Source organism: Schistocerca serialis, chromosome 9 (genome assembly GCF_023864345.2).
Source record: "Schistocerca serialis cubense isolate TAMUIC-IGC-003099 chromosome 9, iqSchSeri2.2, whole genome shotgun sequence".
Taxonomy (NCBI): domain Eukaryota; kingdom Metazoa; phylum Arthropoda; class Insecta; order Orthoptera; family Acrididae; genus Schistocerca; species Schistocerca serialis.
In genome coordinates, this window is record NC_064646.1 from 15,965,758 (window position 1) to 16,254,115 (window position 288,358).

Below are 288,358 nucleotides of genomic sequence, written 5' to 3' on the forward strand. Positions count from 1 at the left end.
AGGACAACACAACACCCAGTCCCCAAGCGAAGAAAATCTCCAACCCTGCCGGGAATCGAACCCGGGCCCGTTTGTATGGGAGGCTAGCACGTTACCATCCAGCTAAGCAGGCGGACAGTGGAGACGTTCTATAGGTTTCTCAAAAAGGGTTCGCAATCTGGTTTTGCTTTACAGTTGAAATGAAATGTTCGCTCTCCTTCTTGCGTACCCATCTTGACGGGAGAGAGCTCCGATGTCTTAAGGAAGTATAGTATATTTATTGGAACAGAATGGAAACAAACGGAAAATGTGCGGCGGCTTCAAGTAACTGCTATGGTACTGGGAATACAGCGAGGTTGGTCCATTACGGTATGCTGCTTACACCTTTCACATCATGCTTGACCTAATGAAACCGTAAAGAATCCATCTAATACAGTGAGTTTTCATATCGTAAGGATATATTTCCCCGTCATTCAGCTGAAAGTGAAAGGTAAGACGTATTTGAAAACTCACGAATCAAAGTGCTTGAGATAGATGAACTTTGGAAGCACCCTTAAGTTCAAAGGAAACAGAGCATTATTTCAAGACACTAACAGAAAACGTCGCTGGAAGACGGTATGCTACCTACTACCAAACGATGGTCCATGAAGTGGTCGAAGCATATCGAGATCTAGGTTCCAAAATACCCGTAGAAGCAGTATAAGATGAACTATCATTTGGGTTAGTTTTCAAAGACGAACGTGGTGAAATATTTCCTAAAGGCTTTTCTATCTCCTATATCGAGGAATGGTTTTTGAAGTTTATTTCGAGACAAGGAAGAAACAAAATACTGTAAACAAAAACGTGTGAGGTCTTACTTTGTGCAAACCCTTTGTCAATGTTTATTTAGAATAAATTCTTCAATGCGGATGCTATACGAGTACTGTATCGTATGCTTGATGCACAACATTGCAAAAAATTTGTCTTGAACTATGCCTGATACAGGTAAAAGAAACCAAACCTGTAATTACTCTGAAACTATCCCTGATTTTTAAAAAGATCTAATTAGAGATCAGTGCTCAAAAAGCAGCGATAGTCTCGCTGTAACCCTCCTATAAAAGATGTTTATTTATCTTTTTTGAATCTATGTAATTACAAACATTCGAGTCGAGTTACAACACTGCATTTAGTACTTTCAGTTGTACTAAAACTGACAATAACCGCAATGTGTGGACATTCTAGTACAGAAACACAAGTGAAAATTAGGAAAAAATAAAATTTTGAAGATTCGCAGACGATATATTCTTTTGCAAAAAATAAAGAGATGTGAACTATTTAGTGGACAAGCATGCTAACTTGCAGGGAATATGGCTGATGACGAACGAAGTGAATGGCATTAGTATTTAAGAGAAGTATGAGGCGAAATTAGGAAAAGATGCAGAAAAAGGTCAGGAATTCTATATTCTAGAGTGCAAGATTAAAGACGTATGCGGATCCAAGGACAAACATTGAAGACGGCATGTTACAAACAAATAATCATTATTTAACTAACTGCATCTCTTGAAACTAAAAATTGGCGTAGTTCGATGACGAAATCTTCGAAATCACTTCTGTACAGCACAACATTGTAACGAAGTGCTGATAACACGAAAAACAAAGGTAAACAAATCTTGAAGCATCTGAAGTACTGTATTAAACCGCAGAAGGATTCTAAAAATTAAGTGGATTTACAAAGTAGGAAACTGAGAGGTTCTGGAAAGAATAGGAAATACAGTTATTTCCTTAGTTCCATCTGTTTTATGTCAGATATGCTTCCAAAGATGCTAATATTTACTTGTTTCTAAAATTAACCTTCAAATTTTTCAGTTTTTATTTGATTCTTCTCATGGTTGCACACTGAAAATCACTGCGTTGTGCGTCAGAAAGACCCTTTCGAAAGTTGTAAAATGTTTTAGCATATAGAATTCAATCGTGAAATAATACTACATATATTTGGTAAGGAGATAAGAATTTGAATTTTCCATCTGCGAAGTACGCAGCGTCTGTAGGTTTTTGTTCAAACGAGGTTGCAACTGTGTCCTAAATGTTTAAATTTTTATGGCTTGTCCAATCAAGTAAACAGCTTTCTCCGTTAAAGGAGAGACTGGCATCAGAAGTAGAACAGGGAACAATATAATATACAGGATGAACTAGAACCCAACCGACAAGCTTCCACATGTCGTTCGGGGATATTTTCTGATTGTTTTAATATAAGGGCCTGTGATATCCTGTGCCTCGTTACAGAATAAAGAGGTTTGTTACCCCAGTTACATTCATTTATTGGAAAATAACTTCACAACATTGAAAAGTGTTTATTACGACAACACAAACAGAATGACTAGCGCATCAGAAGTACTTCGTCTCCCAGGCGCGCCAAAGCGACCGGAAGGTATCCGAAGCATTTCGGTTGCAATATCATTACTTTTATGTTTCTCACAACTAGTGAACTTTTAATAAACAAAAACGGTAGACTCGTAAGGTAACCACGATAGGTTATCGTACTGAAAACTGGGTTAAATACAATGAAAAGTATATAAATAACTAATAAGAGAAGTTAGGCGTTTTGGTGCCTAACACCCGAATGTGCCGACCAATCAGAAGCAAGTTCAGTACAACTGGCGGGCTCTCTCACAGGAATGGTACATACTGTACCATCTGTCTCCTTGTGCCTCACTCCACTTTTGTACTATACGTTACTTCACACGTATCAAGCTGTATGAAAGCGAGCTTCTAGCACGATAAAATACTGGCGGCCGCAGCCAGCAATATCACGATGTCCTGCTGCCACTAAACTGGCAGGTGACGTAAGACATTTTTACACTCGAAGATGGAGAGATGGAGCATAAGCCTTTGATATTATCGTCTTCTTTCTGTTTTTATTTACTGTTTCATCGCCTAACTATAATAACTACTGTTTTGATCAGCTGTAATCCAAGCTTAGCATAATTCTTTCTCTCTTTCTAATACCTTTATTTTTTTTTCGGGCGTTGGATGTGAACGGATATAACGAGTGCACATCGCCGCAAAGAATGTGTCTCAGTATACGTGACAAATTCAGTGGTTTATTTTTGGACTATCAATAACGTAAGAGCAGTTTATATAAATCGTAAATTGCACATTCTAGTCCAAGCGGTGCACTCCCGTCGTTTTTTCAAAGCTTTTCATGAGAAGCATACTTCTGGAATTTACCATTAAGAAATACATTTGATAACTCCGTTCAGTAAAATGGTTCTACAAACTACTGTCGCCATAAGATAGAATAGTATCGGAATTTGGAATAGCCTAATTCCTACCGAAATCTAGCAAGTAACTCTCTAAACGCGTCACTTCCCGTATTTTCACGCGCTGTTCACCTGGATGGCGACGGACGGCTGCCACTGTGCCAGTCAGCTTAATAAATTCCACTTAGCTTAGTGCTACCTCAGAACACTTCTACGCACTATCGCGTCTACGTAAGTATCCTCAGCACAGGGTACCGCGCGGCTTAGAACGAAACCTGCACGACACCGTATTGCCGTCAGCAACATGACAGTGCTTCCAAATGCTTCAAATGGCTCTGAGCACTATGGGACTTAACATCTGAAGTCATCAGTCCCATAGAACTTAGAACTACTTAAACCTGACTAACCTAAGGACATCACACACATCCACGCCCGAGGCAGGATTCGAACCTGCTACCGTAGCAGCCAACCTCGGGGAAGATCAGTTTGGATTCCGTAGAAACACTGGAACACGTGAGGCAATACTGACCTTACGACTTATCTTAGAAGAAAGATTAAGGAAAGGCAAACCTACGTTTCTAGCATTTGTAGACTTAGAGAAAGCTTTTGACAATGTTGACTGGAATACTCTCTTTCAAATTCTGAAGGTGGCAGGGGTAAAATACAGGCAGCGAAAGGCTGTTTACAATTTGTGCAGAAACCAGATGGCAGTTATAAGAGTCGAGGGACATGAAAGGGAAGCAGTGGTTGGGAAGGTGTAACGAGAATTATACGTATAAAAATTTTTTTCTTTATGAATTTAGATAAATTAATAATAGCAATGTGTTGAATTTCTTTTTCGATTCTTTTCGTGTCATGTTAAAGAAACTGTGAGTAACTTTTGAAACGAATATTATTTATGTTAGATTTCAAATAATGTGGTAATCAAAGGAAAGTGTATTTAATGTTAAAACTATTGTAAGATGTGAAAATTGTAATTTATACACTTGGTCCATACGTAGGTAATGCATTAGGATATGTGTAGTAGAAAACCTGTGGTGAATACCCTACCTGTAGGGGAGCGGGAAAAGGTGGAGGCAGGCGAGGCGGGAAAACGCACACTGGCGCGGTTCGGCACAACGGGCTCAGTAAGACAGTCGGAGGCGAGCAACAGTCGGAAGTACACGTACTGTACCGAGGAGACTACCCAGGAAAAGTGGATTCCATTGAGCCTCGGATGGACCGATTCCGACGACTACTTGGCATGGCTATATTCTGAGGAACAAAATTGGAAAGATTACGACGCTAAGAAGATGGAAAGTGCCGATGTTGTGTGAGCCTTAGCCGTGCTTGTATGTGTGCTGTGCTGCCCGCTATCTCGCAGCCCGCCAACCGCCGCACCGACTTGCACAGGTCAAACATTTATTTCATCTTTAGAAGTGTATCTGTGTGGACCAGTGTCGAAAATGTTTCTGACTGTTCAATAATAACGTGACTTTTACCAGAATTGCATTAGCCATGACTTATCCTGATCACTGACCTAGACAGGATCCTTACCTCGTATTGTGCAAACCGAGTATCCTAAACTGAAAGTTTACTGTTTGTGTTAATGAAAATTATCAGCAGATTAATCTATGCCATAGAGGGATCTAAAGTTATGTGCGTTGTTGCAAATGTTGGTAAAGAACAAAAGAGTTTTTTTTTAATTGAGTTAGCGATGTTATTTAATTAATTTGAGACAGAAATAATGACAGTTAAATTATTCAGAAGTAAGACAAAAGAGTAGTTATCCAGAGATTGATAAATTTTGAGTGTTAATTTGCCTTCAGTACTTAACAGTTTCAGTATAACGACCATAACAGTTTCAGGCCCCCCCCCCCCCCCCCCCTCCTTCTCTTGTCCATTCTTTCAAACCTTGATGTGTACTGATCAGATTTGACCAGTAAAGCTAAATTCTATATTAATCCTAAATGTATTATTGTTTTTCCATTATTCATAGTGATATTGTGTGTGTGTACTTTTAAGATTGTCGACGCTAGGGCAATCTATGCCCGATTTCAGTCGGCTCAACATACAAAATGCAGTTAGTAGTAATCATTACTGTGTGGTGTTGTGTAAAAATAACTCGTCCAAATTAGTACAAAAAGAGAAAACTTTAATTCAGTGGATTTTTCGGGTTCCAAACTTTGCCATATAACGCATCATTACTACGTGTTACTATGCTTGTACATGCACCCACTTGTACAAGGAAAAACTCACTAATTGCCTAACTAGGCTGGCGACCGAATTGTTAATTATAGGTAGCATTTACTGTGTGTACTTCTTGTCCATGCGAAAGAATAATTATACTGTACATTTACTTGATGCATCACTGTGGTTATTGACTGAATATATGTCCGATCTTGCTTCTATTAGGTACACGCGGTCAACTAATGTACTAAAATCCTTGTTTATAAGGTGAAGCCCGTGAACTTATTACAGTACAGGCTTTATAGAGCTAACCTACGTCCGAGTAGGGCGGTAGTGTTACAAGTGGCTTCCCCGTGACAGGACATCCATCTGTTGTCGGTTACAAATTAATGTAAATACCGAACAGTGGATGTTCAGTGGCACGAATAGCAATAAAGTTCAGTAAAAGAAACTGCAGTGTGAGCCAAGTATAATAGTGTGGTGTAGTTGGCATTTAGTATGGACAGAAACGTAGACGGGGTAGATGCGCCAAGTGAAATGGAAAATGCGGCTGGCAGTAGCCGGAGTTTACGCGGCCAGTTAACAGATGGCGTTAGCGAAAGACAGTTGGCGTACATACAATACCACGAACATGTCAATGAACAGATTGAAAGGTTGAGATCGCCTCGGAAACAGCAAGAGACAAAACAGGAAGCAGAGGGTGACTTTGTAGATGATAGTGGGTATGTGAATGAATCCACTGACATGTTTGATTCTCCACAGATAAAGAAAGAACCGAAAGAATCTTTTGAAGTAGGATCGGAACACACCGATTACGTAGAACAAAACAGTGTGAAAATTTTAAGCATAAACGATTTATTTGAACAATTAACCAAACAAATTTCAGGACAGAGTGAGCAGATCAAAACACAGAATGATCAGCTTCAAAAACAAGTCGGTAGTCAGGTTAATCAGCTCAAAACACACGTTGACAAGCAACTCAAAACACAAAATGAGCAACTTCAAAAACAAGTCGGCAATCAGGTTAATCAGCTCAAAACACACGTTGACGAGCAAATCAAAACACAAAATGAGCAACTTCAAAAACAAGTCGGCAATCAGGTTAATCAGCTTAAAACGCACGTTGACGAGCAACTCAAAACACAAAATGAGCAACTTCAAAAACAAGTCGGCAATCAGGTTAATCAGCTTAAAACGCACGTTGACGAGCAACTCAAAACACAGGTGGATCAAATTAAAGCGCAGGTCAAAGGACAGGGAATTAAAATTAGTAAACAGATAGAACAGGTAGAACAAAAAGTGGGTAATTTAAGTTCTGTGGTAAATACACTGAAACGTGAAATTGATACCATTAACAAAAATATGGATACTATGCAGGAGGAAATTGGAAACATTAATAGTAGATTCGAGGTTGAAATTCTCAACATCCAAGAGAAAGTAGAGCCTCTGGTTGAAACTAAGGTAGACGAAAAAGTTTTCGGTCTTAAAACTGAGATCGTGAACGAATGTCAACACGGGATATCACAATTGAAAAAGGTAGTTTTGGACACAGAAAGTGATTTAAGTAAAAAAGTAGCCGGATGTGTTCACAATTGTGAACAAAATACTACGAAAATTCAAGGCAGAATTTTCGATCTGGAGAGCAAAATTAAAGATAGGCCTGGTGTTGTCTGTAATGGCACACCAATTACGAAGCTGTTAGAAGGCGAGGAACGCTTCGATCCAGCCAAGAAACATAACGGGTGGCATCCGTTAGATTTTATTAAAAATTGCGAGAGAGTATTTCCTGAGCACTTGTCTGATCAGGAAAAGATAAACGTTGTAATTAGCGCCTTAGCGGGTGATGCTAAGCGCTGGGGAATAAATTTAAATATCGAACGAATGACGTTCGAAGAATTTAGGCAAAGATTTACGGAAGAATATTGGTCTGAACAAAAGCAGGACCATTTATGGCGGGAGTTCATCATGGCCAAACAGCATGATAACAGGGGCAGAAATTCTTTGAAAGATTTCTGTGAGTATTGGTACCGAAAATTGACACACTTAAGAGGTAGAAGATCAGATTCAGAAATTATCTGGGAGCTATATAAAAAGCTTCCAGAGGATTCCAAGAGGTACGTAGGAAGCAATCATCGTAGCTTCCAAGCATTTCTAGAAAGGGTCGAAGATGAAGACCATTGGCGCGAAAGTCGTGTCAATTATCAAAATTTTGGTAATCGTAATAACCGACACAATGACGAACGAAACGACGGCGATGGATTTCGCGTCAATGTAATACAGAGCGGAAGAGACAGAGGAAGAGGCAGAGGAAATAATCCAGGTCGCGGTAGAGGGTATACCGCGCAAAATAATAAAGACGCGGGAAACTAATTTCCGCGAACGTTGTGGGCCAAACGGAAGCGGACAATACATACCGGCCCCGATTCAAGAAAAGATACCGGACCGACCGTAATGTAATGAGACAGGCTAGGGACGAGCATGGAACGCCGCGACGTGTTGTGGCGAAACAAGCGTCAGGTGCGAGCCAGAATGAATCATCGCTGCCGCACAGAGCGCTATATGTTAACAGGCGAGTGGAGCATCAGAGGGCAACGGCCCAGCCTAGCCGAACATCTGTTCGGAAAGAAGCCGCTAGCAATACGGCAGCAGTAGGTACGAACGTAGGAGTCAGAGCTAATGAAAATTTTACGAGTGATAATTCCGTGGCAAAGGAAACAATAAATGAGACTGTGAGTACACAGAGAGGTGCGGTTAGCAGTGTTTGCAATGAGATAAAAGGCGAGGATGAACTAGCAGGAGTAACTGATTGGCGTGTGCAGATCGATGATCTGTACAAGGGCCTAAAACAATGTGAGTGGGAGGATTTTAAAAGGGAGTATGAGGCGAAGAAATTAGTTAGTGGAAAGAGAGATAGTAGGGACGTCCATAAAGTGACGTGGCCCAAATTTGAAGAGGGGAGAATAAATAGCGCCGCGCAAAGTACGCGTGCTGCCGATAGGAGGAAGGTTAATGATAGGAAGGATTTGGAGAATGAAATCCTCAGCATTGACGAAGAAATAACTTCTGATAACAGTCCGCCAATAGTACAAGCTGCTACCGAGAGGCACCGTGGAGAAGGGGTAGATGATTACCTGAAAGTAATTAAAGTCCACGAGGATTACACCGAATATGAAGTCACAGTGGATGTGAATAAAGCAGAGGATGAGGCCGTTTTCCAAAAGAGGAGATTGAATTGAAATCCAAGCCTGACGACAATACAGAGGAAGAACTTAGTGCCTGTCTCAGAAAAGCTTTTATGTTAGAACCTGAAAGCGATCCGGAATGGTCGGATTCCGACGATAGTTCAGATGATGAAAGATACGCAAATACAGACGAAAATGAATGTACTAACTCTCCCTATTGTGCAAAAGTAGCGTACTTAAGTGAATCTGAGGTTGAGGAAGAGTGTAGTGATGACTCTAGTGAAGATGAATTTTCAGGTGTAAAGGAAAATGAATATACTTTTACTGAAAGAGGGTATGAGAAAATCAGTGAAAATAAAGGGGATGCAGTTAATTGCGATATTGTACCTAACGATGACGACGTATCAAAACAAAATCCAGATGTTGAGACTGAACAAAGAAAGAAAGAGCCACCGGACGACTCAGTGTTTATTTTGCAAAGAGTTCAAGTAAGTAAAGACTTTGAACTCCAGAAACCGAAAAAGCCGCCAGATATAAATGGTTCACAGGTCAGGAACGTATCTTGTGGAAAAGACAGGAGGGGGCAGGGTGCTGTATTTGTATATATTATTATTATTATGCATGACTTTATTATTACTGTAACTCAGTGTTATCTGAAAGTGAATTATTGTTTTGTTGAATTAGAGCCTGGGGCAGGTTTATATCGGATTTTGAGAATGTCATGAACAAATTACATCATGAAACTACAGGATTTCCACCGGAAGAAATTTTGTTAGGCAGAAGTAGTAAAAGTTTAATTGAAGAAAAACTAGAGTTTCCACCTTGTACAAGTTTGGGATTGGATCAAAAGAAAGAATTGGTGATAAAAAGGGCAAAGCAAAAAGCTGAATCTAGATCTAAAAGACACAATAAAAATTTAAAAGTTTCAAAATTTAAAATTGGAGATTATGTTCTTTTAAAAACCCACGAAAAGTCTAGTGAACTAAACCATGAAATTTCAAAATTTAAATATATTTATAATGGACCATATATAATACAGAATATTCCACACGACAATGCTTACTACCTGATCTACCCAAAATCCAAAAGACCTTTAGGCGTAAGAAATATTGTGGACCTGAAACTGTATGTACCTAGGAACGAGTAAATGTGCTGTATCTTATGCTGAACCCAAGTTATTCTAAATGTATCTAATCTTGGTAAATGTCTGTATACCCTTGAAAGTGTGCTAATGTAGTTATGTGAGTTTCAGATTACCAATTGTACTGTAACTGTAAAAATGTATGGAGAAAAGGACTGAAAAGAAAGGATAAATGCTATCAGCCAGATAAAAGATGGGACTATCAAAATGAAAATGGGCAGTGTAAGAACCATAACATGAAGGACTAACAAATACCAATGAGGGCAGATAAATAATCGATGGAAAATTGTAAATATGATCCAGGAGATGTCACAATATGAAGTGAAAAGGACTGCCCAAATCCGCATAATAGGCAGCAAATATGTGTAATTAATTTTTTGAATATATGTGTGTGTGTTTTGTTTAGTAAGTAAGAAAATGGACTGCTATTCAAAGCAAGCAGCGACAAATTGTCTTATATTGTATACAAAATATGAAATTGTTTTTGTAGTTATATGTTTGTATTTCAGAATTTTAAATTATTTCTTTGAGAAATTTAGAAAAAATAAGTAAATTGCTATTTTAGTGAGGTTGTGATGGGAAGTTGGACTGTGCAAAAGGCACTTGAGTAAATGACAAGTCAGTATTCTTGAAGTGTTAAAAAAGTGTAAACCTATATACAGTGAGCAAAAGGAAATATGTAGTGTAAATCTTTTTGGGCAATTAAGTAAAGATTCAGAACCACTGTATAATTGTAAGCTTTAGTGTTCCCATAAAATTTGGACTTAAGAAAATTTTCTGGAAACAGGGGCATGTGTAACGAGAATTATACGTATAAAAATTTTTTTCTTTATGAATTTAGATGAATTAATAATAGCAATGTGTTGAATTTCTTTTTCGATTCTTTTCGTGTCATGTTAAAGAAACTGTGAGTAACTTTTGAAACGAATATTATTTATGTTAGATTTCAAATAATGTGGTAATCAAAGGAAAGTGTATTTAATGTTAAAACTATTGTAAGATGTGAAAATTGTAATTTATACACTTGGTCCATACGTAGGTAATGCATTAGGATATGTGCAGTAGAAAACCTGTGGTGAATACCCTACCTGTAGGGGAGCGGGAAAGGGTGGAGGCAGGCGAGGCGGGAAAACGCACACTGGGCGCGGTTCGGCACAACGGGCTCAGTAAGACAGTCGGAGGCGAGCAACAGTCGGAAGTACACGTACTGTACCGAGGAGGCTACCCAGGAAAAGTGGATTCCATTGAGCCTCGGATGGACCGATTCCGACGACTACTTGGCATGGCTATATTCTGAGGCACAAAATTGGAAAGATTACGACGCTAAGAAGATGGAAAGTGCCGATGTTGTGCGAGCCTTAGCCGTGCTTGTATGTGTGCTGTGCTGCCCGCTATCTCGCAGCCCGCCAACCGCCGCACCGACTTGCACAGGTCAAACATTTATTTCATCTTTAGAAGTGTATCTGTGTGGACCAGTGTCGAAAATGTTTCTGACTGTTCAATAATAACGTGACTTTTACCAGAATTGCATTAGCCATGACTTATCCTGATCACTGACCTAGACAGGATCCTTACCTCGTATTGTGCAATCCGAGTATCCTAAACTGAAAGTTTAATGTTTGTGTTAATGAAAATTATCAGCAGATTAATCTATGCCATAGAGGGATCTAAAGTTATGTGCGTTGTTGCAAATGTTGGTAAAGAACAAAAGAGTTTTTTTTAATTGAGTTAGCGATGTTATTTAATTAATTTGAGACAGAAATAATGACAGTTAAATTATTCAGAAGTAAGACAAAAGTGTAGTTATTCAGAGATTGATAAATTTTGAGTGTTAATTTGCCTTCAGTACTTAACAGTTTCAGTATAACGACCATAACAGTTTCAGCCCCCCCCCCCCCCCTTCTCTTGTCCATTCTTTCAAACCTTGATGTGTACTGATCAGATTTGACCAGTAAAGCTAAATTCTATATTAATCCTAAATGTATTATTGTTTTTCCATTATTCATAGTGATATTGTGTGTGTGTACTTTTAAGATTGTCGACGCTAGGGCAATCTATGCCCGATTTCAGTCGGCTCAACATACAAAATGCAGTTAGTAGTAATCATTACTGTGTGGTGTTGTGTAAAAATAACTCGTCCAAATTAGTACAAAAAGAGAAAACTTTAATTCAGTGGATTTTTCGGGTTCCAAACTTTGCCATATAACGCATCATTACTACGTGTTACTATGCTTGTACATGCACCCACTTGTACAAGGAAAAACTCACTAATTGCCTAACTAGGCTGGGGACCGAATTGTTAATTATAGGTAGCATTTACTGTGTGTACTTCTTGTCCATGCGAAAGAATAATTATACTGTACATTTACTTGATGCATCACTGTGGTTATTGACTGAATATAAGTCCGATCTTGCTTCTATTAGGTACACGCGGTCAGCTAATGTACTAAAATCCTTGTTTATAAGGTGAAGCCCGTGAACTTATTACAGTACAGGCTTTATAGAGCTAACCTACGTCCGAGTAGGGCGGTAGTGTTACAAAGGGAGTAAGACAGGGTTGTAGCCTCTCCCCGATGTTGTTCAATCTGTATATTGAGCAAGCAGTAAAGGAAACAAAAGAAAAATTAGGAGTAGGTATTAAAATTCATGGAGAAGAAATAAAAACTTTGAGGTTCGCCGATGACATTGTAATTCTGTCAGAGACAGCAAAGGAGTTGGAAGAGCAGTTGAATGGAATGGACAGTGTCTTGAAAGGAGGATATAAGATGAACATCAACAAAAGCAAAACAAGGATAATGGAATGTAGTCTAATTAAGTCGGGTGATGCTGAGGGAATTAGATTAGGAAATGAGGCACTTAAAGTAGTAAAGGAGTTTTGCTATTTGGGGAGCAAAATAACTGATGATGGTCGAAGCAGAGAGGATATAAAATGTAGGCTGGCAATGGCAAGGAAAGCGTTTCTGAAGAAGAGAAATTTGTTAACATCCAGTATTGATGTAAGTGTCAGGAAGTCATTTCTGAAAGTATTCGTATGGAGTGTAGCCATGTATGGAAGTGAAACATGGACGATAAATAGTTTGGACAAGAAGAGAATAGAAGCTTTCGAAATGTGGTGCTACAGAAGAATGCTGAAGATTAGATGGGTAGATCACATAACTAATGAGGAAGTATTGAATAGGATTGGGGAGAAGAGAAGTTTGTGGCACAACTTGACCAGAAGAAGGGATCGGTTGGTAGGACATGTTCTGAGGCATCAAGGGATCACCAGTTTAGTATTGGAGGGCAGCGTGGAGGGTAAAAATCGTAGAGGGAGACCAAGAGATGAATACACTAAGCAGATTCAGAAGGATGTAGGTTGCAGTAGGTACTGGGAGATGAAAAAGCTTGCACAGGATAGAGTAGCATGGAGAGCTGCATCAAACCAGTCTCAGGACTGAAGACCACAACAACAACAACAACCGTAGCAGCAGCGCGGTTCCGGACCGAAAAGCCTAGAACCGCTCGGTCACAGCGATCGGCCGACAGTGCTTTGCTTCCAAATCGTTTGTGTTTGCGCGTAGAGTTTGACTATCTGTGGTACGCCTCGCACACCGCTCAAGTGCCACCCGAATCGCATTGTTTGACAGTGATGTGTTCACTGAGCAGCATCGTCAGTGCTACAATCACACGCCGGGTACGGCTGAGCAGAGAGAGGGAGGAAGAAGAGATGAATATCTCTTTCTTTTCGTTTATTTTTTTATTATCTCAACCTAGTTTCGGCGACAAATATCACCATCATCAGTGGATTTTTGAAATATCTAAAACATGCAGAAACTGGTGTGGTTGTACAAACAAAGTAAAACATTATTACACTTTTACAAATCGTCTTTTGAAATATAGTGTTATATTGATACTTTCATACTGCCTTATTTATTGTATGCTACAGCATGTTTTTTGATTAAAAAAAACCACTGATGATGGTGATATTTGTCGCCGAAACTAGTCTGGGATAATAAAGAAATAAACGAAAAGCAAGGTGTTTTGCATCAAGGCGGCTCAATTTGTGATATTACTGTTTTCTATGCAAACACGGGCCAAATGGAAGAGTTCCAAGATAATATTATTATCTCTTTCTTTTCTGTCTTATGAGTTGGGTACAGATATTCCAATTGATTTCTCAATTTCGATGTAGCTTGAAACTGGATGACAATGAAACACTAACTCTGTTTCTTGTCTGCTGTGTGGTGGAGGGTACTTTGTGGACCACTGCCATTTCCCCCTTTTCCTGTTGAGTCGCAAATGATTTGAGGAATATCTGATTGCTGGTAAGTTTCCGTGTGAGCTTGAATCTCTCCAATTTCACTAGTCAACAGCCATTTTGCATCTGGGACGTGATACATGAACTAGTAGGTATTTTGGTGTACAGAATCGCAATGTACCGTTCAAAATATTCTAGCAAGTACCATTTTTGAGTCTTTAAAGGTTTTTTATTTTTCGTATTCAGTACTTCGCTTTTTGCAGTTCTTATGTTTTGAGGTTTAATTGTTTGTTTTTGATTTGCAGAGGAGAGCTAGAAGGCCTAAAAATCGTCGGTAAATGGTTGAAGTGGTAATCCAGTGGCAGTGGTATGAAAGAGATCCTCAGTGAGTGTTTCCTGTGAAAGATAGTGCAAACATTTTGTGTTTAAAACTTACACTAAGAACCAATCCGACAACTTTTGTTATGTGTGTGGGAAATTCGCTCCAAAAGCCCTTAGAAAATCAATCACTCATTTGGTTAAGAAAGCATGTAAATTGTATTTTGACTGTTCTTATGGTGACTTGTAAGCAGTACTACTGCATAATGGCAATGTATTTTCATTGGTACCTTTGGCTTAGGCAGTTGACATGAAAGAAACTTATGAAGCTATGGCTTTGCTGCTGGAGGCAATCAAATATAAGGATCATGAATGGCAGCTTTGCTGTGATTCTAAAGTTGTTGCACTCCTTACAGGTTTACAGGCTGGATTCGCGAAATACTACTGCTTTTTGTGCCTTTTGTTCAGCCGTGACACCAAGAACCACTACATAGTCAAAGAATCGCCTATAAGGAAGTCATACGTTGCTGGAAACGTAAATGTCAACAATACCCGACTGGTTGACTCCAATAGAATCATTTTGCCTCCCCTTCATATCAAGTTGGACCTTATCAAGAAGTTTCTAAAAGCTCTGGATAAAGTTTCCCAAATTAAATGAGGCAAAGCTGAAAGAGGGTATATTTGTTGGACCACAAATAAGAAAATTTCTGAAAGATCCAACCTTTGATTCCAAACTCACAGATATCCAATTAGCTGCTTGGTCTTCTTTTAAAGTAAATGTGAAGGGCTTTTTGGGTAACAGAAAAGACCTTGATTTCTTTACGGAAAATTTGGGAGCGATGAGCACGCTTTCACCAAGACATTCTTAACATGGAACACCGTTGCCAAGGCCATTGGAACCCTTCGATGATGGATGACTACTGCTGGGGTCTTGTCAGGGAGAGTGATGAAACAGCAAACAACAGAAGAGCTCTGTCGTCGCATTTTTCAAAAAACCAAAGTCGATTACAGGTGAAAATATCTTCTGAACAAATTTGGACCTTTAATTGGCATCATGCCCATACATACATTCAAAATAGTATTGATTTCAAACGTTCTGAACGTGTATTTTTGTTTGAATTAATTGTGTCAATTTTTGCTATTACCATTTTTTATTCAGATGTGTATCTAAGAAATGTGACGTCATAGAGAAAAACTGATTTTACCAGTGTTTTTAGTACCCCAAAATTAGGTAAATCCACCCACTTGCAAACCAGATGCAGAAAAAAAGTTTAAATTTTCTTCAGTCTATACAGTCTTGAAAATCCGTTATTCTGAATTCTTAATAGCTACGAAAATACTTGCAAGATTTAAAACCTAAAGACGTGGTGACCACACAGTCGGTATTGAGGTGAACAATTCATGCATCAATCGTGTATTGCATGCGCCGTACGTTTTTAGTTTTAAATCTCTCACGTATTCTCACAAGTATTAAAAATTCACAATAATAAATTTTCACGACTGTCTGCAATGGGTTAGGAATCTGTATAGTGCTAGGAGAAATTATTTTTTTTATTTTTTAGTCTCATTACATGAAAATTATATCATATAAAATATTAATTTTTATTTATATAATAATTCTGTGATAAAGCTAAACAAAAGGCGCTATCGAGGACTTTCTTACTACACTGACAATTTTTGGTAGATAACACACGTTATTAGACAGAAACTGCATTTAAATGTCGGTTGACGGCACGACATACTTGGAAAATTTCACGAGGCTTAGGAAATAAGTTACATTGTACTTTGGCAACGAAGAGGTATATCAAGAATTACTGCACGCTGGCACCAAGCTCGCTGAATAAAGAGTTCGCTATGTCTGAAAGAAGATCTAACAGCAGAGGTGTAAGCAATGATTATGCACCGACTTTATATTGCTGTCAATAGTAATGTACTGTACGTAAGCATTACGTACGTCATTGTCTTACTAAATATAAAGGGCAATTAAGGAATCTCCGTTGGCAAGCCGTACAGTCCGGAATCGATATCCCAGGCAGGCAAAATCGCCGGGAACATTGAGGCAATCATTAGTCCGCAACTGTCTGCTGCGCATGCTCGTCCGACAGGAATGGTCGACTCTTCCAGGCCTTTTTTAAGGGACCGAAGGGGTGATTATAGTGATTATCGCACGGCGAGAGATCAGGACTATAGGGCGGATGCTGGAGTGTCTCCCAGTTGAGATGGCTTAACTTCTGCGTTACAACATCTGCGATATGGGGACGTGCGCTGTCTTGAACCATTCAATGGTTTCCGACAGACATGCTGCCCCATACATTTTCTTCATTCTCCTATGGATGTTGTAAAGACATTGCTTTCCCCGAAAGTCCATAATTTTTTTTCTTTTGTGCATTACCTTGTCATAGTACGTATGTGTTATTTATTTCAACTATTCTTTATTTGTTAATACCTCACATTGTTTCTTCATTCATTTTGCTACTGTTTTATGTTTTATATTGTACGAATATGAATATTCGGGTTTTATATGCTTTGTAAATCTTTGGTTAGGCTAAGAGAAGTACTGTGTCAGAGAGAGAGCGAACGACTATCGATAGAGAGCGTGCGAGTTGTTGTGGTATCGTGGTCTGTTCGCGGGTGGAGAAACGTGGCAAAGTTCGGCGTGAAAGACGGTGATACGCAGAGGAACAATTAATTGCAGTGCGTCCGCTGTGTTAATAGGAGATCGTGCCTTGTTAAGTGAACAGGAAAACCTGAAAAGTATATCTTGTGTTTGCGGTGACAATTTTACGTACTGTGTGAACTCGTGACAATTAGCCGTGAACTAGACACCATTGTCGTGTGGAGACACTAACTGTTAGAATTGCGTGAAAGCAGAACAAACCAAAATGTGAAATAAAAGAACAGTGCTGTGATTTCATCAACAAACATTTATTATATCATCCAAACTGTCTTAAAGACGACGACGTAAATTGAACTGATGTTTAACGGACTGTTATAGTGATAAACACATGTGACTGTTTTCCTGTGGCAACACCGTGAAAGAACTGTGCGAAGTATTGACATTAACTGGCTGTATATCGTAAATACTAAAGACATTGCATAATTCCGACCTACCCGCATCGCGTGATTAATAAACTTTTAATAATAAAACGTCGCGCGTGTAACGACAACGCACACATTGGAACTATTATTATCGCGCCCGTGCTACCAGCTGATTCGACTACAACGGAGACGTGGACCACCGTCGTAACTGAAATATTAATGAAACAGGAGTATCCATCATTATCTTCACGCCACGAACCAGGATTAACTTCACACATCGTCCGCGCGGACCACCGCTGACGTCATCGCACTGCCTGCAGCAACAGGTAAGTCATTAAAAGAAAATTATTACGCTCTCTCTCATTTCTAAATTAAAGACGATTGCAATTAAATTATCTATTTTAAAAAAACCGTCACAATATCAAGGTTCAATTTTGTTTAGTTCCAATAAATATTCTTTCGTCTTGTTGACAGTGTTGAAAACCCGCCAAATCAAAGTTCAATTAATAATTTTTTCAAAATTCTTTTCAGATATTTTGCTGCTCATCATAATTTTATTTTAATGTTTGTGTGTAACTTCTTTTGGAGGGAGTACATATTTAATTTTTTGTGCAGTAAAATTAACTACCATAAAATTACGTATATTACCAGCTGATGCTGTCCGCCATTACTGCTTGAAAACTCACCAATAGTAATTTTGCACCTATTTTGTCATTGGCTGTCAGCTTCAAAACAAAATTACGTATTTCCTGGGCATCTAGCAGATGCGCGATGTCTATGTAGACCCCTACAATAGTTTTTTTTTTTTTTTACTTTTGCAGGTTTACTGGAATTATATTGACTTTAATTGCTCATGTGGCCCCCGTTAAAGTGATTTATCGCATATATATCATAATTGTACTGAATTACGTAACTTATTTTTTATAATGTAAACATTGGCATACCATATTTAGATTAAAATTGACGTCTTATTGGCCCCTCATAAGATTCTGCACGTTCTGACAAAGACTGTGCCAATAATTTTTTTTCGCCCATGACTAAAAGGGGTAGTCACATTCCTTGTATAGGTCATGTTTTATTATTGAAAAGGGGTTATTTTCAGAAGTAGAGAAACAGTTTCTTTACAATGTCTACCGGCGTTTTTCCTTCGGCAGCCAAGAGAAGAATAACACCTCTTTGGTTCCGTTTGGTCGCATTTGGTAATAAAGTCGCCGTAGTTCAGGTTTCTGCATTTACCGCACGCTCGTCGAAAAGAGACGAATGCTACACTGACCCCTTCTCAACATGTCGGTGCTTATACACTCGCATCGGAGTCGGGCCACGTTGCATATACATTGCAGCAGCGCCCTCAAACTGAAATTTCTTAGTCACTCCTTATATTATCTAAAGACAGTAAAACAACATAGTTGCCTCCTTTCTGTTATCAGATACTACAGTATTATGCGTCTTGTAAGGTTAAAAAAATGATCCAAACGTTGCACAGAGTGATAACTGTTTCGCCATACCTACTGCTTACTGCTTGCATCACTTCTGAGTGTCAACGTTATACTGGCATCGTATCGCTCACACCGTGAGATTCACCTGTGGCGTCACCCGCAACAGCCGCACGCGCCGAATGCGTTGGCGCCTCGACAATGCTGGCAGCGTTTCCCGGTGGTCGGGCAGTGCCGTGCGGCGCCACTGCACGCACTCGCATTGTAGACGCAGCACGTAATACGACAGCGGGACTCCTGCTGCTTTTGCGGCGAGTTTTAGCTCCAGTGAACGCGTACGCTGACCACTTGTTACCAAGCGGGGTACAAACATAGCTGCCATATTCCTTTTGTCATAACGCTATTATTAAAATATTTATGGGTTGCCAAAACGAGTCAGTAGTCTTTTTTTTCTCTTGCATACAGACACACATAATTAAGATACTGTATAATTATTAATGGTTCAAGAATCATAAAAGAAGGATCTATACATGGAAGAAGCCTGGAGATACTGACAGGTTTCAGATAGATTATATAATGGCCACACAGAGATTTAGGAACCAGGGTTTAAATGGTAAGACATTTCCAGGGACAGATGTGGACTCGGACCACAAACTATTGGTTATGAACTGTAGATTAAAGCTAACGAAACTGCAAAAAGGTGGGAATTTAAGGAGATGGGACCTGGATAAACTGATAGAACCAGAGGTTGCAAAGCGTTTCAGGAACGATTAACAGTAATTGGGGAAGAAATACAGTAGAAGAAGACTGGGGAGCTTTGAGAGGTGAAATAGTGAAGGCAGTAGACGATCAAGTTGGTAAAAAGACGAGGGCTAGTGTAAATCTTGGGTAACAGAAGAAATATTGAATTTAATTGATGAAAGGAGAAAATATAAAAATGCAGTAAATGAAGAAGCAAAAAGGAATACAAATGTCTCAAAAATGAGATCGACAAGAAGTGCAAAATGCCTAAGCAGGCATGGCTAGACGACAAATGTAAGGATGTAGAGGCATATTTCACTAGGGGTAGGATAGCTACTGCCTACAGTAAAATTAAACAGACCTTTGGAGAAAAGAGAACCACTTGCATGAATATCAAGAGCTCAGATGGAAACCCAGTTGTAAGCAAACAAAGGAAAGCAGAAAGGTGGAAGGAGTATATAGAGGGTCTATACAAGGGCGATGTTCTTGAGGACAATATTATGGTAATGGAAGAGGATGTAGATGAAGATCAAATGGGAGATATAATACTGCGTGAAGAGTTTGACAGAACACTGAAAGACCTGAGTCGAAACAAGGCCCCGGGAGTAGACAACATTCCATTAGAACTATTGATAGCCATGGGAGAGCCAGCCCTGACAAAACTCTACCATCTGGTGAGCAAGATGTATGAGACAGGCGAAATGCCCTCAGACTTCAAGACGAATATAATAATTCCAATCCCAAAGAAAGCAGGTGTTGACAGATGTGAAAATTGCCGAACTCTCAGTTTAATAAGCCACGGTTGCAAAATGCTAACACGAATTCTCTACAGACGAATGGAAAAACTTGTAGAAGCCGACCTTGGGGAAGATCAGTTTGGCTTCCGTAGAAATGTTGGAACACGTGAGGCAATACTGACCCTACGACTTATCTTAGAAAATAGATTAAGGAAAGGCAAACCTACGTTTCTAGCATTTGTAGACTTAGAGAGAAAGCTTTTGACAATGTTGACTGGAATACTCTGTTTCAAATTCTGAATGTGGCAGTGGTAAAGTACAGGGAGCGAAATGCTATTTACAGTTTCTACAGAAACCAGATGGCAGTTATAAGACTCGAAGGGCATGAAAGGGAAGCAGTGGTTGGGAAGGGAGTGAGACAGGATTGTAGCCTATCCCCGATGTTATTCAATCTGCATATTGAGCAAGCACTAAAGAAAACTAAAGAAAATATCGGAGTAGGGATTAAAATCCATTGAGAAGAAATAAAAACTTTGAGGTTCGTCGATGACATCGTAATTCTGCCAGAGACAGCAAAGAACCTGGAAGAACAGTTGAAGAGAATGGACAGTGTCTTGAAAGGAGGATATAAGTGAACATCAACAAAAGCAAAACGAGGATAATGGAATGTAGTCGAATTAACTCGGGTGATGCTGAGGGAATTAGATTAGGAAATGAGACACTTAAAGTAGTAGAGTATTGACATTTGGGAGCAAAATAACTGACGATGGTCGTAGTAGAGAGGATATAAAATGTAGACTGGCAATAGCAAGGAAAGCGTTTCTGAAAAAGAGAAATTTGTTAACATCGAGTATAGATTTAAGTGTCAAGAAGTCGTTTCTGAAAGTATTTGTGTGGAGTGTAGCCATGTATGGAAGTGAAACGTGTACGATAAATGGTTTAGACAAATAGAGAATAGATGCTTTCGAAATGTGTGCTACAGAAGAATGCTAGAGGTTAGATGGGTAGATCACGTAACTAATAAGGAGGTATTGAACAGAATTGGGGAGAAGACAAATTTGTGGCACAACCTGACTAGAAGAAGGGATCGGTTGGTAGGACATATTCTGAGGCATCAAGGTATCGCAAATTTAGTATTGGAAGGCAGCGTGTAGGCTAAAAATCGTAGAGGGAAACCAAGAGATGATTGCACTAAACAGATTCAGAAGGATGTAGGTTGCAATAGGTACTGGGAGATGAAGAAGCTTGCACAGGATAGAGTAGCATGGAGAGCTGCATCAAACCAGTCTCTGAACTGAAGACCACAACAACAACATAATTATTAATACCAGAAATCAGGGCGTGGTGTGTGCTTCCTACACTGTCATTAAAAAATCAAGGAACACGCACATAATGCCAGAACTCAGTACTTACGACAACAGATTTAAGGCTACATAGAATGTTGTGAAAGGAGAGACAGTACAACCAGCCACAGAACAAGACATTATCACTAATGAACTGAATGAAAGGGCTATAAATGATGAGTCACAGTTGACTGGAATCTTCTGCGACCACTCTCAGGCGTTTGACTGTATGAATCGCATTATTCTACTAGCTAATTGACATTTTATGGGACTGATGCTATGGCCACCCAGGATAATGTCATATCTAACCAAAAGAGTGCAGAAAGCTGTACATACTAATTCAAGCAATGTAGACCACAGACATAATTCTGACTGGGGAGAAATCACCTATGGGGTTCCCCAAGGTTCAATATTAGGTCCACTAGTGTTCCTCATATATGTAAACGATATTCCACGTAATATACAACCAGCAGAATTAGTTCTTTTTGCATATGACACCACTACTGTAATCAATCCAAGCATATGTACACAAACAGAAAAAATGGTAAACACAGTTCTTAAAAGTATCGTTGACTGGTTTTCTGTGAATGGTCTCACCATCAATTTTAAAACGACTCAACATAATCAGTTCTCCACATCTAGAGGTACTACACCAATTATAAGTGTAACACGTGGCGAGGAAATAATAAATAGGATGGAAACTTCAAAATTATTAGGGCTCAATATTGACAAGAATTTCAATTGAAAGAAAACACATTTTGGAGCTCCTGAAGCAACTTAGTCTAGCCACTCTGATCTTAGAATCACTGCAAATCTTGGGGAGAGACAAATCAGTAAGTTGACATATCCTGCTTATTTTCATTCAATAATATCGTACGGAACAATGTTCTCGGTAACTCATCTTTAAGAAAGAAAGTCTTTACTGGACACAAACGTGCTGAGAGAATAACATGTGGTGCTCAACCATGATCATCTTATAGACACCGGTTTAAGGAGTTGGGCATTCTGACTGCTGATTCACAGTGTATTTATTCCCTCATGAAGTTTGTTGTAAATAATCCACTACTGTTCAAAAGGAACAACGAGGTACATAATTACAATACCAGAAGGAAAAATGACATTCATTACTCTGTGTTAAGGTTATTTTTAGCGTAAAAAGGAGTTCACAATGCCTCAACAAATATGTTTGATCACTTATCCTGTGACATAAAATGCCTGACAGATGCAAAGTAAGGCGCGAGGGATTAGCCGAGCGGTCTCAGGGCGCTGCAGTCATGGACTGTGTGGCTCGTTCCGGCTGAGGTTCGAGTCCTCCCTCGGACATGGATGTGTGTGTTTGTCCATTGGATAATTTAGGTTCAGTAGTGTGTAAGCTTAGGGACTGATGACTTTAGCAGTTAAGTCCCATAAGATTTCACACACATTTGAACATTTTTTTTTTTGAACAGCAAAGTAAAATTTAGTAACAAACTGAGAAAGTTTCTCCTTGAAAACTCGTTCCGTTCCGTAGAAGAATTTCTGTTACTGGAATTTGTAAAAGTTCTTGGTTTGGTATTACTGACACACATCCGTTTGTCTTTTTTCTTTCTTGTAAAAAAAGAAATACAGTACTTAGAAATGTTCATAATGTAACCGTATGTACAAATTAACTTGTGATGTGAATGTAAAACGATACATCGTGCGAAATGATCCCTGGAACATGTAACTAACTAACCGACTAACTAACTATCCATAGACTATCCATAGAATTACGACACTGTATAATTATTAATACCAGAAATCAGGGCGTGACGTGTGCTTACACCGTTGCTGCTTATCTAACACTTATCTTCCTCATTTTTGTAACTTTTAGGTTATGGTTCTCAATCGTTTTCCTCTTCTTCTGAACTGTTGACTTCAAATTAAATTGTCCGCCGTAGAGGTGAAACGTAATTTTAGCGTTTTCTCTGTAGATATCTAAGTACCAGTGGATAGTGGTGAGATCTCCCTTCTGCTCTTGTTAGAAACCGAAATGTCGAAGAAGTGTTATGAAAAACCAAAGAACCGGGTTCGTCACAAAAGTTGACTAAAAAATAAATTGACGAAGCATTAAATAAAATACTGGATCATGATAATGATTCCGAACGATGGGTGAGTGAAGGGGAAAAGGATATTCGGGGGTCTGTAGGTATACGCACCGAGCGCAGAATAAGGATCCAGAACTTAAATTTAGAAAAACTAAATATAACAGCTAAGAATATGAAAAGATACCGCGTTATGTTCGATTTATAAGGGAGTTTTACTTCGAAAACAGGATGAGAAAAGGGATGTTCGGAGATTGCGTTTTACAATAAATAAGCTGAGAATCTTAAGGAATGTATACATGAAAGCTATGGATATTACGGGGGAAAGCCGTGTATGGAACTGTTAGATGAATATGTACATATTAATATGTTATCTAGGAGGGTACTAAAAACAACTAGTGGGATGTGACAGGTGTCCGAGGGTGAGCCATTTCACCGTGACTCAACCAGGCGAAATGCGAAGTTTTATTCCCAGTAAAGTGGAAGAACTATTGTCTGTGGACAGTTTCGAATCTCTGCCAACCGAACGCTATGACATGAATTATATATTTGTAAGCGTAGTTTAGGTATGCATGCCGACGTCGCAAGGTGAAGATGAAGACATATTCTCTATCTCTTCATATATGAGGATAATGAAAGTGTAACACAGAACGTAAAGGGAGATGAAAATCTAATAGTCATGGGAGGCTGGAATACAGTTGTAAGAGAAGGAGTAGAAGGAAAGTTTACAGGAGAATATGGACCTGGGACACGGAATGAGAGAGGAGAAAGACTAACTGAGTTTTGTAATAAATTTCAGCTAGTAATAGTGAATACTCTGTTCATGAATCACAAGAGAGGGAGGTATAGTTGGAAAAGGCCTGGTGATACGGGAATATTTCAGTTAGATTACATCATGGTCAGGCAGAGATTCCGAAATCAGATACTGGATTGTAAGGCGTACCCAGGAGCAGATATACACTCAGACCACAATGTAGTAGTGATGAAGAGTACGCTTAAATTTAAGAGATTAGTCAGGAAGAATCAACTCACAAAGAAGTGGGATACTGAAGTACTTAGGAAAGACGAGACACGCTTGAAGTTCTCTAAGGCTATAGATATAACAATAAGGATTAGCTCAGTAGGCAGTACAGTTGAATAGGAATGAACATCTCTAAAAAGGACAATCACAGAAGTTGGGAAGAAGTGCGAGAATTACCGCACAGTCAGCTTAACAGCTCATGCATCCAAGTTGCTGACAGGAATAGTATACAGAAGAATGGAAAAGAAAATCGAGGATGTGTAAGATGAGATCAGTTTGGCTTTAGGAAAGGTAAGGGCATGATGGAGGTAATTCTGACGTTGCAGTTGATAATGGAAGCAAAGCTAAAGAAATATCAAGACACGTTCTTGGGATTTATTGACCTGGAAAAAGCGTTCGACAATGTAAATTGGCGCAAGATGTTCGAAATACCAAGAAAAATAGAAGTAAGCTATAGGGAGAGACGGATAATGTACAATATGTACAAGAGCCAAGAGGGAATAATAAGCGTGGACGACCAAGAAAGAAGAGCTCGGATTAAGAAGGGTATAAGACAGGCATGTGGTCTTTCATCCCTACTGTTCCATCTGTACATCGAAGAAGCAATGAATGAAATAAAGGAAAGGTTCAAGACTGGAATTAAAGTTTGAGGTGAAAGGATAACAATAACAACATTCGATGAAGACTGAGTGAAAGCGAAGAAGAATTACATGATCTGCCGAATGGAATGAACAGTCTAATGAGTCCAGAATAGCGATTGAAAATAAATTAAAGAAAGAGAAAAGCAGCAGAAATGAGAGCAGCGAGAAACTTAACATGGGGATTGATGGTCACGAAGTAGATGAAGTTAACGAATTCTGCTTCCTAGGCAGCAAAGTAACCAATGACGGACGGAGCGAGGAGGACATCAAAAGCAGACTAGCACTGGCAAAAATGGCATTCCTGGCCAAGAGAAATCTGTTAATATCAAACATGGGCCTTAATTTGGGGAAGAAATTTCTGAGAATGTACGTTTGGAGCGCATCATTTTATGGCAGTGAAACACGAACAGTGGGAAAACGGAAACAGAAGAGGACCTAAGCATTTGAGATGTGGTGCTACTGACGAACGTTGAAAATTAGGTGGACTGATAAGGTAAGGAATGAGGATTCTGTGCAGAGTCGTAGAGGAAAAAAATATTTGGAAAACACTGACAAGTCAGTCAGGCAGCAGTTAGAGTTGACGGTAAATTGAGTTCATGGTTCACAGTAGTTGCAGGGGTAAGACAAGGCTGCAACCTGTCTCCACCGTTGTTCATATTATTTATGGATTGTATGTTGAAAACAATAGACTGGCTGGGTGAGATTAAGGTATGTGAACACAAAATAAGCAGTCTTGCATATGCGGATGACTTAGTTGTGATGGCAGATTCGATTGAAAGTTTGCAAAGTAATATTTCAGAGCTAGATCAGAAATTTAAGGATTATGGTATGAAGATTAGCATCTCCAAAACGAAAGTAATGTCAGTGGGAAAGAAATATAAACGGATTGAATGCCAAATAGGAGGAACAAAGTTAGAGCAGGTGGACGGTTTCAAGTACTTAGGATGCATATTCTCACAGGATGGCAACATCGTGAAAGAACTGGAAGCGAGGTGTAGCAAAGCTAATGCAGTGAGCGCTTAGCTACGATCTACTCTCTTCTGCAAGAAGGAAGTCAGTACCAAGACTAAATTACCTGTGCACCGTTCAATCTTTCGACCAACTTTGTTGTATGGGAGCGAAAGCAGGATGGATTCAGGTTACCTTATCAACAAGGTTGAGGTTACGGATATGAAAGTAGCTAGAATGATAGCAGGTACTAGTAGATGGGAACAATGGCAGGAGGGTGTCCACAATGAGGAAATCAAAGAAAAACTGGGAATAGACTCTATAGATGTAGCAGTCAGGGCGAACAGGCTTAGATGGTGGGGTCATGTTACACGCATGGGAGAAGCAAGGTTACCCAAGAGACTCATGGGTTCAGCAGTAGAGGGTAGGAGGAGTCGGAGCAGACCAAGGAGAAGGTATCTGGATTCGGTTAAGAATGATTTTGAAGTAATCGGTGTAACATCAGAAGCACCAATGTTAGCACTGAATAGGGGATCATGGAGGAATTTTATAAGGGGGGCTATTCTCCAGACTGAACGCTGAAAGGAATAATCAGTCTTAAATGATGATGATGATGATGATGATGATGATGATGATGATGACAAGGATAACAGACACTTCTGTGGTTCTAGAGGGAGCTGTAGAGGGTGAAAACCGTTGAGGCAGATAGGGATTGGAATACATCTAGAAAATAATTGGGAACGTAGGTTGCAGGGGCTACTCTGAGATAAAGAGGTTGGCACACGACAGGAATTTGTGGCGTGCTGCATCAAACCAGTCAGAAGACTGATGAATCCAAAAAATGTCGTAGATGTATCAGGTTACCACACTGTAGCCGGTCCGTAAGGCTAATAGCAAAATTCTGATTGCCGGACTGCAGACTTCTAACTTCTCGAAGGTAGTAAAAACAGAGAGATTATTGCCTGACAACGGATAGCAGTTAACTTCAAACATGTGGAATGAATTTATGACTAGATAAGTGACCAGGCATAGCGAAATATCTTTCTATAACTCGGTAACTAACCCCTGCGAGCTCTGTATGCGTGAGACTTGACGTTTGTGTCGAACCCATCCAAGTACTAAACATTCTAGATGGACGGAATATGTGCAATCGTTTGAAAATGTACTGAAAAGTATAAAAAGCAATACCACAGGTTACTCACCATATGAACTGATGATGGGTAGGAGCCGCGCGAAGTGGCCGCGCGGTCTAAGGCGCCGTGTCACGGATTGCGCGGTCTCTCCCGTCAGAGGTTCGAGTCCTCCATCGGGCATGGGTGTGTGCGTTGTTCTTAGCATAAGTTAGTTCAAGTCGTGTCTAGGGACCGATGACCTCAGCAGTTTGGTCCCTTAGGAATTCACACACGTTTGTGCATTTGAAGGATTGGAAGCCTAAGTTTTACATGGTGTGTTCAATGATTTTGTACAGTGTCTGGCTTCCAAAATTTATCTGGTTGTTAAATAGTTGTCTCTTATGTGTTGCTGCAGTTTCCGTGAAAAGTGAGGTGATGTCTGTTTTTACCAATTTTTATGACGCTCAAATGAGTTTTACTGTGCTTGGCCTATGATACTCCTACTTAAGGTGATCTGCGTATGTTGAATGGTTTCTACTATATATTTACATGTGACGGTGTACCCTTTATACCTTGTGTCGAACGTTCTACCTGTCACCCAGATGTACATTTTATCAAAAAAGTGGTTCAAATGGCTCTGAGCACTTTGGGACTTAACATCTGTGGTCATCAGTCCCCTAGAACTTAGAACTACTTAAACCTAACTAACCTAAGGACATCACACACACCCATGCCCCAGGCAGGATTCGAACCTGCGACCGTAGCGGTCACGCGGTTAGAGACTGAAGCGCCTAGAACCGCACGGCTACACCGGCCGGCTACATTTCCTCATATTTCCTGCGAATGACGTGGTAGGTACTACACTGTTGATATGTGTCTGGTTTTGCTTTCAGTTTTGGGATATGTTTCTGTATCGAATCAATCATTTTACACCCAGTGCTTCTATCACGTACTTTCTTTTGGTTGTGGTGCATGTTTTATTTTTGCCATCAATCGTATTCTGTGTTCAGTGTGTCTGCATGTATGTGATGGTGTGGTTTCGTTCGTTTGTTTAATCTGCTGAGTCTTTATTTTAGATATGCCGACTGTTTCAGGTATTAGTGGTGGAAACTTACTTCGTAAAATGTCCTAGGTGAGATAAATAAGTCTGCATGCACGTCAGACTCTCCAATAAAACTGTCAATTGTATAGTAATATAACAGCTGATTCCATGTCTCTCTTTAATTGTTATGAGCTTTGCGAACTGATCAAGTAGAAACACAGGACTAATGGAGTATACATAATATAACACCATTTCACGCTTCATATTGCTGTCATAGAATGTAGAACTGTGAATGACCACCACAGTGTTTTATTATGTCCGATCGTACTGGAGGTTGTATCCCGTTGCCTCCAACTGCAGGGACTCACAGTTTAATGTGACCTCTGAACTGCGGTGAAATCTGCCATTTATCAGGTACGGCGCGGGAAGGGTTAAGCGGCAGGAAAATTCTTGCACGTGAGTGGGATTGAAACCTCGTCTTATACGCTTATCCAACTAAACACACGCTTCACACGATTTACATGCTATAAATTAAGTTGAATGCATTTCATACTAGTCTTTAAGTTATTATAAGACCATTGCTAGGGTTTGTTGTCCACAAATACAACAGCCGTATCTCCTCGTAAATCTCACTTCGTTGTCGAATAGCTTTGCGTACTCCTTTAAAATCTGTCATTAAGAACTCCAGAAAATGAAGAGTCTATCTGCTTGCATTGAAAATTATGCTATGTGCAGAAATAATCGATAAGTTGTATCATAAATTAAAATTTTATCACAAAGTAGCGCGTGTACAACGCGCCCGGAGAGCTGTGCATATCAAAGCGCGGCTTCCGGAACGAGGAAGTTTTACCGGCCCCGGATCGAATCAGCCCTGTGGATTAACGACGACAGTCGGTGTGCCAGCCAGCATGGATGTGGCTTTTAGGCAGTTTTCCGCATCGCATTTAGGTGAATACGTGACAGGTTCCCAAGTCGTGCCTCAGTTGATTCACAAACGTTTAGAAAACTTTCGCCCACTTCCTCATGCAGGCAATTGAGGCACGCATATTACGTCCCGATGGGTGATGAGGTGGCGACGGGAACGGCATCCGGTCACCCCTTAAATTAACCCTGACAAATCCGTTCATAACGATTCCAATCATGCGTCGATGCAGAACAGAGGCACAAGAAATAGAAGAAGAAGTAAACAGCTGCTGCGGCATTATTATGGATCTCAGATTACTAAATTTCTCTTTGAATGAGACGTAGATAGTAACGAATTTCATTAGCAAAAATTTGTGTCACACAGTAACAACTTGTGTAAAGAAAACTTTGCCTCAGATTATTGACGAAATTATTATGGTACAGTACTCCAGGTCATTAAAAATTAGTATCAACTAATGAAACTCATTATGGGTATTTCTAGATGGCCAATGTTTTCCTGTATGCCATCTCGAGCCTCAAATTATTACTGCCGATATGATCTTGGACTTCTCTGACAATGATGACGCTGAGTTAAAAGTGAAAGAGTGGAAACCTTCATATCGCCTCAGAGCATCTAAGAGAATTCAGTCTAATTCATCTCAAAAACGTTATTTTCCATGGTTACCTGATCGGGCAATGGTTTCTTATAATTACAGATCGGCTAATTTAAGCATGCCAACATCTTCCCTGCTTGTAGGTACTCGTAAATCGCGAAGATAATCTACATAAGACTGCTTTAATACCAATGCGGGTATGGCAATGATGCTCGTAATGATACAAGTGTTTGATAAAAATACGGAAACACCAAAAACACGTCACATTGCCATATGTAATAGGGTCCATGAAACCCGTTGGCACTCAAAACAGCTTCCAGATGTCACATTTGGAGAACAAATTTTGTACCAGATAAGCCGAAATGGTCACATAATCCTTGGCAGTAATGTGAACTTGCAGAATAGCCATGGGATGCTTGGAATACCACGATACGGCTGCCCATATCATCACCGAACCTCCGCCATGTTTCACTCTTGGGACGTACGCTCGACCAGGAATTGTAAACAGAGCGAAACGAGGCCAACAGATCAAACGACTTTTTTCCATTGCTCCGTAACCTAGGTTCTGTGGCTTCGGCGCCACGTTTTTCTGTTGCGGGCATTTGAGTCACTGACAAGTGGTTTTGGAATTCCAGCTTGCCTTCCCATTCCCACCACATAGAGCTCCCCGCGTGTTGTTTTTGGTGCTGATAGGGTTTGCGAGCGCGAAATTTAGTTCTGTACTGAGTTTTCCAACAGTTGTGCTCTAATTTTTCGGCACATTCGTGATTTAGCGGATGATGTTTCTCCGCTTCCCCTTTATACAGTGTAAATCTTCGATTAGGTACCTCTTGAAACATCGAATACTTCGGCTACCTTGATTACGGAAGCGCCCACAAAACGAGCATAAACAATCTGCGAATGCTCGAATTCACTTGGCTCCGACATAACGCTCTCACGACTACTCACGGCACTACTGGGACCACAACTGACTTTTGCAACCTACTGAGGACACCGCACAGGTGCCGTTCGTCGTGAACAGCAACAGAACAAGCAGCAGGCTTGGTTAGCATCTGTATTTACGTTCAGGCAAGCATTCCAGAGGTATTTCCATATTCTTGTACAACTCCTCTACTTGGCGAATTATTACTTGCTGTTGTAGTAACAGAAATGTAAATATGTAAATCTGTTCCATTATAACTGTACCTTAGATCATGAAGTTTTCGTTGTTATATTACAACAATACTTCTATCTTTAGTTATTACATCAAACACTGTTGTGGTATTCTTGGGTAGTTTTTTGAGTATACGATAATATCTGGAGAGTGTAGTACAACTGCACCTATTTGGGTACGTTAGTCTTCCTTTACAAACTGTTTTGGCTGATTGTTGTCTGTATCTGGGTGGTGTCAAGTCTTATGTTTATTACTACCCACTTGCGCATTGTGAAACATCTCAGCTGCATCCAAAATTCAGTTGTTCCATAAGTGTATAGCTTTACTGAAATTTTTCATGTACTTAACAGTAATCCTCATATATGAAGCATTTCCTTCGGTCCTCATAGTACAGTATCATTGTTCTTTTGTCCGCCCCCGGTAGTTGAATGGTCAGCGCGACAGGATGTCAATCCTAAGGGCCCGGGTGCGATTTCCGGCTGGGTCGAAGATTTTCTCCGCTCAGGGACTGGGTGTTGTATTGTCCTAACCATCATCATTTCATCCACATCGACGCGTAAGTTGCCGAAGTGGCGTCAAATCGAAAGAGTTGCACCCGGCGAACGGTCTAACCGACGGGAGGCCCTAGTCACACGACATTTATTTTATTGTTCTTTTCTAAATTTTTATTAAAAATTAGCTGGTCGTATTACTTTGTATATAGGCTGCATCACTGCTACACACTAAAAGTCCTTCATCGTTGTGTCTTGGTAAGAGCCCAGAGAGTGTTAAAATGGTTCATGAGCCTACACAGTTCTGCCTGCTAACGGACACAGAAAACCTCCTCAATGTGAGCGCATGTTTCTCCTAACATGGGATACTTCCATGTGCCTCCTTGCTTGAGGCCCTTTGCCGCTTGCTGATGGACGAGTCACACGTGACTTTGTCTGGGGGTGCAAGCGATGACATTCAGTTATGAGTCATTGTTGCTAAAGGAGGACTGCCTGCACCGCTCCATGCTGACCGATGTGCACATCGAGGGACGCTGCTTACAAATCTGGAATTGGCATCTGCTACAGCTCTCGCTACTGAAAGTCCATTGTTAATGTTTATTTTGTAGTCATTATCATCATTAGATTAACAATATTCTTTTGTCAGACAACAACGTAATAAATCCATAACCACAAATATTAGTTCCAAAGTGAGCCAACAACTAAATTGAGCATTTATGAGTGTCAGACACAATGGTTACTTCGAGGATGTCTTCCTTGGCAGCAAAGATGATGAGTATCGCATTTGTTTTTTCCTAAATTTCTTTTTTCATCTTCTTCACAGGACTCCGTCTTTTCAGATATGAAATATACTTTATTTTCAGTATTAGAAACAAACTCATACTCTTATTTCCGTTTCACTTGCTATTTATCCTGTAGCTAGAGTATATCCATATCTTGCCTTTTGGCTGATTACAAAAGTTTGATGTACGGGCAAATTTAGGATGACCAGGTGCCAGATGAAGAATAACAACAAATTAAAGTAAAGTATTAAGCACTGTATAGTATATTTCAAATACTGAACTCGATAGTAAAAGTAATATGTGAATGAAAGAGTGTGGCATCCCTGATGAAAATTCCAAAGGTTGAATGAGAGCTTAAAATATAGAAACTGTTATTTATGCAATTACTACCTAGTATTTCGTGTGTTGCACATCATTTAACGGCACTTACGCGAAAAACGATTTTTGGCCCGCCAGAGAGCAAAAGAAATGAATGACTGCGGAATAATTAGAAGTAAATACCTAAATACCATTTTAACGACCCCCAAATATCTATCGAAATTTGTTTCCGCGGAGGGAGCAGATCGCAGCTGACTGCAGGAGAACCTAGCAAGACAAAAATACGATAATACTGTCTAGAATTTTCAGGTACCATACTTTCTGTCTGTGACTGTAGATCCACAGAACACGCACCTCAGTTCATTATGATTTCGAACGTAATGTTACGGGCTAATGGGTGTATCTCAGCACAAGATAACTTTACAGCACAGTTTACTGTGGTCAGCATGAATTAGTAGATTGTTGTTTTACAAACAGCTGAATTGAGGACACATTTCGCATCAGATAAATGCAGTGATTAAGAAGAACGTTAGTAACAACACTGTCTAAATGTCTAAAACGATGTGCAAGGTGGGAGATGATTTGTGCTGGCGGCCATTAATGTCTCCTGTACTTCTATAATTTTTACGCGAGAAATTTAGCACAAGGTACATTCATAGATAAACAAAATGTATCCCTTTATCGAAGCTAAAATATTTCTATATTTGCAAGTTCTCCGGGAAAAAATGTTTACATTACGCAGCAAAGCAAACTTGTTGCTTTCGCACCACATAAGTGGGGTAAGATATTGTTGTGAGAAGTTAGTATACAAAGTTTTATTGGTCAGTAGGAATAGGCAGGCAATACGTTTTTATGGTAGAGGAGATAGCGAATTTGATATAAAGAGCAGATAGAAAGAAACAACTGTTTTAGCATTTAGCAACAATTTTATTTAAGATTTCACACGCCACTATAGTAACGTCTGAATTACAATTTTCACTCTCACTCAAGCTGCAATATTCACAATAAAAAAGTATAAATAAAAGGTGCTTTCTGACAGCAAAATTTCTAATGAAATCGCAACAGCTGATGCAGTCTCCACACAAAGTAAGTCACACAGTTCGTCTTCCTGTGTAGTAAATGTCAAATAGTCGCTACGTGATGACAGTCATCTGTCGAAACGGAAGTCACTCCCTGTTAAAAATACTAAGATGTCATTAAAAGTCACAAACGTCACAAGCTGTCCTGTCCTGACCGAGAGCTGAGGTCCTGTCATAAGTTGAGACTGCAGGTCAGCTGCAGTGGCTGCGGACTGCACCCAAATAGGAAGCACGTTTAGTCGAGGGCCATCTCAGAGCACTGGACTATCATGAAAGCTCGACATGGGATCGTGTATGGAAGGAATATGGGGCTGGAAAGTTGCTGCTGTCTAATGAACATAAAAACAATTATTGAAATGAAATTTACAAAACTTGTAGAACACCATTTCAGTTGAAAAGAAGCAAAACTACTGAGAGTTGAACGACAATTCGTGTATTTCTATAAACAAGACACGTCAGAAGTAAGGAACTCAGATTTCATGTACTCGCGGTTAAGGAGAATAACAGTAAGTGTTTGTTTCAATTCTCACGCCTGAAGAATACTGTGTGTCCTTTGTTTGACTGACGTGGATACAGAAACTCCAAGGCAGTCATTTGTACTGTTAGGTGGAGTGGAAGGGTCTCCGGTCTACTACTAACTTTTTTGTCAGATATTTTTGTGCGAACGAATTGTATTCTGACACAAGTACAGTGGAGACTTCGATGCTTCGTCAGGAAAGGAACCTTAGTAACGCAGGGCATCGATATATCAATGATAACAAAGGCATGTGTGTGGATCTGTGGGGAGGGTGGTAGGGAGGGGGCGGCATTTTAACACAAATAGCAACTTTCTGTTAAGGAATTTCGTAGGATTCAGTGGTTAAATGGACTAGGAAGCCTTCAGAAGTGTTATGTTGATTCCCTTTCGTATGCTCTACGCGTTGTATGCGATGAAGGCGGGTCTACGGTTCTGCTGTTGCTGCTGCTGCTGCTTCCTGTGGTTCTCGACTACCTTCTGGGCCTCCAGGTACTGCTTGTAGGCCTGCGACGCCGGGACTATCCCGATGGGAGGGGTGCCGCCCGCGGGGCCGGCGATTGCGGTGGCGGCGGGGGCGGCGACGGCGAGTCCGCCGGGACCGACGAGCGCCGTGCCCATGGGGGCGGCGGCGGCCACGCCCCCGGGTCCGGCGAGCGCGAGCGCCTGCGGCTTGACCTGCGCGACGCTGGGGCCCGGCGGGTCGGCGCCCACCACCTGCTCGGCGTCCTCGCTCTCCGTCGGCTTCTCCTCGCTGCTGCCCGACTCGTCGGAAGCCGGGGAGTCGCCGCTGGCGGCGGCGATGTCGCGCAGACGCTGCGACAGCAGTGCTCCTTGCTGGCTGTACCTGGCGTATACAAAAAATTTAGCCGTGGCATGTTTCCTGATAACTACAATATTTAAAAACATAAAACAGCTTGCGCAAATGGCCATCACAAAAATACAGGACACAGTAGCTCACCTGTTTACATTATCTGGACGTATTCTGAAAGCTAAATATAATTCTGTGCTGGAAACACAAGAAAAGAGTACGAATTGATATTACCATGTTTACGTTGTTTGTTTAGTGAGATATGTGTATACATGAACAGGGAAGGAAATGTTACCTTTGACATTATGTAATTAATCTCTATGGTTTTTGGCAGATATTACTCTGTTCTGTTTTTCCTAGTGACAACGATCAGTATACGTTCGTTCTTATTGTGTCTGTGGTAATACAAAAAAAAAGTCAATTTAACTGGATCTAGACTACCATTTCGTACTGAAATCTGAATCTTAAGGGGGGTAGGACATCAAACGGGCCGACTTGGAGCAGGAGAGGCACCACAGGATATTTTAATTTCTACTGTCTATACTTTTACAAATAAATTCATAAAACTTTGTCAGCATGACCAGGAAGGATTCAGGATTCATACTCATAGTAGTGGAAGCTCAAAAACGTAGCAAAATACCTTTTTTTACATGTGGAATTTCGTCATTTTTTTCACTTACTACAGGCTGCATTTGTTTCTGTAGGTACACTTTTCTTCCTAAGTAAGAGAGATTCTTCGGTGAATTTTGCACAGCATACAAGCAGTACTTACAGATATATGAAACTCTAGAATTTTCCAAATCTATTAAAAACTATGGTAAAAATTGAAATAATTAACTGTAAAATTTGAGTTTTTTCTAAACAAGAAGTTTAAAACGTAACAGTTCATTCATTTTTTCATAAATTAAATAAACTCTAGAGTTTCATACACATGTAACTATAGCAACAAATACAGCCAGTAGTAAGTGAAAAAATGATGAAATTTCACATGTAAAAAAATGCATTTTGTTACGTTTTTGAGCTTCCACTACTATGAATATGAATCCTGAATCCTTCCTGATCATGCTTTCAAAGTTTTATGAATTTATTTGTAAAAGTATAGAGAGTGGAAATTAAAATGTCCCGTGGTGCCTCTCTTGCTGCAAGTCGGCCCGTTTGACGTCCTACCCCCCTTAACATAATTTAATTTACTGAGGATTGGAAAGCAACTTGAATACCAGTTCGTTTTGTGGTCTGGTACTATGAAGACGCCTTGTTCTATGGTGTAATATAGTAAACATGTTTTCGATTTATCCTTAACAAAATGTACCTGAATTTAACTACATACGAAGTCTGATATCTGAGAAGTAAACCCAATTTATCCTTGACATGCTGACGTAAGTTTCAGATTGTTTGCATCGTGCTACGTATCGTGCTAAGAGCTGGTCAATCATTTATTGTCTTGCTCGGAAACAAATAAGCGAATTTTAAATTTGGCCATTCAGTACCATCGTTAGATTGGTGGCAACAAGTATAATATACCTTTAGCAAAACTTGTAAAACTTGTTTTTGCTATGTCTTGACGCTGCACGCCTGTGTGATCCGCCTATGTCTGAGATGCAATTAAAGCAAAAGTAAAAGAACAATATTTTCGTAGAAAAAGGCGAGATTATAACGGTCAGTCTCACCTCGAAAAAAAAAATGGTTTTAGAGATTGGACAGCATCATTATATAACACTAAAACGTCTGACCCACTCGCGTTTTTACTGTCTTTGCAGCGGTCCCACTAAAGAGGACCAACGACGCTTCGATTGTTGTTGCTTTGGTCCTTTTCAGGGAGACTGACTGCTGGCTTCTGTTGATGATCTTCCACTATATGCTGTATGTAAGTGTTACGTCGATGGTTAAGTTGTTTTAGTGTTCTGTGATGGCGCTGTCTAATAATCGAAATGGTTTTACTTGAAATAGTCATTCTGTTGTTGCAGTCTTTGTAGGTTTGCTGTAGCTCTACTACACACTACTTTATCCTGTGCACGTCTCTTAGTTGCTGTATGACTATTGCAGGTGAAGTCGTCTTTAACTGGAGCACTGTAGACAACCCTGAGTCTTCCTCTGCAACTCTGTCCCCTCCTTACCTCACACGTGCACTTACTGCTGGTGGACAAAAATATGGAAACTCCAAAAACGCTACACATTACCGTGTCCAACATGGTGTAGGAAAATCGTTTGCGTACAAAACAGCTTTCAGTCATCTCTGAATGGATAAATACATGACCTGTTTGTTTTCGGGGGAGGCATGTTCAGGCAGCGATGACAGAGGTGGATTGCCATCAAGCACCGTTCTCTCCACAGTAGACCAAAAAGACTCAACAATTGTGACCTGGTGACTGTGGTGTCAGGGAGGACGCGACAGTTCATAGTGGTGCGCACAAAACCAGTCCTGGACGATGCGAGCTATGTGAACAGAAGCCCTACCATCTTAGAACACAGCACCACCATTGATGAACCAAAACTATGCCAAAGGATTAGCCTGATGAGCCAAAATGTTCACATAATCCTTGGCAGTAATCCAGATTTCTCATGGGCCTCAAGGAATACCAAAATATGATTGCCCAAATCATCACCGAACTTCCTAAATGTTTCAGTCCTGGGACATAAACTTAGCTATAAGTTTGAAACAGTGTGAAACAGGGCTCATCCGACCAAATGGTTTTCTCCCATTGCTCCACAGTCCAGGTTTTACGTCTTTGGCACAACGTTTTCCGATTACGGATATTTGCATCACTGACAAGTGGTTCGGAAATTGCAGCTCGCCCTGCAGTTCCCAGCTAACGAACTCACTTCATGTTATTTTGGTGCTGTCAGGGTCCGCGAGTGCCACATTCAGATTTGCAGTCAGGTTTGCACTTGTCATCCTCCTGCTTTTCGTCAAATCCGCTTCAATGATCGTTACGATCACGCAACACACATTTTCGTCCGCGTTGTGACTTAGCACTTGGTGTTTTTCCGCTTCCCCTGTATGCGATATATAGCTTTGATATGGTACTTCTTGAAACACCAAACACTTCAGCTATCTGGTTCCAGAAGCACCCAGAATACGATCACCAACAATTTTCCGACGTTCGACTTCAGTGAGCTCCGATATAACGCATCCACAATTAATCAGAGCAGTGTTCTGACCGGACTGACTCCTGCAACGTATTGAGGACATTGAACAGGTACCGTTCATTGTCAAAAACAACAGCGCAACCAGCAGGCTTTTGTAGCGTATGTATTTATGTTGAGGCAAGCATTCCTCCAGATGCTCCTATATTTTTGTCCAACCCCTCAGTTGCCTTCATTACCAAATCAACTATTACTTGATATCTCAGGGTGCGGCCGTCAATATATATATCTTCGTTTAGTCAAGTTGTGCCATAAAACTCTTTTCTTTCTCCACCAGCCTAATATTCAGTATTCTTCTTCAATACCACATCCTACTCTCTTCTAGTTTCTTCTTGTCTATACTGTTTACCTGTCACGTCTCACTTCAAAGCAGTTGTAATATTATTAGTAACTTCACAATGGTTAAATGAAGGATTGAGGTGTGACTTCGTCAGTACAGAACAGAATCGTTATGTCTTTCATGTATGGTATACTTTTTGACTGTATTCATATTGAAAAATTTATGCTGTTAGCAGCTCTTAATAAAAACAGATTAGTAGAATAACTTCATGAAGAATTAATGCAGAGGGAATTACTCCTTGAAGTTTATAATTAATGATGTACTGGACGATACACAGTTACATGTCCACCGGAATATAAATGTGATTACACAGTTAAGTGTTAATGGTCCCCTTTATCAAAATCCGCCAGAAAAGTTATATTTTTGTACCTACACATCTACTAAAAGAAAAAGCACCTAAATTGAAACAATCACTCTTGAAATTCGAATCAGACGTAATTGCATTTCATTATTTTACTATCACTCTCCAATCATATTTGCTCCTGAAATTAGAAAAAGCAACCACGAGAAATTAAGAACTTAGTCATGTATACTGATTAATAGTTTCGTAATTATTAATATGTAATGTTTACTGATACACTATTTCATTTGTGGCGACTTAAAAAAGGTCATTATGTACTCTACTTTTCCTTCAGGTTATTTTTCACACTAACATCAATAAAGATAAGTTTCAAAATGAATGAACCATATTCTCGAAAAGACATCAAAAAGTAATTTACCTACTGAATTATCTTTACTTGTATATAAAAGGCAAAAGCTGTAACAAAGAGAACTATCTGGATACGTTTGATGCAACTGTGTTCGAATACAGCAGTTTAGCCTGAACAGCTCTGTCCAGGCTACCCGCCGTACAAAACTGTCAGATTGGTAGTCACCGCAGAAGGCGCTGTCTCTGAAATAATGTTCGTAGGCTCAGAAGTACTACTGGGTTATACCAAAAACTTTATCACAGGAATACTATCATTTCCATATTACACAATTAATATGATTTATTCTAAAAATAATTTGATTCGATAATACAATATTTGGAAGCTTTAGTAAAATAGTGTATATTATTTATAATTGTTAATACAATCTTTTTCTTCTGCTGCACATCCACTAATGGATGTTTGCGATCGCATTAGCCCAGTCTTCTCTATCTCTTCGAGTATGGGTCAAATCTCCAGCATTTATTATGCCTGTATACTGTCTGACGTTGCGGAGCCATGACATTCTTCTCCTGCCAATTCATCTCTTGCCTTCAATTTTCCTCTCGATTATCGATTGAAGAAAGTGAACTTCTTATTTTGTATCACATGATCTAAGTACGCTGTTTTCTTACAATACTGAGTATTAACGACAGACACGGTCACAGAACGCAATGCCTATTTTTTAATTACTGTGAACATTCATATGAACATTTAAACGTTACGGTGTTGGAGAAATAGTTAATTTATGAGCTCCTTCTGGATTCCATCCAGTTGCCACAACCATAACAGTAACAGCTACAACATTTCACAAGGTACAATTAGACAAGATAAATTTATTAGTTATAATTACAAATGTAGCAAAATATATTTAATTTCTAAATTATTGGTTACGTCAATTATTGAGGTGGCGATTCAGGGGAAGTCTATGTTTAGCGTGTTACAGAACAGTGAAATTTAACATTAGAAAGCCGGTCTCAAAAAGGTCCATTTCTAGTACACTGGTAATAAAACCAACCAACTCAAATTAACCAGTTTGTGCCTTAGATAAGACAATGTACTCTAGAGAAGTGATATAAATAAACAGATGTTGTTTGCATTGTGTTGGAAGATCAGTTACTGTGGAATCTTCGAATTTATTATCACTGTGTTTCTCAAAACGTAAATTTGGTTAATTATTAGGGAAGAGTGAAAATTTCACCTTCTAGCACAGAAAAGGGGTCGGTATCAATAAGATTATGTTTTTGTCATGTTGAAATATGTTCCACAATAACGTATTTGTCGACATGGTTTGAGGTGTAATAACCTTTATACTGTATTGTAAGGCAGATTTGTATTGTTTAATAGATAAACAGGAACACCCTTTCGATTGTTTAATAGAAAAACAGGAACACCCTTCCGTCATAAAACTAGTGGAAGTTAGTAAGGAGTGTGTTCGTTGATGTAAAACAGTTAAGAAATGGCGGCTTAATTGAGATATGGACCTTGTTGTATTGTAGATAATTTAATGTCACTTAAACTAGTGATGAAAAGTTTGGGAGAGGGAGAGAGAGAGAGAGAGAGAGAGAGAGAGAGAGAGAGAAGCAGTTGCGGACGATCGACAACCAAACATATGGAATAGCTTTCGCTGCAGACATATCAGAAGAAACTTACTTCTCACGTAGACAACTGACTATAAGCGAACTAAATACAAAATGGGTGCGGCGTGTGATAAACGTCAAACAAATGCATGTGTGTGAAGCAGAAATTTACTCCAATGTTTGGATAGAAAGAAAAATTTAATTTGTGAATATGTTTATTTTATGACTGAGACGGTAATCTACTACGGACACGGAAAATGAAACAGCAGTCGATGTTGTGGGTGGAGATCGGTAGTTCCTCACCAAAAGGCACAAATTATGTTTAATATTTCGCTAAGATTTTATAGATGTAAACGGGCTAAACAATTGGCGAACACTGAAAAACCTTCTTCGCCCATGTAAAGAAATGAAATGAGACTGTGAAACCGGAAAAACCATGAGAATCCATTATCCCTGAAAGGTGGTTTGATGATGAAAGAAATAAGTGACTGAAGTATGAATGGAGTGAAAATTGACTCATCAACTGATGTGGCACTCCTTGATGCCTTCCTGTTACCATATCTAAATAAATTTATGAACAGAAAACGTTTTCAGTACAATATAGAGATTCGTTCACGGTAGCCTGTAAACCTTCCAAAACTGCTCCTCAGCAGTTCAGATACATGAATATGAAGATCGGATTTGTGAAGTACTTGTGTTTCTTAAGGAACATCTATCTGACACTTCGGAGTTGGTGGTACCACCATGAAAACAAAACAAAATTATCTGTGATGCGTCCACATATCATTGTTGACAACTCATGATTAATTATGGAAGATTTATCGTTACAGGAAGATGGTGACACAAGATGTACTGCCGAGAATCCAGACTGAATGTATAGGGAAAAGCTTCGTAAGTGGCGCTATCCATATTGGATAAAAGGTATCAGCTTGGTTAGAAACTTAAAGTAACGGAATAATTCAGCGCTCTGATAGCTGGGAAAAATTTTCGGCAGAGAATTGAGGAACTGGAGGAAATGGTATTGTATCTCGTGGGAGAAAATTTATCAATATTCATCCGACAGTCACCTCATTAAATGCACACACAGAATAATACAGTGTGTAGGGAGTGGTGGGGTTGCAGTTACACTCTAACGTCCACAAGGGATTGCGCCAGCGGGAAAGAGAGTGTGACAAAATATTATTGTCAGGTGTAACGCCTGAACCGTAACTGTCGTTTGTCTCTCAGAACTGTTGCTCTCCCTCGACATTTTTAATACGTAGCATAAGTTATTTATGTCAGTTGGAAAGTTGAATATTCGTTTACGGTCATGCATTCGTGTCTCAAACTATTCTGTTTAATGTGCTCTTCTATCTGCGTATTGTCGGCCCTGTATAGTACTGCTTTATCTCCGAATAATAGCTGGGCTACACTTATGTGGTTCGTAAGAGAAATGTATGAAGCCGTCTGGATATGGTTCATTCAATGAAATCGTGAATTCTTCTAATTAGTTTCGTATTTAATCTTAAACTTGTGGTGTATTTCTCAAAAGGTAAAGGCAACAGAGAGATAGTATTGACGTCGAGCTTGATAATAGAAGCAAGACTTGGGAAATCAAAAAACTATTTCATTGTACTTGTGGAGCTAGACGTAACGTTTTATAATTTAAAGGGGATCAAGATGTTTAAAATCATCGTGAAAATTGCGACACGATGTAGGAAAATGGGTAGGAGGTAATAGAAAATATATTCTATGAAGAGTTTACTACAAATCTGTCACAGTTGCCGCAGCTGTATTTTGGCTACTATTTCCGAGCCGACTAGTTCATTCTCAGGCTTGGCGTATTGAGGTTGCAGTGAAAGTGCCTGATCTTAATAACAACCATCTAAAGTCGAGTGACTAGGTTCTCCCGTCGCGTAAACCGTTCGTAGGGTGCAAGTCTTTTGATTTGAAACCACTTCAGCGACTTGCTCGTCGATGGGGATGAAATGATGATGAGTAGGACAACACAACACCCAGGCCCTGAGCGGAGAAAATCTCCGACCCAGCCGGGAATCGAACCCGGGCCCTTAGGATTGACATTCCGTCGCGCTGACCACTCAACTACCGGGGGTGGACTTTTTTGATACTGAATTTTGATCGTTTGAAAGAAGTGATTTGTAAAACATAGTGACAGGCACGTCCCGTGCTGCAATTGGAGAATTAGTTTCGGTTTTAAAGGATTCTAAAGGGTTCAGCGTAAAAATAAGTAACTATCTGAAATTTTATAAACACTTGAATTTTCGACTGAGCTTTCGCTAGTCTAATGACCGATGTCTCTCACATATTTTTCATTAACTGTAATACAACACGATGAGTTTCATAAGTTTTGTCCTTAACGGGTCCGCAGCTGGTGGTCGTGCGGTAGCCTTCTCGCTTCCCGCGCCCGGGTTCCCGGGTTCGATTCCCGTCGGGGTCAGGGATTTTCTCTGCCTCGTGATGAATGGGTGTTGTGTGATGTCCTTAGGTTAGTTAGGTTCAGGTAGTTCTAAGTTCTAGGGGACTCATGACCATAGATGTTAAGTCCCATAGTGCTAAGAGCCCATCCTTAAACGGACTAGCCACCGAAATATACCATTTCATAATTGCCATAGACGAGATGAATAGAAACTCAAATTGGATAAGGACGGAAGTGCAACATCACTATATGAGGATTTAAAATCATCTTTGCTGGGAGCTGCAGAGGAGGCTCTTGGAAGAGGAGGAGGAGCGAGAGGCGTCCAGTGGTTGGCTCAGGCCTTAAGAGAGAGCAATGAAGGAAAGAAGACTGCTTACCAGAAATGGTTAAGCTCGAAAAAGGCAGGAAGATAGAAGTAACTACAACACATTTAAGAGAGAAGCGAAAAGGGTGGTTGTCCGGGTTAAAAGCGAATAGTGGGAGAAGGGATGTGCCGACCTAGAACATTTAGTTCGATAAAACAAGGCATTAGAAGTTTGGCGGTTTATACGCAAGTGAGAGCTCCTGTTAAAATTGGAAGAGTAGCTAGAATGATTGCCATTTAGCAGTCGAAGATGTGTTTTAAGGATATTCTTACAGAAAACAGAGAAGAGTTTCGAGAAGAGCGGAATGAAGTGGAGATTTATCTTGTGGAAGAAGTGGCTGACACTGAAATTTATCAGGCCTTTCAAAAATCAAAAAATTGGAAGGCAGCCGGTGCTGGAGGCACAGTAAAGAAATTATTTAAACATGGAGGACCTAAACTGGTAGCAGTAGTAGTAATTATTCTTAACAAAGTCGTTCAAGGAGATGAAGTACCCCAAGGATGGAAGACATCACACGTTACCGCCATACATAAGAAAGGGAGCAGGAAAGACACGACGAATTACAAGGGAATGAATGTAATGGCTTCGGTGAGTAGGTTGTTTGGCAGTATAGCAAAAAAAAAAAAAACAATTTGGATTGGAAAAGCTGCAAATGTCGTTGTATCTCAGGAACAGATGGGTTTTACTAGTTGCAAAAGCTGTGTTGACATCTCTTAGGTATGATAGATTTTTCAGAAGATGATCGCAAAGATCAAGATCTGTATCTGGTGTTTGTTGATTTGGATAACGACCATAAATCTGTGCCTCGGAAGCTACTATGGACACCACCAGAAATAGAGTTGGCGAAAATGATATACCACGAATACGACGCAACTTTGACGGTTGGTAAGAAATCCCAGAGCCTTAAAGAGAGAAATGGATGTTCTAGCCTTATTTAAATTGGATGTTATGGCCTTATTTAAATTGTATTTAGAAGTCGTCATTGGTTAGTGGAATAGACACTGCAGAGTATGGCGTCAACGTTTACATTCATACTGTTTGCCGACGTTTAAGTATTTATGGGGGAATGATCCTTTTGGATCGACTGAGAAATGAATGTGTAAGACTGAAGATGGGTGCTGTTGAAACAGTCACAGATGCGACTGACGTTCGAGCACTAAGATGGTAGGGACATGTCAGGTGGAAATACAGCGATGGCCACAATGTTTGCTCAACTGGTCTCCGCCAGGGAGAAGGAACCGAAGGAGGCTCAGGGTATCATGGAGGGGTAACTATGGGAACTGTAGCCGAAGCCTTGGAAAGGAGAACTCTTTCGGAGGAAGACTGTCAGGATACAAGTTTGTGGCATCTGAGAACAGGCAGCTGTTGATAAGCGGAAAAAGTAAGTACTTATAGTTTTCAATAAATAGCAGCTTCACAATAGTTAATAAAATTTGCTAACTAAATTAATAGACATAATTATACGTTATCCATTTCGGAGCTATTAGTCCAGCATTGCAAAGTCCCGAAAGATATTTCCATTCTTTCGATTCACATTCTTCTGGATTGTTGTCTTATCAGAAAATTAGGTACAACGTAATCACGGCCAACTGTAAATATACCGAAGGTTACTCCCCAAAGTTTATTCTCTGAGATACAAACGTCATAGCACAGCGATATGCACATATACAGATAGCAATAGTACCACGTACGAAAGGTATAAAAGGACAGTGCATTGCTGGAGCTGTCATTTTTATTCAGGCGAGCCACATGAAATGTTTCCAAAGTCATTATAGTCGCGCAACGTCGATTAAAAGATCCATGGGACATTCCACGCCGGCCGCGGTGGACTAGCGGTTGTAGAAGGTTCAGTCTGGAACCACGCGGTTGCTACGGTCGCAGGTTCGAAGTCTGCCTCGGGCATGGCTGTGTGTGATGTCCTTAGGTTAGTTAGGTTTAAGCAGTTCTAAGTCTAGGGGACTGATGACCTCAAATGTTAAGTCCCATAGTGCTCAGAGCCAGTTGAATATTTATCTTTTTTTTTTGAACATTCCACTTCGGAAATCTTTAGGGAATTCAGTATTCCGAGATCCACACTGTCGAGGGAGTTTCGAGGAAACCAAATTTCAGGGATTAACTCTCAGAAGTGGCCTTCACTTAACGAACGAGAACGGTGTTTAGATAGAGTTGTCAGTGGTGACAGACGAGTAACGCTGTGAAAGCAGTGTTGCACTTACAAGGAACGTACACTACTGGCCATTAAAATTGCTACAGCAAGAAGAAATGCAGATGACAAACGGGTATCCATTGGACAAATATAATACAATAGAACTGACATGTGATTACATTTTCACGCTATTTGGGTGCATAGATCCTGAGAAATCAGTACCGAGAACAACCACCTCTGGCCGTAATAACGGCCTTGATACGCCTGGGCATTGAGTCAGAGCTTGGATGGCGTGTACAGGTACAGCTGCCCATGCAGCTTCAACACGATATGACAGTTCATCAAGAGCAGTGACTGGCGTATTGTGACGAGGCAGTTGCTCGGCCACCATTGACCAGACTTTTTCAATTGGTGAGAGATCTCGAGAATGTGCTGGCCAGGGAAGCAGTCGAACATTTTCTGTATCCAGAAAGGCCCGTACAGGACCTGCAACATGCGGTCGTGCATTATCCTGCTGAAATGTAGGGTTTTGCAGGGATCGAATGGATGGTAGAGCCACGTTGCCCACCCAGGTTCGTCGTTGAGTACACCATCGCAGGAGCTCCTGTCTGTGATACAGCGTCAAGGGTAACCGCAGCCATGGTCTCCGAGCTGATAGTCCATGCTGCAGCAAACGTCGTCGAACTGTACGTGTAGATGGTTGTTGTCTTGCAAACGTCCCCATCTGTTAACTCAGGGATCGAGACGTGGCTGCGCGATATGTTACAGCCATGCGGATAAGATGCCTGTCATCTCGACTGCTAGTGATACGAGGCCGTTGGGATCCAGCACGGCGTTCTGTATTACCCTCCTGAACCCACAGATTCCATATTCTGCTAACAGTCATTGGATCTCCACCAACGGCAGCAGCAATGTCGCGATACGATAAACCGCAATCGTGATAGTCTACAATCCGACCTTTATGAAAGTCGGAAACGTGATGGTACGGATTTCTCCTCCTTACACGAGGCATCACAACAACGTTTCACCAGGCAACGCCGGTCAGCTGCTGTTTGTGTATGAGAAATCGGTTGGAAACTTTCCTCATGTCAGGACGTTGCAGGTGCGCCACCGGCGCCAACCTTGTGTGAATGCTCTGAAAAGCTAATCATTTGCATATCACAACATCTTCTTCCTGTCGGTTAAATTTCGCGTCTGTAGCACGTCATCTTCGTAGTGTAGCAATTTTAATGGCCAGTAGTGTATGTGATTGCAAAAAAAAAAAAAAAAAAATAAAACAACTAACTCCCTGAAGTAGTTGTTACACATTAACGTACCAACGAGCACAGTATATGTACCTATACCCCTAACACCTTGCATAATGGTGGTTTTAATGGCCAGTAGTGTATTTCTATGGATGACAATGCGCCCTGTCACCAAGTCAGAAGAAGTCTGAAGACAGTTCGAGTGACTGACTTGGTCACCCATCGAACATTTGTGAGACATAATCGAGAGGTCAGTTCGTGCACAAAATCCTGCACCGCATCTCTTTCGTAGTTACGGACGACTGTAGAGGCAGCACGGCTCAGCAATTCCACTTGCTGAGTCGATGCCACGCCGAGTTGCTGCAGTACGCCGGGCAAAATGAGGTCCGGCGCAATATTTTGGAGGTATCCCCCGACTTATGTCACCTGAGTGTAGCTGGTGACTTTACTCGAAGTGGTCTCAACAGTAGAGGGGCCGCGTACCTCTGGAATCCACTGTCCGAGGAATCGGCGGCTGCGGGGGCGGCGGCTTCGGGGACGGCGGGGGCGGCGTCGGCGGGCTGCCGCTGCTGGAGCTTCTCGGGGGCGGGCTTGCCGCCCAGGTGGCGGGGCGGCAGCAGAGCGGCCGGCGTGAGGGCGGCGCCGCCCGCCAGCAGGCCGCGCGTGCCGATGTTCTGCAGGCCGAGCTGGCGCAGCACGTCGTAGTTGCCGAAGAACTGCGGCTGCCCCACCAGCACGAACTTCTGGCCCGGCCGCGGCGCCAGCGGCGACAGCGGCAGAGGCAGCGGGCTCAGGCCGGGCTGCTGCGGCTGCTCCGCGGGGGGCAGGCCCTCGTCCAGGTCCTCCAGGCGCGCCGGCGCTGCAGCTGGAGCCTGAACTGGAGCTGGAGCTGCCGACCCTGCAGCCGACTCTCCGCCAGCCGCCGCTGCGGGGGACGACGCCGGGTTCTCCACCTTCTGCGGCTGCAACAGCACAGACCCTACTGTAAGACTTGAGCGATCACCGGTTCTTTGGCGGCGTGAGACACGGTACCTAGGAACCGTTGTTGTTGTTGTGGTCTTCAGTCCCGAGACTGGTTTGATGCAGCTCTCCATGCTACTCTATCCTGTGCAAGCTTCGTCATCTCCCAGTACCTACTGCAACCTACATCCTTCTGAATCTGCTTAGTTTATTCATCTCTTGGTCTCCCTCTACGATTTTTACCCTCCACGCTGCCTTCCAATGCTAAATTGGTGATCCCTTGATGCCTCAGAATATGTCCTACCAACCGATCCCTTCTTCTAGTCAAATTGTGCCACAAACTTCTCTTCTCCCCAATCCTATTCAATACCTCCTCATTAGTTATGTGATCTACCCATGTAATCTTCAGCATTCTTCTGTAGCACCACATTTCGAAAGCTTCTATTCTCTTGTTGTCCAAACTGGTTATCGTCCATGTTTCACTTCCATACATGGCTACACTCCATACAAATACTTTCAGAAACGACTTCCTGACACTCGATGTTAACAAATTTCTGTTCTTCAGAAACTCTTTCCATGTCATTGCCAGTCTACGTTTTATATCCTCTCTACTTCGACCATCATCAGTTATTTTGCTCCCCAAATAGCAAAACTCCTTTAGTACTTTAAATGTGTCATTTCCTAATCTAATACCCTCAGCATCTCCCCACTTAATTCGACTACATTCCATTATCCTCGTTTTGCTTTTGTTGATGTTCATCTTATATCCTCCTTTCAAGACGCTATCCATTCCGTTCAACTGCTCTTCCAAGTCCTTTTCTGTCTCTGACAGAATTAAAATGTCATCGGCGAACCTTTTTATTTCTTCTCCATGGATTTTAATACCTACTCCTAGGAATCATCATTGACGAAAGGTGGAACTTCGGGAAACACATTGACACCGTAACCCAGAAAGCCCTTCAAACACTAAACAATCTCGTCTCCTTCGGACACAAAAGATTTCATCCTTACCCTAATGTCACAAAATTATACCACAACAGTATCTTAACATCAATAGTGGGTTACGGCTCGGGAGTCTGGGCACACAGGCTTACTAGGGTTGTGCCCGCCATGACAGTGAGAAGGGTCCAGAGAAGCATGATACTCAGATCTGTGGGGGCCTACACAACAAAAAAATGGCTCTGAGCACTATGGGACTTAACTTCTGTCGTCATCAGTCCCCTAGAACTTAGAACTACTTACACCTAACTAACCTAAGGACATCCTCCACACGGCTCCAAACCAGAGGACCGCGATCGACTCTGGGCACTATGCTGCAGATATTAAGCTCAGCTTGCACTCCGCGTGCGATGCTGGTTGTCTTCACCAAATCAGCCAGCCGCCGGAGGGAACCAAGGATGGCCTCAGAACCCAAGCGGCAGGCGTCATTCGTTCCGACATGTGCTACTATCTGCAGCCGGTCACACCCAGTGCGTTCAATAGTTGCCGGAAGGGCCTCCTCCACATTACGGACGAGACCCCCCCCGGCAAGCACACCGAGTGCACACTGGCATTCTTCCCCGACCTACCCGCTATTTTCCTGAGGGGCTCCATAACCCGCCTAACGTTGGAGCTCCCTATAACTAATAGGCCCGCCCTCTGTGACTGTCGGGAACTTGCCGGAGAATCGGCCACTGGCCCAACAGGCGAGGCATCCTGTGGTGGCTCGGAAACGATGTCATCACCACTAGGAAGCACCCCGTACCTGTTGGAAAGGGGTAAGGCAGCTGCCACGCGGCCAGATCCCACCTTCGCCTTTCGGCCAGGCACGCGCGAGCCCACCACTGTCCGCCATTCACCCTGGAGTGATGGCTGACCGGTAAGATGCTCACTGCCGGAAGACGCAGCGACATCAGGGGTTCCATGTGATTCCAAGGCCACCGAAGTAGGCATAGGTCTCACCACAGTTGCCCCAACGCCACTAGGAGCCGACGCCTGCGCCTCGAGCTCGATGAGCCTAACAGACAAAGCCTCCACTTGCCCCCGAAGAGTGGCCAATTCTCCTTGCGTCCGCTCACAACAACCACAGTCCCTACACATGACTATGTTTGCCCTACTCTATACGGTGACAAATTCCCAAGATAATCTTCTGATGAGCTACTCTGATAATCAAGAAACACTCACTGAAATACGAGACGCGAAAACTACGCTAGGTTTTCCCAGAAAAACTATTTAAAAGCTAAGCGCAGCAAATAAGTACAAAAACGCTTTATACAAACAGTACTCGCTGCTGCTGGTGCTCTCGCTCTGGCTGTCACAAGACAACTGCTGATTCAAGTGACTAGTGGCTAACGGCCGCGAAACAAACAAAAGACGGTTTTAGGGCGCTTTCTGTTCTAAACGATCAAGAAAACACTAAGAAATCTAACACGAAAACTACGTAAAGTTTTATCAAGAACTGTTAGTTACTATGCAGAGCAGATAAACACAAATAGAATCCCTTCCTTAGTGGAAGGTCGTAAACAAAATGCAAAATAAACGCTTTATACAAACAGTACACGCTGCTGCTGGTGCTCTCGCTCTGGCTGTCACAAGACAACTGCTGATTCAAGTGACTAGTGACTAACGGCCTCGAAACAAACAAAAGACGGTTTTAGGGCGCTTTCTGTTCTAAACGATCAAGAAAACACTAAGAAATCTAACACGAAAACTACGTAAAGTTTTATCAAGAACTGTTAGTTACTATGCAGAGCAGATAAACACAAATAGAATCCCTTCCTTAGTGGAAGGTCGTAAACAAAATGCAAAATAAACGCTTTATACAAACAGTACTCGCTGCTGCTGGTGCTCTCGCTCTGGCTGTCACAAGACATCAATGTATAAAATCATGGAGAGAATACTGTATGAGCGAAACCACCCTAAAATGCTACACCTTCGACAGCATCTTATATAACTGTGATAGTGAAACTGATAGTAAGGTGGTTGTATCCTGTTAAGCTAAGTACTGAAAGAATGAGAAATGATTATAGACAGAATGAAACCAACGGTTTGTACCAAGGGTACAAATATGTGCTTATGAAAAGGCAATATGATCGCCAGTCCAGAGGGGGCAAAAGTAATTTCAAGGAAATCTATTGTAATGGTTTCCTGGTTTAAAAGAACTGCTGGATCATGTCACACTTCAATAATAAGAAAGGTTGTAATCGATATGAACACACTCACAGGCTCTTACAATAACGACTGCCTGACACTATTAATGCGGTCGCGCGGTTCGAATCCTGCCTTGGGCATAGATGTGTGTGGTGTCCTTAGGTTAGTTAGGGTTAAGTAGTTCTAAGTTCTAGGGGACTGGTGACCTCAAAAGTTAAGTCCCATAGTGCTCAGAGCCATTTGAACCATTTTTACATGTTTTGCACGTCGGAGCTCAAAATTTGCTATCAATTGGATCTGGTATTTCAGTTCAAGCATTTAAATACACATAATCCTCAAGAATAAACACATATACTTTCAATTAATTTTCACTGTTAATTTACTAATACAATTACTGTAGCATGGGGTGACCTCGAATCTGTTCTATCTTGTAACTTTTTCAATAGCCAACACACTCAATAGTGAACATTAGCAGCATATATACATCAACATAAATAAACATTTTTCATTGATTACGAACCTTAATCTATTATGGCCAGTAACCTTAATAGTAATCTCGGTATCTAGTCAGAAGTTTAAATCGTGTGAAATAACTTCTGTATAACTTTTCTTTTAATAGACCTTTAAGTACCTATGTGACTACTATTAAGTGAAATTACAGTCTTTAATTAACACATGGAGCACTTTGAAGTAAGGCCTACTTCCAAATTACTAAAATGATTCCTGTTGATGTAACACTTTATTTTTCATAGGTTTTATATAACACCTTCAGTTTGATGCAGTTCTCGGACTGATCATGGAATCCATGTAGGATCTTAACAAGGCTGGTAAATCAGTACAAAGCAACGAATGTAACACAGCACTACACTGTGACGATTATACTGCAGAAACCTTACTAAACTCTGCTTCATGGACAAAACTAAAACGTAACTATGCGTGAAAGTGTACTACTCACGCTTCAAATGTTAGCCACACAATCGTGCCTCCAGAATCACATCGCACCGTAACTTCTTCTGACTTCGCGCGTTAAGATTTCTGTTATGGAGGTGCTTCCCTCAGTCATTTCCTACTACTAACAGTACTGTGGTTCCTATGCATGAACCAGGTACATTAATTAATAATTATCAGTATAGAGTGAGCAGCAATGAAATGTACAAATTGTTGGGGCGGATTCCTGACTTGAAATGGAGGTACTCTCAAAGTTTATCCTGAAATGCATCGTTGCCTCGGTAGATGGCGTTGACGAATGACAGTACCTCTAACCACGTGCTGTGTGTTCCTTGTGTGTTGCAGGTTGTGTGACTGAAGCAGCAGAATGGTCGGGTATTCACGTCGGGAACAAGGCGAGATGATGTCTGGTTATACCAAAACGAGTACCCTAAGGGACACCACCAAATCGCGCAACATTTCAAGGCATTATTGGGCGTTTGTGTGATCATGGGGCCTTTCAGGGAGACGAACGTGCATGGAGTTGGCGGACTGTGGGTTCAGCAGATTTGGAGGACTGGATTCTACAGGGTATTGAGACGAACTCTAGCACAAGCTCCAGGCACGTGGCCCACCAACATATTTTAAGCCGAAGTACGATTATGTGTATCCTGCATGACAACCACTACCATCTATATTACCTGCAATCCGAAGAATTCTACTCGAACGTCTTTTGTGACGTGGATGCAATGGAGCCCTATACTGTGTTCTGGGACGATGTGTTGTAGTTGCACGCACGCCGTCGATTTTCGGGCACATTTTCATAGGAATATTTTTCCTCCATTTCCAGTCAAGAAGCCGTCCTAGCATTTACACTAAATGACATAATTTTAAAATAACATTTACACAAAATTAAAACATCACAGAAATTTTAAATAATCTTGAAATATTTTCATATTCATTTGTAAGTCAATGAATTTAACGGTTACAGGTATTACACAATCAGTATTCTGGGTAGTTATAATTAAAATGGACCTACTCACAGAGGTCCAGTGTGGGCTGTAATTAAAAACTTGGTATATACAGAGAGTCCCATTTATCTGGACCACCCTAAATAACTGTTTGTCCAGATGCAAGTTACAAAATGTTTCAAGCAAATGTTCTTTAGCCGTTAGGGGGACATCAGTCAGCATGATTGCCTTCGTTGCAGCTTTGTTTTTTAGAAAGATATGAACAGCAGTATGACTTATTTAAATGGCAACCTGTATTTTTTATTCGGTAATTCATTTCTCCTCCTAAAGATCTAGCCGGCCGTTGTGGCCGAGCGGTTGTAGGTGCTTCAGTCAGGAACCTCGCTGCTGCTACGGTCGCAGGTTCGAATCCTGCCTCGGGCATGGATGTGTGTGATGTCCTTAGGTTAGTTAGGTTTAAGAAGCTCTAAGTTCTAGGGGACTGATGACCTCCGACGTTAAGTCCCATAGAACCCCTAGAACCGCTCGGCCACACGGCCGGCTCCTCTTGTGGATGAAGTGCCGCTAAGATCCAGACTGCTTATGTGGTATCAACACGATGGATGTCCAGCACATAATGCCTTGCGTGCACATCGTGTTCTGAACCGAAGGTATCCTGCCAGATACACTCCTGGAAATTGAAATAAGAACACCGTGAATTCATTGTCCCAGGAAGGGGAAACTTTATTGACACATTCCTGGGGTCAGATACATCACATGATCACACTGACAGAACCACAGGCACATAGACACAGGCAACAGAGCATGCACAATGTCGGCACTAGTACAGTGTATATCCACCTTTCGCAGCAATGCAGGCTGCTATTCTCCCATGGAGACGATCGTAGAGATGCTGGATGTAGTCCTGTGGAACGGCTTGCCATGCCATTTCCACCTGGCGCCTCAGTTGGACCAGCGTTCGTGCTGGACGTGCAGACCGCGTGAGACGACGCTTCATCCAGTCCCAAACATGCTCAATGGGGGACAGATCCGGAGATCTTGCTGGCCAGGGTAGTTGACTTACACCTTCTAGAGCACGTTGGGTGGCACGGGATACATGCGGACGTGCATTGTCCTGTTGGAACAGCAAGTTCCCTTGCCGGTCTAGGAATGGTAGAACGATGGGTTCGATGACGGTTTGGATGTACCGTGCAATATTCAGTGTCCTCTTGACGATCACCAGTGCTGTACGGCCAGTGTAGGAGATCACTCCCCACACCATGATGCCGGGTGTTGGCCCTGTGTGCCTCGGTCGTATGCAGTCCTGATTGTGGCGCTCACCTGCACCGCGCCAAACACGCATACGACCATCATTGGCACCAAGGCAGAAGCGGCTCTCATCGCTGAAGACGACACGTCTCCATTCGTCCCTCCATTCACGCCTGTCGCGACACCACTGGAGGCGGGCTGCACGATGGGGCGTGAGCGGAAGACGGCCTAACGGTGTGCGGGACCGTAGCCCAGCTTCATGGAGACGGTTGCGAATGGTCCTCGCCGATACCCCAGGAGCAACAGTGTCCCTAATTTGCTGGGAAGTGGCGGTGCGGTCCCCTACGGCACTGCGTAGGATCCTACGGTCTTGGCGTGCATCCGTGCGTCGCTCCGGTCCGGTCCCAGGTCGACGGGCACGTGCACCTTCCGCCGACCACTGGCGACAACATCGATGTACTGTGGAGACCTCACGCCCCACGTGTTGAGCAATTCGGCGGTACGTCCACCCGGCCTCCCGCATGCCCACTATACGCCCTCGCTCAAAGTCCGTCAACTGCACATACGGTTCACGTCCACGCTGTCGCGGCATGCTACCAGTGTTAAAGACTGCGATGGAGCTCCGTATGCCACGGCAAACTGGCTGACACTGACGCCGGCGGTGCACAAATGCTGCGCAGCTAGCGCCATTCGACGGCCAACACCGCGGTTCCTGGTGTGTCCGCTGTGCCGTGCGTGTGATCATTGCTTGTACAGCCCTCTCGCAGTGTCCGGAGCAAGTATGGTGGGTCTGACACACCGGTGTCAATGTGTTCTTTTTTCCATTTCCAGGAGTGTATATTGGTCGAGGAGGAACAGTTACTTGGACTGCTAGGTCTCCTGATTTAAATCCTCTGGACTTTTTTCTTTGGGGACGCATTAAAGACGTTGTCCATAGCGAATAGCAGGAAGCAGTAAATAATTCTTTCATTCAATGAGGGCAGCAGTGTATCGGTGTCCAGGGTCATCATTTTGAGCACCTTTGAATGTTATACTCGCGGGCAATCATACAGGAGAGTCAAAGTCAATTTTGTGTTATGCCTTTACTTGGTTTTCATTTGTTTTCTGACAATTCCAGCAAGTGGACGAGTTTGTGATCCTGGGCTCAAAGTCAATGTTGTGTTATGTAATTAATAACGTTGTGTTTCAGTGAATGGTACACTGTGATACATTTTTGAATAGGTCTTTAGGAGTGGATATGAATTACCGAATAAACAATACTGAGTGCCATTTAAAAAGTCATACCGCTGTTGATATTTTTCTAAAAAACAAAGTTACAACGAATGCAGTCATGCTGGTTGATATCCCCCTGACGGCTAATGAACATTTGCTTGAAACATTTTGTAACTTGCATCTGGACAAACACTTATTTATTGTGGTCAAGATAAATGGTTCACCCTGTGTAGCAATGCGTTAACGCGGAACCGATTTATGCTGAAAAAAAATTAGTTCGAATTTTGGCCACCAGGTTCAAATCTGGAGCTGTGAATGGAAGAAAAATGGCTCTGAGCACTATGGGACTTAACATCTGAGGTCATCAGTCCCCTAGAACTTAGAACTACTTAAACCGAACTAACCTAAGGACATCATACACATCCATGCCCGAGGCAGGATTCGAACCTGCGACCGTAGTGTGAATGGAAGAAAGGCATATAGAAATGTTTCCATATGAAGGGTGCTGGGAAAAAAGGATGAGGATCCACTTTTTATGAAAAATGAGCTTGCAGTGAATTTGTATAGATGTCCTACCATCCTGTACCTTCTTCTTGTTAGTGTTTCCCGTATATTCCTTTCCTCACCGTTTCTACGGAGAACCTCCTCATTCCTTACCTTATCAATCCACCTTGTACTTTTACGGCTACCAATGTAAAACTTTCCGTACTCTTGACCATGGGATGGTCTATTCTGGTTACACTGCACGAGCAGTAGCACATGCTGGATTGTCAGTTACACCAACAGCAACCTCGTCAATAGCTTCAACCGGCTTAGGACGCCTTCCTCTTCCAGGTGCCACGCCAGGCTTAACAGTGTTTTCGAATTTCGTTATAATCTTTTTTAAACCATTTAATGACATCAGGCTTCGCCTCAGACCTCTCAGTCGGCGATATTTTCTCAATGCAGCGCTGTAGCGGCTGCCACTCACGTAAAACAGTTTCACTAACAGCACCTGGTATGTATTCTCGATAGCCATACGGTTCGTTGACGTTATGGCTTGTCAAATGACGGCGTGGATGTCATATCTTTATACAAACAGCGTACAGCGCCAAATTTGAACCTGGTGGCCAAAACTGGAACTAATTTTCTTGGTGCCTAACTCGGTTTTGTATTAAAGCATTAGAATATGAAGGGCTTATTTCAATACTGATACAAGTCTATTTTTGTTCATTCTGAGATACAGAGTCCTAAAGTTAAAAGTATTTATACTTGAATATTTCTGGTACCTCAACTGCAGATTTTTCAGCGCTCATTTAGCTTTAGGACTCTGTATCTCAGAATGAACAAAAATGGACTTGAAACTTCCTGGCAGAGACTCGAACTCGTTTCCCGCACACAGTTTTAATCTGACAGAAAGTTTCATATCAGCGCACACTCCGCTGCAGAGTGAAAATCTCATTCTGGAAACATCCCCAAGGCTGTGGCTAAGCCATGTCTCCACAATATCCTTTCTTTCAGGAGTGCTAGTTCTGCATGGTTCGCAGAAGAGCTTCTGTAAAGTTTGGAAAGTAGGAGACGAGATACTGGCAGAAGTAAAGCTGTGAGGATGGGGCGTGAGTCGTGCTTGGGTAGCTCATTTGGCAGAGAACTTACTCGTGAAAGGCAAAGGTCCCGAGTTCGGGTATTGGTCCGGCACACAGTTTTAATCTGCCAGGAAGTTTCATATCAGCGCACACTCCGCTGCAGAGTGAAAATCTCATTCCGGAAAAATGGACTTGTACCACTATTGAAATAAGCCCTAAATAAGTCCTAAAGTTAAATGAGCGCTGAAAAATCTGCAGTTGAGATACCAGAAATATTCAAGTATAAATACTTATTTTGAAATAAGCCCTTCATATGTACCGAGTTTCGCTGCTATGCGATGATTAAAACTCACACTGGACCTCCTTGAGTAACTGTTCATTAATTATAACCACCCAGTGTAAACAGGTCGGCTTTTCGAGCTAGTTTGAGTCTGTAACAGCTTTCAGAGTCATTGAAGCCTCTGATGATGTCTCCAGCATTGGAAGACGAAACGTTTGCAACGGAATAATTCGTACCTTGTGGACCACTGCCTTAAGCTAATAAGTATCAGCAATAACGCAAATATGGACGGTGAAAACATGCGTTCTATAATCGTAGGTTTGTTCATGAGGCTGTGTTCAGAGACAGCAGATTAGTGGAAATCTGCGATATTAAATGTGCCAGCGTTCTGAAATCTTTACTTATTGTCTGCCCAGTGTAGGTGGGATGTGCTAGCAATATTTGGTCAACATCTTGATGGATACAATCATTCTGAAGGTTGCATTTCTAACAATTTGAAAATATTACATACTGTGCCAAAAGGACCACTGCTAAATACTTTAGAAGAAATTGAAATCTTTTCACTTCACAAAAGTAATCCATTATCTGTTTTAAACGAACAACTTCAGTTCAAAGACAAACATTTCTTTGAACTTTTCGATGATCTGCTTTAGAACGTTTACTCTTCTGTCCTTTGTTTTTTTAAAATTATTGAGACTTTTAGAAAATATTTTATCTTTACATTGTAATTTTATTTCACCAAACATTATTTTATGACTGACTATCTGTTTTAGAAATTTTGCTTATATGCTTTTAGACTGCATATTACTAATTCACATCCTTTTATTTTTGACACTATGGCTCATAATATTAAAATTTTAAATTCCTTCCATTTTCATTATTTTTATTTGTTTATAAGACTGGCATATAACTTAAGGAATAGCAATTCCTTTTATAAAATGTCACATGTAATTTACATACCAACTTCATAGACAATATTTTATATATATGGACAACTACTTCATATCGTATTTGTGCAGTATGTAGTATACATGTCAGCTAAAGATTATTGCAGCCTACTCATTGAAAATCGTTTCAATAAAGACATGTTGCTGCTCAATAATACATCGTCTGACGTGATAGTCTTCGCTATTCCACTTCCGCAACAACTTCGTTGGAAAGAAGCCTGCTGCCACATCTTTGCATTGGCGTTTTTCCTCACCATGGCAACCACTAGTTCGCCTATCGACTTTACAACTTCAGTGGAAAGAAGCCTGCTGCCTCATCTTTGGAACGGCATCCAACTTCACCATGGCAACCAGTGGTTCCAAATGGTTCACTAACAGGCCTTGAGAGGGCAACCCATGTACTGCCAAACCGAAGTTCATTTATCCTACATATTTAAATATTTTTAACGCTTGTTAATTGACAACAGCTGTTTCATAAGCTAAGTTTAGTGTGTATTTATTTTTAATTCTTGACAATGTTCTTTTAACTAAGAAATTTTAAATTGTAATTCGACTTATAACTCATTGGTTAGTAACGACATCATGCCGTCAGAAGTGGGTAGAGCCTCCATTATATATAATAAGACGTGCACTGGTTTCTCCAGTAGTGATTCTCTAACAGAAAGAGTTTCCTACTCAATGGTAATTCATCGTTTTATTGCTTTATAACTTTATGTATTTTCTGTAATGTATTGTTGTTGTGGTCTTCAGTCCTGAGACTGGTTTGATGCAGCTCTCCATGCTACTCTATCCTGTGCAAGCTTTTTCATCTCCCAGTACCTACTGCAACCTACATCCTTCTGAATCTGCTTAGTGTATTCATCTCTTGGTCTCCCTCTACGATTTTTACCCTCCACGCTGCCCTCCAATACTAAATTGGTGATCCCTTGATGCCTCACAACATGTCCTACCAACCGATCCCTTCTTCTGGTCAAGTTGTGCCACAAACTTCTCTTCTCCCCAATCCTATTCAATACTTCCTCATTAGTTATGTGATCTACCCATCTAATCTTCAGCATTCTTCTGTAGCACCACATTTCGAAAGCTTCTATTCTCTTCTTGTCCAAACTATTTATCGTCCATGTTTCACTTCCATACATGGCTACACTCCATACGAATACTTTCAGAAATGACTTCCTGACACTTAAATCTATACTGGATGTTAACAAATTTCTCTTCTTCAGAAACGCTTTCCTTGCCATTGCCAGCCTACATTTTATATCCTCTCTACTTCGACCATCATCAGTTATTTTGCTCCCCAAATAGCAAAACTCCTTTACTACTTTAAGTGCCTCGTTTCCTAATCTAATTCCCTCAGCATCACCCGACTTAATTAGACTACATTCCATTATCCTTGTTTTGCTTTTGTTGATGTTCATCTTATATCCTCCTTTCAAGACACTGTCCATTCCATTCAACTGCTCTTCCAAGTCCTTAGCTGTCTCCGACAGAATTACAATGTCATCGGCGAACCTCAAAGTTTTTATTTCTTCTCCATGGATTTTAATACCTACTCCAAATTTTTCTTTTGTTTCCTTTACTGCTTGCTCAATATACAGATTGAACAACATCGGGGAGAGGCTACAACCCTGTCTTACTCCCTTCCCAACCACTGCTTCCCTTTCATGTCCCTCGACTCTTATAACTGCCATCTGGTTTCTGTACAAATTGTAAATAGCCTTTCGCTCCCTGTATTTTACCCCTGCCACCTTTAGAATTTGAAAGAGAGTATTCCAGTCAACATTGTCAAAAGCTTTCTCTAAGTCTACAAATGCTAGAAACGTAGGTTTGCCTTTCCTTAATCTTTCTTCTAAGATAAGTCGTAAGGTCAGTATTGCCTCACGTGTTCCAGTGTTTCTACGGAATCCAAACTGATCTTCCCCGAGGTTGGCTTCTACTAGTTTTTCCATTCGTCTGTAAAGAATTCGTGTTAGTATTTTGCAGCTGTGACTTATTAAGCTGATAGTTCGGTAATTTTCACACCTGTCAACACCTGCTTTCTTTGGGATTGGAATTATTATATTCTTCTTGAAATCTGAAATCTTCTTGAAATCTGTAATGTATATAGCCCTCTAATTAAAGCTTTGTATACAACTTGTAGGTCTGAAGATGACCACAGTAGTGGTCGAAACCAGTCACCTTGATAAATAAATTGTGATCAAGACTGTTTTTAATAGTAAATATTTGTAAGACATCGATCACTGCCACTCCCATAATGTATTCAAAAGCACCTTCAGTAGTTTGGGCCGGGCGCCGCGGGGCATCTCGCTCCGCTTGGCTTCAGTCCGGTGTTTATTCGCGAACTCCACGTCCAGGAAGGAGTCTGCGGGCGCAGTGGGCAAACATTGACAAAGAGCGGCGGCGTCGGCAAGCAGGCGGTCACTGCCCCCAGCGTCCCTATCAGAGCGGGCTGCCCGCCACGTCGTGCTGCGCTGTTTCTTTTTCGCCGCCACCAGTTCTGCCACCTCGTCACGCAGGCCGTTCTGCGGCCCGCTCGCCGACTGGTCCGGAATGCGAAGCGGCTCCGCCGTGCCGGCCGTTGACCCGTTCCGCTTAATGGTGCTCGATTTGGGATGGAAATAGCAGATCGAGGCAAGTTTACGAGTATTCCAGCAGCTTGCGGCGAAGAACGCGGACTGCGTGTAACTGCTGACTTCGCATTCAAATTACTGTAACGGCATTCATGTTCACAGGTGTAGCGGAATAGACTCTATATTCTAGCGCGCCTGCCACCTTGTGGATTACAGTGTGTACGTCTCTCCACACATACTGTTATCCATTTCGGAGAGCTGTGTACCACTCTGGGATTATAGCTTCACACGTACACCTTACAGTCACTGTAGAGTATCTTGCACTGTTCTCATTTACGGACAAGTAGAACGACTGTAGTTAACATTTTGAGTACCAGCCACTTACACTGAGATGAATAAGTCATGGGATAGCGCTATGCACATATACATATGGTGGTAGTCGTCGTCGGCTGATACTCGTATCCGAGTTTCCATTTCTCGCCTGAGATTTCCTCTGTCACGGTTCAGGCGTGGAAGTGTCGTTGATGGCTTAGCAATCCAATCCTAGCATGGAACAGGCGGCCACAGGCACTACAGCTGATGGAAGGTGGAGGACGTGGCTGAGCCTGGAGGAGTTTACGTCTCCGGCGTTTGTCATTTTCCATTCTTCGACGTTCCAGCTCAAAGTTATGAAGACCATTTGAGGTAACCGAGCGCCAGCGACTTCGATCTTCTGCTATTGTGGACCAGTTACTCGGATCGATGATTTTCTTGTACTGATCCTTATAATGTTTGAGAGGGGCACCTCGTGGCCTTTTACCTGTGCTCACTTCGCTGTACAGCATTTGGCGTGGAAGTCTGTCATTTTTCATCCGCTGGACATGTCCGACCCATCTCAGTTGATGCCCAATTTTGGTTTCTCAAGAACAGAAGTCATCCCATTTCAGGTTCATGATATATCTTAGCTTCTGCTGGTTGAAGCGTTCTAGCTTCTTCAGATCAAAGCAATATAACGTCCAGGTTTCGCAACCATATAGCAGGGTGGAAATGACTACAGCTTTGTACACCATCAGTTTGGTGTACAGTGTTAGGTCTTTATTCAGGAAGACACGCTTTGTAAGACGTCCAAATGCTACATGGGCAGCACGTAATCTATTCTCCACATCTTTTCCAGATGAGCAGTTAGATGACAGTATGCTTCCTAGGTAAAGGAAATGGTCCACTTGTTCCAAGGGTGTATCATAAATGGATATGCTGACATCAGGAACGGAGGAGCCAGGAGATGGCTGCGCCATCACCTTTGTCTTTGGAATATTGATGGAGACACCAAATCGTTGCATGCCCTGCTGAAGGAATCAACTGACAGATCCAACTGTGCAGGTGAATGAGCTGGAGAAGCATTGTCATCAGCATACTGCAGCTCTGTCACACGAGTGGTTGGGTTGGGTTGTTTGGGGAAGGAGACCAGACAGCGAGGTCATCGGTCTCATCGGATTAGGGAAGGACAGAGAAGGAAGTCAGCCGTGCCCTTTCAAAGGAACCATCCCGGCATTTGCCTGGAGCGATTTAGGGAAATCACGGAAAACCTAAATCAGGATGGCTGGACGCGGGACTGAACCGTCGTCCTCCCGAATGCGAGTCCAGTGTGCTAGCCACTGCACCACCTCGCTCGGTCACACGAGTGGTACTGGTGAACCTTTTTGAATGGAGTCTGGACTGGTTGAATATACCTCCATCGAACCTGTACTTTAGTTCTATTCCTGCATTGTTTACGGATGTCTCGTAAAGCATAGCTGCCAGATACAATGCAAATAATGTTGGTACAAGAACGCATCCTTCTTTAAGCCCACTTGTTATTGGGAATTCACCAGTTGTTTCATTCTGGTAGAGGACCTGTCCAGTCATATCATCGTGGAGAGCTTCAGTCAAGTTAATAAATTGTTCAGGGCAGCCGAAGCGTTTTAAGACCGTCCACATGGCTTCTCTGGGAACTGTATCAAAGGCCTATTCTACATCGTAGAAAATAAGTAGTAAAGGCTTTTGCTGTTCTCTGCACTTCTCCTGTAGTTGTCGTGCACAGAAAATCATGTCAATTGTCCCTCTTGAAGGGAGGTATTTTCGGAGCTGCCATTTGTACACAGGTGATTCATGTGGAAAAGTTTCTGACGTGATTACGGCTGCATGACGAGAATCAACAATCTTTGAATGCAGAATGGTTATTGGAGCGAGATGCATGGGACGTTTCATTTCGGAAATCGTTAGGGAATCCAATATTCCCAGATCAAAGGGGGCTCTGAGCACTATGCGACTCAACTGCTGAGGTCATCAGTCGCCTAGAACTTAGAACTAATTAAACCAAACTAACCTAAGGACAGCACACAACACCCAGCCATCACGAGGCAGAGAAAATCCCTGACCCCGCCGGGAATCGAACCCGGGAACCCGGGCTATTCCCAGATCCATAGTGTCAAGTGTGCGGCGAGAATACCGTATTTCGAACACTGACTCTACCACGGACAACGCAGTAGCCGTTGATGTTCACCTAACGACCGAGAGAAGCGGCTTTTGAGTAGAAGACAAGCAATACTGCTTGAAATAACCGCAGAAATTTATGTGGGTCGTACGTAGGACTTATCCGTCGGATAATGCGGTGAAATCTGGCGTAACTGGGCTACGGCAGCAGACGACCGACGCGAGTGCCTTTGCTAACAGCACGACATCGCCTGCAGCGCCTCTCCTGCACTCGTGACCATATCGCTCGGCCCCTAGGTGACTAGAAAACCATGGCCTGATCAGATGAGTCCAGATTTCTGTTGGTAAGAGCTGATGGTAGTGCTCGGGTGTGCCACAGATCCCTCAAAGCCATGGAACCAAGTTGCCAACAAGGCACTGTGCAAGCTGGTGGTGGCTTCATAATGGTATGGGATGTGTTTATATTGAATAGACTTTGTCCTCTGGTCCAACTAAACCGATCCCTGACTGTAACTGGTTATATTCGGCTACTTCGAGACCGTTTCCAGCCAGTCAGCAATTGAATTTTTGTGGATGACAATACGCTTGTCACTAGGCTACAATTGTTTTCCATTGGTTTTAAAAATATTCTCGACACTTCGACCAAATGGTTAGGCCACCGAGGTTGCCTGACATGAACTCCACCGAATATTTATGGGACATAACTGAGAGGTCAATTCGAGCACAAAATTCTGCACCAGCAGCACTGCTATATAGGCAGGATGTCTCAATGTCTCTTCAGGGCTACTTGTAACGACTTGCGGAGTGAATTCTGCACTACACTGGGCAAAAGGACATCCGAAACCATGTTAGGGGGTGTCCCATGACTTGTTTCGGCAACGGCCTTACCGCAGTGGATACACCGGTTCCCGTCAGATAGCTGAAGTTAAGCGCTGTTGGGCGTGGCCGGCACTTGGATGGGTGACCATCCGGACCACCATGCGCTGTTGCCATTTTTCGGTGTGCACTCAGCCTCGTGATGCCAACTGAGGAGCTACTCGACCGAATAGTAGCGGCTCCGGTCACAGAAAACCATCATAACGACCGGGAGAGCGGTGTGCTGACCACACGCCCCTCCTATCTGCATCCTCAGCTGAGAACGACACGGCGGTCGGATGGTCCCGGTGGGCCACAGGTGACCTGATGACGAAGTGCTTTTATGACTTGTTTCACCTCAGTGTACGTAAATCTACTCACTCCTGTGCTAGGCTGTTATCTCTATTTGATTTATTCAATGCACGGCATTTTCACTGTACTCGTAGTTCAAATTCTGGTACAAACTGAAGAAAAAATGTGAAACTAATTTTCTTACTAAGAAATAAAGCTTATTAATTACCTGTTGACCCATTTGAGTACCAGTGGCTTCTGCCTGAAATCAATTTTTTTTTTTTTGAAGTACCAGTGTCTTTCCCATGAAATAACCGAAGCTATTTGCAAGACATGGACATCTAGTGATGCACTGAGTTACTTCTATGAATGTAGTGCATTGTAGCAATCATTTCAGAGCAGCAGTCGACGCGGATATTGTGCTATGTGATTGGAGGAGATTACGAAATGTGTTTTTTTTTTTTTTTGTAGTGGTCATATTGGGGAGCTCATTGATAGTGAAAGTAAGTACATCTGAAGTAATGGCAACTTAAGTTTTCTGCTGCTTTAATGAACGGTTTTGAAATGAAACCACTGGAGCAGTTTGTACTTTCTGATATAAATTTATTAAATTTTAGGCCTATTTATGTTTGTTATTTAGCATTGTAATTTTGTAGGCAATATGACTTCATGGGAATTTCGAGATGAGGGATTGTTTCCTGGAAAAATACGAAACTACTTTGAAACAGCCGGCCAGGGTGGCCGAGCGGTTCTAGGCGCTACTGTCTGGAACCGCGCGGCCACTACGGTCGCTGGTTCGAATCCTGCCTCGGGCATGGATGTGTGTGATGTCCTTAGGTTAGATAGATTTAAGTAATTCTCAGTTTTAGGGGACTGATGACATCAGCAGTTAAGTCCCATAGTGCTCAGAGTCATTTGAACCATTTGAACTTTGAAATATTTCTCATGAAACGATAAAGTATTGAAAATTGTACGCCCCAATGGTTCTATTTAAAATAATTTATTGTTTACTTTTTGACAATTTTATATTACATTCGTTACTTACTATGATGATAAAGGTCAATTTTGTGAAAACTTCAATTTAAAAAAAAAAAAAAAAAAAACATTAGTGGTTCTCAAAGGATTAAGCAAATTTTAATTATGTTGTTATTTTACTAAACCTCTCAGTGTCACAGAGCTTGAGAAAGGTTGCCTTCTTCAGGAGAAAAAAGTTTATTTTAGGATATCCTTTACAATTTACAAGGAAAAAATTTGTGTGTAAGTCTCTATACACAGTGAAAGGAAGAATATTTCAGAAAAACGTTTCAGTATTACAGATAGAACTCATTTGCATACACTGAATCGATGAACATTGTACTCTAGCGATCTGCAGTTGATGATCACACGAAAAATGGCTGCAAAAAATTTGCGACTGGCGTCCAAGGTGACTGTTTCCTTCCCTCAATAAGATAAATTGTAAGATCTTCATCCGCATCATCAGCATCAAAATGGCCGCTACGATGATCCTTAGATTTTTCGAGAGTGCGAAGAAATCTGTGCGTGACTGAGTGGAATATTGCAAGACATGTTGCTTCGAGTACACAGTCGTGTCTCTCACTCAACTGATTGGGTTCGTTGTTTCGACTGTCACACTGTATTGTCGTGAACGAAACTGAGAGGAACGTGGTCTAGGCGTACTAATACGCCTTCTCTTATCTGCGGGACAGCTAATACTACTCTCGAGAGCTAACAGTTGAATGAACAGCGCTGCCTGCAATGTTACGGGCGTGGCAGCCTTCACTGAGATATTGCGCCCGTAATATTAGGGCGCGGCGTTCTGTCCAACATTGAAAACAGTTCACTATTATGGACATGGAACCAAAATTGTGAAGATTTTTGAGTTTTCTTCCCCAAAGGTTGTCTTTGTGGAGTGAAATCAATAATGTATAAATCTTCACAAAGTGTATAAATGGAAGGAAGGTCTCAATTTGAATCAATTACACTGGTGACGAGCAAACACCGGAAACAGTAACAACCACAAAGTATTAAGCAGTTCGCCTAAAGACGAAATATTGCCTAAAACTAGTTGCAAAAAAGACAGATATCAAGTTGAGAATCACAGGAAGAATCCTACGGAACTTCGAGTCTTCTTCTACCTTTCACAGATTAGGCCAATTTACCTGTTGTGATTAGTTCCACCTTATGTTCTACTTTCCTTTGGGTTTGTAAGGGAAGGTCACCCTCGGATTGCTTCTTTTCCATTTGTTACAGATTCTCCTTGCAGTTATGTTTACGTTCTTCTGTTTTGTCATTCACTGCGAAAATATTCAGTTTCTGGTCTAGTGTTTTGATCAGGAATCTTGTCCGATTTACTGCTACCTTTGCTGCTCGTAAAAATTTCATTTCAGTCAAGTGACCGTGGCTACAATGTTTCCTCTTTATAACCCTGGTTTATCTGACACATCGCAGACTAGGTACTCCCATTACGGTGTAGAAATGTAATTAATTGACGAAATAGTTGCAAATAACCTATTTCAGGCAACTGTTGGATGCTCAGCTTGGAAAACTTACCTGGTAGCATTAACAGAGATTATAGGAAAGATCCTAAGACGAACGAAATGTTTCGTTACGGGTTGGTTTAATATGGATACTACGCATCAAACTCTGTTGGCAGACACTAGATAGGCGTCGGGCATGACAGAGATTAAAACTGAGATAGCGTATGTTCGAAGAGTCAGCTCGCAAATCGGCGATGTTGCGGAAGATACAGAAATTAGACGTCGTACGAAAGCTTGCCAAAGTCGTGCTTCTTGCGAAGTGCGTAACAGGGAAATGGTGAAGATATAGTGGCATCAGAAGTAATATCCTCTGCACACCGTAAGGAAGCTTCAGAAGTACAATCTGTAGAAAAAGGTAGAGTCAAACTTTGAGGAAATATTTTTCACACTTAGAAGAATAAAACGTGTTATATGGACATGGGTCTGGAAACGCTTTATTTCAACTTTAGGGCTCATTTTCTACTTCTCTTCACAATCACGTTTATCATGGGAATCACACAGAAGTAGAACGTACCAACATTACATGTTTAAAATACCCTGTTGGTTATAATGAATGTGTAGTACGTTGCAGTTCTTAGGTTCACAGCCATCGTTTGTTGTTCCAATGCAGCAAAGATAATGTTGACGTGTGACTCACTTCAGTGCTTGTGTTGACATGTGACTAACGTAACTGCTCTACGAGCATCAAGCACGTAGCATCAACTGTTTAATCACAGAATATGCAAGCACTTAGCGCGAACTGTTTAGTGTTCGTCACCGACATGGTTTGCGGTACAGTGCAATGGAAGTGTTCTCAAATGCGGGATTGGCAAATGACTATTTTCTGCGCGGATTAGCAGATGGTAATGGCAGCAGCCCTCAACGTTTATAACGGAAGTTATTTCCAGAACGATGATGGTCCAGCAGTAGAACGTTTGTAAAACTGATCGCGGTCTTAGGAAGCATGAGACGTTTAAGCCTACTTGTTGCGACTGGAGGAGGCCTAGAGAGATGAAGACACCTCAGCTAGAGAAGGTACATCTTCATTCAGTTGTCAACAATCATAGTGTCAGCGTAAGAGAATTAGGTGTAACAAGTAATGTCGACCACAGGACTTTCTGGAGTGTGCTACCTGAAAACAGTGTTGTATCTGCGCCATGTGCAGCGTGTGCGGGCACTGTCAGTAGCAGGTGTTTCTGCTTGTGTTCACTGCTGCAAATAATACAGCTGGAACATAATGCCACGAAGGACGTGTGCGGCCATAATGAAAAACATACGTGCAGTTGTGCAGTCTGAAAATTGCTGAATATATCGCTGAGGAAACAGTAATTGACTGTATGTAAGCTGCCTTAAGTATTTCAGCATTACGCATTTCGGACAATGCCATCATCAGGTATCCTGGAACATCACCATGCACGTAGATACAGAACTTACATATTGTAGCAGTAACTTTCGTAAGCCCGCCCGGTTACCCGTGCGGTTTAACGCACTGCTTTCCAGACGGGAAGGCGTGCCGGTCCCCAGCACGGATCCGCCATGCGGATGTGTCTCGAGGATGGTTTTTAGGCGGTTTTCCATCTGCCTCGGCGAATGCGGGCTGCTTCCCCTTATTCCGCCTCAGCTACACTATGTCGGCGATTGCGCTTCGCCAACACCGTTTCCACGGACGCGTACACCATGATTACTCTACCACGCAAACATTTGGGGTTAGACTCGTCTGGTGTGAGACGTTCCCGGGGGTCTACTGGGGACCGAACCGCACAATAACCCTGGGTTCGGTGTGGGGAGCCGGTGGGTTGAGTGGGGTTGTGGTTTTGTGAACCACTGAGGGCTACGGCGGGGACGAAGCCTCTCCGTCGTTTCTAGGTCCGCAGTTCAATACAGTACAAGTATCACAATGAGACTGCTTATGATCGTTAATACTACAATGTGTAAGTTTTGTATCTATGTATAACATGATGTTCCAGGATATCTGATGATGGCAATGTCCGAAACGCCTAATTTTGGAATAATGAATTCAGGGAAAAGGAAGCAAGCAAGGAAGGGATTTCAGAACCAGGATGGCGTGATGGACGATACAATATGCAGCAGCTATATGAAGGAAGCAATGGATCGCAGAAAATGGAGAGGCAAAGGACCTGCTAATATAGCAGAAAACTGGTGATGATGAATTCAGCTTACTTACTGCCGATAATTTTTCCTCAACAACCTATTCAGCACTTTACAGACAGTACATACTTCTGCTAGAGATTCATTCAACAATTCGTCAACCCGTATTTTAGTGTAAAAATATTTTGGCAGCTTCAGTAAATTGCTGTGTCGTACAGTGCATGTTCTCGTCTTACCTTGGAGCCCTCGACGGGCGACGGTGAAGGCGCGGGGTTGATGATGGGGATGTGCGGGAACCAGGAGAGGATGGTGTCGACGAAGCCGCCGCCCACGCCGCCCTCGGCGCCGCCCCCGGAGCCGCCGTCCGGGTTGCTGCCGTCGGCGCCGTCGCGTAGCAACACGGCGCTCAGGCCGTTACCCGGCGCGCCGCCCACGTACACCACCGGCACCGCCGACGACACGCTGCAACGACACACACACGCTCTCACCTGTCTACTCCTCACACTGCGAATATGTGAGAAAAGCAAGCCACGTCCTAGAGTTCCTGTGAGTTAGTATGGGCAGAGGTCGTTAGCAACCGGAATAAAATAATAATTGGATCCTTTAACCGACTTCCCAATTCAGATGATACAGTTGCTGAAAGGTTCAAAGAAAACTTGAGTTTAATTCCGGAGGTACGCATAAAACATCATTCTAAATTGTGCTAAACGCATTCTCTGAAAACTATTTCGAGCAGTTAGTTCATGAGCCCACGCGAATAGTAAACGGCTGTGAAAACGCACTTGATATCTTAGCAACAAATAATCCTGAGTCAATAACGAGCTTCCAAACGGATTAAGGGATTAGTGAACACAGAGCGGTCGTTGTTGTTGTTGTTGTGGTCTTCAGTCCTGAGACTGGTTTGATGCAGCTCTCCATGCTAATCTATCTTGTGCAAGCTTCTTCATCTCCCAGTACCTACTGCAGCCTACATCCTTCTGAATCTGCTTAGTGTACTCATCTCTTGGTCTCCTTCCATGATTTTTACCCTCCACGCTGCCCTCCAATAGTAAATTGGTGATCCCTCGATGTCTCAGAACATGTCCTACCAACCGATCCCTTCTTCTAGTTAAGTTGTGCCACAAGCTCCTCTTCTGCGCAATCCTATTCAATACCTCCTCATTAGTTATGTGAACTACCCATCTAATCTTCAGCATTCTTCAGTAGCACCACATTTCAAAAGCTTCTATTCTCTTCTTGTCTAAACTATTTATCGTACACGTTTCACTTCCATACATGGCTACACTAAATAGAAATACTTTCAGAACCGACTTCCTGACACTTAAATCTATACTCGATGTTAACAAATTTTTCTTCTTCATAAACGCTTTCCTTGCCATTGCCAGTCTACATTTTCTATCCTCTCTACTTCGACCATTATCAGTTATTTTTCTCCCCAAATAGCAAAACTCCTTTACTACTTTAAGTGTCTCATTTCCCAATCTAATTCCCTCAGCATGACCCGACTTAATTCGACTACATTCCATTATCCTCGTTTTGCTTTTGTTGATGTTCATCTTATACCCTCCTTTCAAGACACTGTCCATTCCGTTCAACTGCTCTTCCAAGTCCTTTGCTGTCTCTGACAGAATTACAATGTTATCGGCGAAGCTCAAATTTTTATTTCTTCTCCATGGATTTTAATACCTACTCCGAACTTTTCTTTTGTTTCCTTTACTGCTTGCTCAATATACAGATTGAATAACATTGGGGATAGGCTACAACCCTGTCTCACTCCCTTCCCAACCACTACTTCTCTTTCATACCCCTCGACTCTTATAACTGCCATCTGCTTTTTCTACAAATTGTAAATAGCCTTTCGCTCCCTGTATTTTACCCCTGCCACCTTCTGAATTTGAAAGAGAGTATTCCAATCAATATTGTCAAAAGTTTTCTATAAGTCTACAAATGCTAGAAACGTAGGTTTGCCTTTCCTTAATCTTTCTTCTAAGATAAGTCGTAAGGTCAGTATTGCCTCACGTGTTCCAGTGTTTCTACGGAATCCAAACTGATCTTCCCCGAGGTTGGCTTCTACTAGTTTTTCCATTCGTCTGTAAAGAATTCGTGTTAGTATTTTGCAGCTGTGACTTATTAAGCTGATAGTTCGGTAATTTTCACATCTGTCAACACCTGCTTTCTTTGGGATTGGAATTATTATATTCTTCTTGAAGTCTGAGGGTATTTCACCTGTTTCATACATCTTGCTCACCAGATGGTAGAGTTTTGTCAGGACTGGCTCTCCCACGGCCGTCAGTAGTTCCAATGGAATATTGTCTACTCCGGGGGCCTTGTTTCGACTCAGGTCTTTCAGTGCTCTGTCAAACTCTTCACGCAGTATCGTATCTCCCATTTCATCTTCATCTACATCCTCTTCCATTTCCATAATATTGTCCTCAAGTACATCGCCCTTGTATAGACCCTCTATATACGCCTTCCACCTTTCTGCTTTCCCTTCTTTGCTTAGAACTGGGTTTCCATCTGAGCTCTTGATATTCATACAAGTCGTTCTCTTATCTCCAAAGGTCTCTTTAATTTTCCTGTAGGCGGTATCTATCTTACCCCTAGTGAGATAGGCCTCTACATCCTTACATTTGTCCTCTAGCCATCCCTGCTTAGCCATTTTGCACTTCCTCTCGATCTCATTTTTGAGACGTTTGTATTCCTTTTTGCCTGCATTTACTGCATTTATATATTTTCTCCTTTCATCAATTAAATTCAATATCTCTTCTGTTACCCAAGGGTTTCTATTAGCCCTCGTCTTTTTTCCTACTTGATCCGCCGGCCGTGGTGGCCAAGCGGTTAAAGGCGCTACAGTCTGGAACCACGCGGCCGCTACAGTCGCAGGTTCGAATCATGCCTCGGGCATGGATGTGTGTGATGTCCTTAGGTTAGTTAGGTTTAAGTAGTTCTAAGTTCTAGGGGACTGATGACCTTAGAAGTTAAGTCCCATAGTGCTCAGAGCCTGCCTTTACTATTTCATCCCTCAAAGCTACCCATTCTTCTTCTACTATATTTCTTTCCCCCATTCCTGTCAATTGATCCCTTATGCTCTCCCTGAAATCCTGTACAACCTCTGGTTCTTTCAGTTTATCCAGGTCCCATCTCCTTAAATTCCCACATTTTTGCAGTTTCTTCAGTTTTAATCTACAGTTCATAACGAATAGATTGTGGTCAGAGTCCACATCTGCCCCTGGAAATGTATTACAATTTAAGACCTGGTTCCTAAATCTCTGTCTTACCATTATATAATCTATCTGATATCTTCTAGTATCTCCAGGGTTCTTCCATGTATACAACCTTCTTTCATGATTCTTGAACCAAGTGTTAAGAGCGGTCGTAGCGAGACTGAATATTGTAACCCCCAAATCCTCTAAAAATAAACGAAAAATATACCTATTCAAAAAAGCAGATAATATTTCACTTGACGCCTTTCTGAGAGACAATCTCCCTCCATCCAAGTTAATGATATAAGTATAGACCAGGTGTGGCTTGAATTCAGAGAAATAGTATCGACAGCAATTGAGAGATTTATACCAAATAAATTAACAAACGACGGAGCTGATACTCCTTGGCACACAAATACGGGTCGGAACACTGTTGTAGAAACAACGAAACAAACATGCCAAATTTAAAAATGCGCATAATCCCCAAGATTGGCGATCTTTTACAGAAGCTCGAAATTTAGCGCCGCGTATATAAAATTAAAATAGAAAAGACATTTGGAGCAAAAAACAAGTAGCCGTATGTATATGAAAACCACAGACGGCACGCCAAAACTAAGTAAGGGAGGGAAGGCTGGAAGGTGGAAGAAATGCGTAGAAATGGGAAGAGGATTGACAAACGACTTGAACATAATGTTAAATTTCTGTGAACTATCTGAACACACAAGGCAATGCTGATCCTACGACAGACTGCAGAAACGCGGACCTGTGTTTATAGCAGTTGTAGATTTAGAGATGAGGAGCAGAATGAATTTACGAAAATCGTCCGAAAGAATCGATGTGGAAGGAAGTGAGATACTAAAATACTGAAGAATGACAAGACGCTTTTTAAGTTCGTTAAGGATGTTGATCCTTCGATAAGGAAGATGAGAGTAAGCAACTCAGTTGAAAAGGAGTGGAAATCTCTAAAAAAAAGGTCCATCACAGATGGTGGACATACAAACACAGGGGAAAGGAAAGAAAATCCGAAGAAACCTTATAGACAAATGAAGGAAGTACAAAAATATTCAGGGAAATTCAGGAACGCAGCAATGCAAGTCACTTAAGGATGAAATAAATAGCAAATACAGGGCAACCAAGGCAAAATGGCTGCAGAAATGATGTGAAGAAATCGAAACCGAAATGATCGCCGGGAGGACCGGTTCAGTACATAAGAAAGTCAAATTAAAGGCTAGGGCGGTAACATTAAGGGTGCTACCGGAATTTCACTCTTAAACGCAGAAGACAAAACAGAAAGGGAACACTGAAGACCTCTATGAGCGGGAAGGCTTGTCTCATGTTATAAGACGAAATTGGAGTCGATGGGATGACATAGGGGATCTAGTATTAGAGTCAGAATTTAAAAGAGCGAGGGAAGACTTGAGATCAAATAAGACAGAATGTATAGATAACATTCCATCGGAATTTATAAAATCGGGAAATGGTAACGAATCGTCTACTCATGTTGGTGTGTTGAGTCCATGAAACTGGGGAGGTACCAACAGACTTCCGGAAAAATATCATCGACAAAATTCCTAATATAGCAAGGGCAGACAAGTGAGGAAACTATCACAGAATCAGCTTCACAGCACATGCATCCGAACTGCTGACGGAAAAGGAAATTGAGGATCAGTTATATTACGATCAGTCTGGTGTTACCAAAGGTAAAGTCACCAGAGAGATGATTCTGAAATTGCGCTTGATCAGGAATCAAGGCTGAATAAAAATGAAGACACACTCACAGCATTCGTCGACCTAGAAAAAGCGTTCGACAATACAAAACGGTACAAGACGTTCGAAATTCTTAGAGAAATAGAAGTAAGTTGTAGGGGAAGACGAGTGACATGTAATATACATAAGAACCAAGAGGGAACAGAGGAAGACAGAAAGCGAAGTGCTCGGATTAAAAAGGGTGTAAGACAGTTTCAAAAATGGTTCCAATGTCAATACTGTGTAAACGACACCAAGTTCAAATCCAAAAAAATTCGTTTGAGATGTTGTTGTTGTTGTTGTGGTCTTCAGTCCTGAGACTGGTTTGATGCAGCTCTCCATGCTACTCTATCCTGTGCAAGCCTCTTCATCTCCCAGTACCTACTGCAACCTACATCCTTCTGAATCTGCTTAGTGTATTCATCTCTTGGTCTCCCTCTACGATTTTTACCCTCCACGCTGCCCTCCAATACTAAATTGGTGATCCCTTGATGCCTCAGAACATGTCCTACCAACCGATCCCTTCTTCTGGTCAAGTTGCGCCACAAACTTCTCTTCTCCCCAATCCTATTCAATACTTCCTCATTAGTTATGTGATCTACCCATCTAATCTTCAGCATTCTTCTGTAGCACCACATTTCGAAAGCTTCTATTCTCTTCTTGTCCAAGCTATTTATAGTCCATGTTTCACTTCCATACATGGCTACACTCCATACAAATACTTTCAGAAATGACTTCCTGACACTTAAATCAATACTGGATGTTAACAAATTTCTCTTCTTCAGAATCGCTTTCCTTGCCATTGCCAGCCTACATTTTATATCCTCTCTACTTCGACCATCATCAGTTATTTTGCTCCACAAATAGCAAAACTCCTTTACTACTTTAAGTGCCTCATTTCCTAATCTAATTCCCTCAGCATCACCCAACTTAATTAGATTACATTCCATTATCCTTGTTTTGCTTTTGTTGATGTTCATCTTATATCCTCCTTTCAAGACACTGTCCATTCCATTCAACTGCTCTTCCAAGTCCTTTGCTGTCTCTGACAGAATTACAATGTCATCGGCGAACCTCAAAGTTTTTATTTCTTCTCCATGAATTTTAATACCTACTCCGAATTTTTCTTTTGTTTCCTTTACTGCTTGCTCAATATACAGATTGAACAACATCGGGGAGAGGCTACAACCCTGTCTTACTCCCTTCCCAACCACTGCTTCCCTTTCATGTCCCTCGACTCTTATAACTGCAATCTGGTTTCTGTACAAATTGTAAATAGCCTTTCGCTCCCTGTATTTTACCCCTGCCACCTTCAGAATTTGAAAGAGAGTATTCCATCGTTTGAGATAAAAAATGTAATATTTATAGAAATTATGGTTCAAATGGCTCTGAGCACTATGGGACTTAACTTCTAAGGTCATCAGTCCCCTAGAACTTAGAACTACTTAAACCTAACAAATCTAAGGACATCACACACACATTCATGCTCGAGGCAGGATTCGAACCTGTGACCGTAGCGGTCTCGCGGTTCCAGACTGAAGCGTCTAGAACCGCACGGCCACACCGGCCGGCTGTAAGACAGGTATGCCGTATTTCGCCCCTACTGTTCAATCCATACATCTAAGAAGCAATGACGGAAATAAAAGAAAATATTCGAGAGATTATGACCCCATATCATTCCAAGCATGTGTGTCAATTTTTATCTCTCTGTCTACATTATTCCGTTGTTTATTAAGTTTTCAAATTTATATCGACTTTTTGATCACCCGGTATATTGTGACATTTATCTATTCTTACTGTGTAACTCATGTATTGTTAATTTCAGACGGTTGCCATTAAGATCAAGCTCTTTCGGTGCAGCCTCACTAGGTCAGTCTTGAGAAAGAACCAGTTTCCAACTACTCGTCAAAATATGCTTACTGTAACTGTGACAGTTTTGTAATAAACTCTTCTAAACTAAGAGGCTGCCGGTTCTACATCAACAAAATGTTGAAACTGCATAGAACTCATGGCACTTCAACATCACATAATCTCAATTATTAAGTGCACATATTATAAATAAAGTTTTTAATGCGTTACCTTTTTTTTAAATGCCTGACTGTCCCTCTTTTCTAACTCAATTACTGACACATCAGGTTGACTATCTGACATTTGCATTGGTAATCTGACACCGTCCGCCCCCGGTAGCTGTGTGGTCAGCGCGACAGAATGTCAGTCATAAGGGCCCGGGTTCGATTCCCGGCCGGGTCGGAGATTTTATCCGCTCAGGGACTGGGTGTTGTGTTGTCCTAATCATGACCATTTCATCCCCATCGACGCGCAAGTCGTCGAAGCGGCGTCAAATCGAAAGACTTGCTCCCGGCGAACGGTCTACCCTACGGGAGGCCCTAGCCACACGACATTTACATTTATCTGACACCTGCCCATTTGACCACACACCCTGAGGCATGGTGTGGTAATTTGAGAAATCTTGATTACAGAGATGTTGCAACGCAATACCGTGTGATACGACTTCTCCAAGAAAGTTGCTAATTTTATACAGTGAAAGGTGGAAAGTCATGGGATGGCACTGGATATGATGTCTATCATCAACTGCTGAAATCTATGAAGTGCGTCTGTTTCCGTATAGTACCGGTAAGGCTTGTTCACGCCCCGGCGACACTTGTGGTCGTCCAGTGCGGCGGTCTGCTAGTGTGTAAACATTACTTCTGCGCTACTGGAGATTAGTTGTCATATTTATCTTAGAAGGCCGTGTTCTTTTGTAAACTTTGATATGCTATGACCCATGCGTCTCGTGCCGATTGTCGTCTGACGTTCAAAGTCGGTTAACTTGCGCCGTGTTGCCTCGTGCACTGGACATCCGAATGTAACAGACTGCACAAGTATCGTATCAAATGAGACTACTCTTCCAGTGAATTTTGGCAACTCACTTTATTTTAATGCATCTGTAAAACATCACGTCAGCTGCTGTTAAGAAATGCTTTAGTACCCGTTGGTAATTACGTTCATTGGACATACTGAGATGGTCTGTATTATGTGATAGAGACGTAAATTAATAAGCATAAAAAAGTCAAAGTATTCGCGTACATAGGGAATGGATTGAGGGCAGCAGATGTACGAATACAGCGTCGGCATTGTAGACAAGGTCCTAGTGGAAGTCGGTTTTGCGTTTTCTTCCTCTTACCTGTTATGACGTGTCAGGTTTATACCTGTATTGCATGGATGACTTGGATGAGTGGTTGTACAGTGTAGTATTGGGTGCGCGTGTGTGTTCTGGACGAAGGGAAGCGGGATAGTGAAACCTGCTGCCGGCACACGACCTGCTACTCCCGAACAGCACCAAGGCGGGGCGTCAAGCTGAACCGTCCCTATCCGGAGCACGGATCACACCATCAGCAGTGTCAAATGCCCTCATTCAATGAGAAACTGCGGACAGATCTGAAATTCAATCCAGGACACTGGGGGCCCACTCTTCGTGAGACGCTGCAGACTGGTTTGAAATGTAATCCGGGACATTGGTGCAAAGGCTGGTGATTAAGAACTTTACACCACTGCGTCTCCTCCTCTTTCCGGCCAAATACTGGCAGTGAAAATTTTCCACCGTCAGGATTCGAACCATCTTACCTCCGAATCGAGCACCAGTGACTTCAGTCGCGTATGCTGGTCAGTAAACATAAGATAAATACATTTATGAAGCCTTCAGTACACGTGCGAAAGGGTTCAGTAATATCTGGTTTTACGCTAGCCCTCATTATAGATTACTAACAAATACAAATCCCACTGCTGTACAATGAGGAAGTGCGAAGCCGAAGGGATGCAGCTACGCATCGTGCCGACCCAGAACCAGTGACGAGTAGCATTCCGTGTTCGAATACGTAGAAGAAAACCGAGATGGACTCGTATTTTATATACAATGGAATAGTACACTGAAGTGACAAATCACACCCAGATGGCGGTAGTACCGCGTACATAAGGTATAAAGGGGCAACGCGTTAGCGAAGCTGTCATTTGTGCTCAGATGATTCATCTGAAAAGACTTCCCACGTGATTCTGGCCGTACGACGGGAATTAACAGTTTCTGAACGCGGAATGGTAGTTGGAGCTACACGTATGGGACATTACATTTCGGAAATTGTTAGGGAATTCAACATTTAGAGATCTGGAGTGTCAGGAGTGTGCCTAGAGTGCGAAATGTGAGGCATTACCTCTCACAACCTACAACGCAGTGGCCGATGGGTATTAGTCGATTGTTTGGGCGTGCAGACTCCTGCTTACAATGCCATCAAGTACAGAATATATTAGGAATATGGCCAACAAGTGAAAAACACAATATCAGTTGTAGTGTAAAGCCATTTGTAGCACACTTTTGATATAAAATTGATATGAAAATTAATTGAAATGACCACTTCATCACCCCCACATACCCCAGCCCCCGACCATGCCCAACCGCAACCCCAGATGATGCCTCGTGTTTTCTCAGCCTGCACGTGTGCCCCAGCCCCCTCCTCCCCTTCCCCCCTCCCCTACGACCACACCCACCAACCTTCCCTATTAGTGAGAATTTAGAATTTTGGTGGGAAATTGAAATTGGCGGTATCCTTTCTGGGACTCGAACCCTCCTTCTCCTGGGTGGAAAGCTCAAGTGTACCCCCTACTACCCCCTACCCCCGTCCCCAAACACAACCAAACCACCGGAGGTTCTTGGAACTGATGGGAAAATTAAAACTCGATGTGCCCTTTCTGGAACTCGAACAATGGTGCTCCTGGATGGAAAGCCCAAGTGCAAGCCCTAACACATGGAAACTGTCCAGATGCGGGAGAGGAGCGTTGGTTTAGCGTACTTTATTTCTTTTGGTCAGAAAACTGACACAAAGTTCGAAGCTAATTACGTAATTAACCACAAAGATTGGGCCTAATTACACACCTATATGCATAGCACTTACACAAGGATGGCATAAAAGCGCAATATAGCCGCAAAAACTGACGAAACCATACAACTGATGTTACCTTGCTCGGAAAAAAATTTCGCAGTACCACTCGAAACTGACACAAATATCGACCGAGAGCAGCGGCGTTTGCGTAGATTTTCAGTGCTAACAGACAAGCAATACTGCGTGCAATAGCCGCAGAAATCAATGTGAGACGGATGGTGAACGTGCCCGTCACGACCGTGCAGCGAAACGTGGCGTAAATGGCCTGTGGCAGGAGACGACCGGCGCGAGTGTCTTTGCTAAGAGCACGAGATCGCCAGCAGCGCCTCTCCTGGACTCATGACCATATCAGTTGGACCCCAGCCAACTGGAAAACCGTGGTCTAATGAGTCTCGATTTCAGCTGGTAAGAGCTGGCTGTAAGGTTCGAGTGTGAAGCCGTGGACGCAAGTTATCAACAAGATAATGTGCAAGCTGGTCGTGGCTCCATAATGGTGTGGGCTGTGCCTGTATGGACTAGACTGCGTCCTCCGGTCCAATTGAACCGATCTGCACGGGCCTTCAAACGTCTTCAGTCCATGACACGTAGAGTTTCTGCACCATTTCGAGAAAATGTAGGTTCGACGTGACATTAGGAGCATCCCATGACTTTTGTCATCTCAGAGTATGATTCTGAGTTAAGTAATGTTTGGGAACGTCCGGAAAAAAAGGCGTACCTTTGTCAGGGTTTACGAGGCAGTAACCTACAGCTGCTAAGTAATTTGTATTTTCATCATTGAAGCAGCGAAAATTTAATGAAAACATACTTTGGGAAAATGGAATGAGAGAGAGGAAGTGGGGGAGGAGGGGTGTTGAGGAAAGAGAAAAAGAGATTGAGACTTGTAATACTGCAATGTGACGGTATAAAAGAACTCGTTTCTCTGGCAGTTCTACAACGACCTTTCTCTGAAACTGCTTCTAAATCATACTTTCTATAGCCGGTCGCGGTGGCCGAGCGGTTCTAGGCGCTTCAGTCCGAAACCGCGCTGCTGCTACGGTCACAGGTTCGAATCCTGCCTCGGTCGTGGATGTGTGTGATGTCCTTAGGTTAGTTAGGTTTAAGTAGTTCTAAGTTCTAAGGGACTGATGACCTCAGATGCTAAGTCCCACAGTTCTCACAAGGGAACCTCCCCATCGCACCCCCCTCAGATTTAGTTATAAGTTGGCACAGTGGATAGGCCTTGAAAAACTGAACACAGATCAATCGAGAAAACAGGAAGAAGTTGTGTGGAACTATGAAAAAATTAGCAAAATATACCAATTGATGAGTAGTCCATGTGCAAGATATACAACATCTAGGAGAGTTCGAGTTCAGGAGCGCCGTGGTCCCGTGGTTAGCGTCAGCAACTGCGGAGCGGGAGGTCCTTGGTTCAAATCTTCCCTGCAGTGAAAAGTTTTTCTTTATTTTTGCAAAGTTATGATCTGTCCGTTCGTTCATTGACGTCTCTGTTCAGTGTAATAAGTTTAGTGTCTGCGTTTTGCGACCGGACCGCAAAACCATGCGATTAGTAGCCGAAAGGACGTGTCTGTCCAATGGAAACCGAAAACATTTCATTGCAAGGTCATAGGTCAACCGATTCCTCCACAGGAAAACACGTCTGATAGATTCTATACGACACTGGTGACGGCATGTGCGTCACATGACAGCAATATGTTGTCGACCCACCTAACTTATACACTTGGTGAACGGGTAAAAAGATTCTTCTACCCTGCCCAATTTAGGTTTTCTTGGGGATGTGATAATCACTCCCAAAAAAGTGTGAAAACATAAGAGTTTGTCACATAAACTGCAACAAATGAATGCAACAGTTTCACAGTCGCACAGTTTTGTCTGTGCTCTGTCAAAACACGTTTTTAACCTTTTCAAATTTCTCCGTGTGTAGACCGTCAAATCCTGCATATGTCCAAGCAAATCCGAACATGTCCTGGAATTTTGGAGAGCGAAGTTGATTTTATGTGAGTGCCTGAACTTTGATAATTGTCTGAAAATAGAAAATTAAGATTTTCTACTGAGGGAAGACTTGAACCAAGGACCTATCGTTCCACAGCTGCACACGCTAACCACGGGACCACGGAGCTCGTGAGTTTATACCTCCCTGGATGTTGCCTATCTTACACATAGACTACTCAGTTTGTATATTTTGCTTATTTTTTCATAGTTCCACACAACTTCTTCCTGTTTTCTCGATTGATCTGTGTTCAGTTTTTCAAGATCTATCCACTGTACCAACTTATAACTAATTCTGAGGGGGGGGGGGGGGGGGGGGCGATGGGGAGGTTCCCTTGTCAGAGCCATTTGAACCATACTTTCTATAAATATTACATTTTTTATCTCAAAGGAATTTTTTTGGATTTAAACTTGGTGTCGTTTACACAGTATTGACATCGAATTTGGACGTGACGATATTAATAGAATAGTGAATATATTAAGGGCGCCGTACGAACGCTGTCAGTCAAGTCAGGTCACGCACGCGAGAGCGGTCCCACCGGACGTTCCCGCTATGGCGGCCGACGCAGGCCGCATTTGTAAGTCGACTACACGTAACAGCTCACAGCCATTCCAAGATCGAACGACACAGAACAAAGACATTCTGGAATTCTGAATTAAAGCGAGAGCTCCACCACTTTTTCTGAATGATATAAAATGACGGCTGCTATAAATCCGCGAAAAAGTGATCCCTTCTGTAGTCCATAGTTGTAAAGCAAACGCTTCACCACATAATTGTCTTGCCACTTGTCAGCGTCTGTTGATGCGAATAACTTTGTGTTACAGTGTTTCGACATCAGACCATCGTTTGTAGCTTAGCTAATTTCGCATTTTTCTTTCCCCACGCGCTTCTGAACTTAGAAATCACGTCGCGTCGACAGCACACGTAATGTTTCTTACATTTCGTTCACGATTTTTATTAATATGTTTTAAACATTTTCTTGTCTTTACGTTATTTTTTTATTCCCATTTATGTTGGTACACAAACATTTCCATCATTTTCCTTGAACCCTAAATTACAGAAATTAATTACATCTTATCTAACAGTAATCCTTTCAAAGACTGCAACTTTCTCCCCGCTCTTTCAGGTCCTTAACAACTCAGGAAAGAAAGTGAGAAGCTAAGAAGATTCATAGAGTTAAGAATGAATATCTCAAAGTCTCAATACCGTGTGATACGAGACTTTTTTTGTATGGTATGATCCACACCGATCTCGCAATGGTGTCTCGAAGTGCGAATTGAGTCTAGATGGTGGCTGACAGCGCCTGCGACAGAAAATCCCCAGCTAGCGACCCATTATCTGGCTTTACGTGGTTTCCATAATTCGAGGTCGAACATTGTGACCATTTCTTTAAGAACCAGTGGACGCTAAACATTAGCCGACTGCAAAAAAGAGGATCCGCTGGTAGAAAAATGAGAAGTTCTTTACTGGCGACTCATATCGAAGGGAAAATAAAATCAGTAATACCCTTTTGCCACGATATCCACCTCTAGGCACGCACTACAACATGACACCTGAAAATTTGGGGCATACTCGTACATGCTACTCCAAACCGGGCCGTAATATTATGGTTTAAAGTTTCGTCGACGGCGAGGTCTTAATACGTGGATCACAGTTTGGACTGGGAGAAGGAAACTGGCTATGACCCTTTCAAAGGGTACAATGAAAAACAATGATTTTTCGTGGTGGATACAAACCACCGACCTCCTTGGTGCGAGTTCATTGTCTTACCGTTGTGCCACCCCGCTCGGTCCACCTTCGTAAATACCCGAAAACTGTGCTCATTGTGATCGGACACACGTCAAATGTGATCGGACACACGTCTCCAGTGGCGAGCTATAAGCGACTAATTGGAACCAAAATATCTGCCTATACGACATTGCATCATTTGACTGCGACAATAACAGTCACCAGAGAAATCGCATCGACCGTAAAGGCCCCACGTGATACGATTACCTGCTTAATGAGGAGAGAGAGACATGTAGACTTGCATTTTTTTTTTCGCAGTGGTGCAGTCATCCAACTTGAAGTGTCAAGGAACGTTCAGCGTTTTGGCCAGCCTCTGTTGGAAAGAGAGGTTTTTGGATATACCAACAGATTCCGCAATTTGTGATGAACAAATCGTTGTAAGTATTAGATATCTCGCAACTGGGTCCAGCGCTGAATCGTTGATAGAGCTGCAGTAATGAAGCCCGACTATTCACTGATGTAAGACTACCCGATGACGACCCATGTCATACACACACTGTTGACCAGGGCAGCTGAAGTTGGTCTCGACGATTACATTTAAAGCGTTCATAGTAAGCCTTTATGCGGTTGCCCTTGAATAGTATTGCTATTAGACGTGCCGGGATTTTGAATCTATTCCAACAACAGATCTGGTGACACAGTGATAACACGGCGTTCCCATTAGTAGCCGAGCGTGTAAGAACAACGTACTCATAACGCCAGTTCTAGTGCGTAGAGGGGTCTGCAACAGAATGATGACTTCCATCTGTTGTACCCTTCAACGTTACCATGCAGCAGTAACCCACAGCGGAATGCTAGAGACAATCTGGAACAGTGGCATATAATCTGTATGGTGATATTCTTTCCAACCATGAAGTGAGATGATCGACCCATGCAGTACAGCTACATATATCGCATACACCATGAGTCACTGAAATGAGAGCACTATAACTGCCTTTCGCCTGAAATCTATGCATTTGGTTGTGGTTACAGACTGATCTGTGGCGTAGCCTCAGGCTTAGGTTAGGTTGAAAGGTGACAGTCTGGTTGGGAGTTTGTGAAGCCAACGAATGTGAATGACAAATAAAAGTTGAGATAACACATGGACCTGTAGCGTAGGCTAATGTTTACGTTAATGCCATATGTAATGGGTCGATTTCATCCAAGCGCCAGTTGTACCGAACTCATTGTGGTTGCTCGTTATACCAGCCAGCAAGAAGAGTCAATATTTTCATGGGTGGACAGAATGACATCGCATGTCACCTAGATTAGGCAGACTCTCCCCTTCTCCGATGCACTTGGACATAACTTCAGAGGTTCTCAGGGGTGACGCAACCACTAGGGTTTTTTAGTAACAATGTTTAAGTAACACTTTTAAGCCAGCTGTCCAGATGAGCGTCGGAAATGTTTTTCTTTTAGCTTTGTTCTCCACTATAATTTTCGCCCTATTACCCTGAAAGTTACATACACCACTGGACATTAAATTTGACACACCACGAGGATGACGTGCTACAGAGGCGAAATTTAACTGACAGAAAAAGTTGCTGTGATATGCAAATGATTAGCTTTTCAGAGCATTCATACAAGGGCGACACCTACAACGTGCTGACATAAGGAAAGTTTCAAGCCGATTTCTCGTACACGAACAGCAGTTGACCGGCGCAGTTTACCGGCGTTGCCTGGTGAAACGTTGTTGTGATGCCTCGTGTAAAGAGGAGAAATGCGTACCATCACGTTTCTGACTTTGATAAAGGTCGGATTGAAGCCTAAGGCGATTGCGGTTTATCGTATCGCGACATTGCTGCTCGCTTTGGTCGAGATCCAATGACTGTTAGCAGAATATGGAATCGGTGGGTTCAGGAGGGTAATACGGAACTCCGTGCTGGATCCCAACGGCCTCGTATCACTAGCAGTCGAGATGACAGGCATCTTATCCGCATGGCTGTAAGGGATCGTGCAGCCACGTCTCGATCCCGGAGTCAACAGATGGGGACGTTTGCAAGACAGCAAACATCTGCATGAACAGTTCGACTATCAGCTCGGAGACCATGGCTGCAGTTACCCTTGACGCTGCATCACAGACAGGAGCGCCTGCGACGGTGTACTCAACAACGAACGTGGGTGCACGAATGGCAAAACGTCATTTTTTTCGGATGAATCCAGGTTCTGTTTAAAGCATCGTGATGGTCGCATCCGTGTTTGGCGACATCGCGGTGAACGCACATTGAAAGCGTGTATTCGTCATCGCCATACTGGCGTATCACCCGGCGTGATGGTATGGGTTGTCATTGGTTACACGTCTCGGTCACCTCTTGTTCGCATTGACGGTACTTTGAACAGTGGACGTTACATTTTAGATGTGTTACGACCCGTGGCTCTACCCTTCATTCGATCCCTTCGAAACCCTACATTTCAGCAGGATAATGCACGACCGCATGTTGCATGCCCTGTACGGGCCTTTCTGGATACAGAAAATGTTCGACTGCTGCCCTGCCCGGCACATTCTCCACATCTCTCACCAATTGAAAACGTCTGATCAATGGTGGCCGAGCAACTGGCTCGTCACAATACGCCAGTCACTACTCTTGATGAACTGTGGTATCGTGTCGAAGCTGCATGGGCAGTTGTACCTGCACACGCCATCCAAGCTCTGTTTGACTCAATGCCCAGGTGTATCAAGGCCGTTATTACGGCCACAGGTGGTTGTTCTGGGTATTGATTTCTCAGGATCTATGCACCCAAATTGCATGAAAATGTGATCACATGTCAGTTCTAGTATAATATATGTGTCCAATGAATACTCGTTTATCGTCTGCATTTCTTCTTGGTGTAGCAACTTTAATGGCGAGTAGTGTATATCCCATCAGCAACCTATCCCTTCTTCCACTCGGTTTTTTCTTATATTCCTTCCTCGCCGGTTCTGATGACAACCGCTTCATTTATTATCTTGTCAGTTCACTTACTGCCTTCCACTGTAAGCGAGGTCGCTAACTCACGACTGCGCTGTGGCGCTCGACTCTGCAGCAAGCAGGTTCAAATCCTGATGATGAATGAAGTTTTCACTGCCTGACTTGTCCGGAAAGGGGAGGTCGTGGTGTAAAGCTACTGATCAAGAATGTTTCTGCCAATATCGGGGGTTAGATTCCAAACTCTCTGCAGTGTCTCATGAAGTTAGTGCGTGTGACACTGTTGGTAATTTGTTCATCGGGTGGGGACCTCAAGCTCGGCGGTCGCTTTGCTGCTCTTCAAGAGGAGCAGGCACCGGATTTCACCCTCCGCCCTCTCTCGTCGTAATCATACAATACTAGAGTACACTCACTTGCACTCTAGAAATAAACATACAACACACCTCTCAATTATCCGCAAGACAAAGGGGCCAACAGCGCGCAGAGGAAGTACAGCGTTTCCGATAGGTAGACCAAACCACAGCGAGGGATGTCCCAGGCAACAATGGCATATGACATTTAGTTGTTTACCAAATATTTGATCAGACGAACATTTTGAACCAAGCAAAATATTAGAAGAGTAATAATTCGCTTCAGTCTCTAGTAATTTGTTATTTATTACTCGACCAGTTTCGAAGCCTAAAGCTTCATCCTCAGATGTCACGTCAACTGTCGAGGAGGACATCCAGGTTGCTAGTCCTACGCTCCCATGCTATTGTTTAGCGTGGGTGTGACTCCTCAGGACTAACTGGCCGTTTGTGTTTCCATAATTATTTGGTTGCACCTGTAGATGATACTTTAGATCTCGAAAACTGGCGTGTAATAAATACGAAATTACTTGCAACTGAAGCGCATTTTGATCTATTAATATTTTCATTTTTAGCCCTGTTAATTGACCGCATACTTGTGTGACACCACGTCTCAAACACTTCGATTCTCTTCCCTTCTTGTTTTCTCACAGTCCACGCTTGTGTGCCATACAATGCTCCAGACGTACATTCTCAGAATTTTTTTCCTCTAATTAAGCCTATGTTTGATACTACTGTATTTATTTTAGGGAAGAATGCTCATTGTAAATATGCTAATCTCCTTTCTGTAACATTCTTGCTTCGTCTTATCGTGCGTTATTTTCCTTCCAAGACAATAAAATTCCTTGACTTCGTCTTTTACAGGGATTTATTAGGAGCATAAATATTGTTGTTGTTGCTGCTACTACTTTGTGTGTGTCTATGTGTGTATGTGTGTGTGTGTGTGTGTGTGTGTGTGTGTGTGTGTGTGTGTGGGTATGTATGTGTATGTGACTAAAATTGTTGTGAGACAGTGAGGAGGAAACCTAAAAAATGAGACTCGTTCAATCACTCCCATCTCACTTAAAAGCTGGAGAGAGATTTCTCCTTTATCGTACGCGTCATCGATGCTTGCATTCCTCCTTTTGTTACCTAGCACTCTGTCGACGGTGCTGTCATTAGCGGCAGAAGTGGCCGCGCGGTTCTGGCGCTGCAGTCTGGAACCGCGAGACCGCTACGGTCGCAGGTTCGAATCCTGCCTCGGGCATGGATGTGTGTGATGTCCTTAGGTTAGTTAGGTTTAACTAGTTCTAAGTTCTAGGGGACTAATGACCTCAGCAGTTGAGTCCCATAGTGCTCAGAGCCATTTGAACCAATTTGCTGTCATTAGAGACGCAGCACAAGTTAATGGCAATTAATGACAAGGAATGAAATACAAGTAGGCCTATAATTATTTAGCCAACTAATGCCGCAATCAACATGAGGCAACTTAGGTTAAAAAAAAAATTGGCTACCAAGATAGGATCGTAATCGGGTTTCTTCCAAATGAGAGTCTACTGTAGAAATCAGTGCTTAGTTGTTTAGGGAAATTCTATTTAGGGTGAGGTATCGGAGGCTGGAGTTATCAGTGATCTTCGTGAGAGTGTCAGTCAGAAACAGAATAAAGCTTTCGAAAGTGCGGACACATAGCTTGCATCACACATAAGTGTGGGAAGATGAAAGACTGGTACAACAGGAAAAAGATAACTTATTGTTGGCGATAATGTCAGCAGTATTGAAAGCCTACCACTAGAGAGGCAGATAACTTCTTGTTGAAGGTATTGGGTAACAATTTCGAAACCCTTGCATAAGAGGAGACACTACGACAACTGGACAAAATAATTTGGGCATGTGTGTACCAGCAGTACTCAAAGAAGAACATGTCGTGTCCCTCCACCCTCTAGTTTACACACGGCCTATTATTAGCAGTGATTTCGGTTATTTTCAATGTTAAAACTTGATTATTTATGACCGCTCAGTTTCTGAAACTTGTATGATTGCTAGTGCTTGTCTTAGCTTCTGCAATGAAAGCGGCCATAGTGTGATCGTCGGGGCAAGTACCGAGTAGAGTGTAACGGAGTTAACACTAAACAGCGGAAAAGATCATAATCCAAGCTCCTTGAAACTGGCAGAAGATCTGTGAAGTGGGTATGTCCAGAAAACTCGAGACAACTGCATATCGTGCCACTGTCTCCACACTAGTCTGAAGCGTGGTTAAGCTTCAGTGATGGGCTTGACCACTTTTGCTGAATCGATGGATTTGCCGGAAAGAAGGAACTATGAAACAAGCTGAGCTACCCGGTTAACGACAACCTAGGCACTAAGACGAAATGTTCCCATGATCACTTCTGGAACTATCCGAGACTAGTTTAATGGATTCGATGATGAACTTAGTGTACTGTCTTCAGTTCCCTGATCTCTATATGACTGGAACTTTGTGGAGTAGTTCAAGGACACAATGAGAATTTGCGGGTTTTTTGGTGGAAGGGTGAGTATGTAAACCTTCTGTTGTCACGACATCTGTTTCTGTCTGTTCGAGATGGAATGGAAACAGTAAATAAAAAAAAGGAAGGGAGACAACCTACTAACAAAGATTTAGTTTCTTTTCACATGTGTTCATATTATTTTCCCCATTTACTGCGTATAGATTATCCCATCGTCCACTAACAGAATTTCAGAAATAGTCAGAGATGTTTTGTAAGTGTTTTTGTATAAGGGACCAGTGGTGTGCAGTGGCGCGTTACAAAGTAATACTGAAATTGTTGAGCATTATTACTGTCAAAGGCAAGTACTGTGAACGGATGGAACAAGTTTGTTTCGAAACAAGAAATGCAATGCAACCCATCGACATTTGCGCTGTTGTACTCATATCTTCAGTGTGGTAGAAACAGAAGGAAAAGTAACAGTAAGAAGTCAAACGAAATACAGTCAATCAGTAACCAGCCACTGGAGACCACAAGTCCCTCATAATAAAATATTCAGAAAATTTTCCTGAAAACTCTCGCTATAAATACGTTCTGAGTGGAAAAAAACGAGACAACACGTTGGAACTGTCCGAACAGGACAGAAATCCGTAGTGTGATGTACATACAGAGACAAACAAATTCAGAAATACTGGATGATTTATTCAAGAGAAAGAGCTTTACAAATTGACCTAGTCAGTAAGGCGTTGAGCGACCTCTGGCCCACATGCAAGCAGTTATTCGGCTTGGCATTCAGTGGCGGAATTGTTGAATGTCCTCCTGAGGGATATTGTGCCAAATTCTTTCCATTTGCTCGACAGGTCGTCAAAATCCCGAGTTGGCTTTACGACTCTGTCCGTGACACTACAAACGTTCTGAATTAGTGACCTCACTGGCCAAGGTAGGGTTTGGCAAGCGCGTAGAAAACCTGTAGAACCTCTCGCTCTGTGTGGGCGGACAGCCGGCCGGGGTGGCCGAGCGGTTCTAGGCGCTTCAGTCTGGAACCCGAGCTGCTGCTACGGTCGCAGGTTCGAATCCTGCCTCGGGCATGGATGTGTGTGATGTCCTTAGGTTAGTTAGGTTTAAGTAGTTCTACGGGACTGATGACCTCAGAAGTTAAGTCCCATAGTGCTTATAGCCATTTTAACCATTTGTGGGCGGACATTACCTTGCTGAAATGTAACCCCAGGATGGCTTGCCATGAAGGACAACACAACGGGGCGTAGAATGTCATCGACGTATCACTGTGCTGTAAGGGCATCGCGGATGACAATCAAGTGCTATGAAAGGAAAAGACACCTCAGACCATCGCTTCTGTTGTCAGGCTATACGGCAGGCGGCAGTCAGGTCGGTATGCCACCGCTCTCTGAGGCCTCTGCAGACACCTCTTTGCTGGTCACCAGGGCTCAGTTCGAGGCGGGAGTCATCAGCGAACACAATTCTACTCCAGTCAATGGGATTCCAGGACAAAGACGTGTGTGGAGACGACTCACACAGCAGTGGGATACCAATCTGAATGTTGCCTGCCACATGGCTGGAGAACTAGGTGTGATGGCCTGAGTTATTTCATTTCACAGAAGGACCGCTTTCGTTGTCATCCGTGGCACTCATACAGCACAGAGGTAAATCAACGATGCTCTTCGCCCGCTTTGTTGCCCTTCATGGAAACCCTACATGGGTTTACATTTCGGCAAGGTAGTGACCTCCTGCACACGGTGTGGCTTTCTACTGATTGTATTCGTGCTTGACAAACCCTTCCACGGCTCTTGACCAGAACGTTCGCCCGGTCTCTCCCCAACTACAGGGTTATGGGCAAGGCCCTCTAACCATTTCGGTATGTTGGGGACATAACGTGGAAACTGGATAGAATTTTGCACGATACCCTTCAAGAGGACATCCGACGAGTCTGCCAATATGTGTCAAGACAAATATTGGCTAGAAATGGATCTATGCATTATTGAATTGGGCAATATGAGGAGTGAGGAGCTGTATTTCTTGAATAAGTCATCGAGGGCTTTTTTTTTTTTTTAACTGTACAGGGTGTTAGTAATATGAGTGGAGATATTTCTATTGATGACTGAGGACAGTGTATGGACCACAGTAAATCAGTATTTACTTCATTTGCAGACTAATAATTATAGCTATTACGAATGGTATGTCTTTATCTTGATTAATATCTCCAAGCATGCATGGTACAAAGAAGCCATTAATGTTTATTTTCCTCTGGGCCAGCAGGTCAGGTATTGAATTATGGACATGTGGGCTATATTGACAGGCATAGTCCAATTCACGGTGCACTTACGACTGTGGAAAGAACAACAGGCAGTAAATTACACTACTGGCCGTAAAAATTGCTACACCAAGAACATATGCAGGTGATAAACGGGTATTCATTGGACAAATATATTATACTAGAACTGACATGTGATTACATTTTCACGCAATTTGTGTGCATAGATTCTGAGAAATCAGTACCCAGAACAACCACCTCTGGCCGTAAAAACGGCAGCCGTGGTCTCCGAGCTGATAGTCCATAGTGCTCTAAACGTGCATATGGTTGTTGTCTTGCAAACGTCCCTATCTGTTGACTCAGGGATCGAGACGTGTCTGTACGAGCCATTACAGCCATGCTGATAAGATGCCTGTCATCTCGACTGCTAGAGATACGAGGCCGTTGGGATGCAGCACGGCGTTCCGTATTACCCTCCTGAACCCACCGATTCCATATTCTGCTAACAATCATTGGATCTCGACCAACGCTAGCAGCAAGGTCGCGATACGATAAATCGCGATAGGCTACAATCCGACCTTTATCAAAGTCGGAAACGAGATCGTACGCATTTCACCTCCTTACACGAGGCATCACAACAACGTTTCAACAGGCAACGCCGGTCAACTGCTGTTTGTGTATGAGAAATCGGTTGGAAACTCTCCTGATGTCAGCACGCTGTAGGTGTCGCCACCGGCGCCAACCTTGTGTGAATGCTCTGAAAAGCTAATCATTTGCATATCAGAGCATCTTCTTTCTGTCGGTTAAATTTCGCGTCCGTAGCACGTCATCTTCCCGGTGTAGCAATTTTAATGGCCAGTAATGTGTGTGATTGCAAAAAAATAAAACAGCCAACACCCTGAAGTGGTTACACATTGATGTACCAACGAGCACAGTATATGTGGCTATACCCCTAACACCTTGCATGATGATGGTATTGCTATTAGTTAGCAATACTAACGAAGAGGGGGACTAAAACCTGTTGCTGATGGTGGTGTCGAGTAGCAGTGTAGAAACACTAGGTCGAGAGGAGGTGAAGTGTGAGAGGTACAGGTGTGATGGGAAGCAACGACTAGCCAGTGGCACAGTAGCGGGCAGAGCGGACGCCGCGGCGTTACCTGGCGAGGTTGGCGGTGCTGCCCTGCGGGACGAGCACGACGCTGGCGGAGCCGGGCAGCAGCTGCTGCGCCTGCGCCGCGGTCCCGTAGTAGGCGACGCCCGCGCCAGCGCGCTGGACGCCCGCCAGCAGGCACAGCCACGCGATGGTCGCCGCCAAGGTCAGCCGCTGCAACACCGAGGGACGGCGGACAATGACACAACGGCCGGCGGGCGGCGGGCGGCGTGACGCGAATAGCTGGCGTTGGCGCTAGGGCGGGGGCAGAGCGCGCCCACGCAGACGTCCCCGACTCCTCGGACACCTGCTGCTGTCACTGCCAGCACGGGCGCGCAACCAGCTGGCGGCAGGCAGCCGGGGGCAACAGCTGTTACTGATAACTGCACTGCTACACATTAGAGATGGCCAAACTCGTTCATCCTTGGAAACTAGCTCACTGTTGATCGTTCTTTTTTGGGAACCGTTCGTTTTTACTCGTTCACCGCCCATTTGTGCTTGGTATATGGTTCTTATGAAAAACTGAAAAGTAGTAGTGTAGGTGACTGAAGGATGGAGGGCACCAAGAGGGGGCACTTGCCTCCCCACCTGGAGTATAGAGTTTTTATTCATTAAAAAATTCTTACACACTTTTAGAAGTAATTTCTGTGATTGTGCAGGACCTCTCGTTTAGCCAACTGTAGCCTTGGGTGGCTGATCGCAGGGAAATAATATACACTCCTGGAAATGGAAAAAAGAACACATTGACACCGGTGTGTCAGACCCACCATACTTGCTCCGGACACTGCGAGAGGGCTGTACAAGCAATGATCACACGCACGGCACAGCGGACACACCAGGAACCGCGGTGTTGGCCGTCGAATGGCGCTAGCTGCGCAGCATTTGTGCACCGCCGCCGTCAGTGTCAGCCAGTTTGCCGTGGCATACGGAGCTCCATCGCAGTCTTTAACACTGGTAGCAAGCCGCGACAGCGTGGACGTGAACCGTATGTGCAGTTGACGGACTTTGAGCGAGGGCGTATAGTGGGCATGCGGGAGGCCGGGTGGACGTACCGCCGAATTGCTCAACACGTGGGGCGTGAGGTCTCCACAGTACATCGATGTTGTCGCCAGTGGTCGGCGGAAGGTGCACGTGCCCGTCGACCTGGGACCGGACCGCAGCGACGCACCGATGCACGCCAAGACCGTAGGATCCTACGCAGTGCCGTAGGGGACCGCACCGCCACTTCCCAGCAAATTAGGGACACTGTTGCTCCTGGGGTATCGGCGAGGACCATTCGCAACCGTCTCCATGAAGCTGGGCTACGGTCCCACACACCGTTAGGCCGTCTTCCGCTCACGCCCCAACATCGTGCAGCCCGCCTCCAGTGGTGTCGCGACAGGCGTGAATGGAGGGACGAATGGAGACGTGTCGTCTTCAGCGATGAGAGTCGCTTCTGCCTTGGTGCGAATGATGGTCGTATGCGTGTTTGGCGCCGTGCAGGTGAGCGCCACAATCAGGACTGCATACGACCGAGGCACACAGGGCCAACATCCGGCATCATGGTGTGGGGAGCGATCTCCTACACTGGCCGTACACCACTGATGATCGTCGAGGGGACACTGAATAGTGCACGGTACATCCAAACCGTCATCGAACCCATCGTTCTACCATTCCTAGACCGGCAAGGGAACTTGCTGTTCCAACAGGACAATGCACGTCCGCATGTATCCCGTGCCACCCAACGTGCTCTAGAAGGTGTAAGTCAACTACCCTGGCCAGCAAGATCTCCGGATCTGTCCCCCATTGAGCATGTTTGGGACTGGATGAAGCGTCGTCTCACGCGGTCTGCACGTCCAGCACGAACGCTGGTCCAACTGAGGCGCCAGGTGGAAATGGCATGGCAAGCCGTTCCACAGGACTACATCCAGCATCTCTACGATCGTCTCCATGGGAGAATAGCAGCCTGCATTGCTGCGAAAGGAGGATATACACTGTACTAGTGCCGACATTGTGCATGCTGTGTTGCCTGTGTCTATGTGCCTGTGGTTCTGTCAGTGTGATCATGTGATGTATCTGACCCCAGGAATGTGTCAATAAAGTTTCCCCTTCCTGGGACAATGAATTCACGGTGTTCTTATTTCAATTTCCAGGAGTGTAGGGTCGGCACGGGAAACTGCCCCCGATTACAGACTGCTCGCCAATTACGGACGATGTGTTGCCCGTTACGAGCTGATACAACAAACAGACAAACATGTCATAATTAGGCAGTGAAGAAATATCAAGCTAATGCAAGCAACCACTGCGAAACAATCGATGACAATGTGTAGAGAGCTGGAGAAGAGAACATGAAAATCTCACGCGACGCGCATGGGCTGTAGCACATGTAGTCTTGTAAACCTGTTGGTGGCTGTTTCCCAACTTAATAGACCACAAGTGTCTTGTATAAAATTCTTCGTTTCGACTTCCACTACATAGCTATGCTACATTGTAAACAATAATCGTTTACACCCTGTATATACTTCACGTTGTCTCTGAGTTCGTAGGCGAAGTAGACTTCATGGAAACATAAAATAAAAAGTGGTTTTCTGATCATACTTGCGTCATATGCTTAGTAAAAATTATGTTTTTATGTTGCATTATTAAAGTTAATGCAGCAATAATAATTAAGTTCGCAGTAATAAAGTTTTTGGTTTGAAAGCTCCTTCTGAACAAATGTTTTTGAGATAATGAGTAAATACAATTTTATGGCAATCTATGTCTTTTCAACTGGAGAGGCACCGCTTTTCCTACTGAGCCAAAATGCCAAAATGACCCACAATCCAACTTTCTTTTTTTTTTCCAAAGAAACCAGACTAGCAGGTAATGCAAATTGGAAACAACTAAACTTAAAAATAATTAGAGTCTTCCTAAATGTAATGTATTTTATATGAAAGATATAAGAAATTCGTTTTATATGAATTTTCTTACACTAAAAATTAAGCAAATTATTGAAAGTTAGTTGCTAAATCGAGTCGATGAAACCAAAAAATATATGAATAACAAAAAAAAATTGCCTTGTTATAACTATATCTTCTGCTGTACATCGATATAATGAAGTGAGTTGATATGCCCTTTTGTTACCTAAAATGACGTACCTATTACATACAACGAATTTTTATGTAATTTACATAACTATAAAATACTTTTTGATTACCGGTCGTGGACGTTGAATAGCCAGACCAAAGTGCAGAACAGTTTGGAACACATGTAAAATAGGGGAGCGCAGTGAACGAAACAAACAACTGGATTCTGAACTAACTAGGAGCAGTCGGCAGTGGAACTGAGACAGGTGGTCATGCGAAGAACGACGAGTGCGGCCGAGGGAGACCGAGACTGAGACGGGCACGCGACCGAGGCTGGAACGAGAACTGACGAAGTCACCACCGCGACCGAAGTGAACCAGTGAACTATGAACCGATCGTTCCTCGTTCCCGGGAACTATAAGTAGACCGCTCCGACCGAAGTGAACTATGAACCGATCGTTCCTTGGAATTCGTTCCTCGGTCATTTCGTTCATCGTGTTGAACCGTTCTCCCCTTTGTACCCGTTCGTTTGCGAACTACCCATCTCTACTACACATACACTGAGGTGACGAAAGTCATACCTCAGTCTGTGCAGCCTGGTCACAAAGAGCTGTTGCAGGACGGATTGATTCACGGATCCAGTTACATGGCTCATTCCGTGCATAGTGATTTTACGACTATGACGAGTGGGGTCTGAAGATGGCATCAATATAATGCCGTAACTGGTAGCACATAGAAGTTCATAAAATAAAATAAATTTCTACAATACATACGGCTGTTGGTAAATTATTAGATTAGATTAGATTAGTACTTGTTCCATAGATCATGAATACAACACTTCGTAATGATGTGGAACGTGTCAGGTTAATAAAAGGTGTCTATACAAGATATTACATTAGACAAAATATTACATGATACTCAATATTTTTAACTTTTTTGTTGTTGTGGGGGTTGGGAAATTACCCACTTACTATATCCAAAAATTCATCTAATGAGTAGAAGAAGTTGCCATTCAGAAATTCTTTTACTTTCCTTTTAAATGCTATATGGCTATCTGTCAGACTTTTGATGCTATTAGGTAAGTGACCAAAGACTTTCGTGGCAACACAGTTTACCCCCTTCTGAGCCAAAGTTAGATTTAACCTTGAGTAGTGAAGATCGTCCTTTCTCCTAGTGTTGTAGCCATGTACACTGCTATTGCTTTTGAATTCGTTCTGGTTGTTAATAACAAATTTCATAAGTGAATATATATATATATATATATTGTGAGGCTACAGTGAAGATTTCTAGCTCTTTAAATAAGTGTCTGCAGGATGCTCTTGGATGAGCTCCAGCAATTATTCTGATTATACGCTTCTGTGCAATGACCACTCTTTTACTCAATGATGAGTTACGCCAGAATATGATGCCATACGAAAGCAGAGAATGAAAATAGGCGTGGTAAGCTAATTTACTCAGATGTGTATCGCCAAAATTTGCAATGACCCTAATAGCATAAGTAGCTGAACTCAAACGTTTAAGTGTGTTTTTTCCAGTTCAACCCCTCATCAATGCATACACCTAGAAGTTTTGAATATTCTACCTTAGCTACCGATTTCTGATCGAAGTCTATATTTATTAAAGCTGTCATTCCATTTACTGTGTGGAGCTGTATATACTGCGTTTTGTCAAAGTTTAATGAGAGCCCATTTGCAGAGAACCACTTAATGATTTTCTGAAAAACATCGTTTACAATTTTACCAATTAATTCTTGTCTGTCGGGTGTATCATCGGCAAGCATCGGCAAGCATCGAGAAGCTCTTCATATCGCGTCGGACCACCTTTCGCCCAACGTAGCTCAGCGAGTTGAAGTGGCATGAAATCAACAACTCGTTGGAAGTCCACTGCAGAAATATTGAGCCTAGTTGCCTGTACAACGAAAATGTTGCCGGTGCAGGAGTTTGTGCACGAACTGAACTTTCAATTATGACCCACAAACGTTCGATGTCGGGCGATCTGTGTGTCCAAATCATTCACTCGAAATGTCCAGAGCGTTCTTCAAACCAATCGCGCACAACACTGTTGGCCGGTGACATGGCGCAATGTCATCCATAAAAATTCTATCGTTGTTGGCTCGGAATGGTCTGCAAGCAGCCGAACATAACTATTTCCAGTTAATGATCGGTTCAGATGGACCAGAGGACCGAGTGTATTCCGTGTAAACGCAGCCAGCACCATATGGAGCCACCGCCAGCTTGCACATTGCCTTTTGAGATCCTGAGTCCATGGCTTCGTAGGATCTGCGCCATCCTTGAACTCTACCGTGAGCTCTTACCAATTGAAATCGGCACTCAGCTTAACAAGTCATGGTTTTCCAGTCGTCTAGGGTCCAACCGATATGGTCTCGAGCACAGGAGAGCCGCTACAGGCGCTGTTAGCAAAGGTAATAGCGTCGATAGGCCGCTCCCATAGCTCATTAACACCAAATTTAGCCTCAGTGTCGTAACAGATACGTCCGTGGTACGTCCCTCATTGATTTCGGCTGTTATTTCAGTCACGTCAGTTAACACTGACATCTAGGCAAAGGCCCCGAGTTCGAGTCTCGGTCCGGCACAAAGTTTTAATCTGCCAGGAAGTTTCATATCAGCGCACACTCCGCTGCAGAGTGAAAATCTCATCCTGGAACACTGACATCTGTATGCAAACGCCACTGCTCTCTATCATTAAGTGAAGGCCAGCGGCCACTGCGTCGTCCATGCTGAGAGGTAATGCCTGAAACCTGGTATTCTCGAAACACTCCTGACACTGTGGATCTACGAATAATTCCCGAAGGATTTACAAATGGAATGTTCCATGTGTCTAGCTCCAACTACCATTCCGCGTTCAAAGTCTGTTAATCCACTTCGTGCGGCAATAATCAAGTCGCCATTTATACTTTGCTTATGCGAGGAGTTATATGAATTTTCCTATCCCATGCCTTTTGGCACATCAGTGTACTTTACCTGGCAGAAGATATCGATACGAAGACTCGTATCTGTACTATCTGATCCGGACACCAATTAGTGGATATTAATATCGGTGGGTCCACCCTGCGTCTTTATGGCTGGCTCTGAGCACTATGCGACTTAACTTCTGAGGTCACCAGTCGCCTAGAACTTAGAACTCCTTAAACCTAGCTAACCTAAGGACATCACACACATCCATGCCCGAGGCAGGATTCGAACCTGCGACCGTAGCGGTCGCTCGGGTCCAGACTGTAGCGCCTAGAACCGCACGGCCACTCCGGCCGGCGCCTTTATGGCTGCTTGAACCCTGAGGGCAAAACTTTCAATGAAGTCTTTAAATGTCTCTGGAGGAATGGCAACACATTCTTCTGAAGAGCCGAAACTGGAGGACGTAGTGATGTTGGACGCCGGGGTCTGGACCGAGGTGATCCACAGCTTGAGTTCGGGTCTCCGAGCAGGCTAGTCCGTTTCGGGAATGTCACTGTCAACAAACCATTGCCTCAAAGATGATGCGTTATGACAGGGTGCTATTGCCATGCTGAGACAATAATAGTCTCCGAATCGTTCCTCCAACGTACGCAGTTCACACCGCTGGTGTTCATATGATTCTCAATTTAGCTTCTTCTTTAAGTGCAGTTCCGTTGCACCACCTCATCTACACTGTTCGCTCCACATCTGACGCCAGGTGGCGTTCTGCCGCCGTTCACCAGTCCTAAAGCTTTCTGTCGGATTGGCAGAGGCTACAGTGTGAGTCGTCACTCCAAATACTCCACAGTGCAGTGGCACCCCTCTTTACACCACCTCAAGCGTCTCTCAGAATCAACTACACAAGTGTCTGGCTTATGAGGAAAGCTCAATCATCGCACACCATTCGTTTTGACTGCCTATGCAGTGGACTCCCGGTAGCACTTTGGAATTAACAAGTGATTCATTCCGCAGATTTCACGCAATTCTTTTTACAATCGTCCTCCGCGATGCTCCACGATTTCTGTCCGTCTGCACATGAGTTATGTCTAGTCTTGGTTTAGCCGTTGTAGCTCCTTTCCGTTCCCACTCCACAGTCCCTTCAACAACAGTCGAGTTGGGAAGCTTTAGAAAGGTTGAAATGTCCCTCATAGGTATGTTAGTCATGTGACGTGTGATAAATAGGCCACGTTAGAAGTTGTGAGCTGTCCTGATCGACCCCTTCTGCTGTTACTATTTGTCTACTGACAAGATACTACTCCAAGACTTCTTGTACATGGTAGTCCATTGATAGTGACCGGGCCAAATATCTCACGATAAAGCATCAAACGAAAAAACTACAAAGAACGAAACTCGTCTAGCTTGAAGGCGGAAACCAGATGGCGCTATGGGTGGCCCGCTGCCATAGGTCAAACGGATCTCAGCTACGTTTTCTTTAAATAGGAACCCCCATTGTTTTTACATATTCGTGTAGTACGTAAAGAAACATGAATTTTTTTAGTTGGACCACGTTTTTCGCTTTTTGATAGATTGCGCTGTAATACTCACAAACGTGTAAGTACGTGGTACCACGTAACATTCCGCCAGTGGGGACGGTATTTGCTTCGTGATACATTACCCGTGTTAAAGCGGACCGTTTACCAATTGCGGAAAAGGTCGATATCGTGTTGATGTATGGCTATTGTGATCAAAATGGCCAACGGGTGTGTGCTATGTATGCTGCTCGGTATCCTGGACGACATCATCCAAGTGTCCGGACCGTTCCAAGGATAGTTACGTTATTTAAGGAAACAGGAAGTGTTCAGCCACATGTGAAACGTCAACCACGACCTGCAACAAATGATGATGCCCAAGTAGGTGTTTTAGCTGCCGTCGCGGCTAATCCGCACATCAGTAGCAGACAAATTGCGCGAGAATCCGGAATCTCAAAACGTCGGTGTTAAGAATGCTACATCAACATCGATTGCATCCGTACCATACTTCTATGCACCAGGAATTGCATGGCGACGACTTTGAACGTCGTGTACAGTTCTGCCACTGGGCACAAGAGAAATTACGGCACGATGACAGATTTTTTGCACGCGTTCTATTTAGCGACGAAGCGTCATTCACCAACAGCGGTAGCATAATAATATGCACTATGGGGCAACTCAAAATCCACGACGGCTGCGACAAGTGGAACATCAGCGACCTTGGCGGGTTAATGTATGGTGCGGCATTATGGGAGGAAGGATAATTGACCCCCATTTTATCGATTGCAATCTAAATGATGCAATGTATGCTGATTTCCTACGTAATGTTCTACCGATGTTACTACAAGATGTTTCACTGCATGACAGAATGACGATGTACTTCCAACATGATGGATGTCCGGCACATAGCTCGCGTGCGTTTGAAGCGGTATTGAATAGCATATTTCATGACAGATGGATTGGTCTTCGAAGCACCATACCATGGCCCGCACGTTCACCGGATCTGACGTCCCCGGATTTCTTTCTGTGGGGAAAGTTGAAGTATATTTGCTATCGTGATCCACCGACAACGCCTGACAACATGCGTCAGCGCATTGTCAATGCATGTGCGAACATTACGGACGACTAACTAATCGCTCTTGAGAGGAATGTCGTTACACGTTATGCCAAATGCATTGAGGTTGACGGACATCATTTTGAGCATTTATTGCATTAATGTGGTATTTACAGGTAATCACGCTGTAACAGCATGCGTTCTCCGAAATGATAAGTTCACAAAGGTACATGTATCACATTGGAACAACAGAAATAAAATGTTCAAACGTACCTACGTTCTGTATTTTAATTTAAAAAACCTACCTGTTAGCAACTGTTGGTCTAAAATTGTGAGTCATATGTTTGTGACTATTACAGCGCCATGTATCACAAAGCGAAAAAAGTGGTCCAAGTAAAACATTCATATTTCTTTACGTACTACACGAATACGTAATTTAAAAATGGGGGTTCTATTTAAAAAAAACGCAGTTAATAGCCGTTTGACCTACGGCAGCGCCATCTAGCGGGACAACCATAGCGCCAGCTGATTTCCCACTTTAAGCTAGATAAGTTTCGTTCTTCGCCGTTTTTCCGTTTGACACTTACTTCGTGAGATATTTAGCCCGGTAACGATAAATGAACCACCCTGTATACTAGCGGATTCTCTTCTCGTGAGATATAGCGCTTAATTCCTCATAACACAGGTGTGTTCGGATACTTTTCATCGGATGTGCGCATCTGTATCTATATCTATGTCTACGTGACTATCTTTAATGATTTCTTGGCAGTTACAATGTCGAATAGCACATGGTAAAAATGAGCATCTAATTTTTCCCCGTGCGAGTTCCACTCTCAAATAGCACATGGAAAAAATCGAAACACAAGTTTTTTTCCGTGAGACCTGTCATTTCTCGTGTTTGTTACCGTGATAATTTCTCTCTATGTAGATGACAGTCAACAAAATATTTTCGCATTTAGAGGAGAAAGTTAGTGAAAGAAATTTCGTAACAGAATTTCGTCGTATAGAAAAACAATGTTGTTTTAATAACCGCCACCCCAACCAACGTATCATATCCGTGACATTCTCGCCCATATTTAGCGACAGTACAGACAGAGCTGCCCTTCTTTGAACTTGTTATGATCTCGGTCAATCCTATCCGTTGAGAATCCTACGCTGTGCAGAAATACTGTAGCTTGGGAGGACAAGCATAGTGTACACAGTCCTTTTAGTGGATTTTTAAATCTTCTAAGTGTTCTGCCAGTAAAAAACAGTCTCTTGTTCACCTTCCTCATAACATTTTGTATGCGTTCGTTCCAGTTTAAGTTGTTCGTTATTTTAATTCCTAGGTATTTAGTTGAATCGAGAGCCTTTGAGTGTTTGTGATTTATCATGTAGAAGAAATATAGCGGATTTTTTTAACACTCATGTGGAGAGCAACATACTTTTTATCGTTTGTGGCTAATTGTCACTGTTCACGCCATACAGATGTTTTATCTGAATAATTTTGGAATTTATTTTGATCTTCTGATGACTTTGCTAGACGATAAAAGACAGCATCATCTACAAACAATCATATAGGGCTGCTCGGATTATTCTAAATCGTTTATGCAGATAAAGAACAGCAGAGGCCTATTAATACGTCGTTGGGAAACCCCTGATATCACTTCTGTTCTACTCGAAAATTCAGTTAATATGAACTGTGACCTTTCTAATAGGAAATCATGAATCCAGTCACAGGCCGAGGCGATTCTCCTATAATTATGCAAATTGATTAGAATTCACTTGCGGGGAATAGTGTTGAAAGCTTGTTGGTCTAAAAGTATGGAATCAACTAAGATCCCCTGCCAATAGCTCTCATTACTTTGTGTGACTTAAGAGCCAGTTGTATCTCACAAGAGCGTGGCATAAAATACACAGAGAGTAGCCAAACTACTCAGTGGGATCACTACAGGCAATAAGTGGGGCCATCTGGTTCACGAGGTGGTACAGTCAGACAGCGAAGTGTTTTCAGCCCTCCTTTAAGCAACTGAAGGGCCTCAGCAATTGGCCCCCTTGCTGTTTCTTCTTGCATGCAGACGATACTCCTTTCTTTGCCCTTCAGCCAAAACTTTGTGATTCCTCAGCTCAGTTACTTCTCAAAATCAGTTCTGTCAGAAGCAATGCAAAAATCATAGTCATTTCTGTCTTCTCTATTTCCACTTCACCATCCATAATCGTGCCATTCAGCTCAAAAACACACGTGGTGATTCTTGACGGGAAGCGAACTGCACTTATCATGAATTCAAGATGCTCACAACAGACAAAGGTAATTAAGCTAATAACAGGCCACACTTCCAACCGACAAAGCCTTATCTGATCCATCTTCACCTTTGCTAACATATCTAGCATCTTAAAGTTTTAAAGCTGGCTGCGTGGTCAGCGACCGTTTACAAAGTAAAATTAAAGCAATAACAGCCCTGGATCACAAAAATTAAGTGTTTTGACCTGGTTTCGGCACTGCTATAAGTGCCTTACTCAGAAGTAAAACATTCAAACTGGCCTATGACCTAAGTACAAAAATTTTGGAAATTTTTTTTATGTAGGTGTAAGTACTGAGTAAAAGTACAAGAAAGAAACAGTACTTACGTGTCACGTTTAAAATAAATATCAAGCGATAAAGCTTGTCTTCCATGAATCATTTTTTTAAAATTTTTGTGACTAAAGCTTTATCGCTTGATATTTATTTTATACCTGACATGTAAGTATTGTTTCTTTCTTGTACTGTCAGTCAGTTCTTACACCTATATATATAAAAAGAATTCCAATAACTTTTGCACTTATCTTACAGGTCAGTTCGAATGTCTTACTTCTGATCAAGGCACTCATAGTAGTGCCGAAACGATGTCAAAATACTTAATTTTTGTGAGTGAGGGCTGTTAGTGCTTTAATTTATATCTAGGATCACCATAGCCCTAGAGTTCTATCACTCCTTACAAGTCCTTGAACACCAAGCACTCCGTCTCACACTCCATATTCGTACTCCTCCTCGTGCTATCATTACTTACCACCTCGTGAAATAGCTTAAATTGTCCCTCCCATCCCAAAGCCCCCTTCTCCGGCCAGTTCCTGGAACATGTCCAAAAAATCCTATACACTTCATAACGCTGAAGAACAAAACCCCATGGTCCACCTAGTTTTCTTCAACCTTGGACAGTTGTTGTGCCTACACCAACATACACAGATCCCACCAGCTTCAACCCTACATCTTCTACCCCAAGGGAACTGCAGCAACGTCCCTCTCCCTAATCCAGAACGCCATACTGATACTTTCCTTCACACATGGACACACATTACTCCCGCTTCACTCGCTGTACATCCTATCCTAAAGACTCTTCAACAAGCTCCCTCTTCCAGAACCCCATGCTGATACTTCTCCACACCAATATAAACACCCTACACATCCTATCACAAGGAAACTTCAACAAGCCTCCTCTTCCTAATTCAGAACGCTGTGGTGACATTTGTTAACCCTACCAGCTACGGACGTTGACTCGATATCTTTCCCTAATAACCTTTCTAAGTACCACAACCACTCTCTCGCGCTTCCATTTCAGACCATACTTCCCAGCTATAATGTCATTCACCCGCCACCACCACCTCCTGTCTCTCCACTAAAGAGTATAGCTATCCGTCCATACTGCTCCTCAACCACCCTTCTCCTGTCCTATCATTTTTACATCTGCATCCACATATATACAACAGAAGTCATTGAGCGCTTCTCAGAGTTCGCTCAACGTCTGCTGCTACGCCAACTTGATAAAGATTCCAAACACTGGAAGACGACTTTATAATTGGCTACGAAGTCTTTCGCGACGTATTTCTTGAGTAAAAATCTCTCGGTGTACATGCCGCGTCAATTCAGGATAAAACTCCAAGCTTTCGACCAGTAGGCTCGTTCTTCTTTCATGGAGGACTTTGAAGAACGAGCCCTGAGCAGTGCTCACCTCTGCCCATCATGCTTCTACAGATACGTCGACGATACTTTTTTAATCTGGCCACACGGCAGCGACACGCTGCGGCAGTTCGTCGAACATCTGAATGGTGTACATCCAAACATAAAAATTTACATTGGAGGTAGAGAAGGAAGGGAAGTTACCTTTTTTAGATGTGTTGGTGGAGCGAAAGCCGGATGGACGACTGGGCCATTCTGTGTACAGGAAGCCAACCCATACGGACTTATATCTGCATAGCCATAGCTTCCATCATCCGTCTCAGAAGAGAGCTATGCTGAATACTTTAGTACACAGAGCCAGGACTATTTCCGACAAGGACCACCTCGGTCCCAAGATTAACCATTTGACGACTGTTTTCAAGAGGAATGGTTATTCTGCCGGCGAAATTAAATCAGTATTGACCAAGAAAGTAAGACACGATGCCGGCCACATACAAGACGAGGACCAACACACAGCGCGGCTTCCTTTTTGCGGTGCTACAACGAGCAAGATAGCCAGGGTCCTGAAGAGGCAAGGAATAAAACCAGTTTTCCGACCACCTAGGAAAATTAAGGAAATATTGAGATCAGTCAAAGATAGTCTCGGCTTAAGAGTGCCGGGAATTTATACTATTCCTTGCGAATGCGGCAAGAATTACGTGGACCAGTCTGTAAGAACCGTTGCCGACCGCTGCATCGAGTACCAGCGCCACCTGAAATACAGGTATTTGGAAAAATCAGCGGTGGCTGAACATAGCCTGCTTAACAAGCATCAGATTTTATTTGAAGGAACCAGAGTAATAGCCCAGGCATCGAATTACTGGGACTCTGTGATCCGGGAAGCAGTCGAAATTAGATTTAGCGATAATAACTTTAATAGAGACAACGGCTATGCACTTAGCAACACTTGGAAGAGTGCACTGGATAAAGAAAAATCGCAGAGAAAAAACTTCTCGCACTTTACCTCCTGATTCAAGGGATGGCGCTGCAAGCAACGCGGGATAGTAACTACATCTATGGAAGTAGAGGGCACCACTTCACTACGCGCCATATCGCTCCTGCTATGACGTATTCCAGCCAATCAGAAGCCGTCCTTTGCATATAAAACTGGGAACCTCGCTAGTTCACGACCCCCCCCCCCCTTCCATCCTCTTTCTTCCACACCTCCCCTCTCTTTGCCCCCTTCTCTCCCCCGAGTCCCTTTACATTTCCCTCCTCTGCCTCCTCTCATTCCGTCTCGCGTCTGCCCTTCTCCCCCATTATTAGTCCTCTCCCTCCTTGGTTCCTCCCCCTTTTCGTTTTTTCCTCTCCTCCCTACTTGTTTTTCCCCCTCCTTCAGGTCCCCCTCCCCCCCATCTGCCTTGTGCCGCCTTTTTCGTGCTGTGTTTTACAGTGTGTTTTTCTAGTGCGTGCTCCGTGTTGTGTCTTTTGGGAGGTGTAGCGAACAGCCATCATACTGTCGCTGGGTGTGCTTTTTATCACTTGCGAACAGAAACCAGACTGTCGCCATGTTTTTTAATTGTCTGTCTACTATGTTACTTGTCTGATTCCTGTGTATTTTATCAACATTGCCGTCCCCATTTGCTTTCTGTTTTAACTTTCCGCATTTTTACGCCATTTTCCACTTTAAATCACCATTTTATCGCCTGTTTTTTCTTGTTTCTTTCTTCTTCCTTTTTTTTTTTTAAAAAGTCTGTAGGCTGTAGAGCAGCGTAGTAAGCTGCTGCCAGCCCGCCCCCTTCGGGGGGAATTGAAAATCAATAAAGAAAAAAAAATTGTTCACGACAGTCAGTTTTAGCCCTGACGACGACCACGGAGGTAGTGGTCGAAAGCTTGGAGTTTTATCCTGAATTGACGCGGCATGTACACCGAGAGATTTTTACTCGACTTTATAATTGGTCACTCTATCATATCGTGTGCGATTTACCTTACAGACATTGCATTTTCCTTAGAATTCTTCCAGTAAATCCGTCTTTCTCCTGAAAACGTATTAAAATCTGTCTTCCATTCCTTTTCTCCAATACTGAACTTACGAGATTATCACGTATAGAGTCCCCCCCCCCCCCCCCCAAAGTACATAAAAGGTTTGACATGCTCAAGGCTTTCGCCACTAACCTTGTAATCATATTACATCGTTTTTTTCTTTTTTACGTGTGGTAATTTACATTTATCCACATTTAAGGAGAACTGTCGTTCATTACGCCAAAAAGTAATTTGGTTCAAGGCTTCAAGCGATTTCTGGCGATCGCCCAATGGCGACATTTACCTGGACCTAACACTCTAATAATGCTGCTGGTCCTATTTGATAGGTCACTTGGGTGTATACCTAACTGGGCACTGGCCTACATGGAATTGCCAGAAGCAACATCGTCATGTATGTCGTTGTTCCAGCCACACTGTAACCATCCATAGTTTATATACATACAGTGTGTCTCATCTAACTTTGCCACCTCATTGACTCTCGAAATGAAACAAAATGTGAAAAGTGCAATTGACCAGGGAAACACCTATGACAGGCGCTCACACAATGGACAGGAATGCACAATCCCAACAAGTACACAAACATTACTTTGAACACAAAGTTAGCTTCTTTTAAGTGGCACATGTACATTTTTTTTCTACCGAAATGAAAATTAGAGGTTATTAGGATTATCGGTGAGTGACTTAGTTTCACTGGTCTAAACCTTATACTTTAAGGAATACTTAGATTTCAAATAATGGAAAAGGTGTCATAGTTTCTGCCACCATGGTGTAATGCCGTATTGTGGGTTACCTGCACCGCCCTGAAGCCTGCTGTAGGCAGTCCTTGCTCTTCGTATTACTGCGGAAACTGTGGCGCTGTTGTCATCCTTTAAAGTGTATGTACTACAAAAGATATGAGGTTTAGAACATTGAGAACACTGTCTGTCGTCACTATTTGTACCTCTAGTTTACATTGCTGTAGAAAAAAAGTACATGTGTCATTTGGAAAAAACGTAACTTCGTGTTGGAAGTGTCGTTTGCTTACATTAACTGATTGTGCATTCCTGCCCAGTGTGTGAGCTTCTGACACATATATATCTCTAATCAACCTTATTTTTCACATTTTGTTTCATTTCGGAAATTTGTTTTATGTGTATCAATTGAAACAATACCACCAAAAGCAAGAAGGTGTTAACGACAGAGAAGGGTGGCTCGTTATTGACAGCTTCACAGAAACAGTGAACTGACGACCAGTTTTTTTTCTCTGTTTCACCAAAAGATGGAGGAGGATTGGGAGGAGGGGGAGGGGCAGGCTGGCAGTAGCCATATTGCTGTTTTTCTGTATGGTTCTGCTAAAATATGACGGTTTCAAACGAATTAAGTACTGAGATTAAAACACAGGCAAATATGGTAAGCTATACTGGATGAATCACCTAAAACTTGCTCCGCAAATATTGCAGAAATGGGAACTGCTATTGATGTGAAGTTTTCACAGTTGGTAGCCAGGGGGTCGTATTCTTAGCCCATCAACAGATAGTAAAAATAATTTAAAAGAGAATTTTTTGTGCAAACATATACTTTTTAGGTGAACCAATGCCTATTGACATTACTAGACTAAAAGTAAGAAAAATTAGAACGTCAGTGGTGTTTGTTGCATGATTCTAGTGCGAGTCGTTTACGAGCTACCGTATTTTGTAAATTTCCCACGCTGACACTTGTACGATACCTGTGGTAGCACACACGAAAAGACAACACAGCTTTATCAGGAGTTACGTGGATTCTTTCCTAGAATGTGACAGTTGCCCAATAGAAGATGAGTTAAAAATGACCACCGCAGCGGCAATACACGCTTCCAGCGTGGTAAGGAACGACTGCTGCATACGTGCTTCCAATTCAGCAGAGGTCTCCTAGCAGGCTGCAGTAATAAATCGTTGCATATCATCGGGTTTAGTTGGTATGTTCTTATAGACAACGTCTTTCAATTTTCCCCACAGAAAAATATCCACAGGCCGGTGTGGCCGAGCGATTCTAGGCACTTCAGTCTGGAGCCGCGCGACCTCTACGGTCTCAGGTTCGAATCCTGCCTCGGGCATGGCTGTATGTGGTGTCCTTAGGTTAGTTAGGTTTAAGTAGTTCTAAGTTCTAGGGGGCTGATGATCTCAGATGTTAAGTCCCATGGTGCTCAGAGCCATTTGAACCATCAGGTCCGAGGAATGGGCCGTCGAGGGTTCAGGTCCTCTGCGACCTGTGAAACAATTTGGAAAAATTTGTGAAGACGTGCTGTAGTACTTCTTGCACTACGCGCTGGACAGCCATCATGTTGGTACCACAGATTCCTCCTAGTACGCAGAGGAACGTCTTGCAGCATCTGTGGAAGATGTTCTGCGATACCTGTGCGCGTTCAGCATTCCATCTATGAAAAACGGGCCTTTGAGCTGATAGCTCAGTATCTCACACCACACGTTTACACTCCATGGACTCTGACGTTCCACCTGATGAAGTCAACGGGGACTGTCAGCAGACAAAAAGTGCATGTTTCGGCAGTTTACCTGACCATCGTTAGTAAATCAGGCTTCATCACTAAACAAGGTACATGATCGTCTGGAGTATCCTGTCATAATGCCCACTGACAGAAGTTAACACGATTCTGATAACCGTTTACATGCAGCTCTTGGTGGAAAGAGATGTGATAGGGACCCAACCAATGGCGAAGGAAAATGCGTAGGAAGCTTGTCCGACTTATGTCACTTCCTCGTGTGGTTGCACGGGAGCTAACGAGCAGATCATATGCAACACCAGTAAAAACATTAATTTCACCCTCTTCTGTCATCTATTGTATCTTTCTGTTACGTTGTCTAGGTGTCACACTACCACTTTCACGTAACTACACTCCTGGAAATTGAAATAAGAACACCGTGAATTCATTGTCCCAGGAAGGGGAAACTTTATTGACACATTCCTGGGGTCAGATACATCACATGATCACACTGACAGAACCACAGGCACATAGACACAGGCAACAGAGCATGCACAATGTCGGCACTAGTACAGTGTATATCCTCCTTTCGCAGCAATGCAGGCTGCTATTCTCCCATGGAGACGATCGTAGAGATGCTGGATGTAGTCCTGTGGAACGGCTTGCCATGCCATTTCCACCTGGCGCCTCAGTTGGACCAGCGTTCGTGCTGGACGTGCAGACCGCGTGAGACGACGCTTCATCCAGTCCCAAACATGCTCAATGGGGGACAGATCCGGAGATCTTGCTGGCCAGGGTAGTTGACTTACACCTGCTAGAGCACGTTGGGTGGCACGGGATACATGCGGACGTGCATTGTCCTGTTGGAACAGCAAGTTCCCTTGCCGGTCTAGGAATGGTAGAACGATGGGTTCGATGACGGTTTGGATGTACCGTGCACTATTCAGTGTCCCCTCGACGATCACCAGTGGTGTACGGCCAGTGTAGGAGATCGCTCCCCACACCATGATGCCGGGTGTTGGCCCTGTGTGCCTCGGTCGTATGCAGTCCTGATTGTGGCGCTCACCTGCACGGCGCCAAACACGCATACGACCATCATTGGCACCAAGGCAGAAGGGACTCTCATCGCTGAAGACGACACGTCTCCATTCGTCCCTCCATTCACGCCTGTCGCGACACCACTGGAGGCGGGCTGCACGATGTTGGGGCGTGAGCGGAAGACGGCCTAACGGTGTGCGGGACCGTAGCCCAGCTTCATGGAGACGGTTGCGAATGGTCCTCGCCGATACCCCAGGAGCAACAGTGTCCCTAATTTGCTGGGAAGTGGCGGTGCGGTCCCCTACGGCACTGCGTAGGATCCTACGGTCTTGGCGTGCATCCGTGCGTCGCTGCGGTTCGGTCCCAGGTCGACGGGCACGTGCACCTTCCGCCGACCACTGGCGACAACATCGATGTACTGTGGAGACCTCACGCCCCACGTATTGAGCAATTCGGCGGTACGTCCATCCGGCCTCCCGCATGCCCACTATACGCCCTCGCTCAAAGTCAGTCAACTGCACATACGGTTCACGTCCACGCTATCGCGGCATGCTACCAGTGTTAAAGACTGCGATGGAGCTCCGTATGCCACGGCAAACTGGCTGACACTGACGGCGGCGGTGCACAAATGCTGCGCAGCTAGCGCCATTCGACGGCCAACACCGCGGTTCCTGGTGTGTCCGCTGTGCCGTGCGTGTGATCATTGCTTGTACAGCCCTCTCGCAGTGTCCGGAGCAAGTATGGTGGGTCTGACACACCGGTGTCAATGTGTTCTTTTTTCCATTTCCAGGAGTGTATTTGAAGAGCTTTCTTTATAAATAGTTGCAGAGATTACTGACGTCCATTGGGATATTACCGCACACACCGTACAAGAGCGAACTGCATTCTTCGTACACACTCAATACGCCACGAGCATGTCGATTTTTTCTGTGTTGGTAAATCCCATCGTTCACTTAAGGCCTACTGCTCTGGCTGTTACACTAACTACTAGCTCATGGACTGTGCGGCTGGTCCCGGCGGAGGTTCGAGTCCTCCCTCGGGCATGGGGGTGTGTGTTTGTCCTTAGGATAATTTAGGTTAAGTAGTGTGTAAGTTTAGGGACTGATGACCTTATTACTTAAGTCCCATTAGATTTCACTCACATTTCAACATTTTGAACTACTATCAAGTCGATATACACTCAAGGAGCACACAACCGCACTGTTAGTAAACATAACAACATCGTACCTAACAACTACTGGGTTCACTGGCACAAACAAGTGTCGGTGTGGAAGCTTTTCAAAATACCATATCTCGTAAACGACTCGTGCTAAACTCCAGCAACAAACACCACAGACAGTCCAGTTTACCCTAATTTTAGTGTGTCAGTTTCAACAGGCACTGTTTCACTTAAAAAAGTGTGTGTTCCCATGAAAAATACATTGTCTAAATGTTGTTATGATTGTTGATTGGCTCACAATACGAACCCATGCGAAACAACGCATTCTGTGATAACCGCACATCAATAGCGCTTTTCATTTCCGCAATATTTGCGGTGCAAGTTGTAGGTGATTCATCCCCCATTTTGTGGTTATAAAATAATAATAATAATAATAGTAATAATAAAACAGGTCTTCAATTCGCTGTTTCTATTAAGCTGACAATACCGAGACGTTCTTCTCAGTCGTTAAGATCTTTCCTGTTTTTACCGGTTTTTTTTTTTCGATATGTATATGGTGTTCCACCTTATTCGACCACCTCACATATTTCTGAAACGAAACGAAATGTGAGAAATGCGATTGGCCTTAGATGCACCATTCTCAGGGGCTCACGCAATGGACAGGAATACAGTCCATAAATGTAAACATACGTCGCTTTCAACGCACAGTTACTTTTTTTAAAGTGGGATATGTATGCTTTTCCTACAGAAATGAAAACTAGAGGCGCGATTATTAATGGCCTTCTTGTTTTTATTGTTCTAAACCTCATACCTCCTCAGATGCGTACTCTTTAAAGGTGCCACAGTTTTTTTACTATGAAGCTGTACTTCCGTAATGCGGTTTGCTTGCACTGTCCTGGAGCCTGCTGTGAGCAACGCTTACTACGTGCAACAGGGCAGAAACTATGGCGCCCTTGCCATCCTTTAAAGTGTACGCATTTAAAAAAAAAAATATGACGCTTAGAACAGTGAAAACAAGTCTGCCGTCACTAATTATATCTCCAGTTTTCATTTCTGTGGAAAAAACATACTAGCGCCATTAAAAAAATATTTTATGTTAAAAGCGATGTTTGCTTACATTTATGGACTGTGCACTCTTGTCCATTGAGTCCCTGATGTAGGTGCATTCCTGACCGACTGCAGTTTTCACATTCGCGATCTTTACAATGACGGTATCAACTTGAAGTTCATGTCAGTTGCGAGCGAGACTTTAGGCGTGACTGATGTATATGTGTATGCTGGTCCGAGTCGCTGTCTTGTGAGAAATTCAGTTTTAAAATTGAAGCTGAGACCTAACCTGGTCGGATTACAAGTAGCGACAAGCTTTTGTACATCAAAATCAAATCCGTACATGGAAAGAACCCAACGGAATTTTACAACGCCTTGAGAGTAGTGTGTGGGAATAATGCAGTGGATCATAACACAGTAAGAAGGCTATCTTCCGGTTTCCGTGAAGGTCAGGTAAGCACTGATGACAACCCAAAAAGTGAAAGGCCTTCAATTGCAACAGACTACAGCTCTCCGGTTATTGTTAATTTTTGAGAGAGGATCGACGAAAAACATGCGAGGAAAGCGCATATGAGGTCACAATGTCTGCCACTTCAATTATAGAATCATAACTGAAAATGTTGATAAGAAAAGTTGCTGCCAGTTACGTTCCCCACGGACTGAGTGAAGAGCAGAAAGCAGTTCACAAAAGAATCTCAGAAGCATTGCTTCAACGTTATCGAACACAAGGAGAACAATGTCTGTAAAGAATTGTTGCACTTGAAGAAACTTGGATGTGGTATTTTGAGTAATGACTGAAATCTCATTAGTCGTCACAGTGGAAAAGTTCCATCCCTCCGCACGCGAAAAAGTTGCGCCACTAACAATCAAAGGTGAAACTGATGATCTTTGCATATGACATGAACAGAATCATGACTACACACGGAGTGCCTCAGGCGACGTTTGTAACAGGCACGTACTACGAGCTGTTTCTACAAAATGTTCTGCGCCCGAAGATTCTTCAAAAAAGGTCTTACATGCTTGCAGTTGGTGTCGTCATTTTGCACCATAATGCAAGACCACGTATGGTCCTACCAGTGAGAGGAACTCTATACAAGTATGAATAGGAAGTAAATCGCCACCCACCATACAGTCTTGATGTAAGCACACTGGACTGAATTAGTTCTCAAATTGAAGGAACAGCTCCATGGAAAACGATCCGATACAAATGATGAAGCTTCCATTGAGGTGACCAGAGTAATCAGACAGCTCAACAATGAATGTGCACTATTTGAAACACACAAGTTGCCAAAACACTGGAAGCTGTCATCAGCAAGTACGGAGATTATATTGAAGGCCTGTGAAAGCATTTTGTGGAATAAATTATTTTATTCAATTCTCTCTTATGGTGGGCAGAACTTTTGAAATGAAACTCATTTGGAAATCTCGATCATGGTATTAGCAGGCGTTGCGGGTTGCATAAAATCCTTATGTAGGGGCAGCTGAATCACTCTTTGTAAGCCACAGGATGCAAAACTTTTCAAAGGACTTTTAAGTCCCCGATCTCCCGCAGCAGCTGAAATGAACACATATTCTACTGAAGAGGCGTTGTCTGCTGGGAGTGTGTTTCTAGGAGACTGTAAGTAAAGAAGCCGATGAAGCACAAGTATTAGCAATACCGGTAACTGCGATAAGAGATCTGCTACCTATGGTACTTGACAGTAAATGTTGGCAGCCATCAGTCGCGAACGGCATTTTAATTAGTACGTTGGGGGATTTGTCACTGACAATCGGTCGAACAAGACTCCGTAAGGGACAGTCCTCATGCAGTCCTCACGAGGCTTAAATGCCCACCGACGCCTATGCAAAGACACGTTTTATGACAACCAGAGTTTTAACAGCTCCAGACAAATCGAAAACTGGGGGAAATACGAGGTCTGTTCGGAAATTTAGGTCCGATGGGTCAAGAAATGAAAACCACAGCGAAAATGAAAAACTTTTTATTAGTAACAGTTGGCCACACTTTCCTGCTGCCTCTCCAAGTAGTCGCCGCTCAGACGTTCGTCGTGGCGTTCTACAAACTTTCCAGTACCCTCGCCATAGAAAGCAGCCGCCTGTGCTTTCTGCCAGTTCTCTACGCTGGTCTGCCATTCGTTGTTTGCGCCACAATGTTGTCTTCGTAGCCATCGGTTCATGTGAGCAGAGATGAACAACGGAGGGAGCCAAGTAAGGGCTTTATTGTGAATGATCAAACACTTCCAATTGAAAACGCTACAGGAGCGTCTTTATTGCTCCTGCTGAATGCGGCTGAAAATTTTCTTTAACAAAGAAACGCGTGACATTAATGTTATGTGGGCTGCATAGGTTCAGGCGAAATCTTTCACGAGATCTACATACCTGGCGGGAGACACTGTTGCTTTAGACATTTCTACGTGATCACTTTGCGCTCTGAACTTAAAAGAGCGACGTGAAGCGGTCGACGGGCCCATTATAGACACTGCCCAACACATATGTGCGAATTTCCAACGGATTTTCACAGTAGTTTCCATTTCGCGCCTAATTGGACCTTACTTTGAGAATAGGTCTCGTAAGTAACTTCACCCTTCCCTTAAACTGACCAAACTGAAAAAGCCTAAATTTTAATACATCAGCAGAGGACACTGTGTAAAGCAAATGAATCTTTTTGCTACATAAGGCTATAAAAGGAAATGAAGAAAACCTGAAACAGCGTCTCCAACAGGTGAAAAAATGTATTTTTTTGTAAAATGTGAGGTGAAAACTAGCCTTACAAAACATAGCGGAAACCTTACACTATGATACGGCTTACGTATAAATAATTACTTGCAGTAAAAATCACAATCCGCATAATCGCCCCTCGAGGGCGAAAGCTTTCACCAAGTCCTGAAGGTACTATTCCATGGCCTGTAGGTCCACCGGATGTTGTGTCTACTTTAATTTGAAAAATGTGGTAATTCGCGTATTGACTCACACGAAGCAACTGCAAGTGATACGCGAACTGAAATCCAAGCAACAAGCATATACCAGCAGAGTTGCACGTTTTCGTTTGAAACGACTATCAGTACGAGAAGTTCGTTACTCATTCTCGCTCTAGCACAGAGGGGGGTAATATGGTAGATTTGATGTTAAGTTCTGTCATTCACGTGTATTGCTGGTCCTTACATGTGGGGCAAACTTCTCTCGTGTTGTTCAATATGACCTACAATTTATGTTCTGAAATGAAATAAAAGAAACGAAAACAATCTCGTGATTCTATGTATCCATTAGCACTAGCTTAATAAATAATTTAGTTTTTTTTTAATTATTGTTACTACAGGGCGTTGCTCCATAATGTACCTAAGCACAGACTAAAATATGCAACAGAGAAAAATCCATTTCGCTTCCTCTCTCAGTAAGCTTTACTACTTCTACAGTAATCAACGCCAGTCATATACCATTTATCAGAGCTATCCAAGTAAAGACGCTTGTTGAGCGTTGTTTACGGAATAAAACTCTTTCTACAGGTGCTAAATAGTACAGCAAAAATGAACGTTTTTAACTGAACCGAAAGTATTCGTCGTTAAATTACAAGAAAGGCAGACATTATAACAAAAAAGAACTGCCACTGGAAAATTTATTTTCAGTTACAGTTCCAGCCATTTCGAGGTTTGCATATTGATAAAATCAGGAAGTATCGATGCTGAAAGATCGAAAACAAATAGAAAAGGACTAACAGAGTGTCTACATTTCATACACTGAACGCCAGTGACTTGCTCGTACAGCGTAACGCACAGCGCGCTAGTTTGTGAGCCACAGAGGTGAGTCGGAGCCGGATCGACACCGTGCGACGAATTAACGACTGTGAGTTGGGACACCGGTGAGGTTTACTACGCCGCTTTAGGCGAATGCTGGGCTGTTCCGCACAATACGTCGCAATACGACAACACAGAGAATAGAGATTAACCGTTTCGCCGACTGATAATGCACACGACTTTCCTCCCTTTGGTTACCTAAGGGTAACTATACCATACTAAACACGTAATAAGATTTGCCAAATCCCGGCAAAGCAGATCCCGTACTGGACGGGATAAACGCAACGGAATACCAGATGTCGGTAAACGATGATAACTGGAAAAGAATCCTCTAATAGTGGGAAAAAAGAAAACGTTTATACCCGATTACAAGATCAGTGATACATTTCCAGAATCACCACATAGTTTGGGGTTCTTAATAAGTAGGCATCGCAACAGATATTGAACTACTACAGAGACGCGTTGCTATGATCGTAACAGTCGATTTAAGTCTACCTGTATACAACAACATGACGGGGTTGCAGAGGGAACTTAAATCTACGTCTAATCAGTACTCGGCAAACCACCTGACTGTGTGTGGCGGCGGGTACTTCTCGTACCACTGACTGATCTCCCCCTTCCCTGTTCCCTTCGCGAACAGCGCCTGGGAGGAATGGTTGTTGGCAGGCTTCTGCACTAGCTGTAAAGTGTTGAATTCCATTTCCTTAAGGGGAGGCTTACTATCTTTACCCCGAAAAAAGCATGATCTTTGAGAATTTGTTTCTCGCATGAGTTATAGATATCAATGTCAAATTTTGTCAAAATGTTTATTGATATGTCCTCTACAAACTGGAATTTTTCGACCGGAAACGACGGAGAGCAAAGGCAGAAGTGCCGTCTGAACGAAACAAAATTTCGATGTAGACCTCCACGCGCGGTATATCACAGCTCAGCCGGCTCGTATGAAATCAAAATTGCGTTGACGTTAGCGAAGTGTATAAAATTCTTTAGGATTTGTACCTCGCGTAAGTTATTTGGACCATAGGAAACAGATTGACGGCTATTTGAAAAAAAAACGGGTTTTTTCATCGATTTTTTGGATTCGTCGGCCAAGTAAAACATTTATAGTTGATGGATCGGAATAAATGTGGTACAACTCCTAGACAATTTAGTTAGCATCATCGAAAACAAAGAGTCATGGCACTCGGTTCAGTAGATTTGAAGTTACCATACCGCGCGATAAAAGAAAAGTCGTTTCGAGAAAAACGCGTTTGAAGTTTTGACTGCATATAAGATCAATATCATGCAACTTACGTTCAATCTGCTATTCCGGGTCCATAAATTAGTCCTTCCTCTACCTCATAGAGGGCGTTCTGCTCGACCTGGGCCATCCTGCGCTGCTCCAGAGCCGCTCGTACGGCCGGTGACAAGCGGTTTTCGGCCGCTTGATTCCGGTGGTTGTCCGAACGCTTGGCGAACTGCGTCGAAAAGAGTCCCAGGGTGACGTCCTTCGTTGTCATGGTCTTCAGAATTGCTGAATACCCTTCTTCGAAGCTGCTCACTGCCAGGAAAGTCGCAATCTCCACAGTCTTATCACCAGAATGCAAATGCTTGGAGGTTAACTTCCTAACACACGCGTTCAAACTTACATTTGAATTTTGTGTGTTTCCTCCGAAGCACGGGTACAATAACTCGTCCTCCGAAAGAAAAAAAACTGGTGCGTGAAAAAGGCCGATTTCAGGCAGATGCGTTTTTTTGTTCAACCGCGAATAACAAACATTCCCGATCCGTATTCGGAAAAACCGTTTCAGGGGTGGATTCTAAACATTTTTATGGATCCAAATATGCAATTAAAAAAATTCAATTTTTTGAACCAAAAGATAATAAACCTCCCCTTCAGATTCTTGCTATGAATCCCAGTCTAGTGTCTGCTTTTCCTACTGTTGGTTAAGTGCCCACTTCACTTAACTGTCGCTCCAGATAAACATTACTGTTTCCAGCAGTTTTTTCAGTAGTGTATTTTTACAGTAGTGGATTTCTTGTCTCATGTATGCGCAATATGTTTTTTTTCCTTTTTCTTTACGTTCAAGGTCATCTGCCGTCCCTGCACCATCCATAAATCCTCTCTCGTGTGTCCTTCTGAAAATCGACGTCTTCTGCTATTGTTACTTCCTTATTTCTTATAAAGAACCGCATCATCTGCGAACAGTCTTTAACAACTTCCGACGCATTCTACTAGATGGTTAATATGTATTATAAACAGTGCCGGTCCTATCACGCTTCCTTGGGGTACTCCCGAAATTACCTTTGTGTGTGTGTAACTGGAGGAAAAGCAATGCTGTTTTCACGAATTCTTGTTGGGTATATACAGAGAACTGGTATTCGAGGAAGACTGTGCAAGCGTTCAGCTATCTTCATTGCATACCCCACCTGTGGTCATTTCTTCTTTTTGACCGCGTTTACCTCGCATCTGCACGGGGTCGGCATGTTAATCAGGATTTGACTATCTTAGAGGTAGACGATGGCCGGATGACCTTCATGTCGCCCCTTCTAGTAGCACGTAGAAGTAATCAGCAAGAAGAGATTATAAAAACAAAGAATAACGCTATATTGGAGTTCGAAAGGTATCTGTAACTGCTTACAAAAGATGTAGGCCCTTTAAACTTTACAGTGAGTAAATACTCTGGAACGACATCTACTCGCGACAGTTATGTCCTATCTATGAATACACCTAATGACGCACGTAAAACAAACTAGGTGATGAAATGATATTCATCCATTTTGTCGTATCCAACATGAAAAACCTTTTATAAACACCAACAGCCTATTAGGAACATGTTCAATCTTCGTAATACGATTTTCATTAGCAAACGGAACTCCAGCCTCTGTTTTGTCAGTCTTTTATTGTACAGGGAAGTAGAGTCAGCGTTCACAAAAAAAAAAAAAATGAAAAACCAATTTGAACCATACAGGCTACACTCAATCCATACTCTAGAACGGGAGAGATCAGCGTTATCACCGGTCCTCTTCAAAGTTCTTCCTCCACATTTGGCATTCCCTGTTCCTGCGGCAGCGCCTGATTAAAGATTCACTGAAGTGCGCGTTACGATGTCGTATTCCCAGCTTCTCTGCCCTTCTTCCTACCGAGCTGTGTCGTTCTGCTTGGCTGGAGAGCGTAGCAGCTGTTCGGAGACCTGTTCACCATGAATGCCAATTCTCAACCTCTGTTCTGCGGAAACCTTCTTTGGCACAAACGTGTACTGTTTACTGGCAGAGTTACTGCGTACAGACTGTTGAAACGTGGCCGCTTGTACGTATGAGAAGCAAATATATAATATCGAAATTGGGCTCTTTATTCCGAAAATAATGCTTCATTTTTGCTATTTGTAGCAGATCCGTTATAATTCGTCTACATTATAATAAAACTTATGAATGTTGTCCTTAACGTTTATAAAATCTCTTGGAAAGCATATGGTGTAGAAATATCACGTGACTATCAAAAACATAACATAAGCTACAAAGATTATTCACTTCTTCTCTTCGACGCTCCGATTTTTTAATCGTATTCTTCACTTTCTGGTTTTATTTTAGGAGCTCATATTAATTACCTGCAAAATTCTTTCACATATTACGTGTTACTTACTTCCTGTGTATGTAATCTAAGAAAGTTGGAGTTTTAATACGAGACGACGGCGCCTCTTGCTAAATGTCGGTGTTGGCGAACCCTGTAGTGCTATTCTCGTTTACATGGAATTTCGTGTGGATATGTTACTCGGTAAAGAAGCATGTAGCTTAATGCAAGGGATAAATGTGTTTCTCACATTACTAAACAATATGCCAGCTCCAAATGGAAAAAAATAGAAAATAATAAAGAAACTCCTTTTAGTGCTCCGACTCTCCAAGACTTGGGAAAGCGAGGTTGGAATGGAGACGTTACGCAGTATTTATCAAATTCGGTTGGAATACGATCGCTATAAGATCTAAATAAAAATATCACAATTGCGATTTAAATAGACCATTTTTCAGGTGCAGCTCTCTTTTATCGATAAGCATAAAACAATTTTGTTGCTGTTGTGTTCTTCAGTCCGAAAATTTGTTTGATGCAGCCCTCCACGCTGCTCTATCCTATGTAAGCCTTTTCATTTCTGAAAAGCAACTGGATCCCACATTCAATTGAACCTGATTACTATACTCATCTCTTGGCCTCCCTCTACTATTTTTATCACCCATAGTTCCCATCAGCACTAAACTGGTGGTCCCTTGATGTTTCAGAATGTGTCCTATCAACCTATACCTTCTTCTAGACAAGTTATGTCACGAATTTCGTTTCTCCCCAGTTTTCCTCAGTACCTCCACCTCAGTTACGTGATATACCCACCTAATTTTCAGCATTCTTCTTCAACACCACGTTTCAAAAGCTTCTATTCTCCTCTTGTATAGACCACTTATCGTCCACGTTTCACTTCCGTACAAAACAACACTCCAGATAAACGACTTCAGAAAAGACTTCCTATCACGTAAATTTGTATTACATGTTAACAGATATCTATTGTTTGGAACCTCGTTTCTTACCATTGCCAGTCTTCATTTGATATTCACTGTATTTCGGTCATCATCTTTTAATTTACTGCCCAAACAGAGAAAATCATCTACTACTTTTAGTGTCTCATTTCCTGATCTAATTTCCTCAACATTACCTGATTTAGTTCGACTATGTTCCATTTTGTTAGTGTTCTTCTTCTGTTCTCCTTTCAAGACACCGTCCCTTCCGGTCAACTACGCTTCCTAGTCCTTTGCAGTCTCTAACAGAATTACAATATGATCGTCAAACCACAAAGTTTTTATCGCTTCTCCAAGTTTAATTCATTCACCAACTTTTCCTTTGGCTTCCTTTAATGCATGGTCAATGTACAAACTGAAAAATATCCGAGATAGGTTACAACCTTGAATTACTTCCTTATCAACCACTGCTTTTCCTTCATGCGCTTCGACTCTTATAATTGCCGTCTGGATCCTGTACAATTTGTGCGTAACCATTCTCTCTCTGTATTTTATCCCCCGAAACCTTCAAATTTTCAAAGAGTGTATTCCAATCAACACTGTCAAAAGTTTTCTCTACATCTAAAAATGATATAAAGGTGGGTTTGCCTCTCTTCAACCATGTTACAAGATATGTCGCAAGCTTAGACTTTACAGAAAGAAAGAAACTAAATAAAACAGTCATCATTTATGACTTGAACTGAATTCAACTGAAATGAAGTGAATGGAGGTAAGGAATGCAATGAGTGAAAATCCGTGACAGGAAGTGACACCAGTGAAACCTGGTCTGAAAGTGTCAACCTGCAATTTGATGGAGGAGGAAAAATCCGTGACAATGAAATTTTATGAAGGAAAAATTAGCAACAACGAAAATATGATGTAGGAAACACCAGCGAGAATGAAAATTTGACTGAGAGGGGCATCAGTACAATGGAAATTTGATGGGAAAACACCAGCAACAATGAAACGTCAGCAACAGTAAAAATGTGAAGGAGGAAAAGTAAGTGACAACATCAAAAATTTGAATCGGTTCTGGAAATATGCTCAGGTACCCTAACTCCTAAGACTGTTGCTCATGATAAGCAGGAGAACCGAGTTCGATTCCCAATTTGTCACAAACTTTCATTAATCGCAACATATCCTACTCATTTAACTTTGCTCATGACCCCATGCAGACTATATTTCAATTCTCCTCCTTACTGGAGCTAGGAAGCTTTTTAGTACGCACTGATATGCAAGGAGACAGAGAAAACGTCATTAACCTGCTAAAAATGTGGCAAAAAAATCAAGTTTTTTCATTGCTTTTGTAAATGTCTTTCAGTGTGTTTGATGACCCGTACACCGAGAAAATGCCAAATTTGTAGGCTGGTAATATGTCTCCTAAACTTTATTTACACACGGAAGAAACAGAACATGCTGAAAAAGGAACACTTCCTACATTAGCAAATGTTATTACGACTGATGTGCGTTAGTACTTAAGCAATACACTGCACGGGGACATATTATTACAACAAAATTTCTACGATTTGTGGTTGCAACAGCGATCACAGCAACCGCAAATTACCTGAATGATAATATTTTACCACTACGACTGTCGTTAGACGGATCAGGACATCATTTTATTTCCATTCTTGGAACTGTGTAGCCGTTTTAGAATTTTTGCATAAGTATAACCCACCAAGAAGGTCATTCATACGTCAGGTTTGATAGGTTCTTGCTTTTTGGCCCAAAAATGGCTATTTCGGAGTGCCAATATTTGAAAATGGCTACACCGTACAGTAATAGAAACAATAAAAGGAAATTTTAATTCATTTAATAACAACCGGTGTAACAACATATTATCTTCAAGACAATAATTTCTAAGCCACGGTTCAAACTCAACAAAAATATTTAGCTACAACATCTATGACATTTTTGTTATTGTGACTATCCGACTAATGGAACATATCGGTTAATACGAAATGTATTGAGGCAGCAAAATATACTTTGGTTGCAATGATTGGTTGCAATGTTAATATTTCCAGCTACTTTTCCTCAGGATTTTAACCATTATGGTTGGGACTGTCAACGATATCACTTATGAAGAAATAGTCATGATGGCAAATCATCATTTACTTAAAATGACCGGTTTGGGCACATACAGCACGCCAACTTCAGATCGATTGCACCATTTGCTGAAGATGGTGACGTGCTGAGCAGCTGTGTATTGTCAAGAAATGGTGGAGTCGATCTGAAGTTGGCATACTATGAGTGCCGAAACGGTCGTTTTAAATAAATGATATTTTGTGATCGTGAGTGTTTCTCCATTAGTAATTCTTCCTCGGTTCTACTTTAGTTACGTTTTTCATTCAGATAAGATTGTTCGTCTTTTGAAACCTAATGTTATTTCATTTTTAACAATTAGATCTACATGATTACTCTGCAATTCACATTTAAGTGCTTGGCAGAGGGTTCATCGAACCACAATCATACTATCTCTCTACCATTCCACTCCCGAACAGCGCGCGGGAAAAACGAACACCTAAACCTTTCTGTTCGAGCTCTGATTTCTCTTATTTCATTTTGATGATTATTCCTACCTATGTAGGTTTGGCTCAACAAAATATTTTTGCATTCGGAAGAGAAAGTTGGTGACTGAAATTTCGTAAATAGATCCCGCCGCGACGAAAAACGTCTTTGCTTTAATGACTTCCATCCCAACTCGCGTATCATATCTGCCACTCTCTCTTCCCTATTAGGTGATAATACAAAACGAGCTGCCCTTTTTTGCACCCTTTCGGTGTCCTCCGTTAATCCCACCTGGTAAGGATCCCACACCGCGCAGCAATATTCTAACAGAGGACGAACGAGTGTAGTGTAAGCTCTCTCTTTAGTGGACTTGTTGCATCTTCTAAGTGTCCTGCCAATGAACCGCAACCTTTGGCTCGACTTCCCCACAATATTAACTATGTGGTCTTTCCAACTGAAGTTGTTCGTAATTTTAACACCCAGGTTCTTAGGTGAATTGACAGCCTTGAGAATTGTACTATTTATCGAGTAATAGAATTTCAACGGATTTCTTTTGGAACTCATGTGGATCACCTCACACTTTTCGTTATTTAGCGTCAACTGCCACCTGCCACACCATACAGCAATCTTTTCTAAATCGCTTTTGAACTGATACTGGTCTTCGGATGACCTTAACCAGAGATGTTTCACCTATTACTACTACTCACCATCAGAGGTTGTTGTCTATGTTGATTTCGTATACCTAATGGCTCTTAACGAGCGAGGTGGCGGAGTGGTTAGCACACTGGACTCGCTTTCGGGAGGACGACGGTTCAATCCCGCGACCGGCCATCCTGATTTAGGTTTTCCGTGAGTTTCCTAAATCGCTCCAGGCAAATGCTGGATGGTTCCTTTGAAAGGGCTCGGCCGACTTCCTTCCCCCTCCTTCCCTAATCCGATGAGACCGATGACCTCGCTGTTTGGTCTCTTCCCCCAAACAACCCAACCCAACCCCTAATGGCTCTTGTGTGGGGACTAAATGAATTGGAAACTTAATGGTATTAATCTAGTGCCCACAAAGGAGACAACTGGCACCGAAAAGAATAGGATACGTACACATCACTGATAGTGCCTAATACAAATACGTGAAGCATGTTTGTTTAAAATAAAATCCACTAGTTGCAAAGAACAGATAAAAGACAGTTTGATATTTAAGGGAAGTGGTGGGGGTATAAACTGTAAAGGAGACAACAGTAAGCAGATTCAATTAGACATAGACTGCGGTAGCTATACAGGGATGAACAGACTATCACCACTCTTGAGAATGGCCACAATAAGAACAAGTTTTTCCCCTGAGCTACCACTCGTTTTCCTCTCTCGCGGCGCTGAATGACGATTTGGTGCTAACATCGCGAGGAACAGGTGGGCCTGTCGCGTTGCCGGACATACAGACAAACGCACTGTTAGCCCACACCGGCGCGCTGGCCTGTTTGTTTACCAACACGGTGCGGCGGCGGCGGCCACTCACCTGTTGCAAGTGTCCCATGGTGCTGGCGGAGCGGCAGTCGGTAGCGGATTGCTGCAGGCGCGCCGGCGGGCCGCCTTTATAAAGGCTGCCCTGGTGGGGCGCGCAGAGCCGCCGAGCCGCGCTGAGGTGGCCTGGATCCACCGCCAGCCGTGGCATTGACACGACCGGCCCCTCCCTGCCGCCTCTGCCCACAGCGGGCGGCTCACATGCTGGTCCGTGGCTGAGGCTCCACAACCTCAGCTCTTGTGAAATACCGAGCGTCTCAGGTACAACCCTCAAAGACCTTACGCCGCTACTTGTCCATTAACTGTGAGCTTTTTGACGGACACTAAAAACTGATGATGTCGATCCGTTAATTTATGTGATCTACGGCATTTGACAGTGTAATTTACAATATCCTCCAAGACAAACTGAGGTTTTTGTGGAATTACTGGTATAACTAAAAAACTGAAAATATCACATCTACCCAAAGGAAAGTAGAAAATTAGTAATGCAATCTACGTGACCAGGGACTGGGAAATGACTAATGGGGTTCCTCCAGGTTCAATCTTAGATCCACTATTGTATCTCACACATATAAACTACCTTTCTGTCTACTATAAAAAGTGCAGAATTGGATCTTAACAGCCCAAACACACTAATAAAGCACTCCGTCTTCAGACCACAAGTGGCCCATCGGGACCATCCGACCGCCATGTCATCCTAAGTTGAGAATTCGCTAGGAGGAGCTTGTGGTCAGCACACCACTCTCCCGGTCGTTATGATGGTTTTCTTTGACCGGAGCCGCTACTATTCGGTCGAGTAACTCCTCAATTGACCTCACGAGGCCGAGTGCACCCCGAAAAATGGCAACAGTGCATGGCAGCTGCATGGTCACCCATCCAAGTGCCTGCCACGCCCGACAGCGCTTAACTTCGGTGATCTCACGAGAACCGGTGTATCCACTGCGGCAAGTCCGTTGCTCAAACACATTAATAAGGGAATTATATTTTCCTGATTGAGGCTGCAGTCACTGTGAATATTCTGTGGATAGAACTGTCTAAATCGTTACAATATTACGTTATTTATAATGTCGTTTCGGCTACTTCCATCATCAAATTAAAACACAGAACCTGTAAACCCACGTTCAGTGTGAGTCAGCGTGATCTGTTTCCAAGATGGCCTAGCTGGCATCCCACTTAGACGTTGTTGTTGTTTTGTGGTCTTCAGTCCTGACACTGGTTTGATGCAGGTCTCCGTACTAATCTATCCTGTGCAAGCTTCTTCATCTCCCAGTACCTACTGCAACCTACATCCTTCTGAATCTGCTTAGTATATTCATCTCTTGGTCTCCTTCTACGGTTTTTACCCTCCACGCTGCCCTCCAATACTAAACTGGTGATCCCTTAATGCCTCAGACCATGTCCTACCAACCGATCCCTTCTTCTAGTCAAGTTGTGCCACCAACTTCTCTTCTCCCGAATCGTATTCAATACCTCCTCGTTAGTTATGTAGTCTACCCATCTAATCTTCAGCATTCTTCTGTAGCACCACATTTCGAAAGCTTCTATTCTCTTCTTGTCCAAACTATTTATCGTCCATGTTTCACTTCCATACATGGCTACACTCCATACACCTACTTTCAGAAACGACTTTCTGACACTTACATCTATATTCGATGTTAACAAATTTCTCTTCTTCAGTAAAGCTTTCCCTGCCATTGCCAGTCTACATTTTATATCCTCTTTACTTCGACCATCATCAGCTATTCTGTTCCCCAAATAGCAAAACTCCTTTACTACTTTAAGTATCTCATTTCCTAATCTAATTCTCTCAGCATCACCCGACTTAATTCGACTACATTCCATTATCCCCGTTTTGCTTTTGTTGACATTCATCTTATATCCTCCTTTAAAGACACTATCCATTCCGTTCAAATGCTCTTCCAAGTCCTTTGCTATCTCTGACAGAATTACAATGTCATCGGCGAACCTGAAAGTTTTTATGTGTTCTCCATGGATTTTAATACCTGCTCCGAATTTTTCTTTTGTTTCCTTCACTGCTTGCACAATATACAGATTGAATAACATCGGGGAGAGGCTACAACCCTGTCTCACTCTCTTCCCAACCACTGCTTATAACTGCCGTCTGGTTTCTGTAGAAATTGTAAATAGCCTTTCGCTCCCTGTATTTTACCCCTGCCACCTTCAGAATTTGAAAGAGAGTATTCCAGTCAATCCCACTTAGATATACTTTATAAAATACGTAAACCAGCTGACAAAAATGGCACTGCCTGGGTATTCATTTTGCCAATTTTCTATTAGAAAGGCAAACGAAAAATGAACTGTGTAATATCGAAAAAAATTCATTTCCATGTATGCGAGAAAATGTATTTGAAATTATGAGGCAGTCGTACAAAGACTTATGCAAAATGCTTCCTGTGTCCCTAACAGGAATTTGTAAACTTCATTGTGGCAATGCTTCTTCATAGCTCCATCGACGGTTTCTGTTTTCAGTTACAGCTATTTGTCAAAAGCGCTGCCAGATATCAGGGATTTCCTTTAGTGTACCTGACTGCAGGAGTGTCTTAGTAATAAGGAATTTGTATTTAAATTTCGTGAATGGTGCGGCATTTTTCCAGACATTTCACTGTTTATGATGTCATAGCTCTTGGACTATGTGGTGTAAAGTGATGTATTTGTGTAGCTACATTTAGCGGAAAACGTGGATAGTGTCTGCAATATATGTTGCAGACAGAATTAGTAGCAAATGAGTAATAAATTTAAACATCGCATATCGTATGACACTATTTCTCTCATCCCATTGTGTATGACGTCATACCTCCTGAGCTGCTATGATAGGCAAGTGGTTCTTACTCCGACAGTGATTGTTGGCTGACTGTAAGGAATATGTGGATATGTGTACCATGTTTGGTTGAAATCGGTCCAGAGGTTTACAGGAGATGTCGAACCCACACACACACACACACCCACACACCCACACCCACACACACACACACACACACACACACACGCAGACACACATAAATTTTTTATGTATGGATTATAAAACAAAACATGGTCCATAGTAGTCTGTAATGTAGACATTCTTTATTTAAATTGATCGGCTAGCTAGTTTCGACCATAAGTCATTTTCAAGCACATGTGTGATTCTACAAATTTCAAATTATAATTATCATATTCTTTTACCTTACATAAACAGATACATTAAATTAGACATAAGTTTTATTCTTGACACTGAACGTTGTTTGAAGAGTTGTTAAGTCCTGATGATGGCAGTAGCTGAAACGAAGTTAAAAATAAAGTAATATACGAGTGTTGCTGAGAAAGTAATGCACAGCAATTTTTTGTTTAACAATTCTTTATTGAACATAATGAGAATTACACACACGAAAGAATGTTGTTTTATCTACACGTGTAATCTCCATCCTGTTCTATGGCCTTTCTCCAGCGCGACACAAGGGCGTGTACGCCCTGTCGTTACAAATCCTTGTTCTGGTGGCGGAGCCAGTGCTTCTCTGTGTGAATCACCACCTCATCGTTCTCAAAATGCCTTCCCTCAGTGAGTCTGTCCTCGCGAATGGCAACATCAGCTCGCTGCAACACCTCGGGTGTGTCAGCTATGGGTGGTCTCCCCGACCGCTGCGAATCGTGGAGCTCCGTCGAACCGCCTTCTGATGACCTCACTCTCCGTACCCGACGACTAACTGTACTTCTGTCGACAGCAGATGTTCCATAGATTTGAACAAGCGTTTGTGCATATTCCGCACAGTTTCTTTCTCTGCAGTGAGAAATTCAATGACGGCACTTTGCTTGTAACGTACATCACCTATCGACGGCATTTTGAAACTCTCCCGTAGCTACGCTACCTGTCGGAAGTGACGGAAACTTGGCGCGCTCACACAGGAGACTTCAGATAATACATACGTAACGTTTCGCATTCGCAGCATTGTTTTCGGCTGAGAAAAAGAAATGCGATGCTTTACTTTCTGGGCAACCCTCGTATTATGTGAACCAACTGTTTTATTCACGATACAAGATTACAGTCTGAAACGGAAGAAATGATAAATAATATTGTTACGAGTGTCTGAAGCGGCTTGGTGCAAAATGTCACACACTTGAATTGAATGCGACACCGCATATTCAGTTCTGCAGATCTAGAAGTACTGCGTGTATGTGGCACATGGTAGGGGAAATAGTAAGTAGATAAAATTTTCTCCGTATTGATGAGAAACTAACGTGTAAGTAACAAATTTTTTAACTCATAGTTCAGACACATCTACATTTCGAATCACTGCATATTTTGAGGGAAGCAAATGATTATGTTGAAATACTTCGTTATTTCCATTCAATTGAAAGGGTACAGTACAGTACATTGAAAATGGGTACAACATACTTCATTATTTTTGTCAGAACAACATATTTTTTTTGTAAAATAACTCAATTTCAATTAATACAGCGAAGCCAGATACTAGTGTGGGAAAGAATGACAATTTATTTATTTAATTGATCACATGTGCACTCCCACAAAGTAAATCCCTACATCCAGTTTGGTGAGATCTGTGAAATGAATGAATGTATGGTCGTTTGCTAACCGCAGATAGTGAATGTGAATATATGATCATCTTTGAGTCGATCCTTTGGCCACCTTTGATGGGACGAAAGAGATGAAATTTACCTGAGCTTTGAGCGCCTGAAATGTGGCTGACCAATACGGTAGCATGGTCTTCCCCCACCTCGAGATAGGTGTGAGATGACCTGGAGAACGGCCATGTTTCAGCACTCTGCCGCTGGATCTTGTGGTGTTAAGACCTGTTTTAGTTGTGCTCCGTAATGACGAAAGAGTGGAGACATGGTATGCATGTAGAATATTTAAGAGTAGCTTGAAATAATAATTTCTCTATTTCAGGAACTTTTGTGGGGAGAATTAAATGTCAGGCAGGTAATATTAATGGGATTGTAGTAATCTTCGGAAGTGACCAATGGTCACAATGAAACCACGTGTAGTAATTAGTTGAAATACTACCGTGTGCTTAAGTTAAGCTGAATTACTAGCGTGTGTACAATAAGTTGAAATATTTAAGAAATAGCGGGTGTACCATAAGTTGAAATATTTAAGAAATGGCGTGTGCAGGACTTGAAATTAGAGACGAGTACTTCCACGTGGTGAGTACTGTGTGAGTCTCAATCTGTGTATGAGACAAAAGATAAAGAGAAGTACTCGTCCATGGTATCAGTTGAGGACTCGCGTGTTTGATGAATATGTTCTTAATATTACTTTGCGTTATATGATTCCGTGTGACGCTAGATTGGAACTCTGAGAGAGAAGCAAGGTGAGTCGGCCGTCTATCCAGCAACGCCACTTGGCTTGCATTGCACAGGAAGATGGGCATATATCTCCAGAGTTCATAGTAGGAAAGTGGAATTATGAAGTGGGGCAGTGTCGTGTGAAAATGGGATAAATATTAATTGAAGTGGGAAAGCTGAAAGTGATAATGTTGTGACTATTCTCTGTGTAGTATTTCATATTGTTGTGTGGTGTATGTCATGTAATTTGGGTATGTGTGGTTTGCGTGGGAGAGTAGCGAGGTAGTTTTAAAAGATTAGTGGGTTATGCTAGTTCCTTCGGTACCGCTCGGTCTGGAGGAAAGTTTAGTGATGATGATTGTGAGAATCGAAGTGTGAGGTATAATAAAAGATCCACCATCCTATCCAGAAAGTGCACTGTAGCGTTAAAAATAATTACGAGACCATAATATAGAGATTCACCATTGTAAAGCCATGCCCACTGGGCGGAATTTCTCATGTGTTATTGTTGTAGGTTATAGAATTTGTGTGTTTAGGTTAGGGAATTTATCGGAATAAATAAGATAGTGAAAAGAAAAAGATTGGTGGACTTTTCCTTCGAATTGTATGTTGTCATAATGTCCCAAATTTATAATGTGTGCGCCATTCATATTCAGTGCGGTGGTATTGCCAGTGCGTAGTGTATAGTCAGAGTTCTGTAAATTACTGATAGTCAGATGCGTGTTTCCGTTGCGTATCAATCATATAGGAGGATAACTTGTAACTTAAGTGTGAGTACTAGAGTTCATGTTACTCGATAAGTAAGTATGAATCCACTCGCTTGGCAGACCACTCATCTTGCAGGCCTGACTGCTTGATGCCACAATATGCGCAAGGCATGTGGGTGCCTCTCACAATTACGTCGTGTGGTAAAATGTTCTGGCCGGCCGGTGTGGCCGAGCGGTTCTAGGCGCTTCAGTCCGGAACCGCGCTGCTGCTACGGTCGCAGGTTCGAATCCTGCCTCGGGCATGGATGATTGTGATGTCCTTAGGTTAGATAGGTGTAAGTCGAGGGGACTGTGACCTCAGATGCTAAGTCCCATAGTGCTCAGAGCCAGAATGTTCTGGGGCAACTCATTCTGAAGAAAGAACGTTGTCATTGCCCAGGAACATGCTGTCAGAGCCGGTAAGAGCGAGAACCATCGCACAGCCAGCATAACGCTTCATAGATCCCAATTGCTGTCAAGAATATTCTACAGAAAAATGGAAAGGAAACTGAGGATCTGTTAGATGACGATCAGGTTGGCTTTAGGAATGGGAAAGGCACCAGGGAGGCAGTCCTGACGTTGCACTTGATAATGGAAGCAATACTGAAGAAACACCAAGATATATCCATAGGGTTTGTCGACCTGGAAAATGCACTCGACAACGTAGAATGGTGCTACATGTTCGAAATTTTGAGAAAAATAGGGTAAGTTGTAGGGAAAGATGGGTAACGTAGATATGTAAAAGAACCAAGTCGGAACAAAACGACTGGAAAACCGAGAACGAAGTGTTCTGATTAAAAAGCGTATAATATGGATGCATTCTTACGACCATAGTGTTCAATCTAGAGATCGAAGAAGCAGTGACAGTAATTGAAAACCTCCTGGAGTGTGTAACATACGGCATGAGTATATGTGGTTGCCAAATGTTGTCTCCACAATAGCATTCTTACGCCTACAAATAATTAAGATGAACCTGCTTTTCACAATCTACAACTAGGGATTTACTTAAAACGAAGTTATCGTGTTGTGATTTTACTTCCCTTCAGTTTAGCACAACAAACCAACCATTCATGTGGGGACGATAATAGAATGACTCTCAACGTGGATACTGTAAATTGTTTTATTCGCAAAAAAACATGTAGAGTGCAAAAACTGTATGAATATTAACAGTATAATGAGTAGCCCGCAGAATACGAACTGAAGGTAAACAGAAGAAAAACGAAAATAATGAGAAGTAGCTGAAACGAGAATAGCAAGAAACTGAAAACCAAAATTGTTTATCAGGAATTAGATGCAGTTGAGAAATTCTGATACTTTGGAAGGAAAAACCTATGATGGACAAAGTAAGAAGGACATAAGAAAAGACTAACACAAGCAAGGAGAGTATTCCTGGCCAAGGTAAGTCTACTGGTGTCAAACATACGTATTCCTTAATTTAAGAAAGAACTTTCTAAGAATGTAAGTTTGGAGCACAAAACTGTATAGCAGTGTAACATGGACCGTGTGGAAACCGGAACAGAAGACAGTCGTACCATTGGAAATATGGTACTACAGAAAAATATTAAAAATAATATAAACTGATAAGGTAAGAAATGAATAGGTTCTCCGCAGAATTGGCGAAGAAAGGAATATATGAAAATCACTGAAAAAAGGTGGGGCTGGATGATTGGACATAGGATATCAGTGTATAACTTCCATGGTGCTGGGAGGGGGGAGGGGATCTGTAGAGGGTAAAATTGCAGGGGTAGAGATATACCGAAATACGTAACTGAAGACGTTGGTTGCAAATACTACTCTGAGATGTAGAGATTGGCGCAGCAGATTCCGTGGTGGGCCACATCAAATCAGTCAAAAGGCTGATGACATGGAAAATGTGCTGCCCATGCACGATCATCTTGTAAACAGTTGTTTACGGAATTAGGCATTCTTATTACTGCTTCACGGTATCACTATTCCCTCATTAAATTCGTTGCAAATAACTCACTACAGTGCAAACGGAACAATCATGTACATGACAATTAAATACGTTTATTATTCCGCAGCAAGGTTAACATTCGCCCGAAAATTGCTCAACAATGCTCCCCCAGTCAATGATATAAAATATCTGACAGCGAGTAATCTTTAATTTAAAAACAAACTGGTAAAGTCGTTCCTTGATAATACCTTCAGTCCTACAGAGAATTTATGCTTATGTAATATGAAAAGGTGGTGCATAGGAATTACTAATTTACATCTTTATAAAAGAAAAACGATAGAAGGTATCAGCAATTATGCATATTTACGTATGAATGTGTCCTATTAAACTAAAATTACTCGTTGTACATCATTACGATTAATCGTGCGAATTACCCGTGGAACAAGATACCTATCAATGACCGGGGCCATACTCTCTTATGTTGGACCTCCAAACTCCAGTTATAAAGAACGGTGTTCATAGTGTGTACTGTAATATGACTAATTTCTTAAGAGCGCTACGGCACTGGAGACTAGCCTCTTGCATGTTTAATTCCTTCCAGAATCTCCCACCGAGTTCTGTATGGCTAAACTTGGACAAGCGGCTGTTTCTAGTACGCCTACGGACATAAAAAACTACTGATTCAAAACTAATATTAGTCATTTAGGATTATTTTTACATTTAACCTCATCTGCACCCGCAGTGGCACGGAGGTGTCATAAACCCGCAAAATTTTTCCTTAGATGGTAAATCACATGAGAGCTCGTTTAAAATTTCTCGAAGAATTACAGAGCTACACTTCACACGTCACCTGTCCTACCACGATCCCAAATCCTAGGGGTTAAATAAAATCAAGACAATCACCAGTGAGCCCAGCACCCAAGAAAATTGTGGATTCGACACAAAAATAGCTCATCACCGATTATTTTTAGGTATCATCCCATTGGAACAGACAACCCATCAACATCGGTAGGCCTATATATATATATATATATACACTACTGGACATTAAAATTGCTACACCAAGAAGAAATGCAGATGATAAATGGGTATTCATTGGACAAATATGTTATACTAGAACTGACATGTGATTACATTTTCACGCAATTTGGGTGCATAGATCCTGAGAAATCAGTACCCAGAACAACCACCTCTGGCCGTAATAACGGCCTTGATACGCCTGGGCATTGAGTCAAACAGAGCTTGGATGGCGTGTACAGGTACAGCTGCCAAAGCAGCTTCAACATGATACCACAGTTCATCTAGAGTAGTGACTGGCGTATTGTGACGAGCCAGTTGCTCGGCCACCATTGACCAGACATTTCAATTGGTGCGAGATCTGGAGAATGTACTGGCCAGGGCAGCAGTCCAACATTTTCTGTATCCAGAAAGGCCCGTACAGGGCCTGCAACATGAGGTCGTGCATTATCCTGCTGAAATGTAGGGTTTCGCAGTGATGAAATGAAGGGTAGAGCCAGGGGTCGTAACACATCTGGAATGTAACGTCCACTGTTCAAAGTGCCTTCAATGCGAACAAGAGGTGACTGAGACGTGTAACCAATGGCACACCATACCGTCGCGCCGGGTGATACGCCACTATGGCGATGACGAATACACGCTTCCAATGTGCGTTCCTCGCGATGTCCCCAAACACGGATGCGACCATCATGATGCTATAAACACAACCTGGATTGATCCGAAAAAATGACGTTTTGCCAATCGTGCACCCAGGTTCGCCGCTGAGTACACCATCGCTCCTATCTGTGATGCTGCGTCATGGGTAACCGCAGCTATGGTCTCCGAGCTGGTAGTCCATGCTGTTGCAAACGTCGTCGAACTGTTCGTGCAGATCGTTGTTGTCTTGCAAAAGTCCTCATCTGTTGACTCAGGGATCGAGACGTCGCTGCGCACGATCCGTTACAGCCATGCGGATAAGATGCCTGTCATCTCGACTGGTAGTGATACGAGGCCGTTGGGATCGAGCACGGCGTTCCGTATTACCCTCCTGAACCCACCGATTGCATATTCTGCTGACAGTCATTGGACCTCGACCAACCCGAGCAGCAATGTCGTGATACGACAAATCGCAATCGCGGTAGGCTACAATCCGACGTTTATCAAAGTCGGAAACGTGATGGTACGCATTTCTCCTCCTTACACGAGGCATCACAACAACGTTTCACCAGGCAACGTTGGTCAACTGCTGTTTGTGTATGAGAAATCGGTTGGAATCTTTCCTCATGTCAGCACGTTGTAAGTGTCGCCACCGGCGCCAACCTTGTGTGAATGCTCTGAAAAGCTTATCATTTGCATATCACGGCATCTTCTTCCTGTCGGTTAAATTTCGCGTCTGTAGCACGTCATCTTCGTGGTGTAGCAATTTTAATGGCCAGTAGTGTAGATGCCCTCCACGATGACAACAGCATATTCTAGCAGGATTAACTGTCTATGTCACAAGACCAGTATCGTGCTATAACCGTTTGAAGAGCATAATATTGAACGCATATTAATGTCTTATTCACATGTTACAGGTCCTGTACGGGCCTTTCTGGGTACAGAAAATGTTCGACTGCTGTCCTGGCCAGCACATTCTCCAGATCTCTCGCCAATGGAAAGGCTCTGGTCAATGGTGGCCGAGCAACTGGATCGTCGCAATACACCAGTCACTACTCTTGATGAACTGTGGTACCGTGTTGAAGCTGCATGGGCAGCTCTACCTGTACACTTCATCCAAGCTCTGTTTGACTCAATGCCCAGGCGTATCAAGGCCGTTATTACGGCCAGAGGTGGTTGTTCTGGGTACTGATTTCTCAGGATTTATGCACTCAGACTGCGTGAAAATGTAATCATATTTCAGTTCTAATATAATATTTTTGTCCAATGAATACCCGTTTATCATCTGCATTTCTTCTTGGTGTAGCAATTTTAATGGCCAGTAGTGTATTTCGCTGGCGTAGGCGAAACGCACCACCTTGCGATATATATCAACCTTAAACCAACGGTCGTAGGAAGACTGGCAAACGGATATATAGGCAAGCACGGGCCGAGAGCCATAATACAAAAACGAAAGGAGTTTTCGCATGATGCGCCCCTGCCCATCATTCTAGCTTGACCATGCATAGAATGAACTTAATAGGAATGAAGAGAACAACTACATGGAAGTTACTGCGCTTTATGATGATCCCCTGAAAGCTATAAAAGGCGGGACATGATTCTCAATGATGTGCGTGATTAATACGGACGGCAATGCGTGCTGTGCTACGCGCTCCCCTGCTGGTCATAAGGCTGGTAAGGAGCCGGTGTGGAACGGTTGGCAACTGCTGAATGGTCGTTGGTGCATACCTCTCCCCAACGCATGTCACATGTGCTGGATGACCTTTAAGTCGAGAGAACGGAAAGGCCAGTCCATTCGCCGACTATGCTCTCGTTCCAAAGGAAGTTGTACCTGCGCTGTACGATTCGGTCGCTCATTCTCATCCATAAAATAAAGTCAGAGCTGACTGCACCACTCAAAAGCCGCACATGGGGAAGGAATACAGTATCACAGTAATTCCCATCGGTGAGTGTACCGTGTTCAAAGATTTCAAGGTCAGTACGCCTTTGTAACGTTATGCCTACTCACCCCATCTGGACCACCAAAACGATTATGTTCGACAGTGCTGGACGTAGTTTCATTGGACGAGGGATGGGAACTCATAATACAACCACAGACGTGATGGTTTTAGTGACCCAGGTGTTATGGGGTAGCGACGCGTAACTTGCGTGGGCTTCCTGCCTTCGAAATCTTTGAACGTTGTGCACTCACCGGTCAACGTTATTGTGGCACTGTACTCCTTTGCCATGTGTGTCTTATCAGGTGTGCATTTAGCCCTCACTTCACTTTTATGGATGACAATGCGCCACCGCATCGAACACCGCGCTTGGAGGAGTATATTCGGTGAATGGGCTAGCCTGCCCGCTCCCCGACTTCGACAACGTGTGGGGTACGTTGGGGAGACGCACTACAGCACGCACACAAGCACCAGCGACCACCGTGCAGTCGTCAACCCGTGCTGGTGGAGGGATGGAAGGCCCCACCACAAGAACTCCTTACTACTGTCGTGGCCAGCACAGGAGCACGCTGTAGAGCCTGCAATGGCGTCTGTGGTGATCACACATCCTATGTCCCGGATTCTTTAATGCCCATGGGACCATCACAGATCGCGATGACTTCGGAGTAATCATTCTCTTTGAATAAAAGTATCATTTCTGTTTCATCTCATCGCGTTTTTCTTTCACTTACCTTCTGTACTAGAGCAATCCTTACTTCGTATGCGCGAAATTTCATCGAGATATGATACTTGGCACTGACACATAACGCGAAACCTACTTTCGCTCTTAAGTTCTGCCCCGCAGTGTACAATTTACACATCTACATCTACATCCATACTCCGCAAGCCACCTGACGGTGTGTGGCGGAGGGTACCTTGAGTACCTCTATCGGTTCTCCCTTCTATTCCAGTCTTGTATTGTTCGTGGAAGGAAGGATTGTCGGTATGCCTCTGTGTGGGCTCTAATCTCTCTGAGTTTATCCTCATGGTCTCTTCGCGAGATATACGTAGAAGGGAGCAATATACTGCTTGACTCCTCGGTGAAGGTATGTTCTCGAAACTTCAACAAAAGCCCGTACCTAGCTACTGAGCGTCTCTCCTGCAGAGTCTTCCACTGGAGTTTATCTATCATCTCCGTAACGCTTTCGCGATTACTAAATGATCCTGTAACGAAGCGCGCTGCTCTCCGTTGGATCTTCTCTATCTCTTCTATCAACCCTATCTGGTACGGATACCACTCTGCTGAGCAGTATTCAAGCAGTGGGCGAACAAACGTACTGTAACCTACTTCTTTGTTTTCGGATTGCATTTCCTTAGGATTCTTCCAATGAATCTCACTCTGGTATCTGCTTTACCGACGATCAACTTTATATGATCATTCCATTTTAAATCACTCCTAATGCGTACTCCCAGATAATTTATGGAATTAACTGCTTCCAGTTGCTGACCTGCTATATTGCAGCTAAATGATAATGGATCTTTCTTTCTGTGTATTCGCAGCACATTACACTTGTCTACATTGAGATTCAATTGCCATTCCCTGCACCATGCGTCAATTCGCTGCAGAACCTCCTGCATTTCAGTACAATTTTCCATTGTTACAACCTCTCGATATACCACAGCATCATCCGCAAAAAGCCTCAGTGAACTTCCGACGTCATCCACAAGGTCATTTATGTATATTGTGAATAGCAACGGTCCCACGACACTCCCCTGCGGCACACCTGAAATCACTCTTACTTCGGAAGACTTCTCTCCATTGAGAATGACATGCTGCGTCCTGTTATCTAGGAACTCTTCAATCCAATCACACAATTGGTCTGATAGTCCATATGCTCTTACTTTCTCCATTAAACGACTGTTGGGAACTGTATCGAACGCCTTGCGGAAGTCAAGAAACGCGGCATCTACCTGGGAACCAAGGTCTATGGCCCTCTGAGTCTCGTGGACGAATAGCGCGAGCTGGGTTTCACACGATCGTCTTTTTCGAAACCCAAGCTGATTCCTACAGAGTAGATTTCTAGTCTCCAGAAAAGTCGTTATACTCGAACATAATACGTGTTCCAAAATTCTACAACTGATCGACATTAGAGATATAGGTCTATAGTTCTGCACATCTGTTCGACGTCCCTTCTTGAAAACGGGGATGACCTGTGCCCTTTTCCAATCCTTTGGAACGCTACGCACTTCTAGAGACCTACTGTACACCGCTGCAACAAGGGGGGCAAGTTCCTTTGCGTACTCTGTGTAAAATGGAACTGGTATCCCATCAGGTCCAGCGGCCTTTCCTCTTTTAAGCGATTGTAATTGTTTCTCTATCCCTCTGTCGTCTATTTCGATATCTACCATTTTGTCATCTGCGCGACAATCTAGGGAAGGAACTACAGTGCAGTCTTCTCTGTTAAAAAGCTTTGGAAAAAGACATTTAGTATTTCGGCCTTTAGTCTGTCATCCTCTGTTTCAGTACCATTTTGGTCACAGAGGTCACATCCACACCCATTAGTCCACGCTTCAGTAGAACTCTTGTCCCTGTATTAGTACATTGCGTGTTGAGGTGTACACTTACTTAACGACTGTTTAAACCTGTCTCCTGATACAAAATGAAACAGTCCTCGCATCGGTTTTACATATTTCATCACCTTCCAATCCTTCACATCTGGAAGCAGCTAGTGAGCTCTCCTGCTAATTTCAAAATTATCTTACGTTCTCTGTCTTTTGTTACCTATTGAAATACGTAATTCATTCGTTCTCTTAAAATGCATCCTGTAACCACCCCTGCTTTACCCACGTTTCCTTTACGGCTCCAGTCTTCTTGCTTTCAGATAAGTTGAATGAATACCGAGGACTCTTAGCAGAATTTCTGCAAGCGTTGTTTTGTAAGCCTCAGACGTTTTCCTCGCTGCATTCAACGTAGGGCTTCCATGGTGAAATGTCCCTAAATTTATGTGTCTATTTACCTGGAATTACTATTTCTCTTTGCCATGCACTTATGGAAAGGGGGGGGGGGATGTTGAGTTGTTTCGGGGAAGAGACCAAACATCGAGGTCATCGGTCTCATCGGATTAGGAAAGGCAGTCGGCCGTTCCCTTTCAAAGGAACCATCCCGGCATTTCCCTGGAGTGCTATAGGGAAATCACGGAAAACATGAATGAGGATGGCCGGACGCGAGATTGAACCGTCGTCCTCTCGAATGAGAGTCCAGTGTGCTAACCACTGCTCCACCTCGCTCGGTCTTATGGAAAGTAGCGATTCTATACATTAGACTGAACATCTCAGAAAAAAATTATTAGTATTATTTTATACAGCAGTATTTTCACTTACGTTCCGGCCATCGTCTTGGGAGATGCCCCAGTTCCTTTTTACCACTTTCTTACGAGCTGCCGCATCCTCTGTTTTTATGCTTGAGTTTCTTCTCTTGAGTTTCGGTCCTTGACAGCTTTTAGTATCAGTTAGGCTGTATTATTCGCTGCCAGTCTCAGTTTATAGTGATTTGTAATGCGTCTCTCAAAAGAATGAACGACTAACAAAATGATTGAACTTTAATCCTCCGAAAAATAACTGTTCGGAGCATCACAATGATCACAGCAGAGGGCACATTAAAAACATGAATAATCCGATTTTTAATGTTAACATGTTTTAAAATTCCTTCTTTGCCGAAGGCGGCTCCGTTACCTGATATTTTTGGACTTGAGTGCAGAGTTGTAATTGGGGAGCGGAAAAGCTTGGTGACCGTGGACCGCGATAATGTGAAGTATAATGAAACAAATGATTTGTATTACGCAGAAATAGTAATCACACTTCGTAATAAGAAATTTAGATTGCAAGCTTCGAACTGTACAAAACCGTTAATGTGTAAATGATGCCATGTCGAGGGTGCACAATTGACAGGTCACCAAACCAATCGCTCCCCATAATTAAATAGCTGGAGGACAAGCAAACGCAGCGTACATCATTAGTAAGGGAAATATAGACCAATTACTTCTAAATAAAAACGTGAATGAACCTAAACAAGAATACTATTGTAACTACACTCCTGGAAATTGAAATAAGAACACCGTGAATTCATTGTCCCAGGAAGGGGAAACTTTATTGACACATTCCTGGGGTCAGATACATCACATGATCACACTGACAGAACCACAGGCACATAGACACAGGCAACAGAGCATGCACAATGTCGGCACTAGTACAGTGTATATCCACCTTTCGCAGCAATGCAGGCTGCTATTCTCCCATGGAGACGATCGTAGAGATGCTGGATGTAGTCCTGTGGAACGGCTTGCCATGCCATTTCCACCTGGCGCCTCAGTTGCACCAGCGTTCGTGCTGGACGTGCAGACCGCGTGAGACGACGCTTCATCCAGTCCCAAACATGCTCAATGGGGGACAGATCCGGAGATCTTGCTGGCCAGGGTAGTTGACTTACACCTTCTAGAGCACGTTGGGTGGCACGGGATACATGCGGACGTGCATTGTCCTGTTGGAACAGCAAGTTCCCTTGCCGGTCTAGGAATGGTAGAACGATGGGTTCGATGACGGTTTGGATGTACCGTGCACTATTCAGTGTCCCCTCGACGATCACCAGTGGTGTACGGCCAGTGTAGGAGATCGCTCCCCACACCATGATGCCGGGTGTTGGCCCTGTGTGCCTCGGTCGTATGCAGTCCTGATTGTGGCGCTCACCTGCACGGCGCCAAACACGCATACGACCATCATTGGCACCAAGGCAGAAGCGACTCTCATCGCTGAAGACGACACGTCTCCATTCGTCCCTCCATTCACGCCTGTCGCGACACCACTGGAGGCGGGCTGCACGATGTTGGGGCGTGAGCGGAAGACGGCCTAACGGTGTGCGGGACCGTAGCCCAGCTTCATGGAGACGGTTGCGAATGGTCCTCGCCGATACCCCAGGAGCAACAGTGTCCCTAATTTGCTGGGAATTGGCGGTGCGGTCCCCTACGGCACTGCGTAGAATCCTACGGTCTTGGCGTGCATCCGTGCGTCGCTGCGGTCCGGTCCCAGGTCGACGGGCACGTGCGCCTTCCGCCGACCACTGGCGACAACATCGATGTACTGTGGAGACCTCACGCCCCACGTGTTGAGCAGTTCGGCGGTACGTCCACCCGGCCTCCCGCATGCCCACTATACGCCCTCGCTCAAAGTCCGTCAACTGCACATACAGTTCACGTCCACGCTGTCGCGGCATGCTACCAGTGTTAAAGACTGCGATGGAGCTCCGTATGCCACGGCAAACTGGCTGACACTGACGGCGGCGGTGCACAAATGCTGCCCAGCTAGCGCCATTCGACGGCCAACAGCGCGGTTCCTGGTGTGTCCGCTGTGCCGTGCGTGTGATCATTGCTTGTACAGCCCTCTCGCAGTGTCCGGAGCAAGTATGGTGGGTCTGACACACCGGTGTCAATGTGTTCTTTTTTCCATTTCCAGGACTGTAAAATTACAGAGAACAAGGAAATGCAGTTTTACATGGAGACAGGTGACTTTACACCTTGTTTTTTTAAAAACAGAACAAGAGCTAAAATCAGACATAGATACATTTCGTACAACGATGTGAGCTGGGTTAGAAAATTAGTATGATTGGATAGCTGACATTAGGAATACAGTGATTTGCTATAGATTGCACCGCATAAGTACATAGGTGTGAGCTTAATCGCATGTCTATTCCAGATCTGCTCTATACCGCGCTGTAACGATAATCATCTTCTTATGCGAGAACTCCTACCACAACGTTACTGACCTGCAGCAGTCCAAGCAGTGGCCCCGTTACCACGTCCTAGCACACAGTCCTACTGACACATCTTTGTGGGCAGCCTCTGTTAAATTTTGACATGAGTGTGTGTTCACATGCCAATTTTTCCACTCTGTATGTGCACTACTCCATGAAGCACAACCAGAGGCATTTTATTTAGGTTTCTGTGTCTGGCACTGCTGGAGGCTCCCAGAATTGTCTAGAACGAGAATGGCGCATTGCAACATATGGATTAATATCAGAAGGAGAAGATTTATTACGGTTAAGTACCACTTTATTGTAGCCTCTGCTTTTGCTGCGCTGTAGCATCTTACGTAGTACTCTTCTCATTGTCATTTGTGGCTTCACCGCTCTCGGTCTGTTTGTGAACACTCTGTAAAACTGACGCAATGTAAATATGAAAGTAAAATAAATAAACAAAAATAATAATACATCCTCTGGTCACAGGCTCCATGCCCGGTCGTGTTACATCATATACACCATCACACTTCGTAAACGGTGAAAGGAACAAAGGTGGCGTCTGCAATCTAATAAGTGTAAATAACATATGGCTGTTTGTACCTCAATATCACCTCATCACCTCAGATATCTACGGAAGCTTAGGACTTTTGACCATGAACACATATATTATTATTATTATGTGCGATTGGACCCATACGGATCACGCAAAGCTTTTCCGATTCAATTTTTTAATTCTCCAAAGTTCTCTCATTCTTTCCCCATGAATTCTCTTTCTTTCCTCTGTCCATTTTGTCCCCTGTCTCTTGCAAACTTCATTTTCGGGTTGTACTTTCCAACTATTGATTTTTTGCCTGTATACATTTCTGTTTATAACTTCTGAAGAATTTATTTGTGCATTTGCTAGATCTGTTTTGGTTTCTTGTATCCAGGGTATGGTTTTCAATTTTTCAATGTATATTAAAATTTTGTGGGAGAGTCTGGGTGTTGGGAGTCTGTGGATATGACCGTAAAATTTTAGTCTTCTTTTCCGGATGTCTGCGGCGGGGTTAGATAATTTTTCTGTAGTTTTCCGAGACTGTAACCTGTATCCATCTTCCGTTCTTTTTGCGCCAAGAATCTTTCTGATAATTTTGCGTTCCTCTTTCAGGATGCCTTCCAGGTCGCCTTTTCTATGGAGTGTGAGTGTTTCGCTGTCATATAGTGCTTCGGGCTTGATTACTGTATTGTAGTGTCGTATTATTGAGTGAATGGAGAGACACTTTTTATTGTAGATGTTGTGGGTTTTCCAGTATGCTCTTTTCAGTTTTTGCAGTCGAACTTTTTGTGCAGTTTTCTCTCCCCCTGTGGGTTCTAGGACCTCGCCTAAGTATTTAAAGAATGGAACTCTCTCAATTTGTTCATATTTTGTAGTCAGTTTTTGAGTTTCAAATTTTGAGCAGATGAATTTGGTTTTTTGGAAGGAAATTTGTAGCCCAATTTTTTCGGCGCATTCTTTGAGAATGTCTATCTGTTTAATTGCTGTGGTCTCGTTTTCTGCTAGAATGGCCACGTCATCTGCAAATGCCAAGCATGAAATTTTAATACCATCCTTAGATCTTCATAGTTGTATAGGCTTCCAGTAATTTTGATTCTTCAGTTCTTTTTCCCATTCTCGGATGACTTTGTCTAAGACAAGGTTGAAGAGGAGTGGAGACAAACCGTCACCTTGTCTGACGCCGGTTTTGATCAGGAAGGGCTCTGATATTTCATCCAGGAATTTTATCTTAGAAGTTGTGTTTGTGAGCGTTTCTTTGATAAGGTTTAGGGTTTTCGGACCGAGTCCAAGCTCCTCAAGGATAATAAAGAGAGATTGCCTATCGATTGAATCATAAGCCTTTGCAAAATCAACAAAGGAACAAATGATCGGACTGTTTCTGACTGCTTTGTATTTTAGTGTTGTCTTCAAATTGAAAATTTGTTCTGCACAGGATCGGTGAGGGCGAAAGCCAGCTTGGTATTCAACAATACTGTGTTCGAGTTGTTCTTGTGTTCGTTGAAGAAGACAAGCTGAGAGGATTTTATAAGTGACTTGGAGAAGGGAGATTCCTCGATAGTTGTTTATATCTGCCATGTCTCCCTTTTTATGCAGTGGATGAATTAGGGCGCATTTCCAATCTTCTGGTAGTTTTTCTGTCTGCCAAATGTCTGTGATGATTTGAGTGAGTTCTTTGAGGGAATTTGGTCCAAGATTTTTAAGTAGTTCTGCAGTGATATTATCTTCTCCGGATGCCTTGTTGTTTTTCAGTCTATGAATATGTCTTTGGATCTCATCTAGTGTAGATGGTGGGGATTCTGGATTTGTGTAGATAGCAGTTTCTTGAGGGAATCTTGAAGAAGGTTCAGGGCAATTGATGAGTCCGGAAAAGTATCTTGCCAGCTCCTCACAATTTTCCCGATTTGTGAGCGCTAGTTTTCCATCTGGTTTTCTGAAACATACACTCCTGGAAATTGAAATAAGAACACCATGAATTCATTGTCCCAGGAAGGGGAAACTTTATTGACACATTCCTGGGGTCAGATACATCACATGATCACACTGACAGAACCACAGGCACATAGACACAGGCAACAGAGCATGCACAATGTCAGCACTAGTACAGTGTATATCCACCTTTCGCAGCAATGCAGGCTGCTATTCTCCCATGGAGACGATCGTAGAGATGCTGGATGTAGTCCTGTGGAACGGCTTGCCATGCCATTTCCACCTGGCGCCTCAGTTGGACCAGCGTTCGTGCTGGACGTGCAGACCGCGTGAGACGACGCTTCATCCAGTCCCAAACATGCTCAATGGGGGACAGATCCGGAGATCTTGCTGGCCAGGGTAGTTGACTTACACCTTCTAGAGCACGTTGGGTGGCACGGGATACATGCGGACGTGCATTGTCCTGTTGGAACAGCAAGTTCCCTTGCCGGTCTAGGAATGGTAGAACGATGGGTTCGATGACGGTTTGGATGTACCATGCACTATTCAGTGTCCCCTCGACGATCACCAGTGGTATACGGCCAGTTAGGAGATCGCTCCCCACACCATGATGCCGGGTGTTGGCCCTGTGTGCCTCGGTCGTATGCAGTCCTGATTGTGGCGCTCACCTGCACGGCGCCAAACACGCATACGACCATTATTGGCACCAAGGCAGAAGCGACTCTCATCGCTGAAGACGACACGTCTCCATTCGTCCCTCCATTCACGCCTGTCGCCACACCACTGGAGGCGGGCTGCACGATGTTGGGGCGTGAGCGGAAGACGGCCTAACGGTGTGCGGGACCGTAGCCCAGCTTTATGGAGACGGTTGCGAATGGTCCTGGCCGATACCCCAGGACCAACAGTGTCCATAATTTGCTGGGAAGTGGCGGTGCGGTCCCCTACGGCACTGCGTAGGATCCTACGGTCTTGGCGTGCATCCGTGCGTCGTTGCGGTCCGGTCCCAGGTCGACGGGCACGTGCACCTTCCGCCGACCACTGGCGACAACATCGATGTACTGTGGAGACCTCACGCCCCACGTGTTGAGCAATTGGGCGGTACGTCCACCCGGCCTCCCGCATGCCCACTATTTGCCCTCGCTCAAAGTCCGTCAACTGCACATACGGTTCACGTCCACGCTGTCGCGGCATGCTACCAGTGTTAAAGACTGCGATGGAGCTCCGTATGCCACGGCAAACTGGCTGACACTGACGGCGGCGGTGCACAAATGCTGCGCAGCTAGCGCCATTCGACGGCCAACAGCGCGGTTCCTGGTGTGTCCGCTGTGCCGTGCGTGTGATCATTGCTTGTACAGCCCTCTCGCAGTGTCCGGAGCAAGTATGGTGGGTCTGACACACCGGTGTCAATGTGTTCTTTTTTCCATTTCCAGGAGTGTAAATTTCGTGAGCCGTATCCATTGATTCTCCCAGCAAAGGTCTTATAGAAGTCTCGTACATTACAGTTACGGTAATTTTCTTCAATAGACTCACACTGTTCCTTGAGGTACTTCCTCTTGACTTGTCTGATTGTTTTTGCCACTTGTCTTCTGGTGTTGTGGAAGTGATCTAGATTTTCTGGGGATTTTTTACTGTTATACTTCAGAAAGGCTTTCTTCCTTTCTTCCAGCGCTTTTTCACATCCAGAGTCGCACCAGGGGTGTTTTGTGTTCTTTTTCAATGGGATTAGTTCTTTTGCCTTCTTTGTAATTTTTGTCCGAAATTTTTCCCAAGAGTCAGCTGGTTCCTTTTCCCACTCCTCCTTCAGATTGGTTTTTTTGATTGTTCGTGTGTCAAATTTCATCATGTGTGTTTTTTTCGGATAGAATTTTTTTGGGGTGAATTTCACTTTAATGCGTGTTAAGTAGTGGTCTGAGTCAATGTTCGCCCCTCTGCGGACTTGGACATCATGGATCTCTTTCTGTACGAAATAGGAGATGGCAATGTGGTCAATCTGATATTCGCCGATCTCTTGTATGGGGGACCTCCAGGTCTTTTGTTTTCTAGGTTTTTCTCTCAAAGATGTAGACATTATTTTTAGATTATTTTGTTGGCATAGTTCAATAAATCTCAGTCCGTTTCTGTTGGTGAATCTGTGTGCTGGATATTTTCCTACAGTTTTTTGGTGTTCTTTCCCTTTGCCAATTTGTGCATTGAAATCTCCCATTAAGATTTTCATATCATCCCGGGGAATTTTGGCCATGACATCTTCAAGTTTAGTCCAGAATTTTTCAGTTTGTAGTTGGCGTTTTTTGTTGTCTATGTTTGTGGGTGCATGAACATTTATCAATGTGTATTTCTTGTAGGCGCACTGGATACGCATGGTCATGAGGCGATTATTTATGGAAGAGACCTCTCTAATTGAGCCTAATATATTTCTGTGCACCGCAAATGCCATGCCCAGGAGTGGCGTACCATTGGCAATTCGTTTGTCAGTCTTGCTCTTGAAGATGCGATAGTTTCCATAGTCTATTGTATTTTCATCCGTGAATCTAGTTTCTTGTAACGCTAAGATCTTAATTTTTTGTTGGTCTAGCTCTGTTACTAAGTTGTGTAATTTTCCAGGTTGAATTAGGGTCTGAATCTTAAAGGTACCAATGTACATGGGAACCTTGGGACGAAGTTTGCTTGAGAACTCTGATCGTGATGGCCCGGGTTCCCCAGAATCCGAAAACCTAGTTGTCGTCAGTCGACGAGTGGATTGGTTTCCACCTGGGGTAATTCTGTCATTACTCTCACGAATCATGATAGCTTGTAAGTTTTGGCCCAGTGTTTCCACTGGGTGTTTAGAACCAGGGATTGTCAGTTCCTGGACCATATAATACAGCCGCACCTACTAGATGGACAGACGCTGACCTCGCTGCCGCTTGACTCGAGTACAGACGCATTGAGGATTTGGAATGTGAGATTTTTTTTCAAGGTTTTCTCCTATAGATCCGCCGTGTTCTGCGTTAACAGGGTCACCTCGTGTAGGATGAACACACACACACACACACACACACACACACACACACACACACACACACATATATATATATATATATGTATATATATATATATATATACACCCACGTGCGATTTATATATGAGTATCTACTAATAATTAACTTAATTATAAAAATAATACATTACTTTCTGTTTTTATTTCATATTCCACAGACGAGAACAACAGTTCCAAATTGAATTTGAAACATTTTTTATTCTCGTTTTCCGTGAAATGAATGCGACCGAAGAAAGGAAGATATTAGAAGTTGACTGGAATAGGTGAGGAAAACTTTCTACATTAAGAGAGCTCTTCTGGTGCCAGATATTGGTGTACAGATGTGAAAAGATTTCCGCAAAGTGAACGCCTGCAGCACTGCATTGTACGGAAGAGAAATACGGATTGTCGAAAATTTTGGGAAAAAGAAACAAGTAGCATTTAAAATTTGACGCTAACGAACATTGTTAAGCATTAAATGGACAGACAAGCACAGAATCGAGGAATACTGTAAATAATAGGTGAGGAAAGAAGTCCGTGAAGGACCCTATAAGGAGAAGAAACATGTCATGGGGCATTTCACGGGGCTTATGAAGAGTAGAGCAGCAAACGTTAGAATATGGAAAAGAAATTTTACAGGATGTTTTGAGTGTAGTATTTTCACAAAGATAAAAAGATTATTAGAAAATAGGAAACTATGAAGAATAACACAAAAGCAGACGAAAGCCTGTAAAAAAAAATTATAATGGACGTTATTATAGATGGAATACTATCTCGAATTACACAATGTTAAAAGAAGTAATCACCTTTGATCTTATTAATAGTCATGCAAAATCATGGGAGAGTATTTTTAAATGATCGAGCTCTTCCGAAAATTATTTCAGTTTTTTGATTCACGCATAGTCATCCTCACTAGACGTTTCATGGACACTTTTGTCTAGTTCTCCGAAGACGGCGGGCAGACATCAACATAACTTTACCACTAGTGAGGTAATTAATTGCAGTACAAGGTAGTTATCATTGAACCTGTGCTACTTGAGAGTGATCGTAGGATAATGAAGCATCCGGGGCACGTTTCTAAGGACGTGCGGACGAGAAATAATGAATAAACCATTGAATGACTGGCAATTCATGACACTAACACTACTGACAACATACTGTCTGCACCTCACTCCTATGAAGTTGGGTACCCATACGGTAAACAGCTTTCCATCTACAACGCCTCAAGTAGCCAATGTTTAATTATAACCATACTGTATATCACTATTACGACTAACATGTGAAACGTCAAAGAATAGCTACATTTATATTTCTTTAAAGTTCATGCCTGCAAACAATTTAGTCATTTACAGATATTATTATTATTTTATTTTATTTATTGATTTCTTTATCAAGGCAAGATTATCTGAGATCACTGACTGCCATAAAAATACATGAAAATTATTCATTCGAATACTGAAAAATGGGTTTTTCAAATGACCATCTTTTCTGTCTAAACGGATATCCCGACTTTTATTTATTTTACATCTCATTTTTGGTAATGTTTAACTTTATCTGTCTGAAATCGAACATTTATTTTATCTACATGTGGGTGCTTTATGAAATTTGTTATTCCTTCTGTGACAGGAGTTGGATATACACCAGAGAACTAACGATGGGCTGGGATTCGTATTTTTGAATGCAAGAGACTAAGCGAAACTAGTTGTTTACCAGTAGTAAATGGTTTTCAGCGAGATGTAATCTGGATTAGTTGCTCGTAACCAACATCTGAGAAACCGCACTGTAAATTTGCTTAGGATTCAGGACGTAGAAACGACAGTTCTACCGTAAAAGAGCCGAGATGTTTGGAATCGATTGCAAGCTAGCGCGCACCTGCGCTTGGCGTGCCCGATGTTACTACATCGCAGGGAGGTCGAAGGCGCATGTCTCAACTCCGCCGCATACGTGGATGGCAAGCTCCCACCCGAGGCAACGTGTGGGAGGATGAACGACGCGGGCTTCGCGGGCACTCGCGTGTCCCAACGGCGCCCAGAAGACGTTCGCGAAATGCAACCCACTGCGAGACTGCACACTGGAGATTTCAACGCAGCGACAGGACAGCAACCGAAACGTTGCGTCCTCTCAGCCACCGTGTAACCACTCCTCGTTCCGCAGACACAGGGCTCCCGCACGGCGCGAATGTACTTATCACGGTGCACCTGGCGCCGCCAAGTCGCTGCCAAGATGTCCCAACTCCCGGCTGACGCCGTCCAGTCACAATTATTACCCCACAGCCTCGCGCGCGACGCTTGGCTCCACCGTTACCTCCACTCACTCGGCTGCCAGCAGCGGCAGATAATTGTCGCTCTGTGACATCCTTTTGGTGTACCGGTACACACTAGATCTAAAAACGCGGTATTACTTCTATCAGTGAAACATATTATCAGACAATTCTGCTCTTTCTGCTATGTTCGGACTCGGAATCGTCGGCCCCAATACTGGACACTTGTTGGAGGGTAAGTACCTGTTTCAGTGCTTTACAGCTGTAAGGCCCAGTGTATTAAATATAAATGGCAATAGATTTTTGCTGAATTTTGTGTATTTGTCGATTTTCGTGCACGTCATTAAGATTATATAGTATTTTGTGAGTTTGGAAGTCTTTGTATTTTCGAGAGAGCGGAAGCGCAGAAGGTCGTATCCAAAACAGTTCAGTGTCCAGTCGAAACTGGATAAAAGATAGCTGAATAAGTGGGGAAGCTCTATGAGATTAATAGGCAGGTCGCTCGTAAACTTCTGTAATTAAACTCACTAGAAATGATAATTCTTCAAATATGAGATCCGTTTTATATGTTCGAACCGAAGTGAGACAATCTGATTATTGACGCCTACAAGCGAGAGTAATTTTCTGAGAAAACGGGGAAATAGTTTACGCCCGCTCATTTCACCCAGAATTTTAAATACGTAAATTGCAGTGGTTAAAAAGGGGACTACTTTGCATGCGAAAGGCGTTACCATTTGAACCACTGTAATTTATATATAGCTGCTGAGAAAATGGCGAGCACAACAAGACACACGAGCATAATACTCATTTCCAAGTTTAGATGTATCGTAAATTGGTGGCTAAACCGATTGTTTAGTTACTTGTTTACACCTAGGAAAATATAATGCCCTGTGTGGATCCTGACAGTTCGAACACACACACACAGACGCGCTAGTGTTTACTGTTTCTCTGCATTAGGAAACAGAGACACATTGTTAGGTGAGTGTAGAGGCAGGTTCGTCGCGTCTTCGATATGTCTAGATGAAATAAAAAAAGATGATTTCTCTACTTGATTAACTTACATTTGTGGGTGCGCCTGAGAATGGGAAGTCGTAAAATGAGAACCAAGTCATTTCAGTTGGCTTCTGTCCACTTTTTACACGACTTTAGGGATCCTAGGAATAAAAGTCAGTATTCTGGGATATGACAAAAACGATCGTTCGAAGTGAAAAAGTCTAGTAACCATGGGCTCTACAATGGATACCGTAAGAGCTATACTGGTGGCTCTTCGGTTTCCATATTTTGAGAGATGGTACTATGGACCAAAACAAGAAAGAAATGTCCATTGAACATGGGCTGTAATGTGATTACCTTAAGAGCTATGGGGACTAGTTCTCCCACGAAAACGTGCTCATAGCTTTTAAGTTATGCATTTTAGAGGCCGTGTTTACTAGCCAATTTTTTCATGTTTTGATCCATACTACTTTCTCCCAAAATATGGAAAGCAAAGAGTTTATGTAGCTGTATAGAAGGCGAAGAAGTGCTCAGAGCTCGTAACAAATGCATTGTAGAGCCCATATTTACTAGACTTTCTCACTAGAATCATCGTTCCTGTAATATCCCTGAATAGTGAAATGCCTGCTGGAACAACATGCATAAAAGACAACGCTTCCATATCGTCGTAGTACTCTGAGGGACACGTAAACATGAAGAGAAACCGAGCTGTTGAATTTGCGAAGCTGAGGCGTGTCTTGTCGAATGAACAAAAAAATACCCTTCAAAAAATATTCCCATAGTTAGACCTTTAGTGACATTCAAGACTAAGAATTCAGAAATTTTTAGCTATAAGTGCTTGGTTAGAAGGCTTCAGAAAAACACTACTTTTATGTTAAGAAAGTGACCAGGAAACGAAAATTTGTGGATCAGATTGTTAGTCTAATGAGACGCCTTAACAGCCGTAAATTTTTCAGAATCGTATAACCCAGAAGACAGAAATAAAGTGGATGCGAATGAATCACTTTTCGAGTGTTTTTCGGATAGAACATTTATAGACAGGGAAGACATGGATATCAACGTTGTTGCAGTGTCTCCTCCAAGGACAGAAAAGTTAACAATGATGATGGTAATGAGGCACACAGCTGTTTTAATCGGAAAAATGACCTTCTCAAGAAAGGATTTAGATTAAAATACGCTAGTGGCAAACACGACCTTTGTCAATTTCTGAGTGATAGCGATCAGTAAGTGATTTATAACACATATGAAGTTCAGAAACATGTCAAAAATAGCAAGAAAGAAGAAAAAGGAAGCTTACAACTCCTTAAAATATGACTGTACGTACTGATATTTTAGAAAATAATAAGTTATTACAGTTTTCAACCGTAGCAAACAAATTCCTTATCACCTTTCCCTCGTTTCTTAAATATCTCCAAGCGATAGACTTAGCTGCTAGAAATAGATGGATAGCACCTAGAATGGAAATTAATATGTCATCAAAAATCTAACTCTACAATGTTTTTCCAGTTTTATTGAATGTTTCCCTGTGTATTTTTTACGCTTTAAACATTCCTCTGTTTATTATACGTAGAGGTGAGTTGGCATTAAAACTGTTAGCGGTATCAGCCATTACAAAATACTTTATTTTTAGTAATTGTTAAAAGGTTAAACAGCTGGCCGGGGTGGCCGAGCGGTTCTAGGCGCTACAGTCTGGAACCGCGCGACCACTGTGGTCGCAGGTTCGAATCCTGCCTCGGGCATGGATGTGTGTGATGTCCTTAGGTTAGTTAGGTTTAAGTAGTTCTACGTTCTAGGGGACTGATGACCTCAGAAGTTACGTCCCATAGTGCTCAGAGCCATTTGAACCATTTTAAAAGGTTAAACATCTACATGTAGACTTATTTTTTAAGGAAGGAAAATGAGCAGTAATTGAATGAATGCTGTGACTGCAGAAGTAACAATTGGTATAATAAATTTTTTTATGATTTCTTTTTCCATGTGTGTGTGCTACTTGACTGTGGCTGATCATTTGTTGACGCAGAACTTGCTGACACACTAAAACTACACTGGGATCTAGATATTATCTGTGGGTGCTACTTAGAAATGCGCCGTCAAAATTAGGATTAATAATGAATAAGTTGTGATGTGTAGTAAAGGTACTAAATATCCTGACTGTGTAAGCAAACGAAATGGTTCCGCTGATTTTTCTAACGATCTTCTGAACACGATGTAGGAAACGTTAATAGTGAGTCACCTCTGGCTGATAAAAACTTCAGAAACATACTTTCTTATCGCAGCATGAGAAGGGCGAGGTACGCTGAGAATGAAGAGCACAACTATGTATGAAAAGTTTGTGGTGCAGAAAAGGGAGTGGTTCAAATGGCTCTGAGCACTATGGGACTCAACTTCTGAGGTCATCAGTCCCCTAGAACTTAGAACTACTTAAACCTAACCAACCTAAGGACATCACACACATCCATACCCGAGGCAGGATTCGAACCTGCGACCGTAGCGGTCTCGTGGTTCCAGACTGCAGCGCCTAGAACAGCGTGGCAGGGTGGGAGTGGTAAATGGCTATATTGAAATTTATTTTTCAACCAGTTTCAACAGCTCTAAGCACATATATAAAATGATACAAGTAAGGTCTGGGGCAAGAAAAATTGTGCCATAAATAATCACATTTCTAAGAGAAGAACAAGAAAATACACAAAATCAATCCAAAGCCTAATATATACCCAACCAAAGCTGGCATCCTACTAACACTAAACAGGCAATAGCCAATCACCAATAGAATACACTATTCCAAGTTACCCTCTGGTGGTAGAATGAATGAGAAAAGCAAGGCAAAGAATGCCAGCAACAGGGAGAGATTAAAATTTCATTGAACACAACAGTAAAATAAAGCTGTCGAACACTAGGTCCTACACCAGCGTCGTCATATTTGAAAATTTCGATCTCTCGCTAACTTAATTTGGCCAATCCAGACACACAAATCTGGGCTATACTACTTCATTATTCACAAAAGGCATAATTTCCTTTCATTGTAGTAGCCAAAAACATACCATTGAGCTAAAGATATTAGACTCCTGGCTGCACTGTTTTTCCTGCATCCACAAAGTATTAAATAATAAAATCGCGCCGGCTGGTATTTTTTGCGATATACCTAAAGGATTTGACTGTGTCGATGTTATAGCCAACCAGTGGATGATGGCATATCCAACCAAAAGAATTAAAAACGTTGTTCTTAGTAATTTAACCAATTAGTCGGGTGACTCTATTCTAGCTGGGGAGGTGTCACTTATGGTGATCCACAAGACTCAACCTTAGGTCCACCAGTGTTTTACATATACGTAACGAGTTTCTGTCTAACATACAACAAGCAGAAATAGTTTTTTTGCAGGTGATACTAATATTGTAATCAATCCAATTTTGGGTACAGAAAGAAACAAAAGAAATAGGAAACGATGTTCTTAAAAGTATTATTGATTGGTTTTCTGCGAATGGTCTCACCCTGAATTTTAAAAAGACACAACATATTCAGTTCTACACCTCTAGGGGTGCTACACCAATGATAAGTGTACCACATGGCGAGGAAATGATAAATAGGGTGAAAACTTCAAAATTCTTTGGTACTGATACTAATGAGAATTGAAAGGGAAAAAGCACATTTTGGAACTCCGAAAATAGCTTAGATCATCAGCAATTGCAGCTAGAATTATTGCATATCTTGGGAAGAGGGAAATAAGTAACTTGACATATTTTGCACATTTTCTTTCAATTATGTAATGTGGAATAATGTTCTGGGGTAACTCATTTTTCAGAAAGAAAGACTTAATTACTCAAAAATGTGCTATATGAATGGTATGTGGTGCATAACCGCGATAATCTTGTATACATCTGTTTAAAGAGTTGAGCATTCTGATCATTGTTTCACAGTATATTTATTCCTTCGTTGAGTTTGTTGCGTTGTATACATGGAAGAACCCTGGAGATACTAAAAGGTATCAGATAGATTATATAATGGTAAGACAGAGATTTAGGAACCAGGTTTTAAATTGTAAGACATTTCCAGGGGCAGATGTGGACTCTGACCACAATCTATTGGTTATGACCTGTAGATTAAAACTGAAGAAACTGCAAAAAGGTGGGAATTTAAGGAGATGGGACCTGGATAAACTAAAAGAACCAGAGGTTGTACAGAGATTCAGGGAGAGCATAAGGGAGCAATTGACAGGAATGGGGGAAATAAATACAGTAGAAGAAGAATGGGTAGCTTTGAGGGATGAAGTAGTGAAGGCAGCAGAGGATCAAGTAGGTAAAAAGACGAGGGCTAGTAGAAATCTTTGGGTAACAGAAGAAATATTGAATTTAATTGATGAAAGGAGAAAATATAAAAAATGCAGCAAGTGAAACAGGCAAAAAGGAATACAAACGTCTCAAAAATGAGATCGACAGGAAGTGCAAAATGGCTAAGCAGGGATGGCTAGAGGACAAATGTAAGGATGTAGAGGCCTATCTCACTAGGGGTAAGATAGATACCGCCTATAGGAAAATTAAAGAGACCTTTGGAGATAAGAGAACGACTTGTATGAAAATCAAGAGTTCAGATGGAAACCCAGTTCTAAGCAAAGAAGGGAAAGCAGAAAGATGGAAGGAGTATATAGAGGGTCTATACAAGGGCAATGTACTTGAGGACAATATTATGGAAATGGAAGAGGATGTAGATGAAGATGAAATGGGAGATATGATACTGCGTGAAGAGTTTGACAGAGCACTGAAAGACCTGAGTCGAAACAAGGCCCCCGGAGTAGACAATATTCCATTGGAACTACTGACGGCCGTGGGAGAGCCAGTCCTGACAAAACTCTACCATCTGGTGAGCAAGATGTATGAAACAGGCGAAATACCCTCAGACTTCAAGAAGAATATAATAATTCCAATCCCAAAGAAAGCAGGTGTTGACAGATGTGAAAATTACCGAACTATCAGCTTAATAAGTCACAGCTGCAAAATACTAACACGAATTCTTTACAGACGAATGGAAAAACTAGTAGAAGCCAACCTCGGGGAAGATCAGTTTGGATTCCGTAGAAACACTGGAACACGTGAAGCAATACTGACCTTACGACTTATCTTAGAAGAAAGATTAAGGAAAGGCAAACCTACGTTTCTAGCATTTGTAGACTTAGAGAAAGCTTTTGACAATGTTGACTGGAATACTCTCTTTCAAATTCTAAAGGTGGCAGGGGTAAAATACAGGGAGCGAAAGGCTATTTACAATTTGTACAGAAACCAGATGGCAGTTATAAGGGTCGAGGGACATGAAAGGGAAGCAGTGGTTGGGAAGGGAGTAAGACAGGGTTGTAGCCTCTCCCCGATGTTGTTCAATGTGTATATTGAGCAAGCAGTAAAGGAAACAAAAGAAAAATTCGGAGTAGGTATTAAAATTCATGGAGAAGAAATAAAAACTTTGAGGTTCGCCGATGACATTGTAATTCTGTCAGAGACAGCAAAGGACTTGGAAGAGCAGTTGAATGGAATGGACAGTGTCTTGAAAGGAGGATATAAGATGAACATCAACAAAAGCAAAACAAGGGTAATGGAATGTAGTCTAATTAAGTCGGGTGATGCTGAGGGAATTAGATTAGGAAATGAGGCACTTAAAGTAGTAAAGGAGTTTTGCTATTTGGGGAGCAAAATAACTGATGATGGTCGAAGTAGAGAGGATATAAAATGTAGGCTGGCAATGGCAAGGAAAGCGTTTCTGAAGAAGAGAAATTTGTTAACATCGAGTATAGATTTAAGTGTCAGGAAGTCATTTCTGAAAGTATTCGTATGGAGTGTAGCCATGTATGGAAGTGAAACATGGACGATAAATAGTTTGGACAAGAAGAGAATAGAAGCTTTCGAAATGTGGTGCTACAGAAGAATGCTGAAGATTAGATGGGTAGATCACATAACTAATGAGGAAGTATTGAATAGGATTGGGGAGAAGAGAAGTTTGTGGCACAACTTGACCAGAAGAAGGGATCGGTTGGTAGGACATGTTCTGAGGCATCAAGGGATCACCAATTTAGTATTGGAGGGCAGCGTGGAGGGTAAAAATCGTAGAGGGAGACCAAGAGATGAATACACTAAGCAGATTCAGAAGGATGTAGGTTGCAGTAGGTACTGGGAGATGAAAAAGCTTGCACAGGATAGAGTAGCATGGAGAGCTGCATCAAACCAGTCTCAGGACTGAAGACCACAACAACAACAACGAGTTTGTTGCAAATAATCCACTGCAGGAACAATGATTTATGTAATTACAGTCGTTGTTGTTGTGGTCTTCAGTCCTGAGACTGGTTTGATGCAGCTCTCCATGCTACTCTATCCTGTGCAAGCTGTTTCATCTCCCAGTACCTACTGCAACCTACATCCTTCTGAAAGTGTATTCATCTCTTGGTCTCCCTCTACGATTTTTACCCTCCACGCTGCCCTCCAATACTAAATTGGTGATCCCTTGATGCCTCAGAACATGTCCTACAACCGATCCCTTCTTCTGGTCAAGCTGTGCCTCAAACTTCTCTTCTCCCCAATCCTATTCAATACTTCCTCATTAGTTACGTGATCTACCCATCTAATCTTCAGCATTCTCCTGTAGCACCACATTTCGAAAGCTTCTATTCTCTTCTTGTCCAAACTATTTATCGTCCATGTTTCACTTCCATACATGGCTACACTCCATACAAATACTTTCAGAAATGACTTCCTGACACTTAAATCAATACTGGATGTTAACAAATTTCTCTTCTTCAGAAACGCTTTCCTTGCCATTGCCAGCCTACATTTTATATCCTCTCTACTTCGACCATCATCAGTTATTTTGCTCCCCAAATAGCAAAACTCCTTTACTACTTTAAGTGCCTCATTTCCTAATCTAATTCCCTCAGCATCACCCGACTTAATTAGACTACATTCCATTATCCTTGTTTTGCTTTTGTTGATGTTCATCTTATATCCTCCTTTCAAGACACTGTCCATTCCATTCAACTGCTCTTCCAAGTCCTTTGCTGTCTCTGATAGAATTACAATGTCATCGGCGAACCTCAAAGTTTTTATTTCTTCTCCATGAATTTTAATACCTACTCTGAATTTTTCTTTTGTTTCCTTTACTGCTTGCTCAATATACAGATTGAACAACATCGGGGAGAGGCTACAACCCTGTCTTACTCCCTTCCCAACCACTGCTTCCCTTTCATGTCCCTCGACTCTTATAACTGCCATTTGGTTTCTGTACAAAATGTAAATAGCCTTTCGCTCCCTGTATTTTACCCCTGCCACCTTTAGAATTTGAAAGAGAGTATTCCAGTCAACATTGTCAAAAGCTTTCTCTAAGTCTACAAATGCTAGAAACGTAGGTTTGCCTTTCCTTAATCTTTCTTCTAAGATAAGTCGTAAGGTCAGTATTGCCTCACGTGTTCCAGTGTTTCTACGGAATCCAAACTGATCTTCCCCGAGGTTGGCTTCTACTAGTTTTTCCATTCGTCTGTAAAGAATTCGTGTTAGTATTTTGCAGCTGTGACTTATTAAACTGATAGTTCGGTAATTTTCACATCTGTCAACACCTGCTTTCTTTGGGATTGGAATTATTATATTCTTCTTGAAGTCTGAGGGTATTTCGCCTGTCTCATACATCTTGCTCACCAGATGGTAGAGTTTTGTCAGGACTGGCTCTCCCACGGCCGTCAGTAGTTCCAATGGAATATTGTCTACTCCGGGGGCCTTGTTTCGACTCAGGTCTTTCAGTGCTCTGTCAAACTCTTCATGCAGTATCGTATCTCCCATTTCATCTTCATCTACATCCTCTTCCATTTCCATAATATTGTCCTCAAGTACATCGCCCTTGTATAGACCCTCTATATACTCCTTCCACCTTTCTACTTTCCCTTCTTTGCTTAGAACTGGGATTCCATCTGAGCTCTTGATATTCATACAAGTCGTTCTCTTATCTCCAAAGGTCTCTTTAATTTTCCTGTAGGCGGTATCTATCTTACCCCTCGTGAGATAGGCCTCTACATCCTTACATTTGTCCTCTAGCCATCCCTGCTTAGCCATTTTGCACTTCCTGTCGATCTCATTTTTGAGACGTTTGTATTCCTTTTTGCCTGTTTCACTTACTGCATTTTTATATTTTTTCCTTTCATCAATTAAATTCAATATTTCTTCTGTTACCCAAGGATTTCTACTAGCCCTCGTCTTTTTACCTACTTGATCCTCTGCTGCCTTCACTACTTCATCCCTCAAAGCTACCCATTCTTCTTCTACTGTATTTCTTTCCCCCATTCCTGTCAATTGCTCCCTTATGCTCTCCCTGAATCTCTGTACAACCTCTGGTTCTTTCAGTTTATCCAGGTCCCATCTCCTTGAATTCCCACCTTTTTGCAGTTTCTTCAGTTTTAATCTACAGGTCATAACCAATAGATTGTGGTCAGAGTCGACATCTGCCCCTGGAAATGTCTTGCAATTTAAAACCTGGTTCCTAAATCTCTGTCTTACCATTATATAATCTATCTGATACCTTTTAGTATCTCCAGGGTTCTTCCATGTATACAACCTTCTTTCATGATTCTTAAACCAAGTGTTGGTTATGATTATGTTGTGCTCTGTGCAAAATTCTACCAGGCGGCTTCCTCTTTCATTTCTGTCCCCCAATCCATATTCACCTACTATGTTTCCTTCTCTCCCTTTTCCTACACTCGAATTCCAGTCACCCATGACTATTAAATTTTCGTCTCCCTTCACAATCTGAATAATTTCTTTTATTTCATCATACATTTCTTCAATTTCTTCGTCATCTGCAGAGCTAGTTGGCATATAAACTTGTACTACTGTAGTAGGTGTGGGCTTCGTATCTTTCTTGGCCACAATAATGCGTTCACTATGCTGTTTGTAGTAGCTTACCCGCATTCCTATTTTCCTATTCATTATTAAACCTACTCCTGCATTCCCCCTATTTGACTTTGTGTTTATAAACCTGTAGTCACCTGACCAGAAGTCTTGTTCCTCCTGCCACCGAACTTCACTAATTCCCACTATATCTAACTTCAACCTATCCATTTCCCTTTTTAAATTTTCTAACCTACCTGCCCGATTAAGGGATCTGACATTCCACGCTCCGATCCGTAGAACGCCAGTTTTCTTTCTCCTGATAACGACATCCTCTTGAGTAGTCCCCGCCCAGAGATCCGAATGGGGGACTATTTTACCTCCGGAATATGTTACCCAAGAGGACGCCATCATCATGTAATCATACAGTAAAGCTGCATACCCTCGGGAAAAATTACGGCTGTAGTTTCCCCTTGCTTTCAGCCGTTCGCAGTACCAGCACAGCAAGGCCGTTTTGGTTATTGTTACAAGGCCAGATCAGTCAATCATCCAGACTGTTGCCCTTGCAACTACTGAAAAGGCTGCTGCCCCTCTTCAGGAACCACACGTTTGTCTGGCCTGTCAACAGATACCCCTCCGTTGTGGTTGCACCTACGGTACGGCTATCTGTATCGCTGAGGCACGCAAGCCTCCCCACCAAAGGCAAGGTCCATGGTTCATGGGGGGGGGGGGGTAATTACAGTATCAGAAGGAAAAACACATTAACTGCTACACGTTAAGGTTGTCTTTAATACAAAAAGGGCCGCACAATGCTGCGACAAAAATTTTTGTCAGCTTACTCAGGGATATAAAATATCTGACAGATGGCAAAGTAAAATTAGAAAAAAAAAAAAAGAGTTTCTCCTCAGCAACTCCTTCTATTCCATAGAAGAATTTCGGTTTAAAAATTAAGTTTTGATATGTATGTGAACTGACTCTTTCAACATCATTACGGTCTATCGTGCAAATGATCCATGGAACATGAATATAACTTTGTCCACTACTCCAGACCTGAATGATATCCTGTGTTGATTGAAGGCAACCGCCGGACCTGACTACTAGCCCTTCAGGCTACCACGCTGCTTTGCTCCATGACTTCCTGCTACGCTACAACCAACTGGCATTTCTCATGTGAAGCTGCTAACTGTCTTGCATTCTGGTTGGCTGTCTTCCAGCTACTGTTTACATTGAAGCTCTCCTCTGACGATGACAGCATTCCCTCTGCTATCACAGATGTGGAAAGGGTTTAATGTCCAATCGAATAGAGGTCATTAAAGATGGAGCACAAGTTCTGATTGCATATAGAATCGGGAAGGAAATCGGCTGTATCCTTTCAAAGGAACTATCCCAGAATTTGCCTGGAGCGTTTTAGGAAATCATGGAAAACTTAAAGCTGGATGACTGGGCGTGGGATTGAACCCCCCGTCCCTTGTGCTAATCACTGCGCCACCTCACTCGGTTTTCTTTAAATACATAATAACTTACTGCAGAATAGGTAACCTGCTTCATCCTCTTTCCATTGATTGGATTATTACGCTAGGACTTTCACCAGGATGTTAGAAGGCTAGGTTGGCCATGCACTGAAGCTATTTCCTGTTCGTTAATAACTGGAGTAACAACCATAACTCTTCAGGAAGGCCCTTGTCAGAGGAGGTGCATGTTAGTCATCACCTATGGCATCCACGAGTAGTTAACCTGGTGGCACAAGGTTGGGAGGTGGGCGGTGGGGGGGCGAAGACCAGGGAATAGCACGGGCAGTCAAAGAACACAGAACAAAAGAAATATATAGAGAGTATTAAATGTAGAATTATAACAATAGAAATTATAGAAAGTATTGATTGTAGAATTGTTGTCGTTGTGGTCTTCAGTCCAGAGACTGGTTTGATATAGCTCTCCATGCTACCCTATCCTGTGCAAACTTCATCATCTCCCAGTACCTACTGCAACGTACATCCTTCTGAATCCGCTTAGTGTATTCATCTCTTGGTCTCCCTCTACGATTTTTACCCTCCACCCTGCCCTCCAATAGTAAACTGGCGATCCCTTGATGCCTCAGAATATGTCCTACCAACCGATCCCTTCATCTAGTCAAGTTGTGCCACAAATTTCTCTTCTCCCCAATTCTATTCAATACCTCCTCATTAGTTATGTGATCTACCCATCTAATCTTCAGCATTCTTCTATAGCAACACATTTCGAAAGCTTTGATTCTCTTTTTGTCTAAACTGTTTATCGTCCACGTTTCACTTCCATACATGGCTACACTCCATACAAATACTTTCAAAAAAGACTTCCTGACAGATCTATACTCGATGTTAACAAATTTCTCTTCTTCAGAAACGCTTTCCTTGCCATTGCCAGGCTACATTTTATATCCTCTCTACTTCGACCATCATCAGTTATTTTGCTCCCCAAATAGCAAAACCTATTTACTACTTTAAGCGTCTCATTTCCTATTCTGATACCCTCAGCATCACCCGATTTAATTCGACTACATTGCATTATCCTCGTTTTGTTTTTATTGATGTTGATCTTATATCCTCCTTTAAAGACCTGCCCGACTAAGGGGTCTGACATTCCACGCTCCGACCCGTAGAACGACAGTTTTCTTTCCCCTGATAACAATGTCCTCCTGAGTAGTCCCCGTCCGGAGATCCGAATGGGGGACTATTTTACGTCCGGAATATTTTACCCAGGAGGACGCCATCATCATTTAACCATACAGTAAAGCTGCATGCCTTCGGGAAAAATTACGGCTGTAGTTTCCCCTTGGTTTCAGCCGTTCGCAGTACCAGCACAGCAAGGCCGTTTTCAAAAATGATTCAAATGGCTCTGAGCACTATGGGACTTAACAGCTATGGTCATCAGTCCCCTAGAACTTAGAACAACTTAAACCTAACTAACCTAAGGACAGCACACAACTCCCAGTCATTACGAGGCAGAGAAAATCCCTGACCCCACCGGGAATCGAACCCGGGAACCCGGGCGTGGGAAGCGAGAACGCTACCGCACGACCACGAGCTGCGGACCAAGGCCGGTTTGGTTAGTGTTACACGGCCAGATCAGTCAATCATCCAGACTGTTGCCCCTGCAACTACTGAAAAGGCTGCTGCCCCTCTTCAGGAACCACATGTTTGTCTGGCCTTTCAACAGATACCCCTCCGTTGTGGTTGCACCTACGGTACGGCCATCTGTATCGTTGAAGCGTACAAGCCTCCCCACCAGCGGCAAGGTCTATGGTTCATGGTGGGGAATGTAGAATTATACAAGTTGAAAAGGCTAACACAAATTAGAAAAATAAGAAAGGTAGCATCAAATCCGAGAAACGAAATAATGGCTTAAAACAGAACAAAAAAAAAAAAAAAACACTGTAGACGTCACTGAAATACTGGACTTGGTTCTGAAACAATTAAATTCAAATCAAGACCCTGACACATTGGCCGCAGTACTTTGCAGTACTTGGAATGTACAGGATGATTGACAGTAACAGATACAAACGGAAGGGGCGAGTAGAGGCTGTGAAACCAACCAATAATCCCAATAGACATAGGTCTGGGTATGAAAGGTTTCCCCGTTACAACGCATTACGACTGAGTAGACGAACATCTCATAACAAAGTCCCCAAAGATCAATACTTCAGACAAACAGATTGCAAAAAGTGTTCCACATGGCCCTGGTCCATGTGAAGTGGAGGATCCTGGTAGACTATGACACTGACGGGCGTAACCAGTACTTTTCCTATCGGAGATACATGCTGTGTGTTCCTGAACACTCACATAATGGTGTGCCAATGCTGCATCATGTACGTGCCATATTTTCCACTACAAGGAACATCATCGAAAACGGAATCGTAGACTTCATATGACTGCATTTTTGTATTCACCGTATCTGGTGAAACATTTTTTGAGGATCTATGTTTGTTAGGTTTGTTTGCTTGTTTCATTGATCTCCACTCGCCCCTTTCGTTCTACCTGTAATAATAAAGCACCTTGTACATAGGAATGATTACGACAGTGGTTTCTTTATCTGTATCTAGCTGCGGTAATGTCTGTGGCGATTTCGTTGCAGCAGACATCATAAACTGTGAAACTTCCTGGCAGATTAAAACTGTGTGCCGGACCGAGACTCGAACTCGGGACCTTTGCCTTTCGCGGGCAAGTGCTCAAGACTCACGCTCCGTCCTCACAGCTTTAGTTCTGCCAGTACCTCGTCTCCTACCTTCCAAACCTTACAGAAGCTATCCTGCGAACCTTGCAAAACTAGCACTCCTGAGAGAAAGGATATTGCAGAGACATGGCTTAGGCACAGCCTGGGGGATGGATTTTCACTCTGCAGTGGAGTGTGCGCTGATGTGAAACTTCCTGGCAGATTAAAACTGTGTGCCGGACCGAGACCCGAACTCGGGACCTCTCATTCTCTGACTGTGGCAAGTGTGTAACGAATGTGTGTCGTTTGAGTAAGTAAAGAAAGTGATATACAGGGTTATTTTTCCCGCTGTGTACAAACTCTAGGGATTGATCGATGACAGAACACGGAAAAAAAATGGTCTAATGAACTTATGTCCGGAAATGCATGGTTTCCATGCTTGGGACCATTTATTCAATCATACATTGTTACACAGACGCGGACTAATACGCGCTGTACTATGAAGGCACAGTTACAGTATGCATGGACTCCTCCTAGAGGGTGGTACCGTTCCTCATACGTAATGCCCTAGTGCTCTTTACTGCCATAGTAACTGGAAATTTTATGTCCGATTTACTTCTGTTGCTGACTGAACTTATAGTGGCTCTGATACAGCGTTGAATACAACGATTCAGTATTCGAATCGACACGATATTTACTTATGGAACGGCAAATGGCGACAAGCGGAGGGCAGCAAGATTGTATCTGGAGACCTATACCCGCCGACAACAACCACACAGCATTCAATGTTTGCAATAGTACTTCGCCGTTTGTCTGAGACAGGGTCGTTTCAGGACGCAGGAAATCTTGAAGGACGTATCCGAAATGCCCGGACACCAGACTTGGAGAAAAATGTGATTAACTCTGTGGAAGGCGACCGCAGTGTCTGTACCAGGCAGTTGGGCTGCCAGTGCAGAGTAAGCCAGACGACCGTGTGGAACATTCTGTATGACAATTGTTACTACTCTTATCACTTACTACATCTAAATCTACATTTATAACCCGAAAGCCACCCAACGGTGTGTGGCGGAGGGCACTTGACGTACCACTGTCCTTACCTCCCTTTTCTGTTCCAGTCGCGTATGGTTCGCGGGAAGAGCGACTGCCGGAAAAAATATAAGTAGGGGGAAGCAATACATTCGATACCCACCAGAAACGCACCCTCTCGAAACCTGGACAGCAAGAGCGCCTCTCTTGCAGAGTCTTCCACTTGAGTTTGCTAAACATCTCCGTAACGCTATCACGCTTACCAAATAACCCTGTGACGAAACGCGCCGCTCTTCTTTGGATCTTCTCTATCTCATGCGTACGGATCCCACACTGATGAGCAATACTCAAGTATAGATCGAACGAGTGTTTTGTAAGCCACCTCCTTTGTTGATGGACTACATTTTCTAAGGACTCTCCCAATGAATCTCAACCTGGTACCCTCCTTACCAACAATTAATTTTATATGATCATTCCACTTCAGATCGTTCCGCACGCATACTCCCAGATATTTTACAGAAGTAACTGCTACCAGTGTTTGTTCCGTGTACAGAACTTAATAATGACAGACTTTTGATATGGGGAGCAGTTCTGTCACTGGTTTTTTCACAAGGGGCGTGGGTTGTTTGGGGTAGGAGACAGCGAAGTCATAGGTCTCATCGGATTAGGGAAGGACGGGGAAGTCCGTGCCCTTTCAAAGAAACCTTCCCGGGATTTGCCTGGAGCAATCTAGGGAAATCACGGAAAACCTAAATCAGGATGGCTGGACTCAGGATTGAACCGTCATCCTCCGGAATGCGAGTCCAGTGTCTTCACAAGGCAACCACTATTCCGGGATAGGTATCATACACCATATTTACAGATGAGGCCACCTTAACGCGGGGTCGTATCTTCAGCTTTCATAACAGTCATCTGTGGGATAGTATGGAGAAACTACAATGGTATGGCGACAGCGAATCATCAGCATCTGTGTAGCCGGAATCTGTTGGCCGGTGTTACTGGCGACCCTATATTGGGACCAGTCTTCCTTCCACGTCGCTTAACAGGCCGGAACTATCGGCGTTTCTTGCGGGTGACTTTGCCTCTGCATTGGAAGAACTGCCATTCATGATTCGAAGGGTTATATGGCTGCTACACGTTGGCAGTCCAGCCCACTTCGCCGTTAACGTTCGGACGCATCTGAATTGCGTCTTCTCTCGTCGATGTATCGGGAGAGGGGTTCCAGATGCATGGCCCGCTCGTTCACCGAAACTCAACCCGTGCAATTTCCGGTTATGGGGCCATCTCAGAAATATCGTGTATGCAGAGCCCATTCCAGATGTGCAGACAGTGGAGAAGCGTATTCGTGATGCCTTTGACACTGTTCGGATGCAGCCTGGACGATGTGAACGTGTGAGGTAAGACTTGCTACTGCGCGTACGTTGAGGTGCATGGGAACCACTTTCAGCACATACTGTAATTGTGGCTGCATGGTATAGCGCTTATTAGACCACAGAGTCTGTGGTCTTCAGTTCTGAGACTGGTTTGATGCAGCTTTCCATGCTACTCTATCGTCGGCCGCGGTGGCCGTGCGGTTCTAGGCGCTCCAATCCGGAGCCGCGCTGCTGCTACGGTCGCAGGTTCGAATCCTGCCTCGGGCATGGGTGTGTGTGATGTCCTTAGGTTAGTTAGGTTTAAGTAGTTCTAAGTTCTAGGGGACTAATGACCACAGCAGTTGAGTCCCATAGTGCTCAGAGCCATTTGAACCATTTTTTGTTACTCTACCCCGTGCAACTCTCTTCATCTCTGAAAAACTACTGCACCTACATCCTTCTGAGTCTGCTTAGTGAATTCATCTCTAGGTGTCCCTCTACGATTTTTACCCTCCACGCTTCCCTCCAATACTAAATTGGTGATCACTTGATATCCCAGAACGTGTCCCACCAACCGATCCCTACTTCTAGTCTAGTTGTGTCACAAACTACTCTTCTCCCTAATTCTATTCAACACGTCCTCATTAGTTATGTGGTCTACCGATCTCATCTTCAGCATTCTTCTGTAGCACCACATTTCGAAAGCTTCTATTCTCTTCTTATCCAAACTATTTACCGTCCATGTTTGACTTCCATACATGGCTCCACTCCATACAAATACTTTCAGAAACGACTTCCTGACATTTAAATCTATACTCGATGTTAACAAATTTCTCTTCTTCAGAAACGCTTTCCTTGCCATTGCCAGTCTACATTTTATATCCTCTCCACTTCGACCATCATAGCAAAACTCGTTTACTACTTTAAGTGTCTCATTTCCTAATCTAATTCCCTCAGCATCACCCGACTTAATTCGACTACATTCCATTATCCTTGTTTTTCTTTTGTTGATGTTCATCTTATATCCTCCTTTCAAGACACTGTTCATTCCGTTCAACTGCTCTTCCAAGTCCTTTGCTGTCTCTGACAAAATTACAATGTCATCGGCGAACCTGAAAGTTTTTATTTCTTTTCCATGGATTTTAATACCTACTCCGAATTTTTCTTTTGTTTCCTTTATGCTTGCTCAACATAAAGATTGAATAACACCGGGGAGAGGCTATATCCCTGTCTCACTCCCTTCCTAACCACTGTTTCCCTTTCATGTCCCTCGACTCTTATAACTGCCATCTGGTTTCTGTACAAATTGTAAATAGCATTTCGCTCCCTGTATTTTACCCCTGCCACCTTCATAATTTGAAAGAGAGTATTCCAGTCAACATTGTCAGAAGCGTTCTCTAAGTCCACCAATGCTAGGAATGTAGGTTTGCCTTTCCTTAATCTGTTTTCTAAGATAAGCCGTAGGGTCAGTATTGCCTCACGTGTTCCAACATTTCTACGGAATCCAAACTGGTCTTCCCCGAGGTCGGCTTCTACCAATTTTTCCATTCATCTGTAAAGAATTCGCTTTAGTATTTTGCAGCTGTGACTTATTAAACTGATAGTTCGGTAATTTTCACATCTGTCAACACCTGTTTTCTTTGGGATTGTAATTATTATATTCGTCTTGAAGCCTGAGGGTATTTCGCCTGTTTCATACATCTTGCTCACCAGACGGTAGACTTTTGTCAGGACTGGCTCTCCCAAGGCTGTCAGTAGTTCTAATGGAATGTTGTCTACTCCCGGGGCTTTGTTTCGACTTAGGTCTTTCAGTGCTCTGTCAAACTCTTCACGCAGTATCATATCTCCCATTTCATCTTCGTCTACATTCTCTTCCATTTCCATAATATTCTCCTCAAGTACATCGCTCTTGTAACGATGTACAGGGTGTTTCAAAAATGACCGGTATATTTGAAACGGCGATAAAAACTAAACGAGCAGCGATAGAAATACAGCGTTTGTTGCAATATGCTTGGGACAACAGTACATTTTCAGGCAGACAAACTTTGGAAATTACAGTAGTTACAATTTTCAACAACAGATGGCGCTGCGGTCTGGGAAACTCTATAGTACGATATTTTCCACATATCCACCATGCGTAGCAATAACATGGCGTAGTCTCTGAATGAAATTACCCGAAACCTTTGACAACGTGTCTGGCGGAATGGCTTCACATGCAAATGAGATGTACTGCTTCAGCTGTTCAATTGTTTCTGCATTCTGGCGGTACACCTAGTCTTTCAAGTGTCCCCACAGAAAGAAGTCACAGGGGTTCATGTCTGGCGAATAGGGAGGCCAATCCACGCCGCCTCCTGTATGTTTCGGATAGCCCAAAGCAATCACACGATCATCGAAATATTCATTCAGGAAATTAAAGACGTCGGCCGTGCGATGTGGCCGGGCACCATCTTGCATAAACCACGAGGTGTTCGCAGTGTCGTCTAAGGCAGTTTGTACCGCCACAAATTCACGAAGAATGTCCAGATAGCGTGATGCAGTAATCGTTTCGGATCTGAAAAATGGGCCAATGATTCCTTTGGAAGAAATGGCGGCCCAGACCAGTACTATTTGAGGATGCAGGGACGATGGGACTGCAACATGGGGCTTTTCGGTTCCCCATATGCGCCAGTTCTGTTTATTGACGAAGCCGTCCAGGTAAAAATAAGCTTCGTCAGTAAACCAAATACTGCCCACATGCATATCGCCGTCATCAATCCTGTGCACTATATCGTTAGCGAATGTCTCTCGTGCTGCAACGGTAGCGGCGCTGAGGGGTTGCCGCGTTTGAATTTTGTATGGATAGAGGTGTAAACTCTGGCACATGAGACGATACGTGGACGTTGGCGTCATTTGGACCGCAGCTGCAACACGGCGAACGGAATCCCAAGGCCGCTGTTGGATCACCTGCTGCACTAGCTGCGCGTTGCCCTCTGTGGTTGCCGTACGCGGTCGCCCTACCTTTCCAGCACGTTCATCCGTCACGTTTCCAGTCCGTTGAAATTTTTCAAACAGATCCTTTATTGTATCGCTTTTCGGTCCTTTGGTTACATTAAACCTCCTTGAAATCTTCGTCTTGTTGCAACAACACTGTGTTCTAGGCGGTGGAATTCCAACACCAGTAAAATCCTCTGTTCTAAGGAATAAACCAAGTTGTCTGCAGCACACTTGCACGTTGTGAACAGCACACGCTTACAGCAGAAAGACGACGTAGAGAATGGCGCACCCACAGACTGTGTTGTCTTCTATATCTTTCACATCACTTGCAGCGCCATCTGTTGTTGAAAATTGTAACTACTTTAATTTCGAAAGTTTGTCCGCCTGAAAATGTATGTTGTCCCAAGCATATTGCAACAAACGGTGTATTTCTATCGCTGCTCGTTTAGTTTTTATTGCCGTTTCAAATATACCGTTCATTTTTGAAACACCCTGTATGATTGAATAAATGGTCTCTAGCATGGAAACCATGCATTTCGGGACGTCAATTAATTAGACCTCTTTTGTTCTGTAGCCTCTCGTCGATCAGTCCCTAGAGTTTGTACACGGTGCATAAAGTCAGCCCGTGGAGAAAGGGTGTTTTGCAACCATACGCTGGCGCTCGCCGAACAGGAGTCACTTCTGGTTTCGGGTAGACTGCTGTGGCAGCGCACTTTTAAATGTCGCCGCGCGGACCGTCTGCGGTCTATTAACAGCGAGGCGTCCGGCGCAGCCGTGAACTCTGGCGGAACGCACAAGGTCGCCGGCGCCGAGCCGTTCTGCGTCGCCAGCCTGCCGGCTGTGGCGGGGACGTGGCTGCGGCCCGTTACACACGGCCGGCGGTCGACAACCGGTTGGCGGCGCTGCGCCTCTCCGAACGGGGGCAAGCGGAGCGCGAACCCAGGCGGCGCCGCCGCGGCGGAAAGTTCAAGAGCCAGCGGGCGCAAGGCGCCGGTTCCAGGGGATCGGTCTACATCTACGTCTACATCTACGTCCATACTCCGCGAGCCACCTGACGGTGTGTGGCGGAGGGTGGCTTGAGTACCTCTATCCGTTTCCCCTTCTATTCCAGTCTCGTATTATTCGTGGAAAGAAAGATTGTCGGTGTGCCTCTGTGTGGGCTCTAATCGCTCTGATTTTATCCTCGTGGTCTCTTCGCGAGGTATACGTAGGAGGGAGCAATATACAGCTTGAAGGTATGTTTTCGAAACTTTGACAAAAGCCCGTACCGAGCTACTGAGCGTCTCTCCTGCAGAGTCTTCAAAACAATGGTTCAAATGGCTCTGAGCACTATGGGACTTAACTGCTGTGGTCATCAGTCCCCTAGAACTTAGAACTACTTAAACCTAACTAACCTAAGGACATCACACACACCCATGCCCGAGGCAGGATTCGAACCTGCGACCGTAGCGGTCACGCGGTTCCAGACTGAAGCGCCTTTAACCGCACGGCCACACCGGCCGGCTGCAGAGTCTTCCTCTGGAGTTTACTATCATCTGCGTAACGCTCTCGCGATTACTAAATGATCCCGTAACGAAGCACGCTGCTCTCCGTTGGATCTTCTCTATCTCTTCTATCGACCCTGTCTGGTACGGATCCCACACCGGTGAGCAGTATTCAAGCAGTGGGTGAACAAGTGTACTGTAACCTACATCCTTTGTTTTCGGACTGCATTTCCTTAGCATTCTTCCAATGAATCTCAGTCTGCCATCTGCTTTACCGACGATTAATTTTATATGTCATTCCATTTTAAATCACTCCTAATGCCTATTCCCAGATAATTTATGGAATTAACTGCTTCCAGTTGCTGACCTGCTGTATTGTAGCTAAATGATGAAGGATCTTTCTTTCTATGTATTCGCAGCACATTACACTTGTCTACATTGAGACTGAATTGCCAATCCCTGCACCATACGTCAAATCGCTGCACATCCTCCTGCATTTCAGTACAATTTTCCATTGTTACAACCTCTCGATACACAAGAGCATCATCTGCAAAAAGCCTCAGTGAACTTCCGATGTCATCCACAAGGTCATTTATGTATATTGTGAATAGCAACGGTCCGATGACACTCCCCTGCGGCACACCTGAAATCACTCCTACTTCGGAAGACTTCTCTCCATTGAGAATGACATGCTGCGTTCTGTTATCTAGGAACTCTTCAATCCAATCACATAATTGGTCTGATAGTCCATATACTCTTACTTTGTTCATTAAACGACCGTGGGGAACTGTATCGAACTCCTTGCGGAAGTCAAGAAACACGGAATCTACTTGGGAACCCGTGTCTATGGCCCTCCCAATTTCGTGGACGAATAGCGCGAGCTGGGTTTCACACGATCGTCTTTTTCGAAACCCATGCTGATTCCTACAGAGTAGATTTCTAGTCTGCAGAAAAGTCATTATACTCGAACATAATACGTGTTCCAAAATTCAACAACTGATCGACGTTAGAGATATAGGTCTATAGTTCAGCACATCTGTTGGACGTCCCTTCTTGTAAACGGGGATGACCTGTGCCCTTTTCCAATCTTTTGGAACGCTACGCTCTTCTAGAGACCTACGGTACACCGCTCCAAGAAGGGGGGCAAGTTCCTTCGCGTACTCTGTGTAAAATGGAACTGGTATCCCATCAGGTCCAGCGGCCTTTCCTCTTTTGAGCGATTTTAGTTGTTTTTCTATCCCTCTGTCATCTATTTCGATATCTACCATTTTGTCATCTGTGCGACAATCTAGAGAAGGAACTACAGTGCAGTCTTCCTCTGTGAAACAGCATTGGAAACAGACATTTGGTATTTCGACCTTTAGTCTATCATCCTCTGGTGCAGAACAATTTTGGTCACGGAGTGTCTGGACATTTTGTTTTGATCCACCTACCGCTATGACAAAAGACTAAAATTTCTTAGGATTTTCTGCCAAGTCAGTACATACAACTTTACTTTCGAACTCGTTGAACGCCTCTGGCATAGTCCTCCTCACAATACATTTCGCTTCGTGTAATTTTTGTTTTTCTACAAGGCTTTGGCTATGTTTATGTTTGCTGTGAAATTCCCTTTGCTTCCGTAACCTTAAGTCATCCTCACGCGGGACGTAAATGCTGATGTGGACGTGGAACTGTACGAGCTTTGTGATGTCAGTTCCCATTGTTTCAGGTTCGGAAGTGCAGGTGCGTGTGAAACGCTAAATACGTTCTGCGATATTTCGGCATAGTGCAACGAAACGTTTAACCTACAATTGGCAAGTACGTCTTCTTCCTCATAAGTAGAACTTGGGAAGCGTCATACTTGGTATCGCCATTTTGAGTTGCAGCCCATATTTCGTGGATTTTATAACTTACGTGCTATGAATATACAGGGTGGTCCATTGATAGCGACCGGGCCAAATATCTCACGAAATAAGCATCAAACGAAAAAACTACAAAGAACGAAACTTGTCTAGCTTGAAGGGGGAAACCAGATGGCGCTATGGTTGGCCCGCTAGATGGCGCTGCCATACGTCAAACGGATATCAACTGCGTTTTTTTAAAAATAGGAACACCCATTTCTTATTACATATTCGTGTAGTATGTAAATAAATATGAACGTTTTAGTTGGACCACTTTTTTCGCTTTATGATGGAGGGCGCCGTAATAGTCACAAACGTTTAAGTACGTGGTATAACGCAACATTCCGCCAGTGCGGACGATATTTGCTTCGTGATACATTACCAGTGTTAAAATGGACCGGTTACCAATTGCGCAAAAGGTCGATATCGTGTTGATGTATGGCTGTTGTTGTTGTGGTCTTCAGTCCTGAGACTGGTTTGATGCAGCTCTCCATGCTACTCTATCCTGTGCAAGCTTCTTCATTTCCGAGTACCTACTGCAACCGACATCCTTCTGAATTTGCTTAGTGTGTTCATCTCTTGGTCTCCCCCTACGATTTTTACCCTCCACGCTGCCCTCCAATACTAAATTGGTGATCCCTTGATGCCTCAGAACATGTCCTACCAACCGATCCCTTCTTCTGGTCAAGTTGTGCCACAAACTTCTCTTCTCCCCAATCCTATTCAATACCTCCTCATTAGTTACGTTTGAAAGAGAGTATTCCAGTCAACATTGTCAAAAGCTTTCTCTAAGTCTACAAATGTTAGAAACGTAGGTTTGCCTTTCCTTAATCTTTCTTCTAAGATAAGTCGTAAGGTCAGTATTGCCTCACGTGTTCCATTATTTCTACGGAATCCAAACTGATCTTTCCCGAGGTCGGCTTCTACTAGTTTTTCCATTCGTCTGTAAAGAATTCGTGTTCGTATTTTGCAGCTGTGTCTTATTAAACTGATTGTTCGGTAATTTTCACATCTGTCAACACCTGCATTCTTTGGGATTGGAATTATTATATCCTTCTTGAAGTCTGAGGGTATTTCGCCTGTTTCATACATCTTGCTCACGAGATGTATGGCTATTGTGATCAAAATGCCCAACGGTCGTGTGCTATGTATGCTGCTCGGTATCCTGGACGACATCATCCAAGTGTCCGGATCGTTCGCCGGATAGTTACGTTATTTAAGGAAACAGGAAGTGTTCAGCCACATGTGAAACATCAACCACGACCTGCAACAAATGATGATGCCCAAGTAGGTGTTTTAGCTGCTGTCGCGGATAATCCATACATCAGTAGCAGGCAAATTGCGCGAGAATCCGGAATCTCAAAAACGTCGGTGTTGAGAATGCTACATCAACATCGATTGCACCCGTACCATACTCTTATGCACCAGGAATTGCATGGCGACGACTTTGAACGTCGTGTACAGTTCTGCCACTGGGCACAAAAGAAATTACGGGACGATGACAGATTTTTTGCACGCCTTCTATTTAGTGACGAAGCGTCATTCACCAACAGCGGTAACGTAAACCGGTATAATAGGCACTGCTGGGCAATGGAAAATCCACGATGGCTTCGACAAGTGGAACATCAGCTACCTTGGTGGGTGAATGTATGGTCCGGCATTATGGGAGGAAACATAATTGGCCCCCATTTTATCGATGGCAATCTAAATGGTGCAGTGTATGCTGATTCCCTACGTTATGTACTACCGATGTTACTACAAGATGTTTCACTGCATGACAGAATGGCGATGTACTTCCAAGATGATGCATGTCAGGCACATAGCTCGCGTGCGGTTGAACCGGTATTGAATAGCATATTTCATGGCAGGTGGATTGGTCGTCGAAGCACCATACCATGGCCCGCACGTTTACCGGATCTGACGTCCCCGGATTTCTTTCTGTGGGGAAAGTTGAAGGATATTTGCCATCGTGATCTACCGACAACGCCTGACAACATGCGTCAGCGCATTGTCAATGCATGTGCGAACATTATGGAAGGCGAACTACTCGCTGTTGAGAGGAATGTCGTTACACGTATTGCCAAATGCATTGAGGTTGACGGACATCATTTTGAGCATTTATTGCATTAATGTCGTATTTACAGGTAGTCACGCTGTGACAGCATGCTCTCTCAGAAATGATAAGTTCACAAAGGTACATGTATCACATTGGAACAACGAAATACAATGACCAAACGTACCTAAGTTCTGTATTTTAATTTAAAAAACCTACCTGTTACCAACTGTTCGTCTAAAATTGTGAGCCATATGTTTGTGACTATTACAGCGCCATCTATCACAAAGTGAAAAAAGTAGTCCAACTAAAAAATTGATGTTCTTTTACGTACTACACGAATATGTAATAAAAATGGGGGTTCCTATTTAAAAAAACGCAGTTGATATCGTTTGACGTAAGCAGCGCCATCAAGCGGGCCAACCATAGCGGCATCTGGTTTCCCCCTTCAAGCTAGACAAGTTTGGTACTTTGTAGTTTTTTCGTTTGACGCTTAATTCGTGAGATACTTGGCCCGGTCATGATCAATGGACCACCCTCTATTACCGGAAAAAATAGTACATCCTTTTAGAGGTTTCGAATTCACTGAAGATTTATTGCTGCAACAGTGCCTGTGCGTGTGGCGTACATGAAATGATTACGTTTACAGACCAATAGCACAAGCGGTTCTGAGATACTAGATATCGATCCTACGGGCGGCAATGCAGTCGGTGACTCTGGCATCCAGTCGACCGTACAGATGGCGAATGCTGTTCTGGGATACGTTACGCCACACCTGCTTGATCTGTTCACGTGGTTCTGAAAGAGTTTTTGGCTGACGAGTCGCGCGAGTCGCTTTTCGCCCCACAATATCCCACACGTACTCGATTGGACACAAGTCCGGAGATCGTGCTGGCCAGGAAAGTTTCAGCTCGTCTCGCTGAGCACGTTGAGTTTCACAGGTAACGTGTGGGCGAGCGTTACACTGCTCGAACAAAACATCACCTCCTTGTTGCAGGAACGGCAGAAGAACCAGTCTAACAACAGACTGCACGTACCGGGTGCTGGTTAGCGTCACCTGCACAAACAGCATAGGTGGACAAAAGTTGTGCCTATCGCACCCCAGACCAAAAGGCCTGGGATGGGGTAAATATGTCCTGGACGACTGTATTCTAAGAGATAGCGTTCACCAGGTCTACGTCGTACGCGCAAACGACCACCACTTACATAGACAGGATCTGCTTTCATTGCTGAAGACTACGGCGTGCCATTCCATCATCCAAGCAAGTCTCTGACGGCACCAATCGAACCGTGCACATCGCTGATGTTGTGCGATTGAAGATGGCTAGATGTGTGCGTGCAAGTAGTCCCACTATTAATAACTGGTTCGCAGCAGTTCGTGTTGATGCATTTGGGTTCACGAGCCCTGTTATTCATGCTATAGTTGGTGTACGATCTTCCACTGCTGCCCTTCCAATACGACGATCGTGGCTGCGTGGACGTCAAAAACATAGTCTACGAGTGAGAATATTCACGCTACCTCAGATACTAGCGACGTTGCACAACTGACGCAACACATCCAACTTGTGTGACACTTCTCCGAAGACCATTCCGCCACTCGGAAGGCCACAATTTGATTCCCTTCAAACGCACTCAATTGGCTAAAGGAAACATGACTGAGTCCCTTGGCATTGTTCATGGTTGCCTGCTTGCTTCGCACGTTTGCACCACACTGAATCTTCTGACTGTGAGCATTTCCTACTAAAAGGTAGACACAGATGGCGCTCTGGTAGCGATGGCACTAAGCTATCTGTGGGTGGAAGCCGTTGAAACCATATCGGAACATGTACTTTCTCCCAGGTAGTATATACCGTCATCGGATCAAAATAGATATTGTCTTTCCAGGTGTATTAACTTTTTCTTCGCCATTGTATACGTGTTGTCAAAATAGAACATTGCATATCGCTCAAAAAAAGGTTTCTATTGTTACGATTTGTATTAAGAAAATGATAACAAACGTCATACTAGTACCTAAAAATTTTCGTATTTCGTTACAGTCACATTACAGCTTAGGTGTTATGGAAGTATGCCATTTCAAGGCAACGGAATTGTGAAGATGTCAAAGAACACTGACCAACAAATCGTAATCTTGCTTTCTACGTCACTGCCTCATTCACTCGTAATTCAGTATTTGTTTATTCATCCAAAAAACGTTCTAGATTTTGGGATATTTAACTCTTTTATAAATATTTCTGATGATTGCGTGTGCATATGCAGACACACACACACACACACACACACACACACACACTTACATGAAGTAAATATTGCAGTGTAATATTTTGCACCTCCTTTCACCAAATCTAGTATTTCACATGCTCTAAAAGTTCTGCTGTCGATTGAAGAGAGTTATAAAGTAAGAATTACTTTCAGATTTTACTAAAGTGAGACTAATGATAAGATTTTTATCTTACGTTGAAGACTGTTTCAAATTTGTATCTTACTACTTGTAATAGAACTTTTACAAGCTGATGACCTTACTGTATTCATGTGGAACGTTCCTTTTTGTCTTACGTTCATGGATACTGAAGTTTCAATTTAAGTATACCACAGACGGAACAACATGACTAACATACGGACCAGCAGGGAAATGTATATTTTAATACAGCTAACGCAGCAGTTTTGAGCCTGTCCATTTTCATAAACAAGCAGTGTTTTACGAGCCAGATACAGACGATATCTGCCGCTGGAGAACGCTGCAGTCGCGTATTGTGATTAGGAGTACGTTGTGTGTGTAGCAGCAGCTCGTTTCTAAGCGTGCACTGACCGCGTTGCAAACCACGTCTGTAGTGTCTAACGTTGAGAAACACGGCTTTAGGGGCAGTTCACTAAGGGGTGGGATGTTAAATGCACATCTGAAAGATCAGGGAACTTTGTCCCCATCAGAAAAAATGCAAGCTGTTTTACAGACGTATATTCCATTTCGCAAGGGTGTATAATCTTCTACGTGAATGAAAATAGAAACTTCTGGTGACTTTTCGTATAGGACTGTTGTGTTGTTGTTGCGGTCTTCAGTGCGAATACTGGTTTCACACTCTTCTCCATGCTAGTCTATCCTGCCCAGATCTCTGTGCAACTTACATCCACGTGAATCTGATTATTCACGCCTAGGTCTGCCTTTACACTATTTGGAAGTCCAGGTAGCAAGTTCAGACAGAATGCAGGCTGAGAGTTCACGTAACAGCGTAACTCATAGTACCTGTAGAAGACGACTGGGTCGATTGTCGAAATGCTGTTTGTAAATGGAAATATGATCTCCGCTGAATACCCGGAAGTAAACCACTATCAGTCAAACACCTTCTATACTTTCGTGAGCACGGTTGGAGTCACTCTCGTGTTGGTATGTCATACCGCAATTCACAAAAAGTTGTTGACTGTGGAGGCACTCCCACAGTTAACACATGAAGTGCGGTCAGGCGACCGCGAAGGCCAGTTGTGCAATGCGAGATTCGTACACCCCTTACGTCTAATCAATTTTTAGAGAGCTCATTGTTGAGAGGCAGGTACCAATGCCGTGGTGTTACGTTCTGTTGAAAAACGAAATTTGCGATATGTTTCGTTAGAATTCCTTCAAACTTAGGCGCGTGTTTCCGGGAACCACCCTGTACCGTAAACAAGAAATGGCGTTAAATCTTCTTTCGGGGTATTGTGCAAGAAGCTTGAAGTTTTGTAAAGCCGCTCTCATGATCATCTATGTATGTGGCTGTTGTGTTTCCCAGCTCTTGCGACGGTTCAGTTTTCCATTTAAGTGGACTGCAGTCTCTTTATGAACACTAAAAGTGAAAGGAAATTATCTACCATTTCCAGGACCAGAATTAAAACACTACACATAATTGTTTATCACCATAATGAAGTGCGTGAAAAGGTATGAATATATTTTTATGTGAAGAACGATCAAGAACTTTCCGTTCGGAGCCCGTTCAGTCCAGAATCGGTATTACAATCAGGCAAAATCGCACTCCTCAGTTATTTGTTGGATGTATTCAAATCTCTGTCTTACCCTACAGGTTTCATCCTCCAAGCTCCCATTAGTACTTGAAACGCCCGCTAAACCTGCTGCGCAAAGCAGGTGATTAGGATTGTGGAAAGGGCCAAATAAGGTTGGGGTCAGTTTCACCTTAAAATTCTAATTTATTGTGATTTAATAACACATTTACAACCTAAAAAGACACACAGCCGAACCTTTACAACTACGAGTTTCAAAATGCAATTCTTTCACGGCTGAAGGCCTCGAAACAAGAAATCTTAAAAATCAGCAAGATAAAAATGCAGTTAAAATAGAAAATGAAATAATTAATAATATCCATAAATCAGAGCTAGGCTGAAAGCCTCAAGGCAAAAGTGGATAAACAAACATAAACAAGATGCAATACAAACGGCTGAGGGCCCACAATAAAATTTTAAAGCTCTTAAAATAAATTACCATAACCTTTCAAAGGCAGAAGGCCGCAACGTTTAAGCTTGAAAGATAATATTAAGAATAAGATTCCAAGGCTAAAGGCTCACAATTAATTTTTCAAAATTAAAAAAAAATATAACCATATGCCTTAAGTTTTAAGTAGCTGAAACCGGACTAAAACGGCAATAACCTTTCAGCAAATATCCACTTGCCGGAATTCAAACTTACTTAGCAAAAAAAAAAAAAAACAGTAAAAAACAAGAATTTTTTATCATTGGCTATGATAGATTACAAACAGACAATTAAACACCGGTGAGAAAGACAGTAAAGACAACAGCACTCAGAAGCCTCCAGGGGGTCGGTCTGCCTTCGTTCACTTAGGTGAGAGAGGTGGTGAGCCCTACTACACTTGATCCGTCGGAACCCAACCATGGGAAAGCCACGGACCGACCGACAAGCGACTTGCTTGCCACCAATCGGTACATGAGAATTCAAACACAAAATGTTATGGGGGTGATTATCCACAATCAAATATGTATATGTATTAAGCTGTCAAAACTACACACCGTGTTAGACAGCGACAACAGGTGAGGAAAGGACACTGCCTGAAATTACGTTGGTGGCGAGGGCAGGTAACCGGAACACTAACGGCCACAAGGCATAAAATTCCGCTGGTGCACTTGAATTGCAGTCAACCAATATAGTCAACTCTACCATACAACGGCTAAATTTCAGCAATACAAACACTCAGTGTTGCTCACAGGAAAAGCACCCCAACAGCGAACCACCGTAACGAACCACACAGCATGAATGGATGTGGCTTGGGTACTGGAAACCACTACTTCAACTTTGACGTCGTGGGTCGGTGAGCCACGAAGCTCGTAGCGATCGGACAGCTCCTCGCACGCTCTGACACTGCCCAGGGACCGCCAGTGGACCCAGCCGACTGCACCGCGCGGAGATAACTTCCCCGGTCCGTAGCAACCAACCGACTGCCCGCAGAATGCTGACAACATCTAAAAGTCGTCAGAGGAAACAACACCAACAACACACACAACCTGACAAACACACGAAGACCTGAATGATACCCAACAGTAACTAAGCACGCACGAAGACAAATCGGGAGTAGATGCACGCACGCACGCACGCCCACCCACCCACCCACCCACTCACCCACCCGGCCCGAACTCGCGACCCGAACTGACCTCTTACGACAGACAACGACCGGAAAGTAATAGCAGTCGAGCAAAGATACTACGAGAGGGGATGTATCGATACGCGCTGGCCAGCGCCGGTCACTGTCAGGCAAAGCAGCAACTCAGTGGCAGCAGTAATTTAAATTAACGTAATGAGGTGGAAGTACGTTAAAAACATGGTGTAAAATACATGACGGCGGGAACGCGAGCCACGCACGGCTCAGCACTAAAGAGGTTATTCCCCGACGTCGTAACACGTGTCCTATCATCCTGTCCCTTCTTATAGAAGAGTCTGGAATCTCCGTCCAAACCTTCTCTCTTAACAGCACTTTACTGCCAGTTCGCCGAGTCAGACGCTGTGCAGCTCGTGTGTCTCCTTAGATGTTATGGCAGACTTCGACGATTACCACGGTTTGGTATCTGAGACGGACCAGAGAGGGCAATATTTTGCATGTGGCTCTTCTTACACGGGAGCCTGACCACCGCTGTCAGGGTTGCCTGTGTACCGTCCTGGTAGTGGTAGACAAATGCTTAGAGTGATTATCTACAGCACTTTTTGTGAGTGATTATCAAGTAGAAAACGCACAAGCTTTTATGGTTTTCTGGAGCGCAGCATTTCGTGCGTGATTCTGGCTCTGACAATACATCTGTGTAGCATTCACAATCAGGATCTAAATTGACGAACGACTGGCTGTCGTAATTTTAACACGCCATTACATGGCGGCACCTGTGCGCTCTTTCTGTGGCTACTGTCTACGACAGGGTCGGTTTCTGGGGAAACGAGCATTTTCAGCGTGGAGGTGAAGTGTAGGATTTTTCCTAATCCTCCTACAGGAGTAGTGACAAGGACTCAAGAGACCGACACAAAGCCGAGTGATTTCCCCTGCACAACAGAAAGCGTAACCTTACAAAAACACTACAAATGATAGCACGAAATGTCCAATAGAAATGCCCACATCATGATAATTTTGATAGGCTGAAAAGCTTAAACTGACATAATTTCGTGGAGCGATTTGGAGCTCACAAAGTCGAAGAATGGACTGGGAGCCTTCGTACGGTATTAAAGTCTTGTGCCCTCTGGGAGGGAGGTGGCGTTTTCGTAGAGTACGGTACTTCAGAAATCGGGACAAGGTGATCCTTTCGTGATCAAACGATTTATTTTTTATGTCCAGCCTTGCGATTGGAGGTATGAGGGACATTGGCTGTTCACTTCTGTAATAAACCCACAGCCGTCCTTACGATATCATTTATTTATTATATGGCTACCAGTTTCGGTCCTTCAGTGACCATCTTCAGGCCTTACCGCCAGCGTCAGCTAATGACTAAGGACGGTGCACTGAAGCACCGAAACTGGTAGCCATACAATAAATGATATCGTAAGGCCGGCTATCGGTATTCCATTTTATTACACAAACGATTTATTTCTTCCAGCATGGAAATTTGTGAGAATTCGAAAGTACGTGTCCGCAAGCGAACGTGAATTTCGGATTGAGTCATTCTGATTTTTCCAGGTGAGTGTTGTCGTTTAACTAGTATAAGGACGGCCAATACGCACAGAAGTCAGATTAGGTTGTGGAGCAATATACCTAGCTCGATGGTGGTGTTTAGAGAACGAGATGGACGATTCCGTGGAAATATGAGTCCGGCGTTTTTGTGTCACTTTTTCCCTATTGGCTTTCAGAAGCATTCCTGTTATATTGTGGGAGTTCCTGGGAATAAATTCGTGGTAATGTATGAACTGTTAGCGGCGCAAATTTTCTTTCCAGCCCCGTAGTCGAAAGTCAGAATCTTTGGGATCACTAATTATTAACTCTGGAGTAATGGGAAATTTAACCCTGTTTGACGGATCAAAGCGAGATCGGTGATTATTATTTGAACTTATTTTGCATGTCTGGCATTACAGAGGATAAAACAGGGCCACCGATTGAAAGTGTGGAGCAGTAACCGCGCAATTTGTCTCGTGTGCAGCACATTTACAGCCGCATCTACATTTAAATCTGCGTCTTCATACATGCTCCGGATGACACCTTCTCGTGAAAGGAGGAGGGTACCTTGTACCACTACTAATCCTTTCCTGTTCCGGTCGTGAATAATGCGAGGGAAGAACGACTATCTATACGACTTCTGTACGAGCCCTAATTTCTCTTATATTGTCTTCGAAGTCCTTACATAAAACGTATGCGTTAAGAATTCGTGGATTCTGGCCGTGTCTGCGAGTGTGATTTCATGCAAAGCTTCGGAAGCTTCGAGGCACGGGCGAAATGAGCGGTTCACAGTGTTGCCATTTGGAGGAATGCACAATGAAGAGTGGACAAGGTATCTTAGGGGAACTGAGGGCTGCGGTCTACTTTGCTCCTTAATGTTTGGAAGAAGTGCATATGCACTATAACACTCAGATCTACGGAATGACTTCCCGGATTTCGAGCTCCCATGAATTAAAAACGTAGATGCGATCACAGGTTTTGTCAAGTACGTGACCAGGAAACAACAAACAATAGAATCAGCCTTCCATCTTCGTCTGTGCTCCACAAACCATCCTAGGCGTCTGGTGGAGGGTACATTAGGTGCCAGTCTATGTACGGGTTGTTCTATCTACGGGCTGTAAGCGGGTGGAAAGCTCTTTGCTCTGAACCCGAATTTAGCGTAATTGTCACCATGAGTAGTATATTTAGAAGGAAGCGGCGTATTTCTGGGACGATTTATAATATGAGCTCTCTGAATTTTGAAAGGTTCTCCATGACAAAAGCCTTTTCGTTGAGCAGCGCTGCCATTCTTACCGGCTAAACAAATCCGTACGAATCGCGTAGCAATTCCTCGAAACTATTTTATTTATTGCATTGATACATCTATGTCAGAGTTTCACATCGACGAGCATACGCAAACCACGTCGTTACGATTCCTGCAATAAATCGGACGCTGGTGCGTCTGCCTTTCCCACGTGGATGTTTCACCGTAAATGACTCCGGACAGATACTCCTAGACATTTGAAGCTTGTGACTGATTCCTCTGACTGATGGCCACGCATGTAATAGGTGCTACTTATCTACAAGTGCGCTTGTGTTTTCGTTTAAGTTTCTTGCGATGTCCTATCCCTGCACACAAGTGGGTCGACTGAAAAACAGTCTCAAACGGCTAGAGACGTTATCCGCCAGGTGATTTATAGGCAACGTAAAAAAAAAAAAAGTTTCCTACATGTTGAGAGTTGGTCATGAAAACGAGTCCAATTAACATGGGTTTGGAAACACATACGTTCTGAGATATGAAGATGTGTTCCTCTTAACATGACGTTCATTTATGACACTCGTTCAGTGAAAGTGCGGAATGTAACACCCATTCATAGCATCGCTCTGCCTTTCACCATAAGGAATTACGCAGTTTGCAGTACAGTAATTGTTCGCTGTATCTCACGGGTGGCGATTAGTCACAAACATCCTCAGTAATCCAGATAGGTATTGATATATTTGTCACTGTCATGAATCTAAAAAGACCGCTACGGTCGCAGGTTCGAATCCTGCGTCGAGCATGGATGTGTGTGATGCCATTAGGTTAGTTAGGTTTAAGTAGTTCTAAGTTCTAGGGGACTGATGACCTCAGAAGTTGAGTCCCATAGTGCTCGGAGTCATTTGAATCATTTTTGAATCAAAAAATTCCTATACTACGCCGTTAATTTCGATTATTAATGACCATCTTCGTCGCATACTTGTTCTAGGGTTTTCATCCTCCCTCCATGTCAGGCGTGCTTACTGAGTGAGGCCTTCAACTGTTGGGGTAGTAGAGAACCTTGAGACTCTCAGAAAAGGAAACGTACTGATACATTCTTACGTAGAAACAGCACAATAATAATGTCAAGTCATTTATGTAAGTAGTTAAGAAACCACGGCACATATCTGGAGTAGTAATTTACTGCAACAAACACACACACACACACACACACACACACACACACACACACACACACACACACACACACACGCAAGCACTACCAAGTCTCTGGTCCCACGGAAGTCTAACAACATGACTGACTGAAGATTACCTAATGCTCAGGCTCAAACGTGTCAGTGATACAGAATGTCATCAAAGCACTTCGTTTACCTTGCACGTCTACGCTCGTATCCGTAACGAAAGATCTTTCAGCCCCTGATAAGCACAAACAGAGTCTCAGATGTTATATGTTTCCTGGATCACGTTTATTGAACCATCTTTTTGCAATTTCGATTACTACTACTACCTCTCAAAATATTTGGCGCTTCTTTTTCTAATTGCTGATATTCACTACTGGCCATTAAAATTGCTACAGCCTGAAGATGACGCGCTACAGAGGCGAACTTTAACCGACAAAAAGAAGGTGCTGTGCTGTGATATGCAAATGATTAGCTTTTCAGAGCATTAATGCGAGGATGTCGCCGGTGGCGACACCTACAACGTGATGAGATGAGGAAAGTTTCCAACCGATTTCTCATACAAAAACACCAGTTGACCGGCGTTGCCTGCTGAAACGTTGTTGTGATGCCTCGTGTAAGGAGGAGAAATGCGCACCATCACGTTTCCGACTTTGATAAAGGTCGGATTGTAGCCTATCGCGATTGCGGTTTGTCGTATCGCGACATTGCTTCTCTCGTTGGTCGAGATCCAATGACTGTCAGCAGAATATGGAATCGGTGGGTTCAGGAGGGTAATACGGAACGCCGTGCGGGATCCCAACGACCTCGTATCACTAGCAGTCGAGATGACAGGCATCTTATCCGCATGGCTGTAACGGATCTTGCAGCCACGTCTCGATCTCTGAATCAACAGATGGGGACGTTTGCAAGACAACAACCACCTCCACGAAAAGTTCAACGACGTTTGCAGCAGCATGGACTATCAGCTCGGAGACCATGACTGCGGTTACCCTTGACGGTGCATCACAGACAGGAGCGCCTGCGATGGTGTACTCAACGACGAACCTGCGTGCACGAATGGCAAAAAGTCATTTTTTCGGATGAATCCAGGTTCTGTTTACAGCATCATGATGGTAGCATCCGTGTTTGGCGACATCGTGGTGAACGCAGATTGGAAGCGTGTAATCGTCATCGCCATACTGGCGTATGACCCGGCGTGATGATATGGGGTGCCATTGGTTACGCGTCTCGGTCATCTCTTGTTGTCATTGACTTTGGACAGTGGACGTTACATTACACATGTGTTGCGACTCGTGGCTCTACCCTTCATTCGATCCCTGCGAAACGCTAAATTTCAGCAGTATAATGCACGACCGCATGTTGCAGATCCTGTACGGACCTTTCTGGATACAGAAAATGATCGACTGCTGCCCTGGCCAGCACATTCTCCAGATCTCTCGCCAATTGAAAACGTTTGGTCTATGGTAGCCGAGCAACTGGCTCGTCACAATACTCTTGATGAACTGTGGTATCGTGTTGAAGTTGCATGGGAAGCTGTACCCGTACACGCCATTCAAACTCTGTTTGACTCACTGCCCAGGTGTATCAAAACCGTTATTACGGCCAGAGGTGGTTGTTCTGGGTACTGATTTCTCAGGATCTATGCACCCAAATTGCATGAAAATGTAATCACATGTCACTTCTAGTATAATATATTTTTTCCAATGAATACCCGTTTATGATCTGCATTTCTTCTTGGTGTAGCAATTTTAATGGGCTGTAGTGCATTTCATGATAACATCTGTCTAACTACACTACCTAGAAGAACTGCCGTGAACTACCTTCGTCTTTGCGTTCCTCATTACGTACACTTTCCTACACTCTGTTCAAAATAACTTTAGGATTGAGTCTTCGTGAGCAGCACATGTTGGCGCAGAGCATGGTTACCATATCCTGCATGGAACACAGGCTTAATGTAACACCTTATTGAACTCGAAGACTCTCACAAACTATTCAATGTGCAAAGATATAACTTATTTCAGTGTATTAATTATTTTTGTAAACATTACTGGGAATACCAACGATCAAAATACAATCTTTGAAACAATTACAACAGGCTAGATCTCAAGGCGCATCGTCATTCAGCAGTTGCTGCTCCATGCACAGCCATTGTCTATTAAAATCGATGTAGGTCTGTAGACGTCATTGGGTCTGTTTGCTAGGAAGTGTTGAATCTAATAATCTTTTCGTGTGTTCCTGATAAACATATTTTGTTTGGAAAGCGACAGTACGCAGCTGTATGAGACAATTTCTGAAAGTCAAGTTAAAGAACATCAGCTTGATGTCAACGGATGTAAGGAACCTTTGACAGGATAGCACAGCTGGAATTTTCTCGCTCAGTAGAACGTGCCGAAGCGCACCCCTACCTCGGAGGAAGCTCGCGTTAGTTTTCTAAACACGCGTGAACTTTCGCTGCTTTACTATCACCTCCATTGTTTTCCATGTTGCATCGGTTGTAGCCATCTCTTTAGCAAACTCATCAGAGGTCGCCTGGCATGCCCGTGCGAGTCCTTTGCAAACTTTCCCCCGTGTCTGCGCGGAGTGAAGACGCGCCTGTGAATCGCTCCAGTCCTCCTATCCAACCCACCGTCGTCATAGCTCCTACGTAACCAGTACCGTACTTGCACCTTCACTCTTCTGTCGAGCTTTTGTTTCCATGAAGCAGTGGCTTTGAGTTATTTTCTTGGACGCTGATGATAATACACACCACCATCTATGGTACACTTTATAAGAAAATACATGAAAAAATCGCGCCAAGGAGGAGTTATCCGAATGGGACTGAAATCGGTAAATGTGATGCACCTGTACAGACAAACAAATGACTAGAATTTCAGAAAATCGGAGTGGTCAAGAGAAGGGGCTTCACCAACTGAGGAAGTCAATAACGCCTGGGCAACCTCCGGCCCTTATGAAAGTACACTACTGGCCATTAAAATTTCTACACCAAGAAGAAATGCAGATGATAAACGGGTATTCACTGGACAAATATATTATACTAGAACTGGCATATGATTACATTTTCACGCAATTTGGGCGCATAGATCCCGAGAAATCAGTATCCAGAACAACAACCTCTGGCCGTAATAACGGCCTTGATACGCCTGGGCATTGAGTCAAACAGAGCTTGGATGGCATGTACAGGTACAGCTGCCCATGCAGCTTCAACACGATACCACAGTTCATCAAGAGTAGTGACTGGCGTACTGTGACGAGCCAGTTGCTCGGCCACCATTGACCAGACGTTTTCAATTGGTGAGACATCTGGAGAATGTGCTGGACAGGGCAGAAGTCGAACATTTTCTGTAACCAGAAAGGCCCGTACAGGACCTGCAACATGCGGTCGTGCATTATTCTACTGAAATGTAGGGATTCGCAGGGATCGAATGAAGGGTAGAGCCACGGGTCGTAACACATCTGAAATGTAACCTCCACTGTTCAAAGTGCCGTCAATGCGAACAAGAGGTGTCCGAGACGTGTAACCAATGGCACCCCATACCATCACGCCGGGTGATATGCCAGTATGGCGATGACGAATACACGCTTGCAATGTGCGTTCACCGCGATGTCTCCAAACACGGATGTGACCATAATGATGCTGTAAACGGAACCTGGATTTATCCGAAAAAATGACTTTTTGGCATTCGTGCACGCAGGTTCGTCGTTGAGTACACCATCGCAGGCGCTCCTGTCTGTGATGCACCGTCAATGGTAACCGTAGCCATGGTCTTCGAGCTGATAGTCCATGGTGCTGCAAACGTCGTCGAACTTTTCGTGCAGATGGTTGTTGTCTTGCAAACGTCCCCATCTGTTGACTCAGGGATCGAGACGTGGCTGCATGATCCGTTACAGCCATGCGGATAAGATTCCTGTCATCCCGACTGCTAGTGATACGAGGTCGTTGGGATCCAGCACGGCGTTCCGTATTATCCTCCTGAACCCACCGATTCCTTATTCTGCTAACAGTCATTGGATCTCGACCAACGAGAGAAGCAATGTCGCGATACGACAAACCGCAATCGCGATAGGCTACAATCCGACCTTTATTAATGTCTGAAACGTGATGGTGCGCATTTCCCTCCTTACACGAGGCATCACAACAACGTTTCACCAGGCAACGCCGGTCAACTGCTGTTTGTGCATGAGAAATCGGCTGGTAACTTCCCTCACGTCAGCACGTTGTAAGTGTCGCCACCGGCGCCAACCTTGTGTGAATGCTGTGAAAAGCTAATCATTTGCATATCACAGCATCTTCTTCCTGTCGGTTAAATTTAGCGTCTGTAGCATGTCATCTTCGCGATGTAGCAATTTTAACGGCCAGTATGTAGTTATTCGGCATGGTGCTGATTGATAGAGATGTTGATTGTCCTCCTGAGGGATATGGTGTCACACTTTGTGCTATTGTCGCTTTGTACAGTCAAAATCTCGAGATGATTTGGCGTTTCTATCCATACTGCTCTCAACGTTCTCAATTTCGGAGAGATCCGGCAACCTAGCTGGCCGTGGTAGGGTTTGCAAGCACGAAGACAAGCAGTAGAAACCCTCGCCGTGTGCGGCGGCCATTATATTGCTGAAATGTAAGACCATGATGGCGTGCCAAGAAGAATATCGTCAGCGACCCCTGTTCTGTCAGGGTACCACGGATGACAACCACAGGGGCTCTGCTATGAAAGGAAATGGCTCCCCAGACCATTACTCCTGGTTGTCGGGCCGTACAGGGACAGACAGCTTTGTATCCCACCATAGCCCTGGGTGTCTGTCACTGACTGCAGTAGAACTGAGCCTCGATGACCAGAGGAGACATATCTGGTGATGCCCCTACAGCCTTTGGATACCAACCTTTCTACAGCCTGTCATACGGTCCAGCAAACAGTTTTCCTGTGGCACCATTTATTTTCATAGCATCCACGGCACCTTGCAGAACAGCTGTATGTCGATAATATTCGACGCCCTTTTCTGTTGACCTTCATGGCAAGCCATTCTGGGCTTACATTTCAGCAAGATAATACCCACCTGCACTCGATGAGAGTTTCTGTGGCTTGCCTTCGTGGTTATCAAACTTTGCCATGGCGTGCTAGTTCGCCGGATCTCTCCCCAATTGCGAACATTAGGAGCATTACGGGCAGAGCCTTCCAACAGCCTCGGGATTTGGATGATGTAACGCTCCTATTGGACAGAATTTGGCACGGTATCCGTCAGGAGGATGTACAATAACTCTCAATCAATGTCAAGCCGAATAACTGTACGTATAAGAGCCAGAGCTGGTCCAAAGTGTTACTGACTTGCTCAGTTTGTGAAGCTCTTTCTCTTGAACAAGTCATCCAACTTTTCTGAAGTTGTAATTATTTGTTTCCCTGTAATTGAACATCACTTGTACGATTTCCGTCCCACTGGGATAATTCCATCGTGGTGTTTTCTTGTCTTATAGCGTATATGTTTCAAACTGATGTTTCATAGTATCACGCCAAAACATAACGATAGACTTAAAGAAAAAAGGTAGAACTTAAGTAATATTCTGGTTCTTTGGTGATTTACTGTCGGATTACTGTGAGACAACTCCGATGTGGTATTAAAAAGATGATAACTGGTAAAGGTCAACGGTGCTTTAGGACAACTCCAGCATTCTCGTGAACTCAGATGGCGAAACGGAAAACTCTGCTTTTTCTCGTAGCCGAAATGTTTGAAATCCCTATAAAAATATTGTCTGTCAGCTGCTATATATATATATATATATATATAAACAAAGTGTAGGAGATGCAGATGCCTCACTGAGATTCATTGGAAGAATCCTAAGGAAATGTCCAGCCTCGAAAAGCGTTAACTCACAACACCTTCAATCTACCTATTCTTGACCATTGTTCGTTAATCTGATACCCTTACCAGCTGGGATTAATACAGAAGGCAGAGAAAAGTCAAAGAAGAGTTACGGGTTCTCTCGTTGGTTCGTTTAGGAAGCACTCATATAACCCCAGTTGGCACGCTGTACAAGAGAGTTGTTGTCCTCCAGGGAAGTTTCTGTTGAAATTCCGACATAAGAGGTTCCAAAAAGAGGCACACAATATGGAAATTCCTTCTACATACATTTGGCAAACTGACCACGATAAGAAAATCAAACAAAGATACTCGTTATTGCCACCAACCATTTCCTAATGGAACATGAAGTGCGGGAAGTAGTAACGGTACTGGAACAGCTCTCTGGCACACACCGTAAGGTAGCTTGTAGTGTATGCATAAAGAAAATATGATAAATGTACAGTTTGTGTGAAATGTATCAAAAACTGTCATTTCCAGAACGTTAGGTTTGCAGAAGTAACGCCGATAGAACTGGTTGAAAATGGCACGTAGCGCGCGGTGAAGCATGTTTGATGATGCTAAAGAAAATGTAGCAGACCTGTTAACTCGAATGGACAATATACTTAGAACTGAATATGAGTAAAGGATAAATAAAGACGGAAGTGGTGTAAGACATGCGAAACGGGAAACACGCAGAGGAAGGTAAGTCACATAATATGAAGGAAGCGAGATACACTCATGCTCATAAGTTAAGGATAATTGCAGAATGTGGTGCCACACAACGTGGCACTACACAAAACTGGCGCTAATAGCATAGGCACATAGGGAACACAGATCTGTAAGTCCACAGTATTGGTGGTAAGTTGAGAAAACAGTCCCGAAACACATGTGTTACAAAACGCCACTGTTTCCTGCGCATGTACCCAGACATCAGTATGGGATATGATCACCATGCACACGTACACAGGCCGCACAACAGGTTGGCATACTTTGGATCAGGTGGTCGAGCAGCTGCTGGGGTATAGCCTCCCATTCTTACACCAGTGCCTGTCGGAGGTCCTGAAGTGTCCTCGGGGTTTAAAGACGTGCAGCGATACGTCGACTGAGAGCATCCCAGACGTGCTCGATGAGGTTTAGGTCTGGAGAACAGGCAGGCCACTCCATTCGCCTGATGTCTTCTGTTTCAAGGTACTCCTCCACGATGGCAGCTCGGTGGTGCCGTGCTTTATCATCCATCAGGAGGAAGGTGTGACCAACTGCACCCTGAAAAGGCGGACATAGTGGTGCAAAATGACGTCACGGTACACCTGACCTGTTACAGTTCATCTGTCAAAGACATGCAGAGGTGTACGTGTACCAATCATAATCCCACCCCACACCAGCAAACTATGACCTCCACACAGGTCCCTTTCAAGGACATTAGGGGTTGGTATCTGGTTCGTGGTTCACGCCAGATGAAAACCCGGCGAGAATAACTGTTCAGACTATACCTCGACTCGTCCGTGAACATAACCTGGGACCACTGTTCAATGAGCATGTACTGTGTTCTTGACGCCAAGCTTTACGGGCTCTCCTGTGACCAGGGTCAGTGGAATGCACCTTGCACGTCTCTGGGCAAATAAACCATGTCTCTTCAGTCATCTGTAGACTGTGTGTCTGGAGACAACTGTTCCAATGGCTGCAGTAAGGTCCCGAGCAAGGCTACCTGCAGTACTCCGTGGCCGTCTGCGGGCACTGATGGTGAGATATCGGTCTTCTTGTGGTATTGTACACTGTGGACGTCCCGTACTGTAGCGCCTGGACACGTTTCCTGTCTGCTGGAATCGTTGCCATAATCTTGAGATCACACTTTGTGGCACACGGAGGGCCCGTGCTACGACCTGCTGTGTTCGACCAGCCTCCAGTCGCCCTAGTGTTCTACCCCTCATAACGTCATCAACATGTGTTCTTTGAGCCATTTTCAACACACACTACCCACTAGCACGTGTGAAAACGTCTGCACACTTACTCGCTGCACCGTAGTCTGACATGCACCAACACACCTTGAAACACGTATGTAACATAGCAGCGATGGCGAGGCATTGTAGCATCTGTGACCAGAGAGTATGCGCTTGACCGCGCGAGTGTTGCGAGCGGTTCTCAGTCTGTCAGTCAGTCGTTGCGAGTCTGTAGCTCTGTCTAGTTGAGGGCAGTACTCTGTCAGTAGTCGTCGCGTGCAGTACGCTAGTAGTCGTCATGCAGAGCGGTCGGTCAGTGGTAGCAGCCCAGTGGGGTTGTGTGATGTGGTCTGTCGGCAACACTGGTCAAGATGCTGAATGAGGTATACTGTTAATTAAGATAATCATCGGATAATGTAAAGTTTAACTATTGTAACTAATTTTCAACAAGTGCCCCCAATAATAACTTTGATTTCAAAAGCAATTTTACATAAAATTTTCATTTAATTGAAGTAACTATTTCGTTCCACTTCCCTTAAACAAAAGTTTCAGTTTTCAATTAGATTACAAAAAAAAAAAAGGGGAATATTATTATTTGCAATGCAGTTCGTCCAAGTGGTGCGCAACAATAAGAGCAGAAATTTGACTAGGTGTTGCAATGAGGTACGAATTCAATTTTGATTTTTGCACAGGGCCAAAGACCGATATTTCGGTTTAATTGAATTATCATTATCACTGAGATTTTCTTATCACTGAATGGACTTTAACTTTTTTGTGAAGAACTTATACCTGAGTCAGATCGCGATTCTAACTTTTATTGTCATTAAATTTAATTGCAGGGAGGTTACGTTTGGGTCCCATTTCTATTAAGTATTGTCATTACATTCTTGTAAATTTTTGTGGGGAGGTTACACTTGGCGACACCCAGTCCAGGATCGAATTTCGTTGAGAGTCTTTTGAGCGACAGTCAGATATCTGCTCTTATTTGCTTAGATATAATTAGGATTTGGCGCAACGCTTTTATTAACTTGTGACTTTCTTTCTACAGGTCAACGGCAATTTGTTGCTCTATTGTATTTGTGTGTTGCCTTTGCATTTGTGCTTATTTGTTTTTGAATAATTGTGACTACTGTAAAAATGCCGCGAAAGACTGTGAATAGTGTATCGCGAGGTATTACGAACGAAACTACCGATTTAAACAACTTTACCGATAGGACATGTGACACGCAGTGTAATGATGACAATCCTGCGTTCACTAACAATCAGTGCATTCCAACCACTAGTGATGACTTTTACCCTGATAATGAACAAACGAACTCAATTGTCTCGTCTGTTAATTTGACGACAATTGATGACGCAGAACGCTCTATAGTAATGAGCGCTGCCGAGCTTAACACACCCGATTTAGAAAATCCAAGTAATGTACAGACAAATTTTTCGAATGAAAATGGGCAGTGTAGTGAAAGTACGACGGATTTATTTAATTCCGAAATAATGTCTGACAGTGTACATCCGACTGACAAACGTTTTTCTAAATCTGACAATAACCAAATGGTTACAGTAAGCGAGAAAGTTCCAGATCCACCACTAAACAGCACAGAGAGTATAAACGCTAACTTTGGCTTTGAACAAATTATGGCAAGATTGCTCAAACAACAATTTAGTGAACAGGACTTAAAATTTAATAAAATTAATGAAAAACTTGACAATAATGACGAAAATCTCAAACAAATTAATGAGCAGGTCAAACAACAGAGTGAAGATTTCAGACAACTTAGGGAAGATAACAAACAAGGTAACGAAAAACTCAAACAATACTTCAATGAAAAATTAGACGACAATTCCAGACAGCGTTGCCGCGCAGTGTCATGACACAAACAAAATTAAAGAATTAGTAAACTTCCCTAAATGTCGTCGACTAAGACACCACGAAATAATTGACATTGCGCTGAACAACATCAAACGTGCCGCAGAGCGCCGGAGAAGACAGCAAAAACAGGTTTGTACACGCCGAGACTTTCACGTTGGACAGAAAATATTAGTACGTACACATTATTTATCCAGTAAATTAAAAGGTAAGTGCAGTAAATTTGAACTTCTATACGCAGGTCCATATCGGATTCGCAGCATCCCTCACCCCAATGTTGTACACGTCGAAACTTTGAGAACTAGAAAATCGAAAGGCAACCACCATATCTCAAACATTAAACCGTTTATTGAATGAAGACACTTTATGATTCAACACACTATGATGTCATTTATTAATGCAATTATTTCACCTAACTAATTACTGATGATTATCGTATTTTTTTTTGGCAAGTGCCTGGCAAGGTAAGGTTAGCAGGTCGCTTTTCTTGTCGTTACACATCAGACCGTGCACATTTTCCACTTTTTTTTGTGTATGTGATTGTACTCCAGTTTTGTTTGTATGCACTGTGAAATAGTTAAGGTATAACACACACCAGTTGACTTTGACATTTTTTTTGCCTTATGACATCTCAACATCGTGACTGTTTTACATTTTGCTGCTGCATTGTATTATTCTGTGTACATTTTGCATCTGAACACTGTCAATGCCTTTGACATATTACGTTTTCTGTCATGTTATGCTGTATGGTTAATCATGTTACCATAAACCAGTCATTATTTAATGGGTATATGATTTAAATGTAAGACATTAATCTCTGTTCATCAATTTCAGAAAGAAATGATGCATGTAAGAAATAAATTCAACAGAAATGGGAATTTCACCTACGGAATAAACGAAAGAAGATGCAATAACTTTATGAGGAAGAGTAAATAGATCAGGATTAACAAGCATTAACAAGAATATACTATACTCATCATAGAATAGCAGCCTTAACTAAATTTTTCTTTCAGAATACAAGGTGATTGATGCAGGCTGTCAGACTGAACTACACATCTTAGTTTTAGTGATGAAATATGATAGAGATAAGGAATAGTTGTATAATGAGTAATGAAGTGATTTTTTGCAGATGATAATGAATGCTGATGAATAATGATGAAGGATATGGTATTATGAATAATGAAGTTTTTCTTTACAGGTGATGATAATAATGAAGTTATGATAATATGGATAAGGAAGTGATTGATAATGAAGTTTTTTCTTTACAGATGAGGATAATGTTGGAGTTTTATATTTATGCTATGTAGTTATTTAAGTATTTGTTGCAGTTTGTTTTGACAGCAGGTGTTATATTGCATAGTAGGATGACGGAAAGTTTTGGAAAGGACAGCTATGGAACACATTTTATACACATTTCACTACTTGTTAATTCGAAGTTCACTACTTTTCAGCATAGTGTGCGTTTCTTCTTTCAGGTCAATAATCCATTTTGTATTTTTTCCAGGAGATGCTTGTCATGATAGTTACTAAAACTGTTACTTATTATACCTGTTCTAGTACTTGCATTTTTATTTTTTTTTTACCCGTTTGTGTTTACCATTTATAAATGTAATCACATATACTGCCTTGTTACATAACCTTGCTACAGCTGACTCGTGACAAATGACGTTACCTATCCTCATTTGCAGCAATAGGTCAAAAGCAAAAAGTGTTATGCCTCAGCAATTAATTATCGATCCCATCGCAATGCATTGCTAACAAAAAAAAAAAAAAAAAAATGTATTAACAGTCCCAAATAGTGATATCAGTTTGAGAAAATTCTGAATAATACTGATTAGCTCTGAATAGTATGTCACTTGAGTAATGACTTCTTAATGAGACAACAAAAATACACATATATATAAAATAATGCTTAGTAACTGGCTAGTAATTGCCACTGTTATTGTAATGAGACTACTTATAATCCCCATGATTATTAATGCTATGACTATAATTAACTGATTTTAATAATGACTTCGTAATGATCTGAATAATAATGAATGAGGAACAATGCTTTATACTATTCAATACCTGATGGCCACTGAGTGCCAATAATTAGTGTCACATAATGAATTGTTATTAATTATGCCATTAATTAGCTCTTGTTTTCAATGTTCATACTTTATAATTGGAAATGAATGTGACTGTTTAATAATGCTTTGTAATTAGGAAAAAACTAATGATTATTACTATTGAAATGACAAATGATTAATTAACTATGCCATACTTTGTAACTGGAAAAGAATGCGATTGTTTCATGATGCTTTGTAATTAGAAGAAGGCTAATGATTCTTACTAGATTGGAATGACACATAATTAATTAACTATGCTATTGTTTCATAATGCTTTGTGATTAGGAAAAAGCTAATGATTATTACTATTGGAAGACAAATGATTAATTAATTATGCTATACTTTATAACTGGAAATGAATGCGATTGTTTCATAATGCTTTGTAATTAGAAAGCTAATGATTCTTACTATTGAAATGACAAATGATTAATTAACTATGCTTCATAATTGGAAATGAATGTGACTGTTTAATAATGCTTTGTAATTAGGAAAAAGCTAATGATTATTACTATTGAAATGACAAATGATTAATTAACTATGCCATACTTTGTAACTGGAAAAGAATGCGATTGTTTCATGATGCTTTGTAATTAGGAGAAGGTTAATGATTAATACTATATTGAAATGACAAATGATTAATTAACTATGCTTTATAATTGGAAATGAATGTGACTGTTTAATAATGCTTTGTAATTAAGAAAAAGCTAATGATTATTACTATTGAAATGACAAATGATTAATTATGCTTTATAATTGGAAATGAATGTGACTGTTTAATAATGCTTTGTAATTAGGAACAGCTAATGATTATTACTATTGAAATGACAAATGATTAATTAACTATGCCATACTTTGTAACTGGAAAAGAATGCGATTGTTTCATGACGCTTTGTAATTAGGAGAAGGTTAATGATTAATACTATATTGAAATGACAAATGATTAATTAACTATGCCATACTTTGTAACTGGAAAAGAATGCGATTGTTTCATGATGCTTTGTAATTAGGAGAAGGTTAATGATTAATACTATATTGGAATGACAAATGATTAATTAACTATGCTATACTTTGTAACTGGAAAAGAATGCGATTATTTAATAATGCTTTGTAACTAGGAAAAGAAGATTACTGATTCTATGTAAAACAATTAATGAACATTTTTCTGTAATACTACATACATGGTACAGAAATGTTCAATAACTGGGCTATGAATGTCGCAAACTACTACTGTAATTGACAATATTATGTGACTTAATGTCCTTCACCTTATGAGCTAACTACCCTGAATTACTGCAATGTCCATTTGTCCTGTTTATCCTAGTGATCATGGAGGACTATCTTTGGTTTTGCACTAATTCTACGTTGGCGTGCCTTATAAGAGAGTGGTGTTGATACGACATGCTGTCCACCACCGTGAGCGATGAAGACGTTATTATGGTCCCACTGTTTGGTGTACCTAATGTACTGCCAAAATGAAAACATGAAACATTAATACGACAGTTCAGTGTCTTGGCTACACTGATAAATTCTGAGGGGAAAAGAACTTCAAGTTGTGTCACTTGGTGTTGTACTTCTGTGGAAAGATATGGACTTTCAAAACAGCTGTGTGCAATCTAAAGTGCTACAACCATGATGCAATCCTTCCCTTTCCTATCCTAATTCTTGTCACATAGTGAAAATCATTTTTGCTAACATTATTTATGTTCATGGCTATACATTTTTTCAATTCGCTAAACTCCAGTGCGAGTACACTTATGTCACTGGTCGACATGATTTTTTTTTGCTATTATGTTTATTTATTGCCAAAATGCTAAAGACATTTTTTTTTATTTGTTCTCAAGTACAGTATATGTGCACTTTTGTATTTTATATTGTATATACATTTTTTATTTTCTGAACTACAGTGCATGGGCACTTCTGTTAGGTGTTAATATGTTTTCTACTGAACTTCAGTGCCTGTACACTTTTCTCATTTTTCAATATGATTTCTACTATCCTGTATATTCAATACTTTAATGCGTATGCACTTATGTCATTTGTTACTAATTGTACATACATTTCATCAATTACTGATATATTCTCAACTGCAGTGCATGTGCACTCATGTCACTTGTCAACATAATATTTTTTGCCAGTCTGTTTATTTGTTCTGAATATGCTAAAGAATTTTTTTCAGTGCCTGTGCACTTTGTTATCTGTCAAATAATTTGTATATACATTTTTCTGATTTGCTACTATGTTTTGTACTCACATTTTGTCTTTGTCTGATATATTTTGTACTTAGTGCGTGTGCACAACATTTAAATATTCTGTAAGTTGTAGAATTTTGTTAATTAAAGAAAAATTTTGCCGCGCTTGGCAAGTCCAAATGACTCACCATCGCTGCCAAATTTTTGCCCCCCCGGTGGAGGGTTATGAAACACGTATGTAACATAGCAGCGATGGCGAGGCATTGTAGCTTCTGTGACCAGAGAGTATGCGCTTGACCGCGCGAGTGTTGCGAGCGGTTCTCAGTCTGTCAGTCAGTCGTTGCGAGTCTGTAGCTCTGTCTAGTTGAGGGCAGTACTCTGTCAGTAGTCGTCGCGTGCAGTACGCTAGTAGTCGTCATGCAGAGCAGTCGGTCAGTGGTAGCAGCCCGGTGGGGTTGTGTGATGTGGTCTGTCGGCAACACTGGTCAAGATGCTGAATGAGGTATACTGTTAATTAAGATAATCATCGGATAATGTAAAATTTAACTATTGTAACTAATTTTCAACAAGTGCCCCCAATAATAACTTTGATTTCAAAAGCAATTTTACATAAAATTTTCATTTAATTGAAGTAACTATTTCGTTCCACTTCCCTTAAACAAAAGTTTCAGTTTTCAATTAGATTACAAAAAAAAAAAAAAAGGGGAATATTATTATTTGCAATGCAGTTCGTTCAAGCGGTGCGCAACAACAAGAGCAGAAATTTGACTAGGTGTTGCAATGAGGTAAGAATTTAATTTTGATTTTTGCACAGGGCCAAAGACCGATATTTCGGTTTAATTGAATTATCATTATCACTGAGATTTTCTTATCACTGAATGGACTTTAACTTTTTTGTGAAGAACTTATACTTGAGTCAGATCGCGATTCTAACTTTTATTGTCATTAAATTTAATTGCAGGGAGGTTACGTTTGGGTCCCATTTCTATTAAGTATTGTCATTACATTCTTGTAAATTTTTGTGGGGAGGTTACAACCTCTGCGTACGTGGACTGCTGCCAGCGGCACCGTGCGACGACCGCAGGTCAAATGCACCGCATGGTTGTACCCCGAGGTGATTTAAACCCACAAACTGCCCATCAGAGCGTTGTTTCACCATGTATCAGCATTATCCTTAATTTATGTGTATGAGTGTAGATGTCAGTATCAAATTGGCGCTGGCGAAGCAAACTTCCTTCAGCAACATAAATCTGTTTAGATAAAAAAATGTGGCATAAAGCTGGGTTAAAAGTTCCTTGGAACGTACACCTGGTGGACAGCGTCCCATGTTAGTGAAGCTTTGACTGTATGGGAACTAGAGAAGAAACTGGGAGAAAATTTTAGTTGCTTCTGTTTTTGATACTCTCACATTGTTTTTGTATCCGTAATTAAGCCATAATCTTCGCAGGACTGCGAACGTATTATTCCACTTTTAATCTGTCAAGTGCACGTGGGATTTTTCTTTGTTCTTCCTTCCATAAGGCAGAACATCAGGCCAGGTAGCAAATGGTACCTCACCTCTTAAAAGGAAAAACAAAAGGCCGACTATGCATTCTTCTGTTTTATGAAGCTTAAACTTTATAAGTAATGTAGTCGCTGACATATTTACTTATAGCGCACATTCCGGGTACGCACAATGTTTTTTGCTTGCTGTCAGTAAATGAGGAATGTCGGGCAACTTGCTCTTTTTTCTTTTCTTCCTCCTAGAACCCCTTCATCCCGTTATCTCTGAGGCAGGAAGCAATCAACAGGGACACGAGAGCCAGCGACGAAGGTGTTGCGATAACAGCGCTTTGTGTATGCTCTTGGTGAAACCGTAAGTTGCAAGGATACATTATTCACTGACGTGTAGCAATCAGTACCTGTATCCGGCGAACAACCACTGAGGGCAAGAAGGCAAGTTCAGAATCAATTATTTTACCAACCGATGGGTACCTGCGCTACAAGGGTTGTGATAATTATTCCCCGACTTGACAGATCATACTAACAACGAGGAAACCTTCTCCAAATCAGTTTTGACCAACTCTACGTCAACAATTTTCCCCCACTGGGTTTTAATATTCACAGATTTATGTAATAACAGAACATTCGTTTCTACTCAGGATGCCAAAAGATCAGTGTGGTGACCAAAGTATTCTGAGCCAAGAATTTGTTCTCATTTTTAAGGAAGTCTCCAAACCCATGAGTCACTTGAATAGATAAGCTTAAAATCCGCCTGCAACTATAATAATATCACCAACAGCAAATAAAAGCTTTCGTAGAGACACGGATACGTTACACAAATGTACATCCTGAAATATAAAAAAAAGCTTTCGTAGAGACACGGATACGTTACACAAATGTACATCCTGAATCTGAAACAATAACGCATTGTCTCATCAGCATCTTCATCAGCATCATTATCCGGCATTTGACATCCACTGCTGAAAAAGGCATCCTCTATATTTTTCCACGCACTTTGGTCATCAGGTACACAGATCAATATCAACACTTCGGTTACACGATAAATAACACAGATCCAAAGGCTGTCAATTCAATTACCGGATGACAGTTATTGAACTATTTGAAGTAAAATCATCATAACTTCTGAACGGTTTGGGTTAGGACGATCAAACTGCACGGTTGGCCGCGGAGCATGAAGGGGTTAGTATGGTTTGATTTAGTGACGAAGCCCACTTTCATTTGGATGGGTTCGTCAGTAAGCAAAATTGGCGCATTTGGGGTACTGAGAATTCGCATTTCGCGATCGAGAAGTCTCTTCACCCTGAACGAGTGACTGTGTGGTGTGCAGTGCCCAGTCACGGAATAATAGGTGCGATATTCCTTTATAGCACGGTGACTACAGAACGCTACGTGAAGGTTTCGGAAGATGATTTCATCCTCATTTTATCCAAAGTGACTCTGATTTCGAGAAGATAAGGTTCACACAAGACGGAGCTCGACCCCGTCGAAGCAGGAGAGTGTTCGATGCCCGGGAAGAACACTTTGAGGACCGCATTCTGGCTCTGGGGTACCCAGGGGACACTGGCATTGTCCTCGATTTGCCGCCATATTCTCCGGATCTGAAGACATCCGACTCCTTTTTGTGGGGCCAAGGAGAAGGTGTACAGTAGTAACCCCAAAACCATTGCTGAGTTGAAAACAACTATTCAGGAGGTCATCGACAGCATAGATGTTCCGATACTTCTGAGGGTCATGCAGAATTCTGCTCCACATTATCGCCAATGATGGAAAGCATATCGAACATGTCATAAACTAAATCCGAATATCTGTAGTGACGTTTACATGTTGAATAAAGTGTGCACAGGCCGTAGTTCGTAACTAATTTACGTTTTCTTTCATGTAGTTCAGTAATTGTCACCAGGTAAATACCTAGGGATTACAAATACGATCAATTTAAATTGGAACGACCACATAGCTAATTTTGTGGGGAAGACGACCAAAGACGGCGATTTTTTGGCAAAAAGAAGATGCAACAGCTGTACTCGAGAGACTGCCTACACTACACTTGTCCGTCGTCATCTAGAGTACTGCTACGCTGCATGGGATCTCGACCAAAGAGGACTGACGGAGGACACTGATATGGTCCGGATACGGCACTCGTGTTGTGGTGGCTATCATTAAATCAAAGGAGTTTTTCATTGCGGCGAGAACCTTTCATGAAATGTCAGTCATCAACTTTTTCTTCCGAATACGAAAATATTTTGTTGACGTCCGCCTACATAGGGAGAAATCATCGTCGTAATAAAATAAGATAAACGAGAACTCGGCACTGAAAGATTTAAGTGTTTGTTTTTCCCACACGCCGTTCGGGAGTTTTCTGAAGGCGGTTCGGTGAACACTCTGCCAGGAACTTAACTGAAAACTGCAGAGTAAGTATGAAAATATACACTCCTGGAAATTGAAATAAGAACACCGTGAATTCATTGTCCCAGGAAGGGGAAACTTTATTGACACATTCCTGGGGTCAGATACATCACATGATCACACTGACAGAACCACAGGCACATAGACACAGGCAACAGAGCATGCACAATGTCGGCACTAGTACAGTGTATATCCACCTTTCGCAGCAATGCAGGCTGCTATTCTCCCATGGAGACGATCGTAGAGATGCTGGATGTAGTCCTGTGGAACGGCTTGCCATGCCATTTCCACCTGGCGCCTCAGTCGGACCAGCGTTCGTGCTGGACGTGCAGACCGCGTGAGACGACGCTTCATCCAGTCCCAAACATGCTCAATGGGGGACAGATCCGGAGATCTTGCTGGCCAGGGTAGTTGACTTACACCTTCTAGAGCACGTTGGGTGGCACGGGATACATGCGGACGTGCATTGTCCTGTTGGAACAGCAAGTTCCCTTGCCGGTCTAGGAATGGTAGTACGATGGGTTCGATGACGGTTTGGATGTACCGTGCACTATTCAGTGTCCCCTCGACGATCACCAGTGGTGTACGGCCAGTGTAGGAGATCGCACCCCACACCATGATGCCGGGTGTTGGCCCTGTGTGCCTCGGTCGTATGCAGTCCTGATTGTGGCGCTCACCTGCACGGCGCCAAACACGCATACGACCATCATTGGCACCAAGGCAGAAGCGACTCTCATCGCTGAAGACGACACGTCTCCATTCGTCCCTCCATTCACGCCTGTCGCGACACCATTGGAGGCGGGCTGCACGATGTTGGGGTGTGACCGGAAGACGGCCTAACGGTGTGCGGGACCGTAGCCCAGCTTCATGGAGACGGTTGCGAATGGTCCTCTCCGATACCCCAGGAGCAACAGTGTCCCTAATTTGCTGGGAAGTGGCGGTGCGGTCCCCTACGGCACTGCGTAGGATCCTACGGTCTTGGCGTGCATCCGTGCGTCGCTGCGGTCCGGTCCCAGGTCGACGGGCACGTGCACCTTCCGCCGACCACTGGCGACAACATCGATGTACTGTGGAGACCTCACGCCCCACGTGTTGAGCAATTCGGCGGTACGTCGACCCGGCCTCCCGCATGCCCACTATACGCCCTCGCTCAAAGTCCGTCAACTGCACATACGGTTCACGTCCACGCTGTCGTGGCATGCTACCAGTGTTAAAGACTGCGATGGAGCTCCGTATGCCACGGCAAACTGGCTGACACTGACGGCGGCGGTGCACAAATGCTGCGCAGCTAGCGCCATTCGACGGCCAACACCGCGGTTCCTGGTGTGTCCGCTGTGCCGTGCGTGTGATCATAGCGTGTACAGCCCTCTCGCAGTGTCCGGAGCAAGTATGGTGGAACTGACACACCGGTGTCAATGTGTTCTTTTTTCCATTTCCAGGAGTGTAGATATAACTTTAGATGCTGGTACATGTTTCCTGGCGTTAACTACTCACCTTCCATTAGGTTGCCAATTCGTACTTTCTTATCTCTTGGGATCGACGAATGAAATTCGTTTGTTTGATAAAATACAGTACATTTTATTCAGTCATAGCTTTTCCGGAGTGAGATGTGGCATCATACCGAGATAATATGGTAATAGTCTATTCCTTTATTAATTCAATTTTTACATTCCCTTATCCATTTTCTATTTAGTCTTTTCAGGCGAACGTGTAAACGAATAAACTACAAAAGGAAAAGACGGGAATATAACTTTTTAAATTTTTTTTCCTTTAATAAGCTTTCATCGCGTTAAAATCTTTTTTTTTCTTTTAATGTGTCTTGTCCTCATTTGTCAATGTCTTCAAATATTCGTAGACTTCTCTTACCTCTTCTCCAAAATGTGAGCACGCTGGTGTAGGAACGCTAATGATTTCGAAACCTTGAAGATGACTATGAATCAGCAACTATATAAATTTGAAGAGGTTGAAACAATCGGCCAACCAGTTGCAAACCAAAGATTTATTTAGCCCTTGACCTAGGTTTCGATATTAAAAATACCTCCTTCAAAAAATTCAGATGGTTCAAATAGCTCTGAGCACTATGGGACTTAATATCTGAGGTCATCGGTCCCGTAGACTTAGAACTACTTCAACCTAACTAACCTAAGGACAGTACACACATCCATGTCCGAGGCAGGATCCGAACCTTCGACCGTAGCAGCAGCGCGGTTCCGGACTGACTCGCCTAGAACCGCTCGACCACAACGGCTACCTATCTCCTTCACATAGTGGTAAATTACACTACCATGTGATGTAACAAGGACCCCTCCATCTGAAGAAGACAGTTTTAGAAATATCGAAACTTAGATAGAGAGGTAAATAAACCTTTAATTTGCAAATGATTGGCTGATTGTTTCATTTTTGCAATACGTTTATCTCACCTCATATTCCTTCAGTATCCTTAGTGTATTTTCCAGTTCGCTTCTCAGAAACATTGTGCTACAGCGTAAAGTAAAGCGCCCGACGATAGTCGGGACTATAGAGCGGAGAGGACTGTGACAAGACGTCAGCTACTTGCACGCTGACCGACCCCTTTCGAGGACGACAACGCGACAGCAGCGATCCCTATGTGAAGCGGACGTAAGCGCCGCGACCGACTGGTGGCGATCCAGTCGAAGACTAGCTCCAAGATTAGCGAGTCCTATAGCAGCATCGACACTGGTTACTTCTCTTGTAAAATCTACACTACTGGACATTAAAATTGATACACCAAGAAGAAATGTAGATGACAAACGGGTATTCATTGGACAAATATATTATGCAAGAACTGACATGTGATTACATTTTCACACAATTTGGGTGCATAGATCCTGAGAAATCAGTACCCAGGACAACCACCTCTGGCCGTAATAACGGCCTTGATACGCCTGGGCATTGAGTCAAACAGAGGGTGTGTACATGTACAGCTGTCAATGCAGCTTCAACACGATACCACAGTTCATCAAGAGTAGTGACTGGCGTTTTGTGACGAGCCAGTTGCTCGGCTACTATTGAGAAGACGTTTTCAGTTGTTGAGAGATCTGGAGAATGTGCTGGCCAGGGCAGCAGTCGAAAATTTTCTGTATCCAGAAAGGCCCGTGCAGGACTTGCAACATGCCGTCGTGCATTATCCTGCTGAAATGTAGGGTTTCACAGGGATCGAATGAATGGTAGAGCCACGGGTCGTAACACATCTGAAATGTAACGTCCACTGTTCAAAGTGCCGTCAATGCGATCAAGAGGTGACCAAGACGTGTAACCAATGGCACCCCATACCATCACGCCGGGTGATACGCCAGTGTGGCGATGACGAATACGTGCTTCCAATGTGTGCTCACCGCGATGTCGCCAAACACGGATGCGACCATCATGATGCTGTAAACAGAACCTGGATTCACCCGAAAAAATGACGTTTTGCCATTCGTGCACCCAAGTTCGTCGTTGAGTACACCATCGCAGGCACTCCTGTCTATGGTGCAGCGTCAAGGGTAACCGTTGATCGTCCCTGCTACTGCAAACGTCGTCGAACTGTTCGTACAGATGATTATTGTCTTGCAAACGTCCCCATCTGTTGACTCAGTGATGGAGACGTGGCTGCACGATCCGTTACAGCCATGCGGATAAGATGCCTGTCATCTCGACTGCTAATGATACGAGGCCGTTGGGATCCAGCACGGCGTTCCGTATTACCCTCCTGAACCCACCGATTCCATATTCTGCTAACAGTCATTGGATCTCGACCAACGCGAGCAGCAATGTCGATAAACCACAATCGCGATAGGCTACAATCCGACTTTGATAAAGGTGATGGTACGCATTTCTCCTCCTTACACGAGACATCACAACAACGTTTCACCAGTCAACGCCAGTCAACTGCTCTTTGTGTATGAGAAATCGGTTGGAAACTTTCCTCATGTCAGCACGTTGTAGGTGTCGCCACCGGTGCCAACCTTGTGTGAATGTACTGAAAAGCTAATCATTTGCATATCACAGCATCTTCTTCCTGCCGGTTAAATTTCGCGTCTGTAGCACGTCATCTTCGTGGTGTAGCATTTTTAATGGCCAGTAGTGTACATTATGCATCCTGGTGCTATGTTTCTCCCTCTAAATTCAACATCAACAACACAAATACCCTATACCCCACAAACACTGTTCGCAGCAAACTGCCCTTGGTGCTACGTTTCACTCTCTCTATTCCCCACCAAACGAGGTGACGCAGTGGTTAGCACACTGGATTCGCATTCGGAAGAAGGACAGTTCGTACCCGGGTCCGGCGATCCTGATTTAGGCCAGTAGTGTATGTAACATGGCCTTGGAATTGTTTATACAGAAGAACATTGCTTTTTTCGTATGTAGCTCTTTCATTAAGACACCTGTGTAACACAAAGTCAAGTATTGCATTTTTTTCCTTTTGTAATAAAACTCATTAATACGGTTTGATTGAATGTTGTCTAGAGATCCGAAAAAGAAGGTTACCTAGATTCCTCATTTTTGACGATTAGGCAGGATTTAACAGTATGTTAGTGACAGAATAACGAGGCCTGTTATAAAAGTAAGCAGAAGACATATCACCGATACACGGAAACCATTCGAGTCTATATGCCGACATGCTTATACTCTGAAAAGGAAGAAGAACGATAAAAAGATCATCCCCGTATATCTGAGCATATTAAGTGGTGATATACCGTCATTGGCAGCAGCAGCAGCAGCAGCAGCAAAACGGGTGAGGTACGTTGGCTACTAACAGGCAGAATCGGCACTAGCCTAAAGCATATCTATTTAATGTAGATAACTGTGAAGGGTTTTTGTGTGGTGTTGTTGTTGTGTATGGGGAATAGAGGTTGGTTGGTTCATTTCGCAGAGGGAACCAAATAGCGAGGCCATCGGTTTCATACGATTACTGAAGGATGGGGAAGGAAGTCGGCCGTGCCATTTCAAAGGAATTAACACGGCTTTTGCATGAAGCGATTTTGGGAATTGACGGAAAAACCTAAATCAGGATCGCCGGACCCGGGTACGAACTGTCCTTCTTCCGAATGCGAATCCAGTGTGCTAACCACTGCGTCACCTCGCTTGGTGGGGAATAGAGAGAGTGAAACGTAGCACCAAGGGCAGTTTTGCTGCGAACAGTGTTTGTGGGGTATAGGGTATTTGTGTTGTTGATGTTGAATTTAGAGGGAGAAACATAGCACCAGGATGCATAATGTACACTACTGGCCATTAAAAATGCTACACCACGAAGATGACGTGCCACAGATGCGAAATTTAACCGACAGGAAGAAGATGCTGTGATATGCAAATTATTAGCTTTTCACAGCATTCACACAAGGTTGGCGCCGGTGGCGACACCTACAACGTGCTGACATGGGGAAAGTTTCCAACCGATTTCTCATACACAAACAGAAGTTAACCGGCGTTGACTGGTGAAACGTTGTTGGAATGCCTCGTGTAAGGAGTAGAAATGCGTACCGTCGCGTTTCCGACTTTGATAAAGGTCGGATTGTAGCCAATCGCGATTGCGGTTTATCGTATCGCGACAATGCTGCTCGCGTTGATCGAGATCCAATGACTGTTAGCAGAATATGGAATCGGTGGGATCAGGAGGGTAATACGGAACGCCGTGCTGGTTTCCAACGGCCTCGTATCACTAGCAGTCGAGATGACAGGCATCTTATCCACATGGCTGTAACGGATCGTGCAGCCACGTCTTGATCCCTGAGTCAACAGATGTGGACGTTTGCAAGACAACAACCATCTGCACGAAAAGTTCGACGACGTTTGCAGGAGAATGGACAATCAGCTCGGAGACCATGGCTGCGGTTACCCTTGACGCTGCATCACAGACAGGAGCGCCTGCGATGGTGTACTCAACGACGAACCTGGGTGCAGGAATGGCAAAACGTCATTTTTTCGGATGAATTGAGGTTCTGTTTACAGCATCATGATGGCCGCCACCGTGTTTGGCGATATCACGGCGAACGCACATTGGAAGCGTGTATTCGTCATCGCCATACTGGCGTATTACCCGGAGTGATGGTATGGGGCGCCACTGGTTACAGGTCTCGGTCACCTCTTGATCGCACTGACGGCACTTTGAACAGTGGACGCTACATTTCAGATGTGTTACGACCCGTGGCCCTACCCTTCATTCGATCCCTGCAAAACACTACATTTCAGCAGGATAACGCACGTGCGCATGTTGCAGTTCCTGTACGGGCCTTTCTGGATACAGAAAATGTTCGACTGCTGCCCTGGCCAGCACATTCTCCAGATCTCTCACCAACTGAAAACGTCTGGTCAATGATGGCTGAGCAACTGGCTCGTCACAATACGCCAGTCACTACTCTTGATGAACTGTGGTATCGTGTTGAAACTGCATGGGCAGCTGTACATGTACACGCCATCCAAGCTCTGTTTGACTTAATGACCAGGCGTATCAAGGCCGTTATTAACGGCCAGAGGTGGTTGTTCTAGGTACTGATATCTCAGGATCCACGCACCGAAACTGCGTGAAAATGTAATCACATGTCAGTTCTAGTATAATATATTTGTCCAATGAATACCCGTTTATCATCTGAATTTTTTTCTAGGTGTAGCAGTTTTAATGGCCGGTAGTGAATTTGCACCTAAATCACCGCACGCCGTTGATTCTCTCGCTGCTACGAAGTCGTCGGTTTCGTGGAGAAGCTGTCGCGATGGCGCAACCGTACCTCGGGTCACCAGCGTAACCAGGTGATTACTGCACGCTAAAAATTGTTCTACAGTTTCTTGGAAACCCGGCTACAGGCGCGAGTCGAGTCACGACGCACTTCTTACGATGTACGCAGAGAAAATAAAGATATTACCCAGCGTGCGTGGCTAATTTGTCGGATTCGCACATAAGACGAAGAAAATCCCGACTTGTTCCTACTTACTTACCGCGCATGTGCAACATTGCGTCTAGTCACGACCGACACGACGAGGGCACCTTACGGTGTTGTCGTTCCCTGTACCTCTGCCTTCACGGGGCTCTCCGCTTAATTTCTTTTCGTCGGGCTGTGCTGCAGACCTGTTTCCCTACGGCAGCGCCTTTCAGTTCCGTCCCTCCCACAGCTCGTGAAAGCGGCGGCCCCGCCCTCTTTGCTGCCGCGGCCCGCTGCCGTGTCCTGCGACTGACGTGCAGTCTGTCTCACGACTTGGGCGGTCCGCCCGTCATGTCGTCCAGTGATGCCCACCTGGGCCGCTCGTCACTCCCAGCTGTCTGGAGCGTGGCATATGGACGACCTGGGAGCGGCGCGGGCCATTGTTTCCTGCGCTGCCTTTACGGATCACTGGGCTGCGTCTTGAATATTCCGTACAATCCTTTTGCGTACGATGAGCATACGAATGGAGATGACATCAGAAAAAAAACGTGGCACGGAGCAATTACGTCCTCCAGCTCTTCAGCAGGTATTTCACTCCCGTCAAGGACTTTCACTGCCACTGTACTACAATGCTTGTAGAACCGTTAGGGATGGTTCAAAATTTCGCTGAAGCTGCGTTCCGTGAAGTGAATATTTTAAATGATGTTATTAGCTATCTCAGTCAGGGTTTTTAGTTAAAATTCCACTGCTCTGGCTCTAATACTTTTGAAGATTTAATTATTTCCGCTATGTAAATAGCGTTTAAAAAATCCTTTTTTTTCCTACTAAAATATTTTCTTTCTCTAAGACTGCTAGTCATAGGCAACGACCTTGCCGCAATGGATACACCGATTACCGTGAGATCACCGAAGTTAACCGCTGTCGGGCATGGTCGGGACTTCGATGGGTGACCATCCAGGTCGTCAAGCGCTGTTGCCATTTTTCGGGGTGCACTCAGCCTCGTGATCCCAATTGAGGAGCTACTCGACCGAATAGTAGCGGCTTCGGTCAAGAATACCATCATAAGGACCGTCAGACCGGTGTGCTGACCACACGCTCCTCCTATCCGCATCCTCCACTGAGGATGACACGGCTGTCGGATGGTCCCGGTAGGCCACTCGTGGCCTGAAGACGGAGTGCTTAAAACTGCTAGTCATACAGCTATACAGCTATGAAACTTGTACTGCCGTTTGCTTACATCGAATCAATCATAACAATAATAATAACAAAACCTGGGAAAAAGGTTCTTAATTGGTCGCCTCTCCAACTAAATTTCTTGGCTTTTAAATTTGGTGGTAAAATTAGTTTGTTACTTTCAGCATTAACAGCTGCAGAGGTAGAACTGTCTAAATGCTGCCAATCGTGATAAATCAGTTCTTACTGTCTCCAGAATGAGATTTTCACTCTGCAGCGGAGTGTGCGCTGATATGAAACTTCCTGGCAGATTAAAACTGTGTGCCGGACCGAGACTCGAACTTGGGACCTTTGCCTTTCGCGGGGAAGTTCTCTACCATCTGAGCTACCCAAACAGGAAATTTCATATCAGCTGCAGAGTGAAAATCTCATTCTGGAAACACCCGCCAGGCTGTGCCTAAGCCATGTCTCCGCAATATCCTTTCTTTCAGGAGTGCTAGTTCTGCAAGGTTCGCAGGAGAGCTTCTGTAAAGTTTGGAAGGTAGGAGACGAGGTAATGGCAGAAGTAAATCTGTGAGGACGGGGCGTGTGTCGTGCTTGGGTAGCTCAGATGGTAGAGCACTTGCCCGCGAAAGGCAAAGGTCCCGAGTTCGAGTTTCGGTCCGGCACACAGTTTTAATCTGCCAGGAAGTTTCGTTTGATAGTATAACATCAATTCTTACGGTGGAGCTGTTTCCTCTGTGTCTTCTTTCTGATGGATTTGCAGTCAGAATAAGACTGGGTGTTGCCAGTCTGGAGTTGTGTAACAAAACTCCACAAGTTTGCCACCGAATTTGTTGTGTAAAAAAGTTTGTTTGAGAGGCGACCAAAGGAAAAGGATTTTCTCCCAGGTTCTGTAATTATTTTTGTGATTGCTATGGTGCAGTAAAACGTCATAAAAATTCCACAGCTGTAAGGCTAGCAGTTTTCGTGATCGAAAACATTTTAGTCAGAAAAACAGTACTTTTTTTAGTCTTGTTTACAAAGGGGGAAAACGTTCTTATCTCTTAAAGTATTGAAGCTAGAGAAGTGAAATTTTAACTGACTATCTATAAGTAAGATGTCTAATAACATAATGCAAAACGTTCACCGAACTGTTGTTTCTTAGGGACGCGTGTTGATTAAACGAAATTTAGACCTGACCCTAAAATTCATGCAAGCACTGGACATGAGAATACAATAGATATTCTCAGTAAATCTGGCCCCACCCTCTTTATGTACCTGCTCGCCAAATTCTCATTAACTGCCGATTACTGCCGATGGATATCTCATTCGCCATAGTTTGAGCGTACTTAACCAAATCATACCATTGAATGAAACAGGAGGGAGCGTGGGAGGGGGGAGTGGTACGTGCTGGTGATTTTGCTGGACAAATTTCAATCAGTTATTAACAGAAAGCAAATCTGACCGTTACACCTCATTGTAAGAGTGATATCACCCTGGTTGGTCACAACAGTTTGATCTCAATGTATACGGTGACGGAAAAAAATCGGAAGTTCATAGGCGTGTTTTTACATCTGAAAGATGATACATGACGGCCACGAGAATGTAAGATCGCAAGAAGACCTATTCACGAAACTGACGAACTGAAATCTGACACCTGTACAACGCAATGCTTGACCGTTTTTATGCTTGCAATCAACATTCTAGCACTTATCAATGGAAGACATAAAGTCTGAAAATGAGTCCGTGATCATTGTAGCCCTTACTCCGGTTACTGATGTATCAGTATTTAACATTTGCGATGGCCTGTCTTGCGCTTACATTAACCTGTGATGTTGCAGTGTTAATCACTGAAATATGTTACCTAGGTAAATTAAATCCTAAAATTTCATTGCTCCACTTTAATTATATTTTAGTATTACGATTTTTTTTCTGTCAGAGTATTAGGAATTGAACGCCGTCAGTTTGTACGACTTTTACCGCACGAACACTTGAATCCTCAGAGCGTATTTCCAACTGTGAAGCATTGAGGGAGTTCTGTCATGGTTTGGCCGGCTGGGATGACCGAGCGGTTCTAGGCATTACAGCCTGGAACCGCGCGACCGCTACGGTCGCAGGTTCGAATCCTGCCTCGGGCATAGATGTGTGTGATGTACTTAGGTTAGTTTGGTTTAAGTAGTTCTAAGTTCTAGGGGACTGATGACCTCAGAAGTTAAGTCCTATAGTACACAGAGCCAATTGAACCTTTTTTTTTGTCATGGTTTGGGGATCTTGACTAAAGTCGGAGGTTTCGTGTAAGTTGATGGAAAAATGACCGAAGTGGATTATTATGCCTTTCTCCAGCGACGTGCTAAGACATCTGGTTTGCGTCTGATTGGGAAGGGTTTCTCTGACAGCAAGGCAGCGAACCGTCCTCGTCAGAACTACGCGAAGTCTCTAGAGGTTCATAAAACTTTGAAAAACATGGAATGGCCACCCCAGTCCCCGGATTATAGCCTAAACGAGCTACTATAGAATTAATTGGAGAAGAGGATCCGAAAACGGGGAATCGTGAGGGGGACGCACTTGTGGGAGGTCATGCAGTGAGAATGGAAACTAATTCTAATTGAAACCATGGCAAAATAGGCGCATCGAATGCCGAGAGTGTGCAAACAGCTGAGCAAAACTGAACGTACTCAGACATTTCTCTCTTTAATTATTCTGATCATCACTATACTGACACACAAATTTTTTTAACGGAACGCAGTCTGACTTTCAATAATCTCCACAAAAGAATGGCCCTGACTAACAATAACCTATACCTTTCATGAATCATTTACCTCACAAAAATCTTCGTTACTTGAACTACTGCAATACAGCGAGCGCCATACTGCCAGCTAAATAAAAGATTCTAACTACTGAAGGCACTAACTACTGATAGGCATAGCAAATGAAAGATTTTGATAGAGAACAAACAATGTATTTACCTTAATACTGTTCAAAAGTCATCAAATATATATATCTATCAATTCATGACATCCATCTTTACAAATTTCCTTTTTCTGGCGGACACACGTCCAGATCGTCCGTTCAAAACTCTGGCAGTTCTCTCCCCACATCCACCACTGCTGGCGTCTCACCTCCAACTGCACAACGCTACGCGCTGTTCACATCCAACTGCCCAACACCGCAATAGCGAATATTCCAACAATGCCAACCAGCCTCAGACTGCACACAGCACATCCAGTGATTTTCATACAGAGCGCTACGTGGCGTTACCAACATAAAAACCTAAACAGTCTCCTTACAACTAAAGCAATGGGCGGCTATTCTGAGGAATCTAAAACTTAATAGTTGCATTTACCTGTGGAGTATTTGAGCTTAATAACCACTTAGACAACAATAAAATATAATTTTATATGCATTTCCTTGCCATTGCCCGTAAACAGCTGGTATTACTAAACTTATGGACGTTAGTGTACCTCCAGATGTACCGCGGTCAACCATTGGACTTCAGGGACGTCCCTGGTTACGGCACACAACATGTAGGAAAAGCCGCTGGTGTACACAAGACTACTCCAGGCAGCTGTACCTGGTCGCCATCGTAACCAAGTCCTTCGCACACCACCACTTGTAGTTCAAGTACCGACTGCTCTGTACGGCTTGGCCACTGGTCAGTCCTAGACTCCCGCCGGAGTGCAGGTGAGCCCAAGACACCATGCTGCCGTTCGTGGTGCACCATCTAGGCTCGGAGTGGCGACAGCAGCGCCACGAACTCCGCCGACCGTGCCCTCTATTCCAGCGATAGCGCGAGAGCAGGGATAGTGCGTTGGCTAGGCAGACAGGATACAAGACATGCCGTAAATGACAGAATCTCAGCACAAGCCGAAACGGGAGGTCAAAGTACCTCACATCTGACAACTTGTTTCACGTAAAACACGAAGTTTTAATTTCTATTTATCAATTAAAACATCGATAAAGACATATCAATCACTTTCATTATATTTTACCCAGAAGAAACCTAATCACAGTCTTCCAGTCCTGTGATCAAACGAAAAAGTTTGATGCACTTCAAGATAACAGCCAGTTAGATATTTATTTTGGTACTTTTCTAATAAATTTTGCTATTGGCAGGGGGTGATTCAACATTCCTTGTACACACGTTGGTACATCAAGAATTCTGCCTACTTGACTTTCTTTCTTTCTTTTCTTTTTCTTGCGCCGTTTTCCCGCAATGACGCAGGGTTAGCAAGGTTAATCGGATTTGGCAAGGTGTCCTTCCTGCCACCACCCTGTATCCCTCAGGACGGAATCAGTGTACCCCAACTGTCTGTGTCTAGTGTAATCTATGGAATAGTGCGAATGTGTTCAGATGTCTGTGAGCCGTGTAACTGAGGCGGGACGTGGGAACTAGCCCGGTATTCACCTAGTGGGATGTGGAAAACCGCCTAAAAACCACATCTAGGCTGCCCGGCACACTGGCCTCCACCGATAAGCTGCCGGGCGGATTAGATCCGGGGCTGGAGCGCCTACCCGAGTCCAGGAAGCAGCACATTAGTGCTCTCGGTTAAGCTTGAGGGTAATTCTGGCTACTTGACTAAACCCTCATAAAATTTATGATTGCAGTTCGTACTGTGATAAACCTTTTGCGTTTCCTTTATGTTTTCGTCTTCCTTAATGGCAAAGAGACAAGATGAAGCGGTAGCCCATCATAGAGCCTATGCCTACCGTCATGTATTTTTTGACTTTCAGTTGTTAATAAACAGAGGATTTTTTCTGGTACCGGTAGGAGGAAGGAGGGATTAGCGCTCAGCTAGTGAAAGAGTGAGAAGCACGTCAATTTTTTAGCGAGTAATTGTAGACCGCCATTTTGGGGTCGCTATGAATTAAGTGAGGAGTATGTATTTCATATGTGCACCGTTTAGAAAAATACAGTATTGTTTTATTAACAGAAAGGTCGTGTGAGTTGTTATTTCAAATAGTACAATAATTACAAGAACTGAAGCCCACCTGTGTACTTTGGAAAATTACGAAGATCCGATAAGCTTAATGGGAACACGGTCAAGACTTTCAAGGTGAACACGGCGACCAAACGTAGCATTGTAAAGAATGGTAAGCACAAATCTACAGCGGAGGAAGAAACTACTTCGTCCTGCAAAATAATATGAACTAATACGAACTTATTTCCAGGCATAGCTCAGCTTATTGTGCTTGTCATTCATGCCGAAAAATTAATCTCATTAATTCAATACATTTTAAAAAGCCACGCATTTCAACATTTTATTATCATCTATTCCATTTTTTTATTATACTATAGTACTGATTCGCGGTTCCCGCCAATCTAACATTGTTAGAATAGGATGTAAAACAGGGAATTTTACAGTTATTTTGAATGTTGACATACTATTGAAGACCTTATAATTTCAGTTAACTAGTGCGTAAGCCATAAATTCAATGAATATGATGTAGTAAAATTTACGATGGTCTAGTAACAATGTAGCATTTCACCCTTTTAGCGTTCAAGGGTTAAAGAAATCGTCATGGACACATCGAAACGTTATAGCTTCTCACTGGTATTTCGTCAGGTCTCCACATATACCCTATTTACTGTGACTTTTCCACGTAGCCATCTTGAGCATAGATACTATTTCAGTGTCAGGAATTATGTCATAGTTGGACGGTCACGTGAGCGCCTGCTAGGAAGTGCTGGCTCTACACCATCTACAGCATCCCAAAGCGACAAGTGTGCTCTTTTAAGGCGATTCTAATATTGTGCGCTCTGAACTTACGAAGGGTGACCCAGAAATGTTACGGCAATCATAGAGAAATTAAAGATATCATAGAGGGGTTCTAGAGAGTGTCTTGAGGAACAAATCGAGAACAGCCGGCCGAAGTGGCCTAGCGGTTCTAGGCGCTTCAGTCTGGAACAGCGCGACTGCTACAGTCGCAGGTTCGAATCCTGCCTCGGACATGGATGTGTGTGGTGTCCTTAGGTTAGTTATGTTCAATTAGTTCTAAGTTCTATGGGACTGATGACCTCAGCTGTTAAGTCCCATAGTGCTCAGAGCCAATTAGAGAACAGGAAAATGTGCCCAGTAATGTCATCCAAAGACGCTACTGAGCGTCGAAGTTATAGGCGCCGGCCCCTTCCACTAGGCCACCCTTGTACTGCAAACGTGACTTTCTACGCTGACGGACCGTGAGTGGGACGTCTCTCAGGGTTGTGTATTATTCAGTGAGCCACGGTGGCAGTGGAGAAGGTGGTGCTAACTGCTGTGTAGCAAGGCATTGTCTCCTGTGAATAAAACGCGCTGTTGCCCCAACAGATAACGATTTCGGATACAGGTTTCCATCTGCAGTTTTTGCTTGCTCATGGAACCTTATAAAATCTCCATTGTTTTTTGGCACACAGGAGAAAAGTAAACTGCAGATGGAAGCCTGTGCCCGAAATAATCAGCCACCAAGGCAACAGGGCATTTAATTCATAGGAGACAAGGCCTACAGCTAACACCATCTTCTCCACTGATGAACCTGACAATCAGTCGTTATCACTGAATAACAACCAACACTGCGAGACGTTTCGCTTACCGTCTGTCAGCGTACAAGTCATGTTTGCTGCTGAAGGAGTGGCATTGTGACAGGAGCCGGCGCCCTTAGCTTTCGCGCTCTGCAGCGTCGTTCTATGATGTTTCCGAACACGATCCTCGATTTGTTGCTCAAGACACCCCTTAAACCTCTCGAAATTTTCGTAACTATCTGCGAAACTCCGTGTATTGGGCTTGTATATAAAACGCAGCAGAAAATTTTGAGTGTGTAGTTATGGGTCACCAATTTAGTATTGGAGGGATGCGTGGAGGGTAAAAATCGTAGAGGGAGACCAAGAGATGAATACACAAAGCAGATTCAGAAGGATGTAGGTTGTAGTAGATACTCGGAGAGGAAGAGGCTTGCAAAGGATAGAGTTGCATGGAGAGCTGCATCAAACCAGTCTTTGGACTGAAGACCACAACAAAATCAAGAAAAACAACAACTTATGGATGTTTTGTGGTACGCCTTTACTGCATTGAAATGACTCAGACCCCTTATTTCCACTGCTCCAACTCGTCAGAAGGTGACATTTATTACACTGAAGAGCCAAAGAAACTGTTACACCTGCCTAATGTCTTGTAGGGCCCGTGCGAGCACGCAGAAGTGCCGCAACACGATGTTCATGGAGTCTACCAATGTCTGAAGCAGTGCTGGAGGGAAATGACACCACGAGTCCTGCAGGGCTGTCTATCTGTAAGAGTACGAGGGGGTGGAGATCTCTTCTGGACAGCACTTTGCAAGGCACCCCAGATATGCTCAATAGTGTTCATTGTCTGGGGAGTTTGGTGGCCAGCGGAAGTGTTTAAACTTAGAAAAGTGTTCCTGCAGCCACTCTGTAGGAATTCTGGGCGTGTGGGGTGTCGCATTGTCCTGCTGAAATTGCGCAAGTCCGTCAGAATGCACAATGGACATGAATTGACGCAAGTGATCAGACAGGATGTTTACGTACGTTTCACTTGTCAGAGTCGTATCTAGACGTATCAGTGATCCCATATCACTCCAACTGCACACGCCCCACATCATTACAGAGTCTCCACCAGCTTGGGCAGTCCCGTGCTACCATGCACGGTCCATGAATTAATGAGGTTGTCTCCATACCCGTAAACGTCCATCCACTTGATACAATTTGAAACAGGACTCGTGCTACCAGACAACATGTTTCCAGTAATGAACAGTCCAATGTCGGTCTTGACGGGCCCAGGTGAGGCGTAAAGCTTTGTGTCGGGCTGTCATCAAGGGTACACGAGGGGCCCTTCGGCTCCGAAAGCCCATATCGATAATGTTTCATTGAATGGTTCGCACGATTACACTTGATGACCCAACATTGAAATCTGCAGCTATTTGCGAAAGCGTCAAGTTGAATGATTCTCTTACGTCGTCTTTGGTCCCGCTCTTGCAGGATCTTTTTCCGGCCGCAGCGATGTCGGAGATTCGATGTTTTACCGGATGCCTGGTATTTACGGTACACTCGTGAAATGGTCGTACGGGATAATCCACACTTCATCCCTACCTCAGAGATGCTGTGTCCCATCGCTCGTGCTCAGCCTATAGCAACACGTTCAGACTCACTTGAATCTTGATAACCTGTCATTGCAGCAACAGTAACCGTTCTAACAACTGCGCCAGACACTTGTTGTCTTATATAGACTTTGCCGACCTCATCGCCGTATTCTGTCTTTTTATATACCCTTGCATTTGAAAACGCATGTCTATACCAGTTTCTTTTGCGCTTCAGTGTGAATCCTGCTTACAAGCCAGAAAAAGGGAAAGAAGCAGATGACTATTTTTTCCTGCTGTACCACCTAAAAGAACTTTCCAAAAGTGCTCCTGTTCTGCTGCCTTTGGAAAAGTCTGGCATTAACGATGAATGTTTTAAATAATTGCTGTGAGCCAAGATACGATTATAGTTACAAATGATGGGTTGGAACTGTTCAAATATTCTTTGCAAGGCTATATGTTATCTGATTCCAAACAAATTATGGTCTGAAAGTAGCTCAATCTCTGTAACTTGGCAGCGTTATTGCATTATCTTTACATCTATTGTTTTTGTATCAAATATTTCTTTTGATAAATCTGCTCTTCCACACTGAACTGATCACTCAATTACTGTTTTCATATTTGTCCATTAACCAAAAGTACTTTCACCGACCATACCCTCTCAGAAACTGATAATGTTATGTATTTCGTAGGTCACCTAAGGACCACACGAAGTCGGTAAGTCATCTTTACACTTTTCCAATGTTCAGTTTGATCCCCTATGGACGAGAGTGATTCAGTTCGTGTTTATTTATTTATTTACTCGTCAAGTTCTGTAGGACCAAATTGAGGAGCAAATCTCCAAGGTCATGGAACGTGTCAGTAGATGAAATTACAACATAAACATAATAACAGCTAAAAATAAATGTTCCGTAACCTTAAAAATGTCAGTCCGTAGGTTCAAGTAAACGCTATCAGCAATACAATAAAAATCAGCTTAATTTTTCAAGGAACTCCTGGACAGAATAGAAGGAGTGACCCATAAGGAAATTCTTCAGCTTCGATTTGAAAGCGCGTGGATTGCTGCTAAGATTTTTGAATTCGAGTGGCAGCTTATTGAAAATGGATGCAGCAGTATACCGCACACCTTTTTGCACAAGAGTTAAGGAAGTCCGATCCAAATGCAGGTTTGATTTCTGCAGAGTATTAACCGAGTGATAGCTTCCTATTCTTGGGAATAAACTAATATTGGTAACAACAAACGACAATAAGGAATATACATAATGAGAGGCCAATGTCAAAATACCCAGACTCGTGAACAGAGGTCGACAAGAGATTCGTGAACTCACACCACTTATTGCCCGAACCGCCCTTTTGTGAGCCAAAAATATCCTTTTAGAATGGGAAGAGTTACCCCAAAATATAATACCATACGACAATAGCGAATGAAAATTAACAAAGTAGACTAATTTTCGTGTAGAACGATCGCTTGCTTCTGATAACGTTCGAATAGTAAAAATGATAATATTAAGTCTTTGAACAAGATCCTGAACGTGGGCTTTCCACGACAGCTTACTATCTATCTTAACACCTAGAAATTTGAACTGTTCAGTTTCACTAATCATATGCCTATTCTGTGAAATTAAAACGTCAGGTTTTGTTGAATTGTGTGTTAGAAACTTTAAAAACTGAGTCTTACTGTGATTTAGCCTTACTTTATTTTCTACAAGCCATGAACTGAGGTCATGTACTACACTATTTGAAACCGAGTCAATGTTGCACACACCATCCAGAAATATTTTAGTTACCCGTAATACTAGAGCGCACATCGTTTATATAAATAAGGAACAGGAGTGGCCCCTACACTGATCCCTGGGGCACCCCCCACTTGACAGGACCCCACTCAGAACCCACATCACAGCCATTATCAACAATGTGAATAATGACCTTTTGCTGCCTGTTCCTAAAGTAAGAGATGAACCAACTGTGAGCTACTCCCCGTATCCTGTAATGGTCCAACTTCTGGAGCAGTATTTTGTGATCAACACAATCAAGTACCTTAGTTAAATCAAAAAATATGCCAAGCGTTCGAAACCTTTTGTTTAACCCACCCAGTATCTCACAGAGAAAAGAGAATATAGGATTTTCAGCTGTTAAACGACTTCTAAAGCCGAACTGTACATTTGATAGCAAGTCGTGTGATACAAAATGATCAATTATCCTTCCAAATATAGCCTTTTAAATAACTTTTGCAAACACTCATGGCATAGAAATAGGTCTAAAATTATCTGCTTATCCCTTTCTCCCTTTTTATAAAGCGGCACTGCCACTGCATCCGAACCGTGGTTGTAAAGAGATCGTAACTGAGGCGAAACAGAGACAAGTATCGCAGTCTTGCAATGACAATCGGTTTCGAACGAGACAGGAACTGTTACTGTCAGCAAATGCAGGTCCATTCCAACCAGTCTCTGAGCGAACACTGCGAAGGTGACTGCACGTAATGGATATTTGGAGACGAGTACTTCTCAAAAACTCAGTATCAGATAAACGTGCACGAGTTCAACAGGCACAGATAGGAACTCGACAATAGGTATCATCAGAGCAGTCGGGATTCTGCCTCCTTCCAAGTGATGCAAACCGTCGAGTGCACCGAATGCCCAATGAGGCCTGTATGGAGAGTACTACTGGACCAAAAAGTGGTTCTGTGATGTTTTTGAGGTGTTTCCATATTGTAACCGAACTCACTTAGTCATGTTAAAGAGATCATGAACCAGGATGTTTATTTCAATATTCTCGACGTCGAGGTGCTGCCGTTTCTTCTAGATCTTCTTGAGAAGTATTCTGTAGAAACTTCCATCTTCCAAGATGACAACATCCGTGGTCACAGGACTGGACGTATTCTCTCGTGGTTTGATGAACTTTCAGGCATGAATCGCACCTCGACAGGTTCTATAAATCGCCAGGTCCTGGTCACACAGGAAAGGTCTGACTTTTTTGCAATAGCAGATGAAACATAGAAATAAGATTCGCGCAACTTGGTAGCTCCGTGGGACCTAAGCATCAATGATTGGCTTCAGCAGAGTGTGGTATACCTAAAGAAACTTGTCGTCTCTTATCCTCTTTGTATCCAGCAAGGCTAGAAGCAGTGTTACTCATGAATCTGCGTGGCGTATCTTGGGGGTGACTAGCTTTGTTCCCTGGGGTTGTCGATGTTCAGCTTGTAGTCTGCGGACGTCAATACTCCGAGGCCCCACATGGGAGGCCAGATCGGTCAGTCAGATCACGGACTCGTCGCGCTGAGTCAGCGAGCTCATCCCACGCCTTCGTGAGCAGCTCTGGATTTCCACGCGAGCCCGCCGCGCACCTGTGCTTGCGGCCTATACAGTGTACAACACCGCCGCTGCTCGGCTACTCACAATGGCAACGGCCGCGAGCCTTCCTTTCCTCTCGACGTGAGTCACTGGCCCGCCCAGCCAGGGAGCCTCCACTCCTGTCAGCGGGAACACCTTGCGGTCTGCGGCTGGACCCAACATCCACTCACTGGCTTCCCTGGTGACACAGGACTGACGGTGGCAATGGCAGTCAGCTACTGCCTGCCAACTGCTGCTCTCTTTTCTTTCTGCATCACGTGGTCGCAAATGCTTTGTTTAGTCCTTTTATTAAATTTTTGACTTTCATTCTAATATATCACCAATATGGCACAACGCAGTTTTGTAAAGTTTCAGCACAAAACGCCTGAAACAGATAAAATTGCATACGATATCAAAATTTGATACTGTAATTTAACACGCGTGGCTCACAAGTGATGTGCACTCGATTTAACATCTCTCACCTCCCGATCAAACATTCTTTGATTGTTGAGACATTCGTTGTTTCTAATGTTTGGTTGCTCTCTTGTCGACACTAGACGGTTTTCTGATGATCGCCCAACAAACTGAAAACCGGTACGACATAAACAACTATAAGCAGAGAAAAACTTTTAAGTTGTGGGATTCTTATACACAACTGCACATTAAAATTGCTACACCAAAAAGAAATGCAGATGATAAACGAGTATTCATTGGACGAATATATTGTACTAGAACTGACATGTTATTACATTTTCACGCAATTTGGGTGCATAGATCCTGAGAAATCAGTACCCAGAACAACCACCTCTGGCCGTAATAACGGCCTTAATACGCCTGGGCATTGAGTCAAAAAGAGCGTGGATGGCGTGTAGAGGTACAGCTGCCCATGCAGCTTCAACACGATACCACAGTTCATCAAGAGTAGTGACTGGCGTATTGTGACGAGCCAGTCGCTCGGCCACCATTGACCAGACGTTTCCAATTGGTGAGCGATCTGGAGAATGTGCTGGCAAGGGCAGCAATCGAACATTTTCTGTATCCAGAAAGGCCCGTACAGGACCTGCAACATGCAGTCGTGCATTATCCTGCTGAAATGTAGGTTTCGCAGGAATCGAATGAAGGGTAGAGCCACGAGTCGTAACACATCTGAAATGTAACGTCCACTGTTGAAAGTGCCGTCAATGCGAACAAGAGGTGACCGAGACGTGTAACCAATGGCACCCCATACCATCACGCCGGGTAATACGCCAGTATGGCAATGACGAATACACGCTTCCAATGTGCGTTCACCGCGATGTCGCCAAACACGGATGCGACCATCATGATGCTGTCAACAGAACCTGTATTCACCCGAAAAAATGACGTTTTGCAATTCGTGCACCCAGGTTCGTCGTTGAGTACACCATCGCAGGCGTTCCTGTCTGTGATGCATCGTCAAGGGTAACCGCAGCCATGGTCTCCGAACTGATAGTCCATGCTGCTGCAAACGTCGTAGAACAGTTCGTGCAGATGGTTGTTCTCTTGCAAACGTCCCCATCTGTTGTTGACTCAGGGATCGATACGTGGCTGCACGATCCATTACAGCCATGCGGATAAGATGTCTGTCATCTCGACTGCTAGTGATACGAGGCCGTTGGGATCCAGCACGGCGTTCCGTATTATCCCCTCTGAACCAGCGATTCCATATTCTGGATATTGGATCTCCACCAACGCGAGCAGCAATGTCGTGTTACGATAAACCGCAATCTCGATAGGTTACAATCCGACCTTTATCAAAGTCGGAAACGTGATGGTACGCATTGCATTTCTCCTCCTTACACGAGGCATCACAACAACGCTTCACCAGGCAACGCCTGTCAACTGCTGTTTGTGTGTGAGAAATCGGTTGGAAACTTTCCTCATGTCAGCACGTTGTAGGTGTCACCACTGGCGCCAACCTTGTGTGAATGCTCTGAAAAGCTAATCATTTGCATATCACAGCATCTTCTTCCTGTCGGTTAAATTTCGCGTCTGCAGCACGTCATCTTCGTGGTGTATCAATTTTAATGGCCAGTAGTGAAAATTATCATTTATTGGTCAAGATCGCAAGAATTATTTATAATAATTGATAACTATTTTCCACTAAACCAGCTTCCCATTTTCTGCGTCTAATTAGCAGGTCGGTGGCAGACACCTTGTCGTCACTGAAAATGATCTGAAGATGGCTAACTGTGTTTTGGCTGAAACTAGTTATCAGTGATTATAAATAATTATTTATAAGAAACCAACAACTTTTAACATTCATAGATCGCTTGTCTACACGTGACTATGTCAGGAACATCAAAAACACTGTTTGCTTTCAACCTTAAGTACGAAAATAGTTAAAAGACATTCTAAACAGATTGTCCAAAGTCACGACAAGAGATGATGTGTATGAATCCGGGTAATTGCTGCTAGATGAGGTTTATGGCGCTCGTGTAGACACAATATCTGAGCAGTGTCTCACAGACAGGTGTGCAGTGAACGTCGCAGCACGTCGGAAATTAACCAAATTTGGCTATTGCCACAAGCGTCATGTGCCATGGCATATCAGAGATTGCGTAACAAATCCGGTTTCCGAAGTCAATAGTGAACAGGATGGATCTTCACTATCGCAGAGACAAGGTTTTCACACGCGTGGATCGTCACAAAGGACGACCACACGTCTGGTGAACTTACTTTACGTCTTCTCCGCACAGGCGTGCAGGGTGGTCGGCGGTCTCTTCTACATTTACATCTATATCACATCTACATGACGATAACTCTGCAGTTCAGAATGAAGACCCTGGCAGAGGGTTCGTCGAACCGACGCCAAGCTATTTTTCTACCATTCCACTCTCGACTGTACCGCTCGAAAAACAAGCACGTAAATCTTCCTGTGCGAGCTCTGATTTCTCGTATTTCAGTATGATGATCATTTCTCCCTTTGTAGGTGAACGCCAACAAAATATTTTTGGAATCAGAGGAGAAAGTTGTTGATCGAAATTTCACAACAAGATCCTGCGGCAACGAAAGACATATTTGTTCTAATGATTGCCACCCCAAATCCCGTATCATATCCGTGGCGCTCTCTCCCCTATTTCGCGATAGTACAAAACCAGTTGCCCTTCATTGGAACTTTTCCGACGTCCACCGCTAGTACCATCTGACGCGGCTTCCACACCGTATAACAGTACTCCAGAAGAGTGCGGACAAGCATAGAGCAGGAGGTCTCTATAGTAGACCTGTTGGACTATCTATCTAACTGAAAATAAATCGCAGTCTTTGGTTCACTTTCCCGGATTTTCCAATTTAAGTTATTCAAATGGCTCAGATGGCTCTGAGCACTATGGGAGTTAACATGTGAGGTCATCAGTCGCCTAGAACTTAGAACTACTTAAACCTAACTAACCTAAGGACATCACACATATCCATGCCCGAGGCAGGATTCGAACCTGCGACCGTAGCGGTCGCCCGGTTCCAAACTGAAGCGCGTAGAACCGGTCGGCCACAACGGCCGGCAATTTAAGTTATTCGTAATTGTTATGCCTAAGTATTTAGTTGAACTCACAACCTTTGGATTTGTGTGATTTATGGTGTAACCGAAATTTAGCGGATTTCTTTTAGTGTTCATGTGGATAACTACACAGATTTCCTTATTTAAGGTCAATTGCCACTTTTAGCACACTATAGATACCTTGCTAAATCATTTGCATTTGGTTTTCATCATCTGATAACTGTAGAAGATGGTAACTCAGAGCGTAGTTTGCAAACGATTTAATATGGCTGCTCAGATTGACTCATATGTCATTTGTATAGAACGGGAACTGCAGAGGACCTATACCACTTCCTTGGGGAAAGCCGCCGATTTGAATGTGGGGTGGCAGGAATCCATTTCTTGTAGCACTAGATGGAGAGAAATGCAATACATTGTTTTCAGCAACCCATGAACAGCTCGTGCCATAGCGTCTTCCCATGACTTTTGACGAATCAGTGTATAAGATTTATCAGCCACTTAACGTAAGTTTTAGGCATTATTGTTTCTTGCCTCCCCGGTTTCGACCGGTTTGTTCATCTTCATCTTCAGATGTCTGCAAGTACTTACGCGATTAACTATTAAGTAGTAATTCAGTGCAACACAGTGCTGTAGTGCCGTGCAGTGAATTTTGAATTGAGAAATGTTCTGTGTAGAAATGAGTGTAGAAAGCAAGCAAATGAAAAACAATTAGGTGAATGTATTGTCCATACACTTACTAATAAAAGCGTTGTAGTTATTTCCTAAAACGGGGCCACCACAGCAACCTAAACGTAATTGTAAAAGTACTCACAATTTATAGGCACATGCAAGTAAAAGATGTACCTCTGTAAAAAAGAATAGTTTTTGCAAATAAAAACTTAGTAACCTCAGGTTCCAATCCTGCCTCAGGAATGGATGTGTGTGATGTCCTTAGGTTAGTTAGGTTTAAGTAGTCTAGGGGACTGATGACCTCAGATGTTAAGTCCAATAGCGCTTAGAGCCATTTGAACCATTTAGTAATCCTATGCCTACGTTAAAATCCACGCTTAGTTTCTTTCTTCATTCAAGTAGAAATGTGAATTGGAAATCGGGTAAATATTTTCGAAACACCCTGTACTTAATGCACTCGTAATGAACTGCGAAAACAGAAGTAGACTAATTACAGAGCGGAGTGGAGGACTTAGGCTGTCAGTCATCCCACGCTCCCATCACGGATGGAACGGAAAGAAACTGTGTGGTAGAGTAGGAAATACCCTCTCCCCTACACTTCGTTGTAGCATCCTGAGTGTGGATGTTCATATAGCTGTAGATGCTGTTCGTGTGTTTAGGAAATGGAAACAACGAAAACTTGTCCAATTTTTTTAAAGACGTCATATTCGCCTTTGACTGTCCTTTCAAAATTCTATACGACTTTGAACTCCGACTACAAGAAGTTAATCACTTGTTCAGTTTTTTAAGTCACTACAAGTATCATTCTTGCTATGACAACCACGATTTCATAAAGTTTCTTATCTTCCTCAGAAATTTCTCTGACTTACCAAACTGCCTATTCTACACCCAACACATCTGACATTGAACCACATTATCTTATATCCGAGTATTTTTCCCAAAGAGTACAGCTTGCTAGCTTTCACTTGGTTCAGGGAAGACCACGAATCCGTCATTCACACCTAGCGAAGTCTGGCGCTCGCACAGCGGGTGCGGCCAGCCGGAAGAAGAGCAGTGTTTTCCCGGTTTGAGTAAATGTCAACCTAGGCACGTAGAACCTAGTCTGACGCCATCGCACCTAGGTTGCCATGCTGCCAGCGAGATCAGTCGATTCCATTAAATGCATATTTCATGTATAGCGGTGCATACCATTACACGTCGATTACGCATGCGTTTGTTGCTGGCTCAGGCGATTCAACTGTCAAGAAAGATACAGAAATCGTTATTCAGCACTTTGCAAGAGTGCTGAATGAATAGCAGATCAAATTTTGGCGATATGAAATAACCATTCGTTTTCCAACAGCTTCCGCAATTCTTCTGACATCATTTTGTGAGACATCAGTGTTTCTCAATGTTTACTGAGAGAGTTCATGTGCGTTTCTCCATCTATTTCACGGTAGGGAAATAATGGACTCCACTACTGAAAGCTTTCAACCTAAGCGGGTGACAAAACAGAAGGGTCTCAAAAGTATAAGGTCGATGATATTTAATGACAGGGTATTATGGGGCCCACCTTAATGCGTCTAATCACAGAAATATTACAACATTTCACCAGGCAACGCCGGTCAACTGCTGTTTGTGTATGAGAAATCGGTTGGAAACTCTCCTCATGTCAGCACGTTGTAAGTGTCGCCACCCGCGCCAACCTTGTGCGAATGCTCTGAAAAGCTAATCATTTGCATATCACAGCATCTTCTTCCTATCGGTTAAATTTCGCGTCTGTAGCACGTCATCTTCGTGGTGTAGCAATTTCAATGGCCAGTAGTGCATAATTTAAGCGTTAGAAAGTCTTTTCTGAGTGGGTTTGACTGGAGTGTACCCTTGTATGGAATCGGAACGTCGATAACAAACAGTACCGCTAACGAAAAAAAATTAGAAACCGAAGGTTGGTGTTATCCATCCGAAATACGCACTACTGAGACTCATGCGGAAGTAAGTGTACAATAACGCTTACGTCATAAGTCAGAAAGAATTATACGTACTGAAAGAGACGCTGTGAAAACATTATCTCGAGAAACGTGAAGAAATACAACGTTGTTTTAAAAAGGTTTTTGGTGGTTATTCGGATCACAGAGAGCAGAAACAAAAGTGGAAGTAATTCAGACGCTAATGTTTTTATCACTTCATTCGTTCCTTTGGAACTAGTATTCACAGATAATCTCTTACGAAAGGAAGTAGTGATACCGAAAAACACTGCACCTTCATCATTTCGTTTCTGTAGGTTTACAAGGCTGCAATGAAAATGTTGAGTCTACTTTAAATGAGAAGACGTATGTTGAAGACAAAACTGCGTCTTTGCGTCCGTTTCAAACAGTTTCTGAGGGACAAGAAGTAACAATACATTTTGAAATGGCTTTCACAATGAATGATGGAAAGGTCTCCACTACATAATCTTTTAGCTGCTACGTGAGCAGTTCAATGTCAAAACAATTCTATTTGTAAGAAATATAAAGTGATTGATGTTTTCAATTTACGTTAACATTTACGAAGCTTACCTGCATGGATTCGTTGCTTTGAGTATTTACTTCATCTTGGAAATAAACTTGATACTAGAAAACGGCAAACGCGGTGAACGAAAAACAAATAGCATTTTGAGATTTCTGTAAAACAACTCAAACGGAACTAGGGCTTGTTGTTGGTAGCGCAAAAGTTGGATGCGGAAATTCCAACGATGGCATTGCTGCTTGTCGTTTTTTGAGAAATCAGTGTCTGCTCAAACCTGGGACTGGACGAAAATTTAATTCTTTTATTTCATGTTATCTTGCAGGTCATGCCATGCTGCTATAACGTGAACATCGAAAAATTTCGAAAATATTATCATGATATATTGGAAATATGCGTAGAAAATTTTCCCTGGTATTACATAACTACGATACATCATTCAGTCTTAAGGGACGGTGCTCAGGTTATAGAATAAGCGATATTACGAATAGGCAAATTACTTGAAGATGCTCAGGAAGCCAGAAATAAAGATATCGAAAAATATCGTGATGGGTTTTCCAGAAAAGTTCAGACTCAGAGACAGTGGAAGATGTATTTAATTGGCTCCAGGTATCTTCAGATCCTCTTATTTCGAGCTTGAGAAAAATGAAACCTAGAAAAAATAAAAATTTGTCGATGGACACCCGAGAGCATTTGCTTTTTCTGATAATGAGACTGAAAATTTTCTAGCAAATTCAGAGTTTGATTACGAACATAATAACTGTCCCGAGATGAACCGTCTGATTTTTACGATGTTTTCTTACTTACAAATTTTTTCAACTACACGTAACTGGTACTTCAACAAGTTTCAAAATAAAAACCAAGAAAACGCAAACTGTCTTTTATTTCGCGATTGTGTTATTATAATCGTTATTTGCCATTATTAACTTTGGAATTGATGCAGACTCCGCGTAGCATGGACACAAGTTGTCAACAAGGCACTGTGCAAGCTGGTGGCGGCTCCTCAATGGTGTGGGCTGTGTTTACACGGAACGAAATGGATCCTCTGGTCCAACTGAACAAATAATCGATTGGAAATGGTCATGTTCGACAGCTTGGAGACAATTTACAGCTACTCATGGACTTCATGTTCCAAAACAACGATGGCATTTTTATGGATGAAAGTGCGCCATTTCACTGGACCACAATTGTTCAGACTGGGTTGAAGTACACTCTGGACAGTTCGAGCGAAAGATTTGGCCACTCAGATCGCTCGTCTTGTATCCCATTGAACATTTATGGGGCATAATCGAGAGATCAGTTCGTGCACAAATCCTACATCGGCAATACTTTTTCAGGTATGGACGGCTGTAGATTCAGCTAGGCTCAAAATTTCTGCAGGGTAATTGCAACGACTTGTTAAGTTGACGCCACGTCGAGTTACTGCACTGTGCAGGGCAAAATAAGGTCCAGCGCGCTGTTCATCTACATCTACATTTATACTCCGAAAGCGACCCAACGGTGTGTGGCGGAGGGCACTTTACGTGCCACTGTCATTACCTCCCTTCCCTGTTCCAGTCGCGTATGGTTCGCGGGAAGAACGACTGCCGGAAAGCCTCCGTGCGCCCTCGAATCTCTCTAATTTTATATTCGTGATCTCCTCTGGAGGTATAAGTAGGGGGAATCGATACCTCATCCTGAAGCGCACCCTCTCGAAACCTGGACAGCAAGCTATAACGCGATGCAGAGCTCCTCTCTTGCAGAGTCTGCAACTTGAGTTTGCTAAACATCTCCGTAACGCTATCACGCTTACCAAATAACCATGTGACGAAACGCGCCGCTCTTCTTTGGATCTTCTCTATCTCCTCCGTCAACCCGATCTGGTATGGATACCCCACTGATGAGCAATACTCAATTATAGGTCGAACGAGTGTTTTGTAAGTCACCACCTTTTTTGATGAACTACATTTTCTAAGGACTCTCCCAATGAATCTCAACCTGGCACCCGCCTTACCAACAATTAATTTTATATGATCATTCCACTTCAAATCGTTCCACACGCATACTCCCAGATATTTTACAGAAGTAACTGCTACCAGTGTCTGTTCCGCTATCATATAATCATACAATAAAGGATCCTTCTTTCTATGTATTCGTAATACATTACATTTGTCTATGTTAAGGGTCAGTTGCCACTCCCTGCACCAAATGCCTATCCGCTGCAGATCTTCCTGCATTTCGCTACAATTTTCTAATGCTGCAACTTCTCTGTATACTACAGCATCATCCGCGAAAGTCCGCATGGAACTTCCGACACTATCTACTAGGTCATTTATATATATTTTGAAAGGTAATGGTCCCATAACACTCCCCTGTGACATGCCAGAGGTTACTTTAAAGTCTGTAGACGTCTCTCCATTGAGAACAACATGCTGCGTTCTGTTCGCTAAAAACTCTTCAATCCAGCCACACAGCTGGTCTGATACTCCGTAGGCTCTTACTTTGTTTATCAGGCGACAGTGCGGAACTGTATCGAACGCCTTCCGGAAGTCAAGGAAAATAGCATCTACCTGGGAGCCTGTATCTAATATTTTCTGGGTCTCATGAACAAATAAAGCGAGTTGGGTCTCACACGATCGCTGTTTCCGGAATCCATGTTGATTCGTACAGAGTAGATTCTGGGTTTCCAGAAACGACATGATACTGGAACAAAAAACAAAAATTCTAGAACAGATCGATGTCAGAGATATAGGCCTATAGTTTTGCGCATCTGCTCGACGACCGTTCTTGAAGACTGGGACTACCTGTGCTCTTTTCCAATCATTTGGAACGTTACGTTCCTCTAGAGACTTGCGGTACACGTCTGTTAGAAGGGGGCAAGTTCTTTCGCGTACTCTGTGTAGAATCGGATTGGTATCCCGTCAGGTCCAGTGGACTTCTCTCTGTTGAGTGATTTCAGTTGCTTTGCTATTCCTTGGACACTTATTTCGATGGCAGCTATTTTTTCGTTTGTGCGAGGATTTAGAGAAGGAACTGCAGTGCGGTCTTCCTCTGTGAAACAACTTTGGAAAAAGGTGTTTAGTATTTCAGCCTTACTCGTGTCATCCTCTGTTTCAATGCCGTCATCATCCCGGAGTGTCTGGATATGCTGTTTCGATCCACTTACTGATTTGACATAAGACCAGAACTTCCTAGGATTTTCTGTCAAGTCGGTACATAGAATTTTACTTTCGAATACACTGAACGCTTCACGCATAGCCTTCCTTACGCTAACTTTGACATCGTTTAGCTTCTGTTTGTGAGAGGTTTTGGCTGTGTTTAAACTCGCAGTGAAGCTCTCTTTGCTTTCGCAGTAGTTTCCTAACTTTGTTGTTGAACCACGGTGGGTTTTTCCCGTCCCTCACAGTTTTACTCGGCACGTACCTGTCTAAAACGCATTTTACGATTGCCTTGAACTTTTTCCATAAACACTCAACATTGTCAGTGTCGGAACAGAAATTTTCGTTTTGATCTGTTAGGTAGTCTGAAATCTGCCTCCTATTACTCTTGCTATACAGATAAACCTTCGTCCCTTTTCTTATATTCCTTTTTACTTCCATATTCAGGGATGCTGCAACAGCCTTATGATCACTGATTCCCTGTTCTGCGCTTACAGACTCGAAAAGTTCGGGTCTGTTAGTTATCAGTAGGACCAAGATGTTATCTCCACGAGTCGGTTCTCTGTTTAGTTGCTCAAGGTAATTTGCGGGTAGTGCACTCAGTATAATGTCACTCGATGCTCTGTCCCTACCACCCGTCCTAAACGTCTGAGTGTCCCAGTCTATATCTGGTAAATAGAAATCTCCACCATGCTGAGAAAATTTATGTGGAATGTATTCTAGATTTTCTCTCAGTCGTTCTGCCACTAATGCTGCTGAGTCGGGAGGTCGGTAAAAGGAGCCAATTATTAACCTAGCTCGGTTGTTAGGAGATATACCATGATTTTTGTGACCTCAGATTATTCATACAGTATTGAGCATAACAGGTGGAAAATTTCCTATAATTATATGCCTGGAAGCCAATAGCTGTTGTTGTGGACCGTTTTATTTGTGAGGAGTAATGTGTATATTCGCTGGTGTGATTCAACATATTGTTGTAGTTCACTGGGGGAGTCTGTATGATCGTAACATGTTGTAACCTGAAAGACACTGGGACTGTCGCTGAACGCATCATAGCAGTGCAGTGATCTGCTGCATCACTCAGTTGAGTTTGTGCCGCTCGTGCAGTATGTTGGCACAACTATGTTATTATTCCGTGCACTGAGAACAAAATCTACCGAAGACTCTACAGCGGGGTCTACTACTTCACGAAGGAAATGGCAGACATGGTATTACGTAGTGGAACAGCTCATAGTAGTAATCGCCAGGCCCGAGAACTATGTGACGAACACCATACCCATTCGTCTGCCAAAGCGTTCAGCAGTGCATTCGAGTGGCTTGTAGACTCTGGATCACTCGCAGCAAGGAAAAGGGACCGTGGTAAGCTTCGCACTTTTCGAACGCCTAAGATGATGGAGCAGGTACTGTGAATGTAGAAGGTGATCCTGAAACAAGTGTGCGATGAATCGTAGATGCTGTAGGTTGTCGGTTATTCACGAGCAGTTGCTTTATCACTACCATGAACAACGAGTGCAAAGTCTTCGGCCAGAAGACCACCATGCCCGATCATAGTTCTGCCAGTGGCTTCTACAACAGATTGCTGAACATCCGCTACATTTTATTTATAGGTGACGTGAAAGTCACAAGAGACGGCACAGTAACCTATCACAATACGTGTCTGTGAGCAGGTGCAAATCCTCGAGCAGTCATGAAGATGAACCATCAAGGACTCTTCAGTGTCAATATATGGGCGAGAATTGTCGATGACACACTCGTAGGACCATAATGTTTCGCAAACAGATTAACAGGTGCTGTCTACCACCGATTTCCGTGCTATGAATTACGAGCGATTTTGGAAAAAGTTTTCTTTCAAAAAAGACGACTGTGGTTTATACACGACGGGACACCGTGCCATTCTATGGATGGTAAGGCGGGGCCTCACTGCAATGTTTCATGGGCCATGGACTGGTCGAAGAGTTCCGCTAGCGTCGCTTCACCGGAACTGAATCCGTCGGATTTCTGTCGATGCGGACAGTTAAAGCCGTTGGTGCACGTCCAACCCATCGACAGTGTTCAAACGTTGGAGGAGAGAATGGGCAACGCATGCGACGCAATCTGATGTGTGTCAGCTATATTTGAGAGAGTTGTGACGCACTGCGAAGACGGCCTGAAGGTGGTAACCAACCACATACAGCGCTGCATATACACTCCTGGAAATGGAAAAAAGAACACATTGACACCGGTGTGTCAGACCCACCATACTTGCTCCGGACACTGCGAGAGGGCTGTACAAGCAATGATCACACGCACGGCACAGCGGACACACCAGGAACCGCGGTGTTGGCCGTCGAATGGCGCTAGCTGCGCAGCATTTGTGCACCGCCGCCGTCAGTGTCAGCCAGTTTGCCGTGGCATACGGAGCTCCATCGCAGTCTTTAACACTGGTAGCATGCCGCGACAGCGTGGACGTGAACCGTATGTGCAGTTGACGGACTTTGAGCGAGGGCGTATAGTGGGCATGCGGGAGGCCGGGTGGACGTACCGCCGAATTGCTCAACACGTGGGGCGTGAGGTCTCCACAGTACATCGATGTTGTCGCCAGTGGTCGGCGGAAGGTGCACGTGCCCGTCGACCTGGGACCGGACCGCAGCGTCGCACGGATGCACGCCAAGACCGTAGGATCCTATGCAGTGCCGTAGGGGACCGCACCGCCACTTCCCAGCAAATTAGGGACACTGTTGCTCCTGGGGTATCGGCGAGGACCATTCGCAACCGTCTCCATGAAGCTGGGCTACGGTCCCGCACACCGTTAGGCCGTCTTCCGCTCACGCCCCAACATCGTGCAGCCCGCCTCCAGTGGTGTCGCGACAGGCGTGAATGGAGGGACGAATGGAGACGTGTCGTCTTCAGCGATGAGAGTCGCTTCTGCCTTGGTGCCAATGATGGTCGTATGCGTGTTTGGCGCCGTGCAGGTGAGCGCCACAATCAGGACTGCATACGACCGAGGCACACAGGGCCAACACCCGGCATCATGGTGTGGGGAGCGATCTCCTACACTAGCCGTACACCACTGGTGATCGTCGAGGGGACACTGAATAGTGCACGGTACATCCAAACCGTCATCGAACCCATCGTTCTACCATTCCTAGACCGGCAAGGGAACTTGCTGTTCCAACAGGACAATGTACGTCCGCATGTATCCCGTGCCACCCAACGTGCTCTAGAAGGTGTAAGTCAACTACCCTGGCCAGCAAGATCTCCGGATCTGTCCCCCATTGAGCATGTTTGGGACTGGATGAAGCATCGTCTCACGCGGTCTGCACGTCCAGCACGAACGCTGGTCCAACTGAGGCGCCAGGTGGAAATGGCATGGCAAGCCGTTCCACAGGACTACATCCAGCATCTCTACGATCGTCTCCATGGGAGAATAGCAGCCTGCATTGCTGCGAAAGGTGGATATACACTGTACTAGTGCCGACATTGTGCATGCTCTGTTGCCTGTGTCTATGTGCCTGTGGTTCTGTCAGTGTGATCATGAGATGTATCTGACCCCAGGAATGTGTCAATAAAGTTTCCTCTTCCTGGGACAATGAATTCACGGTGTTCTTATTTCAATTTTGAGGAGTGTAGTTTCTACTTCTACATAACAGACAGATATGAGAGAGAGGACAGATTTGCCTTATATGAATAGATATTGGGTCTGGACATGGTCATAGTTGACGTAATGTAAATGAAATGAATTAAATGCACTTCAATAAAATGAATGGAACGCTGGATATAAAATAAATGAATATTCAGCGACATGATACACGCAAATCATAAAGGTATGTGAAAATTGTAATGTAAGGAATGTGGGGGTACAACTGAAAATTAAAGCAGACTGGGACTTCCAACGACTCTGTTCCCCCAATGCTGTTGTTCCCACATAAACCGTGGGAGAACGTAAGACGTTAATGTTCAGAAATGATACATGGAAACTACATTGAGAAAGACAGTTTGAGGCAGGTCTGAGGGTATAATCAGATAGCTAAATAGTTATGGTGACTGCCTGTGATAAGCAGAAAATCCGGAAACGCCGCACAAATTTTTAACTTTTACACTTCGTCGAGAGTTCAGTGTATATGAACTACTTGTATAGATATTTCCTGTTATAGCTTCACTTTGCGCTCCACACACTATCTAATAAAGAGAGGAACATTAGAATTTAACGTCCCGTTGAGATCGATGTCATCAGAGACAGAGCACAAGCTCGTATTACCGAGCGAGCCGGCGCATTGGCTAGCGCACTGGACTCGCATTCGGAAGGCGACGGTTCAAACCCGCGTCCGGCCACCTTGATTCACGTGATTTCCCTAAACTGCTTCAGGCAAATACCGGGATGGTTCCTTTGAAAGAGGACGGTCGATTCCCTTCCGCATCCTTCCCTAATCCGAGCTTGTGCACCGTCTCTAATGAACTCGTTCTTGACGGTAACTTAAACACTGTCCTCCTCCTCCAAGACAGCATTAGGAAAGGATGGGGTAGAAAATGGGCGGTGCCCTTTTCAAATGAACCATTCCGGCACCTGCCTGGAACGAGCTCGCGAAATCACGGATAACCTAAATCTGGTTGGCAGGACTGGGATTTGAACCGTCATCCTCCCGAATATGAGACCAGTGTGCTGACCATTGAGCCGTCTCTCCCCTGGAAACAGGCCATTTGGGAATGCCTGGAGACGTTACCTGCCATTATGGTTCAAATGGTTCAAATGGCTCTGAGCACTATGGGACTCAACGTCTGAGGTCATTAGTCCCCTACAACTTAGATCTAGTTAAACCTAACTAACCTAAGGACATCACACACATCCATGCCCGAGGCAGGATTCGAGCCTGTTACCGTAGCGGTATCGCGCTTCCAGACTGCAACGCCTAGACCTGGCATTATGAATAGCGAGAACAGTGAAGTACGGATAAGGTGATTTCTTTGGTATAGGGGTGTTTTTCGCATCCAGGATGCGGCCCCTTAATTAGCTTAAGACAACGCTAAATGCGGAAGTATAGGAATGCGTGTTAAGAGCTACACTACTGGCCATTAAAACTGCTACACCAATAAGAAATGGAGATGATAAACGGGTATTCATTGGACGAATATATTATACTAGAACTGACATGTGATTACATTTTCAAGCAATTTGGGTGCATAGATCCTGAGAAATCAGTACCCAGAACAACCACATCTGGCCGTAATAACGGCCTTGATACGCCTGAGCATTGAGTCAAACATAGCTTGGATGGCTTTTACAGGTGCAGCTGCCCATGCAGCTTCAACACGGTACCACAGCTCATCAAGAGTAGTGACTGGCGTAGTGCGAAGAGCCAGTTGCTCGGCCACCATTGACCAGACGTTTTCAATTGGTGAAAGATCTGGAGAATGTGCTGGCCAGGGCAGCAGTCGAACATTTTCTGCATCCAGAAAGGCCCGTACATGACCTGCAACCTGCGGTCGTGCATTATACTGCTGAAATGTAGTGTTTCGCAGGGATCGAATGATGGGTAGAGCCACAGGTCGTAACAGATCTGAAATTAAACGGCCACTGCTCAAAGTGCCGTCAATGCAAACAAGAGGTGACCGAGATGTGTAACCAATGGCAGCCCATACCATCACGCCGGGTGATACGCCAGTATGGCGATGACGAATACACGCTTCCAATGTGCGTTAACCGTGATGTCGCCAAACGCGGATGCGACCATCATGATGTTGTAAACAGAACCTGGATTCATTCGAAAAAATGACGATTTTCCATTCCTGCACCCAGGTTCGTCGTTGAGTACACCATCGCAGGCGCTCCTGTCTCTGATGCAACGTCAAGAGTAACCGCAGCCATGGTCTCCGAGATGATAGTCCATGGTGCTGCAAACGTCGTCGAACTGTTCGTGCAGATGGTTGTTGTCTTGCAAACGTCCCCATCTGCTGACTCAGGGATCGAGACGTGGCTGCACGATCCGTTACAGCCATGCGGATAAGATGCCTGTCATCTCGACTGCTAGTGATACGAGACCGTTGGGATCCAGCACGGCGTTCATCCCAAATGTGTTCCACAGGGTTTTGTGTAATTTTTTTCAAGTGAGGAAGAATAAGATAAAAACTTTAAAAGCAGTTTTTGGATTCCTGCCATGTCAACTCGTAATATATTTTGAGTTCACACACTCTCTTTGGGAGTTATACACTGCTTCGGAGGTCGTTTTCCTCGGTGAGTATATTCATTCTGCAACGTCCTAGATACACAGAGTTCCTGCAGAGACATTACTATTAGATTCTACTGCACTGATACACTGCGAGAACTTTCACTTACATACAGTATGATACTGTTTTTTACAATTCTGGATAAATATACCGATACCTTAGCTGCAATTTAAACACTGAATGTAAAAATGGTTTCAATGTTTTCTGTCAACGATAGTTTACAAGAAATAACAGTTTCTATTTTATATTTCTGGCTTGAGTCAAGATGGATCGATTGCCATTCGAGGAGCATTTCAGTTTTTATGATACTCTTAAGACTGTCACATCAAGGGAGTTTGAAAATAACGTTAAACAGTTTTCTCGTAGTACATGCGCACCTCAACTGAGTCCACTCTAATATTCACTTCGCTATGGTGGTTTTCTTAATGCGTTGATCAGGAAGAAGGATGAAGTTACGTTTGGACATGCCGCTTATAGGATGTCAAGGCACACTAATTTGCAGCTGTATAGTTGTCACCATACTGGTCGGTGTGAGACGGTACTTTGTACCTTGTTTCATTGGGTTCAAATCTTTCGGCTGAGTTAGTCCCGCTTTGCTTACTTTTCTCCAGAATGGATATAGTGAGAGACAGATCAGCCGTGAACTGGATGAGTGAAAAGAGTAACGAAGTGGCACCTGAGTCTTCAGCTTTCTTATGCAGGTAGTATTTCCAGCACATTTGGTCATATTATGAGGAAACGCAGAGTGTAGGTTGTTTTTTGACCATCTATTAAGATTAGTATAATTACTGTGCCGCAATATGCCCCACACCATGCACAACGAAATCGCAGAGTGTAGATAGATATGTACTTTATTTTTATTTTATTTTTTGGGGAGCATTCAATGAGTTATGTTTCCTTCTGCTCATTCGGGCCTCTTAATTTCTTTTCCTCCAAAGCGGTTATTTCTATGTGTGAAGTTTTCTGTTGGAAGCGAATGTCTGTTATTTATAACTGGTCTCCCTCGTCGACACCTGTTTGGCTGTAGATTCATAGCTATATGATATGCAGCAGCGTACGCATAAATAACTGCTAGGAATTAATCGTCAAGGCAGCAAGACGTTATATTTCATTTTGTTAATGGGATTTCTTAGTTTCCACTCTATTAGCGAGTGCTGCTTTACAGTTGTGATACAGAGAAAGGTTTTGGTCGAGAGGAAGCACAATTTAAAATTTTAGAACGCATCCTTGACTGGAAAACAGCGATCGGTATAAAGAGCTAAAAGTCAATAAAAACAGTCTCAATGGCGTTTCCGGATTTTTGTTTGCCTCAGACCATCTTCAGGCTTATCATCGCGATTATGTCGGCTGGTGGTGGCAGACGGAGTGAGCTCCGTAGGAGTACGTTGTCACTGCTCATAAACAAACAAATAAAAAAAAACCTGAAAACGCGATCAAGTCTTGTTTTCAGAATGCGTTTGGAAGGTAGGAGACGAGGTACTGGCAGAAGTAGAGCTGTGAGGACCGGCCGTGAGTCGTGCTTCGGTAGCTCAGATGGTAGAGCACTTGCCCGCGAAAGGCAAAGGTCTCCAGTTCGAGTCTCTGTCGGGCACACAGTTTTAATCTGCCAGGAAGTTTCAAATCTTGTTTTATTTATTCTTAGAAGCATAATTTTTATACTGGCTTTTCTCGTTATTTCTGCTGTAATATTTAAATAAGGAACAGTTCTTCGTAGGCTTTCGTCGATAGATATCAGGTAGACACAACGCCATGTTAAAGCAAAGCAGTCTGGGATGTTATAAAAAAAGGAGACAGGGAGAGGCAAACAAACGCAGAAAACATACTGATAAGGGAAGGGGATAAGGTAATAAATGAGCGACAAACAGTTAGCAAACTATGTAAACGAGCATTTTTCAATTATTGTAAAGAAGTTACAGCAAAAATTCCCCAAAACAAATATAACACCTGTAAATAATGTTGCACTAAATACAATGATGTTACTTCCAACCACAGAGAATGTAGTCAATAAAACTGTTCAAAAACTAAAGAATAAAAAGTCAGTAGCCTTAGATGAAGTACCAATGTGTATACTGAAACAATGCATAGAAATTATACACTGCCCCTTAACAAATATAATAAATGAATCCTTCATATCAGGGACATTGCCAGAGCAGTTGAAACGGGCAAGAGTTGTACCTTTGCTTATGAAAGGTAATGCAGAAGACATAGAAAATTACCGGCCCATTTCCCTGCTGTCACCACTCTCAAAAATAGTAAAAGTAACTATGAAAGACAGATTGATGAATTACCTGAACAAATAAAATCTTTTAAGCGAATCACAGTTTGGTTTCCGAAGCAGCTAAAATTCGCAGTCAGCCATAGTAGAATTCACAAAAGTTGTACTTGATGCTCTTGACAAATATGAGTGTGTCATAGGCACATTTTTGGATCTTTCTAGGTTCTTTGATACAGTCGACCAAAAGATTCTATTAAATAAATTGGAAGCATTATGAATAATAGGGATAGCTAGTGACTGGTTTCGATCACACCTAGCAGATAGGGTGCATAGAGTTGAGGTAACACATACTTCAAATAGATCCAAACATTTAGTACAACACTTATCAGAATCAAAATACAAATGTGTGTGTTTGTATGCGTAGTGATTGAAGTGTTATGAAACAATATGTGTCTAGTGTGTGCAGTGACTGATAGCGAGATATGAGTGAACAAGGTGGCATTACATTATTTAATAATTTATTTGTAAAAAAAAGTATTGTATACCAGGAGTATAACTAATGATCGTCTCTGACTAGAAGTCTGTAAATGTATGTGTATACGAATTAGCTTATTTTAAATTGGTCTAAACTTGTAAATACGTTGACATGTCCTATATCCCTGTAAAAAGAGATCTACGGATGAATAAAGCTACTGCTACTGCTACTGCTACTACTACTACTACTACTACTACTTATTTGTACATAGCCTTTGTTTTTCCAGTGTGATTTCTTGTAGTTACATCTTGTCTCTTAAAACAGCTGCTAATTCTTACTGAAACTCCTGCTTACAATCAAGAATAGAGAAAAACCATAAGTTACATGTGAACGCAAACTAACGGCAGGAGGAGGTGTACAGTTAATAAAGAAAGGGCCACCATCCAGTTTCGCTAAGGAACCAACTGCGCTACAGTGCAGTGGGTAACCGAGCAGAGGGAAAGTGAAAGAATAGCTCCTGATCTAGAGAAATATTGCTCATCTAATTAATTTTTTAACTAATATTGGTATTAATATGATCACTTGGTACAACAAACCAGCTTGACCATTTGTTGGTTTACCCTTTTGTGTGGTGTAATCAATCGCTGTTAGTACTTTACTTATCCCAAACAAAGGATGGAACATTTTTGTGTTGGTGTCACTTATTAACATTTCTGTGTGGCAAGAATCGTAGTCCATGTACATTAAGTTATAAACCATGGACATGAGGAGTGTACTGTAAACAGTATATTGCTTGACAGCGTGGAAGATAATCGCACACCTCGTTAGTCCCTAACAAGACGGTGCCATTATGGCCGTATCACTTTAGGACATGGTGTAAAAAAGGTACGTTATACCATAATTTATCTGTACATTTCCCTGGTGTGTGACAGTATATTGTATTACATATTGCTGTTTTATGTTCAAAGACACACTGCTCACTAGATGTATATATTTATATATTTTAGACCTGAAGATGGTCATTACAGGCTGAAACCGGTCATCGTCTAAAGAATTCATTTGTGATCAGAGACTGGAATAAAAAAGCATTCTAAGAAGAAAGTCTACAGAAAGTTTCAAAGAGTTGCAAAGCGTTTCGAGTTCAGATGATCTCAGGAAATGACCGCAATGTATCATAAGTCTACATTCTACAATGTCTGCAGTATCTCTTGTAGTGAGTAGAAATGACATTATTGAAGTAGCTAACCCATCCACGGTACGGGGACGTAAGGCTGCTGATCCCTTGGGATATTTTCAAACTTGCCAGAGAAAGGTTTCATTATGTTTCTTTCTTTCAGTCTGTTCTCATTATAACACAAGTTCACAGGCATATATTACAGCGCCCGTAGAATGCATCATCTATCCGAAACTAACTTTCGTTATTCAGTGGAGGTAGAACCATTTGAAAATTTCTTGAAATTTAAAATTTTGTGACTGATCAGGATTCACAACGGACCCTGATATATTGTGAGAAGTGCTTTTACCAACTGCGTCACCCACCCACGACTCACAAAATGGCATTTCCTGTATCGCTCGCCTACCTTCCATACTTCACATAACGTGTCCTGCACAAGTTACTGGACAAATACAGATGCACAAGATACTGGACAAATACAAACGGGATTGCAGTGAAATGGCTTATCTGCAGATTAGCAGAGTCTTCTAGACTAAGCATTACATTTTGCGGGCTTATACACCGTTTTACAACTTTCTAGACCCACACCTAAATGATTACTCTCGGATGTTGTTGTTGTGGTCTTCAGTCCAGAGATTGGTTTGATGCAGCTTTCCATGCCACTCTATCCTGTGCAACCCTCTTCATCTCTGAATAATTACTGCACCTACATCCTTCTGACTCTGCTTGGTGTATTCATCTCTTGGTCTTCCTCTACGATTTTTACCCTCCACGCTTCCCTCCAATACTAAATTGGTGATCACTTGATATCTCAGAACGTGTCCCACCAACCGATCCCTACTTCTAGTCTAGTTGTGTCACAACCTACTCTTCTCCCCAATTCTATTCAACACCTCCTCATTAGTTATGTGGTCTACCGATCTCATCTTCAGCATTCTTCTGTAGCACCACATTTCGAAAGCTTTTATTCTCTTCTTGTCTAAACTATTTATCGTCCACGTTTCACTTCCATACATGGCTACACTCCATACAAATACTTTCAGAAAAGACTTCCTGACACTTAAATCTATACTCGATGTTAACAAATTTCTCTTCTTCAGAAATGCTTTCCTTGCCATTGCCGGTCTACATTGTATCCTCTCTACTTCGACCATCATCAGTTATTTTGCTCCCCAAATAGCAAAACTCCTTTACTACTTTAAGTGTCTCATTTCCTAATCTAATTCCCTCAGCATCACCCGACTTAATTCGACTACATTCCATTATCCTCGTTTTGCTTTTGTTAATATTCATCTTACATCCTCCTTTCAAGACCATGTCCATTCCGTTCAGCTGCTCTTCCAGGTCCTTTGCTGTCTCTGACAATTACAATGTCATCGGCGAATCTCAAAGTTTTAATTTCTTCTCCATGGATTTTAATTCGTACTCCAAATTTTTCTTTCGTTTACTTTACTGCTTGTTCAATATACAGATTGAATAACATCGGGGACATGCTACAACCCTGTCTCGCTCCCTTCCCAACCACTGCTTCCCTTTCATGTCCGTCGACTCTTATAACTGCCATCTGCTTTCTGTACAGATTGTAAATAGCCTTTCGCTCCCTGTATTTTACCCCTGACACCTTCAGAATATGAAAGAGAGTATTCCAGTCAACACTGACAAAACCTTTCTCTAAGTCTACAAATGCTAGAAACGTAGGTTTGCCTTTCCTTAATCTATTTTCTAAGATAAGTCTTAAGGTCAGTATTGCCTCACGTATTCCAACATTTCTATCCAAACTGATCTTGCCCGAGGTCGGCTTCCACGTTTTTCCATTCGTCTCTAAAGAATTCGTGTTAGTATTCTGCAGCAGTGGCTTATCAAACTGATAGTTTGGTAATTTTCACATCTGTCAACACCTGCTTTCTTTGGCATTAGAATTATTATATTCTTCTTGAAGTTTGAGGGTATTTCGCTTGTCTCATACACCTTGCTCACCAGATGGTAGAGTTTTGTTAGGCCTGACTCTCCCAAGGCCGTCAGTAGTTCTAATGGAATGTTGTCTACTCCCGGGGCCTTATTTCGACTTAGGTCTTTCAGTGCTCTGTCAAACTTTTCACGCAGTATCATGTCTCCCATTTCATCTTCATCTACATACTCTCGGATAGCAAGTGAGAAAAATGAACTCCTTAACCCTTCCGTACAATCTCCGATTTCTCTTATTTTATTACATGGTAATTTCTCCTTATGTAAGTAGTTGTCAACAAAATATTTTCGCATTCGGAGTAGAAAGTTCGTGACAGAATTTTCGTGGAAAGATATGGCCACAACGAGAAACTATTTGTTTTAAGGACTACCACCTCAATTTGCATGATTCTCTGTCCCCTATTTCGCGATAATACAAAACGAACTAGCCTTCATTGTTTTCGATGTCAACAGTCAATCCTACCTGTTATGGATCCTACACCGTGTAGCAATACTCCCTTTGGCCTCTGATAACCGTGAGACTGTCTCTCCGGTTTCGCGATAATACAAAACAAGTTGTCCATCTTTGAAATATTTCGATACCCAGCTTCCATCTTATTTGATAAGGATTCTCTACAGTGCAGTAGTATTCCAGGAAACGAAAGATAAATATAATTTAAACAGTGACTTCAATAAATTTATTGGATCTTCTAATTATTCTGTCAGTAAAACGCAATTAGTTCGTGTTCTCCGTGTGATGATTCTAGTCTAAGCTGTTCGTAGTTATAACCGCTAGATGTCACATATATTATTTCTCAAGTCAACATTCCTTTTTCTCAGTGGATAGTAATCGTACAGAGATGAATGAAGTATCATTAGAAAGAGTTTTTTTAACCGTCTCCTGACACTGCATACCAATTTTGCTCTAAAACTTACTATTTTTGGAAAATTTTAGCATAAAAGAGACTTTTAATTATCACAGGCAAAAGAGCATCATGGATGTCCAGCTTCATACCTATATTTTACGGAGATAACTTACTAATAACGAATAACAGACTCCCTTGCTACTACAGTCTAACTTTCTTATTGTAATTGAAAATGTTTGTTGAGTTAAACTTATATATTATGTGGCCCTAATGACAGTTCCTGATCTCTGCCCGTCGTACAAGCCGGAGAAAATTTTCTGAGCGGAAAACATATTTGTGGACACATGGAAATGTATAAACAAGGATGTGTCATAAATTCATGATTATTATTTCATGTCGTTCGGCTCATTTTTTAAAATGTCTCCTCTTCATTCCCAAGACTACCCTTATTTCAACGACCACACTTATTCCAAAGACTGTTATTACATAAAATTACGGAAGTGCGGAAGTTTCGCACGGGTCCCTTTGCTACAGAAGAATCGACAACCTCTAAATTTGTGTGATTTATCGTGCAAACAAAATTTAACGCATTTTAATTAGTAGTCATGTGGAGGAGTACATACTTTTTATTGTTCAAGGTCAAATGACACTTTTCTCACTACACAGATATCTTGACTGAATCATTTTGCAATTTTTGGAAGACGAAATCTGCGAACGGACCAGAACACGAAGTTGGAGCGTTTTATGTAAACTACTCTATATACTGAGTTATCCAGGAACTCTCGCTACTTTCCCTCCTCCACTGTTTCTATTCTGGGTTGTACCTCTTTCCTAAATTCAAAATTTTACGGAATTTATACCTTACTGGACAGCATTAGATCATGTCGATAAATACTTCAGCGATGTTGTTGTTGTGGTCTTCAGACCAGAGACTCGTTTCATGCAGCTCTCCATGCTACTCTATCCTGTGCAAGCTTCTTCATCTCCCAGTACCTACTGCAACCTACATCCTTCTAAATCTATTTAGTGTATTCATCTCTTGGTCACCCTCTACGATTTTTACCCTCCACGCTGCCCCCCAATACCAAATTGGTGATCCCTTGATGCCTCAAATTATGCCCTACAAACCGATCCCTTCTTCTACTCAAATTGTGCCACAAATTTCTCTTCTCTCCAATTCTATTTAATACCTCCCCATTAGTTATGTGATCTACCCATGTAGTCTCCAGCATTCTTCTGTAGCACCACATTTTGAAAGCTTCTATTCTCTTCTTGTCCAAAGTATTTATCTCCCATGTTTCACTTCCATACATGGCTACACTCCATACAAATACTTTCAGAAACTACTTCCTGACACTTAAATCTATGCTCGATGTTAACAAATTTTTCAACAGCGCTATAAGAACCACAGAAGATGAAGATTAGTCACCCACAGTAGGCATGACACTGATAATGTTTAATGCCATTTTAGGAAGGAAAGGAATCCACACGTTTCTTCAGGAGTGGCGTAATCAGCTAAAGCCACCCACTGACGGTTGTATCATGCAGAGCTGCCAAACGGCGCGTATGTTGATTTGTTGATTGCTAAGTTTTACCCACTGCCCCCACCCCCTCCCTCGGCGTTGTCCATAGAATTACGATCAGGTCAACTAGCAGACTAGTAAAAATGTACAAGTTGTGACACAGTCACGAAATAGTTTTCAGCGATCCAGAAAAATATTTGATTCATTATAATCCCAGTCTTGGATCACAATGTTTATCTCTATTGAGGTTATTAATTTCGATTGGTAAAGGCCGTCTTCAGAGACGAGGAGAAACGTGTTGCTTGCATAATGCAATACGTTTATACTCAAGCCTGTAGATGGCCATTACCAACCAAAATTAATAGCCTGATTAAAAATAAGCATTGTGATCCAAGACTGAAATAATAATAAAGCAAATAATAGAGGTGCGACTGTGAGGCTGAGTGATCCTGAAACCAGGAACGTGTGCTTGAAGATGTGTGAACACTGCTGTCGTTTTCTTGGAAGACGGGAATGTTCACAGCCTAACTTTATGATGTTGGAAAAAGTGGAGCACTTGGTCACCGAGAAGGTTGAAATAAACCTGGTTCATGTTCGTGATTGTTCGAAAATCACCCCAAAAATCGCATACTTCTGACCTGAAGAACACGCTCCCTGCATTACAAGATGAACGCTTCATTAGGGAATTGGTCCAATAGACACCCTGCATCATTTGTAAAGAGGATCACACCACACATTTCCAGCCAACTAATGCCCAGTTTCTGCGTTGTTAGGCCCCACTGAAAACCTGCAGCATTACTTAAGGTTGTGATCCATGGCCTTTTGCATACAGTTCTCCTCGTTAATTGGTTGGGAAGACCGTGCATTCATTGAGTGCAGCACTTCCTGTTGGTGCTCAAATGGATTTCCATTGACATGGTGTACGTTCATCTCAGTTCCCTCTTGGCAAGCTCCTATCTACGTTCATGTTCATATGCCACGTTACATTGCTGCGAACGATGACCATTCCTTGTAGATGCGTTTGACAGCCCGTGTTGATGGACCAAGACAGAGAGCAGTTTCATTCACGATAATGTCATGCACACGTCGAGATGCGACAGATCCTTTCTTCCATTTTGTCGCGACTCCACATCGACCTGTCCTACTACGCTGGTTCCATACAACGGACTGGCGCGTACACTTCACATTGGAATGTCCAAAACTGTCCAGGAATTCCACATGCGCGCCACGTCACTCCTAGGACTTAAAGCCAGAAGTGGAGGGTCACGTGACAATCTAGCACCAGCTCTGCACTGCCTACAGCGCTCCGGATCACCCAGCGTGCTTTATCAAAAATGGCTCTGAGCACTATGTGACTTAACTGCTGAGGTCATTAGTCCCCTAGAACTTAGAACTAGTTAAACCTAACTAACCTAAGGATATCACAAACATCCATGCCCGAGGCAGGATTCGAACCTGCGACCGTAGCGGTCTTGCGGTTCCAGACTGCAGCGCCTTAACCGCACGGCCACTTCGGCCGGCGTGCTTTATCAAAGTGGTGACTGACACTGACCGGCAAGCTGCTTTTCAAACTGAACCAGCTGTCAAGAAATTTCCACCATCTATTTGATTTTCAGCCAGCGATATTTTTATTGATTTAATGAAGCTAACCACTAATTCCTGTCTTCTCATAGGGAGGAGGGGGGAGGGGCGAATCAGATTAGTTAAACATTTTTAGTTTGGGACCTTTGTTTCTGTATGATGTCTTTTTTAGCCCTTTTGCCACTTGCCTGTTTTTGACTTTCTTCTATTATGTCAATTGGGACTGACATAGAGTCGTTTTTTAACTTATCTCTGTCATCGTGTTCTATAGTTTTGACTTGGACGCGTATGGCCCCAACATACATCTCGCGTATTGACCGCGAGGGGAAAATTCGAGAAATTAGAGCCAATAGAGAGGCTTGCCGACAATCATTCTTCCCACGCACTATTCGCGAGTGGAACAGGGTTGAAGGGATCAGATAGCGGTACCGAAAGTACCCTCCGCCTCACACCAGTAGGTGGCTTGCGCAGTATGATGCAGATGTAGATGTTTTTTGCGCCCTAAAGCAGAACAAAACCAAACCAACGGATTGTGATGGGTGTTAGGTATGTCGTAGAGGGAGCTGTCTCGAGTACCTGGTTAGCAATTTTCCACGCGACGGCCCCTAGTGTCCGAGAAAATGGATGTTGAAATTTTATGCTTACCTCCTTTACCAGTAAAGATACACACGTTTCCAACAAGCGAGCTTAGAGCAGCGGCTAAAATTCATGGCTACCACGCTGGCTGTACTGGCTCAAATGCTGCCTCTATAGTTACTTTATTTTTTTCAATTTCATAGGACACAATATCATTAAATTGTATTGTCATGTCAAATTACGCAAAACTAGGCTTTTTTCGAAATAGTTATTTCATTATTAAACCACTCATAGCGGCATACTTCTTTCAAATGTGTAATCCGTTTGTGGTTCACAACGATCGACGAAATGTTAACAACTGCGGAAGGACCCCAGACCCCAGATACAGTGCTCATCCCTTATTTTGACATCGATTACGCAGTAAATGTCTATCAAATCAGTTGCCAATACCAATCGACGTACAACAGGTCCCTTGCAGAACAAGCAGCGAAAACCGTCACTGCGCAGAAAAAAGATTTGAACAAGATTAGTCATTCCTTCAGAGAACTATATGGCCCCAACATACATCTCGCGTATTGACCGCGTGGGGAAAATTCGAGAAATTAGAGCCAATAGAGCTATAACTGCACCGGGAATATTTCCTTGTGTATGCAAGAACCATTCGGGAAATTTTTTTGGATTGTTGACGAGTTAACTCACAAGTTAAAAAACGGAATTGTGACAGGCACGAAAGTGCTGAAACGAAGAGTTTTTAAAATCTGTGGTTCTTACGTGCGCTGAAGAAGAAAAATTTCCTTGCATTATTAACTCGTGGGGAGAGCTGACTGATGAGACACTTCAGGTTCAAATGTTTAAAGATGAAAAATGGCCATGTCTGTGATGTTTATTTTTACAAGCAGGTTAAACTTTTCACGAAAAAAACTCATAATGTTCCCAATATACTGATGATTAATAGAGAAATCGCTTCGAGGAAAGAGTCCATAAAATACATCTTTAATTCTGCAACAGTGTAGCGCATCTGCTTTCACAGGTATCATCAAACAAGCATGAATCGAATCGAAATTGACCGAAGAGAGAACAATCATTCTCAATCCAAACGAACTTCGTCGTCCGGTATCGCTTCTGGAAAATCCACGTGCGTGCAAAGGCAGTGGCTCCCATTAAATGTGCGTGGTGCCCTACGAATTTGTATTTCAGTTGCTTCTGCGACAAATTTCATGCGCTATTCAGTTATAGCGCAGCAAGCGATAGCGACTGAGACAGTTCTGTAGTCTACTCTGTAAAAAATGGAATACACATTTGAAGAAGGCTTGTGTAATGATTGATTTACTAACGAAATTACTATAGCAAAATTTACTTTTTTGAATAGTTTTCGACGAGATACGCTATTCAATGATCTCTGTACGATGAAATTGAAGGAAAAAAAAAAACTAGACTTGGACATCATGGTAACCGTGAACCTTAGTAGCTACAGCATACTTGCTTGGCCTAGACAGAAGTAACGATAAGGGTACAGAAGGTACGCATGGAACTTCACATCGAAACTAGGAGCTTCGGCACGGAAAGCTGCTAGCCAATTACTTAGGAAAGCTCCCTTTGCAACGTGCTAAGTCTCGTCAGAATCTGTGATTAACAGGTCTGATGGGTCCCTCGTCAGAACAGCACATGCACCCCAAGTCCTCAGTTATTTCTTGCAAATGGTCAAATCTCTGACTTCCCATACTATTTTTACCCTCTACATTCCGTATGTACCATGGAAATTATTCTCTGATGTCTTAACATATCCTTTAATTCCGTCCCTTATTCTCAGTGTTTTCCAAATGTTGCTTTCCTCGCCGATCCCTTGGAGAATATCCTTACTTCTTGTCTTATCAGTCCACCTGTGCAATCTTACACACGGCAGGTTTTAGATCTTACTAAGCATGGCGAGGACGGCTTCGAGAAAGTTCCCCGAACTGAGATCGCCTTATGACACGATAAACATGAGACTTCTCCCAGAGGTACAGAATACTACCAAAGATTAGGTTTGAAGATGACTGCACAGCTACTCTGCAACAGAAAATCCAATGTTAGCTTTCAAAACACCAAACGTCTGTGTCTGAAGACAAAAAATGGTTTTCCCAAGGACGCGTTCTTGCTACCAGTTTGTTTAACTAGAACACCAACGACCTACCACATAAAAAGTCTTCATTTATTTATGCCGACGATATGACCTTCGAGACGCAGCGTAAAAAGTCTGAAGGCGTTGAAAGGCAACTTTCGTACGCTCTTGACGACCTTTCAGAGGTTTGCGAAATCAAAAGCATCCCCAAATACTAAGAAAACAGTACTCAGTGCCTTCAACCACTGCAACAAACATTCCAACTACAAGTTAAAAGTCTCATGGCTGAGAATTCCTCTCTGTCATAGTTTTACCCCTAAATACCTCGGGGTTATTCGTAAAGAGGAGACCGAGTGAGGTGGCGCAGTGGTTAGCACACTGGCCTCGCAGTCGGGAGGACGACGGTTCACTCCCGCGTGCGGCCATCCTGATTTAGGTTTTCCGTGATTTCCCTAAATCGCTCTAGGGAAATTGCGGGATGGTTCCTCTGGAAGGACATGGCCGACTTCCTCCAGCGTCCTTTCCTAATCCGATGAGACCGATGACATAGCTGTCTGGTCTCCTCCCACAAACAACCCAGCCCCTCGTAAAAGGAGTATGGCATCGAAGGACTAATGTGGCATCGTCAGACCGAGGGTCACAGCACGAAACGAAATCTTAAGAACACTCAAAGGTACAAGTTGAGGAGCAAACTTGTATGTGCTTAGGACGTCGGTACTAGCCTTGGGACAGTCGGCTGGAGCATACGCTTCCCCTCTGTGGTACCGATCTTACCATTCGATACAGGTTGCGGTTGCTCTTCACCAAACTTGCCGCCAGGTGACAGGATACGTGGTGCCAATGGCGAAGATCCAAGTACTGGCCGGAATTTCACCGCCTGACATCAGAGGGATTGTAACAGCGAGGTCTGAAAGGAGTAAAATCGACGCTCGTGACAGATACCCACTCCGTCGGGATGGACCTGCTGGTCAAAAGTTTTGCATCTATATGTCAAGTACCGTCTTCCAAAGGCAGAAGAGAAGCTGCCACGCTGGCAGGACACAGCTACACGTGGTTGGGCACCACCAGAGAAAACAACCTGTCATGGCCGACATGGAGATCACTTAACCGTCTTCGTGTGGCAGTTGGCCGAAGTAAAACTGCCGTGTTCCAGTGGTTACTCTGCGATAACTAAGACTTGTCCTGTGCGTGTGGTGCTGAGCAGACAATGAACCATTCGCTGTCCCGTTTCCACCATCTCCTCAGGCATCGTGAGGCAGGAGGATCTGGCATCAGCAAATCTAAGAGCAGTGCCCCTCACTGAGGCGTTTCACTTCACTCATATTTTTACAATAGAAGCTCACCTAATTTTCTACTTCTGCGTCACAGCATGTCGAACGCTTCGATTCTCCCCTTTCCCGATTTTACGACTGTTCATGATTCACCAGCACAGAATGCTGTGCTCTAAACGTACATTCTCATAAAATGTCTTCCTCAAATTATGGCCTTTGTTTGATACTCGGCCACGAATGCCCTCGTTCCCTTTTGTTTGTGTTGCAACAGTTTGCTTCCAAGATGGCAGAATTTCTCCTCTTCATCTTCTTTGTAGTCTTTAAATTTAGGTAGGCTTTATCTTGACTGTTACTGATATCGAGTGCGAAAACAAGTTTAATGTTACCAGTCACTGTTCATTTATATACACAACGCGTTTCGAAGGTTTAAATGTCCATCACCATGTGCATTTATATGTGTTAGTACAACAGGCGTGTTTGTGTTAATTTTAGGGGTAACTTGTGGCACTATCTAGTGGAGAAATAAAGACTCTATTTCAGAACATGGTTTTGGTGAGTCTTTTAACTGAAAACTAAACATGTATCTAAATATGAAAATACAACAGTTAAAGTAGGATACCTCCAGTGGTCACAGTCTTCTTAATCTGTCATAGTACAGCACTTGCAGTTAGTTCCACAAGAAAGTTTACTCCGTTATCTGTATCAAATGAAAAACACTATTATAAAAAATATATTTACATGAGAACACATGTTATTATTAATTGCACAATTACCTAATAGTTAATCCAGTGGCTGCCATTATCGATTATAGCTTGGCACCTATTTGGCATGCTTTTCACGAGATTTTCTGCATATTCTCTCGGTAACGATCTTAATATCGTCCTGGTTTGATATGGCACCTGCTTCATAGTATATATTGGCTTTCCTTTAAGCTTAATCTTAATATAAGACCAAACAATTCGATCCGATTTGCATCCGTAAGAAATTCCAGGCCAATCCATCGGGGTCACCCCATTGTCTTCTTTCCACACTGTACAGAGATTGCTAAGATGTTTTGGATTATTATCCTCTTGAAGTACCTAGTTTTCCTAGTTCGAACCAAACACCTTCTTAACGAACCTCAAAAGACAATTTTGATAAATGTATAAATATAAATATAAACAAGTGACACTTCAGATCTTTTGCACTCATTTTAAAATGCAGCCGACAAAACAAAACATTTAACTACCACACTGTTCATCTACACACTGGGCAAAATCACATTGATTACGGATTCAAGACCACTACCAGAGATGTCGCTGCGGACGTTACATTATAAATTATGGCGTACACTTTCTTCTGGAAATGACAGTAGAAACTGTCGTACTTTAGAAACAAAGATGTCTGAAAAGAAATACAACAAAGAACATGTAGCAAAACAAAAATTTTTTCTCGGAGTACAAAGAATATATAACAAAACAGCAGTACTATTTCAGACTAAGTTTTTAAGGGTTGTGAAGGTGCTTGGTTGAGTTGATGAATACATGCTTTAGATTAAATATCTCAAATGGTATCAAAATACATTTTTGTCAAATTTATATAGCTTAAATTTCGTAGACGTTAATATAACCAGGTGTCATGTTGCAACCTTAAGTACAGTAATTACATTACCAACTATGGTAACACTATACATGAATAGTAATTTTGTCTGGGGTTCAGAGACAGGGACGAAAGGGTTACAAGAACGAGAGATAAGTTTTGGATATGCTAGAGTTGCGTGTTTGTTGAATTTTAGCCTGTTACGTGTTGTAACTAAATAAATGCTGAAGTAGCATACTGAAACCGAGTTAAAAGATATGCAGATAGATATACTCCTAATGATATAAAGAGAAATACAGGGTGGTCAGAAAATGTGTGAAATGCTTGTAGGGATGTTACAGGGCAGGTTTTACTGAGACATAGATGTTAAGAAAGAAATTTGATACGTTGTTCCATTTCCAAGTTATTTAGCATAGAATTTACCCAATCGGGGCGTCGCGTGCTCACACTCAAGCGACCTGCCAGGGGTGGTGTTGCCCAGCGAGTGCTTTCTTTGTCTCGTTAGCTGAAACTTGAATTTACGCGCGCAACGATCTGATTGGCTAAACTTCAACGTAATATCGGACTGATATGGGTGCAAACTGTTGATTTCATTCCGGCAGGCCTATTGATTTTTGAGAATTGGGAAAGTTATTGTTCGTTGGAAAAAATCGAAGGAAACATCCAAATAACTAAATTAATTAATGGAAAATATCAAGTGGAGGATGGAGACAGAGAGTAAATAACTAGATTAATGCACGGAAAATATGAAGGGGAAATGGAGACAGAAAGAGAAAGAGAGAGCGGTGGGGGTCGCGGGGTAGAGGGGGGGGGGGAGAGTGGTTCAGGCACAGAGGGTGAAAGGAGTGTTTGGAGAACAACCTTTTCAGAGTGGGAGTCCTTAAGATTATATCTGTTACATGTTATAACTGATTGGGGTAATACCTTTGTTATGCTCTAAAAATATGTACTTAGTTGATGTACATATAGTCTCAAGCTGACAGGGGATGCGAGCCGGTATATTTGTAAATAATGCCATTCCACTACCTCTACATCTACATACATACTCCTAAATCCACCATACGGTGCGTGGTGGAGGGTACCTCGTACCACAACTAACATCTTCTCTCCCTGTTCCACTCCCAAACAGAACGAGGGAAAAATGACTGCCAATATGCATCTGTACGAGCCCTAATCTCTCTTATCTTATCTTTGTGGTCTTTCCACGAAATATAAGATGGCGGCAGTAAAATTATACTGCAGTCAGCCTCAAATGCTGGTTCTCTAAATTTCCTCAATAGCGAATCACGAAAAGAACGCCTCCTTTCCTGTAGAGACTCCCACCCGAGTTCCTGAAGCATTTCCGTAACACTCACATGATGATCAAACCTATCAGTGACAAATCTAGCAGCCCGCCGCTGAATTGTTTCTATGTCCTCCCTCAATCCGACCTGATATGTACCCCAAACGCTCGAGCAGTACTCAAGAATAGGTCGTATTAGGGTTTTATAAGCGGTCTCCTTTGCAGATGAACCACATCTTCCGAAAATTCTACCAACGAACCGAAGACGACTGTCCGCCTGCCATTAAATGCTTGTCCCACTTCATATCGCTCTGCAATGCTACGCCCAAATATTTTATCGAGGTGACTGTGTCAAGCGCTACACTACTAATGGAATATTCAAACACTACAGGATTCTTTTTCCTATTCATCTGCATTAATTTACATTTATCTATATTTAGAGTTAGCTGCCATTCTTTACACCAATCACAAATCCTGTCCAAATCATCTTGTATCCTTCTACAGTCACTCGACGACGACACCTTCCCGTACACCACAGCATCATCAGCAAACAGCCGCACATTGCTATTCACCCTATCGAAAAGATCATTTACGTAGATAGAAAACAACAGCGGACCTACCACACTTCCCTGGGACACTCCAGATGATACCCTCACCTCCGATGTTCATTTGGGCAATGTCACGGTAATATAACTAATTACTTGTGGTGAATATGAAGGGGAGGGTAGAGGTTCTCTCTCCCTCTCCCTCTCTCTCTCTCTCTCTCTCTCTCTCTCTCTCTCTCTCTCTCTCTCTGTGTGTGTGTGTGTGTGTGTGCGTGTGTGTGTGTGTGTGCGTGTGTGTGTATGTGTATGTATGTCATTCTTAGTCATTAATTTTGAGTTTATCGCTATTCTCCTTTCTGCAGCTCCGCATTACTGTAGTCCCCCTTCTTCCATCATCCAGCCTGGCAACAAGCAGGCCGTAGCATTCGCGCGCCGCTGCGGCTGTGGAAGATTGGCGAACGGTGTCGCCGCGCCGTCCTTGCCGAGGCGCTGTTGCACGGCCCCCTGACGAAACGGCGCCGGCCGCGCCCAGGGTATGCGACCCGCGCTCCAGCCTCTCTGTCTGCGCCCGCAGGTACACACGGGGCTGCGGCGGCGTCCGTGCCCGGCGTGGCTAACAGGTGGGCGGCGCTCCGGCGGGCCTGAAGTTGCCACTGTTCCTGTTGGTGCGGAACGGCTCTCTTGTAACTCAAAAGTTCATGTCAAACATGAGTTGCACGCGGCGTTCTTGATGTTCAAATACACTACTGGCCATTAAAATTTCTACATCACGAAGATGACGTGCTACAGACGCGGAATTTAACAGACAGGAAGAAGATGCTGTGATATGCAAACGATTAGCTTTCCAGAGCATTCACACAAGCTTGGCGCCGGTGGCGACAACTACATCGTGCTGACATGAGGAATGTTTCCAACCGATTACTCATACACACACAGTAGGTGACCGGCGTTGCCTGGTGAAACGTTGTTTTGATACCTCGTGTGAGGCGGAGAAATGCGTACCATCACGTTTCCGACTTTGATAAAGTTCGAATTGTAGCCTATCGCGATTGCGGTTTATCGTATCGCGACATTGCTGCTCGCGTTGGTCGAGATCCAATGACTGTTAGCAGAATATGGAATCGGCGCGTTCTACGGAACGCCGTCCTGGATCCCAACGGCCTCGTATCACTAGCAGTCGAGATGACAGGCATCTTATTCGCATTGCTGTAACGGATCGTGCAGCCACGTCTCGATCCCGGAGTCAACAGATGGGGACGTTTGCAAGACGACAACCATCTGCACGAACAGTTCGACGACGTTTGCAGCAGCATGGACTATCAGCTCGGAGACCATGGCTGCGGTTACCCTTGACGCTACATCACAGACAGGAGCGCCTGCGATGGTGTACTCAATGACGAACCTGTGTGCACGAATACCAAAACGTTATTTTTTCGGATGAATCCAGGTTCTGTCTACAACATCATCATGGTCTCATCCGTGTTTGGCGCGATCGCGGTGAACGCACATTGGAAGCGTGCATTCGTCATCGCCATACTGGCGTATCACCCGGCGCGATGGTATGGGGTGCCATTGATTACACGTCTCGGTCACCTCGTGTTCACATTCACGGTACTTTGAACAGTGGACGTTACATATCAGATGTGTTATGACCCGTCGCTCTACCCTTGATTCAATCCCTGCGAAACCCAACATTTCAGCAGGATAATGCACGACCGCACGTTGCAGGTCCTGTACGGGCCTTACTGGATACAGAAAATGTTCGATTGCTGCCCTGGCCAGCACATTCTCCAGATCTCTCACCAACTGAAAACGTCTGGTTAATGGTCGCCGAGCAACTGGCTCAAAAATGGCTCTGAGCACTATGGCACTTAACATCTGAGGTCATTAGTCCCCTAGAACTTAGAACTACTTAAACCTAACTAACCTAACGACATCACACACATCCATGCCCGAGGCAGGATTCGAACCTGCGACCGTAGCGGTCGCGCGTTTCCAGACTGAAGCGCCTAGAACCGCTGAGCCACACCGGCCGAGCAACTGGCTCGTCACAATACGCCAGTCTCTACTCTTGATGAACTTTGATATCGTGTTGAAGCTGCATCGGCAGCTGTACCTGTACACGCCATCCAAGCTCTGTTTGACTCAATGCCCAGATGTATCAAGGCCGTTAATAGGGCCAGAGGTGGTTGTTCTGAGTACTGATTTGTCAGGATCTGTGCACCCAAATTGCGCGTAAATGTAATCACATGTCAGTTCTAGTATAATATATTTGTCCGACGAATACCCGTTTAACATCTGCATTTCTTCTTGGTGTAGCAATTTTAATGGCGAGTAGTGTAATTTGTCGTAATCCAGACGGGTAACGGCGTCGACAACCGCCGGCGTTAAACACACTGCCACTTTCAATGCGCAAATGGAATGACATATCGCCGTACATTGCTTCATTCGTTCCATGCCATCTCCGCCCTTGAAAGTTTGTCAGCTGAGCTATTCCAGTTTGATATTACTTTTCGCAAAAATCGATATACCGAAGGAGTTGATACGGGCGTTGTGCTATCGATCAATCGTGAATAGAGTGGCTGACGAGAGTGTGCAGTTGGAACCTACGTCTACATCTTTCTTGTCATACAAAGACCAATGCATGATACTGGTTAGCGTGAGACTGCCGTCTGTCGTATCCCTTGCGATTGTCGCATCTGTTAGACCATTAGGACTGTGGGGGAACAGTGCACAGTCACACATGATTACAATAGATCCGTAAATCTGCTAGTGCAGAAAGCTACCTTCCTACTGGTCGTCCGATGGAATGTAACAAAACAGAGATTCTATGACAGGGGGCCGATGACGGATTGCTTGAGAACATGATGGTCTTCGTGCTCGTACTCAGTGTTCCAACACCACGTCTGACCGCCACAAGGTAGGATCGTCGTATTGTGCACCAAGGACGTTGTCATGCCTTCACGTCTGTGCTACCATCCGAGAACAAGTAATGCAACATTCTTTTTCATTCCCCACCATTAGCAACAGCCAGAATAGGGAATTTCCGTCCCATTAGAAACAACCCTCCTTCCCTCCCCCCCACCAACCGCACCCCGCTGCGTCGCGGCTGTGACCGCAAAGGGTGGACTGAAGAAGAATGGAGTCGAGTTGTGTTCAGTGTTGAAATGCAGTAGTGTGGCGGCGACCTGGGGAGAGATCCCATTTTTCAATGTTTTTGATAGGCATAGCGGTAGTGTCTCTGGTGTCATGGTATACCTTGGGTAAACAGATGGCACAAACGGTGGGTCACATAAGCTTTGTGTTTTCAAGTGTTACACTCATGCGTCAGTTAGGTGGTGCTACTTTACAACAGGTTAATGCTCGTCCACACATGGCAACTGTGTCTACATCTAGATACATACTCCGCAATCCACCATACGGTGCATGGCGGAGGGTACCTCGTACCACAACTAGCGTCTTCTCTCCCTGTTCCAAACCCAGACAGAAAGAGTGAAAAATGACTGCCTATATGCCTCTGTACGAGCCCTAATCTCTCTTATCTTATCTTTGTGGTCTTTCCGCGAAATATAAGTTGGCGGCAGTAAAATTGTACTGCAGTCATCCTCAAATGCTGGTTCTCTAAATTTCCTCAGTAGCGGTTCACGAAAAGAATGCCTCCTTTCCTCCAGAGTCTCCCACCCGAGTTGCTGGAGCAATTCCGTAACACTCGCGTGATGATCAAACCTACCAGTAACAAGTCCAGCAGCCCGCCTCTGAATTGCTTCTATGTCCTCCCTCAATCTGACCTGATAGGGATCCCAAACGCTCGAGCAGTACTCAAGAATAGGTCCCATTAGTGTTTTATAAGCTGTCTCCTTTACAGATGAAACACATCTTCCCAAAATTCTACCAATGAATCGAAGACGACTGTCCACCTTCCCCACAACTGCCATGTCTGTGAATTGTCTGTATGCTGTTCAGGTACTCCACAGATCTGGTCCCGATAGAGCATGCGTGGGACCTTCCTGGAAGTCAGCTGCGTCAGGGTTCCAGAATCGAGGATATCAAAGACCATTTACGATACTTGTGGCCCACCTTGCCTCAGGAGATGATACAACAGCATTACAACACCCTTCCAAAAGTTAGTAGATGCATCCAGGTCAGAAGGAGAGCTAAGTCATACTGATAAATATGCTCATACTGACAATTTCTGTGTAAATCTGATTCCATTTTGTAATCACTGAATTAACATCACATATCGTGTCATCCTGAGGAGCTGCATACCCTCCCTCTTACATGTTTTGCTTTTCTTGTTGAGTTGTGTACTTCGCTGCCCATTAATGACTTTGGTTTCCTTTCATTGTCTCGTGGCGTTAGTTCTTTTCAGTGTGTTGTCTCTGATTACGTCCATTTGTGATTCATGGTTGGTGTAGCCCCGCCGCCGAGTGTTTTCGTTTGGCATTTGCTGCGATCGTCTGTTTCTTGAAAATGACAGAGCCTTACCGGACACACGAACGTAGCTCGCGATGGCATTTACTACGAGAGTGCTCCCCCACCATTGTGTGATTCGCATTACATAGCTATATCCCTATTATACCATCTTTGTCTGCTCATGACAGAAGAAGTTGTGAACTGTAAACTGTTAACTTTTACGGCCTTTCGTTAAGTACGTTACTGACTGCAAATGAAAAATGCTGAAAAAGCGGAGTATCGCCGTAACCTACAAACCTACCCGGAAGGTACAAGATCACCTACGATCGGCCAAGGATGCTCGCCAACCACTTGGAAAAAAAAGTAGGAATTTATAGGATTCCGTATAGTTGCGTGGAGATGTAAGTGGGTACTACAAACAGAACGGTCAAGAAAAGACTAGAAGAGCACAAGGGGAATTACAGAAGTGGGGAGACTTACAGACCAGCTGTGCGGAATACGCTTTGCAGTGGAGAGACCACCGTATTCATTCTGATGGAACTGAAGTACTGGCAGCCACAACTGGATACCATGAAAGGCCATACAGTGAGGTCATAGAGATTGTAAAACACCCCAAGAGCTTCATTAGGAAGTAGGAGGGCGTAGAACTGAATGATATCTGGATTTCCCTGCTGAAGAAGACGTGTTCCAGTCTTTCACCATAGGCTGATAGCAACAGTGGACGGCCAATTACGCTCGCGTATTCAAAACATGTGACGTTACGACATGGCCAGGAAGCACGCGTAAGCGGAATTTTGCTGCATTCAGTAGCGAGCCAGGGTGTGAGTCGGACATTCAAAGAAGCTTCGATCACCCTTGACAATGTCCTCCACAGATGGGGACGAAACGTTGGATTTTAAGGTGAAATTCATTCGACCACGGCACTATAGTCCGGAACACAGGATAGAGTAGCATGTTGACTACATCAAACCAGACAGTACAACAACAATATTTACTTTCTTTTTTGACAATTCGCCATCACTTACAAGTACCCTGTGACTCACTTCCAACACAGGAGAATAACAGAATAATAGACTGAAATCATTCTCCGCGAACATCCGATGTATTTCTTCATCGTTGATAACTGAAAATAATAGTATGATTGTTGACGTTACACCAATTTGTCTCCTAACAGTCGTTTTACATACAGCCAAAAAATTACATCAGTCTGGGAGTTTCCTCGCTCAAAGTGGAAACACTACTGTTTACACTGTAAAGGAAATACAGAGAAAGCTTCGAGGATGCAACCTAACGTACACGTATGTATACTTAGAACTTCGTTGTCTGTTCTGGTCGACATAATAAATAATTTTACTGAAACATACATAAATCAAATACATGCATCTTTTAAAGCATTAAGAGCAACTAATAAAATAAATCAGAGGTGCAGAATAACGTATTATTTCGAAATACCTATGGAACACCTGCTTTAGCCGGACATTCTGTTGAGTCGTATCTGCAAACTGTCGTAAGTAGCAGCGGAAGCAGTGAGTCGCGTGATGTAGCAGCACAAACTGAAGATGCGCAACCTACACAAATATGTCTTGAGTATGTAAAAACAGTTTATTAATTTAACAAACTCGAAGCACACGTACACTATTGGCCATTAAAATTGCTACACCAAGAAGAAATGCAGATGGTAAACGGGTATTCATTGGACTAATATATTATACTAGAACTGACATGTGATTACATTTTCACGCAATTTGGATGCATAGATCCTGAGAAATCAGTACCCAGAACAACCACCTCTGGCCGTAATAACGGCCTTGATACGCCTGGGCATTGAGTCAAACAGCGCTTGGATGGCGTGTACAGGTACAGCTGCCCATGAAGCTTCAACACGATACCACAGTTCATCAAGAGTAGTCCCTGGCGTATTGTGACGAGCCAGTTGCTCGGCCGCCATTGATCAGACGTTTTCAGTTGGTGAGAGATCTGGAGAATGTGCTGGCCAGGGCAGCAGTCTAACATTTTCTGTATCCTGAAAGGCCTGTACAGGACCTGTAACATGCGGTCGTGCATTATCCTGCTGAAATGTAGGGTTTCGCAGGGATCGAATGAAGGGCAGAAAAAAAAATGGCTCTGATCACTATGGGACTTCTGAGGTCATCAGTTCCCTAGGATTTAGAACTACTTAAACCTAACTAACTTAAGGACATCACACACATCCATGCCCGAGGCAGGATTCGAACCTGCGACCGCAGCGGTCGCGCGTTTCCAGACTGAAGCGCCTAGAACCGCTCGGCCACCACGGCCGGCGAATGAAGGGTAGAGCCACGGGTCGTAACACATCTGAAATGTAACGTCCACTGTTCAAAGTGCCGTCAGTGCGAACAAGAGGTGACCTAGACGTGTAACCAATGGCACCCCATGCCATCACGCCGGGTGATACGCCAGTATGGCGATGACGAATACACGCTTCCAATGGGCGTTCACCTCGATGTCACCATACACGGATGCGACCATCATGATGCTGTAACCAGAACCTGGATTCATTCGAAAAAATGACGCTTTGCCATTCGTGCACCCAGGTTCGTCGTTGAGTACACCATCGCAGGCGCCCCTGTGTGTGATGCAGCGTCGAGGATAACCGCAGCCATGGTATCTGAGCTGATAGTCCACGCTGCTGCAAACGTCGTCGAACTGTTCGTGCAGATGGTTTTTGTGTTGCAAACGTCCCCATCTGTTGACTCAGGCATCGAGACGTGGCTGCACGATCCGTTCCATAATCTACTAACAGTCATTGGATCTCGACCAACACGAGCAGCAATGCCGCGATACGATAAACCACAACCGCGATAGGCTACATTCCGACCTTTATCAAAGTCGGAAACGTGATGGTACGCATTTTTCCTCCTTACACGAGGCATCACAACAACGTTTCACCAGGCAACGCCGGTCAACTGCTGTTTGTGTATGAGAAATCGGTTGGAAACTTTCCTCATGTCAGCGCGTTGTAGGTGTCGCCACCGGCGCCAACCTTGTGTGAATGCTCTGAAAAGCTGATCATTTGCATATCACAGCATCTTCCTCCTGTCGGTTAAATTTCGCGTCTGTAGCACGTCATCTTCGTGGTGAAGCAACTTTAATGACCAGATGAAAGAGCTTGCCAGTATGAAAGTACAAAGTGAACATTGTTAGAACAATCAATTTTTGGATGTCTGTTAGAGGTGTTAAATTATGAGATACAGACTTTTTTTACGAACAGAAATGAGGTTTATTCCTTACTCGGGAACGCCAAGGATGGTTTTTAAGGCGCCACCCGTCATTGGCGGGGTCAAGAGAAGTGGCTTCAGAAAAGTGTGACTATAGTCATCAAAGGAGTTAGGAAGCGAACGGCCTAACACAGCCGGTGCCAGAGAGAGAGAGAGAAAGAGAGATTGTGGCTTCGAGTCAATGACTTTCGGCAGCGGCCAGCAGTGGACACGTGACTACGCCCCCACCATCACTATTAGCTACAAACAGCTCGTAGGCCACAATGAATTATACTTGACCGTCACCAGAAAATACTGAAATGAAAAATTCGAGATGAATGTCAGAAGGGTTGGGCGATCCGTACACCCCTCCCCCTTCCATAAGGTCCTAGTACAGTGGAGGTAGGGGTGCCTCTGAAGAGATCTTGTACCTAAGGATCGCATGATACAGAATTTCCCAGATTGTCGGATGGTTTTTTTCACAGTTTGTTGTCTTACTAGCCTGGTATTGGTGTTTTTGTTGAAGGTGGAAGCGAGAGGCTGTCTGTGTGTCTCTCGTAGCTTACGTGTACCCCTCAGGATTCGCTCCTTTAACATCACCGGTCTTTTCGAGATTACTTCACCTTTGGGCCACCTACGTCTGTTGCTTTTGCTGAGTCCGGTGCGACATAAGTACACCCATCTTGAAGAGTACCACTGCTACTCGAAACTATAATAAACATAATTAGTTTCATGGTACTTGCGAGTTTCAGTCACCTTTGACGCTACTTTTTTTTCTATTCTACCCACATCCAACTCGCCATACACCATGTGACATAGATCCATAACTTCGTTCACTCCTAGCGTCGAGTGCTGACAGTGGGTCAGTGACATGAGTGAATATCTCAAGAGCTATGTCCTGTCACTTTTAATTGATTCGACGGCTGCCGCTGGATTTAGTCTAACTTTGAGGAAACTGCACACGTCAACCATGTGAATCGCTGACTAAAGAATACTCTCTCCAGCTGCTAGATCATATTAAAGTGGGGAAAAAATTGCGCAAAGCGGATATCAGGATGCTTGAGAGAACAGAATTAACACACACGTGTGTTAATAAATCTAAAATTCATTACATCATAGAGTGAATAGCAACGTCACAAGCAACGAAGTCTGGCTATGTTTCTTCCATAGTCCAATCATGGAAAAAAGAAAGGTTGTTGGTATTTCAGGGCGTGTGATGGTGTGAGAAGGAAATACTGGAAACCGATCAAACATAGAAAAACATGTTCTCAGAATTTTCTGGAAGAGGGTATAGACCGTCGTCAGTCCGTATTAAGGAAACTGCTCGTTAACGAAATCAGCCTCATCAGCCTCTTCATACCACATACTTCTCTTTTTCTTTTTAGTTATTCGAAACGTGTAACAAATTTTAAGTCAAACTAACAAGGCGGATTGCGTAGTATTACTGGATGAAATGTACGTTTGAGGCCCGAGGAATGTCTGTAAATGTCTTCTTGACGCTGAGGTGCTCAAGAAAGCGCTGAAACATTTTACTGAAACGGGTTTTACATGGTCGTTCCGTTTTAGTTACTCCTGATGACAACATTTTCTATTTTCTATTGTCTGCCCACGACACAAATTAAGAATAGGAAGCAATCATAAAAAGTAGTCTGCTAATGTTTTGTGGCATCTGTCTTGTGACAGCCAGAGCGAGAGCACCAGCAGCAGCGAGTACTGTTTGTATAAAGCGTTTATTTTGCATTTTGTTTACGACCTTCCACTAAGGAAGGGATTCTATTTGTGTTTATCTGCTCTGCATAGTAACTAACAGTTCTTGATAAAACTTTACGTAGTTTTCGTGTTAGATTTCTTAGTGTTTTCTTGATCGTTTAGAACAGAAAGCGCCCTAAAACCGTCTTTTGTTTGTTTCGCGGCCGTTAGCCACTAGTCACTTGAATCAGCAGTTGTCTTGTGACAGCCAGAGCGAGAGCACCAGCAGCAGCGAGTACTGTTTGTATAAAGCGTTTTTGTACTTATTTGCTGCGCTTAGCTTTTAAATAGTTTTTCTGGGAAAACCTAGCGTAGTTTTCGCGTCTCGTATTTCAGTGAGTGTTTCTTGATTATCAGAGTAGCTCATCAGAAGATTATCTTGGGAATTTGTCACCGTATAGAGTAGGGTAAACATAGTCATGTGTAGGGACTGTGGTTGTTGTGAGCGGACGCAAGGAGAATTGGCCACTCTTCGGGGGCAGGTGGAGGCTTTGTCTGTTAGGCTCATCGAGCTCGAGGCGCAGGCGTCGGCTCGTAGTGGCGTTGGGGCAACTGTGGTGAGACCTATGCCTACTTCGGTGGCCTTGGAATCACATGGAACCCCTGATGTCGCTGCGTCTTCCGGCAGTGAGCATCTTACCGGTCAGCCATCACTCCAGGGTGAATGGCGGACAGTGGTGGGCTCGCGCGTGCCTGGCCGAAAGGCGAAGGTGGGATCTGGCCGCGTGGCAGCTGCCTTACCCCTTTCCAACAGGTACGGGGTGCTTCCTAGTGGTGATGACATCGTTTCCGAGCCACCACAGGATGCCTCGCCTGTTGGGCCAGTGGCCGATTCTCCGGCAAGGTCCCGACAGTCACTGAGAGCGGGCCTATTAGTTATAGGGAGCTCCAACGTTAGGCGGGTTATGGAGCCCCTCAGGAAAATAGCGGGTAGGTCGGGGAAGAATGCCAGTGTGCACTCGGTGTGCTTGCCGGGGGTCTCGTCCGTAATGTGGAGGAGGCCCTTCCGGCAGCTATTGAACGCACTGGGTGTGACCGGCTGCAGATAGTAGCACATGTCGGAACGAATGACGCCTGCCGCTTGGGTTCTGAGGCCATCCTTGGTTCCTTCCGGCGGCTGGCTGATTTGGTGAAGACAACCAGCATCGCACGCGGAGTGCAAGCTGAGCTTAATATCTGCAGCATAGTGCCCAGAGTCGATCGCGGTCCTCTGGTTTGGAGCCGTGTGGAGGGTGTAAACCAGAGGCTCAGACGACTCTGCGACTATAATGGTTGCAAATTCATCGACCTCCGTTATTGGGTGGAGAACTGTAGGGCCCCCCTAGACAGGTCAGGCGTGCACTACACACCGGAAGCAGCTACTAGGGTAGCAGAGTACGTGTGGCGTGCACACGGGGGTTTTTTAGGTTAGAGGGACCCCCCCTTGGGCGAAACGATAAAATACCTGACGGCTTACCAGAGAGGACATTATCATCGTTGATAAAGAACGTCCGTCCTCAGAGACCAAAAACAGGAAAAGTTAACGTAATATTGGTAAACTGCAGGAGTATCCAGGGCAAGGTTCCTGAATTAGTATCTCTTATTGAAGGAAATAGTGCGCATATAGTATTAGGAACGGAAAGTTGGTTAAAACCGGAAGTGAACAGTAACGAAATCCTAGACACAGAATGGAATATATACCGCAAGGATAGGATAAACGCCAATGGTGGAGGAGTATTTATAGCAGTAAAGAATTCAATAATATCCAGTGAAGTTATTAGCGAATGCGAATGTGAAATAATCTGGGTTAAGTTAAGTATCAAAGGTGGGTCAGATATGATAGTCGGATGCTTCTATAGACCACCTGCATCAGCAACCGTAGTAGTTGAGCGCCTCAGAGAGAACCTGCAGAACGTCGTGAAGAAGTTTCGTGATCATACTATTGTAATAGGGGGAGACTTCAATCTACCAGGTATAGAATGGGATAGTCACACAATCAGAACTGGAGCCAGGGACAGAGACTCTTGTGACATTATCCTGACTGCCTTGTCCGAGAATTACTTCGAGCAGATAGTTAGAGAACCAACTCGTGAAGCTAACGTTTTAGACCTCATAGCAACAAATAGACCGGAACTTTTCGGCTCCGTGAATGTAGAAGAGGGTATCATTGATCATAAGTCAGTGGTTGCATCAATGACTACAAGTGTAATAAGAAATGCCAAGAAAGGAAGGAAAATATATTTGCTTAACAAGAGTGATAGGGCACAAATCGCAGAATATCTGAGTGACCACCATCAAACGTTCATTTCTGAGGAAGAGGATGTGGAACAAAAATGGAAAAAATTCAGAAACATCGTCCAGTACGCCTTAGATAAGTTCGTACCGACTAAGGTCCAAAGCGAGGGGAAAGATCCACCGTGGTATAACAATCATGTACGAAAGGTACTACGGAAACAAAGAAAGCTTCATCATAGGTTTAAGAGTAGTCGTATCATAGCTGATAAGGAAAAGCTGAACGAAGCGAAAAAGAGCGTAAAGAGAGCAATGAGAGAAGCATTCAACGAATTCGAACATAAAACATTGGCAAACAATCTAAACAAGAACCCTAAAAAGTTTTGGTCATATGTAAAATCGGTAAGCGGATCTAAATCCCCTATTCAGTCACTCGTTGACCACGATGGCACCGAAACAGAGGACGACCGAAGAAAGGCAGAAATACTGAATTCAGTGTTCCGAAACTGTTTCACTGCGGAAAATCGTAACACGGTCCCTGACTTCAGCCGTCGCACGGACGCCAAAATGGAAAATATTGAAATAAACGATATCGGAATTGAAAAACAACTGCTATCACTTAGTAGCGGAAAAGCATCCGGACCAGACGAGATACCCTTAAGATTCTACAGTGATTATGCTAAAGAACTTGCCCCCTTTCTATCAGCAATTTATCGTAGATCGCTGGAAGAACGTAAAGTACCTAGCGACTGGAAGAAAGCGCAGGTCGTTCCCATTTTCAAGAAGGGTCATAAATCAGATGCGAATAATTATAGGCCTATTTCGCTTACGTCAATCTGTTGTAGAATAATGGAACATGTTTTGTGTTCTCGTATTATGACGTTCTTAGATAATACAAATCTCCTTCATCATAACCAACATGGATTCCGCAAACAGAGATCATGTGAAACTCAGCTCGCCCTATTTGCCCAAGAAATTCACAGTGCCGTAGACACTGGCGAGCAGATTGATGCCGTATTCCTGGACTTTAGGAAGGCATTTGATACGGTTCCGCACTTACGTTTAGTGAAAAAAATACGAGCTTACGGAATATCGGACCAGGTTTGTGATTGGATTCAGGATTTCCTAGAAGAAAGAACACAACATGTCATTCTTAACGGTTCAAAATCTGCAGATGTAGAGGTAATTTCGGGAGTACCGCAGGGAAGCGTGATAGGACCTTTATTGTTTACAATATACATAAATGACTTAGTTGACAACATCGGTAGCTCCGTGAGGCTATTTGCAGATGACACGGTTGTCTACAAGAAAGTAGCAACATCAGAAGACCCGTACGTACTCCAGGAGGACCTGCAGAGGATTAATGCATGGTGCGACAGCTGGCAGCTTTCCCTAAACGTAGATAAATGTAATATAATGCGCATACATAGGGGCAGAAATCCATTCCAGTACGATTATGCCATAGGTGGTAAATCATTGGAAGCGGTAACGACCGTAAAATACTTAGGAGTTACTATCCGGAGCGATCTGAAGTGGAATGATCACATAAAACAAATAGTGGGAAAAGCAGGCGCCAGGTTGAGATTCATAGGAAGAATTCTAAGAAAATGTGACTCATCGACGAAAGAAGTAGCTTACAAAACGCTTGTTCGTCCGATTCTTGAGTATTGCTCATCAGTATGGGACCCTTACCAGGTTGGATTAATAGAAGAGATAGACATGATCCAGCGAAAAGCAGCGCGATTCGTCATGGGGACATTTAGTCAGCGCGAGAACGTTACGGAGATGCTGAACAAGCTCCAGTGGCGGACACTTCAAGAAAGGCGTTACGCAATACGGAGAGGTTTATTATCGAAATTACGAGAGAGCACATTCCGGGAAGAGATGGGCAACATATTACTACCGCCCACATATATCTCGCGTAATGATCACAACGAAAAGATCCGAGAAATTAGAGCAAATACGGAGACTTACAAGCAGTCGTTCTTCCCACGCACAATTCGTGAATGGAACAGGGAAGGGGGGATCAGATAGTGGTACAATAAGTACCCTCCGCCACACACCGTAAGGTGGCTCGCGGAGTATAGATGTAGATGTAGATGTAGATGACTTGGCGTTGGCTTCAAAGCAACATACAGCGTTAAGTCTGTAGCACCATCTCTGTCTTTTCAACTTAGGACTTTAATACCTTTAAATGTATAATAGATATTAACCAATGGTTTTCAACATGTGGTAAGATAAAACATAGAGTTTTGATTCCTCATTCCTACACCCCAGTGTGTGCAACGTTATAGGCACAGATAATGTGTACAGGATGATATTTTCATTCTGCAGCGGAGTGTGCGCTGATATGAAACTTCCTGGCAGATTAAAACTGTGTGCCGGACCGAGACTCGAACTCGGGACCTTTGCCTTTCGCGGGCAAGTGCTCTACCAAATGAGCTACCCAAGCACGACTCACGCCCCGTCCTCACAGCTTTACTTCTGCCAGTACCTCGTCTCCTACCTTCCAAACTTCACAGAAGCTCTCCTGCGAGCCTTGCAGAACTGGCACTCCTGGAAGAAAGGATATTGCGGAGACATGGCTTAGCCACAGCCTGGGGGATGTTTCCAGAATCAGATTTTCACTCTGCAGCGGAGTGTGCGCTGATATGAAACTTCCTGGCAGATTAAAACTGTGTGCCGGACCGAGACTCGAACTCGGGACCTTTGCCTTTCGCGAGCAAGTGCTCTACCATCTGAGCTACCCTAGAACAACTCACGCCCCTTCCTCACAGCTTTACTTCTGCCAGTTTGGAAAGTAGGAGACAAGATGTTGGCAGAAGTAAAGCTGTGAGGACGGGGCGTGAGTCGTACTTGGGTAGCTGCGATGGTAGAGCACTTGTCCACGAAAGGCCAAGGTCCCGAGTTCGAGTCTTGGTCCGGCACACAGTTTTAATCTGCCAAGAAGTTTCACAGATAATGTGTAGTCAGAATTCTATTTCTTCCCACGTACGATAAAAAACCTCCATGATCATATGATCCAATGCGTTGCGAATGCGGGGCATCAAGTCACGTACCTTGGTTCGATACACCAAATCCTTTACAAAACTTGACAGGGAAGAATCTAGTAGTGTTAGGTCATGGGATTTTGGCGGCCACTGTATTGGACCATCTCGTCCAATCCACCTTTCCAGAATCTTTTCACCTCGAAATTCATAGACACTTAGGGACCAGTGGGGTGGTGCGCCATCCTGCTGGAATATAATGTCCGGTTGCAGGTGTTCCAATTGTGGCTCGGCAAACTCTTGTAACATGTCCAGGTAAACACTACCGTTGACGGGATGCTCGATGAAAAGGAACGGGCCAATGATGTCACTGCATTTCAGTCCTTACCACGCACTGACCCTGGGACTGCTCTTTCCATTTCACGTGGACCGAGCGAAGAGGCGCAGTGGTTATCACACTGGACTCGCATTCGGGAGGACGACGGTTAAAACCCGCGTCCAGCCATCCTGATTTCGGTTTTCCGTGATTTCCCTAAGTCACTTCAGGTCCGGCCGACTTCTTCCCCATCCTTCTCAAATCCCATGGGACCGATGACCTCACTGTTTGATCCCAACCAACCAACCAACCATCCATTTCACGTGTAATATGCGGATGCTGTTAACCTCATTCACTAAAGTTATGACGATGCAGTTTGCCGGATACATGAAACGTTGCCTCATTGGAGAAACAAACCTTTTCCTAAAAGTCATTGTTTGTGCTTAGCATATCCACTACAAACTGTTCGCGCCTGAGTTTTTCCGTAGTCTTTAATGCCTGATGTAGCTGACCCTTATAGGGATATAGCCGTAACCTCTCATGCAAGATAGTTTGCACTGTTAAATGTCTTTTCCAACTATTTGGCCGCATTTAGCACCGATGTTGTCGGACTCTTTGCAAATGCCTGCCGCGCTTGTCCACGCTGACGTATGAAACACATGGGCGACCGGCCCTCTTGTTATGGAGAACTTAAGCTATTTCTGTAAATGATATATGTCAAGCCCGAATAGTTGATCGGGATGACGGTTGCCTTCCATACTGGGTTCGAAAGTTTCGTTGCACTTGGGTATACGACGTCGTCTGTATGAACCAGGCCACACAATGTGCTTTCTCCTGCGGCCTCCACTTTTATCAGGTTTTCAAGTACAATTTTAAGTCGAAATTATGGCAACTGGTGGACAAAAATTAAAAACTTTTATGATTTATCTTGTCACATGTTGAAACCCCGTTGTTAATATCTAGTATAGTTCAACTTAAAAACAAAGTTACATTAACGAGGAGCAATGCGTCGTGTTAGTTGATAAAATATGCGTTTGAGACCAGAAGAACGTCTGAGAATACCTTCTTGACAATTAAGTTTTAAAGTTAATTTACGCACACTCTTTATGTGTGACACATTGATTCATACTGTAACAGAAATGCACAAATACCTCGTATGACAAAAGTAAATAATAACTGAAAAATAACATTTAAGTTCTTAGAGGGTTGTCCAGAAAGTAAGTTCCGATAGGTCGCTAAATGGAAACCATAGTGAAAATCAGAAACATTTTATTTGCAAACGTTAGCTACACTTCCCAGATACTTCTCTATATAGTCTCCGTTCCTACTTATACATTTGTCGTAGCGCTGTACCAACTTTCCAATATCTTCGTCATAGAAGGAAGCCGCCAGTGCCTTCCGCCATTTCTCTACTCTGGCCTACAGCTCTTTGTTTGTGCCAAAATGTTGTCTTCATAGCCACCTGAACAGAGGTGAAACTCAGTGGGAGAAAAGTACGTTCTGTATTGTGGGTAATCAAACATTTCCAATTGAAAACGATGCAGGAGCATCTGTATTGCCCCTGCAGAATGCGGCTGAGCATTGTCTTGAAGAAGGAAACGCACGACAGTTACCTAATGTTGGCTGCATAGCTCAGGCGAAATTTCTCACCAGGCCCTCATACTTGGCGGGAGACACTATTGTTCTAGGTATCTTTATGTGCTCCCTGTGTGCTCAGAACTAAAACGAAAGACGTAACGCGATCGACGGGGATACTAGAGACACTGCCCAACACACCTTTGCAAAACTTCTTCGGATTTTCACTGTGGTTTTCAATGCTAACAACAGCTTTATTGTGTCTCGCTACTGCTTGAAAAGGAGTCATCGCTCTAAACCGTTAACAGTAAATAAAATACAAATTAAAAAATGACCGGGTGGATTATTATTGCAACAGTATGCATTTCACATACTTTGTTGAAGCTGCAGAACAGCATACGCCAGAAATAAATGTAACATATTGGGCATAGGACAAGAAATCCTCTACTGTGTAGCTACACTATTGACGACAAACCACTGGAAGCAATATCTAGGAGTAGCTTATCCGGAGCGACCTTAAGTGGAATGACCATATGAAACGCAGATGGAAATGCAGATGGCAGATTAAGATTAATGGGAAGAATCTTAAGGAAATGTAACTCTCCCACGAAGGAAGTGGCTTATGAGGCGCTTGATCGACCCATTTTTTAGTATTGTTCATCTGTGTGGGATCCCTACCAGATAGGTCTGATAGAAGAGAGAGAGAAGAGCCAACGAAGAGCGGCACTTCTCGTCTCGGGATCCTTTAGTCGGCTCGAGAGCGTTACGGAGATGCTCAACACATTCCATTGGCAGGCGTTACAAGAGAGGCGTTGTGCATCACGGGGAGATTTACTATTGAAATTTCGAGTGAGCACTTTCCGGGAAGAGTCGGACAGCATATTGCCTCCCCCTACATACGACTCCCGTAATGACAATGGGGAGAAAACTCGAGAAATTAGAGCCAATGCAGGGACTTACCGACGATTATTCTTCCAACGCGCTATTCGCGAGTGGAGCAGGTTTGGAGGGCTCAGTTAATGGTACAAAAGTTCCCACCGCCGCACTCCATTTGGTGTGTTTCGGAGTATGACGTAGATGTAGGTGAAATATATATGACATATGGTTTTGTACACTGTGTATGTTGCCTGGCTCTCCTTGGAACGTACCATCTCGGAATTTCAACAGCAATCCACTCTGTGTCTTGCAACATAGCTCTTGTAGCGTCTGCCAACGGAATCTGACGAGAGACTCTCTAACGTTTTCGTGCCCACTAAACAAACCCATGTCGGAAGGCGACCACATTCCTCGTATCTTCTCCATGCCTTTATTAATTCCACCTAGGGAGGTTCCCAGACCAAAGACCGATATTCGAGAATCTACCGAACGATTCTTTTGTAAGCGATCTCTTTCGTGGATGAATTACAGTTTGGTAGGATCTTTCCAGTGAACGTCATCCTGGCATCTACTTTTTCCTATAATTGATTTTACGTGATCTTTCCAGTTTAGTCGCTCTTGACGATAACCCCCTCATATTTCAACTCTGTAACTTTTTCCTATGATTTACCGGTGACAGCGTTATTGAGCACAGTTGAGTATTTCCGTCCTCTGCACTCAGTGTATTTAATTTATTTAAGCTGTTGATCAATTGGCGGTCCATACACCAGTAGCCGATCCTCTGCTGTTCTTCCTACAATTTGATACAGTTTATGGCGTTGTAACTTTGTCATATACAACAGCATCACAACATTAACCACACGATTCTTTATGTGTATGGAGAACACTGACGCCGCTAAAACACTTCTGACGCTGAAGTTACTTATACATCTTACGATTTCGCCCCATTAAGAGTTCTGTCTACTGGCAAGCCCTGAGACCAACCAGCACGTCGTCCGAAATTGCGCAGTTTCGTCCTCGTACCTTTATTGATAATATGAAACTGTCGATTGCCTCTCCTAAGGTAAGGAATACGATGTCAACATCGATGCTTCTGCCTACTGTGCTCTGGATCTCGTAGGCTAATAGAACGGTCTGAGTTTCACAAGATTACAAGATCTCCTTGTTGGTGCCTATGAAACGGATTTTCGTCTTCAAAGACATTGATGATGAAGGATCACAAAACGTGTTCAACAGTTCTACCAGTAGACTGACGTTACCGATGTAGATAGTAACAATGTGCGAGTCGTGGGACCTAGGAAAACGATAGTCAAGTATATTCGCGTGTGTTCAACACAGGCAAGAGTCTTCCAGTTTCTTTAGCGGGCGTATGTTTAGGAGTCAGATACCGACATTTAATTTAGAAATAAGCTACTGTTCTTTTTGCAGTTGGCAGCTCCTTATGCCAGTATCATACACAGTTGTTAGTATACAATCGCAACAGCATTCACCTAGTACTTGAATTAGTCATGCGTTTACCTCCGACACTACAATTGAAATGAAATTACATTTAAAATTCGATCACATAGTTTTGTGAATGAAACCGTCTATATATCAAAATAAAATGTCTTTACTGATCAGGACGTTTCGGCACCTCCCATCATCCGATACAAAAAAAATTTTGAACTTACGAGACGAAGTTCAGTGTCGATATTGAATTCTATACCTAATCGGGGCCTGAGTTGAAGCCCCGATAAGGTATAGATTTTAATATTGACGCTGAACCTTGTTTTGTACGTTTAAAGCTTTTCATATCTGATTATGGCAGATACAGGAACTTCATGATAAATAACATTACTGTATCTAGTGATCTAGACGGTTTCATTTACGAGGATTGCACAGAAACTAATGCACCGCATCTTTTTCCTCAGCCGAAAACAATGCTACGAATGCGAAACGTTACGTACGTATTATCTGAAGTCTCCTGAGTGAGCGCGCTGAGTTTCCGACACTTCCGACAGCGTAGCTGCAGAACAGTTTCAAAATGTACATCATCTGTAGATGATGTACAGTCGTGCTCAAAAGTATCCGAACGCCTTAATTGCATTTCGCCAGATTCGCATGCAACCCACATAACGCAGCTGTCTAGCAGGTCATCTTATCGCTCCTTGGTACAGTCGTTTGACTATTGAAAATGGTTCCAACAAGTCACCACTAGAAAACACTACTCTGTATCGTAATAACTCTAGATGTAAAGTAATACTATGATACTACAAATATCAGGGAACACCTCATCACAGGTAAGACTGTCCTTAAGGCTCGTGAGCTCATATTTATTACAATAAATGACATACCTGAAATGTTACCACTCTCATTATTACGTCAGATAGGTAATGCACGTAGTAAGTTCGTCGTATTCATGATTTCCTCTTCAAAGTAACATACCGTACTTATTATTTAACACGAAATGACATTAAAAATTTAAGTTATTCACGAGCAGCTAGTTGAGAATATGTATGAACTTCAAATGACACGACGAACCGTCTCGTTCTGCATATGGATTCAAACCCAGGTCATGCAGACTAAGCAAAGATTTCGTGATGGCGGAAACTAACAGTCATTCCTGATTAGGCATACAGAGAGTGATATACCTCGATTTTAGACAGTATCAATTAGCAAATACCAACTTTAAATTACATAACGCAAACATTTTTAACGGACCCGAATTCCTACCCAGCTCCTATTGTCCCCGTTAACGAACTACGAGAGATGTTAAATATTGCTTCTTAACAAATAACTTATTTGAAATGCCGTGAGGTAAAGCTTTGTGTTGGACAGGGATTCGAACCCAGAACCTAATAAGATAGATATCGAAGCACAATCAACTGTGACATATCGCATTCTCTCGGCAGTAGCTAGATGTTTTAACTGATATGACGAGACGAAACATTAATTTTTTCCTTTCTAGGACTCCAACCCCGCACCTATCGCTGTTATATTCTAGAGAAAACGAACGTTAAATGTGGGTTTGTTGCACCAGCAGCGACATGTGAGCATGTTTGAACTAGAAATAATATGACGAAAAGTTCAGTGCTGACTGGGAATAGAGCCCAACACATATCGTTGTTGACTACACGCAAAGAGACGTCAGCTACCGAAATTTCTCCACCAGCAGCTCGGAATAACATCTTGTTGAACTTACAGTGATCTCGCAAATAGTTCTGTGTCTCACTGGGAGTCAAAAACGTCAAATATCGTTAGTGTTGACAACGAATGAAATTACGTTAAAAATCGAAATTATTATCCACCAGCAGATAGGTGTTCTCATGCTAGATCTTGGTAATACATAGTGAAATGGGCCAGGATTCGAACCCACTGACGCGCAACATGTGGAGATGTTGCGGAATCTGCAGTTTTGAACAAACAACAAATTGTAGCCGACGTGTATTGTCACGAAGGGAACAAATTTCGCGTTAAGGGCGGTCTGAGTTGCATTCCCAGTTCAGAACAAATTTTATAGACATACAGAAGCTCAGATAAAAGATGAATTAAGTGTCCTGTGAGCCTACATAGCGTTTGTTTCGTCACTAGAAGTAAATAACTAGTATAAGAAAGGTTACTGGTGATAGAGTTTCTACATGTCGCCACTCCAGACTTTATAGTGGTTCAACCTTACGTCTACTTGGTAGAGAAGAAATATCATTTTTAATGTGAATTTAAGACCACAATGCCATTATATATTCTTCACTTGGTGTAGCCAGAAGAGAATGGAATCTCTCTCTCCCCATCTAAAATCACCGACCGAAGTGGGAATCGAACCCAGACCATAGACATAGGAACCTTTCATCAGCCCAACAGACCACCAAACCCTCTTGTTAGTGGCTCATATTTCTATCATAACGCCATTGTGCCACACTGGCTGAGAATTCTGACACACAGGCTCCTTGTATTAATTTGCAGCATGTTCAGTAAGTTCATTTACTTGGTTGACCGAATCACCATGAAGTAGCTGCCTCGGCTACCCAGTGCATACATTCAACTTTACTTTGTAATCACCAAAATAAAATCACGTAACTGCCACCAAAACAGAACTGCCAACAGTGTAGGATGCAGAAATTTAAATAGGTAGTGTTACTTTCCACTTGAGCTACTCTATTGCGTTATCTGTTTGTTGATTACGTCGTGCAGTGCAAAAGAAAAGGCATAACTGTCTGTCTCTCAGAAGTCTAGATCCGGCCATATGCATTATCCCACAGCGCTGTGGAATGCAGAAGTTCTGGGGGAATCGTTTTTGACGTCTGAAGCTGTGGTAGCTATGTGTCAGCTAGTAGCGTAATGGGAAGTATCGCGCACGGTAGATAAGATGTCGGGAGTTCGAGTACATTCACTGCTATATTTTTTAAAACGCAATTCTGCTGTCTGCTAAAGTTATCGATCTAATGGAACTTGTAACATAATTCCCTTCACTTCTCAAACCAAAATAGTCGTATGTGGAAAAGGGGCTAACTTCTGCGACATTTTGTTCATTTCAGGTTTAACCGACAGCCAGACTGTAGATGCATCTCGAAACTTTTGTATTTTGTATGGGTAGAGCGCACCGTGCCAAAATACGTCGGAAAAGTATTTTCTATATTAGCTGTCGTCTGGTAGTGGCATTTTATTCTTCTTCAAACGTTGTTTGACAGCTTTAACTCAGAACAAGTTTTCTACATGCATGTAATCAATAAACGGCATGTGTATTTTTAGACTGTTATAGATAACATCAGAGAATTCCCATGTATCGTTGATGATTCATTTCTGTCTCATGTTTACTATTGTTTAACAACACTAAAGGAAACCTTACGAAAATTGTGAGCTGTATTATAAGAAATGAAATAAAACTACCCACGATAACCTTACGACGAAAGTCTGTTTTAATAAAGCTGAGTATCTGTACACAAGCGTGCCTCTATCGACACGAATTGGTAAAATACTACTCACTTAGATTTTGATTGGATTTGTATTTAATTTGTATGCTGTGACATACACAAGATGTATGCAAATGTGGCATTTCATAAATAAAGTTATGTATTCCAGGAAACCCAAAATTTGCTTGTCAGCAGCGGAAAGAGGCGTTACCTGTTGTGCAACATTGTACGTTTTTCACTATTTCACTATGAGCCGAAATTATTTTCTTGCGATTTCCTTATCGACGTTTGATCTGACTGTTTGTAGCTCTTTCATAGAAGGGATAAAAACGCTACACTCAGTGAGACTGGAACTGTGAACCATAACAGACGCTGTTTCACAGGTCAGTACGTTACCACAGAGCTTGCGAAGAAATATGTGTCTTAATATCCTCTTACGAGACCAGTAGTTTCTAGAACTCATAAACCACTGTTTGAAGGACGAGATCAGTTGCGATTTCCACGTGCAACGACTTTCCTGGTTTGAAAACCGTAAATTTACAATCTCTTGTTACACCTCAAGCGATAACAACTCAAATTATTCAATGAAAATGACAGGTAAAATCAAGTAAACTTTGAGGCTTAATTCCGTGCACACAAGGAAGCAACTCGTCGATCACAGTGTTGCCAAACATACATTGCCTTGTTGCCAAAACTCAGTTACAATACCAGCAGGAAGAAGACGAACCGATGTGATCTTACAGCGGGCTGGGAAGTGACCATAGCTGGTGTCTTCAAGTCGCGGCTGCTATGGCCTGGAATACGTAATGCGTCTGATTCGCATTTCTGTAACTAGGTTTAGGGACTGGAGTGTAGTTACTAATAATAGTCAGAACTGACTGCAAACTAAGCATCATAAATCAGTAACTCTCATAGTTGCTTTTATATTTTTTTCGTAATCGTACTCAAAACTAAAAAACTCATTCACAGACGTTTTCGTGCCTCGGCGATAGTCGAGCACAACAAACAAATAAAAATAAAAAAAGAATGTGTGTGTGTGTGTGTGTGTGTGTGAGTGTGTGTATGACAGAGAGAGAGAGAGAGAGAGAGAGAGAGAGAGAGAGATAAAAATAAAAAAGAATGAGAGAGAGAGAGAGAGTAAAAAATTGTAAAGAAATTGGATCATGGTATGTAACGTAATCATTCATTAAAATTACACGTTCCACATCATTACGAAATATCGTATTCATGATCTATGAAACAAGAATTAATTTAATGTCATCTAAACATATTGGTGACTAACCATGAAGAGTCATGAATTACCGAAATTTTTGCCAATACCAGTAACCAAATCTAAACTTGAAAATAAAAGACGACAATTTTTGTAATAAACTGGGACTTTTATCAAGACCCTTTCATCCCTGTTAACTAACCACGAAAGATATCTGATAAACCTCTATTCTGAAGTAACAAAGTGTGCATTCATTTAAAGATGAAGTGCATGATGTGAAGTTCTGTGACGGAGATACGAACCCAACACGTAATCGGATTGTTAACTAAGTAAAATCAAATGTTTCTTATCGGTTTTTCTTACCAGCTGCTACATGTTTGAATCTAAAATAATAATACAAAATTTTGTGCCTAAGCGACAATCAAACTGCACACCTACTGTGCATCCACGAATATTGCTTAAGTATCAGGTGCTTACTCACCAATAGTAAGATGTGTGCGTGTTTGACCAGAAATAACGACACCTATTGCGATTGTTGGCAACAGATGAACAGACATTGAAAATGTACGTTAATTTTCACTAACAGGCCGGTGTGTACGTTATAGAGCTTGAAATGAAATTATGGATATTTTTGTGCTGGATCAGGATTCGGACCCACATACTTACCTGTGGAGGAGACCTAGAGAAGATTGCAGTCTTGAGAAAAGGAACGAAATGATTGAACTATACTGTTCCGAGAGATTCAGATCCTCGAAAGAGGAGTTACGAATTCGAATCACAGACCAGCACCAAATTTTTCAACGTCTCTAGTTGAATCAAGTACAAGTAAAGGAAGAGCCCTGTTCCTTTTAATGGCTATCGGTTCATCAAATAAAATAAAATTTTCTAATATAAGTAAGTTTACTGGCGACTATATTTCTGTTTACCATGACTCCCGCTATGTCATTTCCCAACGTAAACCGTCTCTGCCCAGTTGGTAATGAAGGAACGTGATGTTTAATGAGGATTCTAGATTATAACGTCTTTCTCTATACCACGGGTAAAGTAAATCTGTTTGTGCAGCTTAAAAGTAAATACCTGAACCCATCCATTACACCTGCGATAGTTCGTTCCACCAGACCATTGTGGCCACATTTGCCAGCCCCAGGAGTGTGCTGTAACAGATGATTTGCTTAGCTTACGAAATTCGTCACGGTGGAAAAAACACGAGTCTATTAAATGGTTAAGTAGAATCAAGCTTCTGAAGCGGAGATTATGCTATTCTCAAGTCACCAGGATGTAAAGACTCTCCTAGGCATTTTGAAATTTTCACAAATTCAGCAAATTTCTTAGTGTGAGAAAATCCACTGGGAAGTGTGAAGTTACCGGATAATTCGATTATTACCGTCATTATTACTATCATTTTCTTCCTACCGCTGCTGGAACACTGTACTTGAAGATCATGTGATGCCTTTTGGTCACTATAGAAGTAGTTTCCCAAGAACAGGTTCTTTCCCTGTCTACGGAATCCTGTTCATGTTAATATCAAACATCAGTAATTACTCGTAGATTACATTAAAACTAAAGTAATTGATGAAGACGTTACTTGATAACAAAAACGCGCTGCCTTTCTTCATTTACTTGCGCCTAGAAATGGCTATGGAGTACTGCCAAACCCAAAGGCAAGAGATCTTACTGCCTTCCGATATACATCGCTGTCAGTTCTTCCATACGATTTGGTCGACATGACCTGTTTCAAGTTGTGTATGACAGACAATGTTTTAGAAAATCAATTGTTTTCCTTTACAATAAACAGAAAGATTTTCGTTCTAAGTATTCAAGTACAAAATTTTCGCAATATTAGTTCAAATTTAATATTCGCTTCTATAATGTAGGAAAGTATTTCACAGTTGCAAAACTCGCATCCGACTCATTGACCTTACACTTAGTCCTGACCATAAATTCTAGCTCAGAGTGACACCAGATTAAGTAACTTAAAGTAGCGAAGACTGTTTGCCAGTGCTCTTTCTCACCGGAAAATACGCAATTCACTCATTGGGCTCCATAAGTACACTGAAACAGTAATTTCTGTGTGTATGCAATGCATTAGAATTTAGTGGTGCTCTCACTTCCACTTCTGTATACAATATGCCTGACCTAAACGTGCCCTTTATCATTGCAGGCCCTGGGCAGTGCAACATTATACTGACAACAGTAATGTGCTTATACTGACAACCTGACAGTTCGTTTTACCTGATTTTGTAATCATTTAAATAAAACAACATGACCTTCCAGTGGGAGACATTTCGTCCCCCTTTTCCTTCTGTGAAATTTGTCAGTAAGCTTTATGCCTTCCAACCAGTGAACTGCGGCAGAGTACGGCCGATAAATGATTCACAAACCACGATTTAGTGCCGTTAAGACGATTTATTTAAACGTCACAAGACTGCACATAGGTGCAATCGATTTTGGGGAGCGAAGTGTTTGTTATCTTACTTTTGTGACAGGTGGGCATAAGTGATTTCCGAAGACTTTTTATTGTACTGAAATAATCTTTTGTCACAAAGTAACAAGGTAAGTGTTTTATTCGTATATATTTTGTAGGAAACTGTAATCGTGATGGAAGATTATACACCTGAATCTTTGACACAACTGGTAGGAGAAAACGCTGCATATTAACCAAACCCCGCGCCTCCTCTCCATATCCCCCAATGACACGAGCACGGGATTCTCCTCGCATACCGCTACAGAGCTGTTCCTAGCACAGCTGAGAATTGGCAACATCGTCACAAACATCAGGCAACACTGTGACAGTGCAATCACTTCCGCGTATGGTACTGAATTGACTCGCTAAATTCACTTGATATTCCCTTTCTATTTGAATGACTCGTGCTATATAATCCTCATGTAAACTAAGACACTGAAACAGAAAATTTAATTTTTTGCCTAAAGAAATACTATTCTTCACATAAGTGACACCTTTTATTATCTTTCACGATGCGTTATAAGGCTGAGCGACAAATACCGTGATGAGAGTGGCGTTCAGGCAGCAGTGTGTCCGTAGCCCGGTGGTACCGCCCGTGTCTCGGGTCAGAACGGCTCAATCAGTCGTCAGTTGTAACCGTGGTAGGGGCCAGAGTATGCGAGATTTTTCTTCCTGATACATTTTATGGAGCTGCGAGTTTCCAGAAAAAATTCTGTATCGAAATCGGAAGAAAACCTTTAGACATCAAATCCTCTTGGTAGCTCGACTCAGTAAGTTGAGTTAATGGTCATAGATCTTGTCTTTCTGACTGCCAGGCTGCTTCGCAATACCAGCGTCTCTGAAGAAATTCGAATCGACCATCAGCGATACGAATTTCAATATTGTTCTTCACTTAAGACTCACATGCCAGGGTGATAAGTATGAAGGAAATAAACCCCTTTATTACTATAGGGCCTCTATGCTAAATTTCCACAGAAGCAATTAGGAACTCCCTGCAGATATTTGCTAACAGCGGCTCTAGCAACTTACTTTTTCTCTGGGTAGCTTCAAATATGGGCAATTTTGTCGCCTTAAATCCAATTGAATGTTTTAAATATCACTTGTGAACAGCGTTCACTTCTCCATTAATTAAGGTGTAGACCTCAAAAACAAGCAATTTGCCTGAGTAGCTATAGAGCAGGTTCTGATAGGTATTGACACAATCTTTTGCATCCATTTACCATAGAGAATCAAAGAAAGAAATCAAACACATTACATTGCATTTACACTCTGTGCTTTGACTAACACATATGAATCCATGACAATAATAAATTATTTGAGGAACCTCCCGTGACAGGAAAAAGAACAGAATGTGACGCTATAATTGTAGTGCACTGGATCAGAAACAACGAAATTAATTCTGTGCATGGATGTATTGCATTCTAGTGTAATAAAATAATCATCAAATAAAAACGGTTTTGTGCCTCCTTTGCTATCAAGAGTGAAACAAATCGTAGGCACTTCAGTCTGGAACCACGTAACCGCTACGGTCGCAGGTTCGAATCCTGCCTTGGGCATGGATGTGTGTGATGTCCTTTGGATAGTTAGGTTTAGGTAGTTCTAAGTTCTAGGGGACTGGTGACCACAGATGTTAAGTCCCATAGTGCTCAGAGCCATTTGAACAAATCGTAGACAGATTTTATGGGTCACCACTCAACAACATTAAAGCATTTTACATGGTCGAGAGTGCGGAGTGGAGTAGACATTGTCGGCAGAAGGCGAGACAATCCAGTGTCTCAGCCCCCGCCGGTAGGCAGAAAACGGGTCCCAGAGAACTCAGACGCATGCGGTGTTTAGAGGCAGATGTTCGGCAAAGAAATCTTTCGCTAAAACATTGTTGGACCAAACTGTTATTACCAGTGTGACAGAAAGCGAAATCTGTTGTAGATTCGCTTGAATTACACTCACAGCTTCAGCACCGAGAAGAAAGGGGCGATAAAAACTTTGTCGACCTGTGCTTTTAGTTACCAGACGTCGTATTAGCTAGTCTCGCGTTTTACCTCAAGGCTACGGTCGTAATCAAGAATAATGTACTAAGACTGAAGTCAAGACTTCCTCTGGGAAGTGCCGCAGTCTACAATGTTGCCAGATCGAGCATACTGCCGGACATAGGATTCTGAGAGGAGCACGACTGTATTGCTCACTTTACGTGAACGACTCGGCGATCAATTTTTTGCTCTAAGACTGTATGTACAACACATATTGCACGCTGAAGACCCAGAAGAATTAAAAAACAAAAGTAGTTTATGAGAGCAACGTTAACTATAGCGTCCGAAGTATTCATAGTATTGTATACGTGAATGTAAACGCCTTCCAATGGCCACTCAAGGAAGACAAGGATATTATAAATTCGCCTCAGTTTGCGGATGAACTCAGGTTGATAACCATTTAGAATATTTAGCAGTACTGTACCTATTGGTGTTAAACCGTTTACGACCAATAATACCCACAGCTACAGGAACACTACTTGTGATACCTCATAGACCAAATACTTACACAGTGCTATCAGACTAAAAGATCAACCTGACACAAACTGCGGGAAGTTTGTTTTACAACCTTCGTACCTGGATAATGAGCTTTTTCCTATTTGAGATGTCTGTGAACATTGCAGATTGAGACGATTTAAGACGAAACTAAATTCCTTCAGCTACGAGTAGGTATTAAAATCCATGGAGAAGAAATAAAAACTTTGAGGTTCGCAGATGACATTGTAATTCTGTCAGAGACAGCAAAGGACTTGAGAGCAGTTGAACGGACTGGACAGTGTCTTGAAAGGAGGATATAAGATGAACATCAACAAAAGGAAAACGAGGATAATGGAATGTAGTCGAGTTAAGTCGGGTGATGCTGAGGGAATTAGATTAGGAAATGAGACACTTAAAGTAGTAAAGGAGTTTTGCTATTTGGGGAGCAAAACAACTGATGATGGTCGAAGTAGAGAGGATATAAAATGTAGACTGGCAATGGCAAGGAAAGCGTTTGTGAAGAAGAGAAATTTGTTAACATCGAGTATAGATTTAAGTGTCAGGAAGTCATTTCTGAAAGTATTTGTATGGAGTGTAGCCATGTATGGAAGTGAAACATGGACAATAAATAGTTTGGACAAGAAGAGAATAGAAGCTTTCGAAATGTGGTGCTACAGAAGAATGTTGAAGATTAGGTGGGTAGATCACGTAACTAATAAGGAGGTATTGAATAGAATTGGGAAGAAGAGAAGTTTGAGGCACAACTTGACTAGAAGAAGGGATCGGTTGGTAGGACATGTCCTGAGGCATCAAGGGATCACAAATTTAGCATTGGAGGGCAGCATGGACGGTAATAATCGTAGAGGGAGACCAAGAGATGAATACACTAACCAGATTCATAAGGATGTATGTTGCAGTAGGTACTGGGAGATGAAGGAGCTTGCACAGGATAGATTAGCATGGAGAGCTGCATCAAACCAATCTCAGGACTGAAGACCACAACAACAACAACGACAATGTTTAATGAAATCGTCTTAACGGCACTAAATCGTGGTTTGTGAATCGTTTACCGGCCGTACTGCGCCGCATTTCGCTTGCTAGAAGGCAAAAAGCTTACTGACAAATTTCACAGAAGGAAAAGGGGGACGAAATGTCTCCCACTGGAAGGTCATGTGGTTTCACTTAAATGATTACAAAATCAGGTAAAACGAACTGTCAGGTTGTCAGTATAAGCACATTACTGTTGTCAGTATGATGTTGCACTGCCCAGGGCCTGTAATGATAAAGGACCCGTTTAGATCAGGCATATTGTATACAGAAGTGGAAGAGATAGCACCACTAAATTCTAATCCGTATGCATTGCATACACACAGAAATTACTGTTTCAGTGTACTTATGGAGCCCAATGAGTGAATTGCGTATTTTCCGGTGAGAAAGAGCACTGGCAAACAGTCTTCGCTACATTAGGTTACTTAATCTGGTGTCACTCTGAGCTAGAATTTATGGTCAGGACTAAGTGTAAGGTCAATGAGTTGGATGCGATTTTTGCAACTGTGAAATACTTTCCTACATTATAGAAGCGAATATTAAATTTGAACTAATATTGCGAAAATTTTGTACTGGGTACTTGGAATGAAAACCTTTCTGTTTATTGTAAAGGAAAACAATTGATTTTCTAAAACATTGTCTGTCGTACACAACCTGAAACTGGTCATGTCGACCAAATCAAATGGAAGAACTGACAGCGACGTGTATCGGAAGGCAGTAAGATCTCTTGCCTTTGGGTTTGGCAGTACTCCATAGCCATTTCTAGGCGCAAGTAAATGAAGAAAGGCAGCGTGTTTTTGTTATCAAGTAACGCCTTCATCAACTACTTTAGTTTTAATGTAATCTACGAGTAATTGCTGATGTTTGATATTAACCTGAAAAGGATTCCGTAGACAGGGAAGAAACCGTGATGGGTTCGTGTCTCTGTCACAGAACTTCACATCATGTACTTCATCTTTAAATGCATGCACACTTTGTTCCTTCAGAATAGAGGTATATCAGACATCTTTCGTGGTTAATTAACAGGGACGAAAGCGTCTTGGCGGAAGTCCCAGTTTATTACAAAAATTGTCGTCTTTTATTTTCAAGTTTAGGTTTGGTTACTGGTATTGGCAAAAACTTCGGTAATTCATGACTCTTCATGGCTAGTCATCAATATGATATGATTGGATTAGGACGTGGAACGTGCCATTTTAATGAAAGAGTTCTTTACATACCATGATTCAATTTCTTTACATCTTTTTACTCTCTCTCATTCTTTTTGATTTTTATCTCTCTCTCTGTCACACACACACACACACACACACACACACACACACACACACACACACACACACATTCTTTTTTTTTATTTGTTTGTTGTGCTCGACTATCGGCGAGTCACGAAAACGTCAGTGAATGAGTTTCTTAGTTTTGAGTACACTTACGAAAGAAATATAAAAACAACTATGAGAGTTACTGATTTATGATGCTTAGTTTGGAGTCAGGTCTGAGTATTATTAGTAACTACGCTCCAGTCCCTAAACCTAGTTACAGAAATGCGAATCAGACGCATTACTTATTCCAGGCCATAGCAGCCGCGACTTGGAGACACCAGCTATGGTCACTTCCCAGCCCCCTGTAAGTTCACATCGGTTCGTCTTCTTCCTGCTGGTATTGTAACTGAGTTTTGGCAACAAGGCAATGTATGTTTGGCAACACTGTGAACGACGAGTTACTTCCTGGTGTGCACGGATTTAAGCCTCAAAGTTCATTAGATTTTTCTTGTTATTTCCATTGAATAATCTGAGTGGTTAACGCTTGAGGTGTAACAAAAGATTGTAAATTTACGGTTTTCAAACCAGGAAAGTCGTTGCACGTAGAAATCGCAACTAATCTCGTCCTTCAAATAGCGGTTTACCAGTTCTACCCACTATTGGTCTCGTAAGAGGATACTAAGACATATTTCTTCGCCAGCTATGTGGTACGGTGTTGACTTGTGAGAAAGCGTCTGTTATGGTTCACAGTTCCAGTCTCACTGAGTGTAGCGTTTTTATCCCTTCTATGAAAGAGCTACAAACAGTCAGATCAAACGTCGATAAGGAAATCGCTAGAAAATACTTTCGGCTCATAATGAAATGGTGAAAAACGTACAATGTTGCACAACAGGTAACGCCTCTTTCCGCTGCTGACAAGAAAATTTTGGATTTCCAGGAATACATAACTTTATTTATGAAATGCCACATTTGCATACATCTTGAGTATGACACAGCATACCAATTAAACACAAACCCAAACAAAATCTAAGTAAGTAGTATTTCACCAATTCGTGTCGATAGAGGCACGCTTGTGTACAGATACTCAGCTTTAATAAAACAGACTTTCGTCGTAAGGTTGTCGTGAGTAGTTTTATTTCTTTTTTTATAATACAGTTCACAATTTTCGTAAGGTTTCCTTTAGTGTTGTTAAGTCAATAGTAAACATGAGAGAGAAATTAATCATCAACGATATATGGGAATTCTCTGATGTTATCTATGAAAATGCACATGCAGTTTATTGATTACATGCATGTAGGAAACTTGTTCTGAGTTAAAGGTCTCAAACAACGTTTGAAGAAGAATAAAATGCCACTACCAGACGACAGCTAATATAGAAAATACTTTTCCGACGTATTTTGGCACGATGCGCTCTACCCATACATAATACAATAGTTTCGAGATACATCTACTGTCTGGCTTTCTGTTAAACCTGAAATGAACAAAATGTCGCAGAAGTTAGCCGTTTTTCCACATATGACTATTTTGGGTTGAGAAGTGAAGGGAATTATATTACAAGTTCCATTAGATTGATAACTTTAGCAGACAGCAGAATTGCGTTTTAAAAAATATAGCTGTGAATGTACTCAAACTCGCGACATCTTATCTACCGTGCGCGATACTTCCCATTACGCTACTAGCCGACACATAGCTACCACAGCTCCAGAAGCCAAAACTATTCCTCCAGAACTTCTGTATTCCACAGTGCTGTGGGATAATGCATATGGCTAGGTCAATACTTATGAGAGACAAACAGTTATACCTTTTCTTTTGCACTGCACGACGTATTCAACAAACAGATAGCGCAATAGAGTAGCTCAAGTGGAAAGGAACACTTCCTATTTAAATTTCTGCATCGTACACTGTTGGCGGTTCTGTGTTGGTGGTAGTTACGTGATTTTATTTTGGTGATTACAAAATAAAGTTGAATGTAAGCACTGGGTAGCCGAGGCAGCTACTTCGTGGTGATTCGGTCAACCAAGTAAATGAATTTACTGAACATGCTCCAAATTGATACAGGGAGCCTGTGTGTCAGAATTCTCAGCCAGTGTGGCACAATAGCGTTATGATAGAAAAATGAGCCACTCAGAAGAGGGTTTGGTGGTCTGTTGGGCTGATGAGAGGTTCCTATAGGTATGGTCTGGGTTCGATTCCAACTTCGGTTAGTAATTTTAGATGGGGAGAGACAGATTCCATTCTCTTCTGGCTACACCAAGTGAAGATATAATGGCATTGTGGTCTTAAATTCACATTAAAAATGATATTCCTTCTCTACCAAGTAGACGTAAGGTTGAACCACTATAAAGTCTGGAGTAGAGCTTCTGTAGGTCCATAAAATGGTTCTGACCTGGGAATGCAACTGTAATGGATCTGAGAGATGTTATTTTTTTTACCGTATTTGTCGATACCGAATTGTAAATGTTTCCTTATATTTTTGTCAGAATTTATTATAATTTGTCTTATTATATGTTAATTTACTTCTGTTTTTGAAAGTAAAAGCATATTGATTACTATTAGAAAATGTATCGAAGAATAGCAAAGAGACATTACAAGTGGAAGCTTGTGCATTGTGTAAAATATCTTTGACGTTTGAGTCGTCTTTGACTATACTCAGTCGGCAGCTAACTCTTGGTGTGTGTTGATGGAAGAACAATGTGAAGGTCGCAGTCATAAATAATTTTGAATTATGTTACTATTATTTTTGTATTAACTAAAAAGAAGAAACTACATTTGAAGAAACTGTATTTGAAACACCAAAATGAGAGGAACACGTTGAAACACGTCATTTCTGCAGCTGACATAGATGCATTGTGGAATCATACTTAGACAACTGAAGCCAAGACTAATATCGCCTTGCAAACGTCTAACGGAAAAGGTACTGTCACGAAATATGCCAAATTTAAGTAAATAAAAAATAATGACCATATTTTCATCTTGTGTCTTAGCCGGGAAGCCATATTTCACAACTCAGACTGCCCTCAACGCGGAATTTGTTCTCTTCGTGACAACACACCTCGGCTACAATTTGTCGTTTGTTCAAAACTGCAGATTCCTCAACATCTCCACATGTTGCGCGTCAATGAGTTCGAATCCTGGCCCATTTCACTAAGTATATCAAGATCTAGCATGAGAACACCTATCTGCTGGTGGATAATAATTTCGATTTTTAACGTATTTTCATTCGTTGTCAACACTAACGATATTTGACGTTTTTGACTCTCAGTGAGACACAGAACTATTTGCGAGATCACTGTAAGTTCAACAAGATGTTATTCCGAGCTGCTGGTGGAGAAATTTCGGTAGCTGTCGTCTCTTTGCGTGTAGTCAACAACGATATGTGTTGGGCTCTATTCCCAGTCAGCACTGAACTTTCCGTCACATTATATCTAGTCCAAACATGCTCACATGTCGCTGCTGGTGCAACAAACCCACATTTAACGTTCGTTTTCTATAGAATATAACAGCGATAGGTGCGGGGTTGGAGTCCTAGAAAGGAAAAAATTAATGTTTCGTCTCGTCATATCAGTTAAAACATCTAGCTACTGCCGAGAGAATGCGATATGTCACAGTTGATTGTGCTTCGATATCTATCTTATT

At 43.0% G+C, this 288,358-nt stretch overlaps 1 protein-coding gene and 1 pseudogene across 1 annotated transcript; one reads left to right on the forward strand and one right to left on the reverse strand.

Annotated features, from left to right (window-relative positions):
- Positions 1-33,552: 33,552 nt before the first annotated feature.
- Positions 33,553-169,696, reverse strand: LOC126418756 (uncharacterized). Its single transcript, XM_050085681.1, has 6 exons — positions 169,339-169,696; positions 124,223-124,464; positions 91,757-91,923; positions 69,239-69,464; positions 47,455-47,933; positions 33,553-35,086 (listed from the first exon to the last, which is right to left on the reverse strand). Exons 1-6 carry the CDS (start codon positions 169,694-169,696, stop codon positions 34,639-34,641), a joined length of 1,920 nt encoding a protein of 639 aa, XP_049941638.1. The 3' UTR covers positions 33,553-34,638.
- Positions 64,106-64,223, forward strand: LOC126420023 (5S ribosomal RNA; annotated as a pseudogene).
- Positions 169,697-288,358: the final 118,662 nt, after the last annotated feature.

What these genes read in the sequence shown, in the direction of transcription:
- LOC126418756 (XM_050085681.1), bottom strand. Translation starts at nt 169,696, where the DNA reads ATGGACGTAGATGTAGACGTAGATGTAGACCGATCCCCTGGAACCGGC. An exon ending in CGCCCGTCGAGGGCTCCAAG is followed by an intron (nt 47,934 to 69,238) that starts GTAAGACGAGAA and finishes GTGCTGTTGCAG; the next exon opens with CCGCAGAAGGTGGAGAACCC. An exon ending in TCGGACAGTGGATTCCAGAG is followed by an intron (nt 35,087 to 47,454) that starts GTACGCGGCCCC and finishes TGTATACGCCAG; the next exon opens with GTACAGCCAGCAAGGAGCAC.